The sequence below is a fragment of the Eublepharis macularius genome, chromosome 14 (genome assembly GCF_028583425.1).
Source record: "Eublepharis macularius isolate TG4126 chromosome 14, MPM_Emac_v1.0, whole genome shotgun sequence".
NCBI lineage: Eukaryota > Metazoa > Chordata > Lepidosauria > Squamata > Eublepharidae > Eublepharis > Eublepharis macularius.
This window is the reverse complement of record NC_072803.1, coordinates 34,663,397-34,911,249: the sequence shown is the minus strand read 5'-3', so window position 1 is coordinate 34,911,249 and position 247,853 is coordinate 34,663,397. Positions and strand designations below refer to the sequence as shown.

At 46.3% G+C, this 247,853-nt stretch overlaps 1 protein-coding gene and 1 pseudogene across 1 annotated transcript; one reads left to right on the top strand and one right to left on the bottom strand.

Moving 5' to 3' along the window:
- Positions 1 to 24,828: 24,828 nt before the first annotated feature.
- Positions 24,829 to 227,526, bottom strand: FAM178B (family with sequence similarity 178 member B). Its single transcript, XM_054997241.1, has 10 exons — positions 227,322 to 227,526; positions 224,087 to 224,213; positions 220,773 to 220,881; positions 133,578 to 133,754; positions 128,502 to 128,599; positions 105,817 to 105,907; positions 98,411 to 98,536; positions 31,252 to 31,329; positions 30,063 to 30,215; positions 24,829 to 25,131 (listed from the first exon to the last, which is right to left on the bottom strand). The coding sequence occupies exons 1-10, from the start codon at positions 227,524 to 227,526 to the stop codon at positions 25,120 to 25,122; spliced, it is 1,176 nt and encodes a 391-aa protein (XP_054853216.1). The 3' UTR covers positions 24,829 to 25,119.
- Positions 227,527 to 229,394: 1,868 nt separating this feature from the next.
- LOC129342666 (60S ribosomal protein L36-like) lies at positions 229,395 to 229,734 on the top strand (annotated as a pseudogene).
- The last annotated feature ends 18,119 nt before the right edge of the window (positions 229,735 to 247,853 follow it).

Below are 247,853 nucleotides of genomic sequence, written 5' to 3'. Positions count from 1 at the left end.
CTTCTTTATTGATCTCTTGCTCTGAAGTCTGATGTAGTTTGGATCTTTAATTATAAAAGGTTAAGGGGAGAGTGCCTTGTCCCCAAATCCACTAAATCCTGTGGCTGCCATTGCCCAAATGCTAGCACTAGGATACCCCAGGCCAAGGCCAGTCTCAAAAGGCCCCCAATTGCCAATCCTTGGAGTAAAAGAGAGGTGTACAATGAAGATAGAACACATGTTGGGGCAATAGAGCCTTAAGGGTCTATCCCAGGGCTTTTTTTCAGCTGGAACGCGGTGGAAGGGAGTTCCGGAACCTCTTGGAAATGGTCACATGGCTGGTGGCCCCGCCCCCTGATCTCCAGACAGAGGCGAGTTTAGATTGCCCTCGCTGCTCCAGAGGGCAATCTAAACTCCTCTCTGTCTGGAGAGCAGGGGGTGGGGTCACCGGCCATGTGACCATTTTCACCAAGGGCGATTTAAACTTTAAAAAACTCGCCCCTTGTTCCAGCTGGCCAAAAGTGACGTCATTGTACGATCCTGAGTTCCACCACTGAGTTCCACCACCTCTTCCCAGAAAAAAAGTTCTGGTCTATCCTAACACTGATAGGAAAGAGGTCCCTTAGGAAATCTAGATGTTGACAAAGACAGTGATTGCTCCATCCATAGTGCCTTGCACAAGACCCTGCTCTACCACCACCTCTATGTGAGCCACGGGACATACCACAAGCACGATTCCCAGTAGTGACACCACACTGCTAACCACAATCATGCTTCTTCCTAGTGTGCAAGAAATCTTGGAGCTGCTCCTCAAAACCTTACGTTCTAAAAAGACAGGTGTCAGCCACAGCCCAAACCCTGGAAGGCACGTCTTGCTTGACGCTAGTAGTGTGGTTCAGATTGCAGTTGTCACTGGGAAGATCTCCTGTGCAAGCTTCATGGGCATAAGTGTGTGCTGGCTGTGTGCTGTAAAGAGGCAGAGAGCTGCTGCAGCATAGTGGTTAAGTGGCTGGGCTGTAAATCAGTACTCTGTTGGTTCAAATTCCACTACTGCCATGAGGTCAGTTGGTGGCCTTGATTAAGCCAGTCCTCTCAGCCCCAATTCCCTAGCTGTATCGCGGGGATAACAACATCGACTTTATTCACCGCTCCGAGTGGGGCAGTGAATAAAGAACTGGGAGAGGAGTGAGTAGAGTTGCCAACTGGTCAGAGAGGGAAAAAACCAGGCTGTGCTATTCTTGTGCTTCAACAAGCAGGTTGATGTGTTGAAATCGGTTGGAAAAGCTTTTCATGGCATGGTGGCAACACATTCTCACCCGTCCAGCAAGATACTCTTAAAAGCACAGATGCAGAGACCGATTAAAAAGCTGGCAAACTCGGAATAGTATATTACACACATATATCTTTTTTTTTAGTTAGTATATGTACTTACTATATACTTATATACATTTTATACTTTTAATTAAGATAAGTAGTATATTAAGCGTAGATAGTTAAGATAAGTAAAGAGATTAGATTAGTATGTATAACATAGATATATATTATAGACTTTAAGAATTTATATGATATATTCTTTAGCTTAAGTTGGGTATGGAAAACTGCTGGGAGTCACCAGAAAAGGGGGGGGGAGGATGGGGAAAATGCAATGGGGTGGAAAATGATAACGATTTTTATGTTTATGTTTGTAAACCCATCCAATAAAATTTTTTAAAAGAAAAAAAGCTGGCAAACTTATGAAAAGGAAAGCATGACAATTTCAAATTGGAAACCATTTTGGGCACTGGTAAGTGCAACAGAATTGACAAATAACCACTTCCAGCATCAAGAGCTTGGTCCTTTAGAAAGACAGCCTCGGGTGGCTCCTCCTATGAGTGGAAGGTATCAGTGAATCAGCAGAGATGGCCCCATCATGAGGCAAGGGGAACCAATAGATTCTAGGAGCCATTAAAGCTGATGTAGAACTCAGTGAGATTTCTTGCAGAATAAACCGCATAGAGCCGTGGGGTGCAAATCTGGCACAAAAGGCCATCCCTCTTGCACAGCTCCCCAGACATTTTAATGATGCTTGTGCAGAATTTTCTGCTGAATTGTGCCCCACAGTAATAAGTGGGAGAGGATTCCATTAGAAGTGTCTGCTTCACAGTGTAATTCTCAGCAGAGTTGCAGCCTGTTGACTTAAAGTTGCAACTCTGCTGAGGACTACATCCTTGACCAAAATCTCTTGGCCCAATCCTAGCCTGGGACTGATGGTTCGAGTCCATTCAGTGGAGTTTTTTTTTATTTCTGCCCTGCACTCCCTTCTTAATCAGCAGTGAACGCTGCCTTAGTCTTTCAAACTAGGATGATCTCCTAGTTTGGTGTGTGCACACAGAGGTTTCCTCCATTGTCATCTGGGTGCCTGACCCTGTGTAATCTTTGCCTTGGCTGAGCAGACTGTGGGCGGGAGTCAGCTGACGCAGAGCTGGACTATTGCAGCATCTGGAGAATGTTTGGTTATGACAGCCCCTCTCCTCTGAGAGATGAGTCTTACTCAGGGGCTATCATCACCATCCCAGGAGAATTAGCAGCAGGAGTATAAGACTGGGGATCCAGAACAGAGTTCAACTGTGCACTTTTGCTGTTGCAAGGAGGTCTCCTTATCAACAGGATTCTGTGGTGCAGGCAGTGGAGGGGGGGCCTTTCCTAGCATTAACACAATGAGAGGGGGGTCTTTCCCCCCTCTTGTTGTGTTAATGCTAGGATGAGGGATCACTCACTGAAGCAGACAAGCCATGCAGTCAGAAAGAAGGACTGCTTTCTAGAGCACAGAATTCACTTGTGGAACTCACTGCCACAAGACTTAGTGATGGACCTCGGTCTTAGATGGCTTTTTAAAAAAGGAATTAGGCAGATTCATGAAGGAGACCCCTTTATATTTGCTTGTTCATTCATGATGATGTTATCCCTGCTTTTCAGCTAAAATAGGCTCCCAAAATAACTCGGGGGAATTAAAAGGCAGTACAAAGTGACAACATTCCAAATTCTGTTTCTTGGGGGGAAGACTATTAGTGAACTATTTCTGTCCTACCTTGAATGGCCTCATCAAAGGCAGGTAGAAATTGGAGGGAGGAGGAACCTCAGCAGGAACAGAATCCAGGAACAACCGAGGGGTGTTTGGTTGCCTCCTCCAAGGGTAGTTTTAGCCATCGGGCATCTGGGGCAGGTACCCTGAACCCTGCCCTGGAGGGTGCCCTGGGAGTGTGCACTGCCTGCAGCCAGCTGCTGCCCTGAAGCCCCTGCTGCCTTGCCACAGATCGCCCTCCCCCTTGCACTCCATGAGTGATCCTCCTGTTTTACTTGGGGCTCAAAATCACCAAGACTGCCTCAGGCTTCCTCCCTTTCCTTTCCTGCTGTTAGCCAACACTCACATTGAGAAGCATTATATAACCCCAAGTCTCAGATTTTGGAGGCAAACACCAGGACAAGGCCTGCTGCTTGGAAACAGGCCGCTGGGTTAGCAAGATCTTGGTCTAATCCAGCAACTTGGTTATCGGGGTTGCCACCTTGTTCTTCTGACCCTGCTTCTGTTCTTTTGAAAGCAATCACATATAAGAGAAACTACACTGATAAAGCTGTTCTTGGCACGGAGATGAAGTGCAGAGAAAAGCTGCACCTGCTAAATTTCTCTCTTAGAAGCAGCACCAGGGGGTCGGGAGGGAGGAGTGACAACCCAACTCATCAGCTTCTTTTAAAGATATCTAAATTTGAGGCAAGGTCCTGAGTTTTTGACAGTGCGGAGACATATAGGGGAGTGGGTTGGTGTGCCTCAAGATGGCTGCCATTTGCCTTTGTAGCACTTTCTTCCAAGGTGTCATCTCTGGTGCCTGATGGTCTGTCCTTCTCTTTGTACTACAGATTGTTTCCTCTGATGTACCAGATAAAGCTGCCTCGTTCCGGCAGGAGGGCTCATATGATCTTCTCTTTTTCAAAGTTCTAATGCAAAACAGGCCGGCATCCACACACTTCTGTGGGCCTACAATTATTCACAGTTGAACGGAGTAAGAGGATATGGGGGAGGGGGGGCTAGCTCCACCGGCAAACAGAATTTCCAGCTCCCCTCCTTCTTTTCTGGCCTTGCTTCTGCGCCTGTCAGGCAGAAATCTACCAGGAGGAGATTTCCCCCCCCCCACACTTTGCATCCACAGCATGTCAGGTAACAGGAGCAAGACTTGGGGGAGGTGGGATGGGGATGTGGGCGATCCTATAAAGCCAATGGATCAGCCTGAGAACCACTGAAATGGCATAAAATGTTTAGAGTGCTTCAAAAAACGAAACAGATGAGCCTAAATTCTCAGTGGGAGGATCCAGGGTGGAAGATCAGACCCTCCTTCCCCCCCTCCACAAATATTTGTTACACTCCAAGTGGGGGGAAGGAACCTGTCAACAATTAGCAGATCGAGATTAATACGCAAGTTCCGTCCCAATCTGCTCCCTCACACACATATTCCTTTCCCTTTTCCTCCAAAGGGAAATTAATTAATCAGGCCTACATCTGTTCCACGCCTACTCTCCGATGAGTGTTTGGGTCTCTCTGCCCACCTACCCCATCCTATCCCCACAGGATGTTTCCTGCAAGACTGATCATAAAACAGGAACCCATCCATCACAGCCGAAGGCTCTCACGAGCGACTTCTAAGCTTCCACGCCCATCATGGCACTCAACGTATTCCCATCCATCCGTCTGGTGTCCAGTAGAATCCCAATAATTTCACATCCACAAAGTACCGTTGCCAACCCTTTTACACTGGGCCTGCTTCTGTGCCTTTAACTGACACGCCGAAACTGAGCCAGTGAAACATGTCCATGGTGGGGAAAAAATAATACTAAAATTAATAATGTTTATACATTGCAAGAATTGGCCGGGCTCTAGATCTGTAGGTTTCAGAAACCTTTGGTTCCCTCCTCTCTCACTTTTTTGCTGGCTGTAATGAAGAAACATTGGGATACAAAGATTTCCCTGCTAAATGTCTGGCTTTGGTTAAAGGCGCAAGAGAAGGGTCAGGGAGAAACAGATATGCTGACCTGTCTCCCCTTCCCAAAATAACACTTGTTGTGATCAGAAATGTAGGTTCACCTCTGTTCACCTACTGACTTACCATAGCACTATCCAGCTCGATATGGGGACCAACCCAGGCACAGCACAAAGCTTCCACTCTCCTGCCGATGAGATACTTGCTGGCTGCCTGGGGCTGCACAGGTTAGTCACATTTCACTGCTCCTTTTCTAAAAGTAATTTGCAATCCCATCTAGAGCCCTGCAGCCATCTCTCCCTGGAAGGAGCTGCTGACCCCAGCTCTGCCACTGCTATAATTAGCCCAAGCCAGGAGTTGTGAGAACGTGCAGTTGGAGAGAGCCCTCGGGTGGGATCACACCTAAGTCAAAATAAGGGCAAGCAAGAGGAGGATTGCAAAAGGGTTCTTTATGAGTGGGGTGAATTTTGTGTATGGAGAGTAAGTAATAGCTGAAAAGGTGAGCAGCCCAATTAGGGTTGCCAGTTTCTCACTGTGGGCAGGAGATGTCCTGCCCCCTGGTCCCATTGCCTGCGGTTGCTCAGTTGGGCAGCAGGAAAAAGTGCCTAGGAGTAGGGGGCAACTGGCACCCCTGGCATGATGTCATCACTTCCAGCACAACCTGGGAGAGAGGTCTTCAAGCTAAATAAGCTTCAAGCTGATGCTCTTGTGTTGGCCCCAAACTCTATGGTTAAATCATTGAATTTGGGGCAAATGCTAGAGCATCACCACCCCTGATGCAATGACATCACTTCTGGGTAATGCCAGAATGATGTCATTCCTCCGGGCCTGCCAATACCCCCCTGCAAACTGGAAGTCTGCCTCCCCCATCTCCTGCTTGCTAGGCCATGCCAGGCAACTCTAAGCACTGAGCTTTGCATGCTTACTCAGAAATTGGTTCAATGGACTTACATGTTATGAAGCTGTGGTCAGGCAGAGCATGTATGCTAGACATGTGTCAGTCTGAATAAAGCTCATTTTCCAATTCAGTCTCCAATTCCACTCAAGTCATCTGATCATAGGAAGGAAACTTTGCTTCTGCTGGGTCTCACACTGAAGAGGTGCTGTCTTAGGTTCCCTGCACCCCAGTTTAAGAAATTCCCCCGATCGGGGCAGCAATCCATACAAGTGGTTACAAGGGATTTGCTGATAAAGTGGCAAAGCTCCTCTACAAGCTTGGTAGGAATACCGAGAATCCAGATAGAGTGCAAAAAGGCAACCTTTATTAAAGGGGATAATGCAACAGTCTGGTCAGAATTAGAAACCTCAAGCAGTCAAATAACATCAAGTATTCAGCAATACCCCAAACTAGCAAGCCCACTACAAAGACAAATATTTCAAGCGCCCAGGCCCTGTGCAATGTACTTCACTCAGGAAGGAAACCAAAGAGGTAGAGTGAGAGAGTAAAGCACAAGTGGGCCCCCCAATTAGGATGGTCAGTTTCCTACTGTGCACAGGAAATCTGCCTCCAGTTCTCATTGCTCTCCCTCACTCGCCTGGTGGCAAGAGGAAATGCCTAGGAGAAAAGGTGGGCATCCCGAGCATGATGACATCACTTCCGGTGTGACCCAGAAGAGACATCATCATACAGGCAAAGATCCAGCTCTAAAGACAGAGGTCTGAACATCCAGACAGCAAATAACCCAAAGTAATCCAGAAAGGAAAAGTACTTTGGACGAGTCACACGATGTCTAGAATAGCACTCCATAGATACACAAATTGGGTGATTTGGACCCAGTCAGGGTAGAGCATCCTCAAACCAGGCACAGAAAAAATGAGCTTGGCAGAACACAACTTGAGGACCCCAATTGTAAGGCAAGATTGATTTAAAAGCAAATGTTTCATTTCTTTTCAGGCTTGAAAGGGCAGGAAGGAGCCTGGCAGGGGTGAAGCAGGCACAGAGGGACAAGGAAAAGGTTTGCTTGGGGCAGGCTTCGTCTGACCGACGACATGTGGCTTTGGTAGGCAAATTCCAAACACTCAGTTATTGGGACAGTAAGACCCATTTATGGGAAATGCTAATGTGGGTACAGTCCTATAGTTTATTCTTCAGCAGTGTTGGAAGAGGAGGATCCAGCGCTGTCTCTCCCCTCAAGTTTCAGAGGGGGACAAACCAAAGAGTTAGAAAGATAGAGAGGTCAGGGCATTTTGTTTACTGTTTACTATTGTTTAGTGCTCTGACTGTCCTTTAATATGCAGATTGCTATTCTCAGGATTTCCTCCTCCTGACTTCCTCCCTCTCACTCCTTCTCTTCCTGGCTTTGTTCCAGGCAACACTTTTCTCCTTCTCCTCCCTCCATCTTGGCAGCATGGATGCAGGCCATGCCCTGCCATCCATGTCTGTCCTTAGACTAGATAGGTAGTTATCTGTCTCTTATCCTTTCCTATCAGAGTATGGGGTTCCTGCAATAAAGAACTCTCATTTCTTTTCTAAATATAAACTAAGTGTATGCTTTTATTATTTTCAATCCTGCACACGTCACTAACCAGCAGAATGAGTTCACAACCACCTATAATCATGCTTCCTATGCCACATGATAGACTCTGCTCACAGCCAAAACATGGAATCCTTTAATTAGGTTTCTGGGGCCTACATAATTTATTTATCAAGCAGAATGTTATTTCAACAGGATCCTTTTATAGGAGGATGTTTTGGAGGTCTTTGTTTCATAGGGACGCCATAGGTTGGAGGTCACTCGACAGCATGTAACATGCATGCTGATTACCACTGAAACATCTTGATTTGGGATGCCCCTGATTGGCTTCTCTGTCCTTGTTGTGGCAATGGGGCAAAACTTTACTGTCCCAGATGCCGGCAGGCAGACAGAAACTTCTCCCAGGTGGTGGCAGTCCAGGAGAAAGATGAGTCAAAACAAAGGTTTGTTGGCAACAGTGCTGGCCACATGGAATCTGAGTTTGCCCAATAATATCAATATGGAAGCATGTGGGACCTTTATAGGGGGGAAGCAGCAGGGGGTGCTTAACTCTTCCCCCTTCGTTTTTCCTTTGCAATTCACAGTAGATTTTCCAGAGGAGTCAGCCGTGTTAGTCTGTAGCTGCAAAATAGTAAAGAGTCCAGTAGCAAGAAGAGAACTGACGAAGAGAACTGTGGTTCTCGAAAGCTTCTGCTACAATAAAGTTGGTTAATCTGAAAGGTGCTACTGGATTCTTTACTATTTTTCAGAAGACTTTCCGTGAGTCTAATGCAGGGGAAAGTAGCTGTGATGAAGAGCTTTGAGGGAAAGGGAATAAGGGAAGAGGAGGATTAAGCACACTCCCCATTCTCCTGCTACAAATACCCCCACATCCCCAGCATTCATGTCATCCCACAAATTTGGGGTGGGAAAGTTTGCTGGCATGTGGTTCCAACCTAAGCATGTATTAGATTTGCAGCCTGAAGGCCAAACTGAGACAAGAGGATTGGAAATCTATGACCAGATCTCCTGTGGTTTTCGTAAAAGCTAATAGCAGCCACAGAGGCCTGATTTGTATCAGAGCTGGTAGAGCGGAGTTAACTCTTTCCCCCTGTACCATTTTCATTATTTAAATAGCTGCCACACAATTGGTACTTGCCCCACAAGGGAAGAATACCTGTATATTCTCTCTTAGCACTATTGCCCCCCCCCAATCCCCCCTATAGGCCTGCTATTCACTTTTTAAAAAAATGTAGATCCTATTATGCATCTTGTGCCATCTTGTCTAATTGAGCTGTAAGTTAGATGGAACTTTAATATGGTGGCTTTTGGTATGCTGGGAATTTATGTGCATATCTACAAACTTATACTGATTTATGCCTGTTTAATTGCCACAGCTTCCCCCAAAGAAACCTCAGATCAGTAGTTTGCTAAGTTGACCACTCCCTGTTCATTTGGGCCTGATCTACCTATGGAGCAGAATTAGATGAAAATGATATAACAGATGCTTTAGAATGAACAATACTGAATACAGGGGAACACCTTTATTTTTGCATATTTTCCCTACTTTTAAAAACTTCTTGCATATGGAAAACTAACAAAGTAAGATGAGGGCTGAATTGCTGGGCTTCTTCTTCTTCTTCTAACTTGCAGGGCACTTTTTGAGCTCTCAGAATAGCATATTCAACCACCAGTTACAAGTGGTGCCATCCATTCTACCACCTCTTGAATTCATTTCATTTTGCTGCTTGTGTTGGCCATGCCTGAGAGAGTCAAGCTACAAGCGATGCAGTTCACATGGCGGGTCCCTGCAAGTTTACTTGGGAAGTGTAGTCACTGTGGCAGTGGTGAAGCTCCAGTCGCTCTGATCCATCTGCTCCTGCGTGCTGGGGGGCTCCATGAGGAAGCTGAGCTGTGATGTGGAGGCCTGGCTGGCTGGCGGCTGGGCTGCGGAGGGGCTGCTTCTTCCTGCCTGCTTGCCTTCCCTCCTCACTTGCAGGAGCCGGGGTTCCCGTGCACGCAGGTGGACAGATGCACCTGCCACAGGGTGAGGAGAGTGGCAGTGGGGCAAGGATGGAGCTGGGTAGATGCAGTGCTGCGCTGTGCTCCCTTGTCAGGAAGCACCCAGTAACCACGTTCCAGCCCCACACAGCTCCAGCAGGCCATGGGAGGAAGGGCACATTTCTCCCTCACAGCCGCCCATCCAGAAGGTGCTACTGCACTCCTGCTGCCACTGCCCCCCGTCAGGCCACGCACACAAGCCGCCACGCGCAGGCACCAGGCATATAAAGGGCAGCTGAAGCTTCGCCACCGCTGCAGCTGCTACAGGAAGGAGGTAGTCTCTGACTACACTTCCCAGCTAAACTTGCAGGGCCAATCAAGTGCGCTTCACGTGAACTGCATCACTTGCAGCTTGACTCAGAGCCAAGCTACAAGTGACGCCTTACACAGGTTGGACACTTGGACACTTGTCAGCTTCCCTCAAGTTTTGATGGGAAATGTAGGCGTCCTGGTTTTACAGCTTGGCTCTCCATTACAGCTGCAAGACCAGGATGCCTACATTTCCCATCAAAACTTGAGGGAAGCTGACAAGTGTCCAACCTGTGTCAGGCGTCACTTGTAGCTTGGCCCTCAGAGACACCTAGCCATCTTCCTGAAACTACAGTTCCCAAGGTCCTTTGGGGAGAGGAATTACTAGTGTACTGACAAATCCTACTTCTGAAATGGCAAAGGGCAAGGAAGGGAGAAAGAGAGTACATAGGATTGTTTCAGCTGTCATGTGTCAGTTACACATTTGACTCTTCACAGGTGACTTAAGGACACCACAGTGTCAGGTGGCCAGATGGTTATCCAGATGGCCTAAGTCAGGCAGTCCAGACTGTGTGTCATTTAGGGCAGCAGAGGAGGAGACAAAGAGATCTATACCGTGTTCCCATTCATTAGGTGAGGCATGTGCAGGAGAACTTCCCAGGGGATTGTGTCCAATGTTTAGCAACATCGGGTCCATGTTGTTCGATGCATGCAGTGAAGCATTTCTGTGCATTCCTCATCACGTGTCAGATTCTGGATGGACCCCATTGGTTCCTTTCCTTGCCTGTTTAGTTGTACTAATTGTATCACACAATCGTTGGGATTGCATTTTTTTCTAGCATAACCTACTTCAGTGCTTACCAAACTCTGACTGCTGAATTGCACTACTTCCAGTGCCCACCCTCAGGAAAGCCTTAGGTTGTGCATGTGTCACTGATCAGAATGTATCTTTTAGCAGGTAAAAGCAGGTTCAGAGCAGTAACATGCAGAGATGCAACAAGCAACCTCCTTTATTGCCAGAGGATTGTGTTTCATATCTGCAGTGGAAGTGACTGAAAAAAATTCCAAGCACACTAAGTGCCGAGAAGCAGTAGAACTATTTGTCCCAGGAGAGGACAATTGGATTGAAATGAAACAAACCTTGAAAAAGTAACTCAGGCAGAGACGCATCAGGAAGTCTCTCTGTGTGTGGGCATTTTGAGCTTACAGGATACTTTAATAAAAAAAAAACTAATTCATTTCCTGATGCAGTATGGCATCAATTGACATATCTGGGAGGGGACGGGGGGAGGAAGGCATCATCTCATGTGCACCAGGTGATACACACAGGAACTTCATATTGCGACTATTTGGAAAAGATGACAACTGGGAGTGTTTGTCGCCTCCATAAAAAATGTATGCAGAAGGGAACAATATTAGTAGTGACACAAAATGTCAGAAATTGCAGCTGTCCATACAGAAGGCTAGAAGCCCCACCCAGAGCATAATGGATATCAGATAACGCAGCTTGAGCAACAGAGGGATGCTAACTATCATTTGGTAACAACACACTGAGAATAAATTGTTTGCACAGAAGAGATAGCTGGACAGAGGTGGAGCAAGGGAAATCAAAGCCTGTTTGTAGACAGGAAAAAATGGCCTGGATGAGCATAGAACTGAGTGTGTGTTGGGGGAAGAGGGTTGGATTTTGATTTTATATTGTTTTAAAAGCATATTTGAATTCTTTAAAATGGTAATTTAAATTAGTCATATTAGGAAATCAATCTGATTGTCATTTCAATGATAAACACAATTGTGGGTGTAAACCCCGTCCCTCACCAAGGAAGCCTTCCTTTCCAAATTCAGGCACAGAGGAGAAAGCATGGCCATTCTCTTGGTAAATGAGCAAAGCAGGCATGGCGAAGTCAGAACTGGAGTGTGATGAGTTTTTTCTTTCCCAGGATCCTCAAGGATGGAGTGGAGCGCTTCCACGGAAAGGGAAATTAATCCTTCTCCTCTCCCTACCTTAGCTTGATCTGCTTTGTTGATTCAACCATTTTTGCCCAGCCTGGTTGGGAGAAAAAGGGCTTCAAGCAGCAGTCTGCCATGAGTTAAGGTAGAGGGGAAAGGAGAGTTAGATCAACTGACTTACATATTCCAGTTTTGTTTTAAAAACAGACACACAGACACAAGCATTACCTATGAACAGGCTGGCTCATGCATATCAGCCTTTAACAGCAGCTTTGAAGCATAAGGATACCTGAGAAATCTCAGATCCCAAATCAGTGTGTCTTTCTCACACAAATGATCTGATCTGTTTTCATCATCTCATGTGTCTCAAATGTGTTAGTTTGATCTTTATTATATGTGAGGTGAGCCTTAGCCACTACCTCTGTCCTCCTTCCTCTCCTATCTGCAGGTGAGCTGCCTTTCATGGGCTGTATCTTCTGCCTCTACGCCCTCCAATCTGCCCTCCCTACCTGCCTGTATCTCCCTACTGGACAGGCAGGTTGGCAGCCTATTATGAGACCGAGGAAGTAAGCAGAATACCGTCTGCCTGTACCCCTCCAGGTAAAACAGGTAAACTGATGGGGGAGAGATCCGAGTATAAACCATGAGTCTAAGCCCTCCAGGTTGTACAGCCTGTCCTGTCAGCACCTAGGAGACACAGCTGCAAAGAACAAAAGGGGTTATGCCCTCCCAAAACCACCAAGATGGTACAACGAGCAGAAAGAGGGAAAGCTATGCACGGAAACACCATTTAGAATGATCTTGGCCATTTCCACATTACTCACCTTCATCCGGAACGGGGCACATCGTGAAAAAAACACGGATAGTGCAAGAAGACGCAGGTTTTTTGCGACACTGCACCCCATTCCATATGAAGGTGAGTAGTGTGGAAACGGCCCTTGTTTGGTAGGAAGATCAACTGTGTGTTTTGCTTGGACAATGTCTTTGTCAAGAGGATCTGTATGGACATGCTTTCCCCTTCTCACCGCGTACTACCAAGGGAAAATACAACAGGGAGGTAGAAGGTTTCCAACAGTTGCAGAATCAGTCAGATTCAGAGGGTTTCTAGTCTTTACAAAGGAGCCTGGTTCAGGCTGAATCATCATTAGTAAAGCTCTCTGTGCTCCCCTGATACATAGCGGACGTTTGATGGTCCTCTCTGTATCATGAAAATCCTATGTACAGGTGTCTAATGGGAAAGATCCTCATTACTTTCAACCTGTATCCAGCCCTTTCCTCTTCACTTTGCCGTACCTTGGGTATGCAATGTTGTTTGATAGTGGAGTTTCCCCTTGATAATGAAGTTTTCCCAGTGGTATAATAAACAGAGTGCTGGACTTGAACCAGGAAAATCTAGAATAAAATCTCCCTGCTGACTATTGGGTGACCTTAGACCTAGTCTCCCTCTTTCAGCCTAACCCCACCATGCAGGATTGTTGTGAAGATAAAATAGGTTAATCCAATTTACACTGCCCAGAGCACTTTGGAGGACAGCTGGGACACAAAAGGGATAAAGAAAATACTGACAATTAACCATGTGTTGTGGCCATTCAGCCTTCGCTAGATGAAAAATTTGTAGAGACAGAAAGGATCTCCTGACATCTCTCCTTTTAAGATGCGTTGATTACATCCCCTTATTCCAATGCAGAAGAGACACCATCCTCTAGTTCTGTAATCGTTACAATAATTAATATAGTTTGAAATTACCACTCTCACTACAAAGAGACTCAGAAAATACCTTTTTTACAATCCAGATTGGCTATACAATAGTAAAGTGTTAACTAATCTGTGTTAAGTGATTGTGAATAACTTCACTAGATCAGGGATGCATCAGGGATGCAGTAAGAGACAGCAATACTGTTTACAAGCACCTCCCATCCCTATAAGATAGGCCAATATTATTCACACATACACACTCAACAGGAGAGCTGAGGATGGGAGGACAATGGTTTTCCTGAGTCCATTTGTAGCAAAGGAGAGATTCAACTTGCGGACCTCATCATGGCTTATAAGTGGAGCCTACTTACCACATCACAGCACCTTCGGCAGAAAGATCAGCATTTCCTCATTTCCTTGCCCTCCGCCCAGAAAGTCCCTAGCCCTGGATCATGTAACGTAATTATTTTACACTTCTTCTACTGATATATATAACAAAGGGTTTAAGGTACTTCCCAAGGTGAAAAAAAGCACAATTACTTTATAGAGCTGGCCTCCAGCAACAAGCAGTATGTGTTTTTTTTCTGGGCTAACAGATACAACTGTTGTTAAGCTTCCATTCCCAGTACCTCTTTTGCATGAAGAAGAGCTCGTTCTACATTTATTCTTTTAAAGAAGTATATCCAAATGTGTATCTTGTTGTTACTTGCATGACAATTAGCCCCACCCTGGGTTTTCCCAGCGTGTTGACAAGAGGCTCTGGTGCAGTACCAGTCTCACCCCCACCCTCACCCCCTCCAACTCAAGCATACAACCGAATTCTCTGGTGCTGTTGCAGGGTACAATGGGACCGCTAGGAATGGGTACCAGTGGTATGCAGCAGAAAAGATGGGCAGATCACGAGGAGGAGCCAACCTACCTGACAACTAATACGTTCTTCATTTCTTTGGCCAGCCCAAGACATATTGGATGGCTGGAGTGAAAAGCTCAGATGGTGTTCCATCCTTCCTTTGAGTTTTTAATAAACTTGACCATTTGCTGTCTATCAACAGCATTCAGCATTAGCAGCCAGGAGTAAGGCAGTCTGTTCTATCACCACAGACGTTTTCTGCCTCACTTTCCCTGTGTGGGAAAACCAAGCCCAGTCAGAGAGACCACCAATCAGGAAGTCTTTTTGCTCTTTTGGATTCACTAAGCAAGATGGCCCTGTTACCATACGCCATTCATTCTTGACCTGGAACTGGATACAAATGTTTTAATGAGACGCTGATAAGGTTTGAGAGATTGCACTGAGAAGTCAAAAAGGTGGGAAGGGGCTTAGTGGCAGAGCATCTGCTTGGCATGCCGAAGGTCCCAGCGGTTCAGCCCCCAGGATCTCAACTTCAACGGATCAGGAAGTATGGAATGTGAAAGACCTCAACCTGCAATCAGACAAGAGTCCGTTGTTTTCAAAAGATTTACTGAAAAAAGCAATCATTATAGTCCACTGGCCCAGACGCAATATCTGGGCTGGTACACGTGTATTGTTACGAATGATAGGCAAAGAACAAGGTACAGAGTATCAAACCCCAGCAGGCCCAACCTCCCCCCATAGTTCTCAAAACAAGCCGCTTGAAGCTGAGAAAGTGAAAGTTTCCCAAGGCTGGAAAAGCTGTAGTCAAAACATTCCTCTTCTGTGAGATAGCTGCTAGGGAACATCTTGGCACCTGTAGAAGAAGCACTCAGAACACTAGAAGAATTAAAATGGAGTCTCTTTGGTTATAACATAAAGGAAAGCATTCTGAACCTGACATTTCTGCCCCCTCTAAAATGCTCCTTCCCCTGGTTAGAAACCGACTTGCGTAGTTTCTAAGTATTCTGCATAGGATTCTGCATAGGCTGCCCCAGGCCAAGGTCTTATTTCTCCCATACCCTGGGCCCCGGTACCTTGCTCTTCATGCGATCTCCCCGCCAGGATTCCTTTCGCTAATCCTGTAACCGCCGAAATTCCGGCATCTACTGCTATGGTTCGGCTTTGTAATTGTATCCACGTGTGCTCATTTGGATCTCGTTGTCCTGTCCACGGAGCGACTTCCGCATAGTCCCAACTCATCACATCGCGGCGGGAGGTTTCCCATGTTTGGGTACTTTCCGAACCTCTTCAATCCCACTCCAACTGGTCAGTCTCACGGTTCCAATGATACCAAGGTTGGCTACTGGAATGCTCTGCTATCACACCCAAGCCCCGTTGGCCTTCCATTGGGGGCTGCATGAACATAGTACTCGCTCTTCTTTCCCTCGCGTCCCTTGGCCTCGATCCCCACTGTGTCGGCGTCGGTAAGGATATCAGTGGGTCAGCTGCTGCTGTTGGCCGAGTATCAGTTCTACTAGGAGCGAGGTTATATATCGTAGTAACGGAAGATCCTGTTCCCCTTTGAACGGGTCCTTGAAGTTCCAGTCCTTCCGAACCGGGGGAGGCATAGGGATCAAACAAAGGGTCCCTGTCGGGGATGTCTTTGGCATCCGTCTGCCCCGGCTTAGGCATTGGAATAGATGTGATTCGTAACAAAATGTCAGACCTGTGGCTAAATAATAATTGTAATCCAGACTACCTTCTGCAATCAGACAAGAGTCTGTTGTTTTCAAAAGATTTACTGAAAAAAGCAATCATTATAGTCCACTGGCCCAGACGCAGTATCTGGGCTGGTACACGTGTATTGTTACGAATGATAGGCAAAGAACAAGGTACAGAGTATCAAACCCCAGCAGGCCCAACCTCCCCCCATAGTTCTCAAAACAAGCCGCTTGAAGCTGAGAAAGTGAAAGTTTCCCAAGGCTGGAAAAGCTGTAGTCAAAACATTCCTCTTCTGTGAGATAGCTGCTAGGGAACGTCTTGGCACCTGTGAATAAAGCACTCAGAATACTAAAAGAATTAAAATGGAGTCTCTTTGGTTATAACATAAAGGAAAGCATCCTGAACCTGACACTGGGAAGCCACTGCCAGTCTACGTAGACAGTACTGACTTTGGTGGACCAATGGTCTGATTCAGTATAAGGCAGCTTCAAGTATGTTGTCAATGACCAGGCAACCACACAAAAGTTGCTGGAACTATTTAAGCATGGAATAGTTCAGAAAGTTCCTGGCTACCCTTGGATCCTGGCATGGCACTCCAGGGGTCTAAAGATAGAGGTGCTTAGTAGCTAATCCCAGTGACTGCTTCGAGGGACCAGCAGTGCTGCCACACACAGCTCTGGGTCTCACAGAACAGAAACAGCCTTTGCTGTCCAGGAGGGCACCCTTGTATTTCAAGAGGGAGAATCTTTTCCGGTGTTGAACTCCATTACTCTGCACTGATGTTGCTGGCCAACTCCTTATTTGCATTCATGATTTGCAAAGGCGTGCCTGCATGGGGCTTTTTCAGGGCCTGGATGTGTTGTATAATCCAGATTTGACACAATAAACCACAAGCAACGTGAACCAAGCACCAGTCCTGGTCTCCCTGCCTGCAGCATGACAGGTGAAAATTTAACAGACTCAGCTTTTCCTAGCACCACGGTGTAATAACATTTCACCTTTTGGATTTCTGCCTGTTGCACAGGAGCTAAAGACATGGGAAGTCTGCCAGACAAAATGTGAAAACCAAATCCATATAATACCTTTTTATTAAGACCAAAGAAAATAAAGAACACATTACGCAAGCTTTCAAGTACAAAAGTGTTATTTTGGTTGATCTTATAAAAGGTATTGCAGTTAGACTAGCATAGCTCTTCTTAAGAAAAAAGGTGGCAACCTTATACAGTAATGGCATGTCGCCAGACAAGATATGAAAGATGCTTACATGGATCTTTTTAAATTTACTTCATTATATAGAAGGGTTGGAGAGGTCAAAATGGAAGGGGGCTGGGCTTTGGGGGAAGGCTTAACCCTTTCCCCTTGCACCATTATTTGATTAGAAATCCCCTCCCTCAGATGCTTCTAGCTCTTATAGTAATGCAAAGGAGGCAGATTGCCTGTTATTTTCCCAATTGGGGTTTAACAGAAAGGTAGGCAGGCTGTATATGATTTCTACCCAGTAAAAAAGAGTCCTGTAGCACCTTTAAGACTAACCAAGTTTAGTGTAGCATAAGCTTTCAAGAACCACAGCTCTCTTCATCATGCATCTGATGAAGAGAGCTGTGGTTCTCAAAGCCTTATGCTACAATAAACTTGGTTAGTTTTAAAGGTGCTACAGGACTCTTTACTATTTTGCAACTACAGACCAACATGGCTAACTCCTCTGGATTTATACCCAGTAAAAGGTTACTCCTCCTACCCAGTGACCCAACCCAAATCCCCTTCTTGGAGGGCTTTTCATAGCATGGAATAACTTAGCTTGCTAAGTAACATCCCATTAAAGGTCTGTTATAAGGGAGCAGGGCCTTGCCCAGAGGGGAAAAAATGCCCTGCTCCCTTAGAACAGAGCTTTAATGGGATGTTACTTTGTAAGTTATTATTTACCAGCATGCTATGAAAAGCTTTCAGCTGCCCATTTCCACATATTAAAAATGACTTCTCTTATTCAAAATGTACCATTCCAACGCTGTCTATTAATAGGGCTGGATCTAGCCAGCTTTTTCACTGGACCGTACCTGATTCTCCTTCATACTACAACTCCCTTCTAAAGTATAATTCTTAGCATAGCCTTTTTGGGTGGTTAAAGAGGATACCTCCTTCCTTTCTCACCAGCAAAAAGCTGGTTGGGTCCAGCCTATTGACATTAAAATATACACACATACTGGGGCTCAACAGCAGGGCTATGTTACTTCCCGTGACCTATGAGGGAAACATAGCATTTTCCATTCATGTTTTGATTTTTGAAGCCCCACCTGGAAATGTGTTGGCTCCACCGAGCCAACCAGGAAGACTGATTGTGATCCTGTCCAATGGGCTTAGTTTAAAACTGCTTTGCTGCCTTTTTGATATTAAGCGCCAGCAGCGTGGTTCCCTTTTGGTTCAATTGAAGCCCCTCTCTTTTGTACAGCTTCAGCATGCCGTAGAAAGTGCCTCAGTGCCTAACCTGAACCTTCCCTCCCAGCACCACTTTCTCAGTCAGGTGTTAATCTGTGCCTGTGTAGCTGGCTGTGTGTGTGGAACCAGTAGCGATTCTGAGGATGCTACCTTTGAGGTCCTGGCCTTTAACTTTTTGCCTAATACCCTACATTTTTCCTCCAGGACCACACAACTACATTTCTTGATGGCACAGGTGCCAACATGGCCTATGACTGTCTACCTCATCCCCAGCAATATTTAGACAGATTCAGTGTGCGATGTCTGCAACCTTTGCACCAGGCAGGCTAGCCCCCACGCAGTCAAAGTGCCTGCCACAGACCCTGCTCTGTATATTCCTAATAACTGAATCACCCACCAAAAGCCCGCTTCCCCCCAACCCAAGAGGGGCATCCTCACTATAAGAGGATATTGGTGCATCATCTGAGGAAGGGCCCCTTCTAAGGGATCAGGTCTCCTCTCCTGAGCCTGATGTCCTCCAACCTCAAGACAACCACCTTAGAGTTGCCAGCTGGCCTGGAGAAACTGTCCTGTCCCTTTAACAGAGGACTAAGGAATGGAAATACTTAGATCCCATTAAGATCTCATTACACCTCTGTTAAAGGGAGTTGTTTTTCTCCAGGCCAGTTGGCAACTCTAAACACCCGTTTGGTTATTCAGCTAGGCTTCTTAGCATCAAGGCATCACAGACTTGGAACTATCACAGCAAGTGGCCAATTATATAGAAAAACTTCCTTGTATTAAGCTGTGTTTCTAGCTGGCACTGTAACTGTCTTGTGTTAAATGTATTCTACTAGGCTTTATCTATATTTTTTGATGAGTGCACATTTTACAAGTTGCCTTGAGCCCCTTTGTTGGGCAGGAATGAGAGGGTATGAATTCAAGGCACCAAGCTCAGGATTTTCTACTCTGGTTGACAGCAACCCCCTAAGGTATCAGGCAGGTTCTCATACACACACTCACACACACACAGACTTGCTACTTGATCTCTTTTAATGGCTGAAGGTACAGAGGACTGAACCCAGGACCTTCTGCACGCAAAGGGATATATGCTCAACCACCGAACTGCAGGCCCTTCCAAAACAGGGAGAGGGCAGGGGCTGCAGTGATTTTTCAGTAGAGCTCCAACTTGACCCAGGGATTTATTTAACACAGGCCACTCCCTTTGCTGTTATGCAACACAGGATGGAAATTCTGGCCAGGAGCTCCAGCAGAAAACACCACGGACATGAGGTTGCAAGAGCAAGCCGATTTATAACCGAACAGCACAGCCAAGTGAGCGAAGCAGCCGGAAGTGATCCCCATCCCAGCAGAAACCATCTGGGCCGGCTGGTTTCACCATCTGAACAGGAATCACAGTTTTGTTGCTGCTGCACACAAACTGCCACCCACACAACTGCTTCCCAGGGTGACGAGTGAGCAATGACATAATCCGTCGCTTAATGAGGATGCTCAACAGGCCCCTCCTGGCTTCCTCTGGCTATTCCACCCCCCTAACTCCAGCCTTGTTGAAAATTGCCCCAAACTAAATCCAGGCCTCTCAGCTTTTTCCATTTGCAGGTGAAAATGTATTGCTTATGACATTCAGTCTGCGGGCTGCAGCTAGCTTGCATCTCTGTTCACGAGGAGATGGGGATTTGAAGAGGGACTGCAGTAGAACGGTAGACGAGAGCTCAGCAGTGTAGTATCAGAGGCCTTAGGGCCCCCAAGACAGCGGCAATCACATGATTGGGTAAAAAAGTGCACAGGAACCCAAGAAGGAAATTAGTTTGCAAACCAATATGCCAACCATAATCTGCCCCTGTGCTGGTATTCAAACACAAAGGAAGCCAGACTACACTTTAGGAAAACCAGCTTTTTTTTTTTTAGCTGGCTGTGCTCCTTTGCCTCAATAATACACTCTGACATGGAGAAATTAAGTAAGTGTTTACAGATCCCTGCCAGGTAACACTTTGCCTGCACCCAGGGTTATGCCTATTGCCCAGGCTGCTCAGCATCTGAATGGGAAAAGTCACCCTCCCCCCTTCAAAGGAAGCAGAGTAAGGCTTGTGCCCAGTGGCAGCCTTAGTGATTCTGGGGCCCTGGGCAAATGTTCAGGATGGGACTCCAAAAATTGCTGCTGCTCGTCTCTGCTGGCACTGTTCCAGCCTCAGGCAAAGGGGCAGGTAGGAACCATGTCTGCCTCAAGCTGGCTATCTGGCCCTGGACAAGGTAATGTGAGCAGACTGTTCATGCTCTTTTCCCCTCCATCAGAGCAGGGACTTTTGCAGGGCCATTTCCAACTCCCTGTTTGCCCTGGTCACTGGATGTGGCAGCCAATCAGATGTCCTGCAGCCAATTATCTTGGTTGCTGCCCTGAAGTTACTGCCATCCATCAGGACTCGAGAGAAAGCAGAGAAGCCAGCTGCATCGGTACCGCAGCAGTGGGATGGGCAGGGCCCCTCTTCAGAGCAGTCCCCCAGCATGGCGGCCAGAAGCCTGCCCTGGTTGCCCCATGGCTAAGACTTCCTCTGCTTCTGCCTGAAAACCTCTGGATGGGTGAGAGAGGCAAGGAGTGATACCTCCCTTCCTCACGTGAAGAATTACCTTTAAAAGCCAGTAAATATATTGGTGCAAATATACTGGAGTTATTGCACCCTTATTTCTTCCCAAAGGGAAATCTATTTTCATTTACTGCTTCATCCCTGCTGGAGGGACTTTATGAAACCATAATCTTGCCAGTGAAGCCACTTTGCAATCTAATTAAGTGCCCAGTATTAACTTACATGTCCTGGAAGACAAAAGAGGAGGCCGGAAAACAGGGAAAGGCCAGCATCGGAACGTCCCAGAGGAATCTGACTGGGCACTGCTGCAGGTGGACCCAGGTCTGATCCAGCAAGGCAGTTCTGCTGTGAGCACCCAGTTCTGAAGGGCTCTATTCAGAGCTATGCCTCTTGGAATTATTATACAGGGCAAAGCAGTAACAACCTCTGTGCTTTGCACTCACCATTCAGAGCTAGACTGCTTCTGCCTATGGATGTTCTATTGATAGGCCTTCCCTCCCCGGTTTTGCTTACCCTTGGGTTTTCTTATAGGCCTGGCAATGCTTCCTTGCAAAGGCATTATTTGCTTGCTGCCCTCCCAGCACAGCCCCTCTGGATTTTGTTCGTGCATTCTGCCCATCCCCGGCCTGTTAACAGGATTCTTCTATCTGTCGGACTAGCCCGGAGCCTTTTTTGCCGCCTGGCGCCTAAACGAGCACAATCTTCTGGAGCGAGACGTGGATATTTGCAAAGGAGCCCCGCTCTCCATTTGAATTAGACCCAATTACAGCTCCTTCGCTATCATGCAGCGGCTGAAACAAAGAAGATCAGGAGCAGCTAATCCCCTAACTGGATCGGAGTGATCGCGTTGATTCTTCGCCGAGACACGCGGAGAGAGACGGCGGCGAGCGCATAACTGGAGAAGAGGCCTCGCTCCACGGCGTAACTTGCCTTATCTCTCCACCTGCTCGACCCTCTCCAGCAAGAAAGACCAAAGCGCTTTCCTTCCCGGCTGTTTGATCTGGACAGACCCCACCCACGCCCTCCTGGTAGGGCTGGTAAAAGGCCCTCCGGAAAATCATGCCGCCAAAGGTCAGAGCACTGCCAGTTTTTCCTGTTGATTTGTGGTCGTGCGGATTTAGAAATGCTGATTTTCCAGGTCGTGAAAAAGCCTACCGAGTTACTGAAGCCACCGTAGCAGGCTTAGTTGTCCTCCATCTCACGTTGGCAGGCTAGATGCGAAATAGAATCAGTCAGCTTGTCTAAGAAAGACTGGCCAGATTCAACTGGGAAGCTGCAAGTGATCGCAGGCCTATGCAAGCCTACCTGGGAGTAAGCCCCGTTGGATGCAGTGTGGCTCATGCCCAGAAAAATATGCTGAATGAGGTCTGCATATTTTGACTGTCCTTAGGATTGCCACCCTTCAAGTAGTCCTCTAGCAGCTGTACCCTCAATAGCAGGTAGTTCTGCAGCAGATTGGTATTTATATCCTGGACATGAAAAACTTCAGCTGCCCATTTCTACACATTTAAGCATCTATTAAAGGGGCAAAACACTTTTCTCCTACCCTTGATAGCCAGACAAAACTGGTGCTTGCCAAAGGCAATGTGTCATCCTGGCACGATCTGAAATCATGCTGGCCATAAGGAGTGCGAGGGCCCACACAGCTGCAAGGAAGAAAGTCCACTGAAGAACCCACAAAAGGGCTCTCCATCTGTTGTGCCAGGATTCCTGTTTCCCTCCTCAGCTCTCAGCTAGGACCACAGCTTATCCCTATCAAGAAAGCTTCAAAGATACTCAGAAAGCTGCAATGTTTCTGGACGCTCTCCCAAGTTCTCCAAATGCCAGCATGAGGTCAGAAACAGACCCTGGCCATTAGAAAGGATGTGCAGTATACAAAGATGCAGTCAACCAGGAAATGGTGAGAACAATTACGGCCCCAGTATCAGAATATGAAGGTAAATTCCAGTGTATGTGTTCTTCACTTTGTATAGACTATGCTATTTGGGTACTGTCTGCTGAGGTAGATATGCTCCTACTAGGGAGTTCCCATGTTGCTAAACATGCCTTGTTAATTAGTTATGCTTTCTTTCAGAGAGATTTCATCTCTGTGCTTGGCTTTATGCTTGCTATCAATTTTTCTGCTACCATACCCTATTGTATCTGCTCACTGAATGTCCTAACTGTTGTTCATCATTGTATTTTGGTCAATCAGTGTCCTCACTGTTGATTATATTGTATTTTAATTGCACTGTGTAATCTGCCTTGGGTCTCAGTGAGGAAGGTGGACTTATACTATACTATACTATACTATACTATACTATACTATACTATACTATACTATACTATACTATACTATACTATACTATACTATACTATACTATACTATACTATACTATACTATACTATATAAAAATGCAAGAGTAAATCCAGGGCACTCAAAAATTACATTGCAAAAGTCCTTGGTGGAATGCACTTTGATACTGTAGAATAAAATGTATGTTGTGTATAGAATGAAACTTGATTGCTTCATGAATGCAGTACTGGCAGAAGTGAGGTGGCTACCTTGGGTGGCTGATTTGGGACACTATTAAGGGTAATCTGGTAGGAGACAAGCTTGGCCCAACAGGGAACAATATACAATGCCTTAGTGTGGCTTCTCTCTCATTCCAATGGGTCTTGCACCTAATGGATAAACTTCCCAGTCAATTGTACCCTTATTAGCTAGTACCATGGGGTGTGTGTGTGTGTGTGTGTGTGTGTGTGTGAGTGAGTGTGTGTGTGAGTGAGAGTGAGTGAGTGAGTGAGAGTGAACGAGCACATGTGCTTTCTGTCATAAGCCCCAGATGCTTAAGGCCCACTATGTTAGCGCAACCAGTTCAGATTTGGAAGAGATGACCAATGGAACTGAGGGATACTGGGCACTTCTGCCCTGTGGGCACTTCTATGTAAGTGAGACTCTTTTTTTCACTACTTCCTAGCAGTTGCCATTGGAACTGTCTTTATCATATAAACTTTGGTAAACAGTTGTATAGTTTGTTATGCCAATAATGTATCTTGAATGGAAATGGAGTTCAACCGAGTCAACCGTGCCAGTATCCAAGTCTGCAAAAATGCCTTTCCTCTACTCCTTGCCAAATGATGCTGGTGGTTGGGTATTTATTCAACATATCCTACTTTCCTTCTTTCACAGAGCACAAGGCCTTTGTGAGTGCTTGCCAGCTGAAAGGGTTATGTCAGGTCTCGGTAAGCTAGAAAGGGCCATCTTGCAACCTGGTCAAAGATTTATTTGGATCTCACCAGTTGCTTGTCACCCAGCCAAGACAGAAGCTATGGAGTGTGTGAAAGCTGGGCTGAGCTCCTGCCTACTAGTATCAAATAACCACGGTCCCTCGAGGCAGCTGGGTACCCATGAAGCTATACTGAGTCAAAGCAGTGGTCTGTCCAGCCCGGAATGTGTCTTCATGGTCTCCAGCAGAGAAAGGGCTTCCCTGCTAACTGAGATCCTTTCAAAAGCTGATGGAGATGACGAGGACTGAATCTAGAACCCTCCCCACACGTGTGCCTTTGCCGCTGTGCTCTGCTGAGCGGATACCCTGGGATTCTGCAACTGATGATTCCTAGAGCCACAGGCTGTCCTTTGTTTTTAATTACATGCAGGAGGTAGCTTCCGGCCTCTGCAGATTTTCTCCCTGATCTGTCTTGTAACTAACAAGAAGCTGGCATGTTTCTAAAAAGACCTTTTCCCGCCCTTGATGTGGGCCCATCTCCACTCAGTACAGCACTTACTGTTACAACCTCAGGGAACAGCCAGGAAGAGAGAAATAAAATCCATTAAAAATGACATTTATTTTGGCCTCCTCTGTACAGGGAGGGGTGGATATTCCTTCTCTGAGCTTTTGCTTTGAAAGCAGACTTCTTAAAGGCACAAGGTTGTCTAAACAAATAGCAAACATAGAGAGGGCTTAGGCCTTGCCAGAACTTTGCTCCTTAAAAACAGCAAAAGATTACAAACCCAAATGTTAACTTCATCCCAAGCAGAGGCATTTTTTTCAGGCTTGGGAGGACTGAGTTGTCCCTGCTCCCCCTCTCAGCCCAGCCCTGCCCGGCTTTGCTGGACTCCTTGCTGCTGCTCAGAGATGTGCTATGTCCCTGGGTCGGTCCCATCAGATGTTTTAACTCTGGCCCTAGGAGAAGAGAAGAGTGCAAACACAAGCACTTAGGAGGCGATCTTGCAACAGAATTTTGCTCTTGGGAGTGGCTGGGGGAAGCAGAAAGACGTGCCTCGCAGGCAGAGCTGGCCTTGGCCACTTGTCCTGGCCCCCCCTCTTTTAAGTATGTCCACCACTCCTATCTGTGGCCAGGGCCCTTCTTCAGATGAACGGATAGGATATAATAATCAGGGCATGCTACCCCTGACCTTATACAAAGTACCTTTTTCTCTCTGCTGAGCAACTGCAACTTATCCCTATGTAAATCTTCTCTCCAAGTCCCTCAACTACCTGTTGTTAGGAATTTAACACCACCTCTTCTCTTGTGTGATATTCTTAGAACATTCTCAGATTTTTTTTCTTTTGAGGCTGGTACCACTACCAAACTTTATGCCAATATTCAACAGCTTTCACCAGGGGTGGGCAATTACTTGGCAGAAATTGAGGCATGCACGTGCTGGGATGCCACATAGGTATAACAAGTATCTGAAGTTCATATCAGATGCTGGCTGCAAAACCTTTCAGTAGAGCTTGGAAGAGAAGCTGCCTTATACTGAATCAGATCATTGGTCCATCACAGTCAATAATGTCTACTCATACTGGAAGCAGACCTCCACTATCTTAGGTAGAGGTTTTCACATCAGCACCTACCTAATTCTTTTACCTGGAGATGCCAGGGATTTAACCTGGGACCTCCTGCATGCTAAGCAAATGCTCTACTACTGAGCCACAGCCTCTCCAAGGAAGCTCTTCCACTCTCTGAGGGAGAAGCTTTGCGCTGGGCTAGTGATTGAGGGGCAAGTCAGGCAAGGTGTTGCATTTCTTGGTATCCCCCTGTCTGTCTCTAGCACCAAAATATCCTGAGCTCTCCCTCTTTGCAAGAGACTCCTGTCAGCATGCATTACAGTACTTCAGCGCTAGAGTAGGACCCAGCATGAGGCAAGGATGATGTGGCACAAAAAAATCACTCGAACATCCCTTCTGATAGCTGCACAGACAAATTTCTGCATCTCCTGTCACTGCGTTTGCCCTGGCACGTTCAGTGATGGCAGGCAAGGGACAAAGACTGTACCCTTTGGTACCTTGCAGAAGGCTGCCAAGGGCAGCTTTGCAAAGTCTTACTTAATCTGAACACACAGCAAAACTTGGAGGGTTGCCTGGGGGTGAGCAGACAGCCTCCTGGTATCAACACTGTGGGTGGCTGGAGAAGGATGTGTGTGTCTTGGCTTTGTTCTCCCTCACCTGTGAAGGGACAGAATCTGCAGCTGAAGTTCTACAACGATGGCCAGTGCTAGGGACCAAAGTGATCCCCTGTATCAGCTACTGAATTTGGAACAGACCCACTGCCTATGTGGATGGACAGGCACATACCCGAAGGAGATCCTGTACATAGGAGAGGTGACCCTTCCCTTCACCCATATGGAGGGTCGCGCCATCACACAGCACTCGGCGATCTAGACAGTGGATCCAAATGGAATACCTCCCTTGCTAATTACAAAGAGGCACAACTCAGAGACAAGGTTTTCTGCACAAGCCTCCTTGGAACAGAAAAGAGCTGTGCAAGATCACTGCTGAATTTTAGACTGCCATCTTCTTGGCAAAGGGATCTGCCTTTCCCCCCTCTCTTTTAATTAAAAAAACTCTGCACAAAGACATTTACATTACATTACAGTGCTGAATTAAAAACAACCCATTTGTTCCTTTCCCACCAGGCTGAGCCCATTTCACAGGCCCCATCATGTTCTTTTCCCTCTCTACAACTCTCTTCCCATGCAGCATCCCCCAGTAGCTGTGGAAGCCTTAGATGATCAGATTAAAAGAGCAGAGCCACCAGCTCAGGAAGCAAGGACAAGTCCTTAAACCCCAAGTTACTGATTAACTGGGCAATAATAGCTGCAAGCCTCCTCACTTTGAATTGCAGTAATGATTGGACATCATTTCCCCTCTCTGCCTCCTCCAGCATCCCTCCCCTTCCCAAAAAAGTATCTAGTCCTGGCTATGGCTTCAGGCAGTAGCAGGAACAGATCCAGGCAGAATAAGCGCCTGGGGGTGAGTCAGTTCTTGAATAATGGAGGTGGTGTTTCTGTTTTCCATCACGTTTGCATAAAAGGATGTTCACTTCAGACCAGGTTGTAAATCAGGCAGTCAATTGGGTGGGAGTAGCTGGCTTCCCCTGGAGTGCTCCCTACGGTTAGGGACTGCTCCTGAACCCTACTGCTGCGTAGCACCAGAGTTCTTTGGCTGGTAAGCCCGTTCAGAAGTTCCCTTCACTGAAGGATCTTATCTCCAGCCAGGTCCTTTCCTGCAGATCTCAGCCACTAAAGCTACTTAGCCTGATCTGCAGTTTTTTGGCTATGCAGAAGTTACACAGCACTGTGTTACGCAGTTCCTGTTCATTGCTTTGGGGTTTGTGGAGGGGTTACACCCCATGGATAGAATCTGTCCATCTCCCTCTCTGCTGCCTTTTAATGGCACCCCAAACACCACCCTCTGAGGTTGCTAGTTCAACTTGCCTCCTGGGAGTTGCTGCTGCATCTCCTTCCCTGGTCGCACTTTTCCTGCCCCTCCTTTCCTATGAGCCTGTTCAGGGGAACTGGGATATATGTCATTCTCTCCCACTGCCATGTTTCAGACCACGTGCAACTTATTCATGAAGAACACATGCAGCTGTCTTATGCTGAGTCAGCCCATTTACCACCTGATCCTTTTAAACTGATATTACACCTGGGACCTTCTGCATGCCAAAAACATGCTTGACCACTGAACCACGGCCTCTCCCCTGTGGCCAGATTTATCTCTAGCCAGTGCTGTATATTACAGACCCAACTATACGTGATGCTTTGAATCTGTGATCCCTCATCCTCTATTATGGCTGCAAAAAGCAACCCAGGGTGGGGGAAGATATCGATTGCAGTCGCAGCACTGTGGAAGAGGGAGAGTTAACTTCATCCCCATCTCCTGCACTGTTTTCCAGACTGAAAATGGCTTCCTCGGGCCTGCTTTTGGCTCCAGTAGGGAAAGTATAGACGCAATACAGGTCGGTACCTGCCATTTAAAGCTGAAGACTTTCTGACTGAAATGATGGTGATGGTGGAGTTAACCCCCCACCTTCCAGAAGCACTGCCCAAGTCCATATTCCTTTCCTTCATGGATGCCTTTGCAGCTAAATCACCAGTGTGCTTGTGGGGGTATCCAATCATGAATTTCCAGGGTCATGTATATTATGGCTCTAAAGCGTCTTCTATGTTAAAAATATGCATGCCAGAAGTACGAATCCCTTTGCTTTAGCTTTTAAAAAGGATATTTATTTATTTACTTCATTTATGCCTCACTTTTCTTCCCAAACAGGACCCAAAGCAGCTCACAATATTACCTCCATCTCCATTTTTTCCTCACATCAACCCTGTGAGGTAGGGTAAGCTGAGAGTGTGTGACTGTTCTAAAGTCACCTAGCAAGCGTCCATGGCAGAGTGGGAATCTGAACCTGGGTCTCCTAGATCCTATTTTAACACTCTAACCACTACACCATCCATGTTGATTAACATTGTTATAGTTACTATTATTTGTAAAAGATAATCACAGCAGATGCTTAAAAACCACTGCTTACACACATGCACATGCACAAATACCCAATTACAAACAGCCTTTAAACCTTGCTGGGAAGCAGGCCCCACCCTACTACTCAAATCTAGTGGCCTTCATTGCTGGGACCTGAAATGCCTCGCTGATAATGGAAAGGTTGGGTTTTTTTTCTCAGCCAGGTCTCCAGTCCCCAGGAACACTCATGCTGGGGGACTGTGGAAATAGTGCTGCCACGACCTGCCCCTCCTGCATCGCCTCTGTCACCGGAAGCAATAGGGAGAGGGCAGGAATAGCAAGGCGTCTTGGTGTTTCTTTTAATTCCTGTTCCTTGCCTGTTTTCTTAAGCTGGTTATGGACAGCCCTAGAACTTCTAGTGCATGAGCTACAAATTGGTTTCCTCTTGCCTCCATATAGAAATACAGCCTTCTCTACTGGCCCACAGCAGAGAGAGCAACCAGCCAGTCCCTGCTCTGGCATGCCTGATCCATTTTTTCCTCTCATCCTGCCTGCTGCTAGTGGTGGTCTTCGTCCCATGAGCAGGGGTGGGTGAGGAATGTGTGATTAGCCACAGACAGCTGGAAGCAGAGCCACAGCTGCCAGGGTCTCCCCCCCTCCCAGGCCTAACCTGAGACATTTTTAATGCCTGAGATGGAAAGCCCAAATGGCAGCCTCCCATGCATGCTAATTAACCTGTGGCATGAATCCATCAAAATCTCCTGCATACACTTCACTGACATGAATGGGTGATGCCCAAGTGCATTGTGGTGGACTGTTCCTGGTGGGTCGAACTGTTCTTTTCTCCACTTTCCTTAATGGTACCACAATATCCACCTGAGCTTGCCTCATGACAGCATTTCCTTTGAGTGAATGACTGGCATGCTCAGGGCTCAGAAACTTACATGTACTGATGAGCTACAATTAGATACAAGTTTCCACAACAGAACCAATAGCAGCTCCCAGGGCCATTTCGGGCAGGGCAAATGGAAAAGGGCAGAAGGCTCTACTCCGTGTCCCATCCTTCCAGTACGGATTTTGCCCGCACACCTGGAAAATTAGTTCTGTGCACAGAGCTCCCGCAGCATATCTGGTCAACAGGATGGAGGGGGAACATGTGGGTGACGACAAGACTTTATATGGTATAGCTGAGACCTCAGAGTCAAACTAGATGAAATGCTTCCCCCAAATTCCATATTTGGGGCTCCCAAATGTTTTGTGACAGCTGCACCTGTAGGGGAAGAGGAGGACAGAATTCCCAACATTTTGCCTAGTTTGACCTTCTCTACCCAGATTATCTCCTTTTAGGTTGGTCACTTGCAGGGTGTTACCTGAAGCCATCTCCGAGACAGCAGCTCCTGCCACTTAACATAGGTCTGTGCAACCAGGTTCTTGAGCTCTGTCCGGTACATGATGCTGGGGTCCTCCCGGATGCTGGCACTGATGTGCTGCTGCAGCTGAGCACAGAGATGCTGGAGTGGTCCCTACAGAGGGGCAGTTATGCATTGAGTCAAGGGAATTAAAAGGTAGAATAGCAAACCTACAATGGGGCAACAGCTGGAGGCAGCAGAAATTGCTTCCTCCAAGTTAAGATCAAGCAGACAGTAACTCTGCTATTAGAATTCTACACCAAGGACACTGAAATTCTATGCTCAGGATAAACGGAACTCTGTGACATGTAGGCATCATTATTGAAGGAATTCTATTTTGTGTGTGTGTGTGGAGAGCCATTAAAATTTGCAATCTCGCCATATGTCTTGAAAAGCAGCACTACCTGATTCTGCTGGTTGAATAAATGGGGTTTTAACTCAACACTGGATTGCCTTGAAAGAATGTCAGAGAAGAAGCAAACCTCTAACTCTGTGCCATGACGCACATTACAAACTTCTGATGGGCTTAGAAGGGTGTTTCAAGTGGGTAGCTGTGTTGGTCTGTAGTAGAAGAGCAAGATTTGAGCCCGGGCAGTTTTGACTCTTGAAAGCTTATACTCTTTGAGTCTTTAAGGTGCTACTGGACTCGAACTGTGGGCTTAAAAGGGCATAACTCTGTTTAGGATGGCACGGACTGTGTACCGAGCTGTTCACAAATGTGTTAAATCTCCCCTCCTGCTTCTCTGTTCAAAATCGCTACCCCTCCCCAACAGCTTTTCATTAAAAAATTAAGGCTCATCAAGTTACCGTTACACAGTGTGGCCCTTACTATTCCATTGTTAATTGCAAAGTGGAGATCCACAATAGCTTTACACATGGCGTAACCCCAGGATTCCTCCAAGTGTGCCCTTTCTCCCTTCTCTGTGTTCTACCAGCAGAGCCTGGCTCCAGCAGCACCATGAAGTTATAATTTACGCTGCCCACAAAGCTGGGCTGCAGCCAGCTTCCTCCTCCACCAGGCTAAATGTCAGGCACCGTGCAGTAACTTATTTTATTCAAGTGAAGGGTCTGTTCTCTTCCCACGGGCAGAACACAGCCTCTGTATTACCAAACTAGCTCCTTGCTATCCTGCCCCTGGATCCTGACTCACCTGATTGCTCGAAGGCATAGCCTGGGTTCCCACAACCACATTGGCCAATATCAGGAGGCTGTAGCAGAGGTAGCAGGCCTGTAGGGAAAAGAGGAAAGGCGGTAATTCAGGCAGCCCTGTAGGACTTTTTGTTGAGGATTTCACTGCTTCTTTGCTGTTTCTGGTCACTCTCCTTCCAACCCTAGAGTCCTAAAGCGCCCATCTATTTTAACGGGGCTTGCTCAGGACCACTTCTTGAAAGATTGTGTCACAGGGGTCAGGTCTGTCCATCTCCCACTCTGCCACCCAACCCACCACACCAATGGTAGGGGCTAACATAAAGCATCCCCGTGGAAGGGTCCTAACATCTCTAATGAAGCGGTAGGTAAGTAATTGCAACGACAACAACAAAGCTTCATGTTAGGATCCATTTCATGGGGAGGAGCCAAGAGGACACAATGGTTTGTGCTGAGTGTATGTTAATACTCCTCTGTAACAAAGCAAAACAAAAAACCTCCAAACAAACCCAACCCGGTCCAGTTCACAATCAGTCTTGTGCAGGGGGGTGGGGGTGGATCATGATCCCTTCCAAGGCCTTGGCAGCTGTCAGGTGAGTCAGCTCTGCAGCTGTCTGTTGCCAGCCTCCATTCTTTTTCTAAACAGAAATCAGCAGTATGGAGCAACAGGGAAGGACTGTCATCTCTTGTTCCTCCACACCAACACCTGTCTTACGGTTGCTAGCCTCCAGGTGGTAGCTGGAGATCTTCCAGAATTACAACTGATCTCCAGATCACAGAAATTAGTTCCTCTGGAGAAAATGACTGCTTTGGAGGGTGAACTCTATGGCATTATATCTCAGTGAGGTCCCTCCCCAAACTCTGCCCTCTCCAGTCTCCATCCCTCAAATCTCCACGAATTCCCCATCCTGGAGGTGGAAATCCTACTCTGGACCTGGAAGTGTCTTCAATCCCCCAGCTTGTATAACCATGACTGTCTTTACAGTCTCTTGTGCAAAAGTCACCTCCGTAGAAGCCACTACTCTGCACAAAGCAGCATATACACACCAGCCCCTCCCACTCTGAAAAGCTATTACTGTAGGATGATGGAGAAGAGGTTGAGTCTAGGAGCAGAGTACTTGTGTAAGCACAGAACTTGTCCACACGAACGAAAAGGGACAAAATATATGGGAATAAAAGATCCCCAAGATACGTGTCAGGAGTAGGGAGTAAATTGTGTGCCTGCTACAATTCTTCACAAGCCCATAAAATACGATTGGCTACAGAATTCATATTATTATTATTACCCCATATTGCAAACGTATGTGTGTGTTCACCACTGTGCACACATGGGCCCATATAATGCGGAGAGAGAGCAGCTTGCCTAAGGCAATCTCATGGCTAGGTCAAAATCTCTTGGCGAGCATGCTTAGCGACTACATTCAATATTATGACATGAGGTTATACTTGAGATCTTTCGGTAGAGGTGATTTAATTATTGTGGATAACTTGAGAAATGCCAATAAAGGCGCTGTTGTTGTTGTTAAATTATTGTGCTTTTATTTTTGCGAGCTGCCTCAGGAATGATGTAAAAATGGAAAGATATGGTTTTAAAAAAACAAATTACAAATGGAATGTTGCTCTTTAAGGAGGTTCTTCTCAGTGCATGCAAGAAAGACCATGGCAGAGGTTTCAATAAAGTTTACTGAGGAATGAAAATGTAAATATAATACTTAATTGAGCATATAATGAGCAAAGATTGCACATATAATAAAGGGAAGTAATGCATGGCAACAGTGTAGGAAGAATATATGTGAAAGACAAGAAAAACAACTTGTGCAATAAGGAGAAAAGCAAATCATTCCATGCCACACGACAGAGATTGTGACTTGCTGAACAGATAATATGAGGGCAAAGGGCCTAACTACATGTTACATTTTCCTCATGTCCTCCCTGAGCCCTGGAGATTAGATGTGCGCTGCAAATTCCATGCTTGGAACTCAATTCTCAGGCATGTGAGGACTGATCCAGATTGGGCCTGTGGTGCTAAGGTTGCCAACCTCCAGGTATGCTACTGCTGTTACAACTCCCAGAATTACAACTGCTATCCAGACAACAACTGCTATCCTGGAGAAAGCGGGTGCTTTGGACGGTTGATTCTATGTCATTATCCCCTGCTGAGGTCTCTTCCCTCCCCATACCCTGCTCTTCCCAGTCTCCACCTTGAAATCTCCAGGAATTTCCCAGCCCAGAGTTGTCAAGGATATGTGGCATGCAGGAAGAAGGTACTTAAGCTTCCTCCTTCTGGTGCTGTTTTCCCAGCTTGAAATGGCCTTGGAGGACAATACTTGCCCCAATGGGGAAACTTATATTTAGCCCATCAATACATTTCCCAACAGGGAAAATAGTACTCTGCGGGGCCATCTGAGGTAAGGAAAATAGTGCAAGCAGAAAGGCTTATGCCTCTGACTCCACACACCACAAACTTGATTAAAATCAGAACCCTGCACGTATGGGAACTGAGTTCGAAGCACAGAAATCACAGAGCACAGCTGATCACGAGGACCCAGGGAGAAAGCAAGGAAAACATAATACATGGTTCAACTCTGAATTTTAAGTGGATAACGCAACAAGTGGGCACAATCCTTTGGGAAGTTCTGCACAAGACTCACTGCAATAAGCAGGAGCTGCACAAAAGCCCCAAATGAAAATAAAGCGGAGGGGGGGAGTGAAATACATTCCCTCATAGCTCTAACCCTCTCTAGTTGGTAAAAAGAGTCAAGGAAGTGAAGATTAATGGATTTTTGGGGAAGCTTCCTATACGCCTCAGGCCAAAAAATGGTGATGGTGGAGGCAGGGGAGAACTGTTCCTGGCACATTCTAGGAGGCAGAGGTGGCCCAAGGGTGGCTGAGGAAAAAGATTCAAAGGGTGCCTCCACCTCTGTATTAAAAATACCACATTGAACTAAATTAACCATTTGTTATCTGAGATGACAAGATCCGCTGCTGCACCACCAGATGCCAAGTAGTAGAGCATCTTCTTGGCATGCAGAAGGTCCCAGGTTCAATCTCTGGCATCTCTAGTGAAAAGACCTCTCTGCCTGAGGCAGCGCTGACCTTGCTGGACCAAGGGTCTGATTCCGTATAAGGCAGCTTCCTGTGTAGCAAATCAATGCCCTGCCTAATGGTAGGGCTGCCCCACTGACACCTAGGTGAGAATGTTAATAATCTTCCGGTGTGTCTTCTGGATGCTAGGACAAGTTTTCCTCTCATTGCAAGGGGTTTTCACAGATTGCCTGCTCTGCTGCCCCCATCAGGATCAGGCCCCACCTTTTATCATGCCCTTCCTCCAAAGAACTCAGGATGGAGTACCAAAGACTCCCCTCCTCCATTATATCCTCACAGCAACCCTGTGTAGTAGGTCGGGCTGAGATGGTGTGAGTGGGACAAAGTCACCCAACAAGCTCCATGGCAGAGTGGAGATCTGAACCTAAGTTTCCTCCATCCTAGCCCAACACGCTAACCACCATGCCATACTGGCTGTTTCTTCCTGACAGTCTGGAATGGGAAGTCTGGCTCAGTCTCGGTCAGCAACCATTTTTCAGGAGCGAGTGGGTGGATCAGAGCCTCAAGCCCTGCCCTTAAAGTGACCTTCCAGGCAGCTCTATGGTCACACACACACACCTTTTCCCTCTAGCTTGGTAAATATGTGTGGGGGCAGGGGGGTTGGGTAGTACATCTCAGTGGGATGGAATTGATCCAGAGGCCCTCCAGTTGCCCAGGCAGACAATCCCTCTTCTTGCTTGAAAATGACAAACAGGATAATGACACTGTAAGCTGCTGGGATATAAATACCTTTCCAGTACTTACCCCTATTTGAAATAAATGTCTCAACTTCACTTACATCACACAACTAACTCTGGTGTTGGATTGGATTGATGTTGGTGTGTTTCACTGGCAAGATCTGATTTATGATCCACAATTCTCTGTCTGCAGAAGATCTACCTTAGTTTAATTGCTGGTGTTGATTAGCTGATGGGGATTTCAAACAAGGAGTTGCCAGGAACGCATGTCAGAGGGAGGGGGAAGGAGTCCAGCATCTGAAGCAGGATAAAGATGCTGTGATCTGGCTCTCCTCCCTCTCCGTGGATCATAGGGCTTCACATTGTATAAATCTTGGGAGTCAGTTCTTTTTGCAGAACTTCCTGATATGAGCCAGGTGCTGTTTGTCCCAATTTTTGGTAAGGCTCTTGAAGGTTTTAGCTTGCGCTGATTATCTTTCATCCAGACAATACAACAGCCAAAAGGGCAGTGGGGATTGTTACATACTGTCTTGCACAAGCTTAGTGATGGAGGTCAGCAGGTAAAGAGGTTTTCAGGTAAGCTGTTTGCTGTGTGGATGCTAGCAAATTGCATTAAGAGATTGTAGGACAGACAGGTTTAGGCTAATGAGTGTTGGGGTGGGGGGGCAACCCTCTGATATCCTACCAATTCTCGAGTTCCCAGGGTGAGTTTTCTCCTCTTCCTTCTCTAATACCAGATGCCATTTATTGAATGGAGTTTTTTCCTCTTAAAATATCATTGTATGCCTTTATTCATCACCATCCCAATCCCTACTTGGCTGAGGAGGCAAATCAGTTTTGAAGCAACCTGCCTCTTTGGCAATGCAGATGGTTGTGTTGGAAACTTTTTAAAAAAATCTTTAAACTCTTTAGCATTTTCTTGTTATTTTTATAGTGATCTTGCTGATCACTTGAAAGCTCATCATGCACCTGAATTTGCTTGGACACCTCTAGAAGAGGAACTCAGAAAATGACTCTTAACAATTTCAGGGTCTCCTAAGAAGAAATGCAATGATGTAAGTTAAGAATCTCAGCTTTTAAATGCATGTTTGAAAATGCTTTCATGATTGGGAGCACAGGTGCTGCTGGGAGAAACAATCACACTGCATCTGTAGAAAATGCTGCATGCCTGCCTTTATCTACCTGCACAGGATTTAAAACCCTGGCACATAAGAACAAATAATAGAAGGCAAGAGTGACTCTGAGCATGTGCACAGTACATTTCTTTCACCCATTGAGTAACTACAGCCCATCTACAGTACTGGGAACAGGGAGGTTACATGCCAAGGTGAGAGAGGAGGAAAGCTTGAGCCCCTGCACACCTCTCTGCAAGAAATGAATTCTCGGGCCTTTGTATTGTGTACAACTCCTTGTAAAATGTTCCTGTAAAAACATAACCTTGGCTGCGGTCTTTGTCTGTCACCCACTGTTTTGCAGAACATAAAACATGAAATCCATGTGAGTCAGAGTGTTGCAAAGCCAGGCTGCCTTTAAGGCTGCTGGTCCCCTTGGAGCTATGCCTTCTCCCCTTTTTACACCCTACCTCCGCCGCCACAGCCAGAAAGGGAGCAGGTTGGGAGCTGCCAGCCCCAGCTGACATGTTCTGGGATGCTGGAGGAGGAAGATTTCGTCTGGAGCCAATACAAGCAGGGGAAGTGGAGGGCATGAAAGGAAAAAACATGGGCAGGCAGGCAAGTATTTAGAGCAAGGGGCAGGCCCTTGTTTAGTCTAGGCCTGACCTCTGAAGGGCCACACTAAGTGTTATGAAAGAAACCCAGAATTCCTAACCTCCCCTTTCTCTTGTAACCTACTGGGGCTAGAGAAGCATTTGCAAGGGAGAAGAGACTATTGCCCCATCCCAAACTGGCCAGTTTTTCTGGCGCCTGGGGAAATTTCTGGAGGGAGGAAGGTCACCGTGGATGTACCACACAGTCTGCCCTCCAAAGCTGCCATTTCCTGCAGGGGAACCAATCTCTGGGGTCTGGCAACCAATTGTTATTCTGGGGCCATGCCAGACCTGACCTTGAGGTTGGTAATCCTACTAGGGAAGGGCTGTGGAGTGCAAAGCTTCTGTTTGGCATGCAGAAAATCCCAGATTCAGTTGTTGGCATCTTTTGTTAAAAGGATCAGACAGTAATGATACGAAAGACCTCTACCTGAAACTTGGGAGACTTGCTGCCAGGCAGCATAGACAGCACTGATATTGATAGACCAATGGCCTGATTCAGAAAGTATAAGGTACCTTCATGTGTCCTCTACAAATGCCACCACCCCAGCTGAACTCCATAACCAGAAGCAAGCCCAGTTGGGAGGATTTGCAGGGAAATACCATTTGCCAGAGGAAGGATTAAGCATCCATTCTACGGATACCTTCTGTAAGTGCCTTTCCCTTTCATCCCATATTATCTCTCTAGCTGCAAACACATTTATTGAGATAACATCTAGTTTGTCTCTTGGATTTCCCCTTATTAGAAAAAGTTTTCATGCAGTGGTCTGTAAAAAGCGAGGAGGTAGCCTTAATATGGGACCCAGGAGGCCCTCTGAATGCGTTCACAGTTTTTACATCGAGTAGACAAACCATGAAGGCTCCCTGATTCCAAGAAATCTTTGGGAGAATTTAATTGTGTTCAGCTAGAACCATTTTTCAGGTTTTTAAATTTGATCACTGTTGCCAAGTAGGCCCTCTCCCCTGCTTTGAAGCCTGCTATGAACTGTGCTAGAGTTTCCTGCGTCACTGTTTTACTGCTGCACCAAAGATTGCTTTGCACGTGTGTGTTCTGATACACGTGTCAGTTTCCTGCCTGCGTGTCAATTACCCTGCTGCTGTAATAGACTGTGTAGTTTACTGACTCCATGTTTGGTTAACTGCACAGAGGACTCTTTTCCTGGGCAGCCCTGCCCTGACCTGTATCTGGATTCCCAGTGTGTGTGTTTGGACTTTATTACAAGTGTGCCCCGTGCCTGCATTGCCATCTGCCACGGACCGTGCCTGTTCCCTGCTTTGGACTGTGTTTTGTGTGCTGTTACCCCTGCCTCCATGGAAGCCTGCCTCATATGGGCCCAAGCCGCTGCTAGCAGCCGGGCGCCAGCCGGGGAAACCTCCAGCGAGCCTGGCTAGGCGCTCCCTGGTCAGTTCCCGCCTGGAGCCTCCCGTGAGCCGGTCGCCGAGCCTGCCCTCGCTACCGGGCAGCCTGCTATCCAGCCCCAGCTATGCCCAGCCGGCATCCATGTTCTCAGGCACCCAGAAGACCCAGAGGAAGAGACTGCTTTGAGAAGCCATTTCGGCAAAGCGGGCACACCACGTCCGCAGCGAGAGCCCCTCGCCCCGCTCTGCATATCTTAGGAGCCGCCCCGGAGAAGAGCTAAGTGCTGACCATCCCAAGCACTTAGAGAATGCATCTCAAAGAAACCTCCGCATTCCAGAGCTGATGACATCAGGACAAGCCCTGTCCGCTGGAACATCCTTTCAGCCCACTTGGATTTCCCCCTCCCTCTTTTGTCCCCTCTTCCTGAGGTGTCACTTATCACAATCTGATTACCAAAGTGGCCCATCCAAGCCATTCAGTAGCCCATTAGACCCTTTGTTTTAATCTGTGAGAACCACCAAGTACAGCACCAGCCCCAGGGTACATTTTGGGGTATTTAAGCTGGTCTCTCAGACCACTCGGTGCTCAGGCCATTCCTATCCAGACTTCCTTGCTGTCCGTCTGTGGTCCCAGTGCTGGCATTGGGCCACCCTCGCTGCTGTGTCTCTGCTTCGCTCCAGGATAAGTGAGTATTTCCCCTATCATCGTTGGGAACCAGCTAATGCGAACGTCTCTGTATTTCCTACTCTGTATTTCTTAGACCTTGTATGTTCTTTGTATGATTGTGCAAGCTAGGCTTACGCTACACTCAATACACGTGTTTGGACCTTACTCCTTGTCTGCCTCTTTTTCACTAGAGTGTCTGGGATCGGGACCTCCGTAAACATAGGTTATGATCCTCGCTTAATATTAATAGTTACAGACTGCTGCAGCTAATTCCCCATTATAATAAAAGAGCAGTTCTGGTAACAGTTTACTGGTGGAGAATGCGGGCATAACCCAGTTCGTGTGAATACACGTGAGTCGACACGCGTGTTTTCGGCGAACTGACTTAGAGGAAAATTTTCCAGACCTCAGTGTAAAGAGCGCAATTTAGCTCAGGGAATTAAAAGTGTGAGTGTGTGTGGCTCTAGCGAGCATTTCTATCTTGTGGGTTGGCTTTTCCCCATTTCCTCCTTCAGCCAGCTTTGGACTACTTGCCTTTTGTGGTGCACCGCGAGGCCCTCCAGCCGTTATAACCGGTGTACTGTGGGTGAGGACCTCTGAACTGGTGAAGTTCCTGGCCACTTTCCGGGCCGCCTAAACGCGTCTATGTGGGTGGGATCCCAGAAGTAGGCTCTATAGATTTATATATATCCTGAAGCAGCACATATAAAATTCTTTTCCGCCCTCCCCCGTCTCTCCTAAGTCCGTCCAAACCCCGTTCCTGCCAGCACTTAGGCTTCAATCCCCGCTCCGGAGGAAACGTGAAGGGATTGTTAGTCCGTTTGGTCAGTTTAGCTTTGGGAATCTAAAGCCAGGTTCCTGAAGCCCCGCGGCAGCCGGCCGCACCGTGCTTAAGAGTTTTAAGTTAGACTCTTGGGCGCCTTTCCGCTTGCGAGTTTTAAGTCAGACTCGTGGGCGCACCTCGCTTGGGAGTCAGTGGGACTCTTGGGCACACTTTTGCTTGGGAGTTGTTAGAACTCTTGAGCGCACCTCGCTTGGGAGTACAGTAAGCTTTACTCCTGGGCACTTTTGCTTGGGGACTTGCAGAGGCAGTCCTTGAGCGCATTTAGTCTTTTGGTCGAGGCTTGGAGACAGTTTAACCGTTTGTCTCTGAGCGTGAGGCCTGGGGACTTTTTGGAGTTTAGTTCTTGGGCAGAGAGCTTGAGAGCATTGTTGGCTTCTGAGCAGAGGCTTGGAAGCACTTCAGTTCCTGAGTAGAGGCTTGGGAGCATTTCTGGTTGCCTGAGCAGAGGCTTGGGAGACCCCTTAGTTGCAGTTTCCGGGCAGAGACTTGGGAACCCTTTTTGGTTTTCTGAGCGCATAGGCTTGGGAGACCCCTGAGCTTTGGTTTTCCGAGTATAGGCTTGGGAGACCCCTGAGCTTTAGCTTCTAGGCAGAGGCTTGGGAGCACTTTGGCTTCTGAGCAGAGGCTTGGAAGCACTGAGAAGTTTTTGTTCTTGGGCTTAGAGAGCTTGGGAGCACCTTCTGAGCCAGTAAACTTTTCCTGGTCCCGTGGCTTGTAGGCAAGCTTGAAACGGGAATAGGAATTTTTCCTTCTCCCCCGGTGGAGAAGAGCCGAGTGTAGAACCCTTAAAAATCCCCTTGTGAACCTAAAAGTAGAACCTTAAAACCCCCTGGTAAAAACCCTTGAGGACCTGAGGGAATGATAAACCTCCCAAAAGGAACATAGAGAGGAAGAAGTTGTTAAAACCCTTGAGCAGCTTTAATTGCCCCACCCCTGGTGTCGCTGATCTACTCTTTAACCTCCCCCGAGATCAGCCTTAAACAAAAAGTAAAAATGTACCGGGCAAACCCCACCGTGCCCCGCCTGGAGAAGTGGCTAGTTAAGAAGGGAGATTGCCCTTGGGAAGCCGGTTCCTTCAAGGGACCTGACCCACTCCAGATAGTCAGAAGTGCCTTCCAAGATTTTTGTGAGAAAGAGAAACCCAAGTCGAGCAAGAAAGACAGATACGGAGCTTGGGCACTTTTCACTGCCTTACAGGACAGCGTGTCCCTGATAAATAAATTACATATAGCGCAGGAAGATAGTGAGCAGGAGATAGAGAGGCTTAGAACAGCCCAGGACAGAGAGAGGAAGGAGCTAGAGGAGAAAGCCAAACGAGAACAGGACGCCCTGCATCTAGAAATCCAGAGTCTCAGGGCCAAACTAGTCGAACAGGAAAGAGACCATGAGGAGAAAGCAGTTGAGTGGCGCGCTGAACGCGTCAATTTCATATTGGAAAAACAAGGATTAACCACTGCCCTTCAGGATGCCCAGCACAAGGCTGAAGCGGCCACCGCTCATGCCGATATGGCTGAGCACGCATTAACGGAGGGACAAGAAGAGATTACTAAGCTCACCCATGCCGCCCGGTTCATGGCGGACCACAACCAGTCTAAAACCGCAGCCGCGGACCATTCAGCTTGTAAGAGGGAGCTAGAGGCCCTAAAGCGACACTTGGGGATGCAACAGGCCGTAATTTCCGCCGTGCACCCCTCAGCCCTCTTGGCCCTCCCAGAAGATAGTAAGGATAGCTGGGCATCTCAGTCGCCCCAGCCCGAGGAAGCCCCACAGCCCCTCCATCCCATAGCTACTAAGGAAATAGTATCCATGGACGAGGATGGCAGGAAAACAGACCGGGTCGTTAAAGAAACCCGCAATTGGAGGCCCGATGAGCTCCAAGCCATAGCAGATCGTATGGGACCCCTAAACCGAGACACGGCCATCCAGTGGTTCACCCATGTGACCACCTCCCAGCCCTCCGCTAGTGGTTCCGATGTAGCCCAGCTGGCCCGCCAATGCGCAGCCCCTGAAATAGTCTCGGCCCTGAATGCCTATATCTCGAACCGAAGGTTAGCCACACGCAGTCAGTATGGAGCAATCAAAGAGATCTGTGCATTCCTGTGGCCCACCAAGAGTTTGAAAGCCCTGTATATCGCGGAGTCCCAGAAACCTGGAGAGGACCCAGAGGCATATTTATCTAGGAAGCAGCTTCTCGCTGAGCTAGCAGATGAAGTAGATTTAGATGCAAGCGATGTACCCGACTTTGACGAGTTAGAATTCAGGAGAGCAGTCTTAGATGGACTCAATAGTATCACCCGCCTAGCACTGGCAGGAGTGGAGCCCGGGAGCATCTCATGGGGAGACCTGGAAGCTCGCATCAGAAGCATTGCTGGCCTGTTGCGAGAAACCGGCGCCATCCGCCATGTGAAGCCCCCGGCCTCTCGTAGGAAGGAGAGCGAGCCGATAAGTGCAGTCACCTATGCCAATCATGGCCCCCACTCTCAATACCGACCACAGGGACGCAGCCCGTATCCGGAGGCAAGGGGAGGAATCCTGAGGGGAAGGAGCGGCAGCTTTAACCGGGGAAGAGGACCAAGGGACTACCGCCCGGGAGTCTCCTTTGCGCCCGCCCCGAGTTACAGTTCCTCCTCCCAGCAAGGACCCCACGAGCCCCGACTACAGGATGCACCCATAGCCCCTTCTCACTCGCGAGCATCGCACCCGTACCACCATCAGGTCTACCCGCCTCCAGATCAGTCTAACGCTTGGGGAGCATCGCAGGGCGACCACGAGGGCTACCGGGACCGCGGCAGCACGCCCCAGTCCAGGGACTCCCTCCGTTGGGAACTATGGATGCGCCTCAAAAACATTGGAGCGAACATGGAGCTCTTCGACGGAAAGCCCACGTCCGTTCTAATGAAGGCGATCATGGAGTGGGAAGACCAGCAGCAGCCCCCAGTACCTCCGTCGGCGCCCCCTTTGCCGCCAGACCCTCCCTTCTCGAGTCCCCCGATAGCTGCGGTTCGAGAACGCCCGAGCTCCAACAACCCCTTTAGAGGAAGCGCCGCTTCTACCGATCAGGGTGCAGGGTCAGAATAGGGTTGCCCCGGGTCCCAGTCTCCCTCCGTGGGCATAGTTGCCAAAATAAAGCCGGACACATGGGGGAGACCGACAGTGAAGGCAGGGATCGGGACTCCCGGGGAAAAGAAGAAGCCTGCCACCCTCCTCATAGATACCGGAGCTTCACTTAACATACTCCGGCCCACCTTAGTCACAAAGGGAACTCAGACCCCCACAACCATGCAGCTCGCCGGTTTTGGAGGCGGCACGCAGGAATCCCCGGTCTGGCAGGATATCCCCCTCTCCGTTGGGAACCTGGCCACCCGGATTTCGGCATGCGCAAACCGGGGAGAAGATGATGGACTTTTGGGCATGCCATTTTTCCGTGCCGAGGGACTGACCATTGACTTAGCGAACGGGCTCCTGTGGCGCATCCCGGGAGGCCCAGACTTTGTTAATGCAGTCCATCGATGCGCAGCCCTCAAGGCCCCCCTTCCTCTCGCCCCCATCACAGGAGACCCCTGGGTTCAGGACTTTCCCGAAGTGTGGGTGACAGATAAGGCCGAGTGTGGGATAGTGAAGGGCGCCTGCGTCCTGATAGAAGGAAAGGATCCCCCTCCCCAAAGACAGTACAAGTACCCAGCAGAAGCTGAGGCAGGGATAGCCAAGACTATAGAAGGACTCCTTGAGTGGGACGTCATACTCCCGATGCAGTCCATCTGCAACGCCCCATTGTGGCCAGTTCTGAAAGCAGATGGAGTGACCTGGAGAATGACGGTCGACTTCCGTGCCCTGAATGCTACCACCCCTCCAGTTGCCCCGGTTGTGGCCAAGTACAATGAGATCCTGACGGCCATTGCCGCTGGGTCCCGGTTCTACTCGGTCATAGACCTGGCCAACGCTTTCCATTCTATCCGGTTGCATGAGTCTTGCTGGTACAAGTTCGCGTTCACTTTCCGCGGCCAGCAATACGCATTCAAGCGGACACCCCAGGGATTCCACTCCAGCCCCAGCATTTGTCATGCCCATGTAGTTCAGATGTGGGAACGCCTCCAACCCTCCTCGAGGCCCCACGTACTGAGCTACGTGGATGACATTTTAGTCCACGCCCCCACGGAAGAATTAGCCCGCCAAATCACCAGGGAAGTCCTGGAACTCCTCCGCGAGACTGGGTTCAAGGCAAGCAGGGAAAAGGCCCAGTTGGTTCAGACCAGCGTCAAGTACCTGGGTCTGACCCTGGGGCCCGAGGGTCGCACCCCGGACGCCCAGCGAATGGAGGTCATTTCCAAGCTGCCTGCACCCACCGATGTCCCCTCCCTCAGAGCCCTTCTAGGAACTTTTAACTTCTCCCGAGACTTCATTGAGTCCTTTGCAGACAAAGCTCGCCCCCTTTATGCTCTCCTCAAAAAGAACACTCCCTGGGAGTGGGGACCGGAGCAACAGACAGCCTTAGCCGAGCTAAAGCGCAGCCTGGCCGCAGCCCCGGCCCTAGCCCATCCAGATGTAACTCAGCCATTCTTTATTCAGCTGGCAGTATCAGACAAGAGCATAGGAGCCACGCTCACCCAGCAGCAAGCGGGGACCGCTAGAGTAGTAGCCTATGCCTCTCGCAACCTAACCGCAGTAGAAACGAAGTTCAGCCCATGCGAAAAGACTTGCCTTGCTCTAGTTTGGAGTCTGACCCATTGGGAATTTATCATAGGAGGCTCCCGCACAATAGTTCAAACTACTCACACGCCCCTCAAATATATTCTGTATGGCAAGATACAAGACGGACAAGTTTCAAACGCCCGCATAGCACAGTGGACCCTGGCCCTGGTCAACCGCGGAGTAGAATTCAAGAAGGAGACCACTGAGCCACCAGCCCCCTATGGCCTGTTAGTAACCGGGACCGAGCACGAGTGCCCCCTGGACCCGCCACCGCAGGTTGTCTGGCCAGTCACTTGGGGAGTCCCGCTAGGGGAAGCCCGACAGAACGGCTTCACATGCTGGTTCTGTGACGGCTCCTCCTTCCACGTTGGAGGCTCCCCACGGACAGGCTATGGCGCCGTGCGAGTGAGCGACGCCCACACTCTCAAAGGTCCAGCCCGCCCCCATTCCAGCCAAGCGGCTGAGGTGCAAGCGCTTCTGGCAGTGCTTGAGTTTGAGCCCCCAGAAAGCCCACTTGCCATTTACACAGACTCGGATTGGACGGCCAAAGCCGCCACGGTCTGGCTCCCGGTATGGCAGAATCAGGGGTGGAGAGCTAGCGATGGGAAACCTGTAGCCCACCTACAGCTATGGCAGCAAGTAGCAGCACTCCTCCAGTCCCGCTCAGGCCCAACGCAGGTGACCCATGTCAAGGGACACCAGAAGACGAACTCAGAGACCGCTTACTGGAATGACCAGGCAGACCTCGCAGCCAAGGCAGCCGCCACTGAAAATGCTCCCCTGCTGGAATCAGCCACCGATTGTCCCCTCCGCCCTGTCACCACTCGGGCACAAGCCCGCAGCCAAGTTCAGGGAACCGCAGGAACACTAGACCTAGCACAACTGCAGCAATCTGACCCAGAAATAACTGACCTCCTAGCCGCAGGAAGGGATCAGACAGGGAGACTCATGATCAGAGAAGAGGAAGGCATAGTTTGGGCAGTAGATACAGCCGGCGAACGCCATTGGGTAGTGCCATTGGAAGTTAGGGCGGACTTAATTCAGTTTGTCCACGAGCAGGGACACCGAGGCAAGGATCTGACTCTGGAAAGGGTAAAAGAGGTTGGTTGGTGGCCTGGCATGCGCACCGAAGTAGCGCAATGGGTAGACAACTGTCTGTCCTGCGCTATGGTCAATGCAGACCCCACCGGACCTAGAGCCCCCCTCCAGCATCAGAGAATTGACGGACCCTGGGCTCGCATACAAATTGACTTTATCGGCCCCCTTCCCCCCACTGCTCGCGGCAATCGCTACTGCCTCACTGTCATAGACCCCTTTAGCAAATGGGTCGAAGCGTTTCCGTGCAAGCGCAACAATGCAGCCACCACAGCCAAGTTACTGTTCAACAATGTCTTTTCAAGATGGGGCATTGTGAGAGTCATGGACTCTGATTTAGGCTCACACTTCATCGGAGAAGTCACACAGGAGCTTTGTAAAGCACTGGGCATCCAGCAACGGTTCCACATAGCCGGCCACCCTCAGGCTTCAGGCGCCATAGAAAGAACCAACCGGACCCTCAAGGAGGCTCTCCGCAAGATGGTTCGCTCCTCCGGGAGAGACTGGGATGAAAAACTCCCCATAATCCTAATGGCCATTAGAGGCACTACCGCAGTTCACGGGCTAACACCCCATATGGTAATGACAGGGCGAAGAATGCAGCTCCCGGAAGCCTTCTGGCTAGATACGCAGCTCCCTTCCGATATGCAGCCTGTAGTGATTAATGATGCTTGGGTCCAGGACCTGCTCTCATCCATACACGCCGTCCACATGCAAGTGGCCCAGAGGTTGGGAACAGCTCAGAAGGATATGGACCGCAAATTGGGATGGGTCAGGAACCCCAGGCAGTGGGAGGAAGGACAGCTCGTTCTATACAGGAAGTTCTCACAAAAGGCGCATTCACTAGCAGCCAAATGGCAAGGCCCAGTCCCCATCATAAAAAGAGTCTCCCCAGCTGTCTATCAGGTAGCCATCCAGAGAAGGACAGGAGGAACGTGGCTAAAATACTTTCACGCCTCTCAATTAAAAGAATGGAAAGGAAAACCGCTCCAAACCGCCCCTCCTGTGTACGACCCTGGGGGAACCGCCACCAGCCCAGTCCCCCTCTGCCCAGTGATTCGCCAGATATCCCTTCACCCTGGGCCAGAGATACCCTGTGTCCCCTTAGACCAGACCTTCGTAGCTTTAGTATAAAAAGGAACAGTAGAATATGTAAATGTAAGTATAGATGTCAAGAGTTTTTCCAATTCTATTCTTTAACTTCATTAGGCGGGCCCCACAGTTGGGACCCTTGGGGAAGACACGGCAACCAAAGCCAAATAGGACCACCACCGAAAGTGATTCTTGATTGGATTGTAAGCCGCATGTTCGGAAAAAAATTGCACAGGCAAAAGAGATTTGCTGTGTGTGAAAGTGTTTGGAGAGGCGTTAGCCCAGAGGTGCATACATTCTTTCGAACATAGTGGAATCACCAAATAAGGTGATCCCTGTATTCGAAAATATATCACCCGCCGTGCTGGTGAAGATCCCGCATCTACGTAGATTTGGGGTCTCACCTGCCAGACCCACGCTTTCGCATGATGGTCGGCTTTGGCTTTGAGGGCCGTGCCTCCCCTGGAAAAGGACCCCCAAACAGCCCAATACCCCTCTTTTACTAATGTTCATGTTCGTCACGGTGAGTTGCTATACGGCGCCACCATCTAGTACGCTTTAGTGCAAAAGTAAAAGACCCGCCAGTATTTTGTAAATATGTTACCTCTGGAATATGTTATTGGGGTGCGTTCGCCACGCACAAGGGGCAGCGTACCTCATTTACATAGCCAGGATCCCCTGCGCCAAGATGACCCCCGAATAACCCAGACCCAGTGGCGCCGGCAGATCTCGGCCGCCTCCGCCGCTTTTCGATAAACGCCGCCGAGCGCCTTCGGCTCCACTTCGGCCCTTTCCGCCAGCAGCCGCCTGCCCCACGTAATCTTTTCCCTTGCCCGTACCGCACAAGGGAAAAGAAGGGGGGGAGACATATTGAAGTTGTAATGAAGCCATGCCAGGCCTTCCAAGTGAGGGCAACCCAAAAGTACCCCACACCCGTGTGCCTCTTGCTCCGTGTATTTTTCTTTTGGCTCAGTGCATTTTTCTTTTGCTCAGTGTATTTTTCTTTTTGCCCGGTGTACCTTTTTAAAACCAGAAAATGGGGCCTCCCGAGGGAGTCCCTCCAAAAATTGCTAGTCCTGCAAACATATGACGAAAGCCCATTTTTAGGAAATTAAAGCGAGGGCCCCCGTCTGCAGCAACCCTTATAGTTAATGGAAACCGCTCTCTAGTTTTCTTTCCTTTTTAAAACGGCAAGGCCAGGCCGAGCCGGACCGATAGCCCTCAGCCCGCAAAATAAAAGCAGCCCGCCGCCAAGCAAGGGGCACCTGAAGGCCACATAGCCTGGGCACCCAGGGACCCCTGGGGCGAGTTTGCATAATCCCGCCTAACGCACAGCCGACCCTCGCTCGACGTAAAGACGTCCCCCCTTTATACACGCTTTAGAAAGAAACCTTCGTACAGGAGTTCCCCAGAGCAACAAGCTGGAAGGCCCGCTTAGTGCTCCGGGACTTCTCGTTCGAACCCCGCTTAACATACAGTGCTGGCAGAAAAACGCCCTCCCTTTTCTTTTTCCCTACTTCACCTCACTCATTTATTTTGCTGCAATAAACTCAGGGAGCCTGTACTTATATCCGCAGGTCTCCCCAGGATATTTTCACCACAAAAGGAAAAAGGAAGGCCAGGAGATGAGGCACCTGGCTACTCTGTGTTTGCTCGTACTGGCAGGCACCCTAATAGAGGGACGCCCGTCCAAATTAATGCCCTACCCCCACTGGAGATGTATTAATACACTAGCTGGAAATGAAATGATGGTCTGCAAGGTTGTGCAGCAGAGCAATATGACCACCCCCACGGATCGCACAAACTTCCGCAGTTGTGAAGAGCAGTGGATCCGACCCCCAGAGCTTGTTATTTTATGTGTGGGAGTCAAAACCATGTCCCAAGAATTAGTATGTTACTCGCCTACTGATACAGTCTCACCACTTGCTCCAATTCCATGTATGTTTCTTCCCCGTACCAGGCCAGCCCCCACCGCAGTCCCGGTGGTAGACAAATATACCACCCCTGCCAACTTCGAAACCTCGCCATTTGTCACTGAGGCTTTCGGACCGTACTGTGAAGTTATTTTAGTGTCGGCCGCAGTATGGAAGGCAGGAGACCCCTTTAGAATGACCATCCTACTAGGCACCACTGCCACTGAGTCTGCATCAGTCACTATCACGCCCCCTTCAGGCACAGTTCTCTCCTTTGCTATAGAGCGCTGGGAGAACCTGACCTGGATTGTAAAAGAGGAAGACCTAGCCAAACATGGCCCACCCGATTGGATTCTGGTTCAACAGACGCCCGAATGCCAAACCAAGCCCCTAGTAGAGAAATTTCACCGGCTTGGGCTGCTCTTTGTAAATTTGACTCACAAACCAGGCAATTATTCCCTGCTGATCCGGACCCAGGAGACCCACACCATCCAAATTGACCCTTTGATTGCTAGCAATGAACAATTAAGCCAAGGCGGCACGCATATAGTGGGCTCCCATGTTTTGAAGACTGACATTCGAGAGAGAGTTCTAGTCCGCCCTCAAATGTCTTTAAAAGAGATCCGCATAGACTTAGCTGAGCTAAATATAACCCAGAGGCTGCCGCAGTGCGCTCCCTATCTGGAGGCCGGTAGCAAGGGTTGGAATGCATGGCTGCAACTGTGGATCGATCCCTCCCCCTCTCTCTCGCGTGCCAGGCGAAGCATTGCCGACTGGACTGCTCCTGCAGCCGGAGGCTTAGCAATCATGGATTCGGTCAACATTGAGACTCTCGCTAATAAGTTTGCCCATGTCACGACTAGCATCTCCGACTTAGGTAAACCGGTGGTGCAGTCCCTAAATTCCATTTCGAATGGGCAACACGAGATCAGCTCCATTTTAGTTAACTGGGAGAGTCAAATTGAAAGAGATTTTTCTCTGCTGCTCAAAGGGACACAGTCTTTGGAACGCAACATGTCAATAGCCATGGCATGTATGCAAGCCCAACAATTAAATCAGGCTGTGGCCATGGGGCTAATTCGGCAAGCCACGGATGGGCATTTGCCCCTGGAAATTAAAAGATTGATTATGCCCAAATTGTCACCCATAGAACTGGAGCTTGAATCCTGGTGGTCTCTTGTAAATTCCTCATTCTCACCGACCACCCAGGAGCTTAAATTATTTTTATTAACGGCCAGTGCGCACGAGTCATTCCACGTGTATCCAGTCGTGCCTCTGGGACTCCAAGTCAGCGACACCGAAGTCCTCTACGCCCGCCACCCCCGACCATTGGGCCCGCTTCACCCCGACCGGATGGCAGCTCGTCAGCCTCCAAGGGTGCCAGCATCGAGACCAGACCGGCTTCATTTGCCAGGACCAAGCCTTTGCACCTCATCACCCCTGTGTAGCCCCGCAAGTCGACGCCCTCAATGAGTGCCCTTTCGAGGTCGTCCGGGAGAACAGCTCCGCCGTGGTCTACATTGGGAAAGGATGTGCCTGCGTGCGAACGGCCTGCGACTTTGTGATCCTGAACTCGTTCCAGCTCAAGCCCGTGATCCCGGGAGTCAACCGCTGCTTCTGTAACCTGTCTTCGGTGGCAGCCTGCGACTCCACCTACACGGTACCGGTCTGGACCCAAGAAGAGATCCTGGTGGCACCCTCCATCTATCGTTATGTGAAGCCTGTCGCCCTTGGCATCGGTCTGGAATTAATCCACGAGCTCCTGGCCCACCCGCAGCTCCACCGCACCCTCCAAAGCATCCAGAGGGACGGGGATACCACTGCTTTGGTTGTGTCCCACAACGGAAAGGAGATTTTGGATCTTGTCCAGCGAATCAAGACCACCGGTGAGCACTCGTGGTGGGAGACCCTCTTTGGCTGGAGCCCCACTGCCACTGGAATTTACAATTTGGCTTTGCACCCGATCGTTGTGATTTTGGCCTTTCAAGTTTTGTTGTGTGCCTCATTACTTTATTTGGGCTGTTGGAGCCGCCGACAGCTCCAGCAACTCCAACTATCCTACCGTCTGGACCATTACAATCCAGACCTACTCTTGCCCTAATGGTTATTCTTGGCGCCCTCCTTTAACCCTTGTTTGTTTTATTGCTTGTGCCGGTATGAACTATGATTATGTTTATTACTATGTGTACGGATCCTGCACCGGCCCCATGGACGCTCTGCTGCCGGACGCCGCTCCGAGGCCCTCTTGTGGACTAGGGGGGGACATATTTCTCTGCCTCCCAGCCCACGGCCCTTCTCCAAACGACCGCCAGCAACGCCACCGCCATGAGGACTAGAACTGTGTGCCTGAAGCCCTTCTCGCCGCCTGCCGACCCTGCTCTGCGGATTGACACAGACAGCAAGGGGGGGTGGAAGTGTGTTTTGGAGCACATGAACTAAGCTTGCTTGTTCTTGTAAATATGCAACCCAGTCCAGCAGCTGTACTGCGGACTGAGCCGTCTGTGATCTTTGTTGCTCTATTGTTTTATGAATTTCTTTCCACTGCTTTTATGAATGTTAACTCCCATGAATTTAGCCCCGAACTAGTCCCTCTCTCTATCTATTGCAAGTGCGCCCATGAACTTTATCCCTATGAATTTGATTTTAACCTTGAATTGCCTTCTTAACCCAACTCCCTCCGCCGAGGCAGTTCTAGTCTATGAATTTGATTTTAATCCAGCCATGTTGATTTGGGTTTTAATTGCAGAGTGTATTTTTCTGCCCCCATGAGCCCTTCCGCCGCCTACCCCTCATGAATTGTTTCCACGCACGTGCTTTTATTCTTGCTGCTTTTGACTTCATGAACTATTGCTTTTAATCACATATATGTATTTATGATTTTAACCATTTATGAATTAGCCTACCCTCGATGAATTATGCCATGCTTGCACATTTCACTTTACCTTGTATGAATTGCTTTTAATTGTCCCTGCTTTTAATCCTATGTATCTATTTATGATTTTAACTATCCATGAATTGATCCATGTATATTAATTGCTCCTGGTTTTTAATGCTTTTAACCCGTCATGAATTCCGTATGAATTACCTTCATCCATGGATTAACCAATGTACACAATTATGAATTATTGCTATTTATATGCATGAATTGATCATTGCTGCCTACCACTATGAATTGCTATCACCTATGAATTATTACTATTTATTCTGACGGTTGCACTTAGCACACCCCCTGGTGTGAACCCAGAGACCTGCAGCCCATTGGCTGATCTAAAATGCACTTATTCGGTTAGGTGGTTCTCCAAACTAAATTTTTGAGTGACGCCTCCCCCTCCTTCCCTTCCCACTCCTCTTCCGCTCGAAGCTCGACCACCGGACATTGCTGACCACCTCGCCTTTGAAGTCAAGTTCGGAGACCCGCGCGCCTGACGTCCCGGGGTCTCCGAGGGGGGGAATTGTTGCCAAGTAGGCCCTCTCCCCTGCTTTGAAGCCTGCTATGAACTGTGCTAGAGTTTCCTGCGTCACTGTTTTACTGCTGCACCAAAGATTGCTTTGCACGTGTGTGTTCTGATACACGTGTCAGTTTCCTGCCTGCGTGTCAATTACCCTGCTGCTGTAATAGACTGTGTAGTTTACTGACTCCATGTTTGGTTAACTGCACAGAGGACTCTTTTCCTGGGCAGCCCTGCCCTGACCTGTATCTGGATTCCCAGTGTGTGTGTTTGGACTTTATTACAAGTGTGCCCCGTGCCTGCATTGCCATCTGCCACGGACCGTGCCTGTTCCCTGCTTTGGACTGTGTTTTGTGTGCTGTTACCCCTGCCTCCATGGAAGCCTGCCTCATATGGGCCCAAGCCGCTGCTAGCAGCCGGGCGCCAGCCGGGGAAACCTCCAGCGAGCCTGGCTAGGCGCTCCCTGGTCAGTTCCCGCCTGGAGCCTCCCGTGAGCCGGTCGCCGAGCCTGCCCTCGCTACCGGGCAGCCTGCTATCCAGCCCCAGCTATGCCCAGCCGGCATCCATGTTCTCAGGCACCCAGAAGACCCAGAGGAAGAGACTGCTTTGAGAAGCCATTTCGGCAAAGCGGGCACACCACGTCCGCAGCGAGAGCCCCTCGCCCCGCTCTGCATATCTTAGGAGCCGCCCCGGAGAAGAGCTAAGTGCTGACCATCCCAAGCACTTAGAGAATGCATCTCAAAGAAACCTCCGCATTCCAGAGCTGATGACATCAGGACAAGCCCTGTCCGCTGGAACATCCTTTCAGCCCACTTGGATTTCCCCCTCCCTCTTTTGTCCCCTCTTCCTGAGGTGTCACTTATCACAATCTGATTACCAAAGTGGCCCATCCAAGCCATTCAGTAGCCCATTAGACCCTTTGTTTTAATCTGTGAGAACCACCAAGTACAGCACCAGCCCCAGGGTACATTTTGGGGTATTTAAGCTGGTCTCTCAGACCACTCGGTGCTCAGGCCATTCCTATCCAGACTTCCTTGCTGTCCGTCTGTGGTCCCAGTGCTGGCATTGGGCCACCCTCGCTGCTGTGTCTCTGCTTCGCTCCAGGATAAGTGAGTATTTCCCCTATCATCGTTGGGAACCAGCTAATGCGAACGTCTCTGTATTTCCTACTCTGTATTTCTTAGACCTTGTATGTTCTTTGTATGATTGTGCAAGCTAGGCTTACGCTACACTCAATACACGTGTTTGGACCTTACTCCTTGTCTGCCTCTTTTTCACTAGAGTGTCTGGGATCGGGACCTCCGTAAACATAGGTTATGATCCTCGCTTAATATTAATAGTTACAGACTGCTGCAGCTAATTCCCCATTATAATAAAAGAGCAGTTCTGGTAACATCACTCTCATAGTGTCATTTCAGTGCTCACTTTATTACCCTTTTAATTGCTTAATGTCTTAACCTTGAACATTTTATAGCATTTTTTCTATTTTTGAGTCATTTTGTGTATTTAGTACCAGAGTAAGGTACAGAAGCTCTAAACAAGATATGATTCAGCAGACCTGGGATCTCCTGCAGCTTTTTAAAATCTACAAACAGCCAGAGAGATGGGGAAACATGATAGCAGTCCACAATATCAACTCAATTTCCTCAATCTCAATTTATCCTATGATGGAAAACACACAGGAACCTATAGCTCTTTCCAGTGAGTTAAAGAGACAATCCAAGTTAGGGTGGTGATTTGTGAGACAGTGGCATGGGAGGGGAACAGAATCCCCCCCTTTCCATCACTCAGCCCTGCTATGTGACCTCCACTGTCCAAAGCACAGGTCTCCCAGGAGCCTTCTGTAGGTTTCCCATTAAATCAATCAGGCAGTCTCTCCTGTATACAGTATGACGTATGGTTCCAGCAATAATCGAGGTTGCCAAATGACCACAAAAAAAGCTTAGCCTGCTCCTGAGCCCTTGAGGGCAGGTTATCTACAGGAGACAGCATCGCTTTTTCATAATACTCAGGTTCCTTCTGCACAGAGCTTTTGCTCTAAATCTCCCACACACACACACACACACACCCCGTATCTAAAATTCAGCTTCTGTACAATATCATCATGCTTCCCCCAACCTTCTGGGTTTCTCCTGGCTCCACTGCTATTATTTCCCCAAACATGCTTTGGTATGATTTTTCCTGGATGATTATATCCAAAGCAATTTGGGGAAAATGCAAAGGGATGGCAGGTGCGGATTTCTGCACCTCCCCATTCACATCCGGTGCCACCGCCTCTTCCAATCACCACAGAGTTGGCAATTCTAGCGTGGATAAGGTCATGCATTCGTGCAGTGGGGGGTTTATTCCAAACAAACAACATCACTCTAATTACTTATCTGTGACAACTTTCAGGATCAAGTCCAGGGTTGCTATTTTTTTTACTGGCTCTGTACCCATGCTTTGCAGCTTGAAGCAGTGGAATTTAACAGGCAAAGCTTTTCCCACCATTCTGTGCTAGGGAAAACGTTACTTGCTTTATTTCCGTGGGCTAACCTTTTAAAAACTTAGGACAGGGCTTGAAAAAAAAAGTTACAACTCTATATAATAAATCTGCTTTTAAAACAGTCTCCTACTATACACCTATGCCTTTAACAGCAGCTTGTTGTTCACAGAATTGGAAAATGAAGCTTTTCATAGCATGAGTTGAAAGGGGACAAATGTATTCACTTGCAAATATTGGCACGTCTAACTTCTGCTAGAGGGCACAGCTACAGAGACAGATTAAAGAGTTGGCAACCCTGGCCCCACTAAACATATTGCTTTCATCATGCAGTTCTCTGAATTGTGATCTTACTTTAATAGAAAATTAACAGGAAACTGAGATTTTCAGGATAGTATACTCTAGGCCAGAAGCCAGAGACATTTGGAGTAAGTAGGTCTGTACCCATAGAGCCCCCAGCACAATGGCCCATTGTCAATGGGACCCCCATCCCACAGGGAGAATTTTCAGAATGATATTGAAGTCTCCTCCTCCTCCTCCTCTCTACTCCCTCCCTAACTATCCAACTCATTACTTTAATTTGCCTTGGTTTTATATTTTCTTTCATGCTTAATTAGAGCTTTTTTTAATTGCTCAGAGATTCTTGGCTGTAAGGCAACAGGGAAAAGTATAGGATTAGAAAAAGGAGGGAGGAAAAGATACAATTTATTACCATTTTCTCTCTACTCAACAAAACCCGGAACAAAACATACTGCATTCCAAAATCTATTATTGCATATCTCAGTATGGGCAATTAAAAATAACCCTCTCCCACCTCCCCCTTTTATTCTCAACTGCCTAATTAATTATCCTTCAAATAATTACACTTCACTATCTTAATTGTGTGTGGATATGTGAACATTATGTATGAGAAGAGGGGGGAACATCTGGCATACACCATGGCTTTAAGAGCAGAGCAGGCTGGGAAATGTTTGGGGGGTATAAAAGGAGACAACTAAGAAAGGGCAAATCTGTCTGATTATCCCTGGCTGGTTTTCACTAGCCAATGTTGTGTAGTGGTTAGAGTATCAGGCAAGGGTCTGGAAGAACCAGGTTCAAATCCCCATTCTGCCATGGAAACTCACTGGGTGACCTTTGCCAGTCATGTACTCTCATCCTAGCCTATCTCATAGGGTTGTGAGGATAAAATGGAGGAGAAAGATGTAAACCACTTTGAGCCCTCTTTGAGGAGAAGGTCAGGGTGTAAATGAAGGCAATAGATAAATATGATCTCTTCCTGGTTTTTTTTAAGTGTTGAATTGGCAGGAGCTAAACCTAGTTACTTCCTGTTCAGTAGTTTAAAGCCCAGCCTACAGACTCCTTGCAGACTGGTTGGCTGGCTCTTGAGCATGTTTTTACAACTTTCACTTTCTAGTTTAAACAGAGTTCTAATTTGCATTCCTCATAATTACAAAGGTAAGTCTGAAAATGTTAAGAGCAATGTAAAAAACACTGCTTAGGATTTTGGCGGGAGGGTTGTGTGGGGCTATTTTGTGATTTTGTTTCAGGGATTGTCAAACATTTGTCACTGCTCCGAGTAACACTCCTGGAATAAACACAGGGAACCCAAACAGCTTACCTGCTAGAGCAGGGGTCCCCCACCGGACCAATCCTGTGTGCACTTTTGGAATTCTGACACAGGGTGGTGGGTGCAACTAGTACAAAACTGGCTGTCACTGTCAGGAAGTGAGGTCACGCGTAACTCTAATAGTGACTCTTCAACATTTTCCAGGCAGAAGCTCTGTTTAAGAGGATGCTTTTTAAAATGAACATATTAATTAAAAATATTTTCTTGCAGACACACAGCTTATTTTCAGTGAAGATCCTTGTGGTGTGGTGGTAGCTGCTGCCAAAAGCAATGTTTTGTTTTTAAATCTCCACAGCCAATGAGATCTCCAAGGGCAATGAGAAGCCTGCTGGGCAAAAGCCCCATCTTGTTCTGTCCACTTTTGAAAAACATTTGGCGGGTGCCAGGAAAGGTGTTGATGGGTGCCATGGCACCCATGGGCACCACATTAGGGACCCATGTGCTGGAGTATAGTATGAGGGTCATTGGTTTTTCCCTCTTTCAGAGCCAACTGGATAAAAATTGCTGCCCAGGAACAACCGGATCCTTTTTCTGCCTCTTCCCCCAGAGAAGAGGAAAAAGTCAGAATTCAGTTTTCAGAGGCAATACTGGAAGCTAAAACTGGGATCCTGTTTTTCTGCATAGAGACTGGGTTCTTCTCACTTAAATGTTGCTAGAACTGAGTAGCCTCTGCCATACCACCAAACAGAGTAGAAGAGGGCATGGCTTCAGCAGGGCCTGCCCCAGGCCTGCCCAGTGCCTGGCAATATATCTCTCATCCTCTTACTGGCAGGATTAGGGTTGTCTTTGTAAAGTTGTGGCAAGGTCAGAGCTGAGGGAAGTGGGTCAGAGGCAAGATTCTCTCTCCTCGCATAAGTTCTACAGAGGCAGCCATGTCAGCCTGTTGCAGTGAAAAGGAGTCTTGTGGCATTTTCGTACATGAAGCTTTCTTATACTGAATCAGACCACAGGTTGATCAAGATGTTGGCACTATTTACTCTATCGGGCATGGGATTCCATGGTCACTGAGGGGGTATTTCACCTACTACCATGTCCCTTTAACTGGAGATGCCAGAAATTGAACCCAGGACCTTCTGCATGTAAAGCAGATGCTGTATCACTGATTCCCCACCAAAAAGTAGCATGAGTTTTTAATCAGCGGGTGGTAGTGGAAAATGCTGTCAAGTCACAGCTGACTTGTGGCAACCCCTGCTGAGGTTTTCAAGGCAAGAGACTGTCAGAAATGGTTTGCCATTTCCTGCCTCCGCATAGCAACTCTGGTCTTCTTTGTAGATCTCCTATCCAATTACTAACCAAGGCTGGCTTTGCTTAGCTTCTGAGAGCTGATGAGATCAGGCTTGCCTGAGCTATCCACATCAAGGACTGAACCAGCTCGACTCTAGACCCTATCATATCAGAAGGCGAAGGTGCCCTATGACTCCTTTTTGTCTTCCTGGTATAAGGCAGCTTCAAACTACCAGGCAGAGGAGTCAGGACTCAGGAGCAGCCTGTCTGGGAGTCCTTCCCAATAATCCCAGAAGTGTAGGGGCCATATGCCAGTAGTAAGATGTGTGAGGACTGCTGCAACTCTGCAGATATGCAAGAGTATGACTATGATATTACTTACTACTGTCTATATGTTCTGAGGCTGAATCCTGGCATTTGGCACCAGCGATCCAGGCTATGCTCAAACCTTTAGGCAGTTCAGACAGCAAGCTGGGCTACGGCTGCCACCTTGATTTCCAGCAGCCCTCTGTGCCTTGAGCAGCTGCTGTAATATGAAGAAACTCATCAGGCAGTTATGCAGAGTCAGAGATGGGAAAACCTCACTCGGTGAGTTTTTACTGCGATGCTGCTTTTTATAAAGGAAACAGCCACCCACCCCCAACCCTAAAGTTGGCAAGCCTTACCTCTGAACCCAAGCACCTCTAAGAGCATGGCCATACTCCAGAATAAAACATTTGCAAAGACCTGATGACTAAAACTTCTAAACATTCCCTTGCTCTTAGGGACTGGCAGCTGGCCTAGTTAGATACTCTTTTTGTATATGTGCGCTTTTACTCAGTTGTGGAACTTCAGAAGGGAAAGTCCCCTCTTTTCCTGAGAGTTCAACAAGGAAAAGAAAATGCAGCCTTGCATCAGAACTTGGTAGTTGAGTCATTCAGATGCCCTGCCTTCCCTGGCCCTCCTCCTTCACCAGTCTTGGCAGTCTCCTCCTATAAGGAGGTAAAGAGGCTGGAGAACATCCACAGCGGAACCAGATGTTCAAGCTGACCTTGCAGGCTGGAGCCAGCTCCCAGCTGTTTTCATTGCTTCCAGCTCTTAGGTTACAAACAACACTAGGCATCATTTGAAGGTGATCCAGCCAGCCCCCGGGGATAATCCCACCGGGCAACATGAAAGTACAGGCTTCCTTAATGGTAGGTAGGGGGTTCACAGCAGGGAACAACGCAGATCTTATTAAGAATGAGGCTGTACAGATTGGAAGTAAGGACAGTGGGTATACAGCAGTCTTTCTGCTCTAGCAACAATCGTGATGCAGCACCAAGAGGGCAAAGATTCAAATCCTGGCCTCACTATGGAATGCCTGGGACGGGAACAAACCATTCAGCCTCAGTTTTCTAGCTGTAAAATAGGAATGCTCATGACTTAGATGGTGGGGTGAATGAAGTGGGAGACCTGCTGATGGTATTTGCTTCCATAATAGATGCACAGTTTTTTTGCCCATCTGTAATCTCTAGTTAAATAGGCTTTGCAGGTTGTTGAAGCAATATTAAAAAAACCTTAAATGATCTGTTAACCAGAGGAAAAAGTAGGAGTATATGTACCATGGATCCCCCTTTGAGATCAACTCTCTGAAACAATATCACCTATCTCAAGCCTTAGTTGGCAGGTAGCAATAGAAACATTGCATAAGTGTTAATTACTAGAAAACAACCGTGGCAACAAGTGAAAAGCCTCAATAAACAGCAAGGTTTTAATCAAATGGACAATTAGGTAGCCTGATGAAATTGGAGAGGATTCCATGTAATCAGCTGGTTTCACTCTGTGCCCTAAAACTGATCCCAGTTTATATACTGGGCAGAACAACTGGCCAGTGGAATGAGAAGGGACAAACAGGAGATTTTTCCAAAGGCGTGTTTCCATTAGGGACACACTGCACATTGCACACAGCTGTATATTGAAAACCAGCCTTGGAGGCTGCCCTGCGGAACAGAAAAGCAATAGGAAAAGTGTTATTTAACCCTTTCTCTTCCTTCCATTTGTCTTCTCTAAATCAGCTCCCTCCCGGCTGCTTTCATGCCTGTTGGAGGGGGGGAAAAGATACAAGTATCTTATTGCCAGTTGGGAGAAAGGCAGTTTTGGGGTAGGGTGACACTGAGCAGACAACTTCTAGGTAGAAAAGGTCAAGTAGCTCCTCCTCCTTTTTGGAAGGTCTGCTTTTCCTCTGGAAAATCCTGTCAGTGAAACGTGTGGAATGAGTGTGATATATGGCCCTTCCGTGTTGCATTACTTTTGTTAGGACTTGTTTTCAGAAAAAGATTGCACCTGCCTTCCTACAATCACAGAAGATTGGGAGGGACCTCTGTGGGATATAATGCCATACACACCACCCTCCAAAGCAGCCATTTTCTCCAGGGAAACTGATCTTTGTTATCTTGAGATCAGTTTAATTCTGGGAGTTTAAAAAAAAACAATTTTGAACCAGTAATAGCTGAAATTAAAAAGCAGTTTCAACTTTGGGAAAACTTGAATCTGTCTCTCCTTGGACATATAAATATGATAAAAATGATTATTCTTCCTAAATTAAATTGATTTGGTAATGTCCCAGTTGAGATAAAAAAAATTGGATGAATGGCAGCTATTAATAAATACTTTTTATTTGGAATAAAAAAAAACCAGGATACGTTGTAATAATATGTATGAAAGGAAATTAAATGGTGGTTTGGAGGTACCTAAATCTCGAAATGTATTACAAGGCCACTAGACTTGGTTGGCTGAAAGATTGGTTACTAGATACAGTAGAAAATACCCCAGCTTCTATTGAACAATCCTTTGTAAAGGTACCCTTGAAAAGCTGGCCTTGGGTAAAGAAAGAAAAAGGGAAGAAGTATTACAACAATGATAATACCTTTATAAACATAATACTTAATGTATGGGACCAAGTTAAAACTAAACTGTCTCCAGGACTTTCCCCACTGGCATCTGTCATTAGTAACATGATAGATGAAAAGAGTTCAGAATTTTTACCTTTGAGAAGGTAGGAAAGCTCAGGATTTAATGAATATAGAAACTTGTTAGTTGATAACCAAGTGACACTGTATAATGATATTAAAGATATTTTGGGCCCTAATATTTCAGTATTTCCAGGTTAGAGGGTATCTATGTGAACTGATACAAAAAAGAGTTATATTGAGGCCTAAAACAGAGTTTGAGGAACTGCTTTTAGCAAATGATTAAGGGCATTATCTCTAGTTTGTATTCTTGCTTAAGAACAATGCTCAAACCTTTCAAAGTAAATGGCAAAAAAATATAGGGAACATTACACAATTCAGCATGGACATTTATTTTCACTCAAAGCTCTACCTTTACAGTTTGTCTCTCTTTTAGAGAAAACTTGCTCAAGATGATTTATATGTGGCATTTAACCCCTCTAAGGTTAGCAAAGATGGATAAGACCAATACAGACACATGCTGGTTTTGTCATGGAGACCAAGCAGATTTCCTTCATATGTGGTGGACACACTGGGGTGGCTGGCTTGCTGCATGGGCGGCACACTCCCACCCTGAGTGATGAGGTCGTGGAAGTGCCGTCATCACGCAGCGCCGGGAGCACGCACGCAGCAGAGAGTCAGACAAGGGTTGCACTGGGCACCGGCAACCCTAGATCTGGACCTGTGAACTATTTACCTAATTTACCTAGAGATCAGCAGATAATTGCCCTTCATATGATTACAGCTGCCAGAATGGTTTTTGCCAGACAATGGAAACAAAAACACACCCCTAAACTACAAGACTGGTTGTTGAAAGTAAAAGAGATCTATACCTTAGTGAAATTAACTGCATATCAGAAAAACAGAGATACCAGTAACATAAATCTTTTATGGTCAGGACAGGAGCAATACAAAGAATGGAACCTGTAATTATGTAACTAGAGGAGGCATTGATATTATGAGCTGATGAAGAGTGAGTTTGCGTATTGGTGGAGATGGGATAGAAGGTTTTGGATTAGTGACATGGTCGGTAGATACCAGTGTACTTATTTATATCCCGTATTTTATCTGCGTACGTTTTGTCTTTTGTATGTTTCAGTCTGTTAATAAATTAATTTTAATTTTAAAAAATAATACTAATTCTGAGAGATCTCCAGGTCCCATCTGGAAGTTGGCAACCTTACCACTGGTGCAGTGCTCAAATTACCCCCCTCCCCGCCTCGATTCTATTAGGGTGGACAAAAAAGTCACCATTGGAAGAAATGCTGCACCGTTGCTGTGTGAAATCCATTTGCTTTGCATGCCATAATTTTGTCTGTGTCACTTCCCTACCCCAGCCAAGGAGAGACAACAGTCAGATTTGCTGCTTTGAGCCCCACCAGACAGCCTTCAGTGTCACCTTGAGGTGGCTCTTTAATCTTAGGGCTGTCTTTGCCATGCAGGAAAAGAGAAATCAAAGCTCTTCTATCTAGCACAATGTGCTCAAAATTCAGGTCAATATGTGTCTCTGTTGTAGTTGGTCCTTGAGGTTTTCTCTGAGACACGCACCCTTGCCAGAAGCTCCCAGACGTTCCAGCATGTTGCAAACTGACTGCAGCCAGCAGTGTGATATTCTTGCAAAAGTTGTTTTGGGAGTTGCATTTACAACAGTGTCCCACAGACATGGAATGAGCTGACCTACCCACTGGGCTGTGCATCTGTCCAGAGTGCCAGGCCTCTAGAGGGATGCTAACTAGCCAGCTGCCAACCACCCTTTCTAACCCTGCTGTAGTTTAGGTCCTCAGCAGGCCTTTTTGCTGGTTCAAATGTGAACGAGAAATGGAAGAAAGGAAGGGACTAGGGTTGTGGGGATCCAGGGAAAAAACCTTTCTCCCCTGCAAAGTAAATTGCCAGCAAGTTCTATTGCCACAGCCATTCTTCTGCATCTTCTTTTGGGGTGGAGGGGAACCTTAGACTGGAAACCCAGGCGAGAAGGGAAGATTGGTGCCTGTATGGGAGAGAGGAACAGATTTGGCTCTGTGGCCTTCCAACTAAAAATTTCATGGTAACTGTAGGAAAGTCTTGCGTGCCTTTCTCCCCCCCTTTCCCTTCCACCATATCTGTTTCAATTATAAGGCCTGTAGGCTTTTCTGTAATGAATACCAATCACAGGGAACATGTGTTCCAAACATGTGGTTGCAAGATCTACAGCGAGACACAGTTCCCTCAGAATTAATGTTTTCTTAAGTTAGGGTGCCTTGGGCATGAGATCACAGCAGTGATGGGTTAATGGGGACGCCACCCAGTTAGACAGGAGGGTAAACAATTTATTCCTGGTGTAAATGTTGTGAAAAAACCTGGATAAAGGGTAGCAGTAGAAGTTCCCTGTGAACTCCTGTAGGTAAGCGTGGACCTGTTCCTGTTTTTGCTGTAGGGGCGTGAGCAGAAAAATATGCTGTTTCCTCCTTTACAGTGGAACAATCCTTTGTCACACATGCTCCCCCTCATGTCCCCTAACCATAGCTTTAGTCTTTCAGCAAGTAAAGCGTGAGACATTTTGGTAATTTAGTAAGGAAAATGTGGCACCTCCCTCTGTCCTGACAGTCCACAGTGGTCCTGCACAAGCCCCATTGAAATGAGTGGTTGGCTTCTACCCCATGGGTCCGAGAAGTCTGCTTCCCACTCTGTTTATTTATTTATTTTATTTATACCCCACCTTTCTTCCCAGTAGGGACCCAAGGTAGCTTGTGTAATTCTCCTCACCTCCATTTTATCCCCACAACAACCCTGTGAGGTAGGTTAGACTAAGTTTGACTAGGTTAGAGTGTTTGACTGAGCCAAGGTCTCCCAGAAAGCTTCTGTGATCGAGCAGGGATTTGAAGCAGGCTCTCTCAGATCCTAGTTCGACACTTTAATCACTATACCACATTGTACATCAAAGTATATCTTTGTACATCAAAGTTATTCTTATTGACAGCAAGAGTTGCCAATGACCTGGAGAAAAATGTTCTGTTCTTTTAATAGAGGCTTAATGTGTGGAAATGGGCAACTAAAGCTTTTCATGGCATGGAGGTAAATAACAACACCTGGTAAACTACAGCCCATGAAGCCTCTCTTAAAGGGGCAAGACATTTTTTCTCCAGGCGGTTGGCAACTCTAAGTGCTGGAGTAGGGCCTCCTAGGCTCACATCTTTGTGATAAAACTCACTGGGTGACTTTGGCCCTGTCACTCTCTCTTCCTAACCTACCTCACAGTTTTGTTATGAGGATACCATGGAGGAGGGGAAAGAACCATGAATGTTGGCCTGAGTGTCATTGGAAGAAGTGCTGATAAAAATGTATTACATTAATAAAATTCATGCAATGCATAATCAACACATTGAATTCATGATGTGATACGATAATGCTCACTGGCTTAGGTAGCTTTGGAAGGGAATTAGACAAATTAATGAAAGAACAAGTTTATCTCAGTGGCTATATTATATTAGCCATATTACGTAGAGGCTCAAAGGACTGGTAGAAAATAGCACTGATGGCAACAGAGTTTACTATCAGGCCAGCTGACACTTGCCCACACCATCCCTAACTCCCATAACCCGTGGCCTCTAGGAAAACTAGTTGCTAACTTGTCCTTAAATGCCCTTTTTCAGATCTCATACTGCTTCTCAATAATCTGCCCCCCCCCTCCTTTCAAACTGAATGTCAGCCTTAGATCAGAGTGGAGAAGCTGCAAAGCACTTGTAAGCCACCTTGGGGAAATGGCAGAGGCGGTGGCTAACTTGCATATTCTGTCTTGCATAATCAACACAACATAAACATTGTTTGCAGGGGGGGGGACCCTCAGATGTCTTGCCCAAGGCACAGACTTTGTGGCAGACTGGCAGCTTGATCCTGAACATGTTTCCTCAAAAAATAAGTTCCACAATTTCAGTGGGGCTTCCTGGAAAGCATGATGAGCATTGAAGCCTTAGAGTCTCTCTACACAAGACATCTTACACAGCAATGGTCAAATAAAGATCTTGCACTTGTTCTCCCATTGTGGATACACATGCACCCCTAGAGAGACAGAATACACTTGACTATAAGACCACACAGAAAGTATGTCACTTGAGCATCCCTGTGTAAGATGTCTTGTGTAGAGAGACTCTTATTCTGCATCCTAGATGGCACCATGAACTGCATGGGTGCCTAGTGTTTCTGGGACAATTCTGAATGCCTTTTGTTCCCCAGCTCTTCCTAGATTTAGAACTAAGCCTGGTGATAGCTAGAACTCCTTTGTGAGAAAGCTGTGGCCATCATAACTATGAGGCAAGGCTTCTTAGCTATTGTATATGTTGGGCTGTCACCAGAGGCTTCAGCTCATGTAAAACGCAACCCCCCCCCCTGTTATTAGGAGCACATTCTACCAGATCTCCCATGGATGTGCACTCACTCTTCATTACTGTCTGAATTCTATTTAAGATGCTGGTGATGCCCTAAGCAGCTGAGACTCAGCATACCTGTCTCCACTTCTAGAGTGCATCATGCTCAGACTGACTGGACATGCTCTTTTTATACTATCTATATGTCAAATTGCATCTGCTGGAGTGTGCTGAGAGTTGTTCTCCATGGATTTGTTTTTTTAAAAAAAAAATTGCCTCAAGTCTCTACAAAGCTTTAGCCTGTGCTTCTCTCACAGGTGGTGCAAGACTTTTAAAAAAAAATTCAAACAGGATTTGGGTGGCCAGGAACAGAGAAGAGTAATTGGCATACTGTTACCTTTCCTACAGTCTTGGGATGGGGCAGGCTAGAAACCCAATAAACAACGCAACTGTCACAACTCCACAGAGAGATTGTGCCTCCAGAGCCCCTCAGGAAGGTTCTTTTTTTCTCCAAAGCGTCTGCATCTTTGCTAAAGAGGAGGGTCTTCAGATCTATGTAGATGCCACTTGGGAAAACGTTTCGCACATGTCAGTTTTTACTTCATGGAGAACATTCCCTGCAAAATTCTGTCAGGCACATGGGACAGTGTTTTTGAAAAATAACAATCTTTTAAAAATGTGTTTGGGTTTATTCAGATGCACCGCCTTTTTAAGTGGATTGGCTTTGGCAGCCTAAGCAAGAAGCCAGAGCAGCTAAGTTTACTGGCCTGGTCTTGCCCCACCCTGCCCCTGTCCCTCAACCCCACCTCTTTTTGGATGAATGCGATGAACTGCAAAAGAATTGAATCCTATCTCTGTACAAGAGAGTGGGTGTTTCAGTCTTGACACTGCCTTTGAGCTACAAAATGCACGTTTTCTTTTGCCTTTCTGGATTGTTATTATGCCAGAATGCATAGTGTAGCCATTCCATAAGGCCTGATGTGATATTCCCCACCAAACACAACCTGTGAGAGCAGCAACAACAGCACCGACAGACAGCTCAAGACTGCTGTGTGAACATCAGCCTGCAAGGCTCTGGCCAGAAGAACCAGTTAATAGCTACTGTCTGGTTGCTTTGCTTATTAGAAGTGACATCTGTACACATCTGGAGAGGATCCCTGACTGCTGATGTGGCAACCCTGCATACTTACAATGCCCGGCCATGAAGCTGTGTTCTTCCATCTGTGCTCTTAACTCTCTTTTGGATAGAAGCTCACAAAGCAGCCTGTCTTTACTGTGACAACCTCGCTCTGCTGACAGTTCACCAAAGGGGGACATACTAAAATGAGAGTTATCTTGCACAAGCGGCATTTGCAGAGAAACAAGCACAATCGTTGCACCACTTTTCCCATTCAGTACAGATCCAGTGTAATACTTGGTTTATGTAGAGCACTTTCTTACAACAACTTTGCAAAGTAGGGGAGGAAGCTTAACTGTTCCTCTTAATGCCATTTCCCACAAATGCAAACATACACACACACCTCCCTTTCATCACCTGCACAGTTTATTATTAGATGCAATGACAAGTTGGGGGCCTGCAAGAAACTGTAAAAGTGGTGGTGGTGGGGGGGATGAGTTGGATATATTGGCCTATTCCCCATAATCTCCCCCTCCAAGATTCTTGAAACTTTCAGGGGTTTAGTAGCTTGGTTTTGTGGGTGTGGGTGGCCTGGTTTTGCAACTTTAGTCATCCATGTAGAGGCCAGCCAATTTACTATTTGAACATCCTCATGAACAGGCTATGGAGAGGGATGGGGTGGGGGAGTGCAGCTTGACACACAATCTTCTTAGTGTCAGCATGTAGGAAAGTGAAATGAAAAAGGCTCCTCCGGGCACAAGGCATTGGCAGCTCCAGAGGAGGAGAACACACCATTCACAAGCTTCGAAACATTCCATCAACTGGCGGGGCCATTGCTCTGGTGGGGCATGTGCAGGTTTGCAGTTGGTTGCCACTTTGAATGTTGCTTAAAAGATGAGAGGCATGTTCCCTTGGAGGTGTGGAATGGAGGGAGAGAGTGCTCAGCTTCTAGAGTGAAATATAACAGGGTACTTGGAGGTAGGAATTACAGATTTTGTTTCCCTCTGCATCCCCCATTTTCATCATCAGATCAACTAATCAGGTATTGAGGGCTGTACTTTGTTACATTTTCAGCCCTTGCTCTAGTACTTCTAAAGCGAACTTCAGAAGACAGACTGATTTTTGCCTGATCAGTCTACAACCCCGGTCTCCATGCTTCTTAATGAAATATTCCTTTTCACAGATGGACACTGGCTGGGCAGCCAAGCCAACTATTCTCAGTACCCTCTCACTTTTTGCTGTGTTGCCAAGTAGGCCCCCTCCCCTGCTTTGAAGCCTGCTATGAACTGTGTTAAAGTTTCCTGCATTACTGTTTCACTGCTGCACCAAAGACTGCTTTGCACGTGTGTGCTCTGATACACGTGTCAGTTTCCTGCCTGCGTGTCAATTACCCCGCTGCTGTAATAGACTGTGTAGTTTACTGACTCCATGGTTGGTTAACTGCACAAAAGGACTCTCTTTCTGGGCAGCCCTGCCCTGACCTGTGTCTGGACTTCCCAGTGTGCGTTTGGACTGTGTTCCCCGTGCCTGCTTTGCCATCTGCCACGGACCGTGCCTGTTCCCTGCTTTGGACTGTGTTTTAAAGTGTTGTTCCCGCTGCCTCCATGGAAGCCTGCCTCATATGGGCCCAAGCCGCTGCTAGCAGCCGGGCGCCTGACGGGGAAACCTCCAGCGAGCCTGGCTAGGCGCTCCCTGGTCAGTTCCCGCCTGGAGCCCCCCCCGCGGGCCGGTCCCCGAGCTTGCCCTCGCTACCGGGCAGCCTGCTATCCAGCCCCAGCTATGCCCAGCCGGCATCCATGTTCTCAGGCACCCAGAAGACCCAGAGGGAGAAGACTGCTTTGAGAAGCCATTTCGGCGAAGCGGGCACACCACGTCCGCAGCGAGAGCCCCTCGCCCCGCTCTGCATATCTTAGGAGCCGCCCCGGAGAAGGAACTAAGTGCCGACCATCCCAAGCACTTAGAGAATGCATCTCAAAGAAACCTCCGCATTCCAAAGCTGATGACATCAGGACAAGCCCTGTCCGCTGGAACATCCTTTCAGCCCACTTGGATTTCCCCCTCCCTCTTTTGTCCCCTCTTCCTGAGGTGTCACTTATCACAATCTGATTACCAAAGTGGCCCATCCAAGCCATTCAGTAGCCCATTAGACCCTTTGTTTTAATCTGTGAGAACCACCAAGTACAGCACCAGCCCCAGGGTACGTTTTGGGGTATTTAAGCTGGTCTCTCAGACCACTCGGTGCCTCGGCCATTCCCTATCCAGACCTCCTTGCTGTCCGTCTGTGGTCCCAGTGCTGGCATTGGGCCACCCTCGCTGCCGTGTCTCTGCTTCGCTCCAGGATTGTGAGTATTTCCCTTATCATCGTTGGGAACCAGCTAATGCGAATGTCTCTGTATTTCCTACTCTGTATTTCTTAGACCTTGTATGTTCCTTGTATGATTGTGCAAGCTAGGCTTACGCTACACTCAATACACGTGTTTGGACCTGACTCATTGTCTGCCTCTTTTTCACTAGAGTGTCTGGGATCGGGACCTCCGTAAACATAGGTTATGATCCTCGCTTAATATTAATATTAATAGTTACAGACTGCTGCAGCTAATTCCCCATTATAATAAAGAGCAGTTCTGGTAACAGTTTACTGGTGGAGGATGCGGGCATAACCCGGTTCGTGTGAATACACGTGAGTCGACACGCGTGTCTTCAGCGAACTGACTTAGAGGAAAATTTTCCAGACCTCAGTGCAAAGAGCGCAATTTAGCTTAGGGAATTAAAAGTGTGAGTGTGTGTGGCTCTAGTGAGCATTTCTATCTTGTGGGTTGGCTTTTCCCCATTTCCTCCTTCAGCCAGCTTTGGACTACTTGCCTTTTGTGGTGCACCGCGAGGCCCTCCAGCCGTTATAACCGGTGTACTGTGGGTGAGGACCTCTGAACTGGTGAAGTTCCTGGCCACCTTCCGGGCCGCCTAAACGCGTCTATGTGGGTGGGATCCCAGAAGTAGGCTCTATAGATTTATATATATATCCTGAAGCAGCACATATAAAATTCTTTTCCGCCCTCCCCCGTCTCTCCTAAGCCCGTCCAAACCCCGTTCCTGCCAGCACTTAGGCTTCAATCCCCGCTCCGGAGGAAACGTGAAGGGATCGTTAGTCCGTTTGGTTGTTCAGTCAGTTTAGCTTTGGGAATCTAAAGCCAGGTTCCTGAAGCCCCGCGGCAGCCTGCCGCACCGTGCTTAAGAGTTTTAAGGTAGACTCTTGGGCGCCTTTCCGCTTGCGAGTTTTAAGTCAGACTCGTGGGCGAACCCTGCTTGGGAGTTGTTCGAACTCTTGAGCGCTTTTCCGCTTGGGAGTACAGTAAGTGTTACTCCTGAGCACTTTTGCTTGGGGACTTGCAGAGGCAGTCCTTGAGCGCTTTCAGTCTTTTGGTCGAGGCTTGGAGACAGTTTAATCGTTTGTCTCTGAGCACGAGGCCTGGGGACCTTTTGAGTATAGTTCTTGGGCAGAGAGCTTGAGAGCATTTGTAGCTTCTGAGCAGAGGCTTGGAAGCACTTCAGTTTCTAAGCAGAGGCTTGGGAGCATTTCTGGTTGCCTGAGCAGAGGCTTAGGAGACCCCTTAGTTGCAGTTTCCGGGCAGAGGCTTGGGAACACTTTTTGGTTTTCTGAGCGCATAGGCTTGGGAGACCCCTGAGCTTTGGTTTTCCGAGTAGAGGCTTGGGAGACCCCTGAGCTTTGGCTTCTAGGCAGAGGCTTGGAAGCACTGAGCGTTTTTGGTTCTTGGGCTTAGAGAGCTTGAGAGCACCCTCTGAGCCAGTAAACTTTTCCTGGTCCCGTGGCTTGTAGGCAAGCTTGAAACGGGAATAGGAATTTTCCCTTCTCCCCCGGTGGAGAAGAACTGAGTGTAGAACCCTTAAAATACCCTTTAACCCTAAAAGTAGGACCTTAAAACCCCCTGGTAAAAACCCTTGAGGACCTGAGGGAAGGATAAACCTCCCAAAAGGAACATAGAGAGGAAGAAGTTGTTAAAACCCTTGAGCAGCTTTAATCGCCCCACCCCTGATTGTCGCTGATCCACTCTTTAACCTCCCCCGAGATCAGCCTTAAACTAAAAAGAAAAATGTACCGGGCAGCCCCCACCGTGCCCCGCCTGGAGAAGTGGCTAGTTAAGAAGGGAGATTGCCCCTGGGAAGCCGGTTCCTTCAAGGGACCCGACCCACTCCAGATAGTTAGAAGCGCCTTCCAGGATTTTTGCGAAAAGGAAAAACCTAGGTCAAGTAAGAAAGACAGATATGGAGCCTGGGCACTTTTCACCGCCCTACAGGACAGCGTGTCCCTAATTAATAAGCTACAAGTAGCTCAGGAAGAACAGGAACAGGAGATAGAGAAGCTAAGGAGAGAAAAGAAGGAACATGAGGAAAAAGCAGCCGAGTGGCGTTCAGAACGCGTTAACTTCATGCTGGAGAAGCAGGGACTAGCCGCTGCCCTCCAGGACGCCCAGCACAAGGCTGAAGCGGCCACCGCTCGTGCCGATATGGCTGAGCACGCATTAATGGAGGGACAAGAAGAGATTACTAAGCTCACCCATGCCGCCCGGTTCATGGCGGACCACAACCAGTCTAAAACCGCAGCCGCGGACCATTCAGCTTGTAAGAGGGAGCTAGAGGCCCTAAAGCGACACTTGGGGATGCAACAGGCCGTAATTTCCGCCGTGCACCCCTCAGCCCTCTTGGCCCTCCCAGAAGATAGTAAGGATAGCTGGGCATCTCAGTCGCCCCAGCCCGAGGAAGCCCCACAGCCCCTCCATCCCATAGCTACCAAGGAAATAGTATCCATGGACGAGGATGGCAGGAAAACAGACCGGGTCGTTAAAGAAACCCGCAATTGGAGGCCTGATGAGCTCCAAGCCATAGCAGATCGCATGGGACCCCTAAACCGAGACACGGCCATCCAGTGGTTCACCCATGTGACCACCTCCCAGCCCTCCGCTAGTGGTTCCGATGTGGCCCAGCTGGCCCGCCAATGCGCTGCCCCTGAAATAGTCTCGGCCCTGAATGCCTATATCTCTAACCGAAGGTTAGCCACCCGCAGTCAGTACGGAGCAATTAAAGAAATTTGTGCATTCCTGTGGCCCACCAAGAGTCTGAAAGCCCTGTACATCGCAGAGTCTCAAAAACCTGGAGAGGACCCAGAGGCATATTTAGCCAGAAAGCAGCTTCTTGCTGAGCTAGCAGATGAAGTAGATCTAGATGCAAGCGATGTACCCGACTTTGACGAATTAGAATTCAGGAGAGCAGTCTTAGATGGACTCAATAGTACCACCCGCCTAGCACTAGCAGGAGTGGAGCCCGGGAGCATTACATGGGGAGAGCTGGAATCCCGCATCAGGAGCATTGCTGGCCTGTTGCGAGAAACCGGCGCCATCCGCCATGTGAAGTCCCCGGCCCCCCATAGGAGAGAGAGTGAGCCCATCAACACAGTCACGTATGCCAACCATGGTCCCCGCTCCCAATATCGGCCCCAGGGGCATAGCTCGTACTCGGAGCCTAGAGGTGGCATCTTGCGTGGGAGAAGTGGTAGCTTCACTCGGGGCTGCAGCCAGAGGGACTCCCGTCCAGGAGTAACCTTTGCGCCCACCCCCAGTCACTACCCTTCTTCCCCGCAGGGACCCTCTGAGCCCTGGAGAACTGCGCTGCCCTTGGCACCCCTGCCCCCTCGGGCACCTCACCCCTACAACCACCAGGTCTACCCTCCCCCAAGTCAGGCTGACTCCTGGAGACCGCAGCCAAAGAACCATGAGGAGCCCTCTGAGCTAGGCGGCCCGCCGCCAGCCAGGGACTCACTCCGCTGGGAACTCTGGAAGCGGCTCAAGGATCATGGGGCAGACATGGAGCTCTTCCACCAGCAGCCCACTTCAGTTCTTCTCTCTGCCCTTCTAGACACCCTTGGGAAAGGCCCTCCCCAACATACACAGCCAGTGGCTACAGTAAGAGAAGAGCCTCCACCAGCTGGGAACCCCTTTTTCCAATAGGGATGCCCGGGGGTCACACATTACTCTCCCCACTTAACTGCCCGTGGGAGAAAACCAAAGGTTGAGGCTAGCCTTCGACCTCCGGGAACTAAAAATAGCTTGGAACTTAAAAGAGAGAAGGAAAGATTCCAAAGGGTGATTCGCACCCAGAACCCAGCACCAACTCTGCCAGACACCTCTGAAAGAAACCTGGCAGAGCTGCAAAATAAAATTCAGGAGCTCATAAGTGTCAATAGGGAACAGAATTTAAAAATAAATGATCTTAATAAAGAGAATAAAGAATTAAAGGAAAAATTGAATGCTTGCACAATAGAGAAAGAGCAGCTCCACAATAAATTCCTTAACATGCAGACTTTGCTGGAGGACCAGAATAATGAAACTGCCACTTTAAAAACCCTGATGCAAAATCTCCTGGAATCCCAGAGACTCACTGAAGCCAGATTAAAGACTTTAGAGGAACAATCAGTGATTGAATCAGCACCCCGCCCCGCCAAAGGCAGTGAAACATGTAGCCAGTCACCTGTGCCTCCAATTTCTGCCTCAGCCCCCACGCCCAAGAAGCCAGAATTCACTTTAACCTCTGAGCATGTGCAGAGTTTAAAAGTCATTCCCCAAGAAATTGTCTTGGCTCCCATAGACTGCCCCCAGCCAAGCTATACACAGCCCACTGTGACTGTGCCCTCTTGCAATGATCCTGAAGAACAGGTAAACAAAGGTAAAGATGCAGTTCCTTTAAAAGATTTAAATTGCTTTAAAAATCCAGTGCTTGCAACTACACACCAAATAGCTTTCTCTCAGCCTTCCCTGACTAACACACCTGAAGAAAACCTCATGTTGGGCCTGTGTGGTTTAGTAGTGCTTGAGCTAATTCAGAGACATTTGTGTATCTGTTTCCACGTTTTAAAATGCTCAAGCCCAAAACTTAGTGAAAAGGTAGAGCCTCCAGCAGTAAGTGCAGTCAGGAATGTAATAAGGCAAGTGAGCAGACTCCTGAAAGAATCCCAGTTGCTAGCAGCATCTAAAACAGACTGTTCCCACTCAGCGTTACACCCCCACCCCTCATTGAAATGGAAAAACTGGCCAGACCAGGATTCTAACCTCCTCCCAGTTCGTCCTTTTGTCCTCTCCCAGGCTGAAGTAAGCCTAAATAAATGTAATCACTGGTTCCCTATCAGAATTTGGAAGGGATTGGAACCAGGAGTGGAAAAGCCACCTTAAGGAGACTTGAGTTCAAGTCCCCGCAGCCCCCGTCCCTTTTCGTTGTGCAGTCTTAACTTTATGTGTGTGTGAACCTGAAGCCCAATTCCCTTTTGAAATTAGATATAAAAAGCCAACTTGGCTTCATATAATCATTTAGTGTTTTTGTTATTTCTTGTCAGTTCTATTCTTTAACTTCATTAGGCGGGCCCCACAGTTGGGACCCTAGGGGGAAACACGGCAATCAAAGCCAAATAGGACCACCACCGAGAGTGATTCTTAATTGGATTGTTAGCCGCATGTTCGGGAAAAAATTGCACAGGCAAAAGAGATTTGCTGTGTGAAAGTGGTTGGAGAGGCTTTAGCCCAAGAGTGAATGCATTTCCAATATTGGAGACACACCAATAAAGGTGATCTCCGTATTTGAAAACATTTCACCCGCCGTGCTGGTGAAGATCCCGCATCTACGTAGATTCGGGGTCTCACCTGCCAGACCCACGCTTTCGCATGATGGTCGGCTTTGGCTTTGAGGGCCGTGCCTCCCCTGGAAAAGGACCCCCAGATAGCCCAACATCCCTCTTTTACTAATGTTCATATTCGTCATGGTGAGTTGCTATACGGCGCCACCAGCCAGTACGCTTTAGTGCAAAAGTAAAAGACCCGCCAGTATTTTGTAAATATGTACCCCTGGAATATGTTATTGGGGTGCGTTCGCCACGCACAAGGGGCAGCGTACCTCATTTGCATAGCCAGGATCCCCCGCGCCAAGATGACCCCCGAACAACCCAGACCCAGTGGCGCCGGCAGATCTCGGCCGCCTCCGCCGCTTTTCGATAAACGCTGCCGAGCACCTTCGGCTCCACTTCGGCCCTTTCCGCCAGCAGCCGCCCGCCCCACGTAATCTTTTCCCTTGCCCGTACCGTATAAGGGAAAAGAAGGGGGGGAGACATATTGAAGTTTTAATGAAGCCCTGCCAGGCCTTCCAAGTGAGGGCAACCCAAAAGTACCCCACACCCGTATGCCTCTTGCTCCGTGTATTTTTCTTTTGGCTCAGTGCATCTTTCTTTTGCTCAGTGTATTTTTCTTTTTGCCCGGTGTACCTTTTTTTTAACCAGAAAATGGGGCCTCCCGAGGGAGTCCCTCCAAAAATTGGTTGTCCTGCAAATATATGACGAAGGCCTATTTTTGAAAATTAAAGCGAGGGCCCCCGTCTGCAGCAACCCTTATAGTTAATGGAAACCGTTCTCCAGTTTTTTTTTCCTTTCAAAACGGCAAGGCCAGGCCGAGCCGGACCGATAGCTCTCAGCCCGCAAAATAAAAGCAGCCCGCCGCCAAGCAAGGGACACCTGAAGGCCACATAGCCTAGGCACCCAGGGACCCCTGGGGCGAGTTTGCATAACCCCGCCTAACGCACAGCCGACCCTTGCCCAACGCAAAGACGCTACCCTCTGAAATATACATGCTTTAGGAAGAAGCCCCCGCACAGGAGTTCCCCAGAGCAACAAGCTGGAAGGCTCGCTTAGTGCCCCTGGGACTTCTCGTTCGAACCCCGCTTAATAGACAGTGCTGGCAGAAAAATGCCCTCCCTCTTTTTCCCTGCTTCACTTTATTTCATTTTGCTGCAACCAACTCAGGGAACCTGTACTTATATCCGCAGGTCTCCCCAGGATATTTTCGCCACAGAAAGGAAAGGAAGGCCAGGAGATGAGGCACCTGGCTACTCTGTGTTTGCTCGTGCTGGCAGGCACCCTAATAGAGGGACGCCCGTCCAAACTAATGCCCTACCCCCATTGGAGATGTATCAATACACTAGCAGGGAACGAAATGATGGTCTGCAAGGTTGTGCAGCAGAGCAATATGACCACCCCCACGGATCGCACTAACTTCCGCAGTTGTGAAGAGCAGTGGATCCGACCCCCAGAGCTTGTTATTTTATGTGTGGGAGTAAAAACTCTGTCCCAAGAATTAGTATGCTACTCGCCTACTGACACAGTGTCACCACTTGCTCCAATTCCATGTATGTTTCTTCCCCGTATAAGGCCAGCCCCCACCGCAGTCCCGGTGGTAGACAAATATACCACCCCTGCCAACTTCGAAACCTCGCCATTTGTCACTGAGGCTTTCGGACCATACTGTGAAGTTGTTTTAGTGTCGGCCGCAGTATGGAAGGCAGGAGACCCCTTTAGAATGACCATCTTACTAGGCACTACTACCACTGAATCTGCATCGGTCACTGTCACGCCCCCTTCAGGCGCAGTTCTCTCCTTTGCTATAAAGCGCTGGGAGAACCTGACCTGGATTGTAAAGGAGGAAGACCTAGCCAAACACGGCCCACCCGATTGGATACTGGTTCAGCAGACGCCCGAATGCCAAACCAAGCCCCTAGTAGAGAAATTTCACCGGCTTGGGCTGCTCTTTGTAAATTTGACTCATGAACCAGGCAATTATTCCTTGCTGATCCGGACCCAGGAGACCCACACCATCCAAATTGACCCTTTGATTGCTAGCAATGAACAATTAAGCCAAGGCGGCACGCATATAGTGGGCTCCCATGTTTTGAAAACTGACATTCGAGAGAGAGTTCTAGTCCGCCCGCAAATGTCTTTAAAAGAGATCCGCATAGACTTAGCTGAGTTAAATATAACCCAGAGACTGCCGCAGTGCGCTCCCTATCTGGAGGCCGGTAGCAAGGGTTGGAATGCATGGCTACAATTGTGGATCGATCCCTCTCCTTCTCTCTCGCGTGCCAGACGAAGCATTGCCGACTGGACTGCTCCTGCAGCCGGAGGCTTAGCAATCATGGATTCGGTCAACATTGAGACTCTCGCTAATAAGTTTGCCCATGTCACGACTAGCATCTCCGACTTAGGTAAACCGGTGGTGCAGTCCCTAAATTCCATTTCAAATGGGCAACACGAGATCAGCTCCATTTTAGTTAACTGGGAGAGTCAAATTGAAAGAGATTTTTCTCTGCTGCTCAAAGGGACACAGTCTTTTGAACGCAACGTGTCAATAGCCATGGCATGTATGCAAGCCCAACAATTAAATCAGGCTGTGGCCATGGGGCTAATTCGGCAAGCCACGGACGGGCACTTGCCCCTGGAAATTAAAAGATTGATTACGCCCAAATTGTCACCCATAGAACTGGAGCTTGAATCCTGGTGGTCTCTTGTAAATTCCTCATTCTCACCGACCACCCAGGAGCTTAAATTATTTTTATTAACGGCCAGTGCGCACGAGTCATTCCACGTGTATCCAGTCGTGCCTCTGGGACTCCAAGTCAGCGACACCGAGGTCCTCTACGCCAGACACCCCGACCATTGGGCCCGCTTCACCCCGACCGGATGGCAGCTCGTCAGCCTCCAGGGGTGCCAGCATCGAGACCAGACCGGCTTCATTTGCCAGGACCAAGCCTTTGCACCTCATCATCCCTGTGTAGCCCCGCAAGTCGACGCCCTCAATGAGTGCCCTTTCGAGGTCGTCCGGGAGAACAGCTCCGCTGTGGTCTACCTTGGGAAAGGATGTGCCTGCGTGCGAACGGCCTGCGACTTCGTGGTCCTGAACTCGTTCCAGCTGAAGCCCGTGATCCCGGGAGCCAACCGCTGCTTCTGTAACCTGTCTTCGGTGGCAGCCTGCGACTTCACCTACACGGTACCGGTCTGGACCCAAGAAGAGATCCTGGTGGCACCCTCCATCTATCGACAAGTGAAGCCCATCTCCCTTGGCATCGGTCTGGAGCTAATCCATGAGCTCCTGGCCCACCCGCAGCTCCACCGCACCCTCCAGAGCATCCAGAGGGACGGGGACACAACTGCTTTGGTTGTGTCCCACAACGGGAAGGAGATTTTGGATCTTGTCCAGCGGATTAAGACCACCGGAGAGCACTCGTGGTGGGAAACCCTCTTTGGTTGGAGCCCCACTGCCACTGGAATTTACAATTTGGCTTTGCACCCGATTATTGTTATTTTGGCTTTTCAAGTTCTACTATGTGCCTCACTGCTTTATTTGGGCTGTTGGAGCCGCCGACAGCTCCAGCAACTCCAACTATCCTACCGTTTGGACCATTACAACCCCGACCTCCTCCTGCCCTAATGGTTATTCTTGGCGCCCCATTTCTATTCCTTGCTTATTTTGTTATTTATGGTATTATGAACTATGCTTGGGTTTTATTATGTGTACGGATCCTGAACCAGCCCCATGGACGCTTTGCTGCCGGACACCGCTCCGAGGCCCTCTTGTGGACTAGGGGGGGACATATCTCTCTGCCTCCCAACCCACGGCCCGTCTCCAAACGACCGCCAGCAGCGCCACCGCCATGAGGACTAGAACTGTGTGCCTGAAGCCCTTCTCGCCGCTCACCGACCCTGCTCTGTGGATTGACGCAGACAGCAAGGGGGGGTGGAAGTGTGTTTTGGAGCACATGGACTAAGTTTGCTTGTTCTTGTATATATGTAACCCAGTCCAGCAGCTGTACTGCAGACTGAGCCGTCTGTGATCTTTGTTACTCTATGGTCTTATGAATTTCCCGCCATTGCTTTTATGAATTTTACTCCCATGAATTTAGCCCCGAACTAGTCCCACCCTCTATCTATCGCAAGTGCGCCCATGAACTTCCTCCCGATGAATTTGATTTTAACCCTAGGAATTGCCTTTTTAACCTAACTCCCTCCGCCGAGGCAGTTCTAGTCTATGAATTTGATTTTAATCCAGCCATATTGATTTGGTTTTTAATTGCAGAGTGTATTTTTCTGACCCCCTATGAGCCCTTCCGCCGCTCACCCTCATGAATTATTTCCTCGCACTTGCTTTTATCGTTGCTGCTTTATCTATTAGTTTTAACTTCCCGGTTTATTGCTTTTAATCATATATATATCTATGTATTTATGATTTTAACCATCTATGAATTGCTCTACCCTTTATGAATTGATCTATGCCTGACTTGCACTTTCTTATATGAATTATTCTCTCACCTAGGAGCTTTGTTTTAACTTCCTATGAAGTAGCCTGCTTTTATTCATGAATTGAACCATGAATTGTCCTTGCTTTTAAATCTTCTGCTTATGAATTAATCCATGTATATGAATTGCCCCTGGTTTTTAATGCTTTTAACCCACCATGAATTCCGTATGAATTACCTCCCGCCATGAATTGATCAATGTACCCAAATATGAATTGTTGTTATTTATATGCATGAATTGATCATTGCTGCCTATTACTATGAATTACTATTGCTATGAATTATTACTATTTATTCTGACGATTGCACTTAGCACACCCCCTGGTGTGAACCCAGAGACCTGCAGCCCATTGGCTGATCTAAATTGCACTTATTCGGTTAGGTGGTTCTCCAAACTAAATTTTTGAGTGACGCCTCCCCCTCCTTCCCTTCCCACTCCTTCTTCGCTCGAAGCTCGACCACCGGACATTGCCGACCACCTCGCCTTTGAAGTCAAGTTTGGAGACCCGCGCGCCTGACGTCCCGGGGTCTCCGAGGGGGGGAATTGTTGCCAAGTAGGCCCCCTCCCCTGCTTTGAAGCCTGCTATGAACTGTGTTAAAGTTTCCTGCATTACTGTTTCACTGCTGCACCAAAGACTGCTTTGCACGTGTGTGCTCTGATACACGTGTCAGTTTCCTGCCTGCGTGTCAATTACCCCGCTGCTGTAATAGACTGTGTAGTTTACTGACTCCATGGTTGGTTAACTGCACAAAAGGACTCTCTTTCTGGGCAGCCCTGCCCTGACCTGTGTCTGGACTTCCCAGTGTGCGTTTGGACTGTGTTCCCCGTGCCTGCTTTGCCATCTGCCACGGACCGTGCCTGTTCCCTGCTTTGGACTGTGTTTTAAAGTGTTGTTCCCGCTGCCTCCATGGAAGCCTGCCTCATATGGGCCCAAGCCGCTGCTAGCAGCCGGGCGCCTGACGGGGAAACCTCCAGCGAGCCTGGCTAGGCGCTCCCTGGTCAGTTCCCGCCTGGAGCCCCCCCCGCGGGCCGGTCCCCGAGCTTGCCCTCGCTACCGGGCAGCCTGCTATCCAGCCCCAGCTATGCCCAGCCGGCATCCATGTTCTCAGGCACCCAGAAGACCCAGAGGGAGAAGACTGCTTTGAGAAGCCATTTCGGCGAAGCGGGCACACCACGTCCGCAGCGAGAGCCCCTCGCCCCGCTCTGCATATCTTAGGAGCCGCCCCGGAGAAGGAACTAAGTGCCGACCATCCCAAGCACTTAGAGAATGCATCTCAAAGAAACCTCCGCATTCCAAAGCTGATGACATCAGGACAAGCCCTGTCCGCTGGAACATCCTTTCAGCCCACTTGGATTTCCCCCTCCCTCTTTTGTCCCCTCTTCCTGAGGTGTCACTTATCACAATCTGATTACCAAAGTGGCCCATCCAAGCCATTCAGTAGCCCATTAGACCCTTTGTTTTAATCTGTGAGAACCACCAAGTACAGCACCAGCCCCAGGGTACGTTTTGGGGTATTTAAGCTGGTCTCTCAGACCACTCGGTGCCTCGGCCATTCCCTATCCAGACCTCCTTGCTGTCCGTCTGTGGTCCCAGTGCTGGCATTGGGCCACCCTCGCTGCCGTGTCTCTGCTTCGCTCCAGGATTGTGAGTATTTCCCTTATCATCGTTGGGAACCAGCTAATGCGAATGTCTCTGTATTTCCTACTCTGTATTTCTTAGACCTTGTATGTTCCTTGTATGATTGTGCAAGCTAGGCTTACGCTACACTCAATACACGTGTTTGGACCTGACTCATTGTCTGCCTCTTTTTCACTAGAGTGTCTGGGATCGGGACCTCCGTAAACATAGGTTATGATCCTCGCTTAATATTAATATTAATAGTTACAGACTGCTGCAGCTAATTCCCCATTATAATAAAGAGCAGTTCTGGTAACAGCTGAAGGGAGACCCAGCAGTGCCAGGGCTTTTTTTCTGCCAGAACGCACTGGAACAGAGTTCTGGGACCTCTTGAAAGTAATCTCGTGTCTGGTGCCCCGCCCCTCCGATCCTGGTCCTCCCTGTGTGCAGCCCATGGTGCCTGGTTCTTTAACGGCACGCTGAGCCTCAGTGATGGTGAAACAGGAGCAGGCCCCATGCCCCAACTTGCTGGGGAGGGGCTGCCTCTACCACCGCTTCCTCGAGCACTTCCGCCCGCTGGAGACAGAAGGAAGCCTCCCGTCCACAAGGGCGCGCTGGGCAGCGAAGCAGCAGGTGTGGCCAGTCAGTGCAGATTTCCTTCCCAGGTGCAGAGGCCAGGCACTGGTGCTTCCCCTTCCAGGTGCTCCTCCACTCCAGCCCTGTGCCCAGGCATCCCAAGCCCATGGGCTTGCTCGGGCCAGAGTGCAACTGATATTGTGGACCCCATCCCCAGCCAGCCAGACTGCCTGTCCCTTCATTGTTCCCTGCACTCCCCATGGGTGTCGCCTGGATGCATTGCTCCAGTCACAGCTTGCCTGCCTTCCTTCCTGCTCGCCCACCCTGCAGGCGAGGGTGGGCTTTGGGGAGGAGAGGGACTTCAGGAAGGTATCATACCCATAGAGTTAAGGTTGCCAGCTTCAGGTTGGGAAATTCCTGGAAATTTGAGGGGTGGAGCTTGGAGAGGACAGGATTTGGGGAAGGGAAGGACCATAGCAGGGTATAATGCCATGCAGTCCAACCTCCAAAGCAGCTGTTTTCTCCAGGGGAACTGATCTCTATGGCCTGGAGATCAGTTGTAATTCTGGGAGATCTCCAGCCACCACCTGGAGGCTGGCAACCCCATGAGGAGAGCCTGCACTGCATCTGTGGGAGGCCACCCGCACTGCCTGCCATGCTGATGGGGCAGCCGGCTCACTGGGTACCCAGCTGGCCCTTCTGTAGGGGCTTCTGACTGAAGAGTGCACAAAGCTGGTGGAAGTGGTGTGGGCAGCTACGCTGGGGGGCCGCCAGGTAAGGGCGAGGAGGCGAGCAGGCCTGAACTGTGGGAGCGCTGCTGGGGGGGTGGCTGCACCCTGCACAATGGCATCACTTCCCAGAAGTGATGTCATCATGCAGTCCTGGGAGCACGCGCACACTTTGCACAGACGCTTGTAGTGCCAGGGGCGCCACCTCCTGCTGGGAGTTACCCTAGGTGCTGGCAAAACATGCTACACCACTGAGTTCCACCACCTCTTTTCCTAGAAAAAAAGCCCTGCCAAGCACAATCTGGAATCCTAAATGTCATCTTTTGTTATTGCAGCTAAAGACTAAATCTCACAATGTAAATCAAGTGGCCTGCTGAGTTAACTTCTCCACACTTGCTACCCCCAGTCATAGGCATGCAGGGAATCACAAAGGAGAGCCCCAACTATTCTCAGAAGTTCTGTATTCTTAAATATGACCCAAAACTAACTTGCTCTCCCTGTTTTGACTGCCTACAAGGAAGAAGGACATGCAGAGGCAAGATTCCTAAAGCACTCTTTTTGGCGGGAGATTACAATCTTGCTTCAGGAGCTGCTACCCTGTAGGCTAATTGTGAACCCACGAGCCTCAGTGCCTCCTTGCTGCTCCCTCTCACATGATGGGTTCCAACTGGCTGCCAAATTGCCCTGGCGTTCCCCTCCTCGCCTCATAAAGTGCTGAGTGATGGGTACGATGCTGGCTCATTGCTCAGAATGCAGAGCAGCAGATCCACTGGGTTGTGTCTGAGTTATCATATGAAGATCTAGATTACAGCATGCAAGGCCTTGCTTCAAGGCCAGGGCATCCTGCTCCCTTATTTGCTTGTGGGCCAACAAAAGAAAAGGAAGTGGGGCGGAGGGAGGGCCTACTAATCTTATTTCTCTAGGTCAAGGCACTGTGCTGATTTTACTATTGCATGCCATTGTTCTAGAGTGCTATTTTAATGCTCAGCTTTGTAAAAGTGTCTATGTTGCCTTAAGCATTTGTTAGAAAAGTGACTTTTGTTCTGTTTATTTAAAATTTACTAGATTAACATTTGGAACTCCATGTCTGCACAATACTAAATGTCGTCTGAATCTCAGAAATGCACCAGTGAACTATGTGACCTGCACTATTCTGAGCATGAACTTATTTCGGTACACATATGATGTGAAAGGAGACAACAGCAGCTCCATGAGCCACTCTGAGAAGGAGAAAACAGCACGGAGACCCTCTGAGCATCTGCTTCAAAGTTTTCATGTCTTCCTCAACAAACACGAGGACCTTGTAACATGTACAGGGGCAATTGTTTGGCCCCTATTACGACAACAAAAGCTGGACAACTGAACAACTTAGACAAAACTGCAGCCTCTATATATTCAGGGGACTATGAAGGAATGCAGAAAAATATGAATAACTACTTAAAACAGTCTCAGGCTCCAGAAGGGACAGCATTTGACAACAACTGAGCAGTTAAACACTTCTAATTCCATGGGCTCAGAATGGTAATAATTCTGCTTAGGTCTGCATTGTTAGTCAGTTAGAAGGGGGGGGGAAATGGAGGGAGAAATCAGCCTGAGAAAGAATCCTGGATTTTGTAGGATGTTGGAATTGCCAAATTGTCTCCCCTCCAACAATTCCTTGCAGAGCACCAGCTTGTCAATATCTATTAACAAAGAGCATGTCTTTTCTATAGGTTAATTCTTTTAATTAATTGGTCCTTCTTGTCAATGCATTCTCATCTTGTTTACAACTTATTTGTATCTGGTTGTCTACTCTTCAGTGGTCTGAAAAGTCAATGAACTCTAAACACTAAGGAACTGGACCTGGGCCATAAATCTCAGGATTCTAATTACTACTAAGACTGGTTACTGGGGCAAGTAAATACTTTTCAGCCTCAGATCCTCATACCAGAATAAGGGAGATATACCTCACACAATGGATGTAAGAATGAGTAAATGTAAACCAATTAGAAAATTCAAAGTGCTATCATAAGTTTTCACATGTCCACGTATAGTTGGGAAAATTCTGGCACAACTGGGCTGATCCTACCATTCCATCAGCAGAGTCCTTTTAAAAAATACTGAATCTTCTTACTCTGCAAGGTGCTATCTTTATATATTTGACATATGCTAGTAACTTTCTTTGCATGTTCAATTTGCTTTTAATGCTTCCTCTTCATGGAGAGTTTGCTCCAGCTTTTTTTTTTAACCATCCACACTATATCTCATCATTGTCCACTATCCAGGTTTTCCCTGTTTGCTATGATCTTTCCTAAACCTGGCTGAATATGATCTGTTGAAAAAGAATGCAATCAAAGGATGTTTGTATGCCATGTGGATCGAAAGGTGCACATTTTTAAAGGCCCCACCCATTTACTGCCATTTTGCTTGCCCCAGCCCCTCCCTGCCACTAGGGGGCTTTTTAAAAAAGCTAACTGACATATCAGTATAGTTTACAATGATAAGTCAATTGATAATTTTAAGCTTCAATGATATGTCAATTACCACAGGTAACTGACATATTGATGTGGCTTAGCACTAGAGTGATATGCCAATTACTCACTTTTTAAAAAGCCCATTTGGTAGTGGTGGGGATGCTGCCTGCATGGGGTTGAGTCAACATTTGGGGAGAACTGCACTGTGGATGCTCCACTGCTGCAGGATATATGTTTCCGCATTCGCAGTGGCAATAAGAATTCCACCAAGAATCACTGCAGTGTGGAAGCAGCCTTAACCTCACAAGCCACAGACATCCTGCAGTTTCTTCTTATTGGATTATAATACTTAACAATTAGATTGCTTCCATTACTCAAAGCTCTTCACATTTTTGCTGTAATTCCTACAATAGCACTCTATGGTAGGCCAGTATGATTCCAATAGTGTGGAAACTGCCGTCTGCATGATCCATAGTATGGTGATGCCACATCCCCAAAATGCTGGATTCATACAAAGCATCCAAGTAGACAAAATTTCTACACTCTGATATGCAAACATAATTTGCTTTACGTTATATTTCAAAATCCTCTCCAAAAAAACCCTCCTTTCCCTGTTTGGAATATTTATGAACCTGTCTTCCTCCCTAATGTTGGGACCTAAGACAGGTAATGTTAAAACCATCACAGCTGTACATCAAGTTGTAGTAGCTGCTTATTGAACACTGTCCAAAAATATCAGGGGTTGCCACAAGCCCTTTTTAAAAAGCTCAGTTTTGCAGCTTTGAATTCTAAAGAGAATGGAGAGCCTTCCTCATGATTTTGGAAAGGCCACCTGAAGAAGGGGGAAGCATGTGAGAAAGAAAACCAGTCTGCACGTATATGCAAGAAAGAACTGACAACAGCATAACACACACCCAAAAAACCCCAAATCCTAAGTGTGTAATAGCAATTGATCACGTGTCCTCTAGATACCCAAGACCCTTTCATTCCGTCTGTTCCCACAAGGGTTATTTGCTCCAGGTTCAACACTGTTGGGAAGTGGGTTTTTTCTCCTGATTCCCCACAACATTGCGGTGCATTCGTGCACTTCCTAGAGTTTTCCCAGCTTTTCTCTGATGGTTCCCAAACCAGCTTTGCTGCAAAGTTTTGGAAAAGATCTCAGCAAAACCTGGATGGCTGCCATGTGGGTGGGAAAGTTCGGATTTTTCCAGTTCCGCCCACACAGAAGCCATTGCCCCTGCTGCTGTCCCCTCTGCAGCAATCTCCCCCCCCCTCCGCCTCTGGGAAGTCTTTCAAAAAAGCAGCCATTGAATATTGTTATATCATTATAACAATCTGACAAATTGTGTATCAAGTTCTCAGAATCCCCAGCTTTCATTTTTTTTAAAATCAAGCCTCTAGCCCTGTTTGTTTGTAGAGATACAGGGGGGAAAGCCGTATATCTGCAACAAAGAGGACAAGAGATCTACTTTAAAAAAAAATTAAATCTGAGAATTAGAGTGCCTGATAGGCAGATTGTTGGATCATTATAATGATATATGCTGCAACAGTACCAGGGAAAGTACAGAAGCCTGTCCTGGTGTGGAAAATACCTCTGTCAAAACTTAGCTTCTTAGGGAAGGCACTCTTCTTGTTTTGTTCGTATGACTCTGTATATACCAACAATCCATACAAACAAATGTGTTCTCAATGTCAAAGTGACACAAAGTTCTGCGACTGGACCTCCAGAGGTGTTATTTGGTCCTAAGAACCAAGCATAGTTGCCCAGTCTGGATCAGGGCCATGGTGCTGGGGATATTGGGAGGAGGGCTAATTCTTTGCTCTTTTGCTGTCTCCCTGATCAGAATCGTGTCCCCCCACCCCAGTTGCTTTAAAGTTCCAACAAGGACAAAAGACATGGGCGCTAAAAGCAGCTGAGGGGCATATTTAATCTGAGGAAGGGCACGAAGCAAAAGAGTACCCCCCTTTTCTAGTACCACAGCCTCAATCCATACTCCCCTTGAAGGCAACTTTTAAGGACCAAGTAATATGACAGATTCCAGTCATGGAATTCCAATTTTCTGCATAAGTTGACTCTCAGTCCATGCCAATCTACTTCTGCTTTGAAATGTATATGGGGGTTGCAGGTTGGTCACACCAGAGAAATTTCAGCAGAGAAGAACTGCATCAAACTGAGAAGTTACAAAGCCTTTGAACACTGACGCCAAACCATAGCGGATCTTGCCAAGACACACAGAACCCTGATGCACAAGCCAATAAACATTTGGATCCTCCTCTTCCTTGAAAAAAAAACAAAAACAGGCAAATCCCGGCAAACTGCCGTGTCTAGGTATGAAGTCTGTTCATCTGGATGAATAAAACATGACGGGGTCCCCTCCAGGCTCCTGAGGTGTTTACGCTACACATATTCTCTGTGCCAGCATGAAGAAAGCAACCTCTGATCCAAATGGGAAAGACAAACAGGCACACCCCTCCCCGCCTCTCTGCATTCTCAATGGCAGGAAAAAACACGTTTCCTCCATTCACTGCCTTTCCCCACTGAACTTTCAGCCAGATGTGATAGAGACTAAGAGTGCCAAACTCAACCTAACCAAACCCAAAGATCAGCTGTTGAGGGTCATGCTAGTAGATTGCATGGTAGATCAGGGATTGGATCTCCTGGTGTTTTTTAAACCTTAAAACTAAGGAGAGGGGTGATTTGGATTGGGTCATTGGAGCTGGGGGGGGGATTTATCCTTCCCCAATAGAAATCCTCCCACCATGTGAGCTATTCCCACATTAGATAAAAAGGAAGTTATGAGGGGCAACTTCTCTACTGCTTTCCCTAGTGGAACTAACATCAAAGGAAGGGGGACTCCTACTAGGAAAACAGCATGAAAACACCCTCCCCCATCTCCACGCCCAATAAAATTAGGCCCCTTGGAGTTGTTTTTATACTAAGAGATCCAATCATGGCTTTCCTGCATAATGTGTAGCTTGAATTTTACCTGAAAATGGAATGTGTGGATTCCTGCCCCACAGTCTTTTTTCATATCAGACACAAATCTTCTGAAGATTATGGGATGACATCCCAAACAGACGTATGGGGTGCCACTGGCTTACTGGCAGACCTGAATTTTTCCTTGTTTCCTGCATCACCAGGACTGCTAGTAAAAGGAGAGAACTGCAGGCAGTTCAAACTGGGATGTTTTTACAACACCTCTTGAAACCTCTTGCCACGGGAAGCAAGGTGAGCCTGGAAGCCAATCTATTCCACTGCTAGGTATATGAGCTCCTAGATCTAATGTCTCATTATAGGCTGGCTGCTGAGGGAGACAATTATATCATTGGTAATCTGTCAGCATATAAAGGTCTTCTGCCCTCCCTAAAGCACTGGCCTCCTTTTGGACATGACCAACTGACAAGATAAATGAACAAATGTTTGTTGCATTGTGGAAGGTGCAAAAAGGCAAACCATAGCAGTTTTTGCTGTGATGTCACTGCAGTTGTGTGACTTGGCTCTCAAGGTCTAATGACATGTTATGTTCTCTTTGCATCTTCCTTGTGTCCCCATACGATCAGACCTGTGTTGGAAGAAGTAGTGTGCTGGGAACTGAATTACGGGGTATGTGGCGGAGCACACACGAGATTGGGATGGTGGCTTGTGGGGAAAGGATGCTTAAGCGACCTTGCCCAACTGGAAACAGGCCCAGATGGCAAATATTTGCCCATTGAAGGGCTGCTTGTATTGATGGGGTACACCTAGGTTTCCCCAACAAGAAAAATATCAGGCTAGGATATAGCACAGGGGAAGGCTTATATTCCCTTCATCACAGTTCCAATACAAATTGGGCCCATGTGTGCCTGGGAATTAACTTCCCAGCACAGAACTTGCAACGCACATCTGCATGGGGAAAACATATAGTTAGGTTCTTAGAAGATATTATTTACATCCTCTTATGCAGCCGTAAGAAGCTAGACACATTCAGAATTGTGAAGAAACAAAGCTGTCTCTCTTCTATAAATTGCATTTCATGGTCTCTGCTACAATCATAGCCATGGGCATCTCCAAAGACTGTTCTTGTATCCTTCCCCCCCTCCCCCACCGCATTTTGTGGGAGGTAGATTCACAACATGATCTGGCTCTGTGGATGCATCAAGAACATGTGTTATAGGTCTGTCACTTAAGAAGCCAACTATGCCTCTCCTCAAATCTTGTTATGGCTTACCAACTTAAACAAAATATATTTTCTCTTTCTCTATTGAAATAGTACCAGAAGAAGCCTTGATAGCACCAACAAGAATCGCTGTGGCATGCATGAGTAGTTGAGAATTGGCACCAAAGTCTGGGCAAGAACCAACTGCTTTGAAGAGAGCAAAATAACTTCAGATTGTAAAAAATAGACTCAGGGTTTTTTTTAAAAAACAGTATAGATGAGTAATCAACCGAACAACGTCCCAGGGGGAATGAGGAGGCAGGCAGACTCTTTGAGTCAGTACTGAATGGCTTTTTAGAAGATGCAGACAAGTTCCAGAACAGGTTACAGGCCTGTCTGAGCAGCTTGGATGCACTACAGGGGGCTGGAGGCAGAAGCTCCTGTGTGACAGCCAACAGGCTCTGTAGTAAAAAATATATAATATAATATAATATTATATAATGTTTTTCAGGTGTTCCAAACACTTCATATACACCAGAGTAATCTTTTAAGTAGAGGGTGCTGTGGAGGCACCTGCTGTGCCTGCAGAAGGTTGCAGATTTAATCCTTGCCATTGCTGGTTATGAAATCACAGATAATGCACGTTAGGAGAGAACCTGAGCCTCTGGAGAACCACTAAAGGTTAGAGGAGGCAACAAGACTGAGCTGGATCATGGACCAGTGGGCTGACCTGATATAAAATAGACTCATATGCCCAGTCCTTATAATGGCCTATAAGATAAGCAGGTTTTATTATCCCCTTTTGCTGAAGCTGAGACAGAGCAGCTTGCATCAGGCCTCCTAGTGAGGTTGTGACTCAGAGGAAATTTCAAGCAGACACATCCAAGCTAACAGCTCTTAGTCACTACACTGAGGGCTAAACCAGACTATGTGCTGGGAGTTCCATGTTTGGAATTCCCAGTGATTTTTTAAAAAAAATAATTTTCAGAAGCGCAGCAGCCAGACTCGGATGGGAACCATGGTACACGGCCCCTTTCCTGCCATTTTCCAAACCTGAAAGGGACGGAGCGGGGTAGCTATTTGCCCTGCTGAGCTAAACTTACATGTATCTATAAGCTCATCTCTGTGGGGGAAACAGTGCCTCCCAGGGCCCTTTCACATCCAGAAAATGGTGTAGAGGGAAAGGCTTAAGCCACAAGACCACCCTCGAGGAGCCAGTTATGTGAACCGCACAGCTTGATTAGTGTTGGTAGCACAGGCAAGCTTGTTTGAGCAACCAAAACTGGGGACTTTCAAACTGTCAACTCTGTCCCTGAAACAATAGCTTTCTAGATGAGCACAGCAGCTGCAGCTACCCCGGTCGTGTGCACGTGCTTAAATCTCCCCCTCTGATTTTAGAAATGCTTAACACTGACTTCATGTTGCCCTTTATTTACTTATTTAAAATGTTTCTGCCCATTTAGCTAATTTAATTCCGAGGAGGCTTCTGCTAATGACAATTAAGAATAAAATAATAAAAACACAGTAATAATAATGAAACACGATTATACGAAGTCAGCAACAAACAAAATAAGGTCAACGCCATTCTCTCCAGAACACTAACACTGGCCGATTCCAGACGGCCTTCCCCATGCCGAAACGTTGCGCGTCGCTGCGCGGAAAACGTGAAATATCGCGTTTTCTCACGCAAGTTTTGCGTGACGTCGCGCATGGGGAGGGCCGTCTGGAATCGGCCACTGTCCCATCTGCTCTGGTTGACAGTGACTCTCCCCCAAGATCCTTCCCAGCACATGTACCTTCTCTGGACACCCTGGGACTTTCTGCATGCAAAACAGGAAGGTCTACCCCATCCAACAATGTACATCTAGGCTGGTCTATAGTAGTTTGCCTGTGTTTCACTGACACTCGCTCTACAAAGATGGGAACTGCCAGGGCCTGAGCTGGGAACCTCCTCATCTACGCTATTTGTAGCACCCTTCCCTGAACCACTCAATACAGCAGTCTACCTGAAGCAGCAGAAATATTGGCACTAGCAAATCACTCTTCTACTCAGTGAGCAGTATAACAGTTTCTTTTCTATTCAACTCGATGGAGAGCTGTGTGTGTAACAGAAACAAGCCTGCCAAGCTGATTTTTCTGCTCTTCAGGATAGCCCTGGAAATTTCTCTTGCTTCTTAGTGGTTTAGTATCCTGGAAGAAAAGCAGCAGGGCTTTTTTTCAGGGGGAACGCGGGGGAACAGAGTTCTGGAACCTCTTGAAAATGGTCACATGGCTGGTGTCCCCGCCCCCTGATCTCCAGACAGAGGGGAGGTTAGATTGCCCTCCGCACTGCAGCGTGGAGGGCAATCTAAACTCCCCTCTGTCTGGAGATCGGGGGGCGGGGCCACCAGCCATGTGGCCATTTTCTCTGAGGGCAACCCACTGATTTCCACCACCTCTTTTCCCAGAAAAAAGCCCTGAAAAGCAGCATTTGGTAATGAAGACCAGAACATCCAATGACATTGTACCCCAGGTAGGGCTAGAGGCACTGAACTTTTAAAGAAATGAACGCACATCCCACACTCAGAAAAGTTGCAACCTGCGTAAATTATACAAATTAAGCAAATATCCATAATGTTTCTTATCCATTCTTATTCTGTAATGTTTACTACTTTGTATAATTAACTTTTGGTTTAAATTCTGACGATGAGGAGGAAGATTTTTGCAAGGCAATGATGTCATATATAAACCACTCCACTATCTTCTGAGATTCTGCTTTTGGTTCCCATTGGTGAGAAAGGCAGGGTATTAAAAAAAAAGTAAAATACAAAAAATTAAAGCACTTGTCCTCAGTCATTAAGGCTAGAAACTTGGGGCTCTTTTCCAAAACAAAAAGCTGAGATTCTAAGAAGGCTCAGTTCTATGCCCAGAACCTTATTTTGTGTCCAACAGCACAGAATTGCAGCATATACTGATCTCTTGACCTTGGTGCCATTAGGCTCAGCTGTGTACCACTCACAGTTCAGCTCACAGTGCAGGTTGTCTGCAAAGAAAAACTGAAGTACTGCACCCAAAACAGCTCCAGGCAGAAAAAGCTCTGGCCATTCTCTGGGGTCCAATAACTTCCTATACCAAACAACAGCAAGAAATGAACCATTTGTTTCTCTCTCACAGTTAGGAGCCTGAAACCACTTAACCACAACTCGGTTCCCACAATTAGCTATTTGAAAACACTGGAAGAAGCCCAATCTATTGATACTTTAGGAGAACAAAACCAAAGAAGGGATGTTGTTCTCCCTCCTAAGCAAAATTGATCTATTGTGGTTGGCTTCCCTTTGCCGACCTCTTTTTCTGAATTAATCAAGAAGAAATCAGCAGCAGAGGCTAATGAATGAATAGCATGGACACTGGCTGAAGAAACGGGATAAATTGTTCTGGGTATTCAGGAAGGGGCAAAAAAAAACCCCATCCAGTATCCAGTTTGGGTTAAAGAGTTTGCTTTGCAATTTTGCAATGGCCCACCCAGGCCATGCTAGCCTCGACCACAGCAAGCTCCAGTGGTGGGCCTCTTTTAATAAGGGGGCTCACACATGGCTTGAATCCATCTGCATGCGAACCAAAGAGCATTTTTTTAAAAAAATCAGGAGGCTATCTATTGTCTTTCCCTCCTGTTTTTGTTTTTGAATGCAAATATTAGACTGTTAAGAAGAACCCATTTGAGCTGTTAGGACAGCCTAACGACAGCTTCCTCCATTACCGGTTAATAGGATCACTCTTCCTCTCTTTTCTAAGTTGTACCCCTGTGGAGAATGTTCTGGTGCCTGCTATGCCATTCCCCATTTCTGTAGCCATTTGGAGAATAAACAAAAGAGAGGGAGTATGGAGGGAGGACAGAGCCTGCAGCAGAATATTAGTGCTTGTTCTATGATGGACAGGCAAGACTGCAGATGCTCTGAGTTTAACAAAAATGAGAAATTTTATACCTCATATTTTGCAGCAAGAAATGAAGGAAGTTGGTGATGCTGATGAATTATGAAGTTAGATCGTTAGTGCATCTAGCTCAGTACTGTCTGTTCTGTCTAGTAGCAACTCTCCTGGGTCTCAAATGGAGGAAGACCTTTTAACCAACAGTGACTGGGAATTGGGTTACCAACTCCAGGCTGGGAATTTTTTGGAGATTTGGGGGTATAGCTAGGGAGTGGAGTTTGGGGACAGATCTCAGCAGGGAATAATGCCATATCTACTGTTCAACCCAGCCTTTTCCTCCAGGGAACTGGAGAGAAGTTGTAATTCTGGGAGATCTCTAAGCCCTACCTGGAGGTTGGCAACTATACTGGGACTGATCTATATGCACTCAGTATTAAACCATTGCATTTCACCATCAGCATTTGTATAGCACTGAGTGACTTCATGGCAGAAGTAAGAGTCAAACTTGGGGCTTCTGGATTTGGAGCTCATTCCCTTACCTACTATTCAAGAAACTGAACTGTGTAAATTAAATAAGTGTGCGTGACTGCTCTTCTTTTACATACTTTATTCAACTTCCTTTGCTAGTCATGTGAGGGAGCAGAGGGCAAAGTAGCAAAAATACTGGCCCCTGGGAATCTTCTACAAGACCCTCTTGGCAACTAAGATTTCAACCATCTTGCCAGCCTGCTTTCAAGCTAAATTCCCTAGAGATGTCCCAGCAGGTTGTTTTCATTGTTTAACAAGTTTTCTTTGCAAAAGCCTCCACTGAAACTAAGCCAGCATCAAGATTCCAAAGCTGGAAGTTTGTAATTAAATCTCATGCAGAAATCTATTATGGAGGCTGCCTTCTGATTCCCCTCTCCTCTGCCTGCCCATCCTGCAAACTGATACCAAAGTCCAAATCTATGCTAGACATTTGTCACCAAAATGGGATAATCTCAGGGACAGGAACTAAAAGGTTATCAGCCTAGAAAGATCATTCAGGATACATGGGTGTGCCTCCCCAGGCATAAGGGGTAACAACACACACCTGCGCTCTTCCCCAGCATTTGGCCTTCTGCCCATGGCAGTCTTGTTGAGAATCAGGGATGTGGGTTTCTGCTGTTTTAGACATTAGTGCTGCTGCGGAAGTTGGAGAAAGTGATGAGCTTCCCAGGGCTGGAAAACAGCCACTGATCCCAGGGAATGCTCTTCTTTCCCAGCTGCTTGTCCCATTAGCTTCCCCACCACCACTTTGCATCCCAGGCTAATGCCTCACTCAACTCAGTCTCTTTGCAGAAGAATGCTAAACAGAATTGTATGGGAATTCAGGCTGGAACTGCCCAATAGGCAGTGCTGTGTATATTCTATGCTAAAAATAATCCCCGTATCCATATTCTGTGCCCAGAAAAGTAGGATTCTGCAACCTGCATGAATGTGCAAACTGAGCTTGGCAGGATTTCCCTTATGTATTGTCAGCACCAGTAGAGGAATATGCCCTTCCATTTATTTTAGCTATTTTCCTCCTGCACCAATACTTGGTTCTTAAAGTAACTTACATTAGGAGTTTTATAACATACATATTTTTTAAAAAAACACACTAACCATAGCACTAAAAGACAGACAAAAAAGGCTTTAAAAATAACACCAGCAGGGATAGTAGTGGGAAGTAATCAATAAAAAGTAAGAATGTTATCAGCAGTGTACTCAAAAACAGGTAGCACAAAGATATCATATGACATCTTCTCATAAATCATTTTTAAGAAGACAGACAAGCAGGAAACAGTGCATGCAGCGGGGAGGGGAATGAACAAATTAACAGAATGCCCACGGAGAATGTTCAGTCTTGACCCAAGCTTGAAAATCCACAGGACTCATTACTGGTCAAATGGGTGTGGGGAGGGCAATCGTGACACTACAGCAGAGAATGTGTTCTTCCCTGTGGCCACCCACCCTAATTCACAAGGATCACTTAGAGACGGGTGGCTTGCTCTGACTTGGATGTGGAAAGCAAGTTTTTCCCAGCTTCCCACACTTTTCAGATTTTCTCCATCTCTCCTGCAATCTTTCCCAAACCTGCTTTGCTGTCATGTTTTGGGGAAAATCACAGCACAGCTGGGGTGGCACCCATGTGGTTGGGAAAATCTGCATCTTCCCAATCCCATCCATTCAGGTTCCATTTTCTTTGCCCCACTTCCCCAGGGTGGCCATCCCTCCCCCCTGCCTGCCACCAGAGGGCTTAAAAAAAACAGCAATTGATGTTTCATTATAATGTTATAGCCATCTGTCTCTCTCAGGTTCTCTAAATTCTCAGCCCTACTCCAAGCATGGGAAACTAACAAGACCTAACAAGTGTACAACTAGCTGGGTTTAGTCACTGCCTTTGTAGGAGACAGTTGTGCTACTCTGGTTCTACAGGGCAGGCAAACTAAAAAACATTAGCCAATCATGAGAAGAAAGAAGAGGGACTTCTCTCTGTGTGCATCTGTGTGTACATTGCTGTGCTGCAGATCTATCTCACTCCTTGGTTGCATCTGCCAACCATCCTCCATCCACACTCACTGTTATTGCCTTGTTTTGCCTGTTGCAGACTGGAACTGCTGACATTTCACTGTGAGGTTATGGAACAACTTGCACATGAGGAATGATTTGCCTGTTGATGGCACATATGGAGTCTAGGGATCTATGCACAGCCAAAAGCCTCTCCAGCAGGCAGAGATGACTCTTGCTTTTAAAGGAGGAGAACTGAAGTAAGTGGAAGGTTTGAGGGGGAGAATTTTCAAAGAGTCTTTCTACATTTATGAAACATACTTGCAAAGTTTGCAAAGTGCATATGTAGGAAGGAGAGTGGTATCCTTGACACAGGATTTTTTTGCTTAATGTATAAGTGAGCAGAACTATAGCACAAACCTACAGGATAGCTTTACACTAAAGATTAGATTTACAGTGCAATCCTATGCAGAGGTATGCCACTTTAAATCAATGGATTTCAATGGTCTTACTCGGCATAGGATTGCGCTATCAATAAGCCAGCTCACAAATTCAAGGCTAGGTTGTCCTTTTACCTGTCTCTCTATTGCTCTCTGCTTTGGGGCAGCAGGTTAGGAAGGATGCAAGAAAGAATATGATAAGTTGCCAGCCTTCAAGGCAGGTAAAGAGGAAAGCAAGAGAAAACAAGGACAAACAACCCTCTTTGAGAAATTTAGAGGGCACAGGAGTAAACTGGCACAAGTGAGCATGGCATTAAATTCAGCATGACCTGAACTAATAGTTGTGCATGAATATTGCTAAAGGACCCCATTCTTAGTCTGCATTTGCAGCACAAGCACACACATCTATGAGTGTGACAGCACACACTTTCCGTCACTCCCTTGACTGCTCATATCTTCTGCTCTGAGAGGCTGGAATGTTTTCCCCTGGACTGCCTTCAATCCTGAGCCTATAATCAAAGTCTTACATTAAAGAGCCACTCAGTTCCCCCCTCCCTGCTTCCCTGTGCAAACAAGCCTCAGCAGTTGGCAATAAAGAGGTACTCTTTTTTGACTCCTCAGATCCCCTCCTTTGAGGCCTCCTGCCAGAGTCCCGTGGCTCCAAGGCCACATGGACCACAACTCCAAACTTCTGATGCTGGAGGGAAAGAAAGAGATCCTTTGTAGACCTATAAAAATAAAAACCTCAACAACAAAACTTTTTGCAGTTGGATGGATTCTGCCCCCCCCCCCCCCCACAATGCCCTGGCCTTTCTCTGCAAGCGTGGTGAAACATCTGACAGAAGAATGATCTACCAAACAGCTAATGGGAGCTAAGTAAACTAATCAGAGGCTTTCATTTACAAGGCTGGACCGAAATGAGACAGATGGGTTTGTTTTTTTTCCATTTTGCAAAAAGAGTCCCTCTACACACAAAAATACCTGCCCCCTTTAGGAATTTTACTGGGGAGTCCTGCAAATAGGATGAAAATATTTCCCCCCCCCTCATATTCCTAGAAATTCCTGTTTGATCCTCAAAGTATTAACAGGGACAAAGTTCAAACAGTCCTATTTATCTACTAGGTGGAATGTCCAAACCATGCCAATCAAGAATATATAGTTCAGGGCTTATATATGAGTACCAACACTTTTTAAAAACAAAAATAGCACTGGCAGTCACATATGATATAGACAGCTTTGCATATGTGGAGTATGATCAGAGCTGAGAATTCAAGGAGAATCTTTGAAAATCAAGAATAATTCAGAAAATAATAAATCTAGAAGGGAAATTCCTATGAAGGGGTTGCTGATGTTAGGCTAGATGATCGCAAAGGTGAAGCTGTGTTAATCTTTTGTAGTGAAATAAGAAACCAAAGTCCAGGGGCTAACAACACTTATTTCAATATGAGTTTCCATGAGTCACAGCTCACTTCTTCAGATATGTGAAGGGGAGATCATATAGGGAATTCTTCTTATTAAGAAGATTTGGGGGGGGGGAGGGTAAGTTAGGCAGAGAATATGATCTTCCCTTCACATATCTGAAGAAGAGAGTTCTTCTGACTCGCAAAAGCTCATATTGAATAGATGCTTTCAGGTGCCACTGATTTTTCCCCTGTATTTAGTCTAAGACAGCGTTTTTCAAACTGTGTTGCAGGGAAGTTTAAGGTCTCTCATAAGTTTATCCAGAGATTTTCAGGCACTAGTAACAGCAGATAAAAATCTCTGAAGGGGAGCCTAGATTCTCATCACCAATCTCCTCCCATGATGAGTGGCTGTGGTTTTGAGGTGACTTCCTGTGGAGCAAGCACTAACAAAAGTTTCACCAGGCCTAGCCAGCCCCTCATGAAAACTGACCCTAACATGCTCCCCAAAATACTCGGCCACCAGCAAAAGATTCCCCAGAGAATGCATTCATGCAAAAAGGCAAACTGGAAAGCACTGGCCCTGGGGAAATGTGCTGGCAGTAAAGATCTGAAAGAAGGGCAACTTTGTTCACTCTAGCCATGGAGGAATAGCTCCAACCCACCTGTTGGCAGGAGAATGTCAAATTCAAGAGAACAATCTCGTAACAATAAAAAGCCATGGAACAACCTGACAAAGGAAGGCTACGACTACGCGTTCTTTTTTTCCCTCGGAGGTTTTCAAGAAAAGGTTTGTCAGACAGGTGCTTTTCCTGCCTATTCTGCCTCACTGTGCTTGCTGGAGCCACAGAAGAGTGTTAGGCGTGTACAACACTCTTGTACTCCCTTCGCAACCACCATTCTGCTCAAAGAAATGCTCCTCAGCCTCTCTCATCATGTTGCCTGCATGCAGCTGTCCATCCCATAATAACAAGGTTGAATAAACATCTGTATGGGCACCTTATACTGCAGAGGAGAGTTTCAGCACGGATTCTGTAATCCTCACAAATAACAGATTTGAGAATCAAATTTAACTTTACCTTAGTGCTTACTTTCTCTCACGTCAAGCACCCCCCCCCATATGCTTGCACTGATAATATGTTCACAATTGGGAACAAGCAGTATTTTGAGTATATTTGCATCTGCACGCAGCTTTCATCACTGCATAGGCAGCCAGCCAGTAGCCAGTGTGGCAGATACCCAGATGCTGCTCGATTGCTAGGGCTGGTGGAAATGGTAATTTTCTTGGTTTTCCACTTCAGTTTTAGATGCCATGAAAGCTACCTTTCCCCATCAAGCCTGACTGGAAATCAGAATTATTCTGGATACAGGCTATCCTTTCTTTCTTTAAGGAGTCATCTACCACAGCAGGTTACTCCTATACACACGCACACTGTGGCTTGGGTTGTGGAGTAGAGCAGGCAGGGACCAGTGTACATGAGACACATATAAGCATGCTGTTAGCATCCCAAACACAGGCTGCTGAACATTTTAGACAGTTCAACAGATGTGACATGGATTTTTATTTTAAACCACTGTTTAGGATGTTTTGACACACTAGACCTGAGTGTTTGTTTTTAGGTTCTTGTGTAAACCTGCAACTCTGCATTTTTTTCAGAGTTCTAATTAAGTTACAGTTTTTATTCTTGAAGGATAACTTACGAATAAATGGCTTTATGCCCAGAATAAATCCCAGTACAAGTGGAACAGAGTTTGCAACAATTGTTTGTGGCGATGCTCAGAAGTATCTTACGTCACACGTTTAGAAGGCGCAAATCAGAAGGTTTAGTAAAGTCATGTCTTGGCTTATTTCATAGCTTCTGTATAAACTGGCCACACCCTATATAACCTCTGAATCTCTCAGACTTGGAATTCACTGAAATCTGCTTCCCTCTTTTTTTGGCTAAGTAAGAAGCTTTGAAACTTAACCTGTCTTCTTAAAGGCAACTTAGCTAGAATGAAGAATAACGTGTATGCTCATATGGGATTGAATACTGTGGGGTATGTTCTGTTGAATCAGATCTAGAGTTATCAGATTACTTTAAATAAAATAAAAGTTTTAATTAATGCATTGACTGTTTATCAGCTGGGAAATACAGGGTTCTGCTGTGAATTTGGAACAAAAAAAATAAATCTCAGTATCTCCCTCAGAGATTAACAGCTGAACTCTGCTAAGATTGAATGTTTTAATCGAGAATTCAATTTATGTTTTAATCGAGCATTTGATTATTAAGCAGCACTGTGAGTACTTTGGTTACATCATGAGAAGACAAGCTCTCTGGAAAAGTCAATAATGCTAGGAAAAGTTGAAGGCAGTAGGAAAAATGGAAAATCCAAAATGAGATGGCTTGACTCAACAAAGGAAATCGCGTCCTCCAGTTTGCAAGATCTGAGCAAGTCTGTTATCGGTAGGACGTTTGGAAGGTCTTTCATTCATAGGGTCACCGTAAGTCGAACGCGACTTGATGACACATAATAACACATACACACAGATTTAGTGGTTATTACGTTGGGGCTGCCCATCACTAGTTTTAACTAGATAATGCATTAGATCCTATTTGATGAAGCAAGTAAGGCCTAGTTCAAAGGATGCTGTGGCTCCACATCATCAAGAGTACGGTCACATTTGTTTGTCAGCATAGATCATGGCCCACTGTACCCTGCTGGGCAGAATCCCAGAAGTCTTTTCTGCCTGTTAGGTTTCTGCTCCCCTTGTTCAGCTGCTGCGCTGATAAAGCTCTCCGTAAACATGCCACATTGTTCTCACCTCCTGGTCAAGCTCAGCCAGCGCCTCCTGCTGCTCTTTCCCATCCTGGTGCTTTGGAAGCTTCTGCAGGCCCTGCTTCAAAAAGGTAGGCTTCATGAGGGGGAGGAGATGGCCAAGCTGCTGCAGCTATGGGGAAAGACAAGAACTTGTGGTTAGTGGGCACCACGAGCATGTGATCAAGTGGCTCATGGTGGTTGGTGATCTGAAGCCGCCAGCCCTCATCCAGCCGCTCCTGTTCCTCTGTAAGTGGAAAGAGACTTATAATAATTGCACAGGGAATGTGGAACTGGCTGCTTTATCTCAGCAACACCTAGAAGCGCGAGTGGCTGATGCTTCACTGAGACCTAAGAATAGATATCGGGCTCTGTCTCTCTTCCCTGTCAGCCTTACAGGCTGCTATAGCGGGGCCAATGGGCCCTCTGACACAAAGGGGTTTCTGGCCTAATTCTCACAAACCAAGCTGAGGTTAAAGTGGAGGAAAGGAGAATGATATAAGCCTCTTTGGGTCCCCATTGGAAAGGTGGGGTGAAAATGAAGGAAATCAATAAGGAAATAAAGTTTTTTACCCCAGCCCTGGCTGTTTCTGGACTCTCTGAAGACTTCCCAATAAAACCTGGTATCCAACAGGCTAATCATACAGGGCAAAAGGATAGAAGTGAGAACAGATGCTTGGGTAAGTGGTTGGGTTGTGAATAAACACTGCTGGTTCGAATCCCATTACTGCTATGAGCTCAGCAGGTGGCCTTAGGTAAGGCACTCCTTTCAGCCCCCGTTCCTCAGCTGTATTGTGGGGATAATAATAACTCTGACTTTGTTCACCGCTCTGAGTGGGACAGTCCTCTGTATAGAAGAGTGGTATATAAGCGCAATTATTATTATTATTACTTTTCATGTTAAAGAAATGCAAAGGAGGTAAGTTGGACTCCTCCCAGGCTGTTTGTAGAGCGGGCGGCCCTGAAGCGATGCAGCTGTGCTGTGAGCCAAGTGGTCCACTCAAGTAGCGGCTTGTCGTGCCTCTCCCAGCTTCTCCTTCCATCCCCCAATAGGTTTGTTGTTTTTATGAACTGGTGACTCAGGAGTGCCTGTCGGAGCTCTCTTGTCCAACAGCAAGACTAACCCGTTCTGCTGGCAAACAACTGCTCAGAATCCAACTGAATATACTCAGAATGTTAGCTTTGGACAGGAAATTCCAGAACCCCCACAAAATACTAAAATCTTCTGCTCTGGAGAGCAGAGATAGACTGCAGTCTACACAGAAACACAATTGTGAACTGGCTGTGGCTTCTGTTGCAGCTTGTTGCACAACTGAGCCCCAACCGAGTGGTGTAATTTCTAGGCCTCCTCTAGAACTGTCCCACACAGACACAAACAGTGCTTTTTCTTAACTTCTGCCAACTCGCTACTGGGAGAGTATAAAGCAAAACGAACAGCAGGTTACATCGAAGATCAGGATTCCTGAATACTATGTAATAAAAAGAAGCACTTACAATAATGCTTTACAACACTCTATAAGGTAAACCAGTAAAAAGTGATATAACAGAACAGTGGCTTGCCTAGAACCCCTGAATTTCAGGGTCTTTTCACGTGTTTTTTTCATGTGGCTTAACTGCCGACGTGCACTGCTTTTTCTCTGCGCTTTCTCACATTCTCCTTTTCCATTTGCTGCCCTTTTTTGTTTTCACAAACTGGATCAAAGGTGCTGAGAGAAAGCACAGAGAAGCCACAAGGGAAAAACAGAAAAACAACAAATGGAAGACAAAGACATGAGGAACTTTGGAGAAAAACCGCTGGAGGTTGGCACCCAAAGCACCTCCATGTCAAAAGACTCTCAGTGCAATCCTAAGCAGAGTTACACTCTTTTAAGTCCAATGAACCCAATGGGCATAGATTGCAGTGTTTGAGGCTGAGGAGGTGAGATTTCAACTAGGCGTTTCCTGGCTGGCACTCTTTACCTCTGTGCTACATCAGTATCACTAGCGATATTGATCACTATCATTATCAGTAGAGGACATACTTGCTGCTTGCTCTCTTGCACAGCATTTTACACTGCTCTGACAGGGATGGAAAGCAAGTGCATGTGCAAGCGGGGCCGGTGGTGGCTGCACCAGTGCCGAGATCCTTAAACCTACTCCTGTGAGCGATGACGTGTTGACAGAGCAGCGGATCATAGGATCAGTTCCTAAGACCATTTAAATCCAAGGATTCTGACCTAGCTGGTAGGTGGGATTGCAGCCACGGACAACAGAAGGTGTTCAGTAAGCTGAAGGGGACCAAGGAAATCTCTGCTGTTCTTGGGCACAAACAGGGATCTAATGCTGGCAAAAGGACTGAGAGGGATAAGGAACTAAGAAGGGTGAGAGGAGAGAAAGGAAAGCTGAAGACAGACATATTAAAAAACAGCTCACAGCAAATTCTTCAGCTGTGGCATGGACCCAGCTTCCCCGATTTCACAACCAAAAATGAGAGATGTGCAATCATAGCAAATTGGATGCTGGCGCAGCTGCCTTGCCCCTCCCACCATGCTTCGGGCACACCGCCTGCCTTTCCAGAATTTATTTTTAAAAGCCCTGCATGAACATTTGTGCTTTTATCTATCCATTTGTTGCCTTATTAATTTTAAAAAGTGCAAAATTGCAAACACACACATAACCCCCACGTCCTACACAGCTGTTGCATGTGAGCAAGTAATGTGCCTTCTGGGCCTCGGTAGGTGGAAGGCCTGAGGCTGTTCCAATGATGGGCCTGGCAAAGCAGCCCCTTCTTGAGTGACTCATAGGAGCCTTTCCAAAAGGCTTATTGCTACAAGAGAGGGCAACAGCTGAAGCTCAGTTCTAGCTCTACTGGTTTCCCTTCCTTTGGGTCTCTCCTCAGCCAGGGCTGGTGAATCGTCTCACCCATCTCTTAACAGTTAACACCCCTATATTTTCAGCTATCCTAATGCAATTGCCACAGCAGGAGGAATAAGCAGGGATCCTGTGGCAGCTTAAGGATGAGCCACAGTTTATTCCAGCATAAGGACTGAAGAGAAAAGTCTCTCTTGCTCATCCGAGGACTGGCAGCCCCATGGACTTGGGGTTGCTATACTGTCTAGTATAACCCAGGTAAAATCACATGGGTGTACGAAGCTGCCCTCCTATGGACGGAAAACACTGGTCTGTCAAGGTCAATCTTATCTACTCTGACTGGCAGTGGCTTGCCAAGGTCTCAGGTAGAGGTCTTTCCTGTCACTGGCCATCTGACTCTTTTGCAGGGGTGATGGGGATTGAACATGGGACCTTCATGCAGGGCACACGCTCTGCCACTGAGCCCTATCCCTATCCTTTGATATCCACCCAAGAGTACAAGGGCAGCATCACAACAGAGACCAAAGTTCCCATGTGAACATGCACTTACTTTCCAGGGGAGACACAGGAGAGAAGAAATGCATGGAAAATATGCTGTGCCATTAGCAGGAGCATTCTCTCTCTCTCCCTCCTCTCCCTCTCTCGCCCCCCCCCCATGTAAATAACACTACAGCCCAGGAAACACTTCTCAACCCCTATAAGGACCTGCTACAAATCTCCCAGGCCCATCCTTTAGACTTGGTCTCGCCTGTGCTGGTCTGTGTTGCTTGGGCCTCCCAAACAACAGCTCTGTAACCTGCCACCAATGCTCCTGCTCTGGCTTTTCAAGCCTAAAAAGGAAATGGTACAGCAAGAGGATGGAACAGAGCCAATCCCCGCCAGTCCTCAAGAGAGCAGAAAAGGACACTCAGAAAGACAGCCTCTGTTCCTAGCCAGGCCTGACCTTCTGTAGGATGGGGTGTGGGTTTCTTCTGAAAGGGATCGATTCATGTGACATTGACCCTGAACAACAATTCCTTGACCACATCTGTGTCTCCCATTGAAATGGCACGAAGGAAGGGGGAGTGATGTGGGTGCCAAATCCAGATTCCAAAAAATGTCTCCTATTTAGACGTGATACAGTTGCTGATGCTGGCGAAGTTGAAAACTCCCACCCCACTGGAGCCTGCGAGTCTAACTCACTCTTCATAGCCACATTGGCAAAACACTATTTGATCCTGTTTTTCAGCATGTCAAACCTTGCCTCATTACTGACATTAGATCCCAAATTTTGCTGCTTGTAATAGACAAGTAGGAAGGATCTGAATGATTAGAGGATGTGCAGCATTAGTGGGGTGTGTTGTCAGGAATTTTGCTCTGCTCAATCCATGATCTGCCACACTGATGAATACACAGACAAATTAACACCTCTCAGAATTGTGCATTGTGTGTATGTTTCTGCCTTCTGAACCTGCACACCATGAATCAACACAGCAGTCTCTTTTGACCGGAATTTGAAAAGCTGCTGTGAACTTCACAAGGATCAGGGAAAGGGGGAGCAGAAAACTTTATGACACTAACAGAGCAAGCCCCCCCCCCCAATGTGGTGCCCATGGATGCCATGGTACTTGCCAACACCTTGACTGGTGCCCGCCAAGTGTTTTTATAAAGTGGGTGAGGAGCCAGGTGTGGTTTTTGCACAGCAGGGCTTCTCATTGGACACTGGAGATTTGATTGGCTTTCTAGATTTTTTTAAAAAAAATATTGCTTTGGCAGCAGCTGTCACCACAACACAAATATTTCCTGCTTACTGTACATGAAGCACTGACTTCAGTTTCCATCTGATTATTACAGGTAGGTTTGAGAACTCCCAGCTCCAGATCTGGCAATGGGTTGCTTAGCTCGCCTGCTGCACCAACCTGGCCTGGAAACCAGGTGACTTGTAGAAACTCCGTTGCTATGCCTCCCCTCCCCCTCAAAAAAACCATGTGCAAACTTGCCCTTGTAAAAAAACTATTCCTCCTTATATGGCTGACTCTCCTTTCCTGCCTCCAAAGCACTTCCACTCTGCATAACCCCATTGTGGGTTTGGATGTTAACAAATCAGCAGAAATTTTGTTTCAACAGAGCATGGGAGGATGGGGGGGGGGAGGAGAGAGAAAGCAATCTGTCAGATCTCTTCTCCACTCACGTCCATTCCCTTCGCTCCCCATTGTGCTTGCTGATTGCTGATTCTTCTCCCTTAAAAAGAAGCCAGGGAGGATATTTAAACAATAGCTTAGTTGCAAGGGATGAATCACTGAACGTATATATAGCTAAATATACAAAAATAAGCCGCCCACCTGCATGCCTTGCCAGAGGAGTTTCTACTGTGATGGGCTTTGAAATAAGCCAAGTTGGCAATTTTGAAATTACATTCAATTGCTGGAGCAGCAAACAAAATATACGGCTCTGCTGGGCAACTAATTTTTTAATGGGGGCAATATATATTTTGAACTGAGCAAGGTCTGAACTGCCAACAACATTGGCTTTGTCGGATCCACTCACTCTTGTGGACGCCAAGCCACAAAGGACTCCTTAACCCTCTCTTCCCCAATATGTGGAACAACACGTCCCCCACCCCCCATTTTAGGGGCAAACCAAAGCCACAAAGACCGTCAATCTCTAAAAGGTAGTTGGATATACGTACATCTCCAGTATGGATCAGGGCCACTTGGAGAGTAGAGAGGAGGTTTAAACCAACCCCTAGTCTTTTCACTAACTGAAACTGGGATCTCTGGGCTCCTTAGCATTTTCAGGGGGAGGAGATGTTTCTCATTCCTGTGAATGAGCCATGACACAAGCAAATGAAAATGAGCTGCTGATGTGCATAAGAAGGAGAAGACAAAGCCGCTCATTGTTGTTGGGGGGGGGGGGGAGTTAATGGGCTGTGGCTCAGTGGTAGAGAGAGAAGGTCCGAGGTTCAAATCCCAGCAACTCCAGTGAAAAAGATCAGGTAGTAGGTGAAGTGCAAAACCTCCCCCTGGGATCTTAAGAGTGCTATGGCCCCTCAGAATAGACAAAGCTGATCTTGACGGATCAAGGGTCTCACTCAGAAGATAGCAGCTACATGTGTTCATGTGATGAGACCCTTATTTCATGAAGTTTCAGGTACCTAAAGGGAAGCGGGGAGGTCTTTGGGATTGGAAACTACACTGGGAAGGACAGAAGGGAAGCCTTTGGGAGCTGTATTATTTTGTTCCAAAAGAGGAAAAAATAACCTGAATTCAGCCATGGGGATACATTTTGCAAACTGAGAAAGTCTTCAACAGTTAACATGGAGGGTTCTGAAAAATCTGTTTAGTCTAGATTTTTGAATTGGGGGTGGCAGGCTGTGAGACATAAAATTACAGGAGGTGAGAGAAGCACAGCAGTAAATGAAAAGGTACAAGAAGAACCTAGAAGGGCTAGTTACCTCCCTAAATCATGTAACGGATGTCCGCAGAAAGTGCAAAAACCTGGACCTTGTGACACAAGGACAGGTTGAAATCCCAGGATGAACTGAATAATGGACCAGTTTCTATGTTCCATTCCTCCACCTCCATTATTGCAAAGGAATGGACGCATACATGTAAAAAAATGATTGTCCGTCTCAGTGGCTTTCAGTTGGTGTTCCAGAGAAATTTACTCAGAAAGTTACTCAGAGCAGCTTTTCAGGGGTTCTTCAATGACAAGATCAATCATGGCAGATGTGTTGTCTTGCCAGAGAGTTTGCCCATCACTGCTGATCATGCCAAATAGCACATTGCCACAGGGGAAGGTTGACATTTTACATGACAGGGAATGTGTAGGTTTCCTCAAAGGCTACAATAGGGCCCCGAGGGACTATTTCAGCTTAGGATACCTGTGCAGGAGGTGGTAGAAAGATGTCTCCCAATCCAAACAGGCACTCCACATGCAGGAATGGAGAACCTACAACTCACACCTGATTATTACACTGGGTGAGGATTCCAACCCAACCTGTGTAATATGCAACAGATGAAGCAGCCATCAGCCATTTGAGCTCAGTAAGCCTACCAGTATTCTGCAGTGGAAAATGTGTTCCAGAATCTTCTGAAACACGCAGGGGTTCAGTTGCAGGGTACGCAGGCATTCCTCTGCAATCCAGTTGATAGTGAAAAGGCACTCTGACCGTTGAAAACCCCTGAGCTACTTTGACTGTATCAAGAATATTCACTGAAAGGGTACTAGGTTCTCCTGGGCTCCAGCTTGCAGGATTACCTCAGAAAAATCCACATCGTCCTGCTAAGAAGCCTAGGTAGGGTTACCAACTTTGGGTTAGAAAATTCCTGGAGCTTTGGGGTGGAGTCGGGAGGGTGAGGTTTAGGGGAGAGGAGGGACCTCAGTTGGGTATAATGCCATAGAGTTTATCCTCTAAAGCAGCCATTTCTTCCAGGCGAACTGATCTCTGTCATATGGAGATCAGTTGTAATTCTGGGAGGTCTCCAGGCCCATCTGGAGGTTAGCCAACCTAGGTCTAGGAAATGGATGAAACTGAAACGAGTCCCCACTCCCCAATCCCTTCCCATATTTTCCTGCACCAACCTGGATCTCTTCTTGCCAAGGGCTTGTTGCCATGTTCATCTTTCCGAGAAGCTTTATAATGAAGCAGAGGCTCAGATTTCTCCGTAACCGCCTAGAGGATAAAAAACAGGGAACCTCAGCAACCTTGCTACTTTACAGGGCTTTGGGTGGATTCTAGCAGACCTTTTTACCTTGGACCGCCCAGGGTTAGCTCTACCATGAAGGAGGTAGCCACAGATTCCTAATGCTATAAAAATGGAGCAAATCATTTCATATATGATTCCATTATGATTGCATTATTATTAATTTTTTTGTCAGCGGGAGAACGATGGCTGCCATTTAGATTTTCAGCCTCAGGTGAGGAAACGCTCTCAGCCCAATTTTGGGACTGCTCCCTCTTTCACCCTTCTTTTGGGAACTGTCAGGCACCCAGCACAACTTCATTTTCATGAGGCTTGCACCAGGATAACTTCTCAGTGGAATGTGTACCATATTTATTAGTGGGAAGGGAGGAAAGTGATATTTTGATCCTTCTCTTTGAGAAGGGAAACTATGCAGAGAATGGAACAGTGGTGCAGCCCCAAACCCCCTGCTTCATCACTCGCCTGTGTTCCTTCTCTCACTCGCTCTCAGCTTGATATGCTGTTCCTCCTATTATGCCACCACTACAGATGTATCCTGTTTCCATCTGTTGCTCCCAAGAGCAACAGAAAGCCTCTGGTTGCAGCATGAGAACGAAACACTTTTGTGCCACCACCAGGTCACTCTTCATCAACCTGGCATAGACCTGACAGCCTTGGCTCTTCCCCACCATTTGCTCAAAGACAAAGTCATAAGACAATCTGTAAGTATCCAAACCTCAATCAGCAGCATTTTAATTAAACCAGCTATCCATGCTCCAACAACACAAATTGGCATCGCTGGCACTGGCAATTTGGGATCACTGTGCCAGTGATTTTAAAACAAGCCTCATTCTGCCTAAAGCTGGCTTTGGGGAAGCAGAAGGATCTGTTCTCAGAGGGCCTGTGTGCCCCAGAACAAAAGCTGCATCGGCTCTCAGAGGCTGATTCGGGAGTCAAATGCTATGCATTATGAGCTCAGCTCTCCATCAGGCACAGAGTCTACACAGTTAAGTGTTTGCAGACCTTGGATACATGGGAACACCTTTTCCCTGGATTTAAATTCGAGATGTACAATGTTGTTACACTTGGAAAGATGAATGTAAATTTTGACAATCAGCTCCCAGAACAATGGGTAGCCATCCTTCTTGCAATTGCAGGGTGGTCCAGTTAATGTTGCCTCCTGGCATCCAACCACCTCCTTTGCTCAGTTGGTCAGGGTTCAAGATTGAGTCTAGTGCTGTGGATAGAGTAATGTTTCGGGGATCCTCCCCACACCTGTCAGTTATAGTGCTGTAGATCCTCCCTCTCTTCCTTGGAAGGATGTCACTGCCCATATATTAGGTCCCCGTTGGAAGGAACAGGACATAGTCACCTTGCTGAAGCCAAGCAGGCCTGGATCTGCTCAGGAACTAAATGGGAGGCCTCCTGAAAATCCTATGTATGTTGCTTTGAAGCCCATGAAAGAAGGAGGATATAAATGGCTGCCTCCACACAGAGGTTTTGCTCTGGGCCGTTTCCACACGGCTTACCTTTTGCTGGGATGCAGCATGTTCTCGCGTGAAATGCCAGGAAGACACTGTTATCACGCAATTTCACGTGAGATCACACTGTTATCGCACGAGATCATGCTGCATCCCGGCAAAAGGTAAGCCATGTGGAAATGGACCTGGTTTGGCATTCAAACCAGAGTGGAGTTTTTGGCACATCCACACCATGTCATCAGCTAATCGTCTGATTGTTGTTTTTTCCCACTTTTCTGTGATCTTTCCCAAACCTTATATCAAAAAGGATATTGCAAAGCTGGGAAAAATGAAGAGGACAACCAAGATGATTTAAGAGTCAGAGCATCTTTCCTGAAAGAAAAGACTGAAGAGTTTGGGATCTTTCAGTCTATAAAAAACAGGGCTAAGGGGAAGCATGATAAAGGCTTATAAAATTATGCATGGGGTAGAGAAAGTAGATAGAGCTTTTTCTCCCTCTCCCATAACACTAGATTTGGGTGCACCAATTAATTTGATAGGCAATTGATTCAGAGAAAAGAAAATGCTACTTTACTCAACAAGTAATTAAATGCAGAATTCACTGCCAGTGGACATAGTGATAGCCATGAGCGTAGATGGCTGTAGACAGATTCATGAAGGATAGGTCCATCAGCAGCTGCTAGCTGTGATGACTAAAGGAAACTTCATATACAGTGGCAGCAAATCTCTGAATACCAATGCTAGGAAACAGCATGAGGGAAAGACCTTGGCTGCCATGCCATTTTGTTGGTATACCTGTTTGACTGGCTGGCCAGTGCATGAAACAGAGTGGTCTGATCCAGCAGAGTTCTTCTTATGTTCTTAGCCTGATCTGGTACAAAGTATGTGTCCCATTGCCCCTGCAATGAAATCTATAAGGAGTGTTGTTGTCCCTGTGTGGAAGCAGCCAATGTTACAACCAAATTCATGTTGTCAGAGAAAGCTGGAATCTGTGCTGCATGAGCTCTTCCTGCTCTCACCTGTATCAAATGATAGATTCATCCGACACAGAGGCTAGGAGTGAAGAAAGATGTAATATTAAAAAGAAAGAGGACTCACAGCAAGTTCCAGCTTTCTCCCGGCTTTGCAATTTGTACCATAGACCTGCACAAATTGGGGGGGGGGGGGCTTGTGAGGAGTGGAAGGGGGTGGTTAGGGAAATAATCAACTGGGAAATCTTCCTTCCACCCCCACCCAGTGGTGTAATAATGTGGGATTGCTGAGTTCCAGTGCTATAGTCTTCTCCTCATTTATAGTGCCATCCTAAATAGAATTAAACACTTAAAGTCAATGAGCTTAGGGTCAAGCTAGAAGTGTAGGTTTTTAAAGAGCTGGATCTGAGTTCCCCAGACCCAGCTGGGGGTCCCTGCAGCCTCACAGAACTGTTGCGGAATGATTGTTAAAAAATAAAAGAGAGCCCAAATAGCCTCACAATGTCTCTGCAGGGGGAGGAGGGGCTACTCCACCTCCCCAAGCTATTTCCCCATGTCAAAATATCAGGGGAGGATTTTTCCCCTTCACATGGAGTATTCTGTGCACAGGGAGCAGTAAAAACAGCAGGAGGAAAAACTCCCCCCTTCCTATTTTGACACAGGGAAATGTCTTGAGGGGTGAGGGAGGAACCCTTCCTCCCCCCACAGTGGTGTTCTGACTTCTGAGGCCATTTGGGCTCTCCTTTATTTTTTTAACAGCCATTCCTCAAAGCTGCTGTGTGGCTGCAGGGAACTCAAGTTGGGTCTAGGGAACGCAGACCCAGCTCTTTAAAAACCTGCACATCTAGCTTGATCCTTAGAAGGCTATAGTGGATGGCACTGCTAGCCCTAAATCTAAGAAATCTACTGTCACAGTGAAATGGTCCCATAGTGCTAAGTGTTGAGTACACTCTGCTGTACATTTCCAAACATGCGCAGTATGCTGTGGAAGAAGGGTATTTTGGAGTACAGTACATCTCCTGACCCTAATTTTATCCCCTTCCTGCAGTTCCAGGACAACTTTTAAAGAGTACTAGGGCGTGGTGTAATTAATTAGGATCAAAAGAAATCCTTTTCCTCTGATCCTAATTAATTCTCACCCCACCTAAGACTCTTTTAGCTTCCAAGTGGTTAGACTCCCAGCAACCTAGGTCTCGTACACACGGGTTGTTTGCTCTGGCTTGGATGTTTTCTGGAAGCAGTTTTTTCCCCTCACACTTTCCCTCAGTATTGTGATGCTCCAGAGCTTTCCCCTTCTTTTCTGCAGTCTCAAACTTGCTTTGCTGCAATATTTTGGGAAAGATCACAGCAAAACTGAACTGACACCCATGTGTATGGGATAGTCTGGGTCTTCCCAGTCCCACTCACATTGATGACATTTTCCCTGCCCAGTCCCAGTCCCCCATGGTAGCAATTTCCCAACTATCCCTAGAGTGTCTTTTTAAGAAAGCTTCTAGCCACATTTGTTGCAGATATTTGCATTTCTCCTTATATCTCTGCAGAGGAAGGGTCTAAAAATTTACTTAAAAAATTAAAACCTGGAAGTTTCGAGAACTTGATAGACAGATTGTTATAACGTTATAATGATATAATATGTCAACTGACTTTTTAAGAAAAGCCCTTCAGGGCTAGGGAAAATGGCAAGTAGAGGAGACTGGGTAGGGAAAATTCTGGGAAAGCTGCCATACGTAAGCCCCATTGCCACTGCATTGGGGAAACAATGCAAAGCCATTGTCATGTTTAAAACACCACTGACTGACTGACTGTCTGTCTGTGTGTGTGTGTGTGTGTGTGTGTGTGTGTGTGTGTGTGTGTGTGTGTGTGTGTGTGTGGTAATGCACATGTGTTGTATTATTTGAGCTGTTTGCATTTTTTCTGTTTTTAAGCATTTCCAAGCATATTTTTCTGCATACCTAGGGATTCCCCAGCTATGCAGAAATCCCTCCTTTGTCTGTCGGTGACCACATTTTGGTGCCGTATTGATAGACGCAGAATTGTCATTTGTTTATAGGAGTGACGATTACCAAATCAAAACTTGATTCAGCAGTCAGCCTGGCTCTTTCCTCCACATGGCAGAAGGGCTATTTAGAACAAATCTAAACTGTATCATGAATTCTACAATTCACTTTATTAAAATTAACAAAACTGCCCTAGGAACTAGGAAGCAAAGAAGGTGAGTTCATGATATTACAGACACTAGTCAATCAAACAATCTAAAATTGGTTTCTGCTTCAAACTTGGAGAAGCGTTTTCAAAAAGTCCCCCCCCCCACACACTCTAGATATAACAAAGTGAATCTAAACAGAAAAAGGTGAGGTTGCATATCAAACTGACTGTCCTGCTCCAAAACACTATGTCTGTCTTAACTTTTAATTCTTTGGAACATACTTCAGTGGACCTTTGCAGCAAATACTTTGAGAATCACCAAACTAAGTAATTCTTCTGTAGCAGATCTCTGAGCAAAGCAGAAAATTCCACAGAACACCTTGTATGACATTTACTTATAACAAGCTAAGTCAGAAGGGCTTGGAGAGTCTTGAAGCTGCTAGATATTTAAATTATAATGTGATGATTCCCCTTCAGAGGTATTCCAGGCTGCTACAGAGATGGCCCTTCTGTGTTCCTCTGATGAGAGTATGTGTACACAACACATGACCTTTTTTGTATGATGTGTAAATATAAGCAGCTGCATCTACAATCCTGCAACTATAAGCACCACTTCACTTATTCCTGAGAACTTGTTACATGCAATTTTTTTAGTATATGTACATGGTCCAATTTACCTAGAGATTTCACTTGCTCAACTATCCCTCACTAGCAAATTATACAGAAACAGCATTTTGTGATGCATAAAGAAGCCCTATTAAGTCCTCTGCTTTACTTCTAAGCACTACAAACAGTGCCTTACAAAGGACATACCCTGACCAAAGTTAAGCCCCTCCAAGTCCTGTTAATTTCAAGAGGAAACGCATCGCTTGATCCTTTGCAGTTAAGCAGTCTTCAGCCCACTAAAATCCATAAATTTATGTTTGCCTAACCCCTACCAAGGCCGTTTCCACACAGTTTGCCTTATTCTGCAAAATAGCGAAATCTCGCACGAAATCTCACGAGAAGACGCTGTTATCATGCAAGAAGATGCTTTTAGTGCACGAGAAGACGCTGTTATTGCGTCTTCTCGCGCACTAAAAGCATCTTCTTGCATGATAACAGCGTCTTCTCGCGAGATTTCGCACGAGATTTTGCTATTTTGCAGAATAAGGTAAGCCGTGTGGAAACGGCCCATGTTTGGTGTAATGGTTAAGAGCGCAGGACTCTAATCTGGAGAACTGTGTTTGATTCCCCACTCCTCCACTTGTAGCCAGCTGGGTGACCTTGGGTCAGTTACAGCTTCTATTAGCTCTCTCTGCTCCACCCACCTCACAGGGTGATTGTTGTTGTGATGATAATGATAACATACTTTGTAAACCGCTCTGAGTGGGTGTTAAGTCATCCTGAAGGGCAGTATATAAATTGAATGTTGTTGTTGTTGTTATTTCAGGGATACATGGCTTCTTTCCAGGATATATTAGATGGAAATGTTCAGAATGGACATCTTGCCTGAGTTAGCATCTCTAGGGTACATAAGTATACAATGTCTCTGAGAAAATTCTTTATTGATAAAGAGGGAACGGATCAGAAATAGCAGCCAATATAGTCAGGGGAAGTCCCAGGGCAGAGTCAATGCAAGTCCAGAATCTAACAGGGCCGATTCCAGATGACTAACCTTGAGGCGCTTCAAGGTTAGCGATGCGCTTGTGATGACGCGCAAAACTCGCGCGAGGAAACGCGATGTTTCACATTTTCCCCGTCGCGATCCGGAAGAGGACGGCATGAAGCGCCTCAAGGTTAGTCATCTGGAATCAGCCCAGGTTCAGGGCCCCCAAAGCCTTTTCTTCTTCGCTTCTACCTTTCAAGACTGACACAGCCTCACTATTTCCTCAAACCCACATCTGAATGCTTTTAAAATCCAGGGAGTCCCACAGTTTTCAAGCAGCTCAGCTTGCTAGCCAGAAGATCCATCAACTCAACAGAACAGTCACTTAATCAACCCAAAGTACTCCCATTAATTAGGGACCCCCTCCTTAAACAGCTCATTGCTACAACAGGGTGGTGCTCCCACAAGTCTCATGACAGTCTGCCCACAACAGTGGCATAAAGATCTGCTGCTCCCATGGAGTGATGTCAGAAAAGCATTGAGGTTATATTTTTGTTGTTTTCCATTTTAGACTTGCAAGACTTTGTGGAGTTCTTTGGCTTTCACTGAACCATAAAGAACCTTTAAGAGCTGGAAGGAATCCAGTGAATCAACTAGTTCAATCTTCTGCTCTCTGAGACAGGATTTCCTGTGCATAAAGCTTCCCTGACAGATGAGTGTCCAGCTTTTTCTTTAAAAAACTCTAGAGGGAGGAGATGCTGTAACTTATCTCACTGCTGAACTGTTCTTTTTGGACATCCGTACATAGCTGGGGCTTCCACACTCTGCAGAATATCTACTTCCTTCTCACCTGATCAGATCGACACAGACCAAATAACTACAGTTGCAAAATAATTTATACAAAGAGCTTCAATGGCACATCAGGGGTCACAGGATTGTGCTTTTCTTGTCACAGAATTTGTAAAATTAGCAGACAGTCTGTGCAACCCTCCTTTACTACTGTTGAGCTTCGGATGCCACTTGCTGGACCTATCATTGCTGTGCAATGAAGTGTGTGCAGAATTTAATTGCTGGCCCGCCCACAAAACCATTCATCTGGAAGAGCCCAAAGATTCCTGTTCTGAAAAAAGGAACATTTGAAGCAAGTCTTTTAAAAAAGTTAAAAACATTGCAGCCCTGGAGGGAGCCGGATTACTGTCCGCTCCAGAGAGAGCCATACAGAGTGAGCTCAGCTCAGCAGTTTAGACAGCCTGGATCTCTGCCAGCCCCCGAGTCATTATTACTTCATTAGTTAGATTAGGAGAGAGACGGCTGCAGAGTCATTTGTGGCTGCAGCGTTGGGGACTGGCTTCGGCACAGTGTGGTGACAACACTCCCTCTGACGCTCCCCACCCTCTTGAACACCCCACATTAGGGTAAACACTCTGTCCATCCACACACACGCACCTCTCCTGCACTGCGAAGCGAGCCATTTCCAAATTTCACATGTGGAAACTGAAGTATATAGCAGGTAAAGAACTCAGTCAGAGGTCTCACTGCAAGACACAGTGGACACCTCTGAACCGAAGATCTACAAAGCTTACATTGCTACCTTTTATAACTAGGTGCTTTAGAGTTAGGATTTCATACTCTGGAGGACACAGGCACACAACCCAAATCACCCAAATGCTACCCTAGGAAAAATGTGATGACCTCTCCTCCCTAACACATTTGTCTGGAGTTAATGTTATTGATATTTGAATGACAGGGATTGGGTTGTTCTGCTAAAGAGTGAAGGTAAATGAAAAGTGGATTCACCAAAGGTGACGTGGACTTCGCTGCTCTTGGGGGCTCTGAGTATGCTGTGTGGGAGCACAGAAAAGCCGAAGGAGGCAAGGGAGGAGAAACCCAGGGCAGGGCAATCACACCATCAGCTCCTGAGAAGACAACCAATGGCATGAGGCCATTTCCCTTGTTTACTGTTTTGCCTTTGTGGATTTTTAATGGTAACCCTTCTTGGATGTGTTGACAGAAAGGCAGTATTTACATGCAATAAATAAATAAAAAGAAAAAAATGAACTGACACCTCAGAATGTTGGCATGGGAGATGAGGGCTGAGTTTTATTTCTTAAAAAGTGAGGTGCTGAGACTCCAGCTTGTGTGGTAGGCCTGGAAAGAAGCACTCTTAAGCATGTGGCAATCGCTGTCAGTGATGCAGGAAAAGAACTATCCATATACCCAGAGGTACAATATATTATCACTTTATATGTGGCAAAAGATGGGACAATAGGGTAAAAGGAGAAAAGGGTGATACCACAAGACCAACATTGCTTACAAGAGACATTTTCCCTCTTAGTCCCCTGTTTGGCCCCAAAGCACCTGAGATTCAGGAGCCTGCAGTCAGTTATTTTGATCATTCTCACTTTGCAGCTAGGAAAGAGGAGGCACTCTTAGCTTCTGAGCATTATTTTGTGCTTAGACGCACTGCTGTTGCTGTGCCAAGTATTATCAGGTGGCTGGGCTGTTTGCAATGATATTTCTATTGTTGTGTATCAGCTGTGGTGGCTCAGCAGGGCACACACAAAAGATATGTACTTATCCTTCTATTGTTCCCATTGTGGCTGATCCAGAGCTAACCAGATTCTGATCTGTATTCCCATGGGGTTATCTTGGGTGCCAGCCAGGACAGCAGGTAAAATTACAACATGGGCATCTGTGTATTAAACATACACACAAACACATGCTGGTCATGCCTGTGTCCCTAATCTAGAGCAATCAAACTCCATGTTGCTTTTGTGCTGGCTGCCAGGAGGGGGGGGGTGGAGGGTGGCTGCCATTACAGAAAAACTCAATGTGTTCCCCGCACACTGTCACACATAATAAGGAGGGTCTTCTTAGATGTGGAAATTGCTTCTATGCAGGCCTATCTTCCCATCATTATATGACAGAGGCAGCTATGCTGGGCTTTATCTCTAAACAGCTGCTTTCAGAGACATTGCTGGAAAGCATTCCGTCAGCAAAAAGAGGTGAATTTAACATGAGGGGCAGCTCAGGCGGGGAGGGAAACTGGCCAGGCACGTGCCTAATAGCAGGCTTGAGAACTCTGCTGTGGAGATTTATAAGGGCGTGAGGCCCAGGGAGAGGAATTATTGGAGGGTTTGTGTGTATGCCTGGCGAAGAACGAGGGGCAACTGAGGGCAAGGATAAGGAAATGCTGCTTTCTTCCCACAGCAAGAAAGAGCTAGGTGGCCATGTTATCTGCCAAGCCAAGGCCAGGGGGCTTCCTACAAACTGGGGAGACAGGCAGTATGGCTGACGGAGATATTTACAGCAGGAAAAATGAGACTTTATCAAAAATGTGTCAAAGTGTACCAGAGTGAGAAACAATGAAGCCAGGATTGAGTTTCTCCAAAGGTATCAATGGTGAAACAATTCACCATTAGGAGACTTAGGCTTCCTTTGTCTGATACCTCTTGCTCATTTCATGTTGCATGCCTGAATATAACTTTACATCCCTTGTAGGATTGAGGCCTGGCCTTAAATCATATCCCATCATAAAGGGTTGCAGGTCCCCCCGGCAAACCATGGGGGGGTACTTACACCTGTGCTTTCACGCATGAGCATGTGCACGCACATGCATCCCTGGTCAGTGACATCAACTCCAGCATGATGACCCAGAAGTGACGGCATCACGCCAGGGCTGATTCTTTAACATTCAGCTTCAAACATAGTGAAAATGCTATGTTTGGGGCTGAGTATTAAAGAGTTGGCCTTGGTGTGATGCCATTGCTTCGTGGTCACACCCAAAGTGATTTCATCAACCAGGGTTGTGGGCATGTGTGCGACTATTTCCCTCAGCCTGAATCCTCCTGCCAATCAGCTGGCAATCAGTGGGCAGAGGCATAAATTGCTGGGACACTGCCTGCCTTTGGCAGGCATCTGGCAAGCCTACCATCAAGCCTTCTGCCCAGAACTGATTCCAAAGTCATCAGCCTAGTCACTAGTTAGGCTTCTTGGCTCCATCTCATACACACTAGATGGGCAAAAAGCCTACAGGGACAGCCACAGACTGGTTCAGTTCCCATTGAGAAAATGGCTGCTTTGGAAGGTGCAGTCTATGGCATTATGGCCTGCTGATGTCCCTCCCCTCTTCAAAACCTGTCCTCCCCAGGCTCCACTTCTAAATCTCTAGGAATTTCCCAACCCAGAGTTGGAAATCTTAACTAGCTCAGGTGTCAGAGATGTTTGGGGTCTGTTATCTCTGGTTCACTCTGGTGGGGCAGGGTCTGGGAGGATTAAATGCCTCCAGAAGCAACTGCTGATACATCCAACAACTGCTATCGACTGCTTCAGGAGGACCACCTCACACTGATCGTTTTGGCCTACTGATATTCTACTCACTGCATTATTGTTTGGCCAAACCCCAGGAAATAAATTGAGTACAGTAGTTCAATACCTAATAGATGAGATGGAACTTCAGTTTCATTGAATTGCTCCTTTTCTCATCTATCATTGCAGCATAAGCCACCAATGTGGTTAGGTCTAGAGGCCAAGAAAGTGACTTGTTGAAAGCTTTGAAATGAACATGGTTGAGTTGCGTTCAATCCCAGGTCCTCTAATGCCCATAGGAATCACACAGGCTCTTTTCAATAGGTGTACTTGAAGTTCATACATTACAGATTACTCTAGTTGTGCCTGGGGTCCACACCTTGTGTATCTGTCAAAGGTCAGTTGTAGTTTTCCTTCATTCCCCTGTGCACAGGTGCTTGATTTGGATTAGGTCCACTGCTCACCCAGAAAAGGGGCCTCAGCCTTTCCCACTAACCATCTTCCCAGGGAGTGCTATTTAGGACGCTGAAAAAACTAATGTGCTCCCTGAGATACATGCGGGTTTCCCAACAGGCCAAATAGTGCCCCTACAGGCCCAGGAACTGAGGAGAATCCACAACTCATGCCTGACACGGGATGCTGACCTCAGACCCAACCTATGTACTCAATGATGTGCAAATCAGGAAGCACCACAGACAACATCCTTTTTGCAGGTTTCCTTTCCCTCCTCCTGGGATGTTTCTGCCATCTCTTCCATCACTGTAACTACATCTCACATGCTCCCCATACACAGGGATCTGTACACACCAGTGAGTCCTTACTTTTAAATCTCCCCACCTTTTTGCTTGTGACTTTGGATCAGTGGACGCTTTCAAAAAAAGAACATGGTACAGCCATCCTGGGACTGCTCCACCGCTGCCCATATGTGGTAATGTTATTGGGAGAACATGCTAGTTTTGCATGAATACATACTTCCCTGTGTCAAAAAATGTATGCCTGTGAACTGCTAGCATGTCAGAGGGACAGAGAGTTCATTCAGACCTTCTAGTTTTCAATGGATGGATTTTTAAAAAACACTTGGGGCAGAACCCAAACGTATGACCTCACATCTTCATTTCTAAATATGGAGCTTTCTGCCTCATTCTTTCTACCCTACCCATGCTCACGGACCTCTTTCACTCTTCTCATTCTCACACTTGTCCTTACTGCTATTTCTTACATGCTATTTCTTGATGCCTGGGGCCTGGGACAAACTCCCCTATGTCACTTGCATCCTCACTCAAGTCTGTGAGTCTTGTCTGAACCATCTGCATATCATTCCCTACACCCCTATTGACATTTGACAGCTTTCTCAACTGACAAGCATTCATAATAAGCTTGTCAGCCCCTACCCTCCCTCTTCCATTCTTGCTTTATAGTTTGTCAGCCCTCTTGATAGGGACAAATTAATGCTGCTAACCTGTACAGCTCCCAACACACTGCTAGTGTTCTGTAAATATTACTACTAGTAGCAGCAGAGAGAGCCTTCTACCAAGGCCAGTATGGGGTAGGAGTGTTTTAATGATTCTTCTTATAACAGTTTTTGCCTCAGTTGTTTTGTAATGAGAATGGAAAATCCACTTTGGTCAGAATGCTCAATTGCAGTATAAATGCCTTCTCTCAAATGAGAGCCAGCATGGTGTGGTGAGTGTAAGACCAGATCTAGACAAACCAGGTTCAAATCCCTATCTCGGGCCAGTCACACACACTCAGCATAACCTACCACACAGGATTGTTCTGAGGATGAAATGGAGGAGAGGAGAATGATGTAAGCCAGGGATCCCCAACCTTTTGGCACACGGGGGCCGCATTAGAGTGCCCAGTGCCTAAAGAGGGCCACAGCTTAACTCAAAATGCAACAAAACTGCAGGGTGATAGCAGCAAATAAGCAGGTTGGAGGGCCGCACAGAAAGAGCTTGGGGGCCGCATGTGACCCACGGGCCACAGGTTGGGGACCCCTGAAGCCATCTTGAGTCCCCACTGGGGAGAAAGGTGGAGTGTAAATAAAATAAAGCTTGTGGCCAGAAACAGTGAGTCAAGAAACCCCTACAGTCTGCTCCTCCGCACCTCCATCCAGGGAGGGGCAATTGGGGATCCCAGATGTGAACAAAGCTTCTTCCTTGAGGTGGTACAGACCTCTGAACTGAGGGTTGGTCAACTTGCCCAGAGTCCCACAAGAGCCCCCTCTCTTTCTCTTCCACTTTTTATTCTGCATTAATAGCGACTGTGCACTTGCATAAGTGGCACAAGCAAGGATGAAAGTCAGATTTAAATCTCATGCATCAAAGCAGCCTAAAAGTGTTGGAGCGAGGGAGGCTTTTTAGGGGGCAGCCTTGGCTTTGCGCAGGGGCAGTCTGCTGGAACCAGGGAGTGACACAACAATTCCTCCCTCTCTTTGTGAGCCTGGCTGGCCTCACGCCTGTGGGCTGATCCCAGCTACCAAAGGGGGAAAATAAAACTCAACTCCAAGTAACCTCTCTGGCAAAAGCAGTTATTACACAGCCAGCCGGGCTTCTGTCCAACAGGATCCAGCGCAGGAGGGGAGAAGGGGAAGGGAGTGAGAACAGCTGTCTTTGCCAGGTCAAGAGCCCACAGGAGACTTAGGGGGCAGTGGGGAGCAGGGGAAGGAGGCAGAGGTAGCTCCACCAAGAGGAAGGTAAGATAGCTGTTTCAGATGAAAGATTTTGGGAATTATTAAAAGGAGGAAAAGTGGAAGCAAGTCACAATTCACAGGGAATTACTTGGATAAAGATAAGGAAGGAAGTCCTTATCAAATTTGCAGAGGACACCAATATGGAAAGATAGTTACCACCTGAAAAGATAGAAATAAAATTTAATATTACCTTGGAAAGCTGGGCTGCAACTAAGGAAATGAAATTTAACAAATGTAAAATTCGGCATTTAGGCAAAAAGAATGCACATGTGGTTAACCTGGCTTAGCTGTAGTACATGTGAAAGAGATCTCAGGTCTGCAGTTTACTACAAGCTGAAGAATGAGCCAGCAGTGTGATGCAGGTATAAAAAAAGCGAATATGATTTTATGCTGCATTAAGTACTCTTCTATTGATAAGTTATGCGAAACAATTCTATTCCATCCTCCTACACAACTGGATTCAAGTACAGCATACAACAGTATATCAATAAAATGTGATTATGTTGAAAATGTAACTGATTTTTTTTTTGCAAAAACCCTTGTGACCCAAGAGGACTGAGGTGGCCACTTCTAGAGGATTGGAACAAGGAAATAACAGGGAAATCTGCCATGTGGAAGCCCTGTTGCTGCTGTGCTTTATCTGCAACCGCTCCAGCAACAGGCAAACTACAAAATCCCGTCCCGCATAGAAGACACTTCAATGTCTTTAAGTTCCCCCGCTCAAGCCCCTTTGAAATGAACAAGAACTGCAGATATCCGGCTTATTTTAAGGAGGCATATGCAGGAGAACTTCCTGGTGGATTGTGTCCCATCTTTCTTTCTTGGGAGCAGAGGAGGGGGAAAGAGGAGACATATGGATTTCTTACAATAGCACAGCCCTGGAAAGATGCAATTGGTTAAGTCTGTTTCTACCTATAGTTGTTTCCTATATCACGTTCACTTGGCATTTCTAAAAATGCTAATTGGAAGCCTCTTTTCTGTTTCCTGACTCCCTCCCACCGCCTTTCTATAAATACTGAAGCCTGCAGAGGGCTTGTCAGTGGGGGATTGAGCACAAAAGACTTTGCAACCTTGAGAGAAGTAATAATAATAATAAATAATAATAAAAAAAATTGGAGGAGGAGAAACTGGAATGATAATCATGAGCGACGAGATTTTCAGATGGAAATACCACACACTCTCCATAGCTTCTGGCATCGTGCAGCACAGAAGATGATTTTTTTTCCCCATCAGAAAATGGTTAACCTTCCAAAGCTTTGCCCCAGAAAGGCTGCGTTTTCACTTCTGCACAGTAGAAAATGATTTTTATGCAGGGAAGGGGAGGACACTAAAAGTCAAACTCCAAAAGAGATACTAGGAGAGCCACAAATGTAACTCCAGAGAAGTTTTTAATGTTAAACAGTAACTGCAAGGGCCACTCCCCCCAATTTGGACTAGGGCCACATTACATGCAATTTTCCTGATTTCAGACAGCCCCCCTCCCCGGGAAACAGACAGCCCTTGCCCTCTTGGGAGAAACATGCTGGCGTTATCCAGGAAATGTATATCTTTCCTTCAACAATGCAAATGGAAGTTCTAAGGGATATTTTTGTGGATGGGAAAATGGTGCAGGAACAAAACCGGTCAAACTCCTCCCTCTAACCATACCAGAGCCCTGATAGCAATCCCAGCCCCCGCCACCCTCAGTTACCAATTTTTTAAAAAAAAATTGGTAGAGATATTCATAGATCTTCTAGCATCTCATCTAACTAGGAGGGGAAGGAACTGAATTAATGAGCCAGACTTAGGGTCCCAATTCCAAGTTGGGAGATTCCCGGGGACTTGGAGTGGAGCCTGGAGAAAGCAGAGTTTGGGGAAAGGAGAGTGCTCAGCAGGGATGTGATGGCATACAATCCACCCTCCAATGGCAAACCTGCCATTTTCTTCAGAAGAACTGATCCCTATAGTTTGCAGAACATGCATACAGTTGCATGTTCAGCTGGGAGCTACTCAGATTTCTCCAATGCATGGGGCTCTGTCTCAGAATGGAACCATGGCACATGGGGAAAGAAGCTGGCTGGGGAGGCTGAAGCCACTTCTCCCTGGGTGCTGCAGTTCAGATCTGAACCAGGAACCCTTGCTCCTGGGAAATCTCAGCAGAGAGTGCTCAGACCACAAGTGAGTCAAAGTTGGGTCTGGGAACCCAGAGACAATACACCCCAAATCATAAAGTGCAGTTTGCCCTCCTGATTTCAGAGGAAGGGGAGGAGGGAAAGATTTCAATAGGAGGTAGAAAGTAAAAGCTTACTCTTGGATCTCTTCAAGATTAAACTGAAAAGGGACGGGGGAACCCAATAATATTAGTATATTAGTGGGATGGATCCAACCAGCTTTTCCACTGATGAAAAAGAGAGGAAAGTTCTCCTTTTACTACCCAAAAAGGTTATGCTGGAGATCATGGTACCTGCAAGGACACAAGTCATGTATGACAGCTGTTGTAGTGAGTGAAAAAGTTGGTTGGATCCACTCTTCTGTTATTAGGATAACCTAACCTACGGACTACATATTTGTACATTGTAGGTTATCCAAGTTTGTAGGTTATCAAACTACTTACCAAACTACATGTTAAATTGGGGGTCCATGACTGGTTTTCCAAATGTGCTTTTAATATTAAAAAAACCTCCTGTAGGGGTCCCCTGATTTGGATAACAGAAACAGCACTTAGGTGGGTTGAGTTAACACAACAGAAATCCCTCCTAACATTTATTGGCCCCAGTAGAGAAAAAATGCAGGTACAACTGTATTGTGCCTTCATTCTCCCCCGTTGGTGCGGGTGGGGTAAAATGGCCTACAGATTGCCTCATCTGCCACCTGGCACTGGAATCCAAATCCAAGTCCCCTTCCTGCAGCTCTGATTTAATGCTAAAATATATACTGGGAGATCTAGGCTGCAATCCTAAGAGCACTTTCCTGTGAGTAAGCACCATTGAATAAAATAGAACTTACTTCTGAACAAACCTGCTTAGGATTGCTCCCCTAGTCATGTACCCTCAACAATAACATGTAGTTTGGCCCTTCATGCCATAAAGAAGTGAGATTTTGAAGCCATCAGCATTCTTCATTGGGTTGGATGTTGAGTAAAAATCTCCAAAAAGGGGGGGGGGGTGAGAGAAGTGGATGTTCTTGGGCATGATACTCAGATAAGACCATCTCACATGTGAACAGACCAGACATGTGAAAAGGACCACTCAGTCTGCCATTTCCACAGCTAATTTGGATCTTTGTTGCCTGACTTGAGAGTAGAACTCAGGAGTCCTGGCCCTTCAGGTAATAATGAGGAAGGAATAGTTGGAAGCCAGAAAACATCAAGTCATTTTTTAGACTAATATCTCATTATATACCAAGTCATTTCACCCCTTGTGCCTGTAAAAAGGAGATAAAGTGCTTATTGCCTGTTTAGAGCTGTCAGGATTATACAAAGCAAAGCAGAGTTTTTATCTGCTCTGAACACTGGAATTGCTTTACCTTCTCAAAAGGGAGGAATTAAACTTGGGGCCAGTTTGGACACTGCTGTCTTCTATGCTCAGGGAGATCAGGGCAGCCCTATGATGACGAGACACCTCACTTCGGCAATGGATGTGGGGTGACTATAATGGGCAGCCAAGAAGGAGACAGAAAACTCCATCCCAGGAGGAACGAGCTACAGGGAAAGGTTTAGAAAAACACACACTAGAATGAATGGGAGTCAGCCGCATCACAGCCCTTCCCACAATCTGTTATCCTCACCGTGCAAGGTGGAGAGAGGGAGTAGTGTCTGATTAGGCCTAAGAACTCTTTGAACACATTGCTGGAGCCCCAGGATGACACGCCGCTTCGTAATTAGGCCTTGAAGTCTTCTCCGCAATAAAAAAGAAAAACAAAACGTAGGAGTGAGGGCAGGCTAGAGAAGAGGAAGACCTGTAGACAGGCCCTCTACCCAACCTTTTTCCAGTTTAGTCATTTCCCTGAAAATGACCTGAAGAGCAATGGCTGAAACTGGCATGATGTTTGTCATTAGGGCTGTTGCAGAAATGCAGAACGTCATCCAAGTAAGAAGAGCTTTCTGCATTTGGAAGATTACCCAGAAGCCCTTTCCTTTACAGTGGCAGCAATCCCAGAATTCCCCAGGGCAACCATTGCGGTTAATAACATGTGCCTACAAGAGACAGAGTGAAGCACAGTAGTTGTGCTTGAGAGGGGAATGGGGAGGGCGTGAACACAAGGAGGACAAATGCAGGATAAGGATCACTTACGTGACGTCTGTGTGGCTATGAGACACAGAACAAGATTGGCACAGCTCTGTGAACAAAAGGCTGGATGCTTGTGCAGCTCCATTTTGGAACAAGCAATCCAATTCAGAGGAAGCAGATAGGTTAATGAAACAGGAAGATGAGCTCATTGGCTGTGGAGAGGATTTTGGCCCTAAAGTAAAGTGGAATTTAAGAGGCTGGGGATAGGGTTGCCTATACCTTTCTGGTGGGAGTGGGGGCGGGGGGAACCTGGCACTTACCTTGTGCCATGTAGACTGTTGTTTTTGTGCAAGCACACTCCCAGCACTTGCGTGATGACTTCACTTCTGGGAAGTGACCTCACCACGCTGGCTATGGGTGTGTTCCCACACTTTGTGCAGATTAAATTCAATCCATCTGGGGCCAAAATTGGCCCCAGCAAAGAGCAGGAGCACATCCGCGGCTGGCACAATGGCACCACTTCAGGAAGTTGCTTTCTCAGGTTGCCTGCCAGCGGCGGGCAATCTCCGGGGGACTTCCTACCTCCTGCTGATCTGGGGCCAACCCTCAGGAGATTGTCCACCTAGCTGAGGGGCAGGAGTGGAGCTAATTTTTAGACTGAAGTTGGGAGGTATAATCAAACTAAAAGTTCTCTGCCGCTAATTTAGGTTAACAGGCATATATGACTGAAAAACAGCCAAAGGCCTTATGGCTCCTTTGGGGGAGAGGTGATAGCTCTAAGGCTACAGAGGGAGCATGGTGAAGTGCTTAGAGTGTCAGACTAGGATTTGGATTCTTAGGATCCCGACTCTGCCACAGAAAGGGACCTTAGGCCAATTACATACTGTCTACCTAACTGACCTCACAGGATTGTTGTTGAGAGGATAAAATGAAGGATAGGAGAATGATGTTGTAAGCCACTTTGGCTCCCCATTGGGGAGAAAAAGAGGGCATATATATCTAGATAAATTAAATAAAAATGGTTGCAAACCTATGCATTCTTACTTTGGAGGAAATCCCATCAAAGTAACTGCATAGGATCAACCTCCAGATCAGCGTCTTGCTATCTAGAATCCCCTAAGCCCTTAATTCAAGTATTCAGAGCTTCCTCCCATCTCTGAGCCAGAGAACTTCATTTCTCCTGGAGCCTTGAAAGCTGTCATATCTGCTTCCTTCATTGGGAGGGAGCAGAATGAAGTGGAAGAAGCCCTTACGTATAGGAAGAGATGAGAGTTCATCACACCCTTGCCCGCTGCTCTGCTTTCCTTTGCCGGGACTTGAACTCTTGGCCCCAGAAAGAGACGGACTGAGCTCCTTTCCTCTCTCAAGCAATGTGCAAATGAAAAGAGAATCTTGGGAAATGTCCGCCACCCATCCCAAAGAAGGAAATGGGGCCCCCCAATAGCAGCATGCTTCATACAAGAGATGAGAGTCCTTTGCATTGGGGCGGATGAGATACAGAGCTTCTCATCTGGCCCACTCCCTTCCAGCAACTGTTTCCCCAGCCAGATTCACAGCAGATGCTGGCTTGCACACAGAGAGGGCAAACATGGAAGGGAGGAGATGAACAACAATTCAAATATCCTCAGGATACACAGGATACAACAGTTTTTAGGACACTGCAGCTAATCTACCACCTCAAAATCGGATGCTCTTCTTGTTCAGGTCATCCCTAATCTCCCCTCCCTCTCAACAAAGCCCTGCAAATCGTTCAGCCAACAACTGCATAGCCTCCAGGAAGTCACGTAACTCCTTACAACTCTCATCCACTTTTCATTCCACCAACTTTCAAAGATTGAAGGACTACAAGCCTGCAAGCAAACAGTTTGATTGGGAAATACCTGTGCACTCTCTCCCTCCCTCCTTTCACATTAAAGAACCAATGAAGACTGTTCCATTTCTACTGCAGGCATGTCGTTTCTCTTACGAGACATCTTACACAAGGACGCTCAAGTGTAAAGAGACGCAATGTTAGCTGGGAAGCATTAAAAAGAAGGAGCTGGCGCTGTGAATTTCACCTCTAGTTTGGGGAGGCGAAGATGAAATTAACAAATCCTCTGACGAGCGATCTCCACCGGTTCTGTCTTTTAAAACTATCCTTCTTGACTAACATTGCATCTCCCTACTCTTGAGCGTCCTCGTGTAAGATGCCTCGTGTAGAGAGACACCGAGTCTCTCTAGACAGTACATCTTACACAGAGATGCTCAAGTGACTTACTTTCTGTGTGGTCTTATATTCAAGTGTACTCTGTCTCTCTAGCAGTGCATGTGTATCCACAATGGGAGAACCAGTGTAAGATCTTTCACTTGATCCTACTAGTGTATGATGTTTTGTATAGAGAAACTCTCCATCTCCCCCTTATTTTTTCTTTCTTTGCTGGCCCCCCAAGATCCTGTTGATATTTTGATGGCAGTGGCAGCATGTGTGAGGCAACCTAGTTTCACACCAAGACCTTTCAGTGCTGCGGTCCATTTTTCACAATTATCTGCAAGTAGAATTGGAACAGGGTTACACACAACACTTAATCTAGGAGGATATTCCCCCAATGACAAGAACCTACTGTGTGTCTATTCAGAAACAAGTAATCTTTAGCAAATGATTTGCATCTTCCCTCAAGTCTTGTTTCTTCGTTTTCAGACTAATTATTTGCTGTCCTGGCTGGTTGGTTCTCTTGGGCATTTATAAATTCTTGTCCCCTGAGGACATTGGGCGAATAAATAACGCTTTTCACCTTTTAGGAAACCCAAGTCACTGTTCATAATTTTTATGTTATTATTTATTATTGTAAAAGTGCAATTTCAAAATAATATTTTTAAAAGAAATGAGTGCTGCCTTTGACTGTCTACAAAATGAAAAGCAGACCTTAAAGCTTCCCACCTCTCTTCTCTCTCCAAACAAAAACTAATAATTGACAACTGATTCAAAGAAATAGGAATTAATTAAGCTGGAAGGAAAAGGGAGGGAAGAAAATGAATGGATAGTAGCCATGACAAATCTCGATTGTGTTGTAAATGTTCACAAAGGACAGCCTGGTGCATGAATTATTATTTACGTTTTTAAATAAACACCCCAAATTGGGCCTGAAAAAATATGGGGAAACAATACAAGAACATACTGGAATGCAAGAGGTTGCCAATGATGTTGTTTAGATTGGCTGATAAACCTGAATGAACAAATAACAGCAATTCCAGAATAAATGTGGAACTGCCCCCCCTTCTCTCTCTGTCCTTCTTTTGACCTGGTTCATATTTGGATGGCAGCAGCACTCATACAGTAGAGCAATGTGTTGGTGGCCATCCCTTATACCATGTGCCTTGATGTACATGTGAGCTGGAAGGCCACATAGTGACTAAGTATGCAGATGTCTTGTTCATGGAATTTCCCACCATCCCCACCACTCTGAGAGAGCAAAGTTGCATGTTTGGGCTTCTTTGTGGCGTGGACCCCTGCAGATACTTTCTGGGAGAGGAAGGAGGAGAAAGGTTGTCCAATTGCAACTGTGGCTTATTTCCTCCTTACTGTTTCTCTTTCTCTCTCCTCCCTCTTCCTTGATACATGCACTCTTTTTTTCCTCTTGCTTGTTCGTTCTTCCCTGATAAATGCAGTGTTTACGGCAAGGCTTCACTGCTACACGCACAACACAGCACAAGATACCATTCCAATGCTCATGCATCATATATGCAATATATATATAAAGCACTATCATCAGGGAAACACAGTTCATGTGATTATGGAATGTTCTTGTCATGGTGCAGTAAACCTGATTTGATTGACAAAACAATGCAAAGACATAGGGGAAAAGCTATGTGTGAGACTGTGGCAGCCTTCCTATTCCAGATATGTGAACTTCAAGCCTTCCCCACCTAACCAGCCCTTGGTCATACACAGGGCTCATTTTGAGGGGGAACGCACAGGAACGCAGTTCTGGTAGTTTTCCAAAAAGGTCACATGTCAGGTGGCCCCGCCCACTTGATTTTTTACCATTTTGGGCCCGTTTCAGACTGGATTTGGCCCAAAATGTCCAGGATCGGGCCTAAAACAGCCAGGATTGGTCCCAAAACAGCCAGGATCAGGCCTCTGACTGGTGGTGGATCCCTCTCCCACTTAGCAGTGGCCCAATTCTGACCATTTTGGGACCCTTTTCGGCCATTTTCAGTCCCTTTTTGCCATTTTGGGACCAATTTTGGCCCTGAAGGGCCAGGATTGGGTCCCAAACAGCCAGGATAGGTGAGGCCAGGGGGTGTGGCATATACAAATCAGCTATGCCAATGACACACTTCCGTTGATGGCAAGGGGTGTGGCATATGCTGATGAGTTATGCTAATGAGTTCCTGCAGCTCTTTTTCTACGAAATGGCCCCTGGTCATACACACCTCCCATCTCTGCCTATTCTCTCTCCCATCTGCTCTCAGACTCCATTTCTGTAGCTTCCTCCCATCCTCTGAGCCACTCTGTCTTCCAACCTACCTTTCCTAATCTTCTCCGTTTCCTTTAGCCTGCTGATTTCTCATAAACATGTCCCACACCCCTGCTTTCCTAAGCCCCTACTTCTCCTCTTTGTCCTCAAGCCAATGGCAGCTGGGAAATCTTCTGCCTGCCCCATCCCTTTCAGTTCCATTAAGCCAAATCAGTGCCAGCCATCATCTCTACTACAACTATTGCCTCCTCCAATTACAAAACTGGTGGTAAACAACAGGACAGTCGCTTGTGTTTACCTTTCTGGTAGACAGCACAATTCATTTTAAGTTGCAGCTATTTCTCATTCTAAACAACATGATTTGAAACTAATGGCCCCACCGCCCCTTTTCACAAAACACCCATTTCTCAAAGCAGCAGCTTCTGTTTAGACAAAGGAGGCTGCAAAAGAAGCTAACAGTCCATTCAGATAAGGCTGTGAGCAGATGGAAAGAATGGGAATGAAAGGATTGGAATGTCTCAGAATGGCACCATATTCCATTGTAGAGTAATGCTTCTTGTATAGTAGCATGTATCACCTGGAAGCACTTACGCCTAGCTTCTGCTTGTGACAACTTGTGCCTCTCATGTAAAAAAATACAGAGAAAACCCAATTAGGCTGATTCTACAATCTCTTGAGAGTGACATCCTCCCTCCAGTCAACCCAAAGTTCTTGCTGCACAAGGATGAACTCACCTTCCCCTGTCTGTGGTATCAGGAAAGAGGTGCATGACGGTCACTAGGTTGTGATGGTGCTGAGAGACATGACAGAGGGACTTGCACAATTCCAGCAGCTGTCAAAGAAAAGACATCAAGTTGTGAAGAGGTGGGGGAGGTTGAGGACACCTTCTGACTGTTGCTGGGGGTATGGGGTTAGGAGGGCAAGTCATGGTGCCCTGTGGTGGTGCTCTGTTGTCTTGGTGCTGGAAGGAAGGCAGTGGGAGGGCTTCTGGTGTCCTGGCCTCACTGACAGTCCTTTAGATGGCACTGGATTTCTAGCCACTGTGTGTGACAGAATGTTGGACTGGATGGGCCACTGGCCTGATCCAACATGGCTTTGCTTATGTTCTTATGTTCATGATCTTCTCCATACAACTCCCCACCCTTCCTCCAACTGTCCTTCTCCCTCCCTGAAAGTTCATCTGAATTGTGTGTTGTAGATATATTTTAATTTTCCAAGGAAGAGAATTACAGAATAAGTCATTCCCTCATCCCAGGGAACTCTGGGAAATGTAGTTCTATGATGAGGAGCTAGAGAACTCTAGCAGAAAAGTCCCAACACCTTCACCGAGCTATGACTGACAGGAGGCTTTAGGGAAGCCTGGACTGTTACAGCAGTATACATCTTATGTACATTTGCAGCATAACCACGACCTTAGTTTGTCTTCTGCTCTCTCCTTCTCTTCTGGCCATATTCTCAGTAGACATCTGGAAATCTACTTTCCACATTCACCATAAAAAGTACCCCTTCTCCCCCTGGTGAGTGTGTTGAGCTGCAGCCCCTCATCAAAGCTAGGGGCAAGAAATTGTTCCTGCAGTTGTTCTTCATTTCCAGGGTGCTTGGTGAACCTCCACAGTGCAGTGCAAATGTTGTCTGTTCCCTGACTCCAAGCTCACCAAGAGGGCTGGGGCATGACCATGTCATTCAGTGCTGATGCAGATGACCTTCTGAATTTAACTGAGGAGGAGGATGACAAAGCATCATCCCAGATCTTGTGCAGAACTCTGGAGGCACCCCAAGCATATATGAAGCTCGATGCGATCACTTTAAAGATGTTGGAAAAGGATCATAGTGACCACAAATTTTTATTGGTCAGGGTTTTTATTATGGTATTTTGGCCTGCTTTTATGATGATATTTCATCAGTTATATACTTGAGCAATATTTTTAAAGCATTGTTGGAAATGTTGCAACCTTCCTCCGAGGACCTCTGAGCCACCGAGATTAGATGAGATACGGCTATTTAAATATTAAGCACACACAAAAGGAAAGGCAGAGATAGCACCATCCTGCACCGTGGACTTGATGTCTGCTGTAGAGCAGTAGGTAGGCAAAACACAAGCCACCTGTGGCACAATGCCACTCTCGTGTTCTCAGTAAGCTTGTGTGCAGCAAATGATAAACTGAATTGTGAGTTTTTGCCTGTGTAGATATGACTAGAGGTACTCCCACATCCCCTAACCAACTGATAGATTTACATCCTAGAGACTTTTTCCCTTTATGGGCTGTGTTCAAGGCCAGATAGCAGCTGGGAAGAGGGAGGGGAGTAGTCTAAACAGAATGCCTGCCTTCAACCAGCAGGTTGTGGTGACCCTGGCCAAGTCAGGCATGCCAGCCCCAGCCAAAAGCATGCAAAGCAAGCAGTGCTGCCAGGCTCTGCAGGGACCTGCCAAGTCAAAACCTGTGCCAGAGGTTCATTAAGCTTTGTCATTAATTAAGCAGCTAAATGGAATATATTATTGTTGGCTGAGCTGAATGCAGAGACAGGACACAAAGATGTATCAGCAAGACTCCAATGAAAAATCAGGGATTTGGGTTGTGGGGGGGAGGTGGACAGAGACAAAGCAGATGGATCCTAATATCCCCAAACAGGAGCCATCAGGACCATGGTAGGTAAGGATAATTTGGGTTTAAGCCTTTCACTGTAGAATGTTGCTAAAGACAACAAAGAGGTGCAAATGCACTGTAACATTCTAAGCCTGCAGGCAGGGCCTCTCAGTTCTTACTTTTATGTATAGCACTCACATAGAAAAGAGGTTTTAATAACATGTGCTATTATCATCATAATTATTATCATGAGACTATAACTAGGGCATAAGCCTCAACGTCAATATTCTTCAACCCAATTCTGTGATCAAAATAACCATGCAGCTGGAACAAATCTCCATATGTTGCCTTATTTTGCACAATCAATATAGGAAACAAGAGCCACACTTTTAAAAATGTATTTTTTTATGGCAAGGCTTGGAAGAATAAAGGGGTATGGATATTGTGCATAGGTAGAGAGAGTAAGGTTGCCAATTTTTCATGCAAAATCAAAAAGAGTCCAGTAGCACCTTTAAGACTAACCAATTTTATTGTAGCATAAGCTTTTGAGAATCACGTTCTCTTCGTCAGATGCATGGAGGGCAGAAGGAAACTGGCCAAATATAGAGGAGGAGAGGGGGGGAAGGGGGGAAGGAGGAGAGGGAGGATGTAAACAACTCCTTTGATATGGAGATGCAGACAGCTCCTTTTGGTGTGGGGATCAGTTTCCTTGTGTAAAGATTCAAAGGAGTTTGCCATGTTAGTCTGTAGTAGCAAAATCAAAAAGAGTTCAGCAGCACTGCAGCACAAGCCCTCGATAACCACAGTCCTCCCCGCCAGATGCATCTGACAAAGAGAACCGGGGTCCTCGAAAGCCCACGCCAGACCCCGTCTCTGTAAAGGAAATCAGTTACCTGTGATCATGAGATAACCATTCATAGTCCCTATTCAGTCCCAGCTTGACAGAGTCAAATTTGCATATGAATTCCAATTCAGCAGCTTCCCGTTGGATTTTGTTTTTGAAAGGGAAGCTGCTGAATTGGAATTCATATGCAAATTTGACTCTGTCAAGCTGGGACTGAATAGGGACTATGAATGGTTATCTCATTATCACAGGTAACTGATTTCCTTTACAGAGGTGGGGTCAGGGGGAGTCCAGTGGCACCTGGCATGGGCTTTCGAGGACCACGGTTCTCTTTGTCAGATGCATCTGGCGGGGAGGACTGTGGTTATCGAGGGCTTGTACTGCAGTGGAATTGGATGGTCTTGATGGTGCTGCTGGACTCTTTTTGATTTTGCTACTACAGACTAACACGGCAAACTCCTTTGAATCTTTACACAAGCAAATTGATCCCCACACCAAAAGGAGCTGTCTGCCTCTCCATATCAAAGGAGTTGTTTACATCCCCCCTCTCCTCCTTCCCCCCTTCCCCACCTCTCCTCCTCTATATTTGGCCAGTTTCCTTCTGCCCTCCATGCATCTGACGAAGAGAACGTGATTCTCAAAAGCTTATGCTACAATAAAATTGGTTAGTCTTAAAGGTGCTACTGGACTCTTTTTGATTTTGCTACTACAGACTAACACGGCTAACTCCTCTGGATCAATTTTTCATGCGTCTCTCTTGATGTCCTTTTAATATCAGTTTGATTTGCAGCCATTTAACTCCATGCCAGAGAAAGATTCAACTGCCCATTTCTGTGTATTAAACCTGTATTAAAGGGTGGGACATTTTACCCCTGGACCCAGTTGGCAACCTTAGTAAAAAGACAAGGAAAAACATCAATGGGGGATGCCTCCTGTAAACCTCCACAAACAGTCCCTAAAGATTCATCAGCACAACACATTTTCGAAGGGATTGGAAGGGTCCCTGCAGACCACATGTGCCGTGAGCGGAGCTCAAGAGGATCAGCCAGCAGAAGGAGACCAAAGTGCTGCCAAGAAGGACTGCAGCAGCTGCATGAGCCAGAATTCCACTGTCAGCTTTGGATTCTTCCAAGTCACCCTGACACAGTTTTTCAGGGGCTGCTTCATAGCCACCAGTTTAAAGATACAACCCCCAAGCTGAATTCCTGTCCTTTTACGGGGCTTGTGAAGGCAGAAATGCAACAGGTGAAGCTTTCATCACCACATGTCTTTGGTGTGCAGCTGCTAAAAGCACCAGCACCCTGTCAGGAGAATAAAAGGCAGAGACCCAATTGTAGTTTGGCACTGATGTACGCTATAGAGGCAAAGGAGGGACTGTAGCAACATGTTCGAAATTGATTTTTATCGTTACTGCATTCAGGAACAAGAAGTGGAAGAACAGGAGGGGGAAAAATTCCATCTCTAATTTCACTCTTTTGTGTACAAAAAATGGTAATCAAGCCAGGCTAAGGTGATTTCAGTATGCACCACGAAGAGGCCAACTGGCCTAGAGGCTTTGTGTGTGGAAATGGGAAGTTTCATATTTTCGTGACATGGCAGTAATAACATCAACCTGCTAAATAACATCCCATTAAACTTCTATTAAAGGGACAGGACATTTTTCTTCAGGCTTGTTAGTAACCCTGAATAAAATGAATTGTGGGTCAAAGGCCATTCTTTGACCATTATTTGCTGCCCTGTTGGTCAACTCCATCTTGCCCTTACGGGTCATGGTGCCACCATTTGTAACTGTTTGTGAGCATGTAACAGCAGTTCAATACCCAGAAATGAACAGATGGAGATTTTCCTGGCGAGATGATAGGGCTGCCACCCAAAGAGTTCCAAAGTAAGAAGTATGTTATGCGACTGGAAGAACATGACATGTTACACACATCAGAACATCACCAGCAGTTCATTAGAGCATGATACGTCACCCTCTTTATAATAAATCCAGAGGGATAGCCATGTTAGCAAAATTAAACTGTATACCTATATCTATGCATCTGATGAAGTGAGCTCTGACTCACAAAACCTCTCATGCTGGAATAAATTTTATTAGTCCAAGTTGCCACTGGACTCCTGTTTAAATTAGCTTCCTTGTAAAGTGCTGCATTAAAGTTGCTCTTTGCAGTTGTGGCACATCCCTTCTTTTTCATGATTGTTTCTGAAATAAATGATTAAAGAACCCCTCCTTCAAATTAAGAACATGAGGCAAGGGGAACATGGGGGGGCGGGGTGAGAGAAGCATCCCCTATTCAATTTCAGCATGTTGAGCTGCTCTGACAGGAACAGGACACGAGCAGGGAGCACCCACAAAGTGCCCTGTCCAAAGTCGTGAGTACCTTTGCCTGCCAGTCCTGGATGCCTTCCAGTAGGACCAGCAGCAGTTGCTGGAGCTCCAAGAGGGACTGCTTCTGCAGGTTCCTATCCAGGCTGAGCCGGCACAGTAACGCGAGGAGGGCCATGCGCTGGCGGTCAGGGTAGCCATGCGGATGGGATGCCACACACAATGTCAGGAACTAGGAAGGAAAGGAGAAATCCAAACAGTGTCAAGAGGCTGCCAGAACATCCGAAAAGCCAGCTGCACAGGGGCTGAAAAGGAAAGGTGGGGTGGGAATGAGGAAGCAGGGGTGCTTTCTCAAAAATGACCATCTTGGATCAGCGCAGAATGGTCTTCAAGAGCTTCCCACCTAACACTTCCATATCTGCAGATTTCCTCTCAGGCAAAGCCTGCAAAACAGCTGCAATGGCCTGGTCTGTAGCAGAGACAATGAACCACATGATACCAGCAGCTGCATCCCATTACAAATGAGCTGGATGGATATATGGGTTAATCTGGGACCTGCTGGCTTTTACTTCTGGCCAGCAGGCAGGGCCCCAAACAGACAGATGCATACTGCCTCTAGCAAACAACAACTTGACACAGTACTTGTGAATTTGTGTGCTTGAGTATATGGGAAATTTGTCTTGGATCGGGAAAGCTATCCACCTCTGCCAAGAATCCATTAAAAACAATTAAAAAAATGGTAAAGTCCAATGTAAATTTAAAATGCAACAGAAATGAAATATAGTATAGTAGCAATGTAGGAAATTGTTGCAATGCTGTTCCTAAAGTTTTTCTGGGGGTGGGGGGTTCTTGGTGTGTTTTTAAGACATTCCCGAAACCACAAAAATTAAAATGCTGAAGGACAGGACAAAAATCTTCATCGGAGTCAGGGACACCAATTGAACTGCTCTTCCCCATTGGGGTTTAGCGGTTCTTTCTTCTGCCTAGAAATAGGTGGAGATGTTATGGGCGAATCTTCCCACCAGACTACTGGCTTCGGGACCCACTGGAATGCTTTAGACAAGACATACAAGAGAATTATTGTATTTTTAAAATATTTGTTCAAAAGGTTTATAAGCCACTTTCCACAGGTTCCAAAACAACATGAGAATAAAATATATCACCCTTCAATAAAATGATAAAAATCATCTAACCACAATAAAATGGAACAGAGACCAGAAGCAGGTGGGGACATTAGGGGGACAGAACGATGGTAAGAAAAGCCAGGAAGATAAAACAAAAACCTCCGGAAGCAGAAAGTTTTTGTTCTTTTGTGAAACCTGTGCAATTATGGAACAAGGAGGATTCCTTGAGGAAGGGTATTCCAAAGCTCTGAGGCAACCACTGAAAAGGACCCACTATACATGGATGTCAATTCTGCCTCACCACGAGAGAGAATTTGAAGCATGGCCTTTCCAGCCGATCTGAAATCTTGGGAAATAACTGTCTGGGATGCTTTTTAAGCAGAGACAGCTGGGCATAGATATGTTAAATATATAAATAAGATTGTGAATCTATTATAGGCTTTGCAAGGTTTCCAAAGCTTCTCATGTTGGTTGCCTTGGCCACACTGGCCCAATTTCAAAACCCCTGCTAAGGTTGCTTTCAGAAGAAGTCAGCTACCGCACAGCTTCCTTGCATATACCAATCTGTCAGCCTGCTTATCCTTACCCCTCTTTGAGACTTTCTCCAAGCCAGCCACTAGCACTGAGTTTCCATTTTAGTGCTATCTGTTTGCCTGCTTCATCCTTCTCTAACCTGCTGCTCCTGGATCCATTCCTGCCTGGATTGGATCTTGAACCTGAACCTGGGCCGATTCCAGACGACTAACCTGAAGGCGCTGCATGCTGCCGTGTTCCGGATCACGACGGGGAAAACGCGATATTTCGCGTTTTCCCCGTCGCAATCCGGAACATGGCGGCATGCAGCGCCTTCAGGTTAGTCGTCTGGAATTGGCCCAGGTTCTGTTTCATCTCCACTTCTCCTAACCCACTATTCCTGTTCTGAGCTTATAAAGAATGAGATGGGTGGGCTCCATGGCCTCCGGACTGGCCAGTTAGCTTTTATTTATTGCATCTAAATGCATGCAATACACCAGACTAATAGGGGTCACACAGTTGCAATGACCCAAGTTTAGAGTCCCTGCTGTAAAAGAATGACATGCCAAAAAAGGGGAACAGGACTGCCTATGTTGGCTTCTCCCAAAGATATGTGATAGACCTGCTCCCTTTGCTACTAACACGCTTGCAAAGATGGCCATGAAGAGACTGGACGTAACTCACATTCTCTTGCTTGCAAGGCATTTGGGGATTGGCCAGGATTAAAAGAGGAGAGGACACTTAAAGCAGTTTTCTGATTAATTATTCACACCTGGGAAGGAAGTTTACCACACACTTTGAAGACATTCGCCTGTGGTTAGAAAAGGAAGCGGTGGGCTGCAAGGGCTCCAACATCTGCTCTGCTACTGAATCAGAGCTGATCTCAAGCAGATTAATACCCTCTCAGTGACTCAGGTTCTCCTTGGATGCAAGCAGCAAAATTTGTATGGCACATCTGTGGGTTCATCAGACCTCAGGAGTAGCAAATGTGTGGGATCGAATCACTCAGTACACAAGGATGTGGAGGAATCTTACACTTTCCTGTTATCAGAACTATCACCAGCTTTTATGGCTCACTGTGTCAAAGACCCATTATGTCAAAGTCCTTTTCTGTGCAAGACACCTGACCCCCTGCCTGGGAATTAAGTTCTGAGCAAGTAACATCTAGGCCATATATGCCAACTAGACCCAGAGACAGCCTCAAGAACAGTGTATCATGCAGGGTCAAACTACACAATATGCTTGGTCATAAGCTCACTTAGGGAGGGTTTGGGGCAGGGACCTGAGGAGTCTTTGATGTCACCTGTGCCATTACGTCCCTTCTGGGGAAAAACTCGGGAGTGATGCTGGTAGCTTTATGAATTGCTGGAAATGATGCTTTTACCACAGAGTTTCTGGCGATTCCTAGAGTTACCCCACAAAATTTCCAGATTTTTCCTGGAAATGATATAGCAGTGCAGATGGGTTGCTTTTTTTTTAATTCTCTCACTGCCACTTGGAGAGTAGCAGGCAAGTAGGGCTGCTGCCAGGAGGCCTCCCACCATAGCTGGAGGCTTGGCAACCTTGGCACAGAGGCAAGAAAGGCTTCTGCCTTCCCTCTTTCACTGTCTTCCCAAGCCTAAATGGCCCTGGAGGAGAAGTTATTTGCCTTATTGTAAGGCTGAATGTGCAGGATTCAGTGCACAAGCAGCTCCTCAAGGGGGCAAATAACCTCCCTGATCCACTTTAGTTCAGGAATACGGTGCTGCAGGAAAGGCAGTAGCCCCCCCCCTCCCCCATGTTGTGGTCCTGATCCAAGCTGGACTCTGAAGTACCAACTGGTGTCAGGGAAACAGGTCCCTCAGCATGACTTGTGGTCAAATATATTATGTAGTCTGAACCATAGTTAGGTCCTGAATGCATGAACCTTTCCAGACAACCAGATGAGTGAATATGCAGTTGCCTTCCTGAAGATGGTGTTTTTCTTGCAAGATATTAAGATTTCAAACAGCAGTATCTTGTCTCTGGAGAAATGTGATCTTTCCCCCGCAATTTAGCACATCAATTGCAGTTGTGTAGAAATGTGATTGCACAACTGTCACAGTTTCAGAGCAACAGGAAAAATTACATTGGCTGAATGCTGCCCTGTTTTCACACAGCTCTTGCTTTTGATTCAACAGCTCATCTTGCTGAGTGTTTTCCAAGTCCTGCCTCTGAACAGTACTGCACGAAAACCCAACAAAATTGGTCCTTGTTGTGGACATTTTTCTTGTTGTGTCAGAGCTCTATGCTTGCATTTTCATGCTGGGAACGTCTCTGTGTAACTAATAGTTCTGATACCTTAAGGCATTGCTTGTTTCAGCTGTACGTTCTCCACTTGAAAATCCTAATCCCATAGTTAGTAGCATCACAATTAGCTGCCACGGAGATGATTGTGGTGTGTGACATACAAGGGGATTAGCAGGATGGTAGGCAGAGGAGCTGGTGGCAGCAGCGACTCAAAAGAAGCTAATCTGCGCACAGCATGAATGAAACCAGTTTAACTGAAATCAGAGCCAGCCAAATAAGGTCAAATTTCAATGGGCTAAATGTTGGGGCCTTTAGATGGAAATTCTATCCTTGCCCCAAAATCTGAGCCAGAACCTGGCAGGGGTTCCACAGTGATTTCCGGAACAGGCACATTCTGAACCTTCCAATGTATCACACATCATGTTACTTTCCATTGGCTGTGGTGATGGAACTTGCATGTTTCCCCATGCAAGTATATGAATGTTTAACATAAAAGGGCAAACAAAGGATCACTCTAGGCATTTCAGGTCAGAAAAATAGTGTGTGTGTGTGTGTGTGGGGGGGGGGTTATCCCGTCCCCCATGATCCTAATCCAAATCTGCTCTGTTCACAGAGCTCTCAGCCTTATATATAGCTGAACCCTTAATTTATAGTTCAATCCTAAACTGAATTATACCCTTCTAAATTCATTGAAATCAATGGGCTTAAAAGGGTGCAGAGCTCCTTAGGATTTATTGATTAAAATGTTTATATCCTGCCTTTCCTCATGGCTCAAAGCTGCTTACAAATCACAATTTTAAAATTACTGTTTAAAACTAATAGAATAAAACTTCAGATTCCCTCCTCCTCACCCCCCCCCCCAAATGCCTGCAAGTTTAAACTCCAACATAATATGGCCTTGCAGTGCCTCCTGAAGATTTCTAATGAATGTATTCCCCTCATCTCAATAGGAAGCTTGTTCCACAAAGAGGGAACGATAATGGAAAAGACACGGGTCCCGGTTGATGCCAGACAGGACACTTTAAGTGGGAGAACAGTCAGTAGTTGGCAGCCTGAAGACCATAGTTAGCTCCTAACACACTGGCAGAGCATGCAAATAACACTCCCATTCTGCAGTTGCTCCATTGGTTGCCCATCAGTTACTAGGCTGAATTCAAGACTATCATATACAAAACCCTACTGATCTTATTTGATTTACAGTATAATCTGTCTTGAGTCTTAGAGAGAAAGGCAGACTATAAATAATTTAAATAAATAGATAAACCTCCAGATTTGTTTTCCTCTTCACCTTTCTTTCCATGCTTCAGGTGCCCTGACCCCTTTGTTGGGCTTTTTGTCTTTGTGTGCCTCGCATGTCTATCTGGCATTTTGATATGTTAAAAATGTTTTTCTAATGCATTTTTATAAAGGGGGGAGGGGGTTTTAACAGAAGAGCTTGCCCATCAGCAATGTGAGAATCTGGTTTCTGCAGCAAATTGCAAACACAGATTTTCCCAGAATGCACTCTGGAAAAGAAGATTGTACGTGCATCTTAAATACAGTGAGTGCACTCCCACAGCAGGCTCTCCACTCACATGATGTATATCTGCACATACCTGGGGTCTGCTTAATACAAACCTTAAATATATTTCCAAGCATTGCTGCCAAGGTGAGCTGGTCTGAGCCTTCCTGGGAGAGGCTTTGACTCGGCATTTTGGCAGGTCCAAGAAGATGCTCAGAAAACCTGTAGGCAGAAGAGGCACAAAGGCAGGAGTCAGGAAAGGGAGACCAAGACCATTCCTAAGTATCTTGGTGCCCGAGGCAGAAAATCTGAATGACATCCCCTCCCACAAATTCACATGAGCATAGAACCCAGCACTCCAATGGAGCCGTAGCAGGAGAACTTCTCGGCTGATTGTCTGAGATCTTTTATTTAGAAATTATGTTTTGACCACCAAACTGCTGCATTTTTCTCCGAGCTTCCTCAGGACATCAATGTCTATTTGTTGTTTTCCATGGTTTCCTCATTGTTTCTCCGTACTTTCTTTAACCAACTTTGGAATGATTTTGAGAAAGCATGGAGGAACGACTTCCGGTTTGGGATCCATGAAGGTCTAACGCAGCTCTAATCGTGGAGCTGACCGGGCTGCCGTTTAAGCAGCCGGCGGGGCAAAATCAAGCCCGCGGCCGACTGTTCTCAGGCGGAGAACAGGCATAGAATGCTCAAGCACCTCAGGGCGCATCGATCTCGGGCGAGCGGGGGTCCTACGCAACGGATCCTCTCCCGACCCTTGAGGTCCCACCCTAAGACAGGTCGGCTATAATCTCTGCGGCAGTCCTGGTGCCAATGTGGTTGGCATAAGACCTACATGCCCAAGCTTCAACAGGGGAAGGAAGAGTGGATGGGAATCTAAGATTGAAACAGTGATTACAACCCAAGGAAAGTGAATGAGAAGGTAAAGATCACTATCTCTTGAAACGGGACAGATTACTTAAAGTAAAGAAGAATTAAAGTAGACTTTTAAACTGCAACAGACTAAGTATAAGGAGGGGAGGACCCGGCAAGAATTATATTAGAAAAAGGACTAAGTTAAACGAAGTTATTAAAGAAATTGGACTATTGTTTTGAATACCTGTGGCTATAAGGAGATATCAGGCTGTGAGAAAGTTTCACCATCGCGAGAACTGCTGTGGGAAGTCGGGAAACAGGAAGTACGTAACAACAATAGAGTTGCTGGAGAGAGGCGGCCCTTGCCAGAGGGCAGGAAGTAGGGAATCGCCATTTTTGAAAGGGGAAGAGCTGCGGCTTCAGCGAAAGAGGAAGTAAGCCATATTGGATTACAAAAATCATAGAGGAACCATAGAGAAAAGACACCCGACATTTTGGACTCTTTAAAAGTTTTTTTTGGAAAGACCGGGACATTTAAACTAAAAGGACATTAAATTAAATGCCACGGAGCTAAGGAAGAGAGCAGACTTGTGGGAGCGAGCCAAAGCAAGCCCCACGATGTCGAAAAAAGAGTGGCAATCGGCGATAGAGAATTTGGATAAAAAACTTTTAGAAGTGATTAAAGAGCTCAAGGACATGAAACCGGAGTTGGTGAAAGAGGTTAAAGAGGTTAAAGAGACAGTGAAAAATGAGCTGGCAGAAGTGAAGAAAGGTATGGAAACAATGCAAAATGACCTGCAGGGAACACAGCAAAGAGTCAAGGTAGTGGAAAGCGCGGTGGAGAACTTAGCAGATACGCAGCAAACAGAGATGAGGGTGATGAGGGGGAGAATGGCGGTTGCGGAAAGTAAACATATGGAGAAGCAGCTGAGGTTTCACGGCTTGCCGGAAGTGGAAGGAAAGACAGCTCAAGAACAGATCACTGAGGTGTTAGCTGAATACCTGGGGAAGGAGGAGGAGGAAGTTGTGGCTATCCTAGATGTGGTATATCGGGTAAATTCAAGAATCGCGACCCAGAGGAAACTACCAAGAGATGTGATTGTGCAATTCACGACCAGAAATATAAAAGAGAAGATTGTGACTAAACAGTTTCAAGATCCATTGGAGATTGATGGCAAGACGATTATTATCATGAAGGAATTACCCAGATCGGTGTTGTTAGATCAAAAAAAATATAAAGCTCTAATTCAGATTCTGAAGGACATGAAAATAAGGTACAGATGGGAACTACCAGAAGGAGTGTCCTTTGAATTTGGAGGAGCGAAAAAGCGCATTAGATCTGAATCAGAGATGGAGCAGTTTATAAGGGACAATGAAAAGGACTTACCAGCAACAAGATTATGAATATGGAATGCAAAGTTTTATCTTGGAATGTAAATGGACTTAATTCACCGAATAAGAGAAAAAGTATTTTCCACTGGCTATTAAAACAAAAATGTGATATTGTATGTTTGCAAGAGACTCATATTAGAAAACAGGATGCAAAGTATCTAAAATTGAATAAATTGGGCAGTGATTTTGTAGCGGCCTCTAATAAGAAAAAAAGGGGAGTGGTATTGTATATAAAAGAGGAGCTACAGCCAAAGTTAGTGATGAAAGATGCGGAAGCCAGATTTTTAGCAGTGGAATGTATATGGAATTTAAAGAGAGTATTGGTGATTGGAATCTATGCGCCTAACGGAGGAAAAGAAAGCTTCTTTGAGGACTTGAGGAAGCAATTAGATGAACTTTCTTATGACCAGATAATTCTTGCAGGAGACTTCAATGGAGTGACAAACTTGGAACTAGATAAAAAGTCAGCAACTGCACAAAAGAAAAGAGGACTATTACCAAAGACGTTTTTTGTATTGACGCAACAGGAAACTTTAGAAGATGTATGGAGAAGACAAAATCCCAAAGGCAGACAATATACGTTTTTCTCCGCGAGACACTCTACGCTATCAAGAATCGATATGATCTGGGCCTCAAAAGACTTAGTGCTTTGGACTAAGGATGTGGAAATAATGCCTATGGTAGGCTCAGATCATAATCCAATTATGTGGAAGTTGGGGAAAAGGAGTAAAAGGAAAGGATGGAGAATAAATGAGGATTTGCTGCAAGAGGGAGAAAATATGGAGATGTTGAGAAGAGAAACAAAGTTTTTCATACAATATAACATGAATAGCGAAGTACCAACCAACAAGGTATGGGACACCTACAAGGCAGTAATTAGGGGCATATTAATGGACTTAAATGGAAGAGCCAGGAAAAAAAAAGAGGAGAAGAGACAGGAGATCACAGAGAAAATAAAAGCCAAAGAAATACAGTTAAAGAAAAGACCAGGGAAAAAGAAAATCTACCAGGACATTAAAATTCTTCAAGAACAGCTGACAGCAATGAATAACAAAGAATTGGAATGGAATCTTAAGAGAATGAATCAAAAGGCGTTCGAAGGCGCAAATAAACCTGGGAAATATTTGGCATGGCAATTGAAGAAGAGAAAGGAGAAGAAAATAATAAATAAAATCTGTGAGGACAATAAAGTGTACCTGGAACAGACAGCTATTAGCAGAGCCTTTTATAAATTTTATGCCAAATTGTATAATAAAAAAGAGGTGAATAAAGACTCAATAGCGACATACTTGGAGAAAATGAAGCTCCCAGTAATTTCGGAAGCTTGGAGAGACAAATTGAACAATGAAGTAACGGAGGAAGAAATAAGAAAGGCGATACAGTCAACAAACTTGGGAAAGGCGCCAGGACCGGATGGACTTACAGCCAAATTTTATAAGGTAATGGCTAATGAACTGGCACCATTCCTAAAAGATGTGATTAATGGTGTTTTAAAGGATCAACGGATCCCAGACACTTGGAGTGAAGCTAATATATCACTGATCCCCAAAGAGGGGCAAGATCTGACTAACGTGAAAAACTATAGACCTATATCGTTACTTAATAATGATTATAAAATTTTTGCGAAGATACTGGCGGAAAGAGTGAAGGGATGGCTTTCTGAAGTTATTGAGGAGGAGCAAGCTGGTTTTTTGCCAAATAGACAAATCAAAGACAATTTAAGGACAGTTATAAATGCTATTGAATACTATGACAAACGTTGTGACAAGGAGGTTGGTTTCTTCTTTGTGGACGCTGAAAAAGCGTTTGACAATTTGAACTGGGACTTTATGTTTGCCACCATGGAAAAGCTACAAATGGGAGAAAGATTCATAAGAGCAGTAAAGGAAATTTACAGAGACCAGAGTGCAGCAATTGTGGTGAATGACGAGGTGACCAAGAAATTGACTATAGGTAAAGGAACAAGACAAGGTTGCCCGTTGTCTCCACTGTTGTTTATTTTGGTTTTGGAAATACTGATGATACAGATACGAGAAGACAATGCAATCCGTGGAATAAAAATAAAGGATTTTTCCTATAAGGTCAGAGCATTTGCGGACGATATAATGCTAATTGTGGAAGATCCAATGGAGAATATGCCAAAAGTAATAGAGAAGATTAAGGAGTTTGGAGATTTGGCAGGATTCTATGTAAACAAAAAGAAGTCAAAGATATTATGTAAAAATATGACTAAACAAAAACAACAACTATTAATGGAAATAACAGACTGCGAAGTAACAAGTAAGGTGAAATATCTGGGAATTGAACTGACTGCAAAGAATATAGATTTATTTAAAAACAACTATGAGAAACTGTGGACTCAGATAGAGCAAGACTTGATTAAATGGAACAGACTGAACTTGTCATGGTTGGGAAGAATTGCAGTAATTAAGATGAATGTGTTGCCAAGAGTGATGTTTCTGTTACAGACAATACTAATTATCCAAGACTCTAAGCAGTTTGAAAAATGGCAGAGGAAAATATCAGATTTTGTTTGGGCAGGCAAAAAGCCTCGAGTGAAAATGAAAGTGTTACAAGATGCAAAAGAAAGAGGCGGAATGCAACTGCCCAACCTAAGACTTTATTATGATGCAATTTGTTTAGTGTGGTTGAAAGACTGGATGATGCTGAAAAACCGGAAATTACTGGCCTTAGAAGGATATAAAAAAATATTCGGATGGCATGCATATTTATGGTATGATAAAGTAAAAGCGGACTCTATGTTCTTACATCATTATATTCGGAGAAGCCTATTCACAACTTGGAAGAAGTACAGAAATTACCTACAAGATGGAATCCCCTCATGGGTGGTTCCATATGAAGTAATAGATCCGAGAACTGTCGATAATGAACAACAGTGTTTAACATACAAGGAGATAACCCGAATGGAATTTTCTAAACCCAAAATAAAGACGCAGGACGAGTTGTCTCCAAGTTACGATTGGTTTCAGTACAGACAGATCAGAGATCTTTATAATTCGGACTGTGTGAAGGGAGGGATAAGAATGGAGAATTCGGAATTAGAACAGGCACTTTTACAAGAGGATAAAAAGGAAATCTCTAAGGTATATAAAGTGCTGCTGAAATGGTATACTGAAGATGAAACAGTTAAAGTGCAAATGGTGAAGTGGGCTATAAACTTTAATAAGGAAATAACAATGGAGGCGTGGGAATACTTGTGGAAGAATACAGTGAAGATCACGACATGCACCAATATTAAAGAGAATGTCTACAAAATGATTTATCGTTGGTATATGACACCAAAGAAAATTGCGCTAGGGAATTTGAACACGTCTAATAAATGCTGGAAATGTAAAAAGCATGAGGTATCTTTGTATCATATGTGGTGGACTTGTGAGGTAGCTAGGCAGTACTGGGTGGAAATAATAAGAGTAATAAGCGAGATTTTACAATTTCAAATTAATAAGAACCCAGAACTCCTGCTACTGAACTTGGGAATGGAGGACATTCCAGCACAATATAGGACATTGCTATTTTACATGACAGCAGCGGCTAGACTTTTGTATGCGCAAAAGTGGAAAGTGCAAGAAGTGCCAACTATTGAGGACTGGATATATAAATTGCTGTACATGGCGGAAATGGACAAAATGACAAGGAAACTGAGAGACCTTGATCCAGGACAGTTCAACACGGATTGGGAGAAGCTGAAACAATATTTAGTGAAGAAATGGGAGGTGGGAGGAGAACTGTGGCAGTTTGAAAATTACTGAAATACAATAAAAGTAGAGGGAGGTGACTTTACCGGGGGGTGGAGAGGTAAATGAGAATTTCTAAGCAACTATTTTATTAGACTATTATATATAGCATTAAGTATTATAGGTGTTATTACAAGAATTATAATGATAGAAATTAACTAATTATAAGGATAGAAACTAATTAATTTCATTTCTGGCAATAATTGTATAATGGAGATAATTTTATAATTGCAATGAAGGAATTTAAGTAAGGTGGGAAAATATATATTAATGTATAGATCATGTATTAAATTGATTGAATTGGTTTGGAGGTAAATATGGGTCAAATTGGTTGACTATTTTTGGTGGATAGTTGCATAATGAAAGAATAATATAATTATATAATTAAAACAGTATGAAGATAAGATATGTAGAAAAAGTAATATATAGAGTATAAGTTAAATTGGTTGACTTATATTGAATGTACTGTTTATAGAAGTATCTAAAATTATGCTAAATGAGGGATAAATTGTTTGTCCCATATTGAAGATGAGATTATAAAATAGAGTATAGAGTACCAAAATTAGCTAAATGGTTATTATCAAAAGAAAATATGCCAAGAATGTATTATTTAGTTAAGTATTATTTAGTTGTTAAAGTAAGTAGGAAGACAGAAGGAGCACTGTGTTATACAGATAAGCTTAGAAGAAAGTGAAAGTTTACGTTTGACAGATAGAATAAATTTAAAATGAGTAAGGGAAAAGGGACAAGGGGTTGGAAAACTGTTGGAAGTCAATAAAAGGGGGGAAAGGGAGGGGGTTAGAATTGGAAAAATTAAAGGAAACTGACTGTAATGTACAATTTAATGACATCTAATCCAATAAAAAAAAAATTTTTTTTTAAAGAGAAAGCATGGAGGAACAATGAGGAAACCAGGGAAAGGCAATAAATGAACAATGTCATGAGGAAGAGAAAAAACTACTGCTGCACCCAAACCCAAACTCTACTGTATAAACACGTATCTTGAAGAGAGGAGAAACACTGGGCTGTCTTACTTCATGACTGAAATGGGAAGAGCTGGCTGTCAGGGCTACTTGCTCCCCCCTCTGACCAGGAACAGACCAGGGTTGCAGCCCCAGGCAATGGCAAACCACCTCTGTTAGTCTCTTGCCATGAAAACCCCACCAGGGGTTGCCATAAGTTAGCTATGAGTTGACGGCACTCTCCACCACCAACCTAAGGCATGTGTAGGGATGGTTCTGATTGTAATGTGTTGAAGTGAAGCTATTTTACAGGTGTTCAAGCACTCTTCTTTTTTAACATTTTGTTTTCATGTGTTCCAGAGATGAGGCCTGGGAACGAAAAGCAGGTCCCATAGGGCTCAGATGAGGTTAAGCAATTATTATCATGGAACCAGCTAGACATAGATGGTAGGCAACCATGTTGGTCCATAGAAACATTTTTTTTAAAAAAGCAGTAGCATAATGCCTTTTGAATAAGACCAACCAAAATTTCCACAAAATAGTCACTCGGTGCAAGCTTTTGAGTTCCATAGAACTCTTAATTAACCTGGATGTTCCATACAAAGAGAGAGAGAGAGAGATGCGGGGGAAGAAACATGCTTTGGGACAAAGGAAAAGCTTGAAGTCTGCAGCTTGTGGTCTTCTTGCAATGGAGACCAAGATTTAATTAGAATAAACTGAACATCTAGCCTGATGAAGAATTCTAAGGAACTCAAAAGCTTCTACTTACTATTTTGTGATATTTTGGTTGGATCTAATAAAAAGTTATTATACTACTGTTGTTTTGGAATTGTAATATGGATTGACCTACAATCTTTATAACCCAGGTGAGCCTGATTGTGTGAGGTGTCAGAAGCTAAGCAGGGTTGCCCTTGGCGGATGGGAGACTTCCAGTGAAGACGAAGGCCGAATCCACACTTCCCTACCTTCCGCTTTTCATGTGCGTTAATCACGCTGGATTCTATCCCACAATGTCCCAGTCTGTGTTCACATCCTTTCTCTTACTGCTGCTGCCTCGCGCTATACTTCGTCCACATCCCTGGTAGAATCGCGCAATACGGGGCGGGTTTAGATTCGACATCGCTGATGACAACGTCACGTTCATTCCCCCCCCCCATTTTTTCATCAGATTTCCGCTATAGCATTTTTTTTGCTAAATTGCTATGGTGAGGCCACACCCCTATGATGCCTGTGATCAGTTAATGTTATTCTATGCCTTCTTCTTTGAAATCCATTGGACCATTATTCTGGCGGGCTAATTTGAACTGATATTTAAGGTGAGTGTGATCCAAACTCTCCAAATGGGCAGACTAATTATTTGATGCTTGAATGTAATGTTAGAATGATGGATTTCCGCTATAACGGTAATTTCAACAGTTAAAAAAAAATTTTTTTAACAGCCACCGATATTTCTGACTGTCCGGCATCCTAAAAATGACACAGAAATGGAAATGATGTCACCCTTTGATGTCTCTGTGGGGATTTTGGAGCACCCCGATTAAGATTTATGGCCGGGATTGTGCAACAATGCTGGGAAAGTCCCCTTTAAAAAAAATGGGAAAGGGCGGGCGGGCAGGCATGCTGCGGAGAGAGTGGAAAAGCTTGATTATTGCACGGCAAAGAGTGATGGTGTTCCGGAAAGGCTGCAAACACGGAAGTGGGGTGGTTTGAAGGGGGCGGTCTCCTTGTGAAACGCTTCTATTTGTCCACATCCACGGTAAGAACCACGCAAGAGAAGCGTTTGAACACATGACAAATTCATCTGAGGTGCAACACGAAAGACGCGAGAGAATGGCGGGATTGAGGTAAGAGTATGTGAACAGCCCTCTGAGAAGCGAATAATGGGCGGGAAAAAAGCGGAAGACTTGAGACGTGTGGATTTGGCCCAGGGTTGCAGAGGCAGGCAATGGTAAACTAGTTAGTCCCATGCCATGAAAATCCCACCAGGGGTTGTCATAAATCAGCTATGACTTGAGGGCACTTTCTACCATAATCTACATATTTGGGGAAACAATGAATTTAGCTATCTAGTAAAGGGATTCTAATGACTAAAGGAAGACTAAAGCTGCTGTGACAGCAGCTGAAGCTGGAAGTCTAATAGCTTCCTTAGCCTCAGGAAAATCTCCAGGAGAAGATCTGATCCCAGCAGACCTGATAAAAACATTTTCCAGCTGGTGGTCCCCGATACTTGCTAAACTGTTGTCCCACTTGAACAACACAGGTATTTTTCCAGCAGGATGGAAGACTAGCACATCTACAAAAAGGGAGATAAGTCAGACCCAAACAACTACTGGCCTATTAGTCTTCTAGACACAGTCTCCAAATTATATGGTAAATATCTTCTCCAAAAATTGGAGGATTGGATAAGGGACAACAACATACTACATAGACTAAAGGAAGATAATCCTTGAACAGGACTGTTTTGGTGGTGGTGGTGGGGTGATCCACCCCCACTAACTACCAGGTAATACTATCCAATTTGACTTCTATTGAGTCTTTACCAAATACATCTAAAATTAACCTCCAGCTTTCCTAACAAAAAGCTTGTTAGATTTTTATTTTGTGTTTCTGTTTTACAGGGATCTGGGTTTTCATTTCAAAGGGAAAGTGGCAATTTTTGCTCAGTAGCCTGTGAGGCATCTTTTGACCTATTTTGCATCCAACACTGCAATCTAAGTCTGCAACCTCTCTTGGTGCCCATTTCGAGAAGGGTACAAACTGCATTTGGACTTCCCATCACGCCAAAACACCGTCCTTTCTTATTCCCCCCCCCACCCGAAATTCTCTTTATTTTATTATTTTTTTAACTGATTATTCAGCCTAATAAACTGTTTTGGGAGAATCAAGAGCTTGCACTCACTGTTTTGTTTTGTGACATTTTGGAAGGTCCCAATCAAGAAATGTTACACTACTGGAACAATCTGTCAAATTCAGCTAGTGAGTCCCTGCAGTGTTCCTTACTAGCCAAGACTAGTGCCGATCCCAGCAGCTTTACAAACTGTTCTTGTCTTGGGGACAGAGTATGCCTAGCTGAGAAGAGGCAGGGGATAATCACGGTTTTTCATGCTTGGTTCTCCTCCCTCCCCCTGCAATGGAATCAGTTGAGTCTGGCATGTTGCCAGCTGCTATTTTGAGAAATAACTTTATCCTGTCCCATGGGGGTAAACTTCCCACACCCGCTTTCATCATGGCAACATGGAGCAAAAGGCGATTTCACACTCTACTCCAGATTCTGCTCAGTTAATCTAACGGGGGGGGGGGGACTGCCTCGCTTTTCAGCCCTCGCCTTTCATCCCCATTAGAAACCTTCAATTTCAAGGCTCAATTTCCCAGCCATCTCAAATTGCTTTGGGCTGCAACTGAACACTCCGGATCAGACGGGAGTTCAGCTTCCTCCTTTCTTCTCTTTTATTTATTTTTTCCCCTTCTTCATAACTACAAGAGATTTTTCAGGGACTTTTTTATTATTAAAAGGATTTCAGCTAAAAAATCTGACCTACATTGAAGACTATAATTTAATCAGGAAGAAAGAAAGCTCAAAGCCACTTTTTTTTAACTCTAACCATCCTGTTGTGAAAATCCTGATCAAATCGAAATATGTAAAAAAGAGAAGAAAATGTAACTTCCATCCATAGGAGAGCATGAGGCTTAAATCAGAGTGCATAAGAATCCTATATTGATTGCAAAGCACTTCTGAGCTACTGAGGTGTAGTGGCTAAAGAGAGACAGGCTCAGATCCCTGCTCTTTAATTAAACTTGTTAGGTAAACTTGGGCCCACCACAGACTTTCAACCTAGTCTACCTCATAGGGTTAAAGGTAAAGGTAGCCCCCCTGTGCAAGCACCGAGTCATTACTGACCCATGGCGGGAGGTCGCATCACGACGTTTTCTTGGCAGACTTTTTGTTACGTGGTGGTTTGCCATTGCCTTCCCCAGTCATCTACCCCCAGGAAACTGGGTACTCATTTTACCGACCTCAGAAGGATGGAAGGCTGAGTCAACCTTGAGCCAGCTACCCGAACTCGGCTTCCGCCAGTATCAAACTCAGGTTGTGAGCAGAGCTTGGGCTGTACTGCAGCCACTGCAGTACTGCAGCTTACCACTCTGTGCCACAGGGCTCCTTTCCTCATAGGGTTGTTGTAAGAATAAAATGCAGAAGGCATAATGATGTACTGTATCCTTAGTTCCTTGGGTGAAGGGCAGAATATACTAAATAGACAGGTAGATAAAAGACCGTTCTCAATATGCCATCACATTCTCTAGTATGACCAAGAAACAGAACTTGGGAGGGCACCATGCTGATGTAGAGGTTGTACTGATTTTCAGTGGTTTTCCTAGTAAGTACTAGAGGACAAAAAATGTGGAGTGCAGTGTGAAACACAGCTGGGGTGCAAGGCAAAATGGCTGTCACACAATCACTATGTACCAGGAAAGAATGCCTTTCTCTTCCCCACCCCACTACTGGTTCTTGCAATACAGAGATGTTCCTGTTATACAAACATTGAGTATTATAAGGGCAGACCACACTGAGCAGGTCTCTGGAGAGGCAGTCTACTATAAATTTCCTGATCAAATTAATGTTGTGTGTGTGTGTAATTTAGGCTTTTATATGCCACCTTTCTTAAAATCAAAATCAAAAGTCTTAAAAACAATCCATAAACAATGGAAACACAGACATAGTACATCAATGGTCTTAGCCTCTGCCCCCTTTTTAAAAAAACTTCAAAGTAGGGTACATAATCTCTGGTTATTTCCAAACAAGGATGATTCTTCATTGTGCTCTTATTACTACGGCAAATGCTGAGGCATTCACAATGCCAATGAAAACTTCATATGCAGAGGATTCGCCATTATCATACAATCATAGACTCATAGAATAATAGAATTGGAAGGGGCCTTACCGACCATCTAGTCCAACCCCCTGCCCAATGCAGGAACAGCCTACAGAATCTCTGACAAGAATTCGTCCAGCAGCTCCCACCAATGAAGGGGAACCCACCACATCCCTAGGCAGCCAATTCCCCTGGTTCCTGCTATCTACCCCCACTCTGACCATTGGAGTACTTTTTGCTGTCCCTCCTCCCAATCAAGAGTAGGTATATCACTAAAGTGTAATGCTACTATAGTTATACCCATTGCCAATTTTTATAAACCTGCAAAAACCCACCATTGGCAGATGGAATGAGAAACAGGATGTGGGCAGGCAAGTGTGGAAATCCATATCTTCCCATCCACATAGCTCCTAAAATACAGATCTGGATTTTTCAGAAAGATTGTACCAGAGCAGGTTAGCAAAAATCCAGAAAGCTAACAACATGTGGAATCTCTCCCCCCAAAAAAAACCACTGCAGGGAGGGGCAGAATGCAGAGCAAAACCTCTGTACGGAAGCCACCTCAGTTCAATTAAAAGCCAATCTAAAAAGAAAAGTCATGGATCAAATGATAAACAGGTAGAAAAGCCGATCTAGCGCTCTCATACACATACACACAAAATCCATTTCTCCCAACATTCTACCCCACTTTAGTTTGACCAAAAAACCCAACAGAAACCAAGATGCAGCTATGAATATGGAGGAAAAAGTACAGAGATAATAACAGACTTGTTTCTCATCAGTTGCTGGAATTAGCAGGAAGCAGATTTAGCCCCCGTCCCCATGGTACCCATCCTTTCCCGTAAAAGTGTTTGCCATTCATCCCTATGGGGAAAAGCAGAGCATTACACTCAGATACACTACTGCAGTTCAAACCCTGACTAGCCCTCAATGATAAGGATGCTGCACTGGGGAGCGGAGCAAGGGGAGGTTGCAGCCATCTGTCGGCACAGCTGTAGTTCACCTTCCAGCAGTCCTTACAAGCCTTTCTTGTGGTCCACACTTCCTGACTTAATGACACATACCTTAGCTTAGTCCTGTATTAACAACATTCATGCATGGAACAAATAGCGCAAGGGAGTCTCAAAAGTGCTCCTGGTGCAATGTGTGAAGTTAGTTTCTGTTCACAGCAACTGCTGTGATGTTGTCAAGGTATTTTTTATCATTAAACTGAATTCTCCCACAAATTCTCAAGTTCTGTCTTGGGCAGAGCCCTGACCCAAACCAAACGTGTCCTGGAGGATCCAATAAAGTTGCACTATGACCTTGAAGTATGCACTCAAGCAGGATTTGACTTGAAACAGGAAGACAAAATTGGTGGGGATATTTAAATCAATAATATAAATATCTTGATTGACACCAGCACACTTCCTATACATTTAAATAATTTTTGCACATGGCACCAGAAGCAACGTTGCAGATACAACACTAGAAGAACTCCTGGAGTGTTGAGGGGCTAAAGAGATCATTGACCCCCTCCCCATTTCCTGGAAACACATCCCCATGCTTGAGCAGCAAGACCTCTAGCATACATGGCCTAGGTCCCAGGCCCATTCTAACTCTTAGGGTGCATTGGGCCTCTAGTATGTGGGACATATTTCTGACATATAATATTCCAACAAGCATATGAATAACCTTAGCCAGCTTCACTTCGCATATCTACATATTTTCATGCTTGCATAGTATTCAAATATATTCTGACTGTCATGGTAAGCATATACCTACATACATATATATCTAGTTGAATCAAATATATAACCATCTGATTCCAGCTTCATGCATACCTACCTATACAGATATCTATCTCTAATATAAAGAGGGTCTTTAATAGGCCTTCCCTAAAATTCCTTTAGAAGCCTGATCTGGCCCCCAAAAGTGAAAACAGTCTTGCTGTCTGGATTCTGGCTATTGTCAACTGATAACAGGAAGCCTGAAGGGGCAAGTTGCAACAACATTTGCACCAAAGCCAGCAATAGATTAGGGCAAGACCTGTCAAAGCAAAACATCCTCAGTAATTCACAATAAAATTATAGCCATGAGAGAAACCCCCCTATGGTACACAGACAGGTTTACGGGGGATAATCAACTTTGGTTGTTTTGAGAATCACATCCCATGTCCTTAAGATGCTGACATCTCACAAAGAACTGATATCGAAAGGTGTCAGTGAAGACAGGAATGTTCCTTGATACAATAAACAATGACCAATGTGTGAATGGACAGCCCAAACTTTGATTGACGAATGGAAATATGCCAGATCATCAAGAAGTTTAAATCTTATAGCCAATTATGTATTTTTAATTGTAATTTTTGCTAATGAATCCGAAGGTATTTGCTTCATGTATTTGCTTTAGAGCTCAGAAGAAGAGCGGGTTTCTGGATACTTTTAGCCCTTACCTGAGTCTTCTTCCTTGTTTATATAAACAAATATGTTATCTCCTTTACCAGACTTCATATCCGTATTCATTTTCTTTCTAATTGGGCAGAATACACAGGTACACAGATTTGTGTTTAATAAGTATGTTGCCTTGATGATATAAACCAACTGTTGACATGCTGGATAACTAACACAGAGGTCATTTCAGAGGCCAAACTGGACAACAGTCCTACAAGCCTCTCTGCAGCTTTTGGTAGGCAAAAACATGCGTCTTTTAAGGAATTGTAACCTGCTTTGGATCCCCATTGGGGTACAAATATCTCTTAAAAATCTTTTTTTTAATGTATCTTTTTTATTCGAGTTTTTAGTATCTGTTGCTAATGCAACATACATTGTTCGTATATCGTACATTTCACATTGCCATTTTCCCCCTTCCTCTCCCCCTACTCCCTCCCCTCCCCCTTGTAGCCTCTAGTCTTTTATCCCCAGCCACGGGCACAAAGTCTGAATCTTCCACCGAATGTCTTTTCTTCCTTCCATTGACATCCACTTTAGGTAGGTCTTCCATGCGCCAGAAGACTACATGGCAAGAAAAGAACGAAGAAAAAAGGAGTAGATGGAAGACCTACCTAGAAATATCTCTTAAACTTCTTAAGTATGAACTAGCATCCTGCTCAGGATTACCATTTCCTATGCAACTTTTTTTCTAATTTCAAATAACACGTCTATATAAATTCTCCACTCAAATTGTTTTAAAGAAGCACACTCCCCCATGAGGTTGTAACCATCTCTGAAAGGAGCCATCCACAATGAAACTTGTGTGTGTTCCTTGTTCGCTTAACGATGGGACCTCAGCTCTCAACAAGCCCAGATCTGGCACTTGCAATGGTGTAAAGTTCCCAGAAACTGTAAAGTAAAAAGAGAAAAGGGGAGGGGAGGCCTTGGAATATAAGACACCCTGAACATTTTGCTGTTATGCAAAAACAGCTCAATTCACTCTTGCTCAGGTGTGTGTGAGTTAGCAGTGGGGGTGGACAGGAATCAGCGCTGGGCAAATCACAAAGGCCAAAAGTGGCAGAAGGGAAGCTGGCAGCTTGCCCAGACTCTAGCAACAATAGAGCCTTAACAAAGCAAACCTGCTTGTTAATCCTGTGGGTGGGAGGCCTATTGACTGCCAGGCAGCGGTAGCTACACCTGGAGGAGGCTTTAATCCACCCTGATTTGGAAGAAAGCAAATGAGGCTATAGTGGAGTTCTTGGTTAGATCATAGACCACAAGGGCCTGGGGTCAAGAGTTTGGGACGAATCACAGGGTATCTAGTTCAGTTCCTGGCTATTCATCACAGGGACCATTAATCTGAAAAGGTTATCAAGGGCAAAAAGCCTGTGGGAAACAAAGGTGTGCTGAGAGCAGAGACACCACACACTGCACAATGAAAGCCAGTCTCAAGGTCAAACTACATTTAGCATTTGAATTCTGTAACTGAACTCAGTTCCGGGTGTGTAACTGTGTTGGTCTGCAGTATTTGACAGCAAGATTTAACAGCAAGATCAGACACCTTAACAACCAACAGGTTTTTCAGGGTATAAGCTTTCAAGAGTGAAAGCTCTCTTCTTCAGATACAAGGATAAATGGAGATCCTTGACCCTTTATATCCCACTCAGCATGCGGGAGGGATGTTACAAAGAACGGAATCAGAATGCAAAAGTACAATGCAGCTTGATTAGAGCTGAAATTAGCATCCATAGTGAGATAAAAAATCCTATGTCTCTATTCAGCCCCAAGAGTGGAGGTTCAATTGTTATGAATTTGTGAATGAACTCAAATTCAGCAATCTCACCCTGTAATCTCCCCTTGAAGCTTCTCTGTTTGAGGACTGCCATTTTTAGATCAGCAATGGAATGCTCTGGAAGATTAAAATATTCTCCCACCGATTTTTACGAGTGGTGTTTTTTAATGTCAGATTTATGTCCATTTATTCTTTTGCATAGGGACTGACCCGTTTGTCCAATGTAGAGAGTGACAGGGCATTGCTGACACTTGATAGCATTTATAACATTAGAAGATGAACAAGTGCAGGGCTTTTTTTCTGGGAACAGAAGTGGTGGAACTCAGTGGGTTGCTCTCAGAGAAAATGGTCACATGGCTGGTGGCCCCACCCCCTGATCTCCAGACAGACGAGAGTTTAGATTGCCCTCTGCACTGCAGCGCGGAGGGCAATCTAAACTCCCCTCTGTCTGGAGATCAGGGGGTGGGGCCACCAGCCATGTGACCATTTTCAAGAGGTTCCGGAACTCTGTTCCCCCGCGTTCCTGCTGAAAAAAAGCCCTGAACAAGTGAATGAACCTGAAATGATATAAATGGTGGTGTTAGGTACTGAAGGGTTGTTGAACTATGACGGAATTATTATTTGTCCCTAAAAGCAGCCTGAGGTACTGTAATATGGACTGGGGCTGTGGAAAGGGTGTTAATGTTCTCCTTCATACTGTTTCTTCAATCAAAAATGTACCTTACTGGGCCACTTTAACAACAACAACATTCTATTAATATACTGTCCTTCAGGACCTAGAAGCTAAAATGACAAGACTAAGGCTATTGTACTTTGGTCACATCATGAGAAGACAAGATTCTCTGGAAAAGTCAATAATGCCAGGAAAAGTGGAAGGCAGTAGAAAAAGAGGAAGACCTAAAACAAGATGGTTTGACTCAATAAAAGAAGCCATGTCCTCCAGTTTGCAGGATCTGAGCAAGTCTGTTAATGATAGGACGTTTTGGAGGTCCTTCATTCATAGGGTTGCCAAAGGTTGGAGGACGACTTCATGCCCATTCAGAGCGGTTTACAAAGTGTGTTATTATTATCCTCACAATAATCACCCCGTGAGGTGGGTGGGGCTGAGAGAGCTCTGAGAGAGCTGTGACTGACCCAATGTCACCCAGCTGGCTTCAAGTGGAAGAGTGGGGAATCAAACCCAGCTCTCCAGATTAGAGTCCTCCCACCCTTACCCACTACACCAAACTGGCCTTTGAAGGCAAAAAGACAAGTCTAATACAGGGTTCCTGCCTTTCTTCTCCCTTTATGAAGGCTCAAAAACAGCCTGAGGTGGCCATTTTTTATTTAGGGAGACAATGGGATGGAGTAAAAAAAACCCATTTCCACAGCACTACAGCCTCAGTTTATTATAAGGCTCCTCATGGGTGCTTTACACCCAGAGTTTCAATCACAAAATTTCAGCATCCTCTGATTCTCTGTCACTTCAGCTGTCCTGCTGCTCCTCATTTTCCCTGGTCTAGTGTCACAAGTTAAAATCAAAAACTGGCTAGGACCATCCCAAAATGGCTTATGAAGCAGGCCAGTTAGCAAGTCAGGAAACACAATGGAAAAGCCAACCACACATTTCCCAGACTGAAGAAACACATCAGATCTTAGAGCTTTATAACGGGCAGTGACATGGGATGGGCTCTCCAAGATCACTTCATACCCAGAACCAGAAAGATTCTGGTCCATGGTATTTATGGCAGTTTGAACTGCCTATTTTCTCCTCCAACCAGCAGGCGGTATAAGAAGCACCTCCTCCAAGGGGTTCCTATGTCAAGTTCAGGAATTTAACCTCCTCCTGTGCCATAAAAGTTAGCTTGCCAACTATGGGTTTGGAAATACTGAGGGGTTAAGCCTGGAGAGGGCAGGGTTTGGGGAGGAGAGGGATCTCAGTGGGGTATAACGCCATACAATCCACCTTCCAAAGCAGCCATTTTCTCCTGGGGAACTGATTCCTGTTTCCAGAGATAAGATGTAATTCTGGAAGATCTCTAGGCCCCACTTGGAAGTTGGCAACCCAACATTAAAGCCGTATGTGAGCTCAAAAGTCTGGAGGGAGGGGTGCTTAAGAATTACTACAGCTTGGAAAGGTAGTTATCCTCCTTTACCTACTGTTTCACAAAGCTGCAGAAAGAGGCAGTGCAATGTATTTCTTCCCCTCCTAAAATATGATACTGGGGTTACAACCATTGCAACATAGGCCGTTTCCACACTACTCACCTTCAATCGGAACGCCATGGAACGTTGCGAAAAAAACACGGAAGATAGCGTTTTCTTGTGTGAGTTTTGCACGATGTCGCACAAAACTCGCGCGAGAAAATGCTATCTTCCGTGGGTTTTTTTCGCGAAGTTCCGCGACGTTCCAACTGAAGGTGAGTAGTGTGGAAACGGCCAAACTGTAACAAACACCAGTCTTGAATCCTAGGGATTTATTCTGATACAATAGGAGTTTGTACAATGTGTGAACATTCACATGTACATACACTATTGTGTTGGCGTAGCCTTGAACAACGGTACATTTAGCTTATAAGCTTTTAGCAGAAACTAAAGAGCTTTTCATATTTCTTCTCAACAACCATGAGTGCCAGAAACTTACTTTCTTTTAAGAAAGTCGAGATTCTCAGTACATGCTCATACAGAGCCTATTATTGCCACACGTATGCTTAGTCTCCTCACTGTCCCTGTAAGCTCCACAACAATCATGCATATCTTGTGCTTTTCTGCTCAATAAACATGGGGGATTTCACAGGCAGTACACAAGGTGTACATTTCACATTAGAAAGCTCCAAAATGGAAAGTTAGAACATCAACTGGTACCACTTCATTGTACTTTGTTCACAAGCATAAGGGCCTCCATAAGGCAAACTGAGAGCCCCTTGTAGCAATGGATTTTAGGTGCCTTGGGGATGAAAGATAGATATGACCTGCTGGGCATAAGTGCTTCTGCATAAGCAAAAACCTTTTGTACTTCTCTCATCTGCTCCAGTGACGTTTGCACAGAACTTAGTACTGGATTTGTGACTTCCGTTAAGGGGAGGTGGTGCATTTCCATACCCAGCTTGAAAAGACCATAGGTCAATCTGGCTTCCCACACTTCTGGTTTTGTGATAGATGGGTCATGCTGGGGTTGTAGAAAGTCTGGGTACAAACTGGCCTTGATATTCTTCTGGAGCCCCAAAGTGAATTTATTCCATGGTTTTAGTGGGGCTCTCGCTGCTTTAGAGTCTAGAGAAACAAAACTCAAAATGTAGGGAACAGATGGGGGTGGTATTAGAGAGTTTAAATAGATTTAAAATGGGATCACTACTGATAAGAGTGTATCCTCATTCCACTATTGCCTCTGGTAAACTGGTTTTGCAAGTTTTTTATATATTTTTTGTTTTTTAAAAAAACCAAACCCTAGCAAAGCTGTATGACCAGAAGCAACAATGGGATAAAAGAAGTGTGTGAACACTACTGGATTTCAAGCTATGCTTCAGGTATGGTTGTCAACTCCAGGTGAGGAAATTCCTGGAGATTTGGGGGATGGAGCTTAGGGAGGGCGGGGTTTGAGGAAGGGAGGGACCGGGGCAGGACCTCGGCAGGATATAATGCCATAAAGTCCATCCTCCAGAGCAGAAGTTTTTTCCAGGGGGACTGATCTCTGTCATCTGGAGCTCTGTTGTGATTCCTGGAGATCTCTGAGACCCAACTTGAGGTTGGCAACTCTAGCCTGGGAATCTTCTCAGAAGTGCATCAGAGGTTCCCTCATTAGAAAGACTAATGATGGCAGTCAAGGTTCCCTGGCAATGTGCAGCTAGTGGGTAGCATTTGGGTGTGTTCAAAGACAGCAAGCAGCGAGGGTCAAGCATGAGCTGAGCGTATAGACGATGGCCCAGTTTCTGCTGCAATGTGCTCAAGGTGGAAACGACTCCTGAAGAAAGGATGGCTGTTAATCACTAGCGCACACCATGGGAAGTTAAAGCCTCTCCCAAATCACTTCCAGTTTATTTCCAGTGTTATATAAAGGGATCTGAGCTTGATGACACGTGAGCTTCCGATCATATTCTACCATAGTACTGACCCTGGGCAACAGCTGGGACTGAGGTCTGAGCAGCAGTTTTCTCTTCATGCTGTTCCGTGTAGTCCAGAAACATCTGATGCACTTCACATCTCCTCTCAGAGTGCCCTCCGCTCGGCCTCCCAACCCTGTCTTTGTGTCTGGCTTTATGAACCTGGTTATCTTCCCCTTCCAGCCTCCTGTAATTTACTTGCTGCTTTGCTTTCCCAGCCTGTTTAATTAGAGCCTTGATGTGGTGAACAGAGTGGGGTGGGGTGTGTGTGAGGGGGAGGGGGGGTTGCAGAATTATTTCTCTGGATAACTGTTTTTGTTTTCTTTTCCCTGTCAGACTTGGGGAGCTAGAAGAGGTGCGTTAAAAGAGGAAGATTTACTTTGTGATCCTCTCCCTGTGGGTTGTGGCTCATCATCAGGATTTATACCCCGCTCTGGTTCAAACAATGTTCAGGAACCTGAGGCTTGTAAAAGTGAAGGACTGAGAGGTGCCAGCTGGAATCAGGTGATGGCAGATGCTGGGAAAGACTCCTCCACCCCCACCCCACCAGCTCTGCTGATGCTTCTTCAGGCTTGGCCCTCAGCCACCTGCTTACTGCTGTTCCGGGTGCCCATACATGCAGCCTTTCCCGTCCCCTCTCTGATCTGACTCACAGCTCTTTGGTATTGCTAGGGACACTGATTCACTGCCTGACTGAGGATGAACAGCTAGATCTTTGGCAAGAAGATACAGATCTGGGTACCAAGGCCTCTCCCAAACAGTGATGCAATGTGGAAAGCAGAAAAGATGGCGGAGAGGTGCTTAACGCTTGCACTTCATTTCCCTAGCCCCTTTTCCCCAATTGGGGCTCAGTCCCCACCTATGTGTTTATAGAGGGTGGGAGTAGGAGGTTCTGGGAACAAGTTGTGAATAGAGAAACTGGTAGCTGCCCCTCCCTCTCTTCTGCCTTCAAACAGCACCCTGCCCACCACTTTTGAGATGTCATGAATTCCCAGGTTCAGTTCTCTGATGGATGTCTTGTTCTGCTCTGTGACTGTACCACAGATTGCAGAATCCAGCACATTCATTACACTGAAAAAGGGCAAAGATTTCATTTTTACTTGTAAAAGAACATGTTTTTAGCCCTCAATGCTCCTAAGAAAAGAAACAAGAAGATGAAGCCTTCTTTAAACAGGGCCTGTTCAGATGATCAAATAAAGCCCTACAATCAAAGCTGTGCAGGGCTCATGCAATTGTGTCCCTATGCAGCAGGCTCACAACTCAACTTGCATTTGGAGGGCCACTGCCAACCTACTTCTGGCAGTTCTCCAATGCTGCAGTAAGCATGGGTTGAATAACAAGTTGGGTAGCTAGTGAAGCAATCACAAAATGGCTCTGTGCACTGCCAAACCTAGCCCAGATTCACTGAACTCATACTAATCCCACACCAATCTGTTTGTGATAAGGGCATTGTCACTCATGACCCAAAGGGTGGAACAATTTGCTCTGCCATGATCATGTGTCTTCAAAGCCTGGCCACTGCTTCTCTTCTGCCAATCAGGTCCAAGAGAGTAGGAGGTGCATCAGAGGGGGATTCGGTAGCACTCTGGTTCCACTCTCTCTCCTGCTCTCCACTGACATCTTGGGAACAGTCTAACTCTTCCCCCCTTGCCTCTCCCTGGGCCAGCCTAATAAAAGATTGCCTGGGGGTGCGCTGACCCTGCACTCCCCCCCCCCATACACTCTCTTCAGAGGTGGGCCTAACATGATTGAAGGGAACCTGGGCCAATGGCCTCCCTGGCTAGGCTTTCCTTTCTCTTGCCTCATCCTCAGAGGTTTTAAAAGGCCTACCTGATTAGGCTTCAAGAAGCCCCATGTGCTGCTGGCCTCCTCCACTGGCCTGTTCCCAGCTGTAGCTTATCTCTTGAGCCCTGCCTCTCTCCTGTATCATGGATAGGGCCTACTGGGGCACCTCTGGGCATGGCAGTGCCCTTGCTTCCTTACGCAGAGCTCCTGGTTGAGTTGCCTGTCTTTGCAGTGCCTGGATGAGGCTGACTCCTGCCACAAGTTCCTCTAAAGCAGGCAAGTGTGGAGGTGAGGCTGCCACCTCCAAACACTACATCACAGGGTTGTTGTAGGGATAAATTGAAGAGGGGAAAGATGGAGATAACTCTGGGGCCTCACTGGGGAGAAAGTTGTTATATAAATGAATAAATAAAGAAGAAATTAAAATTGCCCCAGGGAGCTTGTGATTTTGCAGGGGCCTCTGATGGTCTAGCTACATTGTTTGCCCTTGTCAAACCCAATGTGAGCTTCCATGCTGAAACTCAATTCCTAGGTGTGATGCACCCCAGTTTAGACTGGGACACACGGGGGGGGGGGCGGCTTTTTGCCCTGCACCATTTTCCATTGCCTGAACAAGGCCCAGGGAACTGCTATTTGCACTGTTAGGGAATCTTATATGTACTGATAGGCTACATGTAAATTTCCCTAACAAGTCAAGTAGCAGTTACCTGGGGTACACCCTCTTCCCATACATCATGTTCCCAGTCCAAATCGGCCCTTGTGCTCTTGGGAATTAAATTTCAATGCACAACTCTCAATGCAAATCTGGTTCAACAGGGCCTGATGTGGACCTGTAAATAGTGTCAAAGCAGGGGCAGGCAACCTTTTTGCCCACGTGCTGGAAAAAAATGCAACACCTGCCTGTGAAGATGTTGGCGTGCCGGCAAACAAAGGGCAGGGGGAGAGAAGGGTTGGCTAGACACACAGAGACAGTGGCACTGGTAGCATCACTACCTTGGATTTGTCTGATGGCTGTGCAGATCTGGGAGTAAATGGCGGGCATAATCCATGCCTGTTGCCTTCTCCCAAACAGCTACCCCCTGCAGTGCTAACACTGCCTTGATTGCTTGGGTGATCATCTAGCCCCAAGTGCCAAGCAAAACAGTTTGCTTTGCCACTGTCAGCACATGCGCCAGGGGTTACCTACCCCTGGTGTATTGCATAATTAGACCCGAAGGTGAATCTGTTTTCTAGTTGGAGGAGCACCTGCATGATTCCCTTGCATTCTGCTTCCTCCACCGCTGTCAGGCACTTCTCCCATTGGGAAATGGGAGCAGCATCTTTGTTTAGAGGTGGGCCCTCTATTGGACATGGGCCCTGGCAGTTGGCCAAGAAATCCGACCCCTTGTTCTGCCTGTGGCTTTTCTTCTATACCTCCTGTTGTCAGATGCCTTTTCCCCAGCAAGAGTGTCTATAACCTGGACTGGATGAAAAGCAACCCGTGGAGAAGAGTGGCGGGGGAAATCCAGCAGGCAAGGGATGCGTGTATATGTTATTTATTTACAAATAATATTTGTACCCTTCTAGTTCAAAAATAATGTGGTTTACAATAAACAACAGCTTTTATAAAAATAAAAAACTAATTGAACCACAAAATCAATTGAAAGAAATAACAAAGAAATGCAAGGGCTCTACTTAGCTTGAATTAAAACCTTAAAAAACAGCAACAGTATCATACCTACTCCCAGTAAAACAGCACTAGTACATTAACCCCACCACCACCACCACCCAAAATAAAACCTGGCACAACAATCTCCTTCCTTGCTTCATGACTCTACTGCAAAATGCTCGTTTTTAGCCCTGATCTGCACAGAAGGTGCTGCTGGACTCTGAAGACCATCTAATGTTTTTTACATTTTCCATGTCTGCAATTCAAACATAAATCCTCCACAAGGTAGCAATGCGTCGATTTCATGTAACAATTGTTCTCCTCTGCTTTCTAGAGACAGCCAGCCTTATTATGATGCTAAGGGAGGCAGCCACATCAGGAAGCAGTTTTGAGGCATTATTTAACACAAGGGAGACAGATCTGATTCATGAGGCACAATCCGGAGGGCAGTTTTCCTGCACTGGTTCCACTGGTGCGCCCTTGAAGTAGTCCTGCTCATTTCAGTGGTATTTGCTTAAGAGAAATTCTTGACCGACTGTGCCCCAAATTGACAAGTGACTGTGCAGTGGGTGCCATTTGGATTTTTATGCCTCGGGCTTGAGCTGGCCCTGCTGCTTTCTATTACACATTAACAACAGGCCTACGCTACACACACAAATAACAAGTGCCTCAAAAGTGTTTTCAGGGCCATGCTGCCTGAAAGATGGCCACTATCATCTGTTGAAACACCACCACCTCCAGTAAAGTTTAGTTAAATAACACTTGACATGACATCATTGAATTCAGCATTTCCCCACTATCTGCCCTGCGTGCAGTAACCAATGAAATGGAAGGGGGTGGAGGAAAGGCCCTGGACATGCTCTGAAGATATGGGATGCACCAGCCTCATCAAGGAAGTTCAGGCTTGCTCAAATACCTGGATGGGAGACCTCCTGGGAGTGCTATGCACATGGGCCATGAAAGAAAGCCAAGATATAAACGTCATAATAAAAATAAGGCTCAGCACAATGACATTGCTGGGGAGTCATCATTAGTCAGCAATGGCTATCTGACACCACCACCCGAAGACAATATGTGACTCTGAGTTGGGGGCATGGGGAGAGGCTTTCAGTGGCCTGGCGGGTGGGCCATTTCTTCACAGCTCCTGATGTGCCCCAGTTCCTTCTCTCTTCACCCCCAATGTGCTAATTGTTGATATTCCATCTTCTCTTCCTTTCCGCTGCTACTCTAGATTCCATAATTAGGCCACAGAGTATCTATCTTTTCATGGGTGGTATAACGTCTCGCATAAACTGTTACCACTTCTGTTTGGTATAAGTGTTTCGCAATCAACTAATCAAATAATTTTTTGCATAATGTGTGTGATCTGCATAATGTATTCTGCTCATGGTGAACTCAATGAATTTACATTTGGCTTTTCCATTTTGTGTACATGATTTTTTAAAAACTAGCAATATCCACTAAGCATATAGAAATCTAGGATAGCCAGCACAGACTTCTTGGTCTAAAGCCATTTATTTTGACCATAGAATCAAAGAGCTGGGGGCAGGACAGACAAAAATCAGTTATTTTGTTTTAAATTGAAAAATCCAGCAATAGGCAGTCCCACAGAAATGTTTCTCTAGTCTCTGATTTAGAGATTCTACACCCTCCCAGGACTCCTTGTTCTTTGGTATAATTTTTTATACAGTGCCATTGCAGGCTAGAGGAAGTTTCTGTAACCTTTGTTTTTCAAACTCATATAGAAGCATTGATCTGTTATAAAGCATATATAGTCCACACACATACACACCTGCACCCTTTGGCAACTGGGAAACAGAAGAGAGAGAGGAGGGCACAGGACACCCTTCACTCAAGAACATGGGAGATCTGAGGGTTTGAACACAGATGACAGCGTAGTGTAACTAACAGAGTGTTTGGCTAGGACTCCAATGGCCTGATCTCACTCATCTATGAAGTTCACTGGATGACTTTGAACTAGTTGCTCACACTCAACCTAATCTACTTCACAGGGTTGTTGTACAGATAAAACAGGGGTGGAGACCAGATATACTACTCTGAGCATCTTGTAGAAAGGGACAGATGAAAATATGACAGGAGCATATGAGGTACACTGTTTCTCTCCACCCTCATTCTTCTAATGACATAGTACCTTACTTGGACCTCAATATGGATTTTTCATCTCTCCCTCTCATGTTTTGTACAGAGCCCAGTAGCACCTTTAAGACTAACCAACTTTATTGCAGCATAAGCTTTCAAGAGCCACAGCTCTCTTAAAGGTGCTACTGGACTCTTTGCTATTTTGCTACTGCAGACTAACATGGCTAACTCCTCTGGATCTATGTTTTGTACAGGCTCACTTCTGAAAAAGTGAGCTGTGACTCACAAAAGCTCTTTTCTTAGGCTCTTATGGGGTTTGTTTAGCCTTTTCTCTCTCAAAATGCCTAGCATCTTTGTCCTCCAAAATATTTATTCATGTTTTTAAAGCAACCCCAGAGCAGTTTTGTTAACTTGAAGTACTGATTTGGATGGAGAAGTGGTTTGTAATTGTCTCAAGAATCAACCAGTCAGCATTCTGTGTAGCCAGCTTATCCCAGAAACAGGAAGGAGCTCTTGGGCCCAGTGCATTTTGGAATTCTGAATGCCTGTTCAAAACAGGATGCGTGCTATGGATCCACAGTAGCTTCCTGGGTGACCGCACTCGTTCTCTTCACCACTGTGCTGTGACCAACCATGCTGCAATTCCAGTATCTTTTAGCTGGAAGCCCCTGGTATTAAACCGATTTGAAACTGGCTTAATTTTTTACTGGTAAATGTTTTTATATCATCTGTACAATATGCTTCTGCAACAGGGAAAGCAGGGCAGACCGTAGGAGCCAATTTGTGCTGCTCCCCAAGGCCGAAAATAAGTGGCTGTGGTGTTCCTTGTCACGTAGTGAGAATATCTCCCAGAAAACAACTCGCAAAAATATATGCAAAAATGCCGGAGAGAAAAAATACCCAGAAAAAAGTAAATTCTTTTGTGGTGAATACTGTTCCCTGACTTCTTTGGGGCTGATGAAAAATCCCAGAGAACACTTCCAAAGATTACTCTCCATCTAGGAGAGACTCAGTGGCACGTATCTTTGGAAGGCACTGGGTGCCCTTGAAACAGTTGTATTTTTTGCAGACTGTTGGAAAAGGAGCGTTACAAAAAGGTGTGAAGTTATCTTTGGGATCTGGTGCCATTTCCAGAAGATAAACCTCTCTTATTTTTAACCCATTTGTCTGTTGCACCCTCTACCCAGATGTCTGCAAATGCTGAGAAATGTTTGTCCTCTAGAACAGAGGGGTTTGGAGAACATTTCTCTGACTGAGGTAGGATGGTAAAGAAGGTTTCTCACAAGAACTCTGGCCTTTTTGGTTTAGAAAGAATTCTGCCATCTTGACTACTGGTTTCTTCTGTTATGATAATTCTATTTGCCTCCATCCAACTCTATTTACCAGCCAATCTGTAGCCAACAACTTTATCTTTCTTTGATCTGGTCCTTCCTTTAAGGAGCACAGATAGTTCTTACCTATTTTGTCCTCCTCCATGTGAGGGGACCTGGAACCCTTCGGACTAATGAACTCAGTATGGCCGGTCCTCTGGCTTGTCTGTTGGCTAGGTCCGAGAAGATTGAGCTGAGACAGGTGTTACTTGCCACTGATGGGGAGGGGCAAGGATACCAGTATCATTTTCTGCTAAAACATTCCTGGAACACTTACCCCTGTAGCTACCACAGCAGCACCAGACCAGTCAGAGGTCTTGTTATTCCATGATATGGACACACATTTCAGCCATTCCTTACAACCTGACATGGAGGGAGGCCAGAGGAGATGGAGAGATCATATAGCAACTGGGAACCAAGTAGAAGTTCCACTTCCTATAAAATGGTTTTAGCCCTGTCTTCCAGGAGGCAGAAAAATACCAATTTCTGAATGACTTCCTATCTACAAGCTGATACCAGCTTGAGTCAGACCACCAGTCTATCATACTCTGTACTGCCTACTCTGACTGGCAGTGGCACTCCAGGGCCTCAGCCAAAGGTCTTCCACATCACCTGCGACTTGATCCTTTTAAATGGACTGCTAAGGATTGGACTTGGGACTTTCTGACGCTCTACCACTGAGCCACAACCACTCCCAATCAAACTGTTTGGATCTGAAACATCAAAACAACGTGGAATTGAGCTCACAGCATGGGATGTAGATTTGGTTCTACTTCCCTACCTTTTTATTTCTTTTGTTATATGTGAACCCCTCTCTTAGTCATTCCTTTAAGGATTTTACAGGGATGTACAGACAGTCTCTGACCTTTGTCTTAGTCAGGCTCAGACTTGCTTAGCATCAAAGGCTTAACTACATTAAGCACCAAGCTGATAACTGTTCTCAGAATCCTTACCAACAGCTGCTATTAAAAAGTCTCTGTGACTGAAGTCCCAGTCCTGTATATTCTACAAGCTCTAAGGACCAGATAGCCACGCCGTTTTTATACATAAACATAAATTTGCATGTTTCGTAACAGGATCTTAGACAGACAGAAAAGAATTTGTACATACAACAAGAATAAAACCAAACTCACTCCAAGTCTTTAGACCTGAATTCCAGCTGAACAAGGCCAGCAGGGAACAAGGCAGATGCACAGGCTCCCAAATTGCAGAAAGCTTGAGTGATGTCCTCCACCTTTGGAAACCAAAGATCTGTGCTGACTTCATCTGGCAACAAGAGAAAAGAGGGTTGAGATCACCAACGAACAGGAATGAGCCAGTCAAATACCTTCTTCAGCGCTGAAGAAATAGCAGGGCTCTTTACTGATACAGAACATTTAAAGCAGACTGCCATGCATACTCAGATCTCCTCATGAATAAGAACTGCGACCTGCTGTTTCAAGCAGAAAACTTGAACATACAATGGTCCTAGAATTTTCACAAGATCCATTGCAAAGGAGTGATTACTTATTTAACTCTCATCAGTTTTCTACTAGTTTAACTATCATGGCTTCTACCTCTACGAACTGGTGACTGGTCCATATGCTGAGAATTCTTCATGACAGAAACTTAGCTCTGTTCAAGAACTACACTTCCCAGGATTTCCTAAGTCAAGGGAATAGTTGTTAAAACACCTATGCATCTGTGGTATAGACAGATATATCCTTTGGTGGTATTGCCTTCCCAAGAATAAAACTGAGATTTGTGTGACTCAAATCAGGGATCTCACACTGAACTAAGTGCAAACTGAACTGGATGTTTCTGATACCATCAGGGGGTACCATCAAGTCACAGTCAACTTATGAGGACCCATAGGGTTTTCAAAACAAAAGATTATTAGAGGAGGTTCGTCATTGCCTGCCTCTGTGTAGTAACCCTTGACTTCCTTGATGGGCTTCCATCCAAGCACTAACCAGGGCTGTCCCTGCTTAGCTTCTGAGATTGGATTAGATCAGCCTGGGTTATCCAGGTCAGGGCTCTTGGCACATATCTCAGCAAAAATTGATGTTGTATACACAGACACACACATTCAGTTTGGTAAAGAGTCACTGCCAGATTGACCCCAGAGCATCAGGGTACTTTCAGAAGAAATGTTTTAAGGCTGCCAGGAGTATTGGCATTATATATTCAGTGCCTGCATACCAGAGGAGGTCTATGAGTAGCAAGAGGTTGAAATGAGTTGATTGTCACAGCAAAATGCTTCCCCGGCGTCTGTCCCATTTTTGAATACATTAAAAGCATATGAAGTAGCCATATATCAAGTCAGACCACTGTCCTTTCCATCCAATAATGAGTACTGCAACTGGCAGGGATTCTCCAAGGCCACAAACAGAGGCTCTTTTTAAGCTCTTCTTTGAGGCAATCTTTTCAGTGGACCTGCTGGTACTGAATTTGGGACTATTTTATTTATTATTATTTATTTTAATTTTATTCCATTTTTTGCCCACCCTCCCCGCGAGTGGGCTCAGGGCGGGTTACATAAGATATAAATAGAATATAAAATCACAATAAAATCAGGTAATTGTAATACACATAAAATGTACAGCTTGCAATCTCCAAGATGGCAGTCCACATCCTTAGCATTCATCCCTGTTAATAGTACACAGGGGGGAAGGGAAGGGAAGGGAAGGGAAGGGAAGGGAAGGGAAGGGAAGGGAAGGGAAGGGAAGGAGGGGGCAACATTCAAATTAGGCTGATTCATAAGGGGGGGGGCAGGATGATAACACAGCCTTCTCCCAAACAGGAGACTGGTAGAGAGGCTCGCCAGATAGCACAAAACGGCCTCAACCATATGCCTGGTGAAACATCTCGGTCTTGCAGGCCCACTGAAAAGTCAGAAGGTCTTGGCAGGCCCAAGTGTCCACAGACAGAATTCCACCAGGTTGGAACCAGGACTGGCTCTGGTGGGGGCCAATTGAGCTTCCCTGGGGCCAGGGACCACCAGTAATTGTCAGCAGATCTAAGTGCTCTCTGGGGTACATAGGGTGAGAGACAGTCTCACAGGTATGCTGGTCCCAGTCCACTCAGGGCTTTATAAGTCAAACCCAAAATCTTGAATCTGATCCAGAATTCCACGGAAAGCCAGTATAGCTGCTGCAAGATGGGAGTGATATGTCCCTATATGTGGTTCCAGTTAGGACATATGCAGCAGCATTCTGGACCCATTGCAGTTTCTGGGTCAGACCCAAGGGAAGCTCAGTGTAGAGCGAGTTACAGTAGTCCAACCTGGAGGTGACTGTTGCATGGATCACTGTCACTAGGTCATGGGTCAACAGCTAGGGGGAAAGCTGCCTGACCTGCTGGAGATGAAAAAAAGCAGATCGGGCAACTGCCATGACTTGGGCCTCCATTGATAAGGAGGTATCTAGCATCACCCCAAGGCTCCTGACTGCTGGAATGCGCACAAGTTGTGCCCCATCAAAGGTCGGGAGTCATATCCCCAAACCCGAAGACCCATGACCCAAGTAGACCCCTGTCTTCATGGGGTTCAGCTTCAGCCAACTCTGCTTTACCCATCCAGACATGGTCTCCAAGATTTTCTGTATGCCATGTAAGTTTCTCCATGAAGCTGTGGCTAGGGTTGCCAACTTCCAGGTGGTAGCTGGAAATCTCCCAGAATTACAACTGATCTCCAGGCCACAGCTGGCAATTGTAGCTATAGCTCTCCCACAAAGCTGCACCAGAGACTTCCAGAACCACAGGAAACTCATGGCTCACATCTGACTTGCCACTGAACCAACAAGCTGCTGGGAAGCAAGCTACTGCCTAGATATGTCCCCCAGCTCCTCACCCCCACCCCCAGAGGTCCCAATCATTCTCTCTCTCCAGGGTTTTTCTTCTCTCTGGCAGCCCAATTGTGCCACATGGGAGTGATGGCTTTCCCCCAATTGACTGGGAGCTGGCTAGCCTTGCTTGGCTTCACAGCCCCTTCACTGGTGTGGAGGAAGGCCACTTAGCTACCCAGTTCACCCCCGATCAGCATCAAGACTGTAATGTTTTATCCACATAACCCAGCCTCGACCATGTCTTTCCCTTCATAGATTAGACTTGCAGTACCCAAACAAAACACAGAAAATTGTATGTGAGAGCCATGATGGAGAGCGCCCTTCTCAAACACTTCATCTGTTAAGTCTTTGCATCACAGAGACTCTGATGGTACTCCACTTGAAAAAAAGAGATGCTATTTATACAGTTATAAATAAAACGTAACAGCAGCAGCAATAAAATTTCCATTTCAGGCAATACATTCCAGTGTTTTTCACACAAGCTAACCCTTTATAGTGCATCGCACTGCTGGGTAGCACATTGTACTGTATGGATTTTAAGTGCCTATTTTTTAGGAACTAAGCTGATAACGGAACTTGGAAGTCTTTACAGACATTTTTGCACTCTTATGTGCCTGAAAATTCACTCTCTTTGCTACAAAATAAACCAGAGCTGTTGGCAGAATATATGGTGGGCAAAGAAGCAGGAGAGAGACATTGATATTTGGCAAAAGGCTGGGAAATACTCTTCCCAGAACTAGGCCTGCTTCCCTCCACTCAACCAATTACCTTGGGTCTTACCTGCTGTTCTACCATCTACCCTTCCAGTTACCTGAGCTAAAGTCTGGAGTTCTGAGTTCCATCCCTCCCCTCTCATTCTGGTTGTAAGCAGATAAACTGGTAGGATGGGGGAGGGGGAGCTGGTCAGGGTGACTCAAGCCCTCCCAGCACATAATTGTCTGAGGGAAACATATCTTTACCATCAGCCAAACCACTGCTTTCTTTGTTGCAGCCATTTGCAGCTGGTTCTTTTTAAAAGCTTAACAGCTCCCCTAATTACCACATTGCAAGGGAGGAGGGAAGCTCCAGCATTTGCGAGCAGTGTGGCAAATTTCCTCCCTCACTTTTCCGTCCTCACCTCACAATTACCTGACGCCTGGCAGGGGCTGTGTCCTAAGCAATTGGAGAGGAGGAGGTGGGGGGAACGGTGCACTGTCTGGGACAGCAGGGTGTGATGTAGCTGCAACTACAAGCCGCCAGGCATCCAGAAAGAATAGAGAGGATGTGGGGCAGACCTGAGAGTGCACACAAAAGAACCCTTGTACATCATGGCCTGAGTGGGAGGGCTGGTAAGAGCCAGGAGGCGAAATAAACCAGCAACTGAGCCGGATGTACGAGACACTGCCCTCCCAGCTGTGGGACTGCTAAATGGATGGATGGAGGAATGCTACTGTTAAGAGAGATTAACACTCTTATGGGACAAAAAGAATCAGTGATGGGGCATGTAGCACCACCTGCCCCCATGATGTCCTACATGTCGCCTGCATGCAGATCCTAACTGGCACAGTACTGGGACTAGCTTTAATTTTTGGGGTACTCAAGAAGGTATATCTACGCTACAAATCTGCACTACCTTCTACCAGAAAATACTGAGAAATGTAGTTTTATTCATAAGGGGTCTCTATTGGAGACTGTTCTCTGTAAATTACAATTTCCAGGATTTCTTTGCATTTTAAGTGATATAAAACAAATTTAATTTTTATAAGGCAGATAGGGCTTTCCAGTCACCGCCCCAAAGTTGGGTTGGCTTTCCTTGCCACAGGTCAGCATCTTCCAGGGGTGGAGTCTCTCACCAGGCATGGGCTCTGTATGCTGGCTTCCCACAGTAACTGCACCAGGACGACACCATCTTAAACAAAATGGCAAACCAGAAACTGCAGGCTGGGCATTTGTCTATGGCCTAAAGATTATGGACAGGATTACCATCCAAAGGTTTGCCAATTCCAGCCTGAAAAATTTCTGGAGAGTTGAGGACGGTGCCCGGGGAGGCCAAAGTTTGGGGAGGGAACTCAGCAGAGATGTAATTCCATAGAGTTCACTCACTAAAGCTGCCATTTCCTTCAGGGAAACTGATCACATTAGTCTGGACATCAGTTGTAATTCTGGGAGAACTCCGGGCACCACTTGGAGGTTGGGAGTCCTGTGTCTCAAGGGAAAGCTCCCGAGGCTAGTAGGTGCTCACAGCATCCTTTATTGCCTCTTCCTCTGGTTACAGAGTTGCCTCGCCTTTCCCTGGGCTGCAGAGTTACACCACTCCCTCAGAGGAGCTGAAGGGATATGCCACTCCTCTAGCTGTGTTTATGCCCTAGTTTTGCCCTAGTCCAGCTCCAGGTTCCTCCTGGCTACATCTTTTAAGGCCTGTCCCAGGAGCTGCATCTGCTGTCATGGGCTGGGCCCATCCATTCCTCTTCAGCCCAGCCCTCCTCCGAAACCCCAATAGGATGCCATTACCTCCCGTGGCCACAAAGTCTAGCAAGCCTCACTGCGGTTAGCAGTGGCAAGCCACATGCACCCTCATGGTACCTGTGGAGTACTCTCTTTCCTCTCCTGGTGGCCCCTCATCTTCCCCAGCCTCAAGTGCCAAGGTGGCCAGTTCTTCTATGCCAGGCAAAACTTTCATCCCTTGAAACCCACCCAAGCTACATTCCCCTGCACAGTAGCTACTCTAAGGCTGTTAGCAATGGACATATATGGCCCCACAGAAATCAGAGGCTAGACTTGGTGAAGAAAGGACCTAGCTTTGGCACATCTGGGACAATATTTACCCCAAATTTGCTGCCCCTTGAATTAGGTCTCAGATTTACCTTCAGCCTTCAAGTCCACTTGGAACCAAGATTGGTCTCTACACAGGTGGTTCCTGAGCTAGGCTGGCTCTCTCTTAATAACTTCGCCAGCTGGGCTAAGTCATTACTTTCCAAATGTTTATTGTTTTTATTCTTTTTCCAATGTCAGTGTGATAGCCCCATGGTGAAACTTATGAGATCCAGAAAAGCTGAGCTTGGCAAATGTGCCTACACCTCTATAGCTTCAACTGTATTGAAAAAGAAGCTGCTTTCCCGAAACCAAACAGTAGAAGCAGGAAGAGAAGAAAGCAACATTTTGATAAGATGATCAGATTCTTGCACACCTTGGCTGCTTACACATCTGTTGGGTGAATTCAGGCAGCTGATGTCTACCCACCCACTCCTCATTAGGCTAGGCAACACCTGCCGGAAGGATGGGAAAGACGATCCTCACTGCTGCTATGACAATGGCACCTTCAGGTCTGATGTGGGAGGGCTACTATACACAGAGCCTGTTCATAGACCTAGCACAGAGGAATTTCCCTGTGGATTTTAGGCCCTGGGTCAGGTCTGTCTGTCTCCTGTCCTGCCACCCTTAAAGGTGGCATCTGAAACAGCCACCTCACCACACTTCAAGGCAACACCACTTCTACTTTGGACAGAGCACTGATGCAGAGGAAGTGCTTCCAGAGGATTTGCTTTATTAGACTTTTAGCCCACCCTCCCCTCAAGCAGGCTCAGGGTGGGTCACAACATCAAATCCACAATACAATAAAAGATAAAAGCATACAATAAATATAAGTAAAATATAATCAAATGCAGTACAAAATAGTTAAGACCAAATCAATCTGTGATGTGGCGTTTGCTATTGCTCAGTCAATACACTCAAGCACTGTGGGGTGCAACTCGGCAGGTTGCCAAGATCAAACCAGCAAAATCAGGGCCGCCTGAAAGCCACAGCAGGAAGGCTGACTGGATAGTGTGCCCATATGCCTCAACCACAGCCATAGGCCTGGTGGAACTGTAGAGGATCCTGCAGGGTCCAAGTCTCAACTGAGAGAGAGTTTCACCAGGCTGGTGCCAGGATCTTTAAAGAACTTAGTCCCACAGATGGTGTAAAAGTTCAGCAGTAGCTGCTCTCTGTTCCATCCTGTATGACTCTGTCAACCATTTCCCCCCCCCCCCCGCTTGGGGGATCATCTGGCCCACAGATGCTGAGGAAGGAAGCGGCCATAGTTTTTGCTTCCCTGGTCTCCACCCTTCCCTTCCTTTATCCTGCCTCTTCCCCACCCCCTATACTCAGCCTCTGACCTTGTCCAATCCTCTTTCAAACCTATTTAATGTTCCCTGCTCTATCACCTCCCTTGTGCTGATTCATGCCAGATGTTCCCTTTCCTCTGCTGAGGAGCGTATGGCCTTTCCATCCCCTCCCTCTTTTTTTCCTGATTTGGCTTGCCTACTATCCTGGCTCCTGTGCTTCAGCAAACGTGTGTTCCCTCATTGGCAGTGTCCATAAGAAAAACAAGTGTACCCTGCTCTCACTCAGCATAACAGCTACTTTGGAGACGAATCTTCCAATACTGCCAATAATCTACCTCATATGGCCTACAGCGAGAGCCCTTTCAGTGCCTCAGTTTTTCTTCCACCAAGTGTATGTTAGTGGAGAGTTGGGAAAGTGAGTAATGCAGAAAAGACAGAAGATCTGAGAAAGAGGGGAAGGAAAGATGAGGAAGAGAGATGCATGGCTGGGAGCTCTGGAAATGAGGTAGGCTGAAATATTTAAGGAGCCAAATCAGACCCTCTAAATGATAAATGCTGTTGCTTGTTACCTGTGCCTGTATCTGTGAGTGAACTTGCCGCCCTTCACAAACTGGTCCTTCCATACAGCTAGCAAGAGAGAGATTAATATGAAATAACCAGCCAAATCTTTACCCGCAATTATTCTGCTCTGTGACTGTACTTTCCCTTGGTACATTACTGATATGCTTGAGCAGACCACCAAGTATAAAATGCACTTGCTAGAAGAAGAAACTGAGGCAAAGAAAAAGGCCTGTTTCTTTTCAGGCCATACCTAGCAAGCCATTGGCAAATTACAACTCCGATGTATCTGTAATGCTGGCATAATGTAATCTGTAATGCTGGCAATTAACAGGATGGGATGAAATGCATAAAAGAGGTGCTCTTCCCACGAGATCTGGAAGGCGTACCATATTGAATTGCATCTTATTCCTCCCCTGGAGCAAAATCTCGGTGCTTTCTGGTTCCCTTCTTTTGCAAAAAGATCTATCTTGGGATGGCCCCAATCCCTGAACACTAGTTCCAGGTCAACATCTGTCAGAGACCATTCATGATTCTCTGATATCAGCCTGCTCAGTTTGTCTGCTGTCACATTTACAGTGCCCAGTATGTGCATAGCCTGTAGAGAGACACCTCTTTCTACGGTCCAGTCCCATGTCATGGCCTTCTCACACAAGACTCTGGAGGTGGTGCCTCCTTTGAATCCTGGGATTCAAAAGTGTATACACTCAGAAACCACAACTGCAGTTTGCACATATGTAACCTAGCTAAGGGGGTGACAGAGGTAGTGGCTGCCATCAAGCCCAAGAGGGTCTAGATATTCAGGGCAGACTGAAATCTGCAATGGCCAAATTGCTCTACCATCTTACGGATTCTGTTCCCCCTCTCCTGAGGTAGAAAGCCTCTGTTCTCAATGCTATCCAGTACAGCCCCAATGAACTGAACTCTCCTGGATGGTGTAAGGGACGATTTCTTAAAATTAACAATCAGTCCCAGTTTATTACAGGTGTCTACCACTAGCTCTACATGTTTCTGCAGGTGTTCACTAGATGAAGCTGTCAGGAGCCAGTCATCAAGATAAGGATAAATGAAGCAACCCTGCTTCCTGAGGTAGGCCACTACAACGACCATACATTAGTAAATACCCTTGGGGTCGTAGAAAGGCCAAAGGGTAACATCTGATATTGGAATATTTTGTTATTACAAGTGAAGCACAAGAATCGCCTGTGAGAGGGATGTACAGTGATACGGAAATAAGCATCCTTTAATTTAATTTAATTTAATTTAATTTATTATATTTATATTCCGCCCTCCCTGCTTTCGCAGGCTCAGGGCGGATAACAAATACAAACATGTTTAAAAACATTTAAAAACATTAAATAATACATTTAAAAACATTTAAAAACATTAAATATAACAATTCATGCTGCCCAGTGGTTCATACATGCCTCTGTGTTTGCATAGGGGTGATGGCTTAACCCCCCCTTCACGGGGGGGGGGCGGGCACTGCCCGGCGTTAGCCATATGCCTGGCGGAATAGCTCTGTCTTACAGGCCCGGCGAAATGCAAGCAAATCTTGCCGGGCCCTTGTCTCGCAAGACAGAGCATTCCACCAGGTCGGGGCCAGGACTGAAAAGGCCCTGGCCCTGGTCGACGCCAGGCGGGCCTCCCTAGGGCCAGGGACACTTAAAAGATGTTTTCCGCCAGAGCGGAGAGTCCTCCGGGGCTCATATGGTGAGAGACGGTCCCTCAGATACGTCGGTCCCAGTCCGCGTAGGGCTTTGTAGGTTAACACCAAAACCTTGAACCTGATTCGGTACTCCACTGGCAGCCAATGCAGCTGGCGTAGCACCGGTGTAATATGCTCCCACACCGGTGCTCCAGCAATGACCCGCGCTGCTGCATTCTGTACCAGCTGTAACCGCCGGATCAGGCCCATGGGAAGCCCAGCGTAGAGCGCGTTACAGTAATCCAACCTAGAGGTGACCATTGCTTGGACCACTGTAGTCATGTCACGGGGAGACAAATAAGGGGCAAGCTGCCTGGCCTGCCGAAGATAATAAAAGGAAGACCTGGCAACTGCAGTGATCTGGTCCTCCATCTTCAAGGAGGAATCCAGAATCACCCCCAGGCTCCTAACCCTCGGGGCCAGTGTAAGTGCTGCCCCATCAAGTGTAGGAAGCCGGGGTCCCAAAGCCATCTCCCCACGACCCACATACAGGACCTCCGTCTTCGTGGGATTCAATTTCAGCCGACTTTGTCTCAACCAACCAGCCACAGCCTCAAAAGCACGCTCCAGGGCATCAGGGGCCGATCCAGGCTGCCCGTCCAACAACAGATAAAGCTGGGTGTCATCCGCGTATTGGTGACACCCAAGCCCGAAACTCCGCACCAGCTGGGCGAGGGGGCGCATATAGATATTAAATAATAATGGAGAGAGTATCGCTCCCTGTGGCACACCACAAACCAGTGGCCTACGAGATGACACCCTCTCCCCGAGCGCCACCCTCTGTCCCCGATCGTGGAGAAAGGAGACCAGCCACTGCAGTGCTGTCCCCTGAATCCCCACATCGGCAAGGCGGTGGGTCAGAAGCTCATGATCGACCGTATCAAATGCTGCTGACAGATCCAGCAAAATCAGCAGTGCTGATCCGCCCTGATCCAGATGTCTGCGGAGATCGTCTGTGAGGGCGACCAACAATGTCTCGACCCCATGTCCCGGGCGGAAACCAGACTGGAAGGGGTCTAGGGCTGAGGTCTCCTTCAGGAAATTCTGCAGTTGCTTCTCTGCCGCCCGCTCAATCACCTTCCCCAAAAACGGAAGGTTGGAAACTGGTCGGTAATTGAGCAGGTCAGCAGGATCTAATGATGATTTCTTCAGAAGAGGCCGTACCACAGCTTCCTTCAGCGCCTTGGGAAAAACCCCAGAGCTCAAGGACAGGTTTATAATCGCCTCCAAGGGATTCCGAAGCCCGTCAACACTGGCTTTCACCAGCCATGACGGGCACGGGTCCAAGGGGCACGTGGTAGGCCGTACCACCTGCAGAATCCTGTCCACCTCTTCCCCGAAAAGAGGGCTGAAATGATCTAATATGGGTCCCGAAGACGGCCAAGGGGCCTCTAGTTCATTTACTGTATCAACTGTGGCTGGTAAGTCGCGGCGGAGAAGCAAGATCTTATCAGTAAAAAAGCTCGCAAAAGCCTCACAGCTTATCTCCAAATTCAACTTTTGATGGTCTCCACCTGATTGGGAGACCAATGAACGGACCACATTAAATAATTTAGCTGGGCGAGAGCTAGCTGATGCGATGGAAGCTGCATAATACTCTTTCTTCACAGCTTTCACCGCCATTTCATAGGACTTCATAAACAGCCTATAAGATGTTCTTGCTTCCTCGTCACGAGATCGCCGCCACACGCGCTCAAGTCGTCTTAGCTCCCGTTTCTGTTGCCGCAGCTCCTCCGTATACCAAGGAGCCCGGCGATTCCGGCAGCGAAGAGGACGACGGGGGGCGATTTCATCGATGGCCTCAGAGAGCCGGACTTGCCAGCCCTCCACTAGCTCATCTAATGAACCACCGTGGAGCATTGGTTCCCGCAGAGCATTCTGGAACCCAATTGGGTCCATCAGTCTCCGCGGGCGAGCATAAATTTGCTCACCGCCCTTGCAGGAGGGGGGTGGCACGCCCAGCCGGGCCTTCACAACCGCGTGGTCTGACCATGGCACCAACTCTACTTTATCCAGAACCACATCCAATCCCATCCCGAAGATCAGATCTAGCGTGTGGCCTGCTTCATGTGTGGGTGCCGATACAAATTGGGAGAGTCCCAGTGTTGCCATGGCTGACACCAGGTCCGTGGCCTGTATCGAGGTGGCATCATCTACATGGGCATTGAAATCCCCCAGCACCATCAACCTGGGGTACTCCAAGGCCCACCCAGCAACCACCTCTAGCAGGCGCGGTAAGGCGTCTGCTGGTGCGCTGGGCGGTCGGTACACCAAGCAGACAGCCAAACTCTCCTCGGCATTCCACACCAGGCCCACACAATCAATGCCAGAGATCTTCGGGGCGGGAAGCGGCTTGAAGGAGAAACCCTCCCGGACAAGGATTGCCACCCCTCCCCCCCGACCCTCAGTTCGTGACTGATGAAGGACCACATAACCTGGGGGGGTCAGCTCACCAAGAGCAACTGTTTCTCCTTCCCTCACCCAAGTCTCGGTCACGCATACCAGGTCCATATTAGCTGCCATAAAAGTATCATGCAGCATACTGGTCTTATTATTTATGGACCTTAAGTTCAGTACTGCAAACCATGAATAGTAAGGAAGTAACTGTAACACCATATTGAGTGTCACCATCTTAAATTTCTTAGTGTGTATGTATTTGTTGAGCTGTCTAAGGTCCAGGATGGGTCTAACACCTCCATCCTTTTTATCTACCAAAAATATTTCGGAGTAGAAGACCCATGGGGCTCCTCACTGGGAACTTGTTGTATGGCCCCCTTTTCAATCAGTTCCCCAATTTCTGTCTGTAGTTTCTCAGAAGGGAAATGTGACGAAAAAGCAAGGAGAGTCTGAGCCAGGTAACAGGCAAACTCAGTTTTATAACCAAACTTAACAATCTGCAACACCCACTTATCAGAAGTAATCCCTTCCCAAGCCAAAGAAAACTTAGCCAGTCTGTTTCCAAAAATGACCTTGCACTTCCTTATCGGAAGGCAGTTGTTGGCCTTGTCGAGTGCGGTTATTAGACCACCTCCTCTAGTATTGTCCCTGCTGGGATTGATGCTGTCTGTAAGCATATTGAGGATGCAGTTGGTATCGATACGGTTTCCCCCTATAGGGTTGTTGTTGTTGGTATGGGTAATGCTAAGTCGAAGGCTGTTTAGGAATATCACCTTAGGAACGGGCTGTCTGGCAGTCCTTCCTCTTCTGGGAGAAGTAATCATTGGTCTTAGCCAAAAACAAGGTTGTCCCTTCGAACAGAAGATCTTCAGTTTTACTTCTCGTTTCTAAGGCCAGGGCTGTAGTACAAAGCCATGCATGCCATCTCAACACCATAGAGGATGCCAGAGACCTGGCAGAAGTGTCAGTGGAATTATGCCCCACATTAATCTACTGCTTAGAACGTTTCAAGGCTTCTTCCTGAATGACCTTGGCTAATATTTTCTGATCGTCAGGAAGTTTTTCAAGGAATGATGTCAATTGGTTCCATAGAAAAATCTGGTAGGCTCCCATGATGGCCGTGTAGTTTGCAATTTTTACGTTAAGAGCTGCCAAAGAATATAACTTCCTGCCTAGGGAATCAAGTTTTCTGCTCTCCTTGTTGGCAGGGGCAGTATGAGCACCCTGTATCTGGCATGTCTGCATCTCCTCCATTACCAGCAACGATGGAGGAGGGTGGCAAAAGTGCAAAAGTCTTCCCTGTTCTTATAAAGACCTTCTGACTTTCTGGATGTTGGGTGCGGTGAGGCTGGTTTTTTACATATGGTATTTCTACCATATGTATGGTAGTTCTATGGTAGTTCTACCAGACCTTCAATGATAGGGAAAGTCACGTTAGAAGGGTTTCCCGAATAGAAGTGCTGCAAGATTTTATCCTTTGGTTTTGGATCCACAGCTGACACCCCTATTTCCAATGGCCGTGCCATCCGTAGGGTTTGTTCAGTATATAGTTGGTAATCCTCATTGGGAGAAACCTGACCGGTCCCCATGACCACTTCATCTGGTGAAGGATCCAATGCTGGGCTGGAACTACGTTCTTGGTTCCTCTCCAAAAGTTGATAGGACATAGCAAACTCAGGAATCTTGTAGGGTGACCTTGACCCTCTGTGTTCCTCAAAAGCTTCGAACCCCGATGCTATTGAGTGCATACGATAGGGTTCTCCAAAATCCAAACCTTAATTAGATGACACCAGTCACGACCATGTCTATCTGGGAAGCGAAGAATAAGGCTGCCAGTCTTCAGGATAGGACTGCCAAGGGTAATCAGGTACAAGCACCCTGCAGCTCTCTTTCCTCAGCCGAGGAATGATATGATGGGAAACTCAAATAAAAGATGGTGTCCATGGTCTGTCCTCTGGGGCGGACTCTAGATGTTTGGTTTTGTATTTGGCCTTCTTGGCCGGGGACTGTACAAATTCAGAAGGCGTTGTAGGTTGATCCGTGCACTTTGGATTCAAGCTCTTTGAGGTCAATCTCTTCGGCTCTCGTCCCTTTGATTCCGAACAACTCGGATCCGATTGCTTCTTCTTCACACTACAGACGCTGCCAGCTCGGATCTAGTTGGTGACTTTGACAGTGGAGCATGGGTCCGAGGAATTTCAATGAGACTCTGGGTCTCGAGTGCTTGCAGCCAATGCTGGTTCTGAGCCAGATCCGATGATGATGCCATCGAATGAACCGAATGGTGTCAGATCTGTGTCGGCTCCATAGACGGAGTTGAGGCTCTGTCCGATGTTGGGTGATCTCTGGTGCTCAAAGAAGATGGGGCAGTTTTTTGTATCAGATGCCTTCATTGCCCTCTCCCACAGTAGAGCCTTGAGCCTCTTGGCCCTCTCTGCTCTGGCCTTGAGGGTGAAATTTCGGCAGTGCTCACAAGTTGCACATTATACCCTTCCCCCAAACACTCTAGGCAGACTCAATGACCATCTGTCTTGGTCATTTTCATTATGGCAGATTGTGCACCTCTTAAAAAGAACTTTATCAGACATGCAACAACAATCTCACATCTCCTTTCTCCTCCTTTCCTCTTCTAGCTCAAGCGGAACGAAGCAAGACCTTCCCAGTCGGCACCGAAGAAGGAACTGGAGGGTAAGGAGTGCCACCTCCCAAGCCTGCGCATGTGCACTGGGGAAGTGAGCACCCCCTAGCAGACTTTAGCTTTAAAAAAACCTACCGATTGGCAGGCCTGTGCATGTGCAGTCCCATGTGGTGTACAGAAGACGGACAATGAACCACTTGTTCTCCCACTGAAACCACCAACAGGGGGCATGTTGGCTGAAATGCAGGGAAAGTAGGCAAACTGAATCAAGGGAGCAGAGAAGGAAGGCAACCCAGATCAGGGAAATGTTGGCCTGCAGAGGGAAGGCCTTGCCTTAGGTTTAGTACTTATATTGCTGACTGAAGGGTGTTGAATAAGTATTGTTGCAGAGTGGAATTTTCACAGCAGATAAAGAATCACAGACACATGTGCTTCAGATTCTAGAATAAATGTTTACAGCATACAGGGAAATATAGGGTACGTTGGAGGTAAAATGAATAACTAATTTAGCTCCTACATCCTTACATCCTGATGATCTAAAGGTAACGGTCTAACTAACTGGAGAGCAATGGCGTCCTGAGTAAAGGAAAGAATGTCAATTGCCCCCCAATAAAACTGGTCACCCAATAATGAATCCTAGAACTGTTCATTAAGCATGCAACTCCCTTTTTACCCTGGCGGAAAGAACAACTCAGCATCTAACTGGTCTCATGCAAGCTAGTTGACTCTAACTAAACAAAGCAAATTAACTCTGAAGAAAATGATACTTGTAAAAATCCCAACAAAGGGACTTGCATCAATAGAGCATGATTTCCCACCCCCTCCTGACTGCAGCCCCAAATCTTCTTCCCCCACCAAAATGCTGCTCCTGGAAGTCAGAGGACTTCTAGGAACACCATGGGGGGAGTTGGAAGTCTGCAGCAGGAGGGGACATGGACAATAATTTCCTGGCCCCCTTCTGTCTGAAATCTTCCAGTGGACCTAAGCCCATTTTCATTCATACAGGAGAAAGTTTTGAGCTACATCACACAGATCCAGGGTAAAGAACAAAGAGAGACTATCAGAGAGTCTGTGTAACCTGAGAAAGATGAGACAAAGATAAATTCAACATTTTTAACAGCAGTGCGATGGGGACGGGGATCAGGGTGGGAGGCACTGCCACCAATCCAGGTCAAGGCAATACAGTACTAAGAGACAGAAAGTGAAATATTTTCAAGGAATTGGGAAACAAAGGCAAGTAGCTTAACACTTTTATATAAATGTATGGTGTAGCTCCATTTGGAATATTTTGTATAATGCTCATCCTATTTCAAAGAGGACATCACAGAACTGGAAAAGTTACAGAAAAAGGTGAATATGGTTGTTGCTCCACCTTGGCTTCCTTCAAGCAGCCCTGTTTTCTGGAGCATCCACATGATATCCTCTATTTGTCCCTTTTCTGTTTCCACTCACCTTTGCTGTGATCTGGTTTGATACAATCTTTTTGGAAAGACTGAATTCAAAGCACCTTTAGACACCCAGTGGAGAGGAAGATGCACATTTTTTCAGGCACCATCCTGTCAGATTCCTGAATTTAGTTCCTGTGGCACCATTTCTCTCCCCACACCAAAAAGTCTTTTTAAAAATCAGAAATAGTTAGATTGCTGTAACATATAGCATTGTAATTTAACTGTCTGTTTTAAGAATGTATCAGTTACGAGCAAGGCTTTTTTCTGTGGAAAAAGGTAGGGGAACTCTCACCTGGGGGAACTCCCAGCAGGAGGTGGCATCCCTGTCAACACATGCGTGCATGCTTTGCGCACATGCACCCCCAGGACTGCGTGATGATGTCACTTCTGGAAAGTGACATCATCGTGCACAGGATTCCCCTGTGGGCCTGCTGCACAAGCAGCAGGGAAAGGGCCCTTTCAGTGCTTCAGATAACCTGCAGGGGGAGCTTGCATTTAAAGGGCCCTTTTGGCACTTCAGATGGACTGCGGGGGGAGATCCTCCTGCGGGCCAGCTGCCATTTAAATGGCCCTTTCCCTGCTGCACAACTGAATGCCTCGCTTCTTCGCCTGATACGATAGCATTGGGTGAAAAAGCGAGGCGTTCAGTTTGAAACTGAATGCCTCGCTGGTGTCATTCACCCGATGCGATTGGGTGTAGAAGCCCCCGCATCCCAGGGGATTCCCTGGCCCCTTCTGCAGAGGACCAAAGGGAGGGTAGGTTTAAACCTACACTTTTCTGGCCACTTGCAAACAGCTAAAAAGTATAGGTTTAAACTTCCCACCCTGCCGCTTAATTGACCTGATGGAAGGAGGAGAAGGGAATCCCATCTTCCCCCTCACCAGATGGGAGGGGGAGGAGGCAACCCCCTCCTTCCCCTCCCATTGGGTCAAATAAGCCACGGGGCTGGACGTTTAAATGCCTTTTCAGTGTGCTCCGAATCTTTACGGAGCATACCGAAGCCGGTCAATAAGCAATTTCCAAAGTGGCTTGCTGCTTTGGAGATTGCTTATTTCCAACTTTTTCCCCCACTTCAGAAATTCCAAAGCAGGAAAACCAAATATTTTTTTCTTACACACCCCTATTCAGGAGTATATACAGCCAAAGAATCTACCCCCCCCCCGCAGCCATTTTCTCCAGGGGAACTGATCTCTGTCTGGAGATCAGGGGGCGGGGCCACAGGACATGTGACTGTTTTCAGGAGCTGCCTGAATGCCGTTCCACCACATCCCAGTTGAAAAAAAGCACTGGTTACAAGTGTTCATTGAAACTATAAATCTCTAGCCACTATAAGGGGGAAAGGTGCAGACAGCACATTTCCCCTTACATCTCTGCAACAAAAAGGGCGAGATACTTTTTTTAAAAAAAAAAAAAAAAGCTGGGCACTGGTACACTGTTGTAAAACAGGGTTGACATACCTGTAACTTATGTTCATCGAGTTCTTCTGTGCTGACACACATGGGACTGCGCAGGCGCAGGCCAGCCGCCGGAGAATTTTCCATAGCTTCTATAGCTCCGAAGGGGCCGTTTGTCGCGCGCCTCAGCGACCGTTTTCCCGCCCAAACGGTCACGTGCTCCTCCAGCGACCAACGGCCCCTTCCCTCAGTTCTCCTTGCCGCCGCTGAACCAATACACATAACCACAACCTGCATAGACATCAATATTTGTTATAGCCCACACAGCATTGTGCATTGGAATTCACAGCGGGGTAGGAGGGAGGGTTGTGTGTCAGCACAGAAGAACTCGATGAACATAAGTTACAGGTATGTCAACCCTGTTTTCATCTTCGTTCTTCTGTGCCTCCACACATGGGAGTGTACCAAGCTTCACACAATAAGGAAGGTGGGGTGAAGTCCAACACAATTTTATTGTATCACACAAGAACCATCAACAAGTGTAAACAACATATAACTATACACAAATATACATACAAAAAATAACACATATATACAATATACTCCCATATATACACACTTGTATAAGGATATATTCAATAAATATATATAAGCATATATTCATATAAAACATACAACTACAAAATTGTAGCATGATAGCGTAGCATCCCAGAACCCCTTAGGAAAAAAGGGAATGCAATACAGCCCTGGCCACAGCCACATCTCGCCCTGTATCCACATCTACAGCATAATGCCTGACAAAGGTGTCAGCCGTGGACCAGGTGGCTGCCCTACAGATGCTGGCCAACGGAACCCCCCGGAGGAGAGCCGAAGAGGCAGCCTGGGACCGCGTGGAATGGGCCCTAACCTGCAGCGGGCAGCTCGCCCCAGCCAGGGAATAGGCCTTACTAATGGCCGTCACAATCCACCTGGACAGAGTCTGCGAGGAAGCCCTATTGCCCTTGTCCTTGGCCCCAAAACACACGAACAGGTGAGGACACTTTCTGAAGCCCTTTGTCCTGTCCAGATAGAAAGCTAGCGCCCTCTTCAAATCCAGAGTGTGCAGCGCCTTTTCCCCCTTGGAAGAGGGGTGAGGAAAGAATGCAGGAAGCGATATCTCCTGCGACAGATGAAAAGTGGACACTACCTTAGGCAGGAAGCCCAGGCAGGGACGCAATACCACCCTATTGGGATGGAATAAAAGGAAGGGGGGATCAGACCGTAGCGCAGAGAGCTCACTGACCCTCCTGGCAGAGGTTATAGCCACTAGGAATGCCACCTTGTACGATAGCATGTCCAAGGGGCAGGTCGCCAAAGGCTCGAAGGGAGGCAACATTAGCCGTGCCAGCACCAATGACAGTGACCATTGTGGTACAGGAGGCGACACTGGTGGGTAGAGGTTGAACATTCCCTTAAGGAACTGGCGGGACTTCGGGTGGGAAAAAACCGTGCTACCCTCAACACGAGAGTGGGTAGCAGAGATAGCTGCCAGGTGAACCTTGAGGGAGGTAACCCTTAATCCCTGGTCCCTCAGGAGGCACAAATAGTCAAAAATCAGCCCTAGGGAGCTATCCGTAGGCACCACCCCTTTTCCACGTGCCCAGGTCTCAAACCTCCGCCACTTGGCCTCGTAAGAGCGCCGGGTAGATGGCTTGTGGGCATTCAAGAGGACCCGTTCCACCTGCGTAGAAAAACTCAATGAGGAGGGACGATCCGCCAAGCTGCCAGATGCAGCTTCCCGGGGTCGTGGTGAAGAATGTCCCCGTTCCTCAAAAGATCCTGCCAAGGGGGCAGCCTCACATAGGTCCGCTGAGATAGCTGCAGGAGCCTTGGGAACCAGACTTGCCTCGGCCAAAAAGGAGCCACTAAGATGCAGTCTGTCCTGTCCTCCTCTATTTTGCACAGGACCTTGGCTATCAAGGGGAAGGGCGGAAACATGTAATGCAATCCCTGGTTCCACGTAAACAGGAAGGCATCCCCAATAGAGAGCGGATCGCTCCCTGCTCGGGAACAGAACGTCTGGGCTTTGGCGTTCGCCGCCGTAGCGAACACATCTATAACCGGGTGTCCCCACATCTGGAAGATCAGCCCACTGCACCCGTCGTTGAGCTCCCATTCGTGGTCTAACAACAGAACCCTGCTCAGGGCGTCCGCCCGAGCGTTGTCTGACCCAGCCACATGTATGGCTCGCAGAGTGACGCCATTCTTGACCGCCCACTGCCAGGTGAGCGTGGCTTCCCGGCAGAGAGTCATGGACGCTGTGCCCCCTTGCCGGTTCACGTAGTACATGGCAGTGGTGTTGTCTGTCTGTACCAACACGTGACGATTTCGCAGCAGAGCTGTAAGGGACACAAGCGCAAAACGAATGGCTCTTAGTTCCAAAACATTGATATGGAGCGCCCTTTCACCTTCAGTCCAGACGTCCTGGACACAGACATCCCCACAGTAAGCCCCCCATCCCACCAGAGAGGCATCAGTGGTCACCGTGATGTCAGGATGTTGATAACCGAAAGGGAAACCTCCAAATACATTGCCCTCAGACAGCCACCAATCCAACGAGGACAGTATGCTCCTAGGAACGGAGAGCTTGAGGGACGGAGGGTGCTGAAAAGCATCATACCTTCGTACAAACCAGTTCTGGAGAGGCCGCAAATGCAGCCTGGCGAGGGGGATTACAGAAGTAGCAGCAGCCATATGGCCCAGCAAGCACTGGATAGTGCGTACCGGTTGAAAACGGTTCCTCTTAAACATGGACACAAGACCCTTTAGGGACCTAGCCCTCTCCTGGGGGAGCAGGGCCTTACCCTTCACAGAGTCCAGGAGTGCACCAATGTAGGAGACCGTACGACTGGGAACCAATTTAGATTTTTCTAGATTAACCACGAGGCCCAATCGGTCGCATGTGGTAAGCACCAGATCAAGGTCCTGGGCTAATCTGGGCTCAGACTCAGCCACGATGAGCCAGTCATCAAGGTACGGAAAAATTGAACAACCCTGCTCCCGAAGGAAGGAGACCACAGGAGCAACACACTTAGTGAACACCCGTGGGGCAGTGGACAGGCCAAAGGGGAGCACCTTGTATCGAAAAACCCTTTGCCGGTAGACAAAACTCAGGTATTTCCTATGTTCCTCACGTATCCCCACATGAAAATATGCGTCCTTCAAATCCAGGACCGCAAACCAGTCCCCCTTCCTGAGCAGGGCAAGCACAGTTGCCAACGTTACCATTTTAAATTTAGTCACCCTCAAATAGGCATTAAGGCCTCGCAAGTCCAGAATGGGACGCAACCCCCCGTCCTTTTTGGGGACTAGGAAGAACCTGGAGAAGAACCCCTTCACAGAGCCTTCATAGGGCACCTCCTCTATAGCTCCCTTGGCCAAGAGCGATGTTATTTCAGTGTCCAGCTCGGCCATAGTGTTATTGACAGCGGTCAGCGGTGAACAGCATCTCGGCAGTTCAATGAATTCCAGCCCGTACCCCTTCTCAACAATAGTTAAGACCCATGAGTCAGATGTTATTGACTCCCACTCCGAGAGGAATGGCCTCAGTCTGTCCGAGAAGTTCGGTGGTACGGCTGGGTTGACCCGTCAGTACTGCCTCCCCGGGCCCTGCTGCTCCTTCTGTTGGGACGGAGGCTGCGAGGAACGAGGTTTGAACGGCCTACGCCTCTTGGGCTGTTGCTGAGGAGGGTAGTGCCGCTGTTGATAAGCCGGGAACGGTTGGTAACTCGGCCGCTGCTGCTGGTACCTGCCCTGGTAGTGGTAAGGGCCGTACCTGGGAGTGTATCGTGGCTTGTAGGCGGGTTTGTCAGTGGGAGCTAGGCCCAAGGACCGTGCCGTCTGTCTGTCCTCCTTCTTTTTCTTTAAGGCCTCATCGGTGGACGCGGAGAATAGTGATTCCCCCTCGAAAGGAAGGCCTTCCACCCGGGACCTCACTTCCTGGGAAAGTGCCGTAGACCGCAGCCATGAATGGCGTCGGAGGACGATGGCGGAAGTCATCCCACGAGCTGCCGTGTCGGCCGCATGGCTCCCTGCATTTAGCTGTTGTTTCGACAGGCGGACAGCTTCTGTCTGCAGGAGCGACACCACTGCCTTCTGTTCAGGGGGGAGGATGCCAACATAGGATGCCAACTTTTCCCAAAGGTAGAGTTGGTACCCAGCCATAATCGTCTGGTAGTTGGCAATCCTCAACCCTAGGGACGCGATGGAATACTGCCGTCTACCTAGGGCATCTAGCTTCCTCCCCTCCTTGTCAGGTGGCGCTGAGGGTGCTCCAGAGCGGCGAGACTGGAACTCCTCCGTGACGAGCGATGAAGGCGGAGGGTGCTTCAACAATGATGGCCAGGTGCCCTGTTTAATCTTATAAAGCTGCTCAATCCTCCTCGAGGTGGCAGGTTGGTCACAGGGCACCTTCCACACCTTCTCGACAATTTCCTCTATCCCCTCAAGCATAGGGAAGCCAACGGTTGCAGGATTGTCAGCATAGACCCTCCTGAGCAGCTTGTCCTTGGTTTGGGGAACAGCTGAGGAGATATCCATTTCCAAAGCTTGAGCCATCCGAGCCATCTGATCTGCGTAGATTCTCAAATCTTCATATGGAGAACTACTGCTCGGCGCCACGTTGTCGTCTGGCGAAGGTTCGGAACAGGACTCGGAACCGTACTCTCCGACGCTGCCGACGTCCTCCCCTTCGGAACTGTGCGATTCCTCTCCCCGGGCCGGCGGAGGGAACCATGCCTGCCTAGAGGTCGAGGGCCTCGGTTCCGAGTATGCGAAACCAGGAGCCCCTTCCCATTGGCAATGGAAAGCGGGAGGCAGATCCGAAGCTTGACGATGACGGGAGGCCAACGATCGCCCGGAACCGACACTCCCCTCCTCGGACCGACGTCGCTCACGACTGGAAGCAGCTGCTGGTGAGCGGTGACCAGAAGACGACCGATCCCGCCGACTCGGAGGCGGGCCTGGATCAGCTACTGGGGAAGGTGCCGATGGTACAACCTCGAACGCGCCCGGGTCCGGCACATCCTCCGGAACCGGAGAGCCCAGGTGAGGAGACGGAGTGCGTGGAATCAGGATGACCTCCTCCGTCGGAACCGAGCGTGGAGAGCGATGACGGTGTTTGGTCTTCTTCTTCTTTGCAGGTGGCTCTGAAGAAGATCTCGGTACCGACGCAGCCCTGGATGATGACGAGCGCGGCTTAGCCACCGGAATCGACCCAGTCGTCGGTTCCGACCGAGGGCTCGGAACCACGATCTTCGGTCCCGAGGCGGCAGCTCTCGGATCCGACGCGGTGGAAGAAGCGCTTCGGGGCGGCCGCGCCGAACCCTGCGCTGGAGAGGTTGTCTTCGACGCTGCGGCACTTGCGGGGCGTGCAGACCGAGCGGAGGACACAGAACCCGCCCTCGAGCGCCCTCCGACAGAGGGGCTTGGGCCAGCCTTGGGGGAGGGCAGCGGTGTTGCCGTTGACATGACCGCTTTCCAGAGGGAGGAATTCAGCCGGGCCTGCCGATCCTGACGGGCCTTATTCGTGAACCCCTGACAGATCTTACAGGCGGTCACATTGTGGGTCTCCCCCAGACAAAAAAGGCACTGGTCGTGGCCATCGGTCTGTGCCATTTTAGTATGGCACTTCAGGCAACGCTTGAAGAGCGCCTTTGAGGCCATCTTCAGGGGCGCGCAAATAAGAGAGGTCAACCAGTCCGAGTCAGAAACCGTCCGTTAATTACCGTCCAAATCAGTATCCAAAAGCGAAGTCCGAAGTCCAAACCGATGTCCAAATAAACCAGAAGATCAATCACAAGTAATAAGCGCAGAGCAACGAAGCTAACGTTCTCTCCCAGCGGCGGCAAGAAGAGAACTGAGGGAAGGGGCCGTTGGTCGCTGGAGGAGCACGTGACCGTTTGGGCGGGAAAACGGTCGCTGAGGCGCGCGACAAACGGCCCCTTCGGAGCTATAGAAGCTATGGAAAATTCTCCGGCGGCTGGCCTGCGCCTGCGCAGTCCCATGTGTGGAGGCACAGAAGAACGAAGATGAACATATAGTTATAGTATTATATAACACCATAGTGTTAAAACACTTTGTTTTAAGCCTGAAGAGAACCCTCTAGTTGCAGGTGGGAAATGGTAGCCACAGAGGGCTAAGGCAAGAAAAGTATAGGGGAAACTTCTGAGTGAATGTTTTATTGACACCGTGAATGCCTCTGCTGCTGCATTCACAACATCAGTGAGAATTACATGGACAATAGTATCCATGTAGAAGTAGCTTGGATTTATCAGAGGGCCAGAGTACTTTATCATTGAAAGGCTCTGGGTAAACTAAGAGAAAGAGAAACATGATGGAGATGTATAAAATTATAAATTATATGAAAATACACTAGAACTCAGGATCACCCAGTAAAGTTGATGGGCAAGAGATTCAGGGCAGTCAAAAGAAAGTACTTTTCACAAAATTACAATTTTACGAAGTAATACAAAATTAGTGTATGCTATTCACTGCCACAAGATGTGACAGGAGCCATAAACTTGGATGGCTTTAAAAGAGGACTAAAAACCTTATGGAAGAAAGATCCATTAACAGCTGTTAACCATCCTAGCTAAGTGGAATTCCATACTCAGAGGCAGTGTAGCTCTGAAATCGACTTGCAGGTTTGAAGAGGGCACACACACCAAAACAAAACAAAACAAAAGCTAGCCAGGAAGATGAGTTTGGCTGATTTATTTTTTTATGTGCAGGCATGTATGCACTCAAAGCAAATTGTACAGTTGGGCTGAAGTTGGGCTCACACCGTAGGTGGCATTCCCACTGTGACCGCAGACAAAATGTTGCATCGGCTGTCCTAAATGACTCAGGGGTGACACGCCAGCATTTATTTTATTTCACTTCATTTTTACCCCACCTCTCTCCCCAGTGGGGACCCAAAGCAGCTTACATCATTCTCCTCTCCTCCATTTTTTCCTAACATCAAACCCTGTGAGATTGGTTAGCTTGAGAGTGTGTGACTGGCCCAACGTCACCCAGTGAGCTTCCATGGCAGAGCAAGGAATTGAACCTGGCATGTCTCTCTCTCTCTCTCTCTCTCTCTCTCTCTCTCTCACTCACTCACTCACTCACTCACTCACTCACTCACACTCACACACACACACACACACACACACACACACACACGCGCGTGCACACGCACACACCACACAAAAAAATATCCCCAGTCAGGACAAAGGACTGCTGCTCTAGACACCTCAGGCCATTCCATGAGCAGCTGCACAGAAGCCCCAGTCCTACTCCCTGCCCACACGAGTGGCCTCCCGCCACTTCATTAAAACCAAAACCTGATCCCCCTCCCTACAGACAGCTGCTGCCAGAGGCTGCCTGCACACACAGAAGTTCTTTTATCCACAGGGCTTTGTAGTGGGCAAGTTCACCTCTGCCGGCAGCTGCAGCCAGCTGGAAGGGGACACCAAATCCCGTCGTGGAGGCCGTTAAAGGGGAAAGAGAGTTAACTTAAGAGATGTTGCCAGTGCTCTGGGGAAAGGCAGCATAATGTTTGCTCACTGAAAGCGACAACAGGTGGAGTCAAAGGAAATGGGAACAGAGCGTGTGGAGAAGTTCTGCTAGAGCTCTGGTCCATCCCACTGAGTTCACTGCCTCCCTCAGAGTCACTTTTCAGAGTAGCTTGAGGACAGCCTGTTGGTGGTGTATTAAGTGCGGTCAGTGAGGTTCTGGACCAGTTTCTTCAGGCAAAAGTGCATCAATCTGGATTCAGTCCCGAGTTTGGGATGGAAATGGCCGTGGTCACCCTGACTTAAGATTTTCAAAAGGAGAGTGACCAGGAAAGCATGTCCCTGTTCTTTTCCGTGAACTCTCTGCAGTGTTCAATACCCTCCATCTTCGGAGGGGCTGGCCAAGTTGGAAGCAGAGGGAACTGCGCTTCAGTGCTTCTGCTCTTACTTGAGTGGCTGGTTCCAGAAAACTGTTCTGAGGGTTGCTGCTTGGCCCTGTGGCATTTATGCTGCGAGGGTCCCATAGGGTTTCATTTTGTCCTGGAGGTTTAAAATCTACATGAAACCACTGGAAGAGATCATCTGGAGATTTAGAGCAAGGTGTCACCAATATGTGGATGCTGCCCAGCTCTACTCCTCCTTAACAACAGAGTCAGGTAGGTCTTTGGGAGTCTTTAACTAGAGCCTAGAGAAATTAAAGGGATGGATTAGGGCCACTAAATCAAAGCTCAGTTCAGAGAAGACTGAGTGCTGATGGTTAGTGACAAGGCTGCCTGAGAATTGAGGAGTTAACCTGTCCTGGAGGGGGTTGCCCTCCTCCAAATTATTATACACCTTAAAAAACACTTGTTTGCAGAGCACTAGGAGGGAGCTCTGTAAGGGAGGGGGAAGGAGCTTCCAGTTTCCTTCCTGCCAAGTTTTCACCAGTGGAAATGTCAGCTGGGGGAGAGTTGCCCCTTTTTTCTGGTGAAAACCAGGTGGAATTGAAGCTAGAAGCTCCTCCTCCTAGCAGTGCCCCTTTCCAGTATCAAGCGAACGTGCTTTTAAAGCTGAATCTCCCCCCCCCCTCAAATGTACGTCTGACTGCGAGTCCAATTGCACACCCGTAACACTACATGTTTCAGGTTGTATTGTGTATTTGAACTCTAAGAATGCTTGGGTGGTTTGAAAGCTTCCAGGACAAAGCCCGCTGGCCCGATAAAAGATGGCATCCTTTCCCTTCATTGTGCCTTTCACTTCCCTCCGCGGTGCTGACATCTGCATGAACACAAAATCTCAGGTATTTAGAACCTCCTTGGCTCCCGCTGTTCCTTCCCCACCTCGAAGCCTCATCTTTGTTTGCGGCTCTACAGTTAATTGCCATGGAGAAGAAGATGAGAATGTTGCAAACAGAAGATTAAGATTCCCTCATCTCTGGTGCCGACTTAGATGTCTATTTCTGTTTGAAGTTTTCTCCCTCAAAGCTAGAAGGAGGAGGGGAGATGGAAAGGCAGTCGGAGCGCGGAGACGCAAATTAAAATAAGCAAATTCCCTAGAAACGGCAGAGAGCGTGGGGAGAGGAACGCAGAACATCTAATACCATATCAGAAATCTTTCTCGTCTGTGGCTGCCCACACAGGCGCTGAATGGAGACCCACAATTCGCTGCCATTTGAGCCTTCTAGAAGAGATGTTCTCTCCCATAAAATGCTAATCATCTGCCTCTCCCCTTAAACCTGGAGGTGCCACTGAATTTCACACATACTGGATTTTTAAGGCGGATTTTAAAGTTCCTGCTTGAATCAAACACTACACAGTTTTCAGAGAAGCAAGGAGCTGTGTTAGAAGGGAGAAGGGGAGCAGCACACATCATGAACAGAGAAATGCACTTGTACCTCAGCAAGGTAGAAATGTGACTGCAAATCAATTTTGAATCAATGAACTGATGAAACTGCATTATACTGAGTCAGACCATTGATCTGTCAAGGTCAACGCTGTCTGCTCTGACTGGCAGCAGCTCTCCAGGGTCTCAGTTCGAGATCTTTCACATCCTTCTACCTGAGCCTTTTACCTGGAGATTACCAGGCTCTACCAATGAGCCATGACCATCAACAGATACAAGCATGTTTAGAAGAGCCCATTTTGCACAGAAAGACTGAAAAGCACTTGAAGTGGCACATGGGAATTCAGCCTGTGTTCCATCTCCACAACAGGGTAGGATGGAGTAGAATTTAAAAAGAACCAATCCAAGCGGCCTAGATTAGTCCTAAGCCTGAATGCTCCTTATCAATATAGGGCTTCTATCCCTTTGTGCACAAGTGGCTTCTTGTCTCATTGTACCCTTTCACGCAACCCCCATACTGACCATTGGCAGCAATGTGATGAGCAGTGATTTCCCAAAGGGCTTGGAAGGCATCTGTGGAGACTTCTGAGTTTAAAGACATCAGCTGCAAAGAAAAACATAAAAGAGGATCAGTGGGTGGGGGGCAGTTTGTAAACATTCCATGCTGGATCTTCCAATATAGCATAAAGACTGTGAATTGTGAACTGGGAATTCTGTGGTTCAAATCTCATTTCCTGCCACAAATGGCCTCAGGCAAACCATTCTTTCTAAGCCTGAGCTCTCCCTCACAAATAAGGAGGCCTACCTTTCAGGAGTGTTATAAGGTAGGTATCATGTCTGTGAAGTGCTTTGGAATGCTTGAACCATGCTATATAATTGTCAAGTAATATTTTCGCTGACTGCTGCAACCTCAAGGGATGGCTTGTTGCAAGTGTGGAGGGGATACCTCAATCCAATCACCACAAACAGAGCTTCCTTGTCCCATGGCACCTCCTTGCATGTAATACTTCCCAGTACAGCCAGTTCACACACTGGGCTGCAATTAGCCCTGAGATGAGAGCCTGTTTACTTCTTATGGAAAATGAGGTGGTAGAGTTTCAGAGGATACAATGTCTGACAACATGTTGGGTATATACACTATATTGTTTAAAATGTTCTTCCTTGCACGTAGAAAATTAGCACTTTATGGGGAAAGGTTTATTGCTGTCACTTTCCTGATATTCCACCTTATTACATGCAGGGGGATTTTTTACGTGTGAGAGAGCATTGGAAAAATGTGGCCATCCCATCCTCCTGAACTGGTACAAATCCAAAATGTTACTATTTCAGGTGCAACTAGATGTGAGTCCAGTGGCATCTTAGAGACCAGCAAGATTTTCATGGTATGAGGTTTCGAGAGTCAAAGCTCCCTTCTTTATATATGAAAATTTTGCTGGTCCGAAAGGTGCTTCTGGATTCAAATCCTGCTGTTCTACTATGGACCAACATGGCTAAATAGATGTGACAACAACAGCACTCAACTTGGATCTCACTTGGGGCCAAACTAAATGTGTTGCCAGACATATGTTCTTAAATGTGTTCAGTGGTGCAATTTTACCCGGGAACTGTAGTTTTAAAAGACAGAGCCGTGCAGGATCAGTGGGGAGAGGAGGGATTTTTTTTACTGGCCTCCACTGCCTCTGTTGGCTGCTCAACTCCCATCCCCACCCCCCATTGGCTGCTGTTACTGCTAGGGACAATGATGAAACTTAGCAATGGTTTTTTTTAGCAATCTCTACAGGGAGAGGAATGACCAGCCCCTCCCCCACAAGCTTTAAGAGGAATATGCTGTATAAATGTCTTGTGAAGGTAAGCAAGCCAGATGCCAGCACAACAAAGAGCCAAATGAGATTAGAAGCCCTATGATCACAATTTACTTTTGTTGTTACTTAAAAGAAATTCCAGGGTCCTGTGCTGGTGCATGCGTGTGTACTTGGTGTACTCTAACTTTCCTTTATAGAACTAGGACCGGGGGGGGGGGGATTTAGTTTGGAAAAATAGTACAGGTGTTTAAAGCTCCTCTAGCACCACTTCTGCAATCAAATTAGCCTACGTTGTTGCTTTCAAAGGTGTTTTTTAATGAAGGAGATCTCACAGATCCTCTACATCGTCTAGCCCCAAGCAAAGCTTCATAATTGTCCCTAGCAGTTATAGCAGTCAGAATGCAAAGGGGGGGGGCTGGTCATTCCTCTTCCAGTTGAGATTGCTAAAGAAAACAATTGCAAAGTTCCTCTTCCCCAGTGATCTCCTGCAGCTCTGTCTTTGAAAACTATCTCTGAAAGCTACACTTCCCAGGTAAAATTGTGTCATCCAACACGTTAAAGAACACGTATCTGGCATCACAGAGCTGCTTGGCCCTTGGCCATTGTAAAATGGGGCTGGGGAGGAAAGCCGGAATCCTTTCCCTACCCTTAGGGATTACTTATTATGGTGCCCCACCAGGAAAAAATAAGGCTAAAGAAAGTTGGGGACAGACGCACAGGGAAAAGTTCAGCTTTCTACTTTGCCCACCTGTGCAATGGTAGAATGCCTGCTATGCGAGCACAAGGAGGCCCATGTCCAATCTTTGGCCCAGCATCTACACTTAATGGGTTTCAGGTAGCAGATGCTTGGGAAAACCTTGCACTACTTGAGACTCTGGAGAGCTGCTGTGAGTCAAAGCAGACAATAGCAAGCCAGAGGGACCCGGGGTCAGACTTGATGTAAGGTGACTTCATCTGTTCACTTTAAATCAGCCCTTCCCCATCACATCACATCATGGCAGGATTCAGCAACAGGTCCAACTGCCATGCATGGATCTGTTACATTGCAGCTAGTTGGGCCCCTTTTTCTGTGTCATACTTAAAGCAACTATGACCTTGCAAAACTCATATTCACAGAATGTATAACTTTCTGAAGGATTGTGCTGTCTGGGTCAGCTTTGCCCATATACTCTGTGGTCATTAATGGTGCCCCAAACCTACTGCCTGAGGCTCCTGCCTGACCTTCCTAGGGGCCCAGCCACAGACCTCTGTCTGCAGTACAAAAGCTGACTGTCTCTGCCTCAGGCCAAACTGAACCAATCCCTGATAAGATATGCTTTGTAGGCTCCTTCTTTTATCGGCCCTGATAGGTTCTGCTTTGACTCTTCCAACTTGTCACAATGCTTAAGCTTGCGCTGCCTGACCCCAGGGGCTCGTGTCCATTTTGCTCTGCCACTCTCACATGCACTTGCTGGTTCCGCACTGCAGTGGTGAAACACATCTGGCTGGGCTCATTAGGCAACATTTAGCTGCCTTTGTACTGGGCCCGCTGTTCGACTGCCAGCATGGCTCTAACCCTGTAATTTAGTACCTGGGCGCCTCTTTCTGTGTGGCTCACACAATTAGACAGCTCCATTGACACACCAGGCAGAGGGGGAGCCTGAGCAACACAGCAGTTTGGGAAGAGGGGGTTGTGTATTCATGTCTGGAGAAAGGGGCTTGGAGCAGGGGAGGTGCTGTAGATCCAGAGCTCCCTCTTAACAAGAAAGTGACTGGAAGGTTGGCAACACAGATCCTGCTAAGTTGGCAGCTTGGTTTGCTAGTAAAAGACTTCCTCTCCCATAAAAAAATATTGTATGGAACAGAACAAAGGAGAAATGGATGGATGAAAGACAAAACTGGTAAAGAGGGAGGGAAAGTAAAAAAGGGCATGAGGGAGGCAGCCTGGAGTGCAGAAAGGTTTGTACAAAAATATATTGCCTTGTAACATAATTTACCAAGTTCTTGGTGGTTAATTTGTGACGAGAAAGGCATCACAGTATCCCTTGCTCCCTAATGGGGCCAGTCTGTGGCTATTCACCAGCAAGTTAAAGTAACTCTGCATGTACTCAGAGGCAATTTCATCTATATTAATACGAGCCCTGGATTTAAAAACATGCCTGGGGACCTGAATACCAACACATCCCTACCAGCTCAAATAAAGCTGAGGCCCACGCAAAAACATGCTCCAAGGCAGGTCACATTTCAAGCTGACCTGACCTGGTCAAGGGATCGAGAGTTTTGGTTTGGTATTCATGGCACAAACTGGGCTTTGAAAGAAAACGGGAAATACTTTCAGCACTCTTATAAATAATAAATGGTGATCGTCATTCAAATGGCAGCTGTCTGTTTTGGGATGAGGGCGGGACGCAGGGGCTATATTTGCTATTCAATGAAAAAGCTAAAAACATGAGGGCATTCTGGGATGAACAACATGTAACAGCCAGGATGCACCCAGCTTGTCCTCAACAATCTTAGTGTTTTATAAAATGCAAGCTAAAGCCACAAACTGGCACAGAGTAGGAAATGTCTTAACCTTTTCCCCCTTCTGCTATTTTTCTTTTAGGATAAAAAAAAAGTGGGGAAGACCTGTAGCAGAAAGAAAGGGTTAAGAACTCCTCCCTTCCCCTGCCTTGTTGGGTCTGTCACTTTAGGCCTGGGCCGTTTCCAGACGGCCCCCCGCCTCGCGAAACGTCGCGCATCGTCGCGCAGAAAACGCGAAATATCGCGTTTTCTCGCGCGAGTTTTGCGCGACGTCGCGTTTTCTGCGCAACGACGACGCGCGACGTTTCGCGAGGCGGGGGGCCGTCTGGAAACGGCCCTGGTTTAGACATATAGGAGAAAGGGCTGGTAGAAGGTAGTAGCCTGGCCTGAACCACTTTAGACTGCTAGGAAGTGGATCACAGTTTGGAATCCTCTCCTGCGTTAAAAACCCCTTACAAAGAAGGAAAAAAACAGCAAAGAGTGGCGAGTCTCCCTGCTGGGATGGATTTCTGTTTGGATGGATTTTTTTTTTAAGTAAAGGAATATACAACACTAAAACTAACCGTCTGCAGTCTGAAGTGCCACAGTCCATTCTTCCACTTCATTGCCACATTCTCCTGTATGTGTGAACCAAGCATTAGTCTGCAGCCTCCACAGATTCATCTTAATAATAACTGCACTTATATGCACTTATATACCACTCTTCTGGACAGACTAGGGTCCCACTCAGAGCGGTGAACAATATCAGTGTTGTTATTCTGAGAGGAGTGGCTTTCTCAAGGCCACCAGCTGAACTGGTGACAGTAGCAGGAATTGAACCACCAAAGAGCTGATTCACAACCCAACCACTTAACCATTATGCAAAAAAAAAAGAAGGGATCATAGGACTGCGCCTCAATGTATAATTTAGTCCTTATAGTTTGGATAGCATTGAGCAGCGGATCTGGATGTCTGCATTCAACTCAATATCACTATTACCTGCCCCATAAACACGTATTGGTTCCCTTTTTCCAGCTAATCCCCTGCCATCTATCTTTTAGTGTCCCTGTACAAAGAACCAGCTCTAATCATTGCATACACTTCAAAAAGACCCTCCACATTGCAGCGTCAGACGAATGGCATGCAAATTACGTAAAACGCAAATGCAGACAAGAGATTGGTGGCAGTAGAATCAGATCTCTTTGAACACAGAATTTTCCATTGTCTTGAATATTTGTGTAAACAGAGTACAAGTCCAGAAAGTGCAATGGAATACAATCAGCAGACTGGAGCAGTAAAGTTTTTCCTGGCTTGCATCACTTCAAGTAGTGGCTGAGTATGGAGGTACATGTCAGAATGCTCCCCTTATCTTTAATAAAGCTCCCTGCCCACAGAAAACTAGCAAGCCAAGGAAAAGTGTGGAACACAACCTTTTCCCTGGCCTGATACTTTTCTATGTGAAGGAGGGCAGTATTACAATGCCATCAAATTAACAACTTCACCATCCAGGACAGGTACACTTTTTGATAGTTCTGCAACTATGAGTGCTAAAACATTTTTTAAAAACCCACACAGATCGCCTTCATTTTTATAACTATTTTCTCAAATGTGTGCCTGAGATTCAGTGTGAAGTTGGATCCATTTGAATGAAGGATAGTACAAAGTCAAAATTCCAAGCTACATCCCTGCCTTTGAACTAAGAACCCAAAGGAATCCTATTAATAACTTCCTCTCCATCGAGATCTGTTTATTGTCCCTGCAGGGGCCTGGGAGATAGAAGCTTCCTTCACAGAAATCATTACTTCCACTTTGAGGTCCTTCAGCTGCCACAATGGCAGCTTTTCTGTAGCAGTCTGCTAGGTTAGCCCAAAGCATTATAGTACAGAAAATCCAAATTACATCTTCCACCTCATGAATATAGGACTCAATTTACCAGGAAGTTCTCCTGCACAAGCTATATTGAAAGCTGGAGTGATGTGATACTGTCACTCAAACCTCACCGGTCCCTTTCAAGCCTATCCCTTATTTTAATTTTTTTCTCCCCCACTCAAAATACAAGGATTCAGGGGTATCCAATGAAGCTGATGTGCAGTAGATCTAGGACAGACAAAACAAAGTACTTTTCACCAGGGTTTTTTTTCTAGGAAAAGAGGTGGTGGAACTCAGTGGGTTGCTCTCGGAGAAAATGATCACATGGCTGGTGGCCCCACCCCCTGATCTCCAGACAGAGGGAAGTTTAGATCTAAACTCCCCTCTGTCTGGAGATCAGGGGGAGGGGCCACCAGCCATGTGACCATTTTCAAGAGGTTCTGGAACTCCATTCCACCGAGTTCCAGCTGAAAAAAAGCCCTGCTTTTCACATAATATGTAACTAACTTGTGGGTATAGCAATACTAAATGGAACCTCCATATTTTGTGGCTTTTTACTTCTGAAAACCAGTTGATCGGGGCAACAACAAGGGGAAGCTTTGACCTTTTTGTTCCTACTTGTAGGTTGTCTGGAGGCATTTGGTTGGCCACTGTGGGGAAAGGGAGGTTTGTTTAAATAATCCATTAGTCTGATCCAGCAGGGCTCTTCTTCTGCATTTAGATGAATGAGAGCTGCACAAAAGACGGTTATGGACTGTGCCATGTGGCTCAACTTGTGCGCGCGCGCGCGTGTGTGTCATTCTGCCATCCTTAATGACACTACAAATCTGCCACTGGAGGGAGCTGCCCTCAAACTTCCTCATAGTAGGGCCCTCTCTGACAATCTAAAGGGCCATAATTATGCAATAGCACCATACAGGGTTCCTACTAGACCATGGAATGGGATGCCAACAACATCAAAACCATTTTCTGGACACAGAAACGTGCAGGCCATGCACACGACACAATGCTTAGTCAGACCCACCAATGGATTATCTCTGGCCTCCCTCACAGGTCTATCAGATACCCTAAGGAGATACTTCATCAACACATCATAGAAACTTCTTGCCCTCTTATGAGTCTCCTGCCTCTGATACAGCAGCGATAAATTAAGCAGAGATAGTAACAGTGGGTTGGATCCAATCAACTCCCTTCTCCCTGCAAACATACCGCCGTCACCCCAAAGCTGCTCCTGAGAGTCAGGAACCAGGAACAGAATGGGATGCAGAATGGGATGCTACAGCTCAAGGGGAAATCAACAGAAATCACCTCACCTGTCTTGCAGAATCATTTCTGCAACCAGAGTTAAACCAGGAGTAGTAGAGAGACTTTAACTAATCCTCTTCTTGCCGCAGCTCCACGCCCCAATAATGTATCTCATTCTGTTCCTGAGGGTCCCAAAACCCCCAAAGTAGCTTCTCATGAAGGCACAAGAGACTGCAGGGAAGGAGGAGGGCTATGCCCTATACATTTATTATCATTGTGGCTTATTAGATCTGGTGTAGTAAATTGGAAACCAATTATGACAATAGCAAAGGGACTGATTCTCACTCATCTTGTTGTTTAAAGTCATTTATGTTTGTGGCAATGAGTTCCATGAATTAGTTTTTCTTTCTGTGAAGGAGTGGAAGCTATTTAAAACCACACTGTTTGAAGCCCAGATAAAATGCATTCCCCAGGTTAGGAAACACATGGCTGGGTATAAGAAGAATGCCTCCATTGTTAACAACCTAAGTCAAGGAAGCCATAAAAAGCAAAAAGGCTTCTTTGAAAAAGTGGAAGGTCTGTCCCAATGAAGTGAAGAGAAAGGACCAAAAGGTCTGGCAAAATAAGTGTAAGTTAATAATTAGACATGTGAAAAGAGAATTTGAAGAGCAGATTGCTAAAAGCATTAAGACCAACAATAAACATTTATTTACATTTCTCCAGAGCTGGAAACCAGACACAAAAGCCTTGGGGCCTTTAGATGACCAAGAAATAAGAGGATTGCTGAAGGAAGATAGGGAGATAGCAGGGAAGCTAAATGAATTCTTTGTATCTGTGTTCACTGAGGAAAGTGTGGGGTATGGATGGACCCAGGACACAGGCACTGTTTTCATGAAGGGAGTCTGAAGAACTGAGTAAATTGAAGTGATGAGAAATGAAGTTTTAGACTTACTGGGGAAATTAAAGACCAGTAAGTCTTCAGATACAAATGGAATACACCTAAGAATACTTAGGGAACTCAAATGTGAGATTGTTCACCTACTAACCGATATATGTAACTTATCACTAAAACCATCCACTGAATCAGAAAACTGGAGAAGAGCAAATGCCACACCAATTTTTAAAAGGGGTCCAGGGGGGAAACCAGAGGCCCGTTAACCTAACGTTAGTCCCAGGAAAATTAGTAACTGTAATGAAAGACAGAATCATTAGGCAGATGCAGGAACAAAGCCTGCTGAGGTAAAATCAGCATACCTTCTGCAAAAGGAAGTCCTGCCTCACCACCAGCCTTTTGGAGATCTGTAGATAACAGTGACCCCGTAATAACATTTAATAATAACATTCGATTTATATACTGCTCTTCAGGATGACTTAACACCCACTCAGAGTTGTTTACAAAATATGTTATCATTATCCCCTCAACAATAATCACCCTGTGAGGTGAGTGGGACTGAGAGAGCTCCAGAGAGCTGTGACTAACCCAAGGCCACCCAGCTGACTTCAAGTGGAGGAGTGAGGAATCAAACCCAGTTCTCCAGATTAGAGTCCCATGCTCTTAACCACTACACCAAACTGGTGTAGACAAACAGTAGATACTATATACTTGGATTTTTAAAAGGCTTTTGACAAGGTACCTCACCAAAGACTTCTGAGCGAGCTTAGCAGTCAAGGATGGATCCTTTTGCAGGTTAAAAATTTGTTAAACAATGGGAAGCAAAAAGCAGGAATAAATGAAAAGTTCTCGCAATGGAGGGAAGTAAGCAGTAGGCTCCCACAAGCACTGTCATTGGGACCAGTGCATTAAATTTGTTCATAAATGATCTGGAACTGGAGTCAGCAATGTAGTGCCCAAGACTGTACATAAGATAATACAAAATTATTCAGGATGGTGCAAAACAAAGGCTGACTGTGAAGAGCTCCAGGAGCCCCACAAATTGGGTGAGTAGCCAACAACATGTAGGTAAGTGTAAGATGATGCACATTGGAACAAAAAGTTCCAATTTCAAGTATATGCAAATAGAGTCAGAACTTGCTGAGAGGCAAGGAGACCTTGAGTCATGGTGTGCCACAGTAGAGAAAAAGGCACTCTATGCTAGGGAGTATTAGAAAAGGAAGAGAAAATAAAACCGTTAATGCCCCTGTATAGATTTACAGTACGGCCTCATTTGGATTACTGCATGCAGTTCTGGGCCGATTCCAGATGGCCAGAAATTGCGGTTTTTCTGCGGAAATAATCGCTTACCGGCCACGCGTTCACTTTCGTCTCCATCCGCTTTGTCTCGCAGCGTGCCGTGCCGTCCTGCTTCTGGATGTTCGCACGGCCAACTGAGGTAGCCAGGATTGGTTGTTTCCTCCCTGTCACAGTTGACGTCGGGGGCCTTCATTGGTTTGCATTTCGGTTTTTTTATTTTTACGTGTTTTGCGCAAATGCGCAAACGCGCAGGTATGCGAATATGCAGTGTCGACTTTTGTGCGCTTTTGTGTGTTTGTGCATTTGTGCACATTTGCGCAGTTCGATGTGCGCAAACGTGCGACTGCGCAAATGGCGCTTGGTTTAAAAAAAAAATTAAGGGAATATTGTTGCTGGCCGGCCGGCCACGGAAGGAGGGAAAGGGGCGGGCCTCTCTGTGGCGACAAAGCGTCCAGAAGTGTGCAAACCCGCAATACCGCGTTCACACCATCCTCTTATAGAGCGCAACTGAGCGCCATGGACCGCAGGTAAGCCGGGACAGGAAATTGCGGGTTTTTACGAGTGAGGTCGCTGAAAAAGCGAAAGCACTCGCTCTATTTGTGCCCATTTGGAATCGGCCCTGGTCACTATATTTCAAAAAGGACACTGCAGAGCTGGAAAAGTACAGAAGATGGCCTCCAAGATGATTCAACAGTTGGAACACCATTCCTGCAGAAAGGCTGAAGAATCTGAGAATTTCTTGAAGAAAGGCTGAAGCTTCTGGGACTTTTCAGTTTAGAAAAGACACAGCTAAAAGGCAACATGACAGAGGTTTATAAAATCATGCTCAGGATAGAAAGAGTGGACAGAGAGAACTATTTCTTCCTCTCCCAAAATACCAGAACCTAAAGGTATCCTATGAAGCTGATGGGCACTACATTCAGGACAAACAAAAGGAAATACTTTACACTATGAGGTCTTTTCCGCATGGGACTTATTTTTTTTTTTTTTTGAAAAATTTTTTATTGGGTTAGAACATTTTTATTTTTACATTACAATCAATTTTCCCCTAATTTTTCGTTTCTAACCCCCTCCCTTTCCCCCCCTTTTGTTGACTTCCAACAGCTTTCCCACCCTCTGTCCCTTTTCCCTTACTTCTATTAAATTCCTCTGTCTAAAACAGATATACATTCTCCATTATATTAAGCAGTGCATCATTAACTCCTTTAATTATTATACACCCAAACTATACGTCTTTAGATAAACAATTTATCCCATTTTCCAGTTTTGAATAATTCTATATAAACCTATATATCATAAACCATAAAAATTTCCCACATTTAAATCAAACAATTTGATTTATTCTCTATATATTACTCATTTCAACTTTTTATGGTAATTCTATATAACTCCTCAGATACTCAATCAATTTAACTCTTCTATACATTCAGTTTGGTGCATATAAATCTTGTCAAAGAAAGAAAATATTGTTAGTTAGTCAATCCTCATGTTTAAACCTTATCATTGATTATTCTCTATCAGTTGACCTATACATATCTATATATATCTCAATCAATTAATCTAACTGCTTATAAATTCACATTTCTCTTCCTCCCCCGGTAAAGTCACCCCTCTCTTTTATACTTTTATTATATTTCAGTAGTTCTCAAACTGCCACAGTTTTCCTCCCACCTCCCATTTCTTCTCCAGGTATTGTTTCAGCTTCTCCCAGTCTGTGTTGAACTGCCCTGAGTCCAGATCTCTCAGTTTTCTTGTCATCTTGTCCATTTCAGCCATATACAGCAATTTGTAGATCCAATCTTCAATAGTTGGTACTTCTTGTACTTTCCATTTCTGCGCATACAAAAGTCTAGCTGCTGCAGTCATATAAAAAATCAACGTCCTATGATGGGCTGGAATTCCCTCCATTCCCAAGTTTAGCAGCAGGAGTTCTGGGTTCTTATTTATTTGAAACTGTAAAATTTCACTCATTTCTCTTATTATTTCCCCCCAGAACTGCCTAGCTACCTCACACGACCACCACATATGATAGAGGGAGCCCTCATGTTTCTTACATTTCCAGCATTTATTAGAAGTATTCAAATTCCCTAGCGCAATCTTCTTTGGTGTCATGTACCAACGATAGATCATTTTGAAAATGTTCTCTTTAATATTGATACATGTCGTTGTCTTCATTGTAGTTTTCCACAAGTATTCCCATGCCTCCATTGTTATTTCTTTATTGAAATTTATAGCCCATTTCACCATCTGTGTTTTAACTATCTCATCCTCAGTATACCATTTCAGCAATACTTGGTATACCTTGGATATTCTTTTCTTGTCTTCTTTAAAAAGGGTCTGCTCTAGTTCCGAGTTCTCTGTTCGTATGCCCCCTTTTGCAAAGTCTGAGTTGTATAAGTCTCTAATCTGTCTATACTGAAACCAATCATAGTTAGGTGATAGTTCCTCTTGCGTCTTTATTCTAAGTTTAGATACTTCAATCTTAGTTATTTCTTTGTACGTTAAACATTGTTGTTCATTATCCACAGCTCTCGGATCTATCACCTCATATGGAACCACCCACAAGGGGGTTCCTTCTTGTAGGTAAGTTCTATACTTCTTCCAGATTGTAAATAGACTTCTCCTTACAAAATGATGCAGGAACATCGAGTTGACCTTTACTTTGTCATGCCATAGGTATGCGTGCCATCCAAAAATTTTTTTATATCCCTCTAGGGCTAATAGTTTCTTATTCTTTAATGTCATCCACTCTTTTAGCCAAACTAGGCAGATTGCATCATGGTAAAGTCTCAGATTGGGCAGTTGCATTCCGCCTCTCTCCTTTGCATCTTGTAAAACTTTTACTTTCACTCGAGGCTTCTTGCCTGCCCAAACAAAATCTGATATTTTCCTCTGCCATTTTTCAAATTGTTTAGAGTCTCTAATGATTGGTATTGTCTGTAACAAAAACATTACTCTTGGTAACACATTCATCTTAACTGCTGCAATCCTGCCCAACCATGACAGGTTCAATCTATTCCATTTGATCAAGTCTCTCTCTATCTGAGTCCATAATTTTTCATAATTATTCTTGAACAAATCTATATTTTTTGCAGTCAGCTCAACTCCCAAGTATTTCACCTTACTAGTTACTTCACAATCCGTTGTTTCCATTAACAATTGTTGTTTCTGCTTAGTCATGTTTTTGCATAATATCTTTGACTTCTTTTTGTTAATGAAGAAACCTGCCAAATCTCCAAACTCCTTGATCTTGTCTATCACTTTTGGCATGTTCTCTAGTGGGTCTTCTACAATTAACATTATGTCGTCTGCAAATGCTCTGACCTTATATGAATAGTCCTTTATTTTTATTCCTCGTATTTCCTCATCTTGTCGAATTTGTATCATCAGAATCTCCAATACTAAAATGAACAACAATGGAGATAACGGGCAACCTTGTCTTGTTCCTTTACTAATCGTCAATTTTTTGGTCAATTCATCATTCACTACAATTGCTGCAGTCTGGTCTCTATAGATTTCCTTGATTGCTCTGACGAATCTTTCTCCCAGTTGTAGCTTTTCCATAGTGGCAAACATAAAGTCCCAGTTTAAATTGTCAAACGCTTTTTCAGCGTCTACAAAGAAGAAACCAACCTCTTTGTCACAACGCTTGTCGTAGTATTCAATAGCATTGATCACTGTCCTTAAGTTGTCTCTTATTTGTCTGTCTGGCAAAAAGCCTGCTTGTTCCTCCTCTATGACTTCCGAGAGCCACCCCTTCAATCTCTCCGCCAATATCTTCGCAAAAATTTTATAGTCATTATTGAGTAGTGATATAGGCCTATAATTTTTCACGCTAGTCAGATCTTGGCCCTCTTTTGGGATCAATGATATATTCGCTTCGCTCCAAGTGTCTGGAATTCTTTGATCCCTAAAAACTCCGTTCATCACCTCTTTTAGGAATGGTGCCAGTTCATTGGCCATTGTCTTATAAAATTTAGCCGTAAGTCCATCTGGCCCTGGCGCCTTTCCTAGATTTGCGGATTGTATTGCCATATTTATTTCCTCATCAGTTACTTCACTGTTCAGCTTATTTCTCCAAGCTTCCGAGATCTCTGGAAGTTTGGTTTTCTCCAAATATGATGCTATTGATTCTTTGTTTACTTCTTTTTTATTATACAGCTTAGCGTAAAATTTATAAAAGGCTCTGCTAATGGTAGTCTGCTCCAAATACGTTTTGTTTTCTTCACAAATTTTATTTATTATTTTCTTTTCCCTTTTCTTCTTTAATTGCCATGCCAAATATTTCCCAGGTTTATTAGCACCCTCAAAAGCTTTTTGATTCAGTCTTTTAAGGTTCCACTCCAATTCTTTGTTACTCATTGCTGTTAACTGTTCTTGAAGAATTTTGATTTCCTGATGTATTTTCTTTTTCCCTGGTCTCTTTTTTAACTGTACTTCTTTGGCCTTTATTTTCTCCTCAATCTCTTGTCTTTTCTCCTCTTTCTTTTTCCTTGCTCTACCATTTAAGTCCATTAGTATGCCCCTTACAACCGCCTTGTACGCGTCCCAAACTTTACTGGTTGGTACTTCTTTATTCACGTTGTATTGTATAAAAAACTTAGTCTCTCTTCTCAGTATTTCCATATTCTCACTTTCCTGTAACAGGTCCTCATTTATTCTCCAGGCTTTCCTTTTTCTCCTTTTTCCAAATTTCCACATAATTGGGTTGTGATCTGAGCCTACCATCGGCATTATTTCTACCTCCTTAGTCCATAGCGCTAAGTCCTTTGAGGCCCAGATCATATCAATTCTTGATAATGTAAGATGCCTTGCAGAATAAAAAGTAAACTGTTTGGTTTTAGGATATTCTCTCCTCCATACGTCTTCGAGAGTCTCTTGTTGAATCAACTCAAAAAAAAGCTTTGGCAATAGTCCTCTTTTCTTTTGTGCTTTTGTAGTCTTTTTGTCTAATTCCAAATCTGTCACTCCATTGAAATCTCCAGCAAGAATTATCTGGTCATATACAAGATCGTCTAGGTGCTTCCTTAAGTCCTCAAAGAAGCTTTCCTTTGCACCGTTAGGCGCATAAAGTCCGACTACCAACACTCTCTTTAAGTTCCAATTACATTCCACTGCTACAAATCTAGCTTCCACATCTCTCATAACAAATTTTGGCTGCAGCTCCTCTTTTATATACAACACCACTCCTCTTTTTTTCTTGTTGGAAGCCGCTACAAATTCTTTGCCCAATTTTCCAGATTTTAAATATTTTACATCCTGTTTTCTAATGTGGGTCTCCTGCAAACAAACAATATCACATTTTTGTTTTAGTAGCCAATGAAAAATATTTTTTCTCTTATTCGGTGAGTTTAGTCCATTTACATTCCAAGATAATACTTTACACTCCATATTCATGGTTTTGTTGGTAAGTCTTTTTCATTGTCCTTGATAAATCTCTCCATCTCCCGCTCAGATCTGATGCGTTTTTTTGCCCCTCCAAACTCAAAGGACACTCCTTCCGGTAACTCCCATCTGTATCTGATATTCATGTCCTTCAAAGTCTGAATTAGCACTCTATATTTTTTCCTGTCCAATAACACTGATCTGGGCAGTTCCTTCATTATAATAATCGTCTTGCCATCAATCTCCAATGGATCTTGAAATTGTTTGGTCACAATCCTCTCTTTCATATTTCTAGTTGTAAACTGCACAATCACATCCCTTGGTAGTTTCCTCTGGGTTGCAATTCTCGAGTTCACACGATACGCCACATCTAGGATAGCCACAATTTCCTCCTCCTCCTTCCCCAGGTAATCAGCCAACACCTCAGTCATCTGTTCTTGCGCTGACTTCCCTTCCACTTCTGGCAGACCGCGAAAACGAAGCTGCTTCTCCATGTGTTTAGTTTCTGCAACTGACATCCTCCCCTTCACCAGCCTCATCTCTGTTTGTTGCGTGTCTATTAAATTCTCCATCGCGTCTTCTACTGTTTTAACTCTCTGCTGCGTTCCTTGTAATTCACTGCTAATCGTTTCCACACCTTTTTTCACTTCTGACAGCTCCGACTTTACTGTCTGTGTAACTTCCTTGACCTCTTTAATAAGCTCCAATTTCGTGTCCTTAAGTTCTTTCATCATGTCTATAAGTTTTTTGTCCAAGTTTTCTATTGCCGATTGCCACTCTTTTTTCGACATCGTGGGGCTTGCTTTAGCTCGCTCCCACGAATCTGCTCTCTTCCTCAGCTCCGTGGCGTATAATTAAACGTTTTCCTTTTTTTTAAATGTCCCAATCTTTGCCAAAATTAATTTTTTATATCCAAAATGTCGGGCGTCTTTTCTCTATGGTTTCTCTATGTTATTATAATCCAAGATGGCCTACTTCCTCTTCCGCTGAAGCCACGACCCTTCCACTTTCAAAGGGGACTTATTCATCTGTTCTGGACCCATACTGCCTTGATTTCTCTCCAGACTTCTGCATGCATGGTTAAAATACCCCGATTCAGTCTCCAGATTGCTTCCCAGACTTTTTTGCATTCTGCATGAAGAAAGGCTGCAACTGCCACAGAATCAGGGCCGGTACACCCATTGAGGCAGGTCTGGCCCCCGCCTCAAGCGCCGAGGCACCGAAGGGGGCACCGGGGAGGCGTGCCGTGGAGCTGGCATGCCTGGCCCGCAGCTGCTGCACCCTGCCAGCCCTCCTGCCCCGCGCCGCCGCCAGCACACACCCCCAGCCAGGTGCAGCAGCCGCAGGCCAGGCATGGCAGGCCTCTAGGGCAGCGTGCGGAACCTTCCCAGCCACCCGCCATCCCCGACTGGGAGCATGGGCAGCCTCCGTGCGCCATCCCAGCCACCCAATGGGGCCGGCTTGCTGCGTGATTACATCACACGCAGTGACGTCATCACACAGTCGGGGGGGGTGCATACGCACTCTGTGCACACGTGCATAGGGGCAGCCGCAGGCACCAGAAACCCTGGCACCACTACACCTACACAGAATCAATCTTTCCCCAGCTTTTCTGCAGTGTTTGTCCCTTCACACCTACCGCGATGTTTTTTTCCAGCAAAGTCTAACTGAGGCTTTTTTGAAGTGCAGAATACTTTCTTTGGTGTGAGGCCTGGACAGGCTCTGCCTTTTGCCCTCCCCTTTATTCTCTTGCATCTTTATTCTCCCCTTTATTCGCCTGCATTCTCCTGCATAGCAACCAATCAAGTTTTTTCCTGGTTTTTTTTTTAAATCAAGGTTGGTGCTATTTAAAAAGACCAAAAAAAACCCTTTGCAAGTTTCCTCAGCTATAGTCTGAGGAAACTGACCAGTCCTCACTAATTGACTAGTCCTCAAGGTTTGCAGCAGAACTGAGGCATTTTGCTACAGCAATATATCAACTACCTATTTTAAAAAGCTGTGAAAAAGTCTGCTAGCAAGGGTAAAGGGAATGGTGGGTGGGGACAGAATCCAGGAAAACGGCATCGAATGTGGGTAGAGAGGTCCAGAAACCCGCAGGGCAGACTACAAACTACAAACCAGAAACCCGCAGTGCAGAAATAAAGAAACAGACACCACTTCGATTCAACTCCCTCAAAGTGTAGAATTAAAGAACCAAAGCTGCACAGGGCCAGAACTGATGAATAAAGCGGATCCAATCCTCATGGGCTGAATATGCAGAGAGCCTAGTGTAAAGTTTACCCTGTGGGAGAGTCCTGGGATTAAAATGTGCAGTTTGCTGCCAGAGGATGCAGTGAGGTTTTAAAAGGAGATTAAACAGAGTCATTGGAAAAATAGCCTATTAGTGGCTGCTGGCCGTGGTAACTAAAGGGAACCTCCACATTCAGAGGCAGTAAACCTTTGAATTCCACTGCCAGGAGGCAAGGTCAGGGGAAGGCCTCACCCTCTATGCTCTGTTGTTGGCCCTCTAGAGTAACTGGCTGGCCAATATGCGAGACAGGATGCTGAGCTAGATGGGTCACTGGTCTTATGTTCTTCTTAAGTGCCTTCAACTTGCTACAATGGATTATGCCAATTTTTTCACAGTTTAAGCAAGGCTGGACCTTTAAATCCAATTAAAGATTAATCAGCTACAGCAATGTATACTTGTGCCGTTCAATCTTAATGGGCAAGGGTGTGAGTTAAGAGTCCCCCTTCCGGGATATTTTTCAAGCTATTTTGGAATTGCTGTGTTATAGAAACTGGGAATGATAACAGAGATATTAAAGGCATTTTTTTTTCTTATCCACAAGCTGGAGATTTTGCTCATTCAGTGGTTAGTTATCTCAGACTTCCTTCAGTATCTTAAAATAGGTATCTATATATCATGGTTTTGTAATACACGAATGTGTTTAAATCAAATTGAATATTCATTTAATTCAAATCATGGATTAAAAATTAAAATTAAATTTATGTAAAAGTTAAATAAGTTAACAAGCAGATAATTAATCAACTACAAACTCTTTAACTGGTTGACAGCCTTAATGGTAAGATAATAGCTGTTTCTATTTCATTCTCTTCGCTCGCCATGTGGTGTCACAAGCCCTGAGCTACCAGTCCTGCCTTCAAGCCACTTTGCCCATAGCATGAAGCAGCAAAGAGTGAGCAGTAATGTATTGTCGATGTATTGTCGAAGGCTTTCACGGCCGGAGAACGATGGCTGTTGTGGGTTTTCCGGGCTGTATTGCCGTGGTCTTGGCATTGTAGTTCCTGACGTTTCGCCAGCAGCTGTGGCTGGCATCTTCAGAGGTGTAGCACCAAAAGACAGAGATCTCTCAGTGTCACAGTGTGGAAAAGATGTAGGTCATTTGTATCTACTCAGGAGGGGTGGGGTTGAGCTGAGTCATCCTGTAAGAGTTTCCCAGGGTGTGGAATGCTAATGGCGGGAGGCTTCACTGTATCTTGAGGAGGTTCTTTTGCATATGGATTGGGGCTTGATGTGCTAATCTTCTCTGCAGGGCTATTGTCAGGGATAGAATGTTTTGTTAGCCTGGTGTTTTTCAGAACTGGAAACCATGCTCTGTTCATTCTTAAGGTTTCTTCTTTCCTGTTGAAGTTTTGCTTATGCTTGTGAATTTCAATGGCTTCCCTGTGCAGTCTGACAAAGTAGTTGGAAGTGTTGTCCAGTATTTTGGTGTCCTGGAATAAGATACTGTGCCCTGTTTGAGTTAGGCTATGTTCAGCCACTGCTGATTTTTCAGGTGGTCCAAGTCTGCAGCGTCTTTCATGTTCTTTTATTCTTGTCTGGATGCTACGCTTTGTGGTCCCGATGTAAACTTGTCCACAGCTGCAGGGTATACGGTATACTCCTGCAGAGGTGAGGGGGTCTCTACTGAGCAGTAAGCAGTGAGCAGTAAGTTCCACACGAGCTTATTGTTACAACTTGCCTCCAAAACTGCTGTTCTTTTTATGGGAACTTCTACACAATTTTGTCATACAGCTACTCCCCCTTTTGGCTCCTGTTGTTTCCCCTTTTGTTTCCAAAACCTGCTTTAGTTTCATCTTTCTTGAAAGATCTTACTTGAAGCAAGTTTTGTCACAGTGCTGATGGGAAACTGCGGGTTTCTGGACCTCTCTGCCCACATTCGATGCCGTTTTCCTGGATTCTGTCCCCACCCACCATTCCCTTCACCCTTGCTAGCAGACTTTTTCACAGCTTTTTAAAATAGGTAGTTGATATATTGCTATAGCCTCCTAACACTGTAGTAATATATCAAACTACCTTTTAAAAAAAAAAAAAAAGCCAGCAAAAATCTTAACAGTGTTGGTGGGGAGAAATTGTGGAGACACCCCCCCCCCCCCTTCTGTTGCTGCAAATGCAGCTGTATCTGTCAAGGCAGAGAACACTAGGGGGGGATTTCTGTGTGGAAACAACCTGAGTGCACCCTCTTCTTGTAACGTGCAAAGATGGTATCCGCTTGCCTTTCGCAGATGCAGAGACCAATCTCAAGCCTTTCCCATGTCTCAGCATCGATCCACCCAAGAAGCAAAACGCTCATGTGCTCAGTGGTTCACCTCTTGAGTCATTAACGTTAATAGTCTCAATGCACAGCCCAGCAGGTGGAATTTTTCTGCCCGAAGTTGTGTAGGTGAAACAAGATCATCATTGCAGCACCTTCTGGATTAAGATGTATGAACCCGCAGCAGTCACATAAATTACACCTACGCAATGAACTTACAAAGCTCCTTGCCCACCAAACGTATTACAGAAATTATTACTTATAACAGCAACACGCAGAGTGTGGAAGGAAAAATACCAGAGGGGCATCAGAGCTAGTTCAAACATTGCGGAAAGACACGTGGTACAGTCCTCATAAGCCTGTACCACTGAGAACATAAATTAGGGGTGAGGGATTGTACCTTTGAAAGCATCCTTCCCTCAAAGTTTCCCTACATGAATAAAACTTAGCTCCTTTCTGGAATGTAAGCTTTTCCGAAGCAGAAGGGTGTCAAGCAGTTCTGCTGGGAAATGGCCTTCACTTTTCTGCCTTGCCCTGCTTGTGAAATTTCAACAGGTGATTGTTTTGTAAATAATCACCCTAAGGGCAATCTTAGAGAGAGGCTCCCTTAAGCAGTAGCACCTCACAGAAGAGGTACTGGAGGAGGAGAGGAAGCTGATACACCATCAGGACCCCCCATTATCATGCAAATATGAAAGGCAGTGTGTTATAGTGGTTAGGGAGATCCCCACTCCACTATGAAGCTTAATAGGTGTCCCAGGGCCTTTGCGTCATCACTCTCTCTCACCTAACCTACCTGTGAGGACTGCAGTGAGGATAAAATGGGTGGAAGGCAACACACATGATGCCACAAGCTCCATGGGAAAGGATAAACATTTAGATCAGCAACTCTCAGTGCAAAGCTCAACGCAGCTCTTGTCTGGCTTGTTGAAGCTCAACACAACAAGCTCCAGGTAACCCGCAAAAGCAGTTTGAGTGACCCTACAGGTATGCAGCTAGACTTCGAACAGGGGACATATTTTACATGGAGTAATGGCTGAAAAGACGGCACTGTTGGCTATTCCCCTGAACCAGCAAATGCTCTCTTTGCCCTCTCTTCTCTAGCTTTGGCAGAGCCTGCCCCTTATTGGGTAGATCAGCCACTTACTTCAAGACCCAGGCAAATCCCTCCCCTGACTTGCCACTCCTGAGGCAAATTCTTCTGCATCTCATCCTCTTAGACTTGTTTGCCTATGGGACATAAGAAGCAAACTCCGACAGAACCTCTCTCAGTGTACATTGTAGGCGGCTGCTTAAGGAGTCCTTTTCCTAGGTCTTGACTTGTGTGGGGAAGGTCCTACAGGTGTTCAGCAATTGAACTCAGCTGCACAGAAAAACTAGGAAATTTTTCTTCCATGCACAAGCTCAAGAATTAGGCATGCAGGTAACTGTCCAGGATTTTCTGGTTGAAGAGGAGTGGACTATATGACCCTGACTACCGCTATCCCTCAAACAGGCCTTAGATAATCATGCTCAAAGAGCATGCAGGGAGTCCATCTCTGGTCACCCATCTTTAAAAGCAAACTGAGGCAGGAGCTGCAGGCCTTTCTTCTAGCCTCCAGGTCAGCTCAGTGCAAGCAACCTCCAATCCTCATTCAGCAATGTCAAGATCCACTGGAAGTTTAAAACTGATGCTGAAAGAGACCAGACTGGAGGTGGGGGAAGAGTATGGGTCATGTGCTTTCAGTTTCAGCTCTGTCAAAGGCAGGGAAAAACAGCAGGCAGGTCACAGATATATCCTATGTCCTGGCTCGCTCCAAGTGCAGCAAACTGATTCCAGTACATACTGCTTTTGGGGGGGGGGGGATTAGAACATCAATGGTCATAGATCCAGAGGAGTTAGCCATGTTACTTTGTAGTTGCAAAATAATAAAGGGTCCAGCAGTACGTTTAAGACTAACCAACTTTATTGTAGCATAAGCTTTCGCGAACCGCAGCTCTCTGTGGTTCTTGAAAGCTGTGGTTCTCGAAAGCTTATACTACAATAAAGTTGGTTAGTCTTAAAGGTGCTACTGGACTCTTTACTGTTTTGCAACATTAATGGTGCAATCCTAAATAGTTACTGTATACCCTTCTAAGCCCACTGACTTCAAAAGATAGAATGGTATAACTTTATTTAGGATTGCACTGATAGTTAACTGCAGTTAGATTAACTAAGAATCTTTTTAACTGTTAAAAAATGCTCCTAGTTAATCAAGAAACACATTTTTGTTAATTATATCAGATATTTTTATAAGCAACTGTAACAAGTACATCTTAGAAAAGGCGCCCCACCCACACACACGGGAGGAAACACCGCTTCTAAGATGCCACGATCTAGGCGTGCGTCATCTAACAACAAAGAATGTATTCTTTTGTCTTCAAAAACAGTGTATTATTCATATGCCAGTTTATGACGATTTAACTGAACAGTAAATCAGTTAAAACTTGACCCAGCCACATCAAATCCTAGCCTGAAACAGACAGTTTGGGATGCCTTAGTATCCACACATGGTCTAAAACACACACAGGTTAATATCAGGAGGACTCATGAAGCTGCCTTATACTGAATCAGGCAATTGGTCCAGGTCAGTATTGTCTACTCAGACTGGCAGCAGCTCTCCAGGGTCTCAGGCATCACCTGCTACCACTTTAACTGGAGGAGCTAAGGACTGAACCCAAGAGCTTCAACACGCAAAGCAGAAGCTCTATAGCTCAGGCACAGCTCCTCCTGGACTCCTAATAGTGAGCTTAATGGTCCTGTGGTGATCAGTAGGATGCTGAAAACATGACCACGCAGAGACAGAACAGAGATTCCTGCAGAATTGCATAGTCTTCCAGGAGAGTAGAAAATTGTGTGGTTTCTTTTAAAAGAACATTTCCCTCCAAAAATTGGGAACTGAGCATGCTCACTGTTTTCCAGAAATCTTCCGTGGAAGTTGAGGGTGATTGAGTGTCAAATGCAGGGATGAAAAGAAAGAAAACAGATGGAGAGAGAAAACTGGATGGCTTGTACTCCTAATAGAACCTGGAGGACAGGAGGCCAACTACCCACAACTCAGCATAGGAAGTGGAAGTAAAAATGTCTTCCCTGCACTGTGCCTCTCAGTTTCAGAGCTGGACGAGACCTTCCTGATCATCTAGCCCCCCCCTCCCAACTTGGCAATGAAGGCCTACAACACCTGGGCCGATTCCAGACGACTAACCTTAAGTCGCCTCATGCCGCCCTCTTCCGGATCGCGACGGGGAAAATGCGAAATATCGCGTTTCCTCGCGCGAGTTTTGCGCGTCGTCGCGCAAAACTCGCGCGAGGAAACGCGATATTTCGCATTTTCCCCGTCGCGATCCGGAAGAGGGCGGCATGAGGCGACTTAAGGTTAGTCGTCTGGAATCGGCCTAGGTTAGTAGGAAGCTAGTTATTTAGCCAATCTTCTACTTCTGGGGAGGGAATCCAATTGTTTATCTGCCCCTCTGGCAATTCCTTGTAGGTCTCAAACTGTTCCTACATGTGAATGTTAATAGACTACAGCCATTTTGCCATTCCTATGATGACACTATCCTCCAAAGGGGAAAATGCTACTTCTTCTCTAACAGTGGAGAATTCTGGGATATTCTCACAAGGCTTGGCAAACTACAGATCATCCCTCCCTGCAAAGCAAAAATGTGTGGGATTAGCACACTCTTCCAAATCACCGTAACAGAACTACCTAATGCCAGTTGCTTTGTCAGTGTAAACAGATCCCTGGGTACTTCTGTGGCATTGATACTACGCTTGAGGTAGTGCACAGAACGTCAAATGTGGGGCAGGGGCAGTGTGCAGACTGGACAGTTTGCATGCCCTTCAAAACACACTGGAACAGAACGTATCCACAGGAGTAAATGCAGCTGCGCAGACTGTATGATTTGTGGTTAATCTGTATTTCGGTGGAGTCCCGAGGCTCCAAGTTGAAATTGAAATCCAACAGGGATGGGTAGTGAATTGGAAACGACTATTCATGTACAGGAAGGATGATTAAACCAGCACCACCTTTTCAGGGGCAGGATCACAGGGGAGGAAAGGCCAAAGAAATCTGTGGCAGTGGTGAGAGCTGAAGAGTGAAATCAAATCTCCTAGGCCTTATTCAGAAAGGCTCTCCACTATTGCTTGCCAGGTGCCTCAGGATCCCTCAATGATGGCAGCAAATACAGCTTGCCCCCTTCTCCCTGGGGTGTAGTGAGATGCAGCTTGCCAAAGTGCTGGAGCAGGAAGAGCATACTGTAAATGGCGTGGCATTATGATCTGGAGGGATGTGAGGCAGGAAGGAAAGGGAGGTGTATAATGTATTTAAAAGGCTTGTCCCAGGCCAGGGAGAGCTGGAAGCGAGCCAGGGGTTGGCGGATGTGAGAAACAGCCTTGCAAAGACATCCTCTGAAACTCAGGCCTCGGGCTCCATGAGTCCATTTGCTCAGAACCACACACTGTTGGAGCATATGCTGGAAATGGTGCAGAAAAGGGCTGCTAAAGTGATCGGAAGGGTCGAAGCGCCTGCCTTTAAGAGGCAGTGGGGTTTTCCATGCAGAGATGATCTCCTGTGGAGTCCCTGTTGCTGCTGTGGTTGACGATTCAGCACAGCAGCAATGGAGACCTCCACATGGTGGGTTTCCCCACATTCTCCCTTTCCCAGCCCCCCACAGCTGCTGTTTCCCCTCCCTCACACTGAAGAGCTTGGAAGGGGTATTGCTAGATTGCTATAACAGTATAATGCTCTATTGTCACAGTCCCCCAGTTCCAGCTTGGGGGGAAAAAAGAATTCTTTACCTTCTGTCTTTGCAGAGGTATAAAGCAAAAAACAAAAAATGCAAGGTGTACATTTCCCCTTGTAAGTCCACAAGGAGGAGAGCATTTTTTCCAAAAAAATCAGTATAAAGCAAGGGGAACAAAAAGCTGGGGGAAACCACCACAATGCCGCAGGGAAGCAGGAAAAAACCCATTTCTCAACAACATCCAAGCCATAGCAAACAAGACCCAACTGTTTAGTTTACAGTAAAGGTGATTCAAAAAGCACACCAGTATAGAGATGTACAGAATTCTGAACAGTTTGAAAGTAGAGAATTTTTCACCCTCTTTTCACCCTCTGAAATGGACTGGCAGTAGACAACAGGGAATGCTACTTCATACAGCACGCAGCTCCCTGACATTAAATGTGGCAATCACCTCTAAGACAAACCCTATGGAGTACAGAAGTCTATAAACAGCTGTCAGCAACAATGTTCTCATAATCCCACCCCTCCACTTGCTAAGGAGGTATGCCCCTGAACAGTAGTTGCCAGGGAGCGGGACAGGGAAAGAGTGGCCTTCATGCCTTGCTTGTGAGCTTCCTAGAAGCCTCTGGGCTGGCCACAGTTGGGAACAAATTGCTGGGACCCTCAGTCTGCTTGTGCAGGGTTCTTCTTACGTTGTGTTTTAATGGGGATATTAACAGCTTTGTATGGTGATCTTGGGCATATTAGGGCATTTAAACATCGGGGAGGGTAGTATAAAAGTAAACCTGGCATTCATATCCTAGCCTCTGAAAGTCAGCTTAGTCCAACAAACAGGCACGCCCATCTCTTGTTTGGCACCTAAAGTACACTAGCTGGTAGCTGTCCTAGAACCTGGCATCATGAGAACCTGAAGTTTCACTTTTAAAAGCAATCTTAGCAGTCCTCCTACTTGCAGGAAAAGAAACCAACAATGGCTTGGGGCTGTGTAAGGAGACCCTGGCGAAAGACAGCTCATGATCGTACAGAGACTCAAGCTACTATCAGAAGAAAGGAGGTCGTCCAGATGGAAACCAAGAATCTGAGACATAACAAGCCTGTAAAGAAGGTGCTCAGATGATGGAGATTTTAAAAAGCACCAGCCTGCCCATGGAGCCTCATTTCCCTGGGGAAGCAACAGCACTGAGTACATAGCAGTAGGAAAGCTGCCTTTAGATGAAGATAGACATGCTCACAGCGGCATCCTAGAGATATGAGAGTATGCTCCCCCTGCAAACAGTATGATGGATGTGCATACTAACAAATCTAACGCTGCTTCAGCCACCAGTATTTTCTTTTCGGGCAGACTGCCAGTTTCTTTAGTTTTTAAAAGAGGCACACAGATATTTGTGTGTTCACCTGTTAATTCACCTAGTTATTAACTAAACTTTAAGAAGGGGAAACTGTTTCAGGGACAGGAGAAGGTTTCTAGATGACAGCACGGGGAAGGCAGCCAATCGGCCATGTGTAAAATCAGCGTCTGCTTTGGCAACGCGGAAGCGGTTTTGTCCTGAGCTGGATGCTGCATAGTGTGGCCAACTGTCCTGGAAAAACATCCTGTCCCTTTAACAGAGGATTCATATGTAGAAATGGGCAGTTGAAACTTCTTATGGCATGGAGCTAAATAACATCACCTGGTAAATACCAACCCGTTAAGCATCTATTAAAGGGGTAGAACATTTTTCTCCAGGTTAGTTGGTAACCCTACATTTGAGCACAGTGAGGATGCTTCCAGAGCAGCCAGGCTGGCCTAAAAATGTTATGTCTGTCTTCATCCTTCGTTGTTACCAAAACAGACAACGCTCAGTCCTTGTAAGGGGTATTTTGTGTGTGCAGTCATTTTTTAACATTCACTGGCGTAATCCTCACATTGCAGATTTGCTGTCTCAAAGGAACGAAGGTCGCCCCTTGGCCACAGGCAATTTTTCTATCCCTTTACCAGCTACATGAAATTCAGTAGGCAAAGCTCTCTGCTGTATCAATATGCTCAGAAACACTGCTCCCCATCCAAATTTCTGTTTGCCTGATATCTGACGAAAGCACAGAAGCCTGACTAGGTTAAGAAAAAGATGGTAACCCTGTAAAAGACCACAGAAGTGCACACAGCTGTTTCTAGCACAGAGAGAGAACCATGAGAGCAGCTGCATCAGTAGCATGGAAATGCAGGGCTATGCTCTGAGGACCCTCCAGCCTGGCAGTGGGTAGATCACAGGGGCCACCCGAGAAGACCAAATGGCCTGGATGTGAGTCAGATTGAGGAGCCCCCTGGGGTGCTGCAAGCCAGTGCTGCAGTGGCCACTTGACTCAGACAAGGCCAGGAGGAAACAAGGGGTGAGCTGGCCAGGTGTGACCTGAGCAGCCTCTGAGCACTGGCAGAGCGACCAGGTCTTAGCTAGGCTTGCTCCTGCCCATCAGAGGCCCCCACCAGGAACTTTCCCTAGTTCAATGCTGGGTCACCCCTTGGTAAACTGGGAAGGAAGACAGTGGGGCTGTAGCTAGAGTAAGCAGCCGGTGCCCCTGTCCAGCAGAAAGCCAGGACGGGGTGGGGGGCAGGGCGGGGAGGCCTGCAGCAGGAGACCACAGGCTGAGTTTTGTTGTTCTCTGTCTATCCAGGGAGCAGTAACTGTACTGGGGAGGGGACAGGCGGCAGGCTGCCATTTCTACCATATTTAGTAGTTTGCTTCCACTCAGCTCTGAGCATCCTCTCATCACAATTATAACGGCTTGTTGTTAGAGTAAAGGCATGCACTATTTGGGCAGAAGCTCAGCAACATCCGGCACCCTTTCTACAAGGCATTGGTACGCTGAAGAAATGTCTTCCTCACCACTGCCCTTTGCTAAAGCAAAGTTGCATTTAGAATACCAAAGTTCCAGTCCCACAAGACTTACAACACACCTTAAAACCAGGGATTCAAGCCTTATGAGGCTAATCTATCAGTCCTGCAGCGCCAGGGTGTCCTATGTGGCAGAGATGATACTTGAGCCCTGACCTAGGAGCTGAGGGGCCATGAACAGGGCCTGCCCATCTTGCTCACACTTTGTGTGCTGTTGCCATCTAGTGGCATGTCCTTTGCTTTCAAGAGACTTGCTGGGCTTACCTGGAAGAGCCAACGCTGGACAGGATGGGGGCAACGAGATTGGCCACCACAGTACAGGAAGATCAGAAAGCCATTGTGGAGGAGTGCCATCTGCTGGGCAAACTGGGAACTGGAAAGACAGAGAGGAAGGGGATTAAGCATCCAAGAGCAATGAGACTGTGACCTCCCCAGTCTCTATGCAGTAGGTGAGAGTCTAACAGACGGAGACTTTGAACCAGGAAAGCAGGATTCAGATCTGAGCCCCACCTCATTGGGTAGTTGATGAAGAATTGATGCAGAGATGAAGTGGCGCAGAAAAGAAATGTGGAAATGATAAGCCATGAGAATTAAATGGAAACTCCATGTACAGGAGCAGTATACCTCTGAAAAGCAGACACTGGTGTCAAACAATAGAGGGAGGCATTGGCCTTCACGCCCTGCTTATGAGCATTCAGAGGCATCTGGCTGTCTGTCATTGGAAACAGAACAGTGACTCTATGTGGGCCTGTAGTATGATCCAAGAAGGCAAGCTACGCTCTTAAATGTCCCTTGTGCCTTTAAAAATTAACATGGGCCTATCAGCCAATAGAGCCAACATTTAATTCAAGCCTGTTCACAGCTGGAAGGAGTTTTCTGAGACTATATCTTGGCTTCCTTGGTTGTTTAAATTATAATGCAGAGGAGCCAGCACAAGCAGGGATGCTTCTAAATCCCTCTTCATCAAAGGGATTTCAGAAAGATGCTGAAATCTACCTATTTATTATTTATTTTTCTTAAACTATTTCTTGGCCACTCACTCCATAAAAATGCTTGCTGGGACTTACAACAATGAAACATCACACAGCATAAAATGCTAATCATCAGGCTTTTTAAAAGTGTAACATCGATATCAATTAAACAGCAGAGAAAAGCAGCAAATAAAACAATTTGGTAAGAGGTGAAACATCAAGGGCGACAAGCAATAGTTTTGTTTGTCGCCCTGAGTTTTCAGATCTCAGAGAAGAAAATGTATGAATGGGAGGTCTGGTTGGATTTGAAAGTCAATGAAAATCATCCTGCATTTAGAATGGAGATTTTCAAGGCTACTGCCAAGCGATTCCTTAGCGAGCGCACACAACTGCCTGTGAAAGGGCTGGAATCAACCACCATTTTTTTTAACTTGTAGTGGAAACAAGGATCTGGACTGGGGGCACCTTGCTATAAATTTCCTCCCAATGAAGAAATGCAATAGGCTGCCTTGGGCTGCTTCACAAAGGCCTCTTCCAGATAGCAGCCTTCATGTTTTTCCTCACCTCTGGTGCACCACAGATCGAAGTATACACGGGGCGGTTGTTCCACACTGGTTTCTATGTAGAATTTCCTCATATGTATCCCAACTTTCCTTTTCAAACAGTGTGGTTTGTAGCATTTCTTCTTTTTTCATGTGCATGTGCAGATGCAATGGTTGCACTTTATCAAATGCAATCATGTATGCACTAAGTTACCACCCCCATATCCCACCAGCAAATCATACCTTGCATACATGTCTGGCCTCTCATTGGATAGCTGCTTCCCTGTGTTTGACTGGTCGTTTTGATTGGCTGTGCTGTCCTTCCTTCCCTTTTTGAATTATGGCTTGTAGTACATAATTCAACACAGCTTTTATCATGGCTGATTGCAGGACTAAGGGGATGTTGCTTCAAGGGCACCCTTATACAGATTTTGTTGTCCCATTCTGTTCACGGTAAAGAATTTTGCTGTGCTTGTACTCTTTATGTCAAAATCAAGTTCATTATTACTGTGCACAAATTTTGTTCACAGACAGTGTGTGTATATGTGTGTGTTGGGAGGGGAATGTTAATAATGAGGCAAATTCTCCTTCAAAATCACCTGGCCACCTTTAAATCATCAATGCTAAAAAAAATGCTTTTGCATTCTGATTTGTGAATCATTCATTGTGAACGTATGAATAGAACTGTTACTGTGCCGGGCCATTGCTGGCTCGTGTCCCTTTCATTAATTTCTGTAGTTTCGGCAGACGGCATCAGGGTTGCCAGGTTCCATGGGGCCCAAACCAGTGGACGGGGGGCACAGAGGGGGAACTTACCTCACATGAGCATCCTCCGGAGGAATTCCTTGTCATGCCGGGAATGATGTAATTCCCAGCGTGACAAGGAAGTGACGGTCTCCCACCCAGGGCCGATTTGATAAAAATCAGCCCCCAACACTAGGCCTCACGGGAGTCTTCATTTCCTGGTTGTGCCAGGAATGATATCATTCACAGCATGACAAGAAATTCCTCCACAGCATACAGGAGTGTGCTCCAGAGCTCCCTGGCCCATTTCCCGTACTTTTCCCCTGCCACCAGTCAGATAAGTGGTGGAGGGTTGTGTGGAGGCTGGGAGCGGGGGATACCCCGCCCACACCAGGGGAATGGGATCCCTATACGACATACTGGGCAGGATGGAGGAGGGGCACAGGTGATGGGAAGCACCTTGACACTTCTCCAAACCCCACATTGATAGCAAGGCAACGGTTTCCCTTTCTGTCCAGGAAACCTCATGTACTTCCACAGGCTTGTCTTTCTCTTTTGATTACATTTTACAAAGGAACCTAGCATGCAGTGCACAGAGAGCTTGAAAATGGTGCCCAGACACATAGTGCTCTTTACAATGAAGGGGATTGGTTGCTTGTTTCCAGCTTTCTGATTGGCCATGCTGGTTCATTTAGTACACGCAAGGTGTATTGCTATTTCCATATATCACTAGTGTGCAATTTTTAAAAAATGTTCACTGTCCACCAAAGTAAAACGGCAAGGTGGGCACAGCAATGAGAAATGGGGCAGGCATTACTGACAGGCAAAAAAATGAAATCAAGCTGTTTCAAAAAAAAGAGATTGCTGGAAAACAACATTTCAGAAAAAATGGAGAAAAAACAGAGACAAGCTAGGACAGCAAGGGATATGCAACAAAGCTGTGAGGAACCAATGAAAATAATAGTAATGAAGGGACCTGAAACTGGAACGTTAAGGCTGTCTGGAAGCCACCGAAGTTATAGCAAGGATCAAAAAGGGGCAGCCCCGTGGATGCCACCCTGAGCTCCCTGCTGGGCTGCAAATGCAACGAATAATCAATTGCATTCCCCTTCAACTTGATTTGCTCTTTGGATGGTATCAACAGGACTCTGAGAAGTGCTTAAGCTGTAGCTGAATCAGACATACAAGCTCCTCTGGGCAGGACTTTGCCTTTTGCTTATGCTGTTTACACTCAAGGCAAAAAACAGGCCTGTGGTTTTACAAGGTAGGCTCTTCTTGTAGGGGAGGAAAACAGAACAAAACACAGTCATGTGAACCAGACCTGTAAACGCACAGCTGAGCACTGAGAGCAAATCTTTCATACAAATGTCCGCTGAGCTCAGTCGCTAACCATTGTTCATTCTTGTCAGAGAGGCTCAGCTGGTATGCCCCATAGCTGAGCAAGGGGGCTTTAAAAGAGAGGAGCAGAGGGTGGAACATTAGACTGTGTTTGTAGCAAAAGAAACCCCCCCCCCCCCACACACACACACTATTCTTGTTTCCCAACATAAGATACAGCTTGGTGCCATTTTGAAAGAGACGTCCTCAGCCTGAGGCACGAGAAAATTAATAAAAGTCTGACTCCTTTGGCAGTGAGCACTGAAGGTTCTCCCCGGAGGCCACCAGAATTAAGATTCTGGTCGCCACTCGCAATTATATCTGTGGGCACTTGCCCATATCCGATTCGAGCTCTCATTACAACCCAGAGACGTTTCCACTTTGATCACAGGATGCTTCAGTTCTTCAGAGGCGGAAAGAAAACCCAAAAATTTGGCGAAAACTTCCCCCCAGGGTTTTCCCTCTGGGAAGGGAGGAAGCCCCTTTTGACTTGTGTGGCACAGATCACTCTGGGCCCCTGGATGTATCTGTCTAAATCAGTCTGGAAATTAAAAAGCAAACGCCTGACTGGATTTCATCGCCAACCCAGCCATCCCCTCAGAGCATGATTTTTGTACAAGCTATGTAAGTGAAAATAAAAGATGCGGGAAGAAGTCCTGTCTGTGCATTAAAGAGAAAATATAATTTAAAAAGTACCCAGGAGCCCCCCTCAAAGCAACTGCTTTTTCAAATAAACCTTTCCTGATCGCTTGATGCCGTCCTTTTCTGGGACAAAAATATATTTAAGCTGCTCAGAACATAATGATCCGAAGTGATGGTTTCCCCCTGGGCCACGCAGCTGTCATTCCGCTCCCTAGCTGCGTCCGGGCAATTTGATGAATTTCTCCTCAGCAGGAATTGCTGCAAATTTGGAGGAGAAAAGAACTCCCAATCCTGGCTCCATAGAAAAAAAAGAGTTTCCTTTTTGAAACACAGAACTTGCACTCATACTTTCATGCACAAAAGTGAAACGCACACATTTTCCTCTGTGGTGTGACAGCACGCACACCCCTCTTCCCATCTTATACTTTTAGAAATCTTCAGTGGGGAGCAAGGATGCCAATGCCTCCCCTCCAAGGAATCTCTACTTTTCCTCCCAGCACCAACTGCTGAGATGTGTGCTGGTGATGTTACAGGCACTTGCCAATAGGCATGAAGCACTTCCAGACCACTAAGTGTTACCCGGGGACCCAAAATGTAGAACTCCAGGAACCTCCTGAAACAAATTAGAACTTGGCAAAAGCATTAAAGGCTCGCAGGACACCGTTAAGAAAGATTACAGCTTCAAAAGAGGCCTACGGGCTCAAAAGAGGAGATTTGTTAACTTGTGGATAAAATGGACAGAGTTCAGAAGTGCATCCTTGGAGGTCCCTCTGAGTAAACTGTCTGGAAATGTAAAGAACTTCTGAGAGCAAGAGAAAAGTCAAGTAATTAGCAGTCATGCTATCCAAGGTGTCTGTGAAGGTCTCTTTCCTTATCAATTATTTGGCAAAGGGGGAGACCTTATGCAAAGTAACAATTAGAATCAAATGCTGAAGAGGAGCTGCTCGCTTGAAGCAATATGCGAGGACAGAAGAGGGAACAGGAGTTGCTGCAAATTGCTAGATCTTACTCAAGCCCTTTCTCTACCTTTCCACATGAAAGCAAGCTTATTTGGAACAGATGTTGCCAGAACACATGCAGGTGCAGGCGTACTTCCGGAAGAGGGCACCACTGACCTCTTCGCCCTGCCATTAGAACACAATGGGGTCATTTTCCTTTCAGTGGAACATTGAGAACACACAGAGGGATCCACACATTACTGGGTCACTGGCATCCTACCTTTTAGTAATCCAGCCTAAAATTAAAAAAAAAAACTTTTGTGGTTGGAGTGAGACTCCTCTATTATTATTATTATGGCAGAAGCAGTAGTAGTATTTTGGTTTTGTTTGAACAGGCTCAAGGCTATGGCCAAAATAGCTGTGCCAGGAAAGAAAAGGAATGGAGCACACAGAGGCCACAGCAACTTGGAGAGAAAACCACGGCCCATGAAACGGGGTCCCACACTTATTTTTATGTTTCCCAACATATTAGGAGCAAAGCTCAGCAGCACCTGCTTCCTCATCACCATCCCAGAGAAAATCCGATCAGATTTTTATTTCTGCCATTGAAGTCGAACGGCTGGTTGCTAACTAGAGTCTCAAAAATACCATATGATCCATGAATCCTGAAAAGAACATGGTACCCTGTGAACTGCTTGGAGGGGTGAAGCTCAGTGTAACGTGCTCTCAAAACATTGCATCTGTCTTCACCCGGAGACAATAATTTCCGCTACAGATCCATCCCTTTGGGGCCAACCAGCTGTGATTCTGCTCTTCATGGTACAAAGAAAGATGAGCTAGTACTCGAGAGACAGGGATCTTCTTGTCCCCCACTTCCTGTCTGTCCAGGGGCTTCTCAATAGACTGAGTGATTTGTCAGAAATTCCTGCTGTTCAGAGCACACTGATCATTCAAAAGCCATGTCCTCCTGCAAAGCCTGGCCTTCTATCACATTGTCTGTCTTCCAGACGGCCCAGCCCTTGGGGAAATGAGCCTGGATCCTGACACAGAAGGATTGATGAGCCTGGAGTCACAAGGGGAGGGTGGACTTGCCCTATGTCATCCCAAATCAAGGCGCCTTTGTCAGATAATGAGGAGGACACTTAAATATAGGCTGAGGCAGAAATTAAAGGCATTTTCTGGGTCTAAATGTCACTCTCAGATCAGTCTGGTCAGGCCATGAGGCCAAGTCTGTCTGAGGAAAACCTGACACTTGAGACATGGAGGATGGCAACTTGAGGATGAGACAAGCGACAGCAAAGCTGGGTGTGCTGCTTGCTCCCAGGGGCAGGCAGCTCTCACAAGCAGCAACGAGGCAGGTACACGCAAGACTGCTGATCCTACAACAGCCAGACCTGAAATGAGGCTATTTCTAGAATTCAGTGCTGCAGCTGTAGCACTGCCCTGAAGTCTGCAGGCACTTGCAATGGGACCCTGCCCAGCACCTTGCAATGCCTCACAATGAAGCTTGGTCTCCTAATACCCTGCACGCCTCCCTCCATCTGCTGAGTGGCTGCAGGTGGACATCCACATACTCCACTGTCTAAGCTGAGCTTTTGCCTGGGTTTTTGGCCTTGTCTGCTCCTGGGGTTCTGGGGGCAATGTGAGGTCTACTCTCTGGCCCTGTTTTCTGCTTGAAGGACACCTGGGCTTCTAGCTCAGCAGCCATGGCTGGCTGTGTGGCCCCTGACAGTCCTTGGTAGGCAGAGGAGCCAGGATCCTCAAGGTCTGCCAGGGTTTCAGCCTCCATGGGGTCAGCCACCATGGAATCTTCATCCTCCCAGGAGGACTCATCAGGCTCAACCCTGACATTGGGTGTGTTGGAGAAGCTGGAGCTCAAAATCCCAGGCACAAAAGTGGGCGCAAAGGTCTGTGGGTCACTGGAAGCCTAGTCCTTTAGCACAACAGGGTGTCCTGGGTGGGAGTTTCCAAATCTGGGCTCAGAGGTCTAGAACACACCTGGAAATGAGGGAAATGTTCCATAGGATCCTTGCCAACCATCACCCTCCTTCTGTACAATCTCACTCCTTAACAAGAGGCTGTGAGAGTTCAGGAGACCTAACCAGAAATGGGGGGGGGGGGTTTCAGAAGAAGACTGAAGGTCAAAGCTGGTAGGGGAGCCGTGGGGGGTATGGCAGGCAGCCGGCTCCTGCTACTAAGCTGGTTCCTGTGAGCAGGGAGCACAGCTTGTGAGAAAGGAAGCCGATGTGGATGAGAAGCAGTATAAGAAAAGAAGGCAGGAGGTCTGTAGTGCTTTGGAAAAGTGTGAAAAAACATCAACCAACCAGGAGCTTGGAAGAAGAAGAATCAGGGAATAAAGAACTTCCTTCCTTCCACCAAAGTGTCAAGCTCTAATCATTTCCAAGAATTATTCAGAATTTAAAGATTATAGAATACTTTTAATCCGACCTATTTCTCCAGGGAGCTCAGGGCAAACTACATAAATCCTTGCAACCACATGAGGTAGGTTATATCTATCACATTTTTGTCCTGCCCATCCTCCAAAGAATACAGGGCTGTGCACATAGTTTCCTCCTCCATTTTACCTTCATGACAATTCTCTGAAGTAGGTTTGGTTGCAAGCCTGTGACTGCCCCAAGCGTCACAGCCAAGCAGAGATTTGAATCCAGATCTCCCTAGTCCAAGTCCAACTCTCTACCCACTTCACGTGCATTGTCTCAGAAGTATTTACAACAATCCTATAAGTTAGGCCAGCATTGTACTCCAGTGCTGCTGAAATGGGGGGTGGGAGGTGGTCTTGCCTAAGGCCACCTAGTGCATTCTTGGCTAAAGAGAGATTCGAAACAGCGGCTTCCCAGCTCACAGGAACACCATTGCATCAGTTTTATATCTAAATCCATCTGCAAGTATTCCCTCCAAAGGGACTACTCAGCAAGGCACCCAGTGTTCCCTTTGCTTCCTGAATGTTGATGCCAGCCTGAAGTTCCCGATTCCCAACACGCCTCCCTCCATCTGCTGACTATGCAGCCCTGCCTCTGCTTGTCTAACATCCTTGCGACTATGCATCCTACAACGCTGTGTAGCTCTTTCCAATTAGTGCAGCCGAGGCGGGCTAATTACTGTCAGAGGCTGGTACAAACCAGTGATCTTCCCCCACTCCTCCTCGCTTGGTTGGAGCAGTGCAAAGCAAGCCCTTCATTGGAATTCTGGAACAAGTCCTGCCCCCCTCCCGTGGGGCTTGGCACTCCATCGCCATTTATCAGAGGCGTCGCACATGACAGGTAACCTACTTTTGAGAGCCTCTAGAATATTCACAAGGCTGAGCTGTGCTGAGCTTATCCCCATACAAATGAGCGTGTGAGCAGCACGCGCAAATATGCACCATGGGCGCGGAGGGAAAGTAAGCGCTTCTGTACATCCAAGCCTGCGGATGAGCACAAGTGTACATGCATACATTTTGACCCTCTCCATAAGATCATACCAGCATGGCAGAAATGTATACTTGGGTGTTCTGTTGCTTCTTCCCAGCTCTCAGAACCCATGGAGGCAAGTAATGGTGGAGGTGAGAATCTCTCAGAAATCTTTTTGGCTTTGTAGCCCCTATCCTGCTCCTTTAACTATATCCATGGAGCCCTTTTCCGGTGCAACCTCCATCACGCAGCTACGGCAGCCATGGCAATCCACTACCCAATGGCCATTGGCCTCAACAAAGGCCACAAGGTCACCAAGAATGTGGTAAAGCCACGCCAGTGCCGCCACTGTGGGCGCCTGACCAAACACACCAAATTTGTTCGGGACATGATCCAAGAAGTGTGCAGCTTTGCACTTTACAAGAGATGTGCAATGGAATTGCTGAAAATCTCCAAAGATAAGCCATCTCTGAAATTCATAAAGAAAAGGGTTGGAACTCACATCTGGGCCAAGAAAAAGCGTGAAGAACTCGTGAAGCGTGAAGAAAGCGTGAAGCAACGTTTTGGCAGCCATGAGGAAGGCAGCTGCCAAGAAGGACTGAACTGTTTTGCCCCAATAAACAACATTTTGAACACCCCCCCCAAAAAAAACTATATCCATGGAGCTTACTTCCTCCCACTGCTGGCCACTCCCCTTCTGTAAAGAAACAGGTATATAAGGGGGGGATCTGAGCATGTACAAAGTGGTTTTCTCTTGACTTCAAGGGACCTCCAAATTCTCCCCACAAACTGAGAGTCAAAGAGCCAGGATCCATGGCAGCCATGAGGTGCCTATCCAGGGCACCTCTCTTTTTTAGAAATTAAGCATTTAAAATTGAAAAAAGCAAAGTATTCCCCCTCCCCAATGACAACTATTCCTGCACCACTGCAATAAAGCTCAAACTCACATTTCAGGGGCAGGATACTGCTGGTACAAAATGTGGTGCTGTGTTAGGTGGGTTTTAAAAGGATGTGACAGAATTGAGGAGGAGTGGTATATCAACAGCTACCAACCTTGATAGCTAAATTGAACCTCCATGCACAGAGGCAGTATATCTATTAACACAGCTGGGATTATACAAGAGGGAAGACTGGCACCTTCCATACCTTCTTTTACACATTCCTGAGGCATCTGTCTGGTCATGGTTGGAAGCAATAAGCTCGGTTTAGCGAACCGTAATCTGCTCCAGCAAAGCCAGTCTTATGGTACTGTGTTAATAGCCCAGAATGGAGAGTCTTGATATTAACCCTACATCTGCAACAGACCTTAAGAGCTTTCCTTGTTTTATTGTCTAGGATGATCCTTGCAGTTGGATACAATTATGCTAACAAGTGCACACAGCCTGTGAGCAAATACAGTGCCAAACACAATCATACTTGCAGGCAAACCTGCAAAAAAACCCCAAATGCCCATGAGCCTTCACAGGATACATGCAAATGCAAGCGCTGTTGAAGAAGAAAAGCGCTCTTCATTATGAGTATTAAAAATGTAAACTAAAAAGTGCCTCTTCTGCATGTATTTGGTTTTTTTAAAGAACAACAACACTATTTTCAGCATTTTTTCTCTGCTACTTACATCGTAATCTCAGAAACCAGCTGAAAATGCACCAACATCTACTGGTAGTCTTTAGACTGCAGCTTAAGAACTACAGAGTAAATTCACCTATGGAAGAATCCAACATGCTGTTCAGTTTATTAATCTGTGAGTAAGGGTATGGGAAATCCCAGAGGCCACTGCTAATACAGAGTCCAAACTGACTTTATTAATCTGAAAGTTAGTCTGGACTCCAGCTAGCGGCAGCCTCTGGGAATTCCCATGCCCTCACCCACTTTCACCCCATGTCTCCGCTACTTCCCAATTTTGCCAAGGCCTAATTAATCAGCCCTCACAATGTTAATCAGATTCAGAATCCACGTCTTGATGCCACTCCAGCAAGGCGAAGTGTTGTTAATTATTAATCCCTATTATTAAATAATACGCTGGCAGGGCCTATGAAGGCGAATGCAGCGGAAGCAAACCTCAGCTGTTTTTAAGTCAATTATCACAACGCTTGCAGAACTTGTTTCCAGCAACAAGCAAAGCAATATTGAAATAGGGAGATCAGCGATGTCCACATCGTTCAGATCACTGACAAAAGCAAGCTAAATGCTCAGCAAACAGCTGGCCATGGGGAGCGGAGAGTCTCTGGGCTTCATCAAGAGACCCGACAGCAGATTCTGGTCTAGCAGAGGATATGGAGCACAGAAAGGTCTTGGCTACGTGAAAGGCATTGTGGGCCAAAGGGCAGAACATTTGGTCTGGGAAGCTGAGATGCCAAATTTAAATCCAAAATATCCAGAGCTGATCCTGCTACTGATTCTACTTACTGTAATCACACTTCTAATTGCAAAACAACATATGGGATGAGCTGCTGCCATATCCCTCCCTGTTTTCAAAACCCTAGATTTGGTGAGAGTGAACCATGCACATTATTTATTTTTATTATTTTTATTTTATTCTACCCAGCCTTTCTCTCTAATGGGGACCTAAAGCAGCTTACATCATTCCTCACCATTTTTTTCCTCACAACAACCCTACAAGGTAGGTTAGGCTAAGAGGGTGTGATTGACCCCAGATCATCCAATGAGCTTCCATGGCAGAGTGGGGAATTGAAACTGGATCTCCCAGATTCTAGTCCATCACTCTAGCCCTTACACTACACAGACAACTCTGGTCTAGCAGGTAAACTTGCTAGGCTATACCACTTGAGACTGCAGGTGGGGGCTGGCATGATGGGATGCTCATCCACACAAAAATAGTCCCTCAGTGCAGAAGGCTACGATTCACTCATTATGAAGATGTGTTCTGAATGCCAGGCCTCTCTGGTGCGCACAAGGAAAGGGAGCTTAAGCATCCAATCCACCATATTCCTGACCTGAAATGGCCCTGGCTCTTTTAGGCCGGAAAAATAGCGGAGGAGAGGTGTGTGTGCCATGGGCCCAATCCAAATTAGGGCCAGGCATGGAGCACCAGAATGCATCTTTGTCACACATGGAATTGTTTTCTGCGCAGGAACATTCAGCTAGGCGAGTCCCACCTGTGGTCTGAAGTGATCCAAATCCAGTCCCCTTCAGTATAAATCTGGCTTGCATGACCTGCTCAGCAGCAGCACCTCTCTAGAAGCAGCCACTGCTTTAAGGCTTACCGGCTATTTTTACCAAACCATTAATACTGGGAACTCACCAGAAAAAAAGACCTTCCAGCTGGTTCTGAGGTGTCAGTCCAGTTGTGTCAAGGGCCAGAGCAGTGTCTGGGCAAGGCAGGGGACCGAAGATGCTTTCACCAGGATGCACAGCTGGGATGGTGCCCCGGCTGATGGAGAACCGCTTCAGGAGCAACCTGAAAAAGGAAGAAAGATGTCTTAGAAAAGCAGAAGAGGATGGCAAGATCTGGCAGTACACCGGGAAAGCAATCATCAGTAGCTCTTAGTTATCCTCCCGTGTTCCAGGGCACGGGTGTCCAATACGCAACTCACGGACTCATGTAAGATTTTTTGGGCTGTTCAGTTTACTTCCGCTACAATTACATCATTGACTTTAGGGCACTGTGAAGAATTAATGACAAAAGGAACATTTGGATCCCCCTGTCCTAGGGAATAGAGGGGGTGTCCCATCGAAAGCTTTCTAGGTGGTCTTCAGTGAGAAGATCAGCAACAATGTCTCAGTTTCCCCTGAAAGGCAGCTACCACCCTAGAGGAGTGTGCTGGCTGTGCTCCGGGATGCACTCTCAGGCCACATGGACTCTAGAGTCACATTGACTGGTTCCCTCAAATGTACTCCCGACTCTTCTGTGGTGAAAGATATGCAGGGGACAAGGCAGAGAAGCCTACATGGACTAGATTCTCTGAAGATGAAGAGGCTTCAGCTCTGCTGATCCAAGAACACTCATGTTCCTCCAAAGGCATCTCGAGGCCAAATCGTGAGTCCTAGGCCATTTCCACGTCTTACCTGCCTGCAGAACATCACATGAAAGACCCAGAAGACAGCAATTTCTCACGCGGAATCGCACCAGGAAGATGCTGTTATCCAGGAGTTTCGCACAAAACTCCCGGATAACAGCGTCTTCCTGGCGAGATTTCGCACGAGAAGACACTGTCTTCCACGCGACGTTCCACAGGCAGGTAAGATGTGTGGAAATGGCCCTAGTATTTTATGTGTACCGGCTGGGTTCCCCAGACTCATTTTTTCACTCAGGAAACTTGTGAGGGATCTTGTTTCCCAAGAATGCACCATTTCCCCAGTCCAATATGCCTTAAGAGAAGTTGCTAGTGCCCGAAATTATTTAGGAGGGCTTTCTACCCAGATTATAGGGCAGTGCCGTAAGAAGTAGCTCAAAGAGATGCCTTAATAGGGACACAGACTATATGCTACACTGTGGGGTACTGTCTGCTGATACAGACATGCACCTACTAGGGAGTTTCCATGCCATGTAAATTAGCTATGCTTTGTTTCAGAACGATTTCATCTCTGTGCTTGGCTTTATGCTTTTCATTTTTTTCTGCTGCCATACCCTATTGTATCTCTTTCACTGAATGTCCTGTTGTTCATTAATGTACTTTGTTCAGTGAATGCCCTAGTTGTTCATTATATTTTATCTCAATTGCACTGTGCAACCTGCCTTGGATCTCAATGAGAAAGGCAGACTATTATGATTGTTGTTGTTGTTAAGGTGCTGTCTGTGTTGCCCATCTGTGTATGTGCAGCCCCCTAACGGGGCAAATAGTGCTGACTGGGCCATTTTAAGCAGGGGAAACAGTGCAGTGGGGCAGGCTGAAGCCCCTTCTCTTCCACTCCATGGACCCACTCTGAATCAGTCCCACTTCTGTACTCAGGAAACATGTTCCCTTGCACCTAACATGTGACTGATGCAAAGTCAAGTCATGCAAACCCAGGCTCTGAGACACATTCAAAATCAAAATGTATAATTTAGCTGCCAAACTATGATGCAATTCCAGCGTAACCCACCACCTCTGTGAGTGTGTTTGGGCAACTCCTTCAATCTCAGTGCTCAGTCCATAAATTTTAATATAGGCACCTTTAGATGATAATTTTTGGCAGTTCACTGGGAAAAAACCACACACACACAGTAGGCTTGTTTTCAAACTATGTTGTAAAGAACTGGGGGGGGGGGGGAGGGGGTCACCACAAAAGGCAACGAGGCTGACTTTTGAGCAAGCGTGCCTAAGAGGATCAGGCCATTCAAAGCACGCAGGCAAATGAACGAAATAAAATTCTGCATCAGGCTGCCCTGTCTCATCAGGTTCACTTTTAAGTTCCAATGTGCTACACCAGCACTTCTGCAGCTGGCGCTCAAGAGCAGGAAGGGGAGATTAAGAGACACAGGATTGATTTCTCCTTTAATCTCTGATCCCAGCGGGGCTCTTGGATGCCCCTTATTGATGAGTTTTCAAGCAAACACTTGCAGCAAAAAAAAAAAAAAAAACCTGGTACAATGACCATCAACAGAAAACAACACAAGCAAGCTACGTGTTACACGCTGGATTTGCTCCAGCCCTACAAAGCAGAAGATTGGCCTTGGCTGGGGAAAGTCACAGGGCTCCATCCAGAGCGAACGTTCTTCTATGTACACTGCATTAAAATGAGCTGCACAAGACCACCTCCATTTCAAAAGGGGCTGTTCGCAGGGGAACTGCCTTCTGGATCGTGCCCCATTTTGAATTAAAGGGAGGCGGAATGTACAAAAAGGATTTTCTGGGTTGGGTACCAAATTGTCTTGAGCTGAACTTGGGAGAAAGAATACGTGAGAGAAAAACAGTGAGGAAGATGGCGAGAGCATGTTCCCTGGGGGTAGAGAAGCAGGCCGGTCAGTTGCAAAACATATGTACAAGACGGGCTCACATCGCCTTTCCCAAAAGAAGGCTGACAGATCCTAGGAAAAATCTGTTTACCTAAAGTGAGCTTCCTCAGCTGATACTACAAGGATGTTTTACTCTACTTTAGCTTCCTTACAGCAGTGCTGTTCTGGGGAGCATCCACAGGATGTTGTCCTCTCTTCACCCCACTTCTATGCCCACCCCCACAGCTTTGTTGCAATATTTTCCAAACCTGGGTTAATGCAATCTTTTTGGACAAAACTGCAGCCAAGTGCATTTGGACACCATGCAGATGGTAAGCTGTATGTTTTTCAGATCCTGCCCATATGGGCACCATTTTCCTTGCCTCTATACCCTCCCCTACACTGGATGGCCCTTTTGAAGTTTTTTTAAAAAACAGGAATTGCTAGATAGCTATAGAATTATAATGCTATAACCAGGGCTTTTTTTTCCCTGCGGGAACACGGTGGAACGGAGTTCCAGCACCTCTTGAAAATGGTCACATGGCCGGTGGCCTCGCCCCCTGATCTCCAGACAGAGGGGAGTTGATATTGCCCTCTGCGCCGCTGGAGCGGCACGGAGGGCAATCTAAACTCCCCTCTGTCTGGAGATCAGGGGGCAGGGCCACTGGCCATGTGACCATTTTCATCGAGGGCGATTTAAACTTTAAAAAACTCCCCCCTGTTCCAGCTGACCGGAAGTGATGTCATTGTGCGGTCCTGAGTTCTACCACTGAGTTCTACCACCTCTTTTCCCAGAAAAAAGTCCTGGTTATAACAATCTGTTGCCACAATCTACTAATTCCCAGCTAGTCTCTAGCCCTCTTCATTATGGAATTTATTTTACTCTTACAACATCACAATGAAAAGAGGTTTACAATGAAAGCTGGGAAATAGAACATTTTGCCTCAACAGTATAATGCTATAGTGATCTAACAATTCCTGAAAGTTTTTTAAAAAGCCCTCCAGTGGGAGAGGAGAAAATGTTAGTCACGTGGTTGAGACAAGAAAGGTGTAGGAAAAACTGCTGTGTGGATGCTTCATTGCCACTGTGAACGCCTTTGAATCTGCACTCACAGCTGCCAGGAGAGCTGCAGAGAATCATCTCCATGGGGGAAGAAGCCCTCATATCCAAAACTAACACTTTACTTAGAAGAATGCACTGCCACTTCACCAAAATGATAGGCAGCACCCCTTTCTCATTCTGGGAGAGCGTTTCTGCCCCCTCCCCTGAGTCATGCCACAGGAACAGCAGAGGGCACTGGACACAAAACAGACGGGTCCTCCCTGATTTTCCTGCCTGAAGGCCTCTTTCCGATCACTAGCTAGCATCACTCACCTAGGCCATGCATGTTTGCTTAGCAGAGCAGGGGGCATGACTCTTAGAGCAGAACTACACGTTCTAAGAAACACTGGGCTGCCACCCAAAATTGCAGCCCCGTGCTGAGTTTTCCCTACCACTCTAGTATCTCACCCAATGGCAATCAGTGCCAGGATCAAGAAACGTCCCCATGACCAAAGGGGACAGGATGCAAGTCATACAACACATTTATAGGAGAGGAAGTAGAAGAGTACAACTTGGGGCTGCTATTTTGGGAGTAATTCCCATTGCTTCTTAAAAAGGTGCCTTTAATTTAGGACATCTATTCCTGCGAACAATTTCTAAACAAGATGCCACTGGGCTTGAATCTTACACACCCTCCATGCCTCTCAGTTTCTTCATCATCCACTCCCTTTTTTATTTTGGAGAGGGCACCTAATTCACAGCATGGTGTGAAATGGAATTCTCCTCCTATGAGAACTGAAAGTACAGTGCCCAAGGGGTTAATTGCTTTCATCTCAAGAATGCCAGCTCACTCCCACACACACACCCTGACGTCCCCCTCCCGTCACCCTTTCTGGTGCTTTTCCTTTGACTGCAGCCCGACAGAGTAATAACTCTTCCACCAGGTCCCCGAGTAATTGCCGGCTCCCTTGCTGGGATAATGGGTGACAAGTGATGCTAAGCCATTTGCTCGCTCAAAGAAATGCCGAGATTCGACCAGTGCAATGTCAAGAGCCAGCTCGGAAGCTGCTACGCCTGCCCTGCAGTCCCTTTTAAGTGATTGCTCTCTGAGCTCCATCATACAGGCTAGCTGGTGGGCAATGAAACAACAAGTCAACATAAACAGTTCAGGGGTAGGTGTAAGTGTGTTCTGGAGGGGCAGACATGGGATGACACTGGCTGGCCGCTCATGATGAATAAAGGTCAAAGGCCCCCCCCCTCGTTCCAGTTCAGCCTCTGTTGTCATTGAAAATAGTTTGATGCAAGGCATTTCAGGGTTATTTCTATATTTGTGCCATGGTATAAAAGAATGAGATGAAACAAGTCACCTATGTAGGGGCTGCAGCTCAGTGGCCAAATGCTTGCTGCGCATGCGGAAGATCCCCAGAGAGTAGAAATCAGAACAGTCCCCAGTGTTTTCAAGTTCTGGAAAAGAGTGTCTGCTTGAGACTTCAGAGAACTGCTGCCGCCAGTCCAGGTAGGCAACTGCAGGTAAGGTGGACCAATGGTCTGACTCCCTATAAGGCAGCTGTATGTGTTCACATTCATGGATGACCAAACATTTATAGGAATTTTTGAAATTTTCAGGAATTTCTACAATCATTGTTTTCCATGAGCAAGTAGGTCTACTAATGGTTGTTGTCATTTTGTGGATTTACTGGCTAGTGGTTGGTTCATCAAGCATGTTTCATGCACATTTGATATTTTGGGTTGCTGAATTTCTGAAAAATGCAATCACCCCCCCATCCCAAATCAGCATATGTACAAGGTACTGTGGTGGAGAGTGCCATCAAGTCATAGCTGACTTATGGCACCCCATGGTGGGGTTTTCATGGCTAGAAACTAACACAGGTGGTTTGCCATTGCCGTCCTCTGCAACCCTGGTCTTCGTTGGAGGTCTTGCATCCAATTACTAGCTAAGGCCAACCCTGCTTGGCAGGGGAGATCTTACAAGATAGGGCTTGCCTGGGCTATCCAGGTCAGGACATTCACAATACTATAATGTTCAAAATGCACTTGTTTGGTAGTTTAAGAAGAGTTTAGCAAATCCAAGAAAACTCAGCTTGATAATCCTATGTATTACATTGTAAGAACATTTATTTTTAAATGAACCATTTATTTTTTAACATACTTCAACGTTAGAACTGTTCTGCCACAAGACCTACCATACCCTTGTTAATCACAGGAAACATACAGTGCAAAGAAATCTGAATGTTTAATACACTCTTACATTAAATAAACCGTGACTATAATGCTACCCCCTATTTGTTGATTTGGCATGGAATGCCCCTTATACATTTGGCAGGCTCGACTGGTAAAGCTTTTCCTCTTTGCACCACTCCTATTGTAGAACTGGGTGAAAATGGCATGTAAAAGAGGATGTTCTGAATTCTTAACCCAAAAGAAACTCGAAGCTGCTAACAATATATAAAAATGATGTAACTGTATGGACATGGTATAATAGACAATATCAAGTAAAGCCATGGAAGTATGAACCCAGTGTACAAAATTGCAGATTCTGTTTTGTTCCACCGCCAAAAGACTAAATGCCTTCCTAAAACAACCGATCCTCTGGCAAAAATCTTGAGATCGTTGGCCAGACTCTCACCACCAGGGAGACAGAAAACCTTGGAAAGGCTCAAAATCTAACTGCCCTTCTCTGTACTTCCACAACAGTACATTTAAATACTTCATGTAAACTAGCACATCAGGGAGATTGGCAGACTGTCATGAGAGGTGGTTATATTTTGTTTTTAATAGGCAAGAGTTTTGCCATACATACCGTTCTGCTCTGTAGCAGGATATAATGGCTCGGTTAAGTTCTACAGCTCATTGGAGTAACATGTCTGCTTCTTGGAGCTGTTCCTGGTGCTAAGATTATGATCCCATGAACACATACTAGGGATTAAAACTCGCTGAGCTCAGTGAGACTGACCTCTGAGTACACATGCACAGAATTGTAATATTCTGTCTTTTGTACTACTCCTCCCTAGCAATCTGCTATCATTTCATCTCACGTGACTTCAACTACAGGTGACTCCTTCTCACCTGACTTCAACTACAGGTGACTTCAACTACAGGTGACTCCTTCTCAGTTCTCACCTGACTTCAACTACAGGTGATATGTGTCCAGGGTCAGCAGCCCAGCCCCCCGGACTTGCCGGGAGGCAGCAGTGGGGGGCAGCCGGGAGGCAGCAGTTCAACCACCCTGGCCAGCAAACAGAGCCAGAACCTGCCTGTGCCAGGGGGAAGGGGCGAAGTTCCAAAGCCTCAGAAGGCTAGAGGGGGCAAGGGGAGGCCAGCTAGTCCCACTCTCCAGGGAGAGGACAGGAGGCTAGGCAAGGCAAGGCAGAGGAAGGGGGCAAGGACAGTGGGATTAGGAACCCAGCAGCTGCCCAAACAGAGCTCTTACCTGGCAGAGAGGAGAAGCAGCCACAGCAGCCCAGAGCCACGCCCCAGCCTCCACCTCAGCCTGAAGACAGCAACATGGCTCAGGAGATGCTCAGAACCAAGCCCCTCCAGGTGAAGCTACTGAAGGCATTCTGTGGGAAGAGCTGGGCAGCCAGCCAAGGGGCCTCAGCTGGGCCTACCTTCAGTAATCAGCTCAGCCAGAGGGGCCTGGCAGCCAGCCTACATGACACAGCTGTTGCTGATCCAGGCAGAACAGCCAGCTACCCCAACTGCAGCAGCTTGAGACAGCCCAGGCCAACGCTGGAAGGCCAGGGAGGGGTGTGGCCGGGCAGGCAGGACCTGCAAGGAGGGCGGTGCGGTGAAAGAAGGCCCTATAAAGGCTGGCTGGGGAGAGCTCTGAGGTGGTGGGTGTGAGTAAGGAGTGATGGTGTGGAGCAGTGTGAGAACAGAGGTTTGGAGGAGAGTTCTTGGAGGAGGAGATAGCAGAGGTTGTAGAGGGTGAGCAGACCAGGTTGAACAGGCCAGCGAGTGGACTGAGAGGGAGTCTGGATGAGGTATACCGCCCCTTCTTCCACAGAGCAGGGTCCTGCAACATCCCTAGCACCCCTCTGATGTCAGGACCAGCCCAGCCAGTTCCCTGCCCAGCGGCAGCAACAGCTAGTGCTGGCAATATGCTTCCCAGCCAATCTTTGGAGGAAACTGCCCAATACTTGCAGAGGTCAGTGAGCCAAAAAAGGGTAAGTGTCCAGGGAGCCCGATTTATCCTACCCAGCTACAAGATAGCATTACATTACCTGTGAGCCTCAGGAAACATAACTGCATTTTCTTCAACCACTTCCACAGAATTAAGGGAACTGGAGAGCAATAGCTTTTCTCCTAGGCTTCTTTCAAGCTCCTCATCCTCCAAAATTTGTTCCCTAAAGGTAGGGAAACAAGGACAGCATTGTGAAGACAGGTCATGAACACAAGCGTGTGTGTGTGTGTGTGCGCGTGTGCGCATGCGTGCATGCGCACATGCACATGCTACAATCCCAATATAATTATTATAATTATTTTACCCACCTTTCTCCTGTATAGATCCAAGGAACAACCAACAGTTGGCCAAGGAATCTGTTAAAGTTTAAGAGCTAATACAGAATAGCGGATAGAGATTTGAGCTGAGAGACTCCAGTCCTAAGCAACATCTTCAGTGGATGTAGAAGGGTGTAACTTTGCTTAGGATGGCAGTATTGCTTTCAGACTAAACTGGCTAGAGATTGTAGGCAGGAAACTGTCTTTTTCTGAAGGGTGTGGCATAGCTTGCTAGCAAGAGTCATCTAGAGCTATTTGCACAGGCGGCCATGTGCCTCTTTGTTGAGTGTGGGACATTTCGTGGATGGCATAGGTTAACCTGGTGAGGGGCTAGGGACTGTTGCTAAGCAACAACCCAAAAATACAGAGATGAGGCAGCCACAGCTTCTCCTGCCCATCATTCATCTCCTCCTGTTCCCCTGCCTATTGAAATGATGACTCTAGGTCACAGGCACGTAAGAGGGAGAAGAGGAAGGGGAAAGAGTGGGAGATACCATGGCTGCCTGGTTTCCTGTTACATCAGGGGATTGGCAGACATAAAAATGTTCTCTGGGCTGCAACTTGGCCATCCTTGTGGGATGGCTGCTAATGCAGTCCTGCTTAATGTCAGGGGAAACTAGTTGAGGACTGTGATCCCTTCCAAGATAATAGAACAAGCAACAGGAAAATTGTTGGATCGCATTTCTTTCTAGCTGCAGATATCTGGCTAAAGACCTTCCCAGAACACCTCCTGCAGAACTCCAAACCTCCCCCTCCACCTCAAGACTCCTACTGCCTGTTGCACATGCATCACAGGGCAAATAAATCATTTGCACGAGGTTCTTTTGGTCATCTTCAGCTCCTAGACTTTTATCAGCGGAACTCTAGCCCCAGGCAGGCCTCACCTTTTCTCCTCTAGGAGCTTGTCTAGGTTGCGGAGGTAACAATCTGGCCCTGAAGACAGGAACTGGATGAAGAGGGAAGAACAAAAGGTGTCATTTCTGTAGTTTGGTTCAGAACATACCAGCTCACCTGGGGACCCATTAAGCCTAATGCAGCTCACCCGCCATGCATGGCTGCTCACACCCCCTCCCACTGTTCTTCTCCTTTCTCAGCCTGCAACCAATCTATTGCACAATTCTTTTATGATTCAACTGGGCTCTATTCAGGAAAGGCAAAAAAAAAATACAGGAGGCAAAGCCAAGAAGGCACAGTGTTATTTAATAGCAAATTCCCAATTCTAGACACACTTCATAGATCTTCATCAGGGGAATTTGTTCAACAGTTAGTTAGGCTGTTGAACACAATCATGTTTGGAGGCACAGCTCCTCTGTATATATTTCACTGGAAGGAGAGTTAACTGTTGAGCAAATTCCTTCAATAAAGATCAGTGAAACACTTCAGGAATTTGGAATTTACTGTCAAATAACTCCACAGCCTTCTGACTTCCGTGCTGTCCTGTACCCCCTCTTTCTTGCTTGCTTGCTCGCTCAGCAGATCCTCCTTTGCTGCCCTAAAAGGCACACAAAGTCCTCACAAGGGCTACCTCTAATGCTGCGCTAACATGGCCTAAAAGGACCTCTGTTGTCTTGGGTGAGAAAACTACAACGAAAACAGGCTACTGGGCAGATCATGATAAGGACAGAGCAGCTAAGCCAGACCAATGCAATTATACTCCATACATGATGTCATGAAGCTGGCATCCCTTACAAAACACGGTACCCACTGTGTTTAGCTCTGCAGAGCTCTGATTCACATCATCTGTCTGAAGAAGATCTCTGAGTGATATGAGGTTACTGTCATCAGTGTCTTCCTCCATGACAGAGCCTGGGGTCATCCTTCTTGGATCCCCTGAAAACTCACTGGAAGATGCAGAGATGCTACTTTTAGAGGAAATTGTATATGAAGCCATCAATGGATGGGTGGAGGGTTGCGAAGGTGGACATTCCGGACTCATGTCTCTTTCCACATCTGAATCTTGGGTCAGCTTCTCTGGGTCCCCTGCAAACTCATCAGAGGATGTTGAGATGCTGCTGCTGGAGGAAATCCTGGATGGCACCACCAGTGGATGGGTGGGGAGTTGTGAAGGTGGACATTCCGGACTCATGTCTCTTTCCACAACTGAATCTTGGGTCAGCTTCTCTGGGTCCCCTGCAAACTCATCAGAGGATGTCGAGATGCTGCTGCTGGAGGAAATCCTGGATGGCGCCACCAGTGGATGGGTGGGGAGTTGTGAAGGTGGACATTCTGGACCCATGTCTCTTTCCACATCTGAATCAAGGATCCACTTCTCTTGGTCCCCTTCAAATTCATCACAGGATGTAGAGATGCTGCTTTTGGAAGAGATCCTGCATGCTGATGCTGATGAACGGGTGGGAGATGGTAAAGGAGAACATTCTGTCCAATTTTTTGCCCTGGTTTCATCCACAAGCAATTCTCCTTCTAGCTCTTCTTTTGCTAGCTGGCAGAAACTAGGTGCAAGGTGTTCTGGACCTGCCACATCCCCTTTTTCAGTTTCCAAAAGGGCTGCATTCTTTGTATGCATAACTATGGCTTTGTTGAGGATTGGGGAGGTGCTCTGAGTTGAGGTCAACTTAGCTGTGAAGTCCATAACCTGTGGTCCAAAAGCTTCTTCAGTAATATCCGGCATCTCCCCAGAACTTCGAGATTCAGATGTGGGCCCTGGGGCAGGGCTCAGAAGTGGAGGATTGTCATCATAGTAGAGGAAGTCAATCCGTGGTGGGGTCCAGTCTTCAGGGAACATGCCATCCTCTTCTTCCAGAGGAGAGTCAGCATTATCCCATTCACGAGCACCTTCACCATTCACAGTGGTGTCTGTCAAGGGATGTCCTGGTGACAGTGAGTGAGAGAGAACAGCAGGGTCTGATGCCAGGTCCTGTTCTGAGCAGCAAGGAGCTACAGGTTTCTGTTTTTTTCTGGATGTATTCTGGGGCTTCCCTTTCTGTCTCTGTTTGGAAACTCGTGGGCAGAAGACAAATCTCTTGGACAAAAAGCAAGCTGATGACCTGCTTTTCTGCTGTCTTGAGTACATTCGCCGAGACAAGGGCTGAGGTTCTGGAGATCAGAAAGAAGAGAATTTATTGCCAGCTGTGATTCTGCAGAATCACCAAGCTGAAGACTGATCCACAGAATTCAGCTCCCTAAGAACCTTAGTTTGTCTTTTTAAAAAAAATTCACCCTATTTGTTCTAAAGAAATGCTTGAACATGAGTGGGTAGTGACTGCTGAAATTTCAGAAGTCAAAAGAAATCCTGAGCTATCTGTTATCTTTCTAATTTTTATCTTGCCCTTCCTCCAAGGAGCTCATGATTCTCCCCTCTTCTCTTTTTAGCCTTGAAATAACCCTGTAAGGTGGGTGAGGATGAGAGTGTGACTGGCGCACGGTCCCCAAATGAGCTTCATTCTTGAGTCAGCAAAATTTGAGTCCAGTGGTACCTTCAAGACCAACTAGATTTCCAGGGTAGGAGCTTTCAAAAACTCATCCTCTGGAAATCTAGTTGGTGTTTAAGGTGCTACTGGACCCGAATCTTGCTCTTCTACTACAGACTAACATGGCTACGCACCTGCAACTATATTCTTGAGTGAGGATTTGAACCTGGATCTCCTCTATTCTAATCTGATGTTAACCATTATACAACACAAGCCCTCTATAAGACTTCCAGTGGGCAGAATTTCAGCACCATGCGTAACTCCTTACTCGTCCCCATGGATAGCACATGCAGGATAAATTCTGTAAAGTTGTAATGAACGAGGAATAAGAATATGAACAATCGTGAATAATTTATGCAGGACACACAATTCAACTTTGAGATTGTGGAATTTGGGTTACCTGGAGAACTTCCTTCAGGAGTTGTTTATGCAGCTCTCCCGCAACCACCCTCTTAGTTTGCTTTAGTCTCACACCTGTTTACCCAGTCAAGACAGAGACCAGACAGGAACCTGATAGTGAGAAGAAGCATCCCTGAATAAGCAAAGGCCCTTGATTTATTTTTATTTCATCTCAAGAATTAAAAAGGCACAGTCATGATCTTACAGTTAAGAGAAGTGCCTCTTGCCCTAGCTAGGTCTGGATCAGACATACCAAGCTGCAATCCTCTGTGCACAGCAGAGGAGGAAGCACGCTTCACCATCACTGCACACAATTAAAGCATGACCTGTACATATAGTATCTTTCCACTTTAAAAATAACAGGGTAAGAGAGAAATTATGTGACTTGGGATTTTGTGCTAAGGGCCACAAGGCATGCTGATGGAGCTGAGTTAAGTCCTCTATCCTGCAAAGAAGAATCACACTGCCTGACATGGATGGAGCAGGAACACCAGTAAATGCTTAAAACTGGAGCAAAGGGAGGGCAGAACCCGGAAGGCAATATTAGCAGGACTCTGCTGCAGTTCCAAAGAAGATGCATGGCCATTCTTCTGGAAGCTGAGGAGGGGAACAGATACTATCTTAGCAAGCACAGCAGCAAAATGTGCCTCCAATTTTGATCCAGAAAAATAAACTGTGCGCCCTATGTCAAAAACATGGAACGGCCTGGGAGGTGAGAAGACAGTCTTTGTTTCCTGCAGCAAAATCCTCAAGTGACTCCACTTTGGAAACCACATGAGCCATACCAGCTTTCCCTGGAACACATCCCCAAAAAAGCAGTGGTTCAGGAATGTACTGCCTGGCCCTGGACACTCCTGTTTCCAGACACAAACACAACTGGGAAGTCAAGGAGGCACTTTTCACTCCACTGTAGCAAAGAGGGGAGAAGAGGCCACAAGGAACTTTGTCCCTTGAAAACCAGGAGAATCTAGTGCAGACGGCCACCAACCCTGCACACATAATGACCCTAGGAGCATGACAGAGTACTGGCTTACAGTCACAGCACCAACCTGTTGCCCAGAAAAATAGAACTTCTCTTGACCACCACAGTGAACAGTGGGTACTGGATACAAGGGAGTCCTCATTGCAAGATTCTTCCACTGCCTGGTTAAAACGGTTCTTTAGACCTTGGGGGACAGGCTTTTAGATTTAAGGACTGGCTCAGGAAGCTGTGGCTCAGAGGTGCAGCACCCCTGGCACAGCTAGTTAACAGCTACTGATGGGGAAAAAAACATTTCTCTGGCCAAGCAAGTCACTGGAGAAAGGAGTCAGTCAAATGAGACAATACTGAGTTAGATGGACCAATGCTCTCATTCAGAACAGTTTCATGCATTCCAGAAGGCTAATAAACTTTATATTAAACAGCCCTGTCTGATTTTGTTCCACCAACATTCATGATTCTCTAAGGACAACAGCTTTTTGAAAAGCAAACCTCTCCATCTGAAACAAATACAAATGTAATTAATTCTTTTAGTAAAAAGCTACTGAGTTAAGTAACATCTGAAAGGGAACAGCACCCTCTTCTGGAGCTCTATCCATTCCAGGAACATCTGGATTTTCTTTGGGGCTCTGCTCCTTAGCAGCCACCCAGAAGAAACTGCAGCAACAATAATTTCCAGTGCTTATAAACCTCACCCCACTTTCTATTTCCAGCACAGCTTTCAAAGAATACCCTAGCTTGCATTACAAGCTGTCATCATTTCTCATTTCTGTAGAAACTTAAGCATTCGTGACAAGGCTTATCCTCGCAACAACTATGTTTGATAGATCAATCCATTCTACAGGTGGGAATTGCAGCCCATTCCAGGAGAAGCAGCTTATCACTCGGTACAACCGTCCTGGGTTGTACCATTTCTGACCGGCTAGCCTTCTCCCTGACATTCTAGTCTTGTACACTACAGAAACTGCTATGCTAATCTTCTTAAGAGAGGATTTCAACACACACTACTTGGATGAAGGGACAAGTTTATCTCTGTATAACATATGCCAACATTATCCTTCACATTTAACATATGTATGAAAGAACCAGGGATTGCCTAAGGTCATTTGTAGTGCAATCCTGAACAGAGTTATACCCTGGCAAGATTACAGTAGGCTGAGAAATGTGTGACTCTTCTTAGGATTGCACCGTAAGCGAGCTCTTGGCAGAGGCAACTGCTACACAGCTTTCACACAGTATTAAATACATACTGTAACCATAAAGTTCTATCCACACATTACATAGCTGATCAAGCACAGGATTGCAACCAAGTCCGTACAAGTGTAACTCAAATGTACTATGCTATTAATCTGAAATTAATGCAAGTCGTTCACTGTTGTAACTGTGCAGTCCAGGCATGATGGAAGAGGATCAGAGGAAGGGCCAGCTTGGTCAGGATCCTACCCTTTTCTAGAGTTTAGTCCCCCTCGCTCCCACTGGTGTAAAATTAAAACTGCAAAGTAGCTATTGCAAGTAAATACATCTTGACTGAAGTTGGAGAGAGAGCCCAATTGCCCCAATCTTGTCCCTCTCCTCCCACCTCCCCACGTCCCACCTCCAAACCACAACAGAGAATGGAATGCAGACTAACGGTAGTAAACAGGGTTGCACCTACCTGTAACTGTTGTTCATCGAGTGTTTTTCTGTGCAGACACACATGGGAACTGCACATGCACAGGCCAGCCATGGATGTATCAAAGCTCCAAAAGGCGCAAGATGCTTGCCTTGCCTTTTTGCGTTCTTTTCTAGTGGGCGCAGCTATAAAAGGTGGGGAGAGCAGATCTCTCCCTCAGTTCATTAAGCCGCCAGTGAAGAAGGTAAAGTAGTAAAAATAAAAAAGCACATGGCAAGGAAAGGAGGGAAGGATGTGTGTCTGCACAGAACACACAATGAACAACAGTTACAGGTAAAGTTTTCATTGGTGTGTCTTCTGTGCATTCCCATATGGGAGATTAGTGAGCTAACTTACTCAGGAGATGGGTGTGTTGCTCTTCACTGAAAAAGACTCTTCAAGACTGCTTTGCCAACAGCTGCATCCTTTCTGGAGTCCACATCAATCGCATAGTGTTTAATAAAGGTGGATGGAGTCAACCAGATGGCCACTTTACATAAGTCCACTAATGGAATACCCAAGTTAAACACTGACAAGGTGGATTGGGTCCTTGTAGAGTGTGCTCTGATGTTCAGAGGGCACCATTGTTTGGAATATTTGTAACACTCCTTAATAAGCCATACTATCCAGTTGGAAATGGTCTGAGCAGAGACCTTCTGTCCCTTCTTAGGTCCTTTGAAGGAAATAAATAGGTTAGGGTTCTTCCAGAAGGCAATAGTCTTGTCTAGGTAGAAGCACAGGGCATGTTTAACGTCCAGAATGTGCAGGAGCTTGTCTGCCTCTGTAGAGGGCATAGGAAAAAATACTAACAAGACAATTTCTTGAT

Coding starts and splice junctions, on each gene's coding strand:
- FAM178B (XM_054997241.1), bottom strand. CDS start 227,526: ATGGTGGCTGACCCCATGGAGGCTGAAACCCTGGCAGACCTTGAGGAT. Junction 105,908..128,501: donor GATACCACAGACAGGGGAAG/GTGAGTTCATCC, acceptor TTTATCCTCTAG/GCGGTTACGGAGAAATCTGA. Junction 30,216..31,251: donor CTATGCCTTCGAGCAATCAG/GTGAGTCAGGAT, acceptor GCCCCTCTGTAG/GGACCACTCCAGCATCTCTG.